The sequence below is a fragment of the Zonotrichia leucophrys genome, chromosome 3, assembly GCF_028769735.1.
Source record: "Zonotrichia leucophrys gambelii isolate GWCS_2022_RI chromosome 3, RI_Zleu_2.0, whole genome shotgun sequence".
Lineage (NCBI taxonomy): Eukaryota > Metazoa > Chordata > Aves > Passeriformes > Passerellidae > Zonotrichia > Zonotrichia leucophrys.
Window position 1 is genome coordinate 37928876 of NC_088172.1, and position 288358 is coordinate 38217233.

The 288358-nt window shown below is 40.3% G+C and overlaps 4 protein-coding genes and 1 long non-coding RNA gene across 21 annotated transcripts in view; 3 read left to right on the top strand and 2 right to left on the bottom strand.

The window, feature by feature from the left end:
* Positions 1-22164: 22164 nt before the first annotated feature.
* On the top strand, positions 22165-25816 carry LOC135445424 (uncharacterized). Of its 2 annotated transcripts, XM_064707844.1 has the most exons (4): positions 22165-22403; positions 23157-23256; positions 23497-23813; positions 23964-25816. In XM_064707844.1, the coding sequence occupies exons 1-3, from the start codon at positions 22249-22251 to the stop codon at positions 23797-23799; spliced, it is 558 nt and encodes a 185-aa protein (XP_064563914.1). In that variant the 5' UTR covers positions 22165-22248; the 3' UTR covers positions 23800-23813; positions 23964-25816. The 2 variants fall into 2 exon arrangements, with proteins under 2 accessions (XP_064563914.1, XP_064563913.1); XM_064707843.1 differs by having other exon boundaries at positions 23497-25816.
* A 30528-nt stretch (positions 25817-56344) lies between these two features.
* On the top strand, positions 56345-125327 carry ARMC2 (armadillo repeat containing 2). Of its 12 annotated transcripts, none has more exons than XR_010439523.1 (21): positions 56345-56486; positions 56731-56783; positions 59292-59539; positions 60156-60228; positions 62391-62562; positions 63738-63963; positions 76301-76371; positions 80087-80179; positions 82990-83168; positions 84442-84544; positions 87008-87228; positions 91438-91583; positions 93754-93853; positions 106054-106369; positions 107739-107861; positions 109644-109757; positions 111088-111220; positions 113192-113349; positions 117407-117581; positions 119121-119218; positions 125193-125287. XR_010439523.1 is itself a non-coding variant. In XM_064707847.1 (20 exons), the coding sequence occupies exons 3-19, from the start codon at positions 59322-59324 to the stop codon at positions 117538-117540; spliced, it is 2580 nt and encodes an 859-aa protein (XP_064563917.1). In that variant the 5' UTR covers positions 56345-56486; positions 56731-56783; positions 59292-59321; the 3' UTR covers positions 117541-117581; positions 125193-125327. The 12 variants fall into 12 exon arrangements, 10 of the variants coding, with proteins under 10 accessions (XP_064563917.1, XP_064563918.1, XP_064563915.1 ...); XR_010439522.1 differs by lacking the exon at positions 125193-125287 and adding an exon at positions 122961-123513; XM_064707847.1 differs by lacking the exon at positions 119121-119218 and having other exon boundaries at positions 125193-125327.
* On the bottom strand, positions 120813-199769 carry SESN1 (sestrin 1). Of its 3 annotated transcripts, none has more exons than XM_064707856.1 (10): positions 199159-199769; positions 130184-130249; positions 129101-129301; positions 128028-128210; positions 126642-126884; positions 125252-125399; positions 124310-124422; positions 123888-124078; positions 123512-123656; positions 120813-121929 (listed from the first exon to the last, which is right to left on the bottom strand). In XM_064707856.1, the coding sequence occupies exons 1-10, from the start codon at positions 199420-199422 to the stop codon at positions 121843-121845; spliced, it is 1641 nt and encodes a 546-aa protein (XP_064563926.1). In that variant the 5' UTR covers positions 199423-199769; the 3' UTR covers positions 120813-121842. The 3 variants fall into 3 exon arrangements, with proteins under 3 accessions (XP_064563926.1, XP_064563927.1, XP_064563928.1); XM_064707857.1 differs by lacking the exon at positions 199159-199769 and adding an exon at positions 137613-137729; XM_064707858.1 differs by lacking the exon at positions 199159-199769 and adding an exon at positions 137613-137674 and having other exon boundaries at positions 129775-130249.
* Positions 199770-200036: 267 nt separating this feature from the next.
* CEP57L1 (centrosomal protein 57 like 1) lies at positions 200037-223780 on the top strand. Of its 2 annotated transcripts, XM_064707859.1 has the most exons (11): positions 200037-200094; positions 212918-213062; positions 214851-215030; positions 215617-215726; positions 216150-216266; positions 216538-216615; positions 218322-218420; positions 219137-219214; positions 219317-219546; positions 221095-221239; positions 223343-223780. In XM_064707859.1, exons 2-11 carry the CDS (start codon positions 212921-212923, stop codon positions 223556-223558), a joined length of 1395 nt encoding a protein of 464 aa, XP_064563929.1. In that variant the 5' UTR covers positions 200037-200094; positions 212918-212920; the 3' UTR covers positions 223559-223780. The 2 variants fall into 2 exon arrangements, with proteins under 2 accessions (XP_064563929.1, XP_064563930.1); XM_064707860.1 differs by lacking the exon at positions 221095-221239 and having other exon boundaries at positions 223343-223490.
* A 52362-nt stretch (positions 223781-276142) lies between these two features.
* The window catches only part of LOC135444822 (uncharacterized), a 13513-nt gene continuing 1297 nt past the window's right edge, over positions 276143-288358 (bottom strand). The window contains exons 2-5 of one of the 2 annotated variants that reach the window (XR_010439291.1): positions 282172-282309; positions 279257-279295; positions 278345-278531; positions 276143-278113 (exon numbers count right to left, since the gene is read on the bottom strand). This is a non-coding gene — a long non-coding RNA (uncharacterized LOC135444822). Of the gene's footprint in view, positions 278114-278344; positions 278532-279256; positions 279357-282171; positions 282310-288358 lie in introns of both variants that reach the window. The other variant, XR_010439290.1, reaches the window with a different exon arrangement.

The following is a 288358-nucleotide window of genomic DNA, read 5'->3' on the forward strand; positions in this document are numbered from 1 at the left end:
TGGAGAAATCTCTGTAATATGAGTTTCTCACTGGATATTATCAATTGATGGAACATTTAAGAGTACAAAGAGAGGAGAAGTGTGGCAGAGCAGGTTGAGGTGTGCTCCCCAGTACAGAGCTGAGCTCTCCTCTTGCCCACACTTAGGGAACGCACCATTCCATGTATACAGTCCCCAGAGGAGTCAAGCAGGAGGCAAATCTTATTTATTCTAGAATCCATGAACCTGCACAAGTGGAAACTGTTTGTTTTATTAAGCCATAGATCAATCTTCCAAGCCTGTTTCTTTAAGCATGGCTCCTGTGGGTTTTCAGGAGGTAGAACTATCCCACCTGTGACTGAGAGTGACTTAGAGTGACTGTTTCTGTGTCTCAGAGAGTTCTTACCAGAACATGAAAAGACAAAAACTGCAACAACATTTATTGATTAAATGGCCTCTTAATTTTTCTTTTGAATTCAACACTGTCCCAAGATGTCGTCCAGTGTCAGTGTCCACTACTCCTTTTGGTCCACATGACTTCCCCATTCATTTGCTCTCCTATGGGCTAAGGTTCTGTCTTGTCTAAAAGTACAGAACCAGAGGAGGAATCAGCAGGAAGAGAAAAAACCAGCAGCTATCCAGACAGGCTAGGAGAAGTTGTGTTCCCAGCCTGTGAACATGGAAACCTGAGGGAGATTTGTACCAGACCAGGATGAGGTTTACAGCATCAAAATTCCACACAAGTCCTAACACCTAATGTCTACTGTTGGACATTCGTTCATCTCCTGAAAAACATTGGTTGAAAAACCTCACACCAATACATTTTAACTTCATCTCCCTAATCCCTAATTATAAAATGTGATTATCAAAGAACAAAGAATTTGCCCTACTGTCTTTATGATGTACAATTTACATACTACCCCATCCTCCCAGTACAGTAATTTTAAAGGGCACTAAAATATGATAATAACAAGTATTATGCTTGCTGATGTATTATGAAATGTATCCCATTAGTCACTTTATATCTGAAAGGCAGAAAAAATTTCAACCTAGCAACAGAAAGGCTTTTAGGATTTAAAAAAATATTTGGCAGGCAGTGGGCGTGTTAAACTATGCCAGGAGGAACCCAATTGGAGGTTTCTAGAGACAACAGGAGCATAAATAAGTTGCCATCCATGTCGCCCACCACAGAGCTGGAAGAAAATTCAAAGCTTTGTAACCTGAAGGAGCAAAAGAAAAGTAAAGGACAGCCTGGTGGCAGCTGTGGCCTGGCTCTGGGATCCTTGGGAGGAACTGCTGCCCTCCAAAGCCACAGAGAGAAACACAGCAGCAGAAATTCCAGCTCACCTGAGCCCCACTGTGCCATGCTCCTGCTCGTCTTGTGGGCCACAATAAAGATACCTCACTTCCTTAGCTCAGAAGAACTGATCCACTCCCAAAAATGCTCAATTAATGATGGTGCTGATGAGACAGATTGAGAGATTCTTGCCAACACTTCTTTTTTCCCTCCTACATAGGAAAATTGCTAGCACTAGAGATTTTACTGAAAAGCAGAGCAAGCAGAACACTTCAATTTTTGGACACAAAGTAAACTAGGCAAAGGACAAGAATTCTTCCTGCTCTTTATTTATATCAGGAACTACCTAGAAAAGTTTGGGGTTTTTTAATTTTTTTTTTGCTATCATCTCTAACTTATTCTGGAGCAGAAATGTCCTTGATTGGCCAGGCAAAGGCCTTCCCTGTGAGAAATGTGTTTTAATCACACTAAAATTTTCATTCAATCCTTTTTTGTTTGGACAAGGAGCTCTTTCAGCAGCAGAGGAGCATGCAGCCAGCAAGACTCCCTGTATAGCTCAAGACTGACCTGCTAAAGAGAAAAAGGCAGCAAAATTTCATTTCCCAGGTGTGTCCAAGCTCAGGACCAGGCGGTTCAGAAGGGAGACAGGGAACATGTCCAGGCTTTACTGAAGATAAGAAATATCCCCCTGCCTCAGCAGGACACATACCTCAGCCACACAGTGCTATATTCCCTAACGTCATCCTAAAATGTGAAAAATTGCTTTTTTCACTTTTGAAGGGACACTGCTTTAATGTCTGAACACAGCAAGTAAAATGAGCAAAATGAGAATCAACTGGAAGGATATCAACCTGTTGGAGAGCATCCAGAGGAGTATTACCAAGATGATTAGAGGGATGGAGCACCTCTCCTGTGAGGAAAGGCTAGAAGAATTGGGATTTTTCAGCCTGGAAGAGAAGGCCTTGGGATGACCCAGTTGTGACCTTCCATCACCTAAAAGGAGCCTACAGGAAAGATGGAGAGAGACTATTTACTAGAGAATGTAGTGGCAGGATAAGGGGGATTGGGTTTTAACTGCAGAGAATAAATTTAGGTTAGGTACTAGGAAGAAATTCTTTACTGTGAGGGTGGTGAAACACTGGAATAGATCTCCCAGAGAAACTGTGGATGCCCCATTCTTCAAAGTGTTCGAGGACAGGCTGGAGGGAGATGGAAGCAATTTGGTCTAGTGGAAGGTGCCCCTGCCCACAGCAGGGGGATTGGAACCAAATGACCTTCAAGGTCCCTTCCAACCCAAACCGTTCTGTGGATTTGTGATTCTATTGAATGAGCATGATGAATGCATGTCACCCCTCAGCCCTGGAGAGAGCTGGCCTATTCAAGGACACTCTTCCTGCTGCACACTGCAGGCCAGCAGAGGAAGGGGGCCTGAGAAAGGACGAGCTGCACCTGCAGGAGTCAATGTTCCTGCTCTCAGTGGGAGGGGAAGGTGTTTGCCTTATTTCACTGGCAGTGAGTGGCAGTATTTGTGCCAAATCTTTGGGAAAGGCTCTATGCTGCACAAGAGGGCAGCAGGGTTGCTGAACAGAGGGTTTCACAACACTGGCAAACAAAGAAACACTGTCTGTGCCTCTTGCAACCTGGCCCCCAAATGCCAAGCACAAGTGGCCTGGGGGCACCCCCATGGAGGATGCCAGTGAGCAAACAGAGCTGGGCAGGGGAAAGGGGCCTGCTGCTGGTTATCTGAGAAGCCTTCAGATGCTTCCTTTCTCATTCCCGCTTACTAGAGAGGCTGCTGGGACTGATAAACCTCTGCCTGGAGTGAAACCCTGCCCACCTTTTATGTTAAACAGAACCCACTTTACTCTAGTTTGGAGACAAGTGGTAAGCAGTAATTTGAGGATATCTAAAATGGTGTGCACTTCCCTTCTGTTCAGCCCAGCCTTTGTGCTCCCTATCATGAATGAGGTAGGGCAAACAGAGCCAGACAAAATACGGGCTGAAACCTGCCATCAGAGCTTGGCCCCATCACACAACCAGTGCCCGAGGCTGGAATTCGATCCTGGGAGAGCTAATAATAACAACACACAGCAAAGAGCAGAGTACCTTGCTGCTGTTGCTGAAAGCATGAAAAATGCCATCCTAATTTAGAGACTTATTATGGCATATTATGGCAGGGCATGCCAACAAACGTGGAGTAAGCTAGAAGTGCTATGTTATGGTATGTACTCTTATTGCAATAATAATAATAATGGTAGTAATAAAAATACCTGCTGAAAATACACTTAAAAAAAAAGGAAAGGACATTCTGCTGTTTATTCAACAATAAAGAGGAAAACTATGACATCCACAAAATACTCTCTCTTTAAAGTGGGCAAAAATTAACTAAAATGAGCCAAGTAACTTTTCTGCTTCTGAAAGCCTGTTAAATGGTCCCTTGGCCTGAAGAAAATTTCACACAAATTATTCTAGTATTTTGTAGATTTGTTTTTCATTATTGTTATTATATCCATTTTGTAAAATTTGATTCTTAAAACCAGTAAAGCTCACACTAAAAGAAACACAGGAACTTCAAACCCTGGTGGCATTTCATGGCTTTCATTTTATCTGTATTTGAGAAAAAAACCTAAAAACTCTAAGACCTTGCTGTGAGCTCAGATAGGAAGCAGGGCTTGCACACATGTCAGAGGCAGCAGCACACGTGCAGGACCCCTCAGTTTGCCAGGCTGGCTTCTTGTGCTGCTCCAGCTGGGAAAGCAGAAGGGGGCAGGAGATCTGCTGTTGGGTTGAAGAAGGATCTCAGCTTCAGGCAGCCTGAAATTCCTTGCTCCTCACTGCCCTCAGCTCCCAGCAAACCAGCAACAGGACAGGTGGAGAAACTCAGGCACATCACAGGGTTCCTGTCCTTGGCCATCCCTCAGGGCCACCACTGGCACTCTGCACCAGGGCTCCCAGTGCCAAGCTGCATTCAGGCTGCTCTTTGCTTTTTCACAGCGTCTCCTATAAAGCCACTGTAGTACAAGAGCAGGCTGCACCACCACCAGCACTGTCAGAGCTTTCCACATGCACCCTGGGAGGTGACCTGCATTTCATTTAACAGCAGCCTATAATTAATTATTATCTGGGGTTTCTTAGTGAAATACCAGAGAAATCCTAAATTTGGTTGGAAAAAGATCAGCCTTTTCTGTTTGCAGTTACTTGCTGGAGAGATTATTCTCAGGAGCTATAAACCATTCTCCAGCAAGGAAGGAGTGTTTGGGATTTCCAGCATTAATGCTCCTAAGAAATCATTTGGCTGTCACTAACGTTATGTAAATAGATGGTTCATGTTTATACTCTACAAAATGCATTTACAAGAAAAAGGCTGACTAATTCGGAGGTCAGCTTCTAACTCAAGGTTAGTGCTCAACAGTTTTTTTCCCCTGCCAAATAAAACCACTAAAGGCTAAATTAAAACCATGTGCTCTAACTTACCTTTATGTAGTTACTGATATAAAGAGGGTGGAAGCAATTTTCCTGTCAAATTTAATACCTCTGTCTAAGGAGTGAAGTAAAACATCCTACAGGAGCTTTTGCACAAGGACACACATCAAGGGTGCCTGACCTAGAACGTGTGAAGTGCTTGAGTACATGAAAGCCACCTTTCAGTGACCTGTCACTGTTACAGACTGGAGGCTTTGTTTCCCAGGAATACATTGAAATAAACAGCAATTTAATGAACAATTCATCTTGCTACAGGGGAAAAGAAGAGATCAGCATGAAGACATTTGACCCATACTATATGGTAATATTGAGATGGTTGCCAAATTTCTGAAAACTACCAGCTTCCGAAGTTTGTACTAGCATTTTATTCTCACTTCTAGGCATTTGTTTATTACAGCTTAAATGTTATACAGTCTTTGAAATTTCACTTAAAATTGAAATGAAAACTCAACTCCACTCCTTTTTATTACCTTCTTTGGTGTAATTAACACTTTAAATTCATCCATCACTTAAAACATTTTTCCTGGAGAGAGTGCTCACCTGAGGACTTGAGCCAAAAGTCGGTGATGCTGTCCAGCTTCTGCCAGACTATAATAGGGTGTGATGTTTCTGTTCAGCCCCATGAACATGCTCCCAAATGGCTGAAGGACTGAGGTCTGTCTGGCCCCATCTCTCAATCCCTCTGTGTCTAAGAAACATTTGGCCCAGGACTGTGGATGTGTGTCAGGGTGACAAAAACCCAAGCAGATGTAGCGCTTGTTGAGCGGTGGGACTGAGGTGTGCAGAGCCAGCCTGCTCAGGAGCTGCCCAGCTCCTTGGCTTCTGAGCTATGGACCCTGCTGGGGGTCACGTAGCCTCTCCTACAGATCCCAAACACTTCTGGAACTTGGAGTTGCAAAAGAAAACCTTTGGTTTATGAATGTGGCATTCATGTTTAGATGTGGCATTCATCTGTAGAGCCAGCCAGCTCAGAAAGGCTCCTTTCTGGCAAAATTATTGTAGTTATCAGACTTTGAAGTATAAAATACAAGTTGGATTATGAAATAAATTAAAAAATGTTTGCACTTCATGGCCTCAGTAAAAACAACCACTTAGTTTGTATTACAGAAGTTTGCATCTGTTCCACGGCATCAAAAATGTCACCTGTCCAAAGCTCGAGTTTCCCACCCAGTCCAGTTGTTATGAAACACTCACACATCACAGTGGCCAAGTGCATACCAAAGACTACAGGTGCTGAAGGAAATACAAATCACAGCCAACTGCAGGATGTGTGTCCAATTCAGTGAAGGCCAGGAAATAAAGAACATCCATTTATTTAACTGCACTGGGCAGGGACAGCATGGGCATATGGTGGCTGAATGCAGGGCTGGGTTTGCTGTGCTTCCCCCTGAGTCAGGAGCGCTCCTCTGCCCTCACCGCTCTGCAAGGGTCCCTGCAGCCCACAGGCAGGGCAAGGGTGGATGTGTCAAATGAGTCTCCCAGGGGCTGGGTGTTTGTGTTACCTGGAGATGCACCCTGCTCCAAACAGAAATAACAGGGATGGCTCCAGGTTCAAGGCACTGGCTCAGAATGTGACACCACGGCCTGAAAATTACTGAATCTGTTCAGAGCAAAACAAAGATCTCACAACTACTATGAGAAGTGCTGAGTACTCACCCTCTCAAAAAGATTTCTCAGATGTTGAACCTCACAAGTCTCTGCTGAAGTCTTATTTCCCAAACCCTCGTCTCATTTCAGGCTTTATGTTCATATTGCACCTTTAAACCCAATGAATCCTAAGTTTCTTTGCTAAACTGAACTATCACTGAATGTAAAAAGATCCATTTTCAATATGTGCCCAGACTAGATGTGGTGACACCAGAACTGCTGCTACAGTCATCTCATATGCAAATGGTTTGTCTCTAGAAATGGTGACCACAAGCTTTTATTGTAGGCTCAGTACTGTCTGTAGGTCAAGCACAGCGTCCAGGGGTGGGACCCAGCACTGAAGGGGAATAATCAGAGGATTAATTATCTAACATTGAGCCTACATAACTTTAATAACTCCCATTGCATCTGTACCCAGATTCTGACCATGACTGTAGTGGTAACATGCCTTCCACGAGGCAGGATATGCTGCCTGAAAAGAAAGAGCTTTAGGTTTTTGGATTAAGTGGAGAAACGGTTTTGAGTGGATCAGCCAAGATAGCAATAATTGTTATGAGGCTTAACGTAGCTTGTGCAGAAAATATTTCTCAATTGCTTATGGTGGATTGTCAGATGTAAGAGCAGGCAAATTGAGCAGACTGTGAAAATAATCCTAGCAGAGCTTCCAACAACAGAAGTTAAACTTTTTTGTTGCTAAGTAATGTGAAATTACAAAAAGCAGTAATACCAGTTGCTTCAGTACCAACAAAAGCAAAAAATACTGTTAGCTGCAGTTATTCATTATACATTATCTGATTAAAAGAACCTGATAAGTAGCATTTTCCAAGGCTTGCCCTTAGATAAAATTATGTTTTGGCAGAAAAGGTCTTTTGTATTGACACATATTGCATATTGAGAAAACGTTTTTAAAAACTTTACTGAAGATAGCATATTTTTCCTGCTGCTCACTAAAGACTCACATCATATTAAAACACTTCCAAAGGTTTTTCATTATTTGAACAGGGACTGATCAGTTAATTGTCTGAGCCATTTCAATATGGTGATGCAGCAGTGATAGAAATTTTTTGAAAAAAATAAAACAATAAACTAGATTACAACAAAATTATTTGTATTTCAATATTGTCCTTAGTTGCAGATGCCAGATTTAACTCTGGGGGATGCCACTTTCTAAAAATTTAATGAAAAATGAGAATGAATGATTGCTGCCAGCTAACTGTTGAAATCATATATATTGCATACATCCATAATAGATGATCATTTAATCTTCATTTAATCTTGAAGGTTATGCTTAGCTTTCAATCATTTAGGGAGTTTAATCATCTCTCCAAATGTCACAATTACCAACCTTTGTCAAACTTCAATTTATGGGAGTGATAAGGCAAGCCTTCACATGGCAGTTTATCTCTATACCCTAAAGTTGAAAGATCTTAAAATGTTTTCCAGCTAATAGAAGTTTTTTTGTACAGTAGTTAAGAATTGCTCAATTGTAATTTTAAAAATTCCTTAAGGATGAGTTAGACGGTGATGAAGGAAAGACGTTTTTGGTGACTGAATACTCCTTATCTTCATCTCACACTGTGCTAAAAGTTTGACTGCTCTAATTTTCAAGCTATCTAATCTTTTATGTGCTAAAGCATATGAAATCATGCATTATTAGAAGTATGAATTACAAGAAGAGTTCATTTATTTGGTGTTCCATAAACCCTTTATCTAAAAGGTATTATGTGGTTAGAATTTTTCATTTGGTAATATTCATTAAGTCTCAAACTCTTCTTTCAGAGAACAAAATTGCTTCAACCTGATTGAGATATTTTGTCTGGGGAAAGAAAAGACTTACTTTCATACAAAATCCATTATCATCAGTAAATGTTTTGATGCTTGCATTGGATGTGAATCCTGTGTATAAGGGATGCTCTTTACTGGGAGATCCATCCAAGTGAGTGCACAGGCCTCAGGAGTCTCCCACTGGAAAACAGCCACATATTCTTCCCTCAGAAATGTGAGTTTTTCAATTTCTTAGAACATGTGGAATGTGTTATATTCCTTTCACTGTTGCATCTGAGGCATGCGTGACTATTTTCTTTGTATACACATAGCTGGAAAGAGTGCAGCAATCTATTAAAAGCAACTTCTATTTAACATTGAGCTTTCAATTTACATTATTTTCATTGTAGAAGTAAGGAGTTTTATCACTTGATTTTTTGTAAAGATATGATTATAGCACTAAGACAATGCATATCATTTTACCAATAAAGTGAAGCTTATCAGAGTGGAATGCCACAGTTGAGATAAGGGACATTTCCACCTTGAAGAAAATCAGACAATGCTTGAAAGGCAAAATAGAATTTCCCTGAAATGTCCTTTAAAATAATGTTCCTAATTCCTACCTGAAATGGTGGCCAACCTGCCTAAGAGAGATGCTTTCAGGACAGACGATTTCTTCTACAATGAAAACACAGTGTGAGCCTGCACTTGTGCTTTTTAGTTTAGTCCTAGGACTTGGGGATTTGTTTTTTGTTACAAGTGTCACTAAATCTTTCTCCCTGCCCCTCTGCTGCAAGATTAATTATTTTCTGTACAAGGGCCCTTCTTTCAAAGTCCTCCATTATTATGTTTTCACCATACTGGGGAACTTATCCAAGTCAACAGAAAGGCAGCCTTTATCACAGAGAGGCTGTTCATGAAGTGGATGGTTTCATATATTGCTGGGAGAGAATTGCCTTAACATCGCTTATTCACACTGCTGTGCCAGGTGCATCCACTTACATGGCTCAAAATGCTGCTACCACCACATCCTCTGCTGCCAAGACCATTATGTGCTCCGAGTGATGGAGCAAGAGGCAGGACTTAGATCTTCTCTGCTGGGAAGCGGAGGCAGAGAGACCGATCTTTGTGTCTCAAAAGAAAAAAAAAATCTGCTGTAGGGAGCCTTTTAACTCGCTGCGTCTCTGCTACTGTGAGCGCTTCGGAAGATGGGGAGGAAAATAGCAGGAGTTTAGAACAAGATTCTGCTCTGCATCACTGCCCCAAGATACTGTAAAGAGGACAAAGGGAAACTGGGATATAAATAGAGAATGACATTTTCCTTGCATTGTCCACAATGAATACATTTGTACATGAATAAAATCGTTGGAACGAGTCAACATGCATGCCTGATGCTGAAGAAAAGCTTGTTTGTGCTTAGTACATTGAAGACATTGTTCGAAAATAGTTCATCCTTTTGTAAATATTGCCTCGGCATTGGTGCCAGGGTCACTGCTGCTTTGCGCTATCAGCTGAATAAGTATCAGTCATGCACATACTGCTGGGAGAAATTTTAATACGGGCACCAGATTTAAAAGCAGAAAATTATCCTCTTAAGGACTGTCCCCTTCATTTGCAGTTAATACTCCCTGCTTTACTCTTAGTCTTTTTTCTTCAAAACTTACACGATTTTCTCCCAACTAAAGGGTGTTTCACACGTGCCACCAGGAAGTAAAACTTGCCCCATATCTCAGGCTCTGGTAATGTGCGTACAGAAAGCAGATTTCCCTTTCTGACAAAACTCTGGTAGGAGGAAACCTTGCCTTTGCTTTTCATCTGCAGTGAAACAACTACAGCAGATACAGGCAACACTCCCTCCTCGTGCAAAGTGGCTGAGGTCAGCTGAGCGGCGCCACGATGGAGATCTTGGCTCTTCAGTTTGTTTGCTGTTTTCGGGAAAGACATTTACGTGGCAACAATCCTTTTCTTTTCTCCAGAAGTTTTGAGAATCCAGCAAAACAAATACTTGTACCACATGCAAAACCAAATCTACGAAATTAATACAGTATGTTCTGTATCTAGTGAAAGCTTCCTCGTATCCCTATGTAGAGGGCAAATATGATGAACAAGATACATCTGTATTCATCCCCATACCCAGATTTTTTGGCAAGATAAACCAAAAGCTGAAACTACAAAGTATGTAGGACCCTCCAGCATTTCATGCTAGCAACAAATACAGCTATCCCTATGATAAAGTGAAATAGATGAGGGGAAAATGAACTAGTGATTAAAAAAAAAAATTGATCAATGGAAAAGCTGAAAATTATACCTCTAAAAAATTCTATGATGTCCAGGCAATTTTGAAAATGTTTCTCTGCCCTAAATAAGGTATAGTTCAATTTCAAATAAGATGTGGTTGGAGCTATTGTATCAGGCTTGCACAGCATCTGAATATAATGATGCCACACATCTGAAAGATTACTATACTCTGCCACTCTGTGCTTCTATCTCTATGGCCATGCCCCAGGGTTAAAAAGGTTCAAATCCTCCAGGCATCCAGATTTTGCAGGTGGGAGTAGGAGTTCCATTGGGTTGACAGAACAGGGCCATCACATGTGTTTTTCTTGCAGCCTAGTTAAGTTGTATTGTGCTCACCCACTTTCACCTGGGCAAAAGGGCCAGGCACTCAATCTGCTCCTGGCTGGTGGGACAGGGCTGAGGGGACACGAGATCTGCTCTTTGCTGGCTTGCTTGGAGACAGTGCACAGCTTCTGAGAGAGCACTCTGGGAAGGATGGTGGTGTAGCTTGGAAGCTAGGGAGGCTGGACCCAGGTACTCTTTAAGGTGCTCTTCAACCTGACCCATTCTACAATTCTATGATACATGATCATCCCAGCAATCCCATTCTTTTAGGTCTGTGTGCTTTAGTTCAACAGCTGCTTTTATGCATTTGAACTCTGCCTGCATTTATGGCACAGAAGATGTGCTCTTCTGGCTGCTCCCAGTTCAGACAGACTTGTTCTGTTACCGCCTTGATTACAGCTCTGGTGGGTTTTTGCCATGTTACTGCTTTTTGTTTTTTGACATGTTATCACAATAATAAAGTTTTCACATTGTCCTGTCTCCTAAAAATGGTTGAAATAATCTAAAGATCAAGGAGGAATGTCCAAAGACTATAATAATTAATCAATCATTGGAAAATTTACTTCATATCTTGTATTAATGATCTGCTACAAATTACTCCAACATATGTCCCTTCAGGTTTTCTGATAAATACCTTAATGAAAGCAATTTTTACGTTTTCTAATTCAGGTCTGCTGTCCAGGAGCAGTGTGAAGATTGTGAAATACTAGATAATTGCCTGCAAAACTGTTGCACCTACTTCTTTGTCCAGAAGTAGTATCACAGCACACCCCAAACTAAAACATGCATATGCTTTCACACATGTAGGAGTCAACTAACAATAGTAAAAAGTATATAATTGAAAAAAATAAAGGCAGGCCACTAAAATTCATGGTTCTTTACTATAACTATTACTTAAACCATTTGTGGCCACTGCACAAGATGATAAATGGATTTTTTTTTTATTTTAGATTGGTTCTGTCGGTTTCAGAACTAAAAAGTTGAGAAGACTGCTCAAAACCTACTACACTAGCCAAATTGCTTTTGTTTGAGCTCTGGACACCTTGAGCTCTCATTTCAGTGTAGCTCTCTGCACGTTTTCCAGCACCTAGATCCACTGCACTGGGTCTAGGATTCCATGCTTCCTCTCTCAATGGTTCAAAAATAATAAGAAAACCTAGTAGTGAAAGTAAAACAAAATCCTTTTGCACTTAAATTATGTTGACTAGAAATGTGAATTTAAATCAGAATCCATCTCTATAGCAATCACTGCAGTGATTACCTTTTGTATATGGTAGAATTTCACAGACTTTTTGAGTAAAATTTGTAAATTTTATTCCAAAAAATTGGAGTTAAAAAGTTCCTCCGGCGCAGCAGAAAAAAGTTCAAAAAATTGCCATTGTAGAAGTGAGGACTGATTATTCACAGTGGACTGAGTAATCAAGGAGACTTAACTAGGTATATCTTACCTCCCTAATTGCATTTTGCAGTGGGTATAGAGCCTCAACTTTCTTCCGTATTTCTGATAAGCAGAATGGAAGTTTATCCATATCTTCACAGGACAGAACGATAGCAAAGACATTGCAATACAATGGAATTACTTCAAAATATTGCTTCTCTCAGTATTGAGTGGTTCCTTGATAACGATGAATATAAGTATTCAGGAGGAAGTACTGTCAACAAAGGAACATCATATCTTGTGCCCTGGGAGTGATTTAAAGTAAGCAATTTTATTAATAGGATTCCGGCAGTAGCCTATACAAGGTTTTACCACTGTCTTTAGATGACACTCTGACATCACAAACACAATATATTATTAATTAAAATTTGCTTTTAGCATCTAGGTGTCCCACTTCAGACCAGGGACCTTTCCTCTAGGCACTGTAAAAATTCATTAGAAATGTGTCTCAAAAGATTAAGATGAGTATCTGGCTACATCTTGGCCTTGATTGCAAAAGAGCACTGTCAAGCATCTTAATAACATATTTACTGGTGCTCAATTAGATGCTAGAGGAAAAAACTGATCACCACACTTAAAAGTATTTGCTGCTGCCTTACAGCAGTGAAAAATGTTACTATTCATCATGCATTTGGCAGAACCCTTGGCTTAACACCAGTTCCTCCAATCACCCTCCGCACCTTATGGAGGAGCTGCCAAGTGCATCCAACCCTGCTTCTCCTCAGCTCCAGTTTTCCATGTGTCCCTGAGCAGCTGTGACAGGGAAGGCTGTTGAAGTCTGGGAACAAAAGCCCCCCAAAAGCTGATGCCCTACCTGTCCATCTACAGGTTAATGGATCCAATGGTCTCTCTTGCTCATCAATGATTTTTAGCATGACACTGAACAACTGCTTTACCTTTATTAGTAGATTTGATCTATGAGGATAAAAGAGGGGAAGAGAGGTGCAAATGAGGGTCACACTATGATCAGACTATTCTACATACTCACCTTCATCAACCCTTATCATGTTACCAGTAGTGCCATAGCTATCTCCTCTTATGTTGAATTTCTTTACTTTTGGCTTTTCTGAAAGTGGGGGAGAAGCCTGTGAAGCAAACTGTTGTTTTCCTTTAGTGCAGTGGGTTTTGTTTGTTTGTCTGATACTGGCTTTCTAGCTCTGATTTTGCAATGTTTTTTAAACACAGGCGTTGCCATGCCTTTTTGCTAAAGGCAGACAGACCAAAGAAACATGTGCAGCACTTAGAAAGTGGTAGAAGAGTTTCACGCAGCACCATAATAATGAGATTTTTTTTTAAGATTTTGTTCCCTGTCCCTTTCTTTGCAATTCCTAATGTTTTGCATGCTTTTTGAACCACTGCCAAGCTGTGCATTGATGTTTTTGTGGCAGCATTTATTGGAGCCCCACGAGGCTGCTCTGGAGGGGTAGGAGCCAGCCAAGATCCCTCTGTGTATCACAGGGCATTTATCCACAGCAAGGCTCATCTGCTGTTTTCTTCCTCAGTCACTCTGCTTTGTGGCCTCATGCCTCATCCTCTCCTCATCCTCACAGTAATCTCTGCACTTGTATTCTTGCCCCTTCACAGAACATTTCTGAGCATGCTGGTGAAGGGACCCTGCTACTGCACTCCCATCACCACAAGAAGTGACCATTTGTTTCTACCTTTGCTTCCTCTCTTTCCTGTGATGTTTGTCCACATGAGAGGCTGCCTCTTTGTCCGTGCAGCTTAAGGTTTTTGAGAGCCTCTGGTAAAAGATGTCAAATGTCTTTCTTTAATTCCTTTTAAGCGTGTTGACCAGATCCCCCCTCCACGTGGAGGGATTTGTGAGGCATCTCCCCCCTCTGCAAAAGCTGCCTGTTTCTTCCCCTGGGTCATGCTGGTTTTCTTCAGAATACTTTTTTGATACAGTTAATATGGTTTAATATATATATATATATACACAACTGGCCAGCTAGATGTTATTTTCTGATTTCTCTATTTGGGCATAACTTCAGGTTTTTAAAGGATGCTTTTAAACTTGTAGCAACCCTGACCAAGTTGGTTAGCTATGTTCACATTCTTTTGAAGACTTTATAAAAGCTCCAAGATATGATCAGCCCTGGGCTGGACTAGAAATGAAGTGTGAAAGTTTTGGAGGAGTAAATTGCAGGATTTAGAGGCTCTTTTATCTATGGTCTTCTCAGCTATATGCTGAAGACTCCAAGAAGATCCATGTTTTCCTACTGTCTCTGTGAGCAAGCTTCTTCGGGAATCCTTTAGATAGAGGCGAAATGGCAAAAAAAAAAATAAATTTGTTCTGGGTTTCTTTATTTCTGGGTGAGCAAACTTGGTCCTTAAATCCAAGCCCAAGAGCAGTCACCTCAACTAAGATTTTAGAAGTAATGAAAGTTTAACAGGAGGAAAAATTGGGACTACCCATCAAAAACTTGGTTACGAGGATGCATGGGATAAAATTGGATAAACAGAAAAAAATATAAACACTACAAAGCTTTCCTAATAATAGATTATGGCACACTAGCCAGACATTTACAAAAAATGCACCAAACCCTATTTTCTACATCAAGGAAGTGAGCTGACCTAATCTGACTTTATTTCAGGAAAACATTTGTTAGTACGCTACTTGAAAAAAAATAAACTGAGGAAGACAGCAGTTGCTAAATTAACTCTTAATATGAATAAAAGCTTGCAAAGTAGTTTGGTAGGGAAAGTCTCAAGGTAGCAAAAAAGTTTATAGTGAACTTCCTTAAAGAATGATCTCAGACAGATATTATTAGTTATTTTCACTGACTACTTTAAATTAGGAATGATCAACTGAGGATTCAAAGCTGGGGTACTGCCTGCACAAAGTGAGGCTGGAATATTGTATAACAACGGGCATGAGAGTCATTGTACACGATAAGCTTGACTCGGTACCCTGGAACTCTGCCTATGCCAAACTTAGGAAAAATTCTTCAGTATGGTATTTTCATTATAAAGAAAAATCAAGTGGTTAAGTTTCTTAGTTGTTCTGCAGGCATAGAGTAAAATATATAAAATAAAATTGCTATATAAAAATGCCACAATACAAAGGCCATGTAACCACTTCCAAAGGAAGGCAAAAAAAAAGGAAAAAAAAGAAAACAGATTTTTCCTTGTTTAATTAGAGACAGTCATGATGTTAGCTAACTTCCACAAACACAACAACAAAAATCCTCCAGAGACTTCTACTAAAAAGGCAAAAAAGAAAATTCTTATTTTTAGATGTTATTCAAGAGTGCCACACAATCCATTCCTCCTTCAATTTCACAGACATCACCTGTAAACTGGAGATTAACCTACAAGATCAATAGAAACAATATAATGAGACACTAAGTCCATTCCTCTGTTGTTCCTGTAAAAATATTTCAGAATTTGGTCTCTTGCTCCCAGAGCTGTCAAATGAAGCCAGTGCAGAACAGCAAGTGAGAAGTGCTGCACAAACTCTGGAAGGCTTACCTGAGCTAACACACTGTGATGTGCTGGAGGTAACCTAATCCTAGAGACAGCTCTGTTCCATAAGCCAAGCCGGCTCCCCTGCAGTGCCCTGCGCTGCATCGTGTGCCTGTGCCAGCTCACGTCCATAGTCGTGCAAAGTGCAGAGATTCCCAAACAAATCTGGACATGCTGGAATTCAGGGGAAGCCCGTGGCTTGTATGAAAGTGATGACACCCTTTCATAAAAAAGCCTTTTGACACCCTTGTCATGCAATACCAGTATGATAGTGCAAAGGTCAAGGTCACAAGCTAGGAATGAAGAATGTTTGCTGTCACTATTCATAAAAAAAGGATAAGTTTGGTGTTTCGGTCAATCCTTACAGCTTTTGAGATACTGAGAGCAGGTAGCTTCAATATTAAAATAAATACATTAAAAATCAAAACATTAGTTGTTTTGTGTCCAGGAGGCATGGGAAGATATTAATGCCACCATAAGAGGCAGTGGCAACATCTCATCTGGGTCACTGTGCTTACTTCTAACCCTGCAGATTAAAAGACATTTCCTGGAAGTGGAGGTAAAAAGGAGGGTTAGAAGAACCATCAGTGAAAAGCACCCTTGTCTGTGACAGGCACGGCACAGCTGGTTTGCCTGAACTCAGGCCGAGCAGGTTTCGGCAGTAAACTGAAAAACTCGAGGGAGGACAGATGGGAACGGACTTTATACTGGGTGAGAGAAATGCTCTTTAAACTGAAGACCTTGCAGAATGTGAGATGTTCAGCTGGTCACGATACACACGACCTGAAATCTTTAACCACACAGAGGAACAGAAAAAACAGAGGCAAGCTGATGGCAGGGGTAGCTTCAAGATGGAGTCCAGTGTCTCTGCATGTTAAGTTGGAAAGTGCAACACAGCTGCCTGCAATAGAGAGGAACAAGCCCCACAGTAAAGAAGGTCTTCTCCAGCCCTGCCCACTTTGTCAAGGACAAAGCTGGCTATGAAAGCTCTGATTTCAAAACACGTATCAAATTTACCCATTTGTCACCGGCCAGTTTATCACCACCCTCTATCGTATATTCAATAGTGTTACACAAGAGTGTAAATTAATGTGAAGTGCAATACTCCTAATTATTACAGTTGGGGAGCAAATGGGGCCATGCATATGCAAATATCTAATTAGTCACATTGTGGTTGTCTGTCTGTGGAAATACCCTGTGTGACTATGAAATCATACTGCCTGCTTTGGCTTATACAATGATGTGTGTTGCTGCGACTCTTGCATAAGGAGAATTAGTCCTTCTGTTTTAATAATACTGCACCATTCTGCTCAATTCTGAGCCCTTAATCTTGCATCACAGTGAAACACTGTAACAGCAACATATAATTGTCTATTTTTCCAATTTTCTATTTTGTAAAATGCTAGTTCCTGACCTGTGCTGAATGTGTACAGTGGCCTACCTTGACACAATATTAGATTAATCTTAACTAAAAAGAGTTTCAGTGCAGCTGTAATAGAAAAAAGAATATGACTTCACCTACCCAGGAATTTCGGGTTTCGGTCTTCTATTCTCAGAAGAATGTTATCGTTTCACTATGACACATTTGTAGTTTCGTGACTTCTGTTTGTTTTAGCCTGAGACGACCTTATTAGTTCCTTCTATCCCCTCCAGTTTTGGTGGGGTCCCAAGTGCCTCCTTAGTGGTATTGCAAAAGGAAATCCCCATAAACCACATAAATCCCTAAAACAAGCTGATGGCAGAACGGAGCACATCTCCGTTCGGGCAGGCAGCGTCCTCCCCTTGCGCAGCGCTGCCACGGGTGTCGATCGCAGCCCTGCAGAGACACAGGACGGCACAGCAGCCCGCAGGCTCTGCTTGCTCTCCAGGACTGAAAGGACACCCTCATCCTGAGCACTTTGTCTGTATTTGCTCAATTTTAAGACACCTCTTTGCTGAGATTTCCAGGGCAACATCATCATTGTGGTGCTTCTGTAATTTACAGATAAAGGGTGACAGAAATGTGGTTTGGAGGACTCGGCACGATATAGGGTTGTGTTCACTAAGGCAGCAAGATATCCGCTTTTCTGCTCAATTTGTAGGGCTAACTGGTTTCTGAATTATCATTACTTTGTTTTGAGGAGCGTCAGCAAAGGATTGATTAAAAAAAATGTGTTTCTGTCGTTCTAAAAATCCCTCTACCTTTTCTCCAGAATACAATGATTTCTTATCTTACTGCTTCTACACAGCAATTTAGATTCCTCCTAATTACTACCTAATTTTATGGTAAATTTCACCTCCTTCCCCCTCTCCCAAAATGCAGACATATATATTCTTATGTACATACGCATACCTCATCAAAATTATTTCAGCATAAGCGTGAATACCACGAACCAAAAGTTTGGCATCCCTGCTACAGTGAAAGATGACTGCCACCTATGGGTAAGAGCTCATGTTAACATATTTAGATAAAATTTTAATATTATTCTTTTTAGTTAATTCAGTTTGTAATTATCTACCAGAACAGAGTTCTGATTCATTTGCTTATATTTTGTCAACAACAATCACTGAAAATCATCCTCTCAAAGTTAGGTGTTAAACCACCTCCCTTACAAAAGAGCATCAGCTTTACGACGAGTAAAAAAGTGGGGTACGACGTTCTTATTTTTCTTTTTCTAAATCATGACTACATAGAAGTGCTCTAATTCCCTATCCAAAGAAAAAAGACTTATTGCTATGCAGCTAGGTACAGCATATTAGATAAAGCTGTATTGAATGACGACTATAATTTTAAAGTTTAGCCGTCTCAAGTTTTAATATTTTGCTTGCTGTTTCTTTTACTAAATACATACAACTAGCTTAGCTGTGCAGTTCCATGAAAATGTGTGTATAATCAGTATGTCATAGTAATTTTCTTTTCAAATTTTTTCATTTTTCATAGTAAAATGAAAGCTAAGTGGGGGAAGGGAGGCAGTAGAAAAATGTATGTCCCGATTACGTAAGCCTCAATTTTTCTGATAATCAATCTGCACAGCATTTACCTAGAAAGCTCAAAAGAAAGTACAGACTGGAAAGCCAAATTTATTGTATCAAAAATACTTTTCTCCGATTCAGTTTTCAGGTATTTAAAAGCAAACAGCCTGACAATTCTGTATATCTGACTACCAAAGAGAAAAGCGCTCGATTATGGCTGCTATATTTTGGTAAGCTGCATTAAAACGGACATTACAACCTCTTTCTCAGAAATACCATACATAAAAATCGCTGGAAGTCTAGCAAATGATGCATGTATTTCAGTTTGGGAAAAAAAATAATTTTGCTCCAGTAAACAGAAGCTAATAGTAGTAATTATATTTCTCCCTTTCGGGGCTGGGACACAGTATTTCTGAAGGAAGAGAGTCGAACTTAACAAAAGAGAAAATTATATTAAAAGAGAGAGCAACTAATACAAACTAAGTCCATCACTGATTTTTTAAAAAATCAGTCTTTTAAAGTAATCTTAGTCCCGGGCCTTCTCATTCGTATTGTACTTTACTAAATATGATAATTGGCCTATCTGAAAAACCCCAAATCACAATTACGCTAGTGCTTACCTCCTCCATTGGCACTAAATAAAACTAATACTAAACCTATATAATAAACTTGCAAAATACTGTAAAAGTGGTCAGTAAATGTTGCTCAAATATCTGAGGTTCACAGATCACCATTTCATGCTTGCTCTCCCACGGCGTCGGTACCCTTTATAATTGACATAATTCAGATGCAGTAAAATCTTTGTGCTTCATAGATAAAACCATCTTCTAGGTAAAGTCACTGCTTCTCAGTGACATATTAGTGGTGTATTTTCCTGACGTATTTTAGGCCAAAAATAGCATTCTTCAATTTACTTCCTTGTGTCCACTTTGGCTACCGAATCAAACTGTCACCGGTCCAGTAACATTTCCCTGTATTTTCAAACCACAGTTTAAACTTAAACCACTTAGTCTCCTTTGATGGGAACTTCATATCAGACAGAAATTACTCCTTAGCACGTTTGATGAATACAGCTTAAAATAAAACATCAGAACTGCATGAACATCTGTGACAAATGACTTGTCTCAGTCATCCTGCTCCTTCTTATTTAATCTCCCACTGGAGTACAATTTCATAGGTACACTGTTTTACAGTGCAGACCTCCTCCCACCAACCTACTGCTTGCAAAAGGAATTAAAAAAAAATATTTTCCGTGTGTCATACCAAAATCTGAACAAATTATAGCTGAACTTTCAAAATAATTAGAAGTAGGAAAATGGAAATAAACAAATAAGCTAGTACCTCAAATTTACAAAAGCAACAAAAAAGGTAAAGAAATGTAGAAATGCAATAAAGGATTGTTAAACTAATCGATCTGCTAACGGAATATGAAACAAACCCTCCTTTCCTGGTGACACATCACTGAGTTACTACCTGCATATCATACAAGTAAAAAGAAGAGAAAATATTTTTAAGTATAGTCAGTATGATGAATTTTGAGATATTCCTATTTCAGTCTCTTTAAAACCAAGGCCATCTTAAAAGACAGCATACTCGACAAGATCTACATGATATTGGAAAACCCAGACAGGTTTTTTCTGATTTTTTTGCCGCCAATGATCTCTGTGTTTTACAGAGGGAAAAAAAATTCCACAAATCAGGCAGCATTCTTAATTCCCTGAAGTGCTTGTTGTTAATTTTATACCTTTACAGAATGACGAGTAAAATTCCACTTTCAAAGTAAAGAAATACAGAACGTCATATCATAGCTTTAAAAATTACACTTTCTGTTCTATATAGATGTCTCATCATTTTCACTTGAATGCTGCTTATACTGTATAACACAGATTTTACTTTAAATAATAGTACTTAATGCCTATATGGATTTTTTGTTACCTAACAGCTTTGCTAGATTGGTCATGGATTTTTTACTGTGCTATGTATTTTTTCAGTACTTAGTTATATACCTGCATTCTCCAACAGACATTCAAAATATTACTGCATTCTGACCTATTCCACTGTTTTGACACTGAAGTGCATTAAGATACTCATACCGTGCTTATAGAGGCAACTAAACAAAAAAATAAGTTACGTTCTGATGTTCTGGAATGAACGGGACTTTATTCTAATGGGGGAAAACCTGTTTGTTTGTAATAACTTAGTTTGTAGCTGAAAAAGAGAGCAACACACCTGGAATCACCTCACTGAAAATTCCAGAAATGCAAGGAACTTCACAAAAAGTCTGCAGTTACCTTGTTTTTTAAGTAACCATGCAGAGCTGACAGCTATTAGCAGCAGCAAGGACTTGCATAACGAGGACTTGAAGGAAGGCTTAGTACTATCCATGCCGGAGTGATTTAAAGAGAATGAAGGCACGTATTTCTTTATGATGCATTATGTAACAACAGAGAGGGCAATGTGAGGCATTAAAAAACTGCAGGACCCACACTTGATCTCATCCTTGTTATTTATCAGACAAATATTTAATAGTGCTTCGAGCAGAAGGCTTATGAAACACCAAGCACAGGAATGTTTTCCGGTATAAAATAGTTTGAAATGTTTTAGGTGATGTATTCTATGTTTTGTACGTCTTTATGAAAATGTAATAGGCCCTATAATTCATCTATTTCAAACTTCTGCAATACATGCAATCTCAGATAAAAATGTCAAAATCAGTGATAGCCGGACCTTCTGGTTCACATTAGTGTGAAGAGAAAACTGCTGTTGAGCTGACACATTGATAGATTACGAGTTCTGCTGAAGAATAGCTAAAAATGGTGATTCAATCTTGTCGCTACTATATAAGAAGAATAACAGAAGTGGCGATGATACTCATGATATCCTGTCTTTCATCAAAATCCTAAAGGGTATTGGTGCATCGAACACATTCTCTTCCTGAGAGCTTCTGGTTCCAAAAAAATATCTGTGTAAGTAAATGAAACTAAATAGGCCTATTAAAAACCAGGATCACTTTGTGCCCTAAATTTATTTAAACATTGATCTAAATAGCAGATTGTAAAAAGACTTTTTTTTTTCTGGAGGGGGGGGGTCCTCTTTCTGGTTTTTTTTTTTTCTTTTACAGTAGAGATGCTGGTCTTGTAATGACGAAATGGAGAGCTAGGAGGATTATGAAACACAAGGAACATGAAGGGCAAATCTGACTGAAAGAGAGGGAGAATATTATTCCGATTATTTAAAACTTCACTGGGTTTCTTTACTAACTTAAATCAATGTAGGTCCCCAGAAATCTATATGGTAGTAATACAGATGCATCCAAGATGCATGTAAGGTAATGCGGTTCATCATCTTCTGTTAGGACAGTAAATAAAAACACTTGTATAATCATCTTTTCTGAACAGCTCCCTAATCTTTAGATATGCAAAAGAGAACTTATAAATGAGGCACCTTAAGTGCTTCTGCTATTCTACCCCTGGTCCTCTGTTATCTGAAACTTGTGTGGTTGTTAATGCTGAAATGAAGTCAGGTTTAAACACTGACTTCTGTCCCTCAGTGCTTCATACTTCCCTGTGCTGCTGCAAATCACCATGGAAGGCTCAAGATGGAGGGAACAGGGCCTGGGTGGCTTGTGCCTTCCTCCCACAAAGATCACAAAATGCTCCCGGCGCTTACTTCCGACGCATCCAAGGAGTTCTGCAACAACAGAAGGGGAAACAAGGCTTCACAGTCCTCATCTTTCACTGACAGGAATAACAGGTAAGGAGAAGGAGGAAACAGAAACATGGGGGGAGGACGTGGGTAACGATTTCATCTCAGAGGCTCCCCTTTTCCAAAGGGAAAGAAACCTTGACACAAACTTCATCACATCACAGAGATGTAGACAGGTAGGCACCTCAGATTCTAATAAGTCGGTGGGTTTGTTTCAAGGAGAGGTTAGGCATTCATTTGATTTTTAGTTTTACATTTACCGGGGCCTCTACAGCAAGCTTCTCCTGCAATAATTAATGTTTCATGTTGCATAGGAATTTCTGATTACATAAAAAAAAAAAACCCTCTCCAACAAAACTGTAACTTAAGCTGTGTTCTTAATTTGATGATGGATGGGGAAGAAAAGCAGCAAGGCAGAAAGTTTATCACCCTACACTAAAATGTAGGGAAAACCAGAAACCAAAATCAAATTTTAAAAAACCAAAAAGGTCTCAGCCTTGTTCCATGTTTTTCCTACAATTCTTATACATGCATTTGTCGTTTGAGTATGCAGGTCGACATCTTTAGGATATTCAAGCAATGCATTAACACACTGTAGATACGGGAAAGAAATAAGTCAGAAATATTTGTAGAGTGTGAAGCAGTAAACAGTAACCAAGAAGAAATGTTTTACGTAATGCTATCATGGCTTGACAGCTGAGTAGATTTATACCATGTTTTCAAGCTAGTAAGCTTGGTAACAAGTGAAATGGGTTAAATTTTCTGAGTTTGGAATGCAACTGATTTATGTTTGTTCCACAGTGCTACGCAGCTCTTAAATGCAGGAGCTCCTGCGGATGAAAGTCTGCTTTTAGGACAGGCCCCGCAGAGCCAGGCTGCGGCACGGCAGGGAGAAGCCCAGGTAATTCTGGCGGGGCAGGGGCTGGCGATGCAGGGCGCAGCAGGTACCCGGCCATCCTGCCAGCCCGCCTTACGTAAGGACTTCATTTTCGTCCTCCTGCATCTCGCCGCCGCGCAGGGCACGGCAGAGTAGGCTATTCCATCTCCCCGTGCAGCCCCATCCCCTGTGCCAGGCCCAATGACCGCATCCTCGCATGGTTTCATTTTTTAATTATTTTTTTTTCCTCTCCTCTCCAAACAGCACATCTACACGGTGGCGTTTACCTACTCGCTCGCGCCGTGGCTGCCACGCAGCCTATCTGGGCGGCCGGCTGGCACAGCCCGCGGTCACCGGAGCGATGCCGAAGAGCAAACTCCGGGTCCCTCTCCGGGCGAGGGGCGCGCTGCGGGCCGGCTCCGGGCGGGCAGCTCTCCCTCCTCGGCGGCGGCGGGTGTGCTCCGCTCTGCGGCCAGCGGCGGGCAGCGTCCATTGCAGCTCGGCGGGTCCGCGTCCGGAGTCCAGGGGCTCCGGCAGCCAGCGGGGAACCAGCCCCCGCTCCCCTAAACACCGCTGGCCAGGTGCGTTTATTGCTCATCCCGTCCTCTTCCCACAAATCCACCGTCTGCGGCCGCCGAGCGCCAGCGGCAGCCCGGCCGGCCCCCGAGTCACCACCGATCGCTCTCCCCTCTCGCTCTCTCTCTCTCTCTCTCTTTCCCTCTCGTTTCAAGCTCTCCCCGAGGAGGAAACAGCACGGCGGGGCCGCTCGTCCTGCATTTCACCGCCCGGGAGCCGCTGCTGCCGCCGCCGCCGGAGCGCTCAAAACAAAGCGGAGAACAGTCACTTTCCACACTGTTCCCTTCCCTCCCCGCGCCGAGTAACACGGCTGGCTAGGGGAGCTCGCCTAGCAGGGATGAAAACCAAGGGGGGGCGAAGGCAGCAGAACCCACCCACCCAGCCCGCCCGGAGCCCCCCGGCTGCTCCCCGTTCCCGGCGCATCCCGGCGCACCTGACAGCCCGCCGCGCGCGCTGTATTTCCCTCCCTTAGCGACAGGGGAGGCGCGCGCCGGCCGCGGCCCCGCCATTGGCGGAGCGCAGCGGCGCGGAGCAGCCATTGGCTGCGGCGGCGACCAATGGGGTGCACTGTATCCGGGCGGCAGCGGCTGCGGAGCTATTTAAATCCTGCCCGGTGATGTCAGCGCGGGCCGCGCGGGGGGAGCGGTGGCGCCCGCGCCTGTCAGGCCGCGTTAGGAGCAGCGCGGCCGCCCCCTCCCTCCCTGAGCGGGGCGGGAGAGCCCGGCAGGGCCCGGCGCACCTGCACGGCCGGCCCCGCCTCACGGGACCCGCAGCGCCCCGCTGCCCTCCCCGCTGAGGTGCCGCGGTGTCGCTCCTGGAGGGTGCGGGTTAATCCCGGAGTGCCGGGTACGCTCTCTGCGCGAGTGTCGCGCTAAGCCCTCGCTCGCGGAGAAAGCAGAAGGGCAACTCTTGGCGCTGAAAACACTTCTGCCAGTTGTTCGGGGGGAGGTACCCTCACTTTACTGCATCCGCACGCTGTGGCCTCGGTGACACTGAGCCGAGGGGCTCAGTGTCACCGAGGACATTAAGGGGCTGGAGCGTGTCCAGAGAAGGGCAATGAAGCTGGTGAAGGGTCTGGAGCACAAGTCCTGTGAGCAGCAGCTGAGGGAGCTGGGGGTGTTTAGCCCCGAGAAAAGGAGGCTCAGGGAGGCCTTACTGCTCTCTACAGCCACCCGAAAGGAGGGTGTGGGCAAATAGGGTCTGTCTCCTCCCAGGCAACCAGTGGCAAGACAGGAGGACACAGCCTCAAGCTGTGCCTGGGGAGGTTCAGACAGAATGATGAATTTCTTCACAGAAATGGTGATTAGACTTTGAAATGGACTGCCAAGGGACATGGTGGAACCAGTGCCCCTGGAATTGTGATAATTGTGATGGGAACTTACCCATGATGTTCCCGAAGTGCGGGCAGCTTACTTTTCACAAAGGTGTGTCCCCCGTGATGTGAACACACAGCTGCAGCATTTTCTCAGTTTGCAGATGGATGTGTGCTGTGACCATAGTTTTTTGGCCCATATAATTACAGGCATTTTGGTTGCCCAAAAATCTGTGTTAGCTACATGGCTGCAGAAGGAGTTATGTTGAGGTGACATGTGAAAGTGGTTCCCTAAGAGCAATTCTGTGGTATGGTTAAGGTAAACACAGAGGAAGTCACTGAATATTGTTGATGCCAAATATTTGTCATGAGGACACTAGGATCAAAAGCCAGGAGGAAGGAGGCTGTCCCTGAAATCGTGTTTGTTTCTTTGCCGTGGCAGGGTATGGCAACAGAGGTAGGGGACAGCAGAAGGCTGATCATGGCGGTGGCTTCTGTTAGGTTAGGGGTGGCATATCATAACTTGGGGTCCTCAAGATGAATCTGATCGTTTAAGGACATTCTTCCACTGAGAGTCAGATGGAAGAATGCAAGAACCTCTTTCAGGAACTGACTCCATGTGCCTTTTCAGTCCCATTGGTATTTCCTTGTTTTCCCTATTTGGGAGGCTGCTTGGAATAAAGATTAACTCACTCCACTCAGTGTGTTGTTTATGTATTGTATTTGTCCGTCAATGCCACCATACTCCAGATTTTGTGTGAGTTACCAACAAGGTTCAGGAATAATATTTTTTGTTGTTTTGACGGCACTTTTGCCCCCTGGTTCCCAGCTCTGTTACTTCCAGGGTGACTTGGGGATGTGTTGTCTTCCTCTAAAATATCAAATTAGCATTAGCAAGAGATGAAAAGCTGGACAGAGGTGTTCATGGTGGCCCTGCTCCTGACACATGCATCTTGCTCAAATGCTTAGAACTAGTGATGAGATCTGACTTGAGAAGAAATTTTTCTCTAACATGGCCTGTTGCATTTGAGGTAAAAAAAAAAAGGGTAAGGGGAAGCATTCACCCCACTCAGCAAGATGGAATGTGGTTAATTTTGTAAGAGAAACTTGGGTATTATGGGGACAAGAACTTTTGGACAGAGGCCTCACCCTAGAGCAGTATAAACCTTAAATCTGTTGGCTGGGGAGTGGGGTGAAAGAGGTTAATATATGTAGTGAAAGACAAATGTATATTCCTGAACTTCACAGCTATGGCATAAACTTACAGGGGCAGAAAGGAATGTGAAGAGTTCATCTCATCTATCCCATGATTTTACTACCACAAAGCAGGATCCAATCTCCCCATCTCTTTCCTGGTAAATACCCAAATTATGCAAATATCTTTAGGGATGAAACTTGATAACCTCCCCACGCTTTTCTTTGAGAGCTCTGCTTTCCTTAGCTTAGGACAGTCTAGTTCTCTTTTTTATGACCCTGAAAGACTGCAGTCCCTGACTTTTCCTCACTTAGGTCCACACATCTGCTTAAGAAAGGTCTGGAGAAAAAGGCCAGTAGTTATGTCAATGTTTCCTCACAGTTTTATTTTTTTTTTCTTCCTAAACAAGCATGGTGAATTAACAGAATTAATGGCAGGTGAAATTTGCAGCCCTGGGAAAGTAGCACACGCTGCAGGGGAAGATGGATGGATGGTGATGAAATGATGACATCAGCTCTAAAGCAAAAGGTAGGGACAGCTGGGTGCAGCTCCACTGAAAAAAGGGGAAAAAAACCCTCAAAAATCGACCTGCAAATTTAAGCATGCTTGAGGAGAGGGATACTGAATGATGAGAAATAAAATGCTATTATAAATTATACTCACCAGGTATTACAGTGTGCAGCAGTACCTCAGCTTCAGAGTTTTGAAGGGTGTACAAAGATCACTGCTAGAGCTGGGTAAACACAGACATGGAGAAACTAGCAGGCAAGTGAGTAGCTGAAGCTCAGATGAGGCAGAACTCATCTGGAAATCCTTTCCCAGTCTCGACACTGCTTCTTCCTGGCCAGTCTTTAGAAATCATTCCTGCTCCAGACCGGTGATACATAATGCTGTAGTTTTTCCTGTTAAGAACAGATTCTGCAGAAGGGTCTATAACACGGTGTAGGATTCAGCTGAATTCAGGCTACAAGATGGGGTCACTGCAGTCCTCTGCTTTAAAACATCACCGATAAAGATCTTATTTTAAATGTTCTGGTCAGGACTAGTGAAGCTTTTCAATTTTTAAATGTGTTTTGTGTGGAAAATCCCTCTGTTAAATAATTAGCAAGTGCTCTGAGCATTACTGCATATTTTATATTTCATCTGCCTGGAAGAAATGGACAGTTCTGTTGCTATAGATTAACTGCAATTTATTTTGTAATACTCTGGCTGCTGGAAGAGAGAGACTTCTTATTTCTTCTTATTTCTTTTGCATCCAATTACTCAAGGAATGGAGCTGGACAGAAGAGGCGTTTAAACATACCTTTTTTTCTTTTCCCAGTCCCAGTGGACATTTGAGTTTACAAAAAAAAAAAATCTGCACAAGCAGTAAATGTGAAAAACAGAGACTGAGTGGTTCAGCAGTACAAAGAATCCCAGTGCTGGATCTTATTTTCTTGGCAGGCATTGGCTAGGATGGCTTGTTTATTTTGCCTTTTACATAGCCTTATTCCACATTTTAGTGTAAATTTTCCTCAGGCAGAAAAAAAAAAATCATTGCTGTTGCATGAATTAGTCTGAGGTATCAATGGACACTAATTGTGTTTAAAAGGAAGAATTCAGCATAAAAAGCTGTTCAGATTTAACCTTTTCCTCTCAGAAGTGGTGTTACAAACTATTCTCTTAATGGAATGAAGGATAAGATCACCTTTCAAGTAATTTTGATTATCAGATCTGTGTTCTGAGACTCTTTGAATGGGATGTCAGAAGTGTGGCCCTGGCTCTGTTGTGGGGATTTCTGTACATCTCACTGCTGTTGCAGCCTTGCTGTGACAGAGTGGCAACTGTCACATCTCTTTTCCTAGAAAGTTGTTTTGTCCCATCTTCAAGACAAACTTTAAATTCTGAGATAATTTTATATCCCTAGCACTGCAATGGGCATCACCATTCCTGAAGGAAAAAGTGCTTCAATTTTCATGTGGGTTCGACCCAACAGCCCTCCTGGCAATCTGTGGGAGCCTTTAGTCTGCCAGAAGATGCAGATGTGGGTTCCTCAGCCTGAAGGAATTGGTGTGAATTACAGAACACAGATGAATGTTGATTAAACCAATGTGCCTACAACACACAGAAGCTCTCTAAGAGTATAAGCTAACTTCCTAGTCTCCTCCCCTGATGTAGCACCAATAGCTCAAGTCTCTAAGCACACCTCTGCTTAATTTGACAGGCACTGCACAGGTGGCTGCTCCAGTTTGGTTGGTAAGCTGTGTTATACAAAAGTGATCACCTGTGTGTGCTGTCTCTGCACGCACTGCAGCTCAGTCCTGGATGTTGCCCACATCTGTTTCTCCCATGGTGTTGGCTGGTTAGCACTTGCAGCAAGCATCCTGTGAAGCCTTTAGAAAAGTCTCTTCCAGCTTGCTGGAACACACAGGATGCTGTTGACCATCATGGAGTATAGGGGATGTTTGCAGTGGTTCTTAGTGGTCTGTTAAGGACCAGGCTCCGAGTCAGGCCAATGAGGATTGCAGGGAAGAATCAAGGGCTTGGATAAAACTAATCTTCCATTCTGGCCATCAGACTGGGGAAATGAGTGTTTCCTTGCAGCCCTGCTGCAGCTTGTGCATTCTCTTCTGTCTCCAAAACACTGCTGAGACTGATGCCAATGAAAATAACAGGCAGAAACATTTTTAACATTTATGCTGCTCATTTGCAATTCAAGTATGGTGAACTCTTGTGTGCTGAAAAGCAGGGAGCAGAACAGAATGGACCAATCTGTTTATGAAGACTGCAGAAGTTATTTACCAGCTCTGAGATTTAGAGAATTGTTTTAATGTTACTGATCAGCATTTCCAAAATGGTGTTGAACTGTAGCTTTCCTGTTGTGATAAAACTGAATTACCACAATATTGATGCTTTGTTAGTAGGTTGGCTCCACATATCAAAAGGCATGAGACACCAAAGAAGGCTCTAAGAATGTGTTCAAAATAACATAAGGGGGAATTCTATGATACAATGTTCCTAAAGAAGTGAAAAATTTTACTTTATTCTTTCCCAAACTTACCTCTATGTATACAATAAAGCCTATTTTTAAGTATTGGCTTGTTTGAGCAACTGCTTTTAGATTTGGGATGAAGTATAATGTGATATATCATGTCAGTGGGCAGTATTAATATCTGCATAATTTTCCATAAAGGGTATGAAACTTTAGAGAAATGTCCTTTTACAATCCCCTATAATGAAGGAGGAAGCTTGTCAGCTGATTTGCCCAGTATGTGGATTATTTTTGTTTTTAAGAGTTAGCTGTCAAATTTCACTGTGGTCTTTCTTCTCCTCACAATCCTGAAAAACAGATTATTCAATCACTAGCGTAAAATTTTAAGTCCATAGATGACTCTTGCAGTAAATACCAGTGTGACATTTAATATAAATTCTTGCCTAAAAATATCTGCAATAATCTTAGATCCTATAGGTATACATATGTATGTATTGGTACTAGAGGATGATGTAGTTGGGGGTTGAGCACCATGTTCCAAAAAAGCAAAGCCATGTAAACTACTCATCACCTCTTCATCATCTGAGCATATGCAGACACCTACCATTTTTGTGACACTGTTTTAATCCTATGTGGAAAGTCTTCATGAAGGCAGCTGCATTTTTAGCATGCATGGAAGATTACCGAGCTCAGCACAGAGCTATTTCCAGTCAAGAATGCAAAACAACAGAGATGGTTACTGTCCACTTCTTTCCTAATGGGCATATATTTAGAGGATAGAGGACTTGGTGAGGAAATCAGACTTTCAGCACCATCAGACAACAATTCCCACTTATTTCATGACAGATTTCACCCTAGTGGCATGAGTGGAATCATGACACATCCTCTTCCATGGTTTTCAGAGTTGATTTATAGTCTCTACCATGCTTGCACGGGACTGTTTTCCTTTCTATAACCACTCAAAATGCCATTCTCCTCTAGTTTCTGTGGAATTTGAGGTTTGTAGTGAGGAAAGGGATAATTTTAACACAAGAACTGAAATTGTGTCTGACTCTTGAGTAGATAGAGAAGAATATCTCTGGTGCTATTTCCACAGCTCTTTAATTTCTAAGATAAAAAATATATATCTATTCTCTGCTACCAGGTTCTCTTGCATCTTTTAAATAACTGCTCTGTTAGGAGTTTTAAAGCACACAGTGCTTTTCAATTCATTCAATTCAGCATGAGGGAGAAGCGTGCATCAAATTTAAGGACCCGAATGGAATCATCGGCCACTCACAAGGCAAGAAAGCATTTACAGCTTCTTGTCCTGGGCAATACAGAGCACTGAGAAGCTACTGGGTTAACTTGTCCCACCCAACACAGAGCAGAAGCCCCTGGAGTGAATCCAGCATTACTTAACTATGAGCTGTGTCCCTGTGTTTGATTGGTGTGTTGTTTTGGTTTTGTTTTTCCACAGGAATCATAACTCATTTGCACAAACAATCCCTAGTCCATAATGAATACACATACCAGGATTTATAACAGATAAATTAAATGAGATGTGCTCAGGGGACAGCAAAGCATGCAGTAGTAGAAAGGGAAAGAAGTACCCTTTTCATTCTGCCTGATAAGAATGATCACTCAGAGCAGGATATAATTTTAATTTCTAAGTTATCCAAATACCCACATCAAAAAAGGAAAACAAAGAGAAAGCAGGCCATTATGGGCACAACGGTATCACAAGTGCTTTGGTATCTTGCTCTTGTGTTGCATTCAATATCTGATTGTACAGCATACAGCACCAAAGCACACAGCATTTATAAAGATGTCATTAAAGAATATGACAGTCTAGGCTGTAGGAGGCAGAAAGAAAAAACCTGTTTCCACTTAATCATTTGTCTGAATCTTACATGACTTTTTCCAGGCCAAGAAAAACAAGGACTGTTAAACAAGGGGCAAGTGAGATGCTGCTCAAAGAGAGGGGTGCAACTCTAATGGCATCATCAAAAAATGAGAGCCAAGAAGTTGTGATCTGCTGCAGACAGCTGAGGGTGTGTGTTACTCTTCAAATTAATTTAGGTAAATTTAATTTATCAGTAAATCAGCTATGATAAGATGCTGGAGAGGGATAACCAGGTTATAGGTGTGGGTGGGAATAATAAACCCAGCAAAACAAGCTGGTTGGGTATGTGGAGAAGTGTGTTGCTGGACCATCCTGTGAGATGCTTCATCTAGCTGAAGTATCGTATATAAACTTGTGTCACATGGTGATGATCAGGCAGAATTCAAACACTGAAAAGTCTGAGCTGTGGCAGTCTCTGGCTTTGTGTGATTGCCAAAAAGCTCCAGCGTGGAACACTAGGTAGCATCTTAACCTCTAGTTTCTGCTTGTAATGATTACATGGTGCTGTTTCATGGCAATTTTGAGGTTATTTGAAGGACTCTGGAGAAGGGAGCCTGAATGGCATATGGCATTGGAATGGACCCAGAAACTGCTGGAAGATGCAAGAGGATTCACAGGGAAGAAGTGCAGAGGGCAATGGAGAGAAGCCAAAGTGAACAAGCATGGAGTGCAAAGAATGAACACAGAGGTACCATTATTTACCATTATGGTGTAGTTTAAGATGTTACCTAGGGCTGCTTGGACCTGTGGGAAGCTGAAGAGTGCTCCTTGGTTAGCATGGCAGACCTGCTTGTCTAATTATTTTATCTGCGGTATTTCTAGAATACAAGTCATGTGCAAGCTGTACTGCAATGTGGAGATAAGCAATAAAGGCAATTGATTGTCTGGATCTGCAGATGCTGATTCCGGAGGTCCCTCATAATCTGGTATATGCACAGCAGGAGAGGAGGAAGTGTAGCAAAGAAGAGTCATAATGCACTTGGTTCCATGGTTCAAACAGCTACAGCTGTCAAACAATAGTGTTTCTTGTTTTGGAGTTAGCTTGGGTTAAAACTCTTCAGGCCTACTTGCCTGGGGCAAGCCTCCAGGCTACAATGCTGTTAAGAATTCACAGCTTAAATCTCCTTGGCAGCAGTTGGCATTTTTCAGCTTTTGTGGCAGTGGAGCACGTTCTTGGGAATGGTAAGGGAAATCTCAGAAGGTGTTTGGGAGACACCTGGGAGATACCTGTAAGGATAGGGAGGAAATCTGTGAGAAGCCAGCAGGATGTCATGGGCCTGTGGTAGACCTGCAATGAAGGGTAGGCTTTACTCAGTTTCTTTCCCTTTTCTCAATATGTTCTCATCTTTTCCTCCTCAGGGTGGGTCCTCATTTTCTTGGGAGATTTGAGTTTCTGAAGCCCACAACTGTCTACTTCCCACCTTATAGCTGTCTTTGTCTATCAAGTCAATTGTACCATGAAAAAGCCTTCTTTGTGGCTTTTTCTGTAGCCTCTAATTCGTCTCCGCTGAAAAGAAGAGGATGCTGGTGTGGCTCCTTTACAGAGCAAAGAGGAGGCAAAGGTTGAGTGGGGATTATTTAGGCCAGAACAGCAGGTTCTGTATCCCAAGGCACAGTGCCTTACAGTCTTCAGCTGCCCCTGCTGGGCTGACCGCACTCAAGTAGTACAACTGATGTCAGAGGCTCACAGTTCAATCTTCATTACATTGCTACGTAGTTGTCAGGAATTAACTTTTGTTGGGTAAAGCATGATCAGCCACATTTTATTAAGAAAACATGACTGGTAGCAGTAGCAGAACTGACCTAATACGAAAACACTTGCCCAGTGACTCAATGGGCAATCAAGCAACACTGGAATGAAGAATGAACCTACAACCAGTAAAAATCATCCAACATGAATGGTGCTCTCCACCTCATGAAACTCATCTACCTCTACCTGAAGGGCAGTAACAGAGCCCTACCTTCAGGAATATCTGGGACCAAGCCTGTGTAGCTGGAACCAGCACAATTAATGCTGCTCCTCCCATCTATTGACAATATCTGGTCCTGTCAGCAAGGAGAGGGGAAGTAGAGATAGCCACTCTTCTGTAACTTTGTAGTGTCCTTTGCATTATTAATCACTCTTTCATAGAGATAATGAATAGTCACACTCCTGCCCACATATCCAATTATTGCATAATAATTAATGTGCAATTCAGCCCATCCTGACCTAAACCGCAAGATGCTGAAGTCTCTTGAGTCAGCTTAAGACTGTCTTGGAGGTTTCTAAACCAGGATCAATTAATGGTAGGTATTTTCTGCATGCTCTCTGCAAACTCCTGCCCCAGTTCCTGCCCTTTGCCTTTGAGGTCTGTCTTCCAGTGCAGTGGTGGACAGGCAGTGGTGGCTCTTGGATACATCAGGACCATAGCTCAGTGGAAAGAGCCCCGATGGACACACTAGCCTCTTTTGTCTCTACACCTTTGTGTGTAAGTAGAGGTTAGGTTTATATAGCTTTGCATCTAGTTTAAATGTGCAACATCCACTTGCTAACTGGATGTGTATGGATGGAATAAAGCATTTTCCTCTTCATTCCAGATCTGTTTTCTAGCCAAACTAAAATCTTGTCCAGTTGATGTATCTACCTCATGGGTAATGTCCACTGTGTCTGAGCAAAAATAAGCCACAGCTGTATGTGTTTCCTGCTAGTTAAACTGACTTAAATGACTAATCATCTCTTCATTCATAGGCATTCATTCATAGGCATTAATTCAAAGGCAATAGCCTTTGGTCTTCTCAGGGTCCTCATAACCATGCAGAGTGTAAAACTGGATGATTACTCCACGAAGTTATCCCTAAAATAGTTCAGTCTTCTTCAACAACAGAAAGTTACCTGGACTTTATTAATGAATTATGAGTTTCAGTGTTGGGAGAAGCTCTTTGTTCTCTTTCCTGGTTTTCAATGAAGCTGGTTCCTATCTTTGCTCAGACTGCTTCCATAGTGGCTTGTCTATTTGAGTTTCAACTCATGCTTCAAAGTGCTTTCTTCTTCACTAGTCTGAAGTCTGAATAGTCCTTTACAAAATGGTTATGTAGGACATTTTAAATATTATCCTTCCAGTCACTCTCCAAAGCTATCTGTCATGATAGGCCTGTCATGGCTGGAATTTAGTTGCAGACATTCCAGGAGTTACACTCATCAAATGTCTTAGGTTGAAAATGCAAGATGTGGCCAGGGGTGTGTATTTTATTGCCATCTGTCAGAAGCAGGTGGGGTGGTTTTCTTTATCTCTTCCACAACCCATCCTCCCTCGGGGAATATGTCTTCTGTTAATGGGCCATTGAGGGTCACTGCATGACTGATAAAATTGCATCATCCCATTGTGAGATGCTCTGTCCAGGGGGAGGAGCCAAACATTCCTCCCTGGATATAATCAGAGATTTGGAATACCTTTTGGAATTTCCTTTGGAAATCCAAAGGATATCCTCTGGGAGTCCTTTTCCACTGGATTCCCAGAGGAGCAGCCCTTTTTTCTACTGGATTTCCAGAGGAAGACCAGGCCCATCTATACCAGCACTGGACCTTCAGAGGAAAACTACACCCTTTTTCAGAATCACTGCTTCAACAGAACCACATGCAGCGCTCCAGGAGGATGGCAGCGACCATTTAATCAGACTCCTACCAACACCCTGAACAACAAAGTGTCAAGTCATATTTTGTCAGTGTTATTTTGTATTTCTGCTTTTTTTTTTTGTTTTTTCTAATACAGAACTGTTATTCCTACTCCCATATCTTTGCCTGAGAGTCCCTTAATTTCAAAATTATAATAATTCAGAGGGAGGGGATTTACATTTTCCATTTCAAGAGAGGCTCCTGCCTTCCTTAGCAAACATCTGTCTTTTCAAACCATGACATCATAGTAGCTTCATAGATACCATCTCCTTCTACCTCTGCATCTACCTCTCCTTTTCCTAATAATTAAATTGCAAAATCTTTGTGACTGAGAATGTTGTCATGTCGCTCTCTATTTAGATGTCTATTACAATTGGCTCATCATTCATGACTGGAATTCTTAGGTGGTAGTGAAATAAAAATTTAAAAAAATTAATTATGTATTCCTTCAAAAACACCATGTGTTTTAAGGGAATATTTTAGGATATTTGAGTGGAATATTCCTGAAAATACAAAATGTCAGTGATTCAGGATTCTATCCATAACATGGTTTCTCTATCACTCCAATTACCATGGAGTGCTTCTTTCTACCTTGTTTGTAAAGCCAATATTAAACACTCTTAGTGTTTATCTGGACTCTTACCACCAGACCATAAACTGGATCAACCTTCACTGTGGGAATGCAGTGATATTAGGACCAAGCAGTTTCAAAAGCTCAGCAACTGTGTATTCTTTTAGATACTTAAAGTAATAGATTTTCTAAGCTGTATAATCTCACCAGATTCTTAAAGGACACCATCTGTCTGTACCATCACAAAAGTCCAACTATGCCCTCCCCCTCCCAAAAAATGCAAGATGTTTTTTAATCATAAAATGTTGAATCTATTTTCACAATTCAAGAAATTTAACAATGTTTTTGAAGATGAAAGAGCACCAACAAAACTGAGAAATCAGATTGTGGGACTTTCCTCCCTAGACTTGATGGGAACATAGAATTTGAATGTTTGTCCTCCTTTGTTCCCCCACCTCAGGCACACTGTTCTTCCTGTACTATGGACAAAAATCATAATACAGATCTCTCAATGTACTGTGGGAATAAGAGGGCAGGAAACAAAAGTTAAATATTTACAACTGACCAAGTCCTACTCTGTTTGTTTGTACCCATGACAGCAAAGGAGCCATTCTCTGAATGTTGTGTTCCTGGTCAGAGAGGCTTCCTATCCTCTCAGACACCATCACTCCATCTCCTTTCTCAGCAGCACCATTAAGTTGTGTGCTGGCATGGCATTTTGTGGAAATCCCTCATGTACATAAATGAGTGGAATGATAATGACAGAAAAGTGCCTCAAGCTGAAGTATCAGGATGCAGTTTCACAATTCACCTACACTGCTCTCAGTCCATTTTGCCATATCCTTCCCCAGTGCCCCACCCCTGCCAGCAGCAAAAGTGGTCCTATAATTACACACAGACTGATCAGCCACCCTATTTGGCAAAGCCAGCTGATTTTGGAGAGGGGAGAGTCTGTTTTGTGCTTAGGCAGGTCTCTTGCCCCCTACACAGCCCTGTGACAGTCAGCACCAACGCACAACAAGGAGGCAGGGGCAGGACATAGGGCATAAGGGCAGGACATAAGATTGTCCATATCTTTAGCAGCAATGCAGATGACTTAAGTTGGTAAAATCTCCCATTAGAAAAGGCATTAGAACAGACTGGTAAAAATTAATTTATAAATTGCCAGGACTTGACAGTACGTATTCTTCAATTTCAGCATGGTTAAAATATGAAACTGCTCTATTGCTTTTTGTGGTGTATCACTTGAATTGGGTGCAGGAATTGAAGGTGAAGGGTTTCAGATATTTTTGGTAAGCATAGGCCAGCATGTTTGATTTCTGCAGCAAGAAAATAAACTAAAACTGTAACCAAAACTAGAACTAGGGTATACAGCAGGTGGATAGAATATGAAGAGTCAATATGGCTTTATCACAGGGAAGTTGTACTTCAAAAATCTATTAGAGTCCTTTATGCTGAGTGTATGAAAGTAAACAAGGACCTGAGAAGGGATTCAGTTAGGCTTTCAAAATACTGTTGACCAGGTCCCCCAGTAAAAGCTCATAAAAAAAAAGTTTGATGAAGCAAGAAACAAAATCTGTATTTTTTTAACTGTTTAAAAGCTGTGCTGCAATGGATAAAAATGCAAGTGTTTTCACAATAAAGATTTGTTACAATTTCACTGTTATTGGCTTTCATTACCCAGTGAAAAGGTAAAGAATTCTATATAGTGATAAGCTTTACTGACTATAGGAAGTTCTTCAGGATACCAAAATCAAAAGCCAGCTATAAGGTGTTGCAGGAGGACACCACAAATGAGAAAACAGCTAACAAAATAAGGTAAATTTTAGGTTTATTTTTTAATATAGACTAATGGTTTCTAAACATCAGTAACATTCAAGAAAGAGGCTATATAATAATTTTGACCAGTTTGATTGAAATAGTCACAGTTCAAAGGTAAACCATAAGGAAAGAAGCTGAGATTAAGCAGGAAAACGTTGTTAAAGCACTCTACTTTCTCTATCTCGTATTTTTCTGGGTTACAAGGAAGATCAAGATGAATGATCAAAGGTGTGGAACATTTCCATCTGAGGAGATAGTAAATGAAAAGTAAACAGACCAAGATGTTTCTATTTGAAGAAAAGGTAATTGAGGGGATACTATGAAGGAAATCTATGAAATGGTGACTGGTATTAAGGCAGATAGAGAGCAATCACATTCTCACAATAAGAGAACTGAACGGGAGTCTATAAAATTGTCATTTGGCAGGTTCAAAACACAAGGAAGTAATTTTTTTTTCCATAAAATAGAATTGAATGTAGAATAAACTTGTTGTTATGGTAATAAAAATGAGAACGGGTTAAAAAAATAATCAGAGCCCTCTTGGAGACAAACCTATTGAAGACTATTATGCAGTGGTCTAGAAAGAAATCTCCAGCTTGGAATTGTTGGGAGCTACAGGATATACCCAGGAAAGAATTGATTTGTATGTCTAATGAGCTTTTCATAAGCACTCACAATTGGCCACTGTGGGGAAGAGGGAACTGAGCTACAAAGACCTCTGGTCTGTCCAAGTACAGACATTTTAACCTCTATTTTCCAAACACAGTAAATTACTTTAATGAGGCTTTTAATATCAGCCACATAATGTGAGGTCAGCACAGGGAGGCAATATTTTAGATATTACATCTAACTTCATATTTCCTTGATTAACAGCTATGAAATATCCAAAGGGCATTATTCAGCATCATTCAAGTGGAACTGGTCTTATGCCATGGATGCAACAAACCTCTGTATGAGACCAGAGCACATTCTCCTGGTAAACATCATGCCATATGTTTTTATCAGGCACTAATTTGGGGGAGAATTAATCTTTATAAAGTTATTACGTTAGAGTGTCCTAGTTATGTCAAAGTATAGAGCTGGGGGCTTCTTCATTTGTACAAATGTTGCTAAACATTTAATTTCAGATTTTCATTCTGGTGGATAATAAAAAATGACTACCCACCAAACTTGGAGCATTAAATTGAGGCTGTGTTTTTGGCAGCTCATCGTAGAGGGATTAATATTACTGGAATAGCTTTGTTTCTCAGCAATACCTCCTTAAAAACAGCTTCCTCTGAACACATATTTCTCTTTTATTGAGAAAAGGAAATACAGTATTAGAAATCAATGTTTTTAAAGGGTAATTTAAAGAAATCTATCTTGGCAGATGCTGAAATATTTTCAATTTAAAACAAATAGTATTTCTGTCATCCAGTTGGATTTTTTAAATTAGACCATTACTCCTTGATAAGTTAATTACAAAACAGAGAGAGACTCAACCAATCTAAAAAAGCTTATTGATGAAAGTATAGAGCACATGTCTAAAAGCTACTTTTACTGATTTATGGGTGAAATTTTACTTTTTATATGAAAAAGCCTTGTCTCCAATGTCTTAAATCATAGGGAAAAATGCTCAGTTTTTCACCCTATCACAACTAATGTTTTATATTGGTACACTGATGGACTATTGTTTTCCTGTGCTACCATCCATTATAAAAAGTGACAGCATCATAATTGAAATTATTTAAATATGTTGCATTTAGATAATTCTTTACTTTGCTATAAATATGACTACACAAGAAATGCTGCTACTGGAAATTGCTAGGATGAGCTACCAAAGTGGAATTATTGCTCAGCAGGCCATATTCCTCTGGGGATAGGAAATGAAAAGTATCAGAACTTCCTTTGAAATGCAGAAAGGTTAAAGGAATGGAAGGAACATTTTGTGTTGTGTCTGAGATGCAGAGAAGGGAAGCACAGAGTATGTTGCAACCATGGGTTGAAATGTCTCCAGGTCCATCAGCTGAATCCTGATCTCACCAAAATCCCTGACAAGTCTTTTAGCTGAGTGAAGTCACAATTTCGCCCCAAGGATTTCGGGGTAAAAGGAAGTAAAACTCACAAAAAAAAATTGCACAAAAAAATTAGCTTCATAATATCTGCCCATGGATGTCCCTGTAACTGTGATGCATGGCTGCATTTTATTCTGCATTTTCTTACTGCTTCTTACAGTAAGAACTTGCCAAGGTGCCAGTGGGAATCCTTCCGGATTAGTTCTGGGGTCTGAGCCAAGTCGTGGCAGGTATCAGTCTAAGAGTTTAACAAAATGAATAGTGGCAAGCCAGAACCCAAACTGAATGCCATCTATGAGTAATTTACCTGTATAGAAACTGTCCCACAGAGCTAACAGGTGTTGCTGTCCTAAAGTGAACGGGCAGATTTAGCATTTTCAGATACTGTAAAATTTTACAGAATTTCACAGAACTGGCCAGCTGGTGAAAAAGAACCTGGCCAACTGCAGAACAATGGTAGAAATAGCAAATCTGGGTTATGAGGGATTTTGTGTCCATGAAACTGTACAGTATCTGAAAAGGCTAAATTTGCTTGTCCACTTTGGGGCAGCAACATCTTGGGATAAGAAAATATTTATCATATTATAAATACATTAAACAGTACTAGCCCTGGAATTGAACCTGGATGAACACTGCTGGTGACTGGTCACCAGCCAGTTTTAAGAACACCCCTTTAATAAAAATCCCTAGACTATTCAATACCAGGTGAAATAATAAGAAATTTTTAACAGAAAATTATTTGCAGAAGACTTCTATACTTCAAACACATAAAAGAAAAAAAAAAAAAGAGAAAGTACGGGACACAATAAAAACTCCAATTTTGAGTATATTGTCCACTGTTAATTTAAAAAACCCAGAACTTTTGAAAAACAGGCAATTTCTTTAATTACATGAGAAGTCTCCTTTATACAAGGCTTTCCATATTACTGCTCACATCAATGCTATCTCAGAGATAACAGTAATCCATAAATTACAATATTGCTTGCTTTCCTAAATGTGGAGCAAAATTTAGGCAGACACTATGTCTTGTTTGTATATCTTCATCCCCTCCTTCTGATGAACAGCAGTACAAGTACCACTGTAAAGTTTGTAACTTTATGCTGTTACATGAGACAAAGTAATGATCTTCACTCCTTCGATTTAAAGAGAAAACCTGTCTGGTGATGTTTGTTTTATCTTTACCTTACAAAGTGGCATGGTCTAAGGACCCTGAAGGACAGGCATGTCAGCTCTGCGGTTTTGATTTGGGATTGTTCCAGGTTAGATGACTTTTCAAATACCCCTAATTACCACTGTGGAACAGTTTGCATTTTGATATAAATTAAATCCCTGTCTGTAAGTGTGGACTTCTAATTTCCACAGAGGAAAAATAGAAGTCAGAAGTTCTATATGAAAAATAAACATAAGCTGCATTGAAAATTGGACTTTGGATCATTGTTCAATGGTTCACATTAACATGCATTAGGGAAGTTACTGTGAGCATGGTAGCAGCACTATGAGTCCAGGTTCCAGTTCTGTTACTTGCTTGTGGCTTTTCAGCAGGAATTTCTTGTGTTGCTTCATGGTGGAGCAATGTGAAAGGTCAAGTGGGGAGTGTCACTGAAATTCTGTGTTAGGGACTGTGCCTGGCCTAGGAGAATGTGGCTGAGTCCATTATCAGGGATTTGACTCCTTCATTTATCACAGTTATTAATGTACCAGCTCAAAAGGTCAAGTGACTCACATGAGAATCTCACTTTTCATTTGAAGAAAAATGTGTCCTCAGCCTTGTGCTTATGGAGAAAAGATAAAAATGTAAATGTGCAAAGGCTTAAGAAGTAGAACGATACTTAAAAAATCATTAAAAGACACACTAAACATGAAGAGGTTTTGATCTGATGTTATGATCTGGGGGACGAATTCATGACTTTTGAGTCAGGGATAGGAAAGATTAGGACGGACAATAGAAAAAGGAGTAGAGCAATCTTCCAAAATACGCATTATTTAAAGAGCTATTGCCACATGTTTAAAACTTGAGATAATATTTTACTGTCTGCTGCTGTAGACTGTGATCCTTCTGGCTGTTGTGTCACTTCAGTCAGTTGGAATTTTACTGACCAATCACTTGACATTTGTTGTTGCAAAGTAGATCCACAAAAGCCACATCTGTCCATGCAGAACAGAATTGCTCTTCCACAAGGGCCTCAAGACCTGCTTCAGGGCTGGTGCCTCTCACCAATCAATTAAATACACTTATTTTTATTTTAAAAATGAACCCAGATTTTACATGAAATAGGAGAGAGCTGTGTGATGCAGTTTGCTGTGAGATAACTATCAATGGTCCGGCCTGAAGTAATGTTTTGGTCAGAGTTTGTTCTGTAGTGAAATCCTGGAACAAAAGGTGAGGTAGTTTAGTGAACTTTCAACTACTACAAGGAATATCTAGCAGAAAGAAAAGAGGCTGAAGAACTCAACTGTGTGAGAACTCTTTGGGTAAAATTTTCACACTTGCCCCAACTCCAGCTTTTTGCAAGTGCCGAGTCTCTTGGCACATCTCTAACTAGTCTGTTGCTGTAAGCATTCCTGCTCCATCTCTGAGTATCCTGTCAAGAGCTTCCCACAGGCTTGATGATGGAAGCATGGGGTACAAATCATGGTATCTTGCCCAGCAAAGTGTTTTCGTATTAGCTCTTGACATTGCTGGCCGAGTATGGAAGAGAGAACTTCTCTATCAAACTTGATGACTCCAAAATTCCCTTTTGATCAGCCAGAGGCTAGATTTTGAAGGGAAGGGCACAGCTGTTTCAAAAGTGAAGTTTAGTGGTTCTTCATAAATGCCTTCCATTTCACATCCTTTGATGTCAGGCAAAACCTCAATATCTCAGAAGTTTCCAAAAGTTGTTTACTAAAAATCATTAAATTAGAAAATTTTCTTGTAGTGACCATACATCCGTATTTTTCACTTTGAACTACCTCTCTGTGGTTCAGCTTAATTTTTTTGGGTGTTCTATCAGTTGCAGACTGATAACACCCTGGTGTCCAGTCGTCGCCAGCTGGGTCTTAATAATGTGAGATGATGTATAAACACACTTTGCAAAATGATGTTCTATCCCAGAGACAATTGTTGAAAACAATCCTAAAGACGATTGTAAACCTGAGAAAGGAAGAGGATTATCGGTCAATACACTACCATAAAACACAACAGACTGTCTTTAGCTTGGCAGAAAGTTATCTTTTGTCACATATTTGCAGCCTTGGGGTTGCAGCTGTACAATAAAAGATCCTTATTTGCTTCTTACATTTAATAATATTATGTTGTTCTACTTGCATCACAGCTGGAGAATGTTAGAAAGTATTTGGGAGCCTACTGAACAAAACTCCTTCTGCTTTTCCCTTGTGTGGGCTTGATCCAGGGGCAGTAAGTGGAGAGCTGAAAGGTAGAAAAGAACTCTGAAAAAGTTGTGTGATAAAAGAACTCAGCTAAGAGAAATACTGGAGCTTTTAAACCCCTCCCACTTAGCAATGCTCTTTCTTGCACCTTCAATTTCATCTGCATCTCACAGACTACCTGTCCTACCAAATATGCCTGCCTTTCAGAATTACCCCAGCTTTGGACTGGAGGTAGCAGCAGCTGCAAGACCCCACAGGGTGTGATTATCTGTCTCCTGTTGATTATGTTTAAACATATGCTAAACTGTAAAGGTCATTTTTCTAGCATGACTCTGGAGTACACTTAATGATAGTCTTGTTACCAATTGACCTCCTGTACCTGACATAGATTAAACATCTTGGGCAGATTTTCATTGCTTGAATCTGTGCCAAATCCTTTTAATATATGAAGGACTTGATCACTTTTAAACTGGTGATGTAGTACAAACAAGATTCAGTTTGATGCCAAGATGCCTGCTTGATTTTTGCAGTAAAGGAACAGAAATTCATAACCACTATGGGAAGAGCAAAAGAAAATGTATCTGTGCAGATCTTTGTTGATAACCTAATCTGATTCCTCAGTACATCCTGCCTGAACAAGGTTGAGTGATGCTGCAGCAGCCAGCAGAACTACAGCCATGCTACCAGATGTGATGAAAACACATTATCTGTGTCCACGGCTTATCATCAGAAGCATAACCTCAGCTTTCAAAATAAGGGACATACTTCTTTAAGTATTCATATTGTGGAAGTTAAAGCAAATTAGATCATGTTGTAGTGTTGGTTTTAGCAACTTTTACTTACTCTGCTTCCAGCATATTTAGACTTAAACACACCTGAAAAATCTCACTGAATCTACAGTAGGGCTATTTTCAGAGGTTTCTTTTATGCTCCATTGGCTGTTAACATTTCACAGCATGTCACAACTGGCCATTCTGATTCTATTGAGTCTTGCTGAATGGGAATTTTTGTATCATTTAAGAGCAATTCATGGCACTGCCTATATTCTATATCACCTCCTTACGAATAGGGATGATGACAGGTGATTTCTCAAAAGATAAGTAATCTTCCACTACATACCCTCTGTCTACAGTGAGTTCTCTGGATGTTGTACATGAGGTTCACCAGGAAAATTCATCATGGCATGTTACCTACTTTATTTATCCTTTCCACTTGATACACCTACTAAAAATAGCTGTTCTTAGATGAGTGAGTCTTGCCCTCTCACATGTGTCAGTCTGCAGGATCTAATTCTGTAGCTAATTTTACAAAACTGAAGAGTCATAAGATGAATGGGCTAAATGGGAAACTGTATCCTCCAGGAATATTTTGATGATTTAAAAATTTCTTAGGATACATGTCAATTAAAAGGAAAAAGGAACAGGAAGGATTCCATACATCCTTTCATGCTTATTTCCCCTTCTTCACTGTTGTTTCCCTTTTATTGTAAGCTTTCTGTCACTAAATCAATTTTGCCATTTTGTATATCTTTTCTTTTATCTCCTTGACTTTTGCATCTTTGTTGTGGTTTAATCTGGCAGGCAGATAACATCACACAGCGACTCACTCACTCAATCACTCACTCATGCTTCTTCCCTACCTCAGTGGGAATGTGGAGGAAGTTGCATAGGAAAAATAAAATTCATGGTCTGAGATAAAGACAGTTTCATAGGACAGAAAAAGAAAAAAAATTAAAAAGAATATGCAAAACAAATGTTGCACAATGCAATTGCTCTCTGCCTGCTGACTGATGCCCAGGCAGCTCCTGAGCTGCAGCCCCTGGCCACCTCTCCCCCTAGTTTGTACACTGAGCATGATGCTCTGTGGTGTAGAATGTTCCCTTTGCCAGTTCAGGTCACCTTGAGCAGTTGTGTCTCCCCCCAAGCTCTTGTGCCCTCTGGCCTGCTTGCTGGCAGGGTGGTGTGAGAAGCAGAAAAGGCCTTCCTTGACTTCATGTAGCAAAAACCAAAACATCCCCATGTTATCAGCACCATTCTCATCCTAAATCCAAGCCACTGCACTGTGACAGTTACTAGGAAGAAAATCAACTTTATCCCAGCTGAAACCAGGGCAATGTTCTAAGTTACACTACTACTATGTGAGAAAATATTTCTACTTATTTCCAGGCATTCTCTGTATTTTTATTATTAATGACAATGAGATTGGCACCAAGTTCAGCATCAACCAATGGCTGATTAGTGGTCTTAGTATTTCTGATAAAAATGAGCAGATAACAGTCAAATTTTGAAGGACAGGGTAATGATTATAACATTTTGCACACATTTTGAGCTTTTGTTGATACTTTAAGTAGAGAAAGTAGATGGCTGAATTTAACAGCTTTTCACCACTAGAATGGTTTCCTTTACACCATGACTGGAAGCTGCACTGACAGGAGACCACAGAAAAGCTTGCAAAACCTAAGCTTTAGGTATAACATTGGCTTAACATTTAAGCCTGGTTTGACATTGACAATAAATGTCCTCTGCACTAAGACAGAAAGAATGGGACCAGTTATGATTTGCTGAGCATAGGAACAAGGACAGAAGGAAAAAGTAAGTCTTTCACCCAGTCTTTCTGTGCTCAGAGGCAGATTGTAGAATGCAACAAATTATGAAAAACAGCAGCTGCAAAAATACTGAGCAGCCCAGCCTTTCTTCAGAGGCAGTGCTGAGCAGGTCAGCAAGGATGCAAACTGAGGTGGGTTTAGAACAAGTATGAAAAGAGTACATCTGCAACAGTCACAAGGTCGTGCAAATACCACTCAAGTATCCATGAATATTTGAACTGCAACTGCTGCCAGAAATTAAAGTAGTTTTTCTTTCAATGTAATTCTACAGGTAAAAATAAATTTTTGTACAGAGGATCAATCCCCACAGGAAAGTGTGTGTTCCAAAATTACAAAGAATGCCCTTTCCCTTAGTTTATTTATCATGGAATAGAAGTGTCCACACAGGCAGCTTTACATTCATAATTATATTGTAAGATTTTTAGTGGTTCATTTTTTCAGTGAGTCAAGTCTTAAGCTATTACTTGATGGAAAACCCCCCAGCCTTTGAGGAAAAACAGGAACAATATTGATATTGCTGTGCTCTGGAGACGGTACCCTTGTGTGCAAAATCCATTGTCCTCTTTGGGCAAATCTGGACCATCACACAAAGCACTGTCAGCAATGAAGCACTGTGATTAGCAATTTAGGAGAGAAATGTGATGCTGTCAGAAAGGAACCCAAAGAAGCAACAAAGATGGTAGCCAGAAAATTATAAATCAGCAGTACTATTTCTAAAAATAATGGTTTCCAAACTTTTCCACAAGGCATTAACAGCTCTTTTAGGGATAATCTTTATTGCTTTGTAATGTACAAAGCAATAAACAGCTGCTGAGATTGATTAATAGCCAAAGCAAAGTTGAGGCATGTAATCAATCTAAAAAGCCATTTATTGTGAGTATACTACAAAGCAATAGAGATTATTGCTGTTGCACAACAAACCATAACAGAAAACACACACACAGACACACACAAACAAACAGTTTCTTTCTTTTCAAGGCTTGGAGTGCTATGCTGCCTTTTCCCTGAGTTTTTCTCTCTAACAAAGGCAGGCAACTGGCCTTACAGCAAACAATCTACTGGGAAAAGTAATGCTCTAAGAACTTCAGTGTTATCTAAAGGAGAAGTAATATTTATTCTTTTAGTTCTGTAGCTAGAAATACAAAATTCCACAGGTATTCATCTCACCCTTGGTAGCAGTACTGTTACTTATTACTGAGAAAAACAAAAAATTAGCTTACCAGTCAAAAAATCATCTACTTTATGCAAATGCAGTGCTTTTTTAGAAATGAAGGCTATTTACTTTTGTGGGGTATTTTTATGAATGGCTACTAAATCACTTCAGATTTTTTCAGAGTAACACTGAATAAAACAACTGGCTTTCAGCTCCAGTTATTTTCAGCAACTACCCCACCTCATTCTTTTAATGCAACTTTAGTACAGCTCTTAATATAGTTTGGTTTTGACTTCCCCAGTCTTCCTGGGAGGCTGTTTCAGAATCTTATCTCTCTATTACTAGCTTTAAACTTTTTTAAAAATTGGCATTCTGATTTTTCCAGGTGAGATAATGCTCATTTGTTCCTGAGCATAAATAAAGTATAAATTGCTTTTTATCTTCCTTAAAGAGATGATATGAACAGAGCCTCTCACCCTTCCCTTGGGCAGAATAAACAAGCTGTGCCACTGTAGCTTTGTGGCATGATAGGCTTGTCCCTGGATCAGTCTCACCACCCTCCTGAACACTCATTCCAGTCTCAGTCTCTCTCTCCTGAATGAATGTGGATGCTCTGGATGGCATTGAGCTGCAGGGGGGCTCCCAACACTGCCTCCTGCTGACACACACTCACTACATCTACTGGAAATATCTCACCCAGCAGACCCAAGGATCAAGTTTGCCTTTTCCACATCCCCTTAACATTTGAAGCAAGTGGTTAACTTGCACTTCCAGGCACAACTCACTTATTTCTGCTTCTGAACTGATGACCTTGCAGCTTATGACAGAAATTTGTATTAGTACAGAAGGGCACAAGCTTGCAATTTGCACTATTAAGTTTCAGTCCATTTTTATTACTCTAGTTTCTCAAGGTTATTCAGGTCTTCCTGTATCGTATTGCCATCCCTTTCCTTATTAACTATGTCTCCCACTTCCGTGTCATCAGCAAATTTTATTAACAAACTCCATCTTCCTATTCTAAGGTAATGAATAAAAATATGACTGAAGAGGTATCCTTGAGGAACTCTTGGTAAAATACCACTCAAAGTCAGGTATCACAACAGTAGGAGCTGAATTCTCCAATTTCACATTTACAGGAAATACAATTCAGCTCAATGAAAGTTAATTTTTGGGTCCTAGTGGATCTAAACTTTCCAAATGGTTATCTTCACAAATCTGAAACTATTTCATATCTGCAATTACAAAAAATTTAATAACACCTACTTAAAATAATAGAATAAGGATTTTCATAAATATATGTACCTACTTCTTTACAGATACAAAAATTTGGAGTATAAGAATTGCACTCATGATGTACTGGTCCCTTTGGTTGTTTCTAAGCACTTGACTCTGGTAGTTAAAACAATGGCTTTAAAGTTGTTATTGCCTTAGCAGCCAATTTTGCCATTTATCCAGCCTTATATTTAATTTTTATCACCTTTGTACTATTCCTGCAAGTCACAACTTCCCTGAAGAAGATTATTCCAAACTTGAGATGACATTCTCCATGAATTCCTTTTCTCTGTGGTTCTGAAATTTCAAATTTCCTCATGTTTACATTTTCAGCAGCCATAACATTTTTCTTTCAGGAAATGCTGGACCTACATTCATGACCTCATGACCTTCTTAGCCCTTCTCTACTTTTTATCTTTTCTTTTTTTTTTTTTTTTTTTTCCCAACTGGGGAGTTCAGTGTCAGCAAAATCAATTAAAATCTTTCAGTAATTATCAGTGATGTTTCTTTTGTTCCTGCTGGTATTTGCAAAGGGATTGTCACTGAAGTACGCGACCTTTTGTCAAAAATTTTGGAGGAAATTGCAGCAGCCAAACTGAAGCTCTTACCTATCTCAGCTGTGTCTAACCCTACACCTGTGCTCAGGAGGCGTCCCAAGGCTGTGCACACCACTGCTGCTGCTACTGCTGGCCTTGTTTGAGCTAGAAAGTTCTAGTGGCAGAAGTTCTGCTGGCACGTGCCACTGACAGCTGTTTTGGCAGGATGGGTTCACATCTGGCTATTTTTTGAAGATGCACTTTGTCCTCAGATCATCAGGCTTTTATCAGCAAGAGAAATCTGGTGGGAGGTTAACTCAGAGTACCTTGTGCCATATTTTGTAGATTGCTTTCTGCTAATTCTTTGCAGCATCGTGTGGAGCTGCACTGTGTACTGTGAGGTACAATGTCCCATCCTAAAGTCGGAGTAAATATTGGGTCAGATTTAAAAATGCTTTTCTGTCGTGTACAATAATGTATTTTTACATATGTTGTTTCTTCATATTGCAGATTTCTCAGTGCCAGAACCCCAGACTGTATCCAACATCAGAGCTCTCTTGCTCATTTAGGACAGATGAAAGAATTCTTTTATATCCAGAGAGGAGCTTAAAATATTGGGTACTGTGGGCAAGTGGGACATAGAGACAAAGAATGATAGCTAACTATTTGCTGTGAGTATTTGCTGAACTACAAGAACAAATTGTAGTTTTGAGACATACTGTAAACATTGGATGAGGGAAAATTTCAGGGTTGGATGTAAAGTTTGTGTTATCCTCACAGCACATTCACTCTGAGTTAAGGGATGCTTAAAGCAAAGACAGTGGGGAAATAGGTGGTGCCAGCATTCTGGAAAGCTGTGCCAATCTGGGCATTTTGGCATTATTTGAGGTGCTCAGACTCCAGTAAGATGCACAAAATTAACTATTTCCTGCTGCACAATCTTTTCATGCTGGGTAATGTACTGGAAATCAGAGATGAACTTGATACAATGAGCTTTGCTGATTGTGGTGGAACAGCAAATAAGGTTTATGTCCAATTTGGTCCCATCTTATTTTGAATACATGAAATGAAAGCAGTGCTTCTCAGTGGTGATCTCTCTGGAGAGTATTTTATATCAATGCTGTTTGTGAGAAAGCCCATGCTTTCCTTCCCATCTATACTGTTGTCAGTAATAGAGCTACAAAGCCAACCCTGGCAGCAAAGACAAGGCAGATCTGCCTGGCAAGGTGTTTGTGAAAACAAAACCACTGTAACTGGACAAAAACAACACCAACCCACAAACCTTTAATTTAGCAGTCTCCTGAAAAACACATGAAGGGTCTCATAGGGTCCCTCAATTTCAGTGGAGTTTCATCCTGTTTCCTGAATTCAACACAGAGGTAGTGGGAGTGTTTTGTATGTTTCCATAACATTTCCAGATATTAGAGACAAGTGGATTCCTTAGAATAGCTATCACACATGTAGAATATACAGATGGATGGAAAACATACAGAGCTTAGAGACCATGTGTAGGCATGGAACCTGCTGGGTATGTGCATAACCACACGTGTAAGGCAAGTTCCAAACAATGAGTGTGGCATGTTATGGACCTGCAGCACCTGTGGCCTGCATGCAGCCTCTGTATACATGGAAACAGGCTGAGAGGGTTGGGGTTGTTCAGCCAGTAGAAGAGAAGGCTCTGGGGAGATCCTATAGCACTTTCCAGTACCCAAAGAGGGCTACAAGAAATCTGGAGAGGGTCTTTATACAAGGGTATATAGAGACAGGATAAGGGGGAATGACTTTAAACTGGAGGAGGACAGGTTTAGATTAGATATCAGGAAGAAATTCTTTGCTGTGAGGGTGGTGAGACATTGGTTGCTCAGAGAAGTTGTGGATGTCCCATCCCTGGGAGTGATCAAGGCCAGGTTGAATGGGGCTTGGAGCAATCTGGTCTAGTGGAAGGTGCCCCTGCCCATTGCAGGGAGCTGGAACTACATGATCTTTAAGGTCCTTTCCAACCCAAACCATTCTATGATCCTATGACTTTTTGAACTTTGACTGAAAACTAATATTTCAGCAATCTTAACATGCCCTCCCATCAGATACAGTTTGACAGGAGAATCTGTTTGGAGGAAAGGCAAGGAATGCTTATCTAGATACCTTGAGAAAGCAAGAAAGATCACCATGTTATTGCACCAGCTCTATTCAGTGAATCCCCTTACTCAGTTAGTTCCTTAATGGGTTCTGTGTCTCAACAGTTTTATCCACATCTCTGTGCCCAAAAATCCCTTCAAATTTGTCAGTTCTTGGGATTCTTCACCACGGGCCTCTGTGAATTTTAAGTGCAGTGTCTGAGCTCAGTACGCCCCATAATGAATGTACAGCCATTGGAAGTTGTGCACAACAAAATGCTTATAAAAGAAACACTAAACTGAAGGTTGTGTCTTCTGAGAAAAAAAAAAAAAAGCCCTTTCTTTTTCACCTTTCACTGGTTCTTAACTTGCTCTTTGGGCTGTACATTGGATTGCAACCTTCAATGACTCTCATATTTTCCTTCCAAATTTATTTATTCATCAAGAAAGGCTGTTTCTCCAATATTTCTTCCTGCCTGGCCCAAAGAAATTTGGGTCTTAAATTGACAAGGAGCACCAAAGTCATGGGGAGTTCTGTTTGTCTAGCTGTTTCAAAAGGCAGAGTAGAGGAAAATCAAGCATTTCACTAACCTGCCAGGGATTTCCAGTCACTGGGGGAGGCAGTAGAAATATCAGGAAATGAATGAAAGCAATCACTGATGTAGGGACAATTGCATAGTGGGTGTGTAGCTGGTAGATTGCTCACAATGCTTAGTTAGCTGGTACAAGAAGTCTTTGCATGCTGTGTGTCAGCACAAACAGGGGTACAACTGAAGCTGGTGTTAACTTCTCTGGGAAATCTCAGCTTTTCACTGAAGGGTTGAGCACTGAGCATGGAGGGAACCGATTGCTGCTCAGAGAGAGGGTAAGGGGCAGAGTTTGTAGGATGCAGTGGTCAAACCACACTAAGCAATGCAAGGTAGAGATTGATCATGGCATTTTCCAAAATCTAAATTTTCAGCCAAATCTGAATAAGATTTTAAGAAATTTTTAAAGATGTACCTCTATCACAGAATATTTAGGGTTTGAAAAAAATCTCTGGAGATCATCTAGTCCAACCCCCTTGCTCAAAGCAGTTAACTAAAGAAGGTCCTTCAGGGACTTTTTCAATAAAATTTTTAATATCACCAAAGATGGAGACCATACAAGCTCTATGAACAACCTGTTTTAGTGTTTAAGATATTTAGAGATAACCATTCTCATCACAGGAATATGTTTAATGATTAAATGGAGTTCCATATATTTCAATTTGTGCCTTCTTTCTCTTGTTCTTTCACTGTGCACCACCAAGAAGTCTGTTTCCATCTTCTTTGCACCCTTCCTTCAGATACACACAGATAAGTTCCCACCAGAGCCTCCTCTTCTCCAGGCTGAACAGTCCCAGCTCTCTCAGCCTTTCCTCATGCTAAAGGTGCTTCATTCCCTTAGTCACCTTAGTGGCCCTTCTCCAGACTCCAGTATGTCCCTCTTGTACTGGGGACACCATGACTGGACCCAGCGCTGCAGCTGTGGCCTCACTGGTGCTGCACAGAAGGAAAGGATCGCTTTTGTCTATCTCCTGGCAGTGCTTTTCCTAATGCAGCCCAAGAGGCTGTTGGCCACCTCTGCAGCAAGTGGCACATTGCTGGTTCAACTTTTGTCAGCTGGCATCCCCAGGTCCTTTTCTGCCAAGCTCCTTTCCAGCCAGCTGGTCCCCAACAAGTACTGGTGCATGGGGTTATTCCTCTTGAGGTGCAGGACTTCACATTTCCCTTTGTTTTGCTTCTTGAGATCCCCTTTGGCCCAGTTCTCCAGCCTGTTTGGGTCCCTCTGAATGGCAGCACAACCATCTGATGTACCAGTCACTCCATCCAGTTTTACATCATCTGTAAACTAGCTGAGGGTGCACCCTGAGGATGAGGGGTCCCCAGCTGCATTTTGTGTGGCCAATCTCAACCCTTTGAGCCCTGCAGTTCTGCCAAATTTAGGTTCAGCTCCATATCCATCTTAATAGCCCATGCTTCATCAGTTTGTCTGTCAGGGTGTAATGGGAGACAATCAAAAGCCTTACTTAAGATAAACAGCGTACACTGCTCTCCCTTTATCCACCAACTAATCATCCCATCATACACCCAGCATTCTTTCCCTCTTTCCTGTGACAGATTTCCCTGCTGCATGTAATGGAGGTCTTCATAAACTTGCTTTATTAAGACTTATTAGGCCACTTGATATAGGAGTTGCTTCTAACTGCTATAAAATGAACAGCTCCACCTGCCTTTGTAATGATCTACAAGTGATACAAAACATTGAGCTTATTTAACAGCACATACCAGATGGTTTATGCAAGGTTGAATATGACAGGAAGATTTTTGTCCAGATTGGGGGTGGAGATGTTTTATTTTGAAAAAGAGGAAAGAAATACAGACAAATGGGGGCTGCATTGCCTCTTGTGTTGCTCAAATTGCACTGGAGACTGCTTTTACAGGTCAGCAGCTAGAAGCAGCAAATGTGGTCAATGAACACTTGGCGGGTAAAGTGCTTAACACTGTTAACTAATTCTGAATTGCACTGAAATATAGGCCTGGTATGTTTGGATATTCAGGTAAGTTTCATCTCTAGACAGATTTAAGTTAGCCAGAACAAAACCTGAGACTGGATACCAGCACAAAATCCCTTTCATGATTTTCAAATCAAACAATTTTTTTTTAAAAAGCAATTTGAATGAATATGACATAACTGAATACTTTCTCATTGAATATTTTTTCATAAGTGAGGCAGAAATGTTTAGAACACATTGCTTTTATCTTGGCAATCACTTCACCAATACTAGCTTACCTAGACCTCAACTTATAGGCTTTGATGATATTTCCATCCTAAAGCACTGTTACTGCAAACAAGATTTAATTATGTACCTGCATTTAAAAGAGGTGCTGAGAGAGTTTCTTCAATAAAAAGCACGGGATGGAAAGGATTTAAGTGAGAAAGTTATAACAATTGATATATAGCAGAGAGATCACAAAAGAAATATTTGCTATAATTGCCAAAACTCAGAAAATGAATAAAATTTAACTCTTCAATTTGATGACCTAGAAAATAGAGAGGAGAAATAATGTGCATATGAAAAGGATTAAAGAAGAAGCCAAGAAAGGAGGCTTAGTGGGTTTAACTGGGTGGATTTAAAACATTTTTAAAGAATGATAACGGTAAAAAGAAATTCAAACTGGCTTTAGCAGGAAACAGATCTACACAATTTTCTGTGAAACTTCCCTTGTATTATTTCAATAAAAGAAAGGTTCAGAAGAAAGTAACAGAAAATGAGCTAACTGTGAATGATCTGAAAATAGCATACATACATGCACGCACACACATTCTTTTGGCTTTTAAAGAAGAATATACAGAGAAAAGCGGGTACAATAATAACAAGGTTTTCATTACTTCTGAGGTATTGAACTTGGCTGCCAAAGAAAGAGGAGTAGATGCCTAATAATTAGAGATAAAGTAGAAGCTAGCAGAGATAATGGCATGTGTTATGTAAACCAGGTAGCGTTACACATGGAGATCTTTTTACTGCTATCATAATGCCTGTCAGAATCAAAAAACTGGAAGAGGGTATTTTCCTAAAAGAGAGTGGCATAACAAAGCTTATAATAAAAATCAGAAAGACAAATTAAATTTAAAACATCCACAAGGTTCTTATGTAGCAAACATGAAAAAGTAAAAGTTATGTTAGCAAGTGATTAGTAATAGGAACTTCAAGCTAGTAAGAGATTTATAGATATTTACATATAAATATATATAGAGGATGAATTTATTTGGGGAGTGCTTTCAGATATATCTGAAGTATATAATAAAGGAACAAAGGAAGCAGTTTGGTCAGATGGAGCTGTATTTGTTGTGTTTTTCTATTATTCACAGAGGTAACAACTACCCTCCTGCAGCAGTTTTTAGATAAATTTCAAAATGCATTCAGAGATAGCTAACAAAATCAGTCACAAACAACCCACTTGCCACAAAAGGCCTGTCTTTGCTGTTATTACATGTCTGGAGATTTTCTGATACAGGCTTTGATCACATTACTCATTGCAATAGCAGGAGGCATGCGAGGGAGCTGTTCAGGGAGCGTCTGGTTCACCTGGCCAACATACCCAAACCTGGAGGTGGATGCATTTTTGGTGAGACCTTGCCAGGAGGAAACCTGGGGAAGTCACTGCAAGTGACTTTTGTGCCACTCCCACAAAGCCATCCGGCCTGTGGGACCCATGTGTGTGAAGCTCTGCTACAGCCAATGTGAAAATGTCCATCTTTTGGCCTTCCAGGGAACAGGAGGCAAGCGGGAGATGTGACAGCACTTCTGCCCTGCCAGGGAACCACTAACGTGAGCAATCCAACCTTCACTGCCTGACCAGAGTGACCCAGGCACAGGACAGCAGTCTGTGGCTGCTGCTACACCATGTCTGAGACCCTGGTTTTTTACTTTGGAAAACTTTCAATGTCTCCATTTTGAACCTGCAAATCTGAGCTCAGAGAGAAGATATTGCAATTATGCTGACACCCAAAGAGTCAGAAATAGCCAGCGATTCACCCAGAGAGTTACAGAGAATGAGAAGGGGGTTGGGAAACAGTCTTGCCTTATCAGTGAAACAGGCATTGTAGCTTTAAAGGACTGACCCTGAACAGAGGGTCACCGGGGCTTTTATCCAACAGTCTGGAGCTGTCCCGTGAGTGTTCAGCTCCTGCTGTGTCACCTGTCTATTGTCACTTGCTGTGTCTTTTGGCCACAGGTCCCCTGCCCTTTATAATGCAAGGAATCAGTGCCAGTTACCAATGCCTCTTGATTCCAGCCACGGTGGAGACTCAACCTGGCCACCAACTCCAGAATCCCACCAACTCAAAAGAAGAGAAAGATTGAGCATGAGGACTAATTAGCATAAGAAGCAAGAAAATCGTTAAACCAATAAAGGTTAAATACCAACAGGAGAATTTTCCAATGAACTGTGATTTATTTTTATCACTCTCTTCAACTTCCTGAAGGGTGGCTGTGGTGAGCTGGGGGTTGGTCTCTTTTTCCAGGCAACAACAGACAGAAGAAGAGGACACAGTCTCAAGCTGCACCAAGGGAGATACAGGCTAGAATTAAGGAGGAAGTATTTTACAGAAAGAGTGGTCAAATACTGGAATCATCTACCCAGGGAGGTGGTAGAGTCACCATCCCTGGAAGAGTTTAAAAAAAGACTGGATATGGCACTTGGTGCCATGATCTAGTTGAGGTGTTAGAACATGGGTTGGACTTGATGATCTTAAAGGTCTCTTCCAACCTAGAATTTCTGTGATTCTGTGATTCTGTGATTTGCTAAAATGTGTATTTAGTGTAATTGAAATGTACTGCCCATGGCAGTGGTGGAGTCGCTGACCCTTGGAGGAGTTTAAGGAAAGACAGGACATGACACTTAGTGCCATGGTCTAGTTGGCATGGTGATGTTCAGTCATAGGTTGGACTCGATGATCTCAGAAGTCTTTTCCAAGTCAACCGTTTCTGTGATTCTGTAAATTTTTGAGAATCTGAGTTGATTTGTGTAACACTTTCACCTTGCACCCTGCACAGAACAAAAAGCACCTCCTGTCTAAACCGGGCCCCGTGTCTGTGTTTAGCGTCCCTAAATTGGCAACAACAGCAGGTCACCCCAGTAACTCCTGCCAGCCGTGCCCTGGCTTTGCCAGCCACCACCACGCTGTCCATGAACGCGGGCCAGCACTGCCCACGGGGACAGCTCTCCACCAGGAACGCAGAGTGCTGCGGGACAGCGCCGCGGCAAGAGTCCGCATGGGCACCGCCCCTGGGATCGGGGCTCGCCATCCCCGGGATCTGGGCTCGCCATCCCTGGGATCTGAGCTCGCCATCCCCTGGATCTGGGCACGCCATCCGCTGGATCTGGTCTCGCCATCCCTGCCCGGCAGCGGGCGCGTCGCGCACGCGCCCGCAGGTGGTGGCGCGTGCGCCCCGGGGTGCCCGGGCGGCCCCGCGTACGGTTGCTATGGGAACGGCGGGCGGCCGAGCGAGGCTGGGCCCTGCGGAGGCGCCGGCGGGTCCCGACCGAGTCCCCCGGGCAGCGCCCGCTGCCCCCGCCGGCCGTAGCGCTCGTCGCTGGGGGTGCCGCCCGGCCGGGCGGGGGCGAAGGGCCGGACTGTGCGGTAAGTCGGGCGGGAGGCTTTGAAAAGCGGTCCGAGACTGGTAATCCCCGTGCCGCTTCCCGGCAGCTTTGCCGTGCTCGGGAGGGAGGCGCGATTGCCGGCTGTGGGTTGGGACAGCGTTTACTCCACAGGTGCTGCTTATTTGGGGGCTTCCTCTGGGACGTGTTGTCCCACGGCTGCCCTGGAAACCTCACTCCGCTGAGAACTCATCTCTCTTAATTTCGTTCTTTTTTCTCTTTGATAGCGATTTCTCTGCGTCAAAATTTCACCGGGGTGAAAGTGCATCAGTTGTGATTGGTAAGTTTCTGTTAATGAGAGCTATGTCTAATAACAGCTGTTGTTTACATCTGAAAGGAGGGTGTAGTGAGGTGGGGCCCAGCTCTTCTACCGTGCCTGCAGTGAAAGGGCAGGAGGAAATGGCCTTAAACTGAGACGGGGAGGTGCAGATTAGGTATTAGAAAAAGAAAATTCACTGTAAGGATGGCCATGCACTGGAATAGGTTGGCCAGGAAAGTGATGGAGTCTCCAGCCTTGGGCGTGTTTAGGAGGATCTGGCAGTGGTTGATGTGGTTTAGGGGGTTACAGGGGCAGTTCGGGGTTGGCTTTGGACTTGATGATTTTAAAGGTCTCTTCCATCCTCAGTGATTCTGGGATTCTTACTAAACCTGTATTTGTGTGCTAACTGTACTAGAGATTTGCTAGGGCAGACAGAACATGGATTTGGATGTCACAGAGCAGAATGTTCATAGCCTGAATACAGGGCTTTTCCTCACTGTACTTAGTGATTGCAAATACACCCACTCTGCACCCTAGCAATTAAAGGACACTGGTCTTGAGATGGAAAAGAGGGTGGCAGAGGCAGTGTGAGATGGCAGAGCGATTGTGGTGCCATATCTGATGTAGTCAGCCATGCTTCTCAAATCTTGATTGAACTGAGATAAGAGCTGTGAGAGTACAGCTGTCTCACTTCTGGACATTGCTGGCACTAATGTGTGAATCCTGTACTGCTCTCTACTGCTTAAAAATCTTCCTGTGCAGCAAAGACCAGACTTCTGGAGTAAACAACTGGGGAATAGAGACAAGAGCCCAAGTATAGCTTTTCAGACCCTGCTGTGGACACTCTCCTACCTCCCAGCACAGAGTCAGAGAGCAGCTCTTCACTTGTGCAAGTTAAAGGCTACTTGGGAAATGGTGACAGTAGTGAGGGACAAGGTCTGTGTGTACCAGTGATGCTGTCCCCATTGACACTGCAGTCTTCCCTCTATCTGTTTCCTGCTGGGACTGGGGAGCAAAATTACAGAATCACAGAATATGCTGAGTTGGAAGGGACTCTCAAGGATCATGACGTCCAGCTCTTGGCCCTGCACAGGACCACTGCCATCTGTATCAGACATAAGGCCTACAGAGAAGACCTTCCACTTAAGGTCAAAATTCTGGCTCCCAGTAGCTGGGGGAATGGGGGATGATAGCCTACCTTGCTTTTCCCAGTGAGAACTGACTCTATAAGTTTTTCTAAACAGACAGGTGCAGTGGAACTCCTTACTCCTTAGTGTTTTTTTAATCACATTGTAATAGAGGGAAGAGTAAGGAGCACAGAGAACAAAATTCAGTCACAGTGAAAACAAGTAATATATTAGTATTAATACATTACTTGTATTAAGTTAATATTAAAAACACTGATACTCTCAGGCTTTTGATCTGTTCCTGAGTTTTTTTTCAATTATGCATCATTTAGTGAAAGAGTTGGTGCAATTCTCCTTACCCAATTTTACATTGGGTGTGCAACAATGACAGACACTAGCAGAATGTGCAGGCTCTCAAAGAAAGAAGAAGCAGCTGAAAAAGTTAGACTGCAGAAAAGTAAGAATTGAACTAAGAAACTAAGAATATAAGATTATTTTTTACTCCATAGTTTAGAAATAACCCAGATGATGGTGTCTGATCTACTGTCAGTTCATTGTCATAAACTGTGTAAGAGAATAGAAGTTACCAGATGGTCTGAGTCACAGTGCAGAAACATATTTTTGTTTTTAGGTAAGTTTGAAAGCAGAAGAGGAATTTTGCATGGTGTAAGACTCACGATGAGTTTGCTGTAAAATGACAAGGATGATACCTACAGAGAACTGCACCGTGATAGTGATGGGTTGTGGGTCCAGGGGGTGATGGAGCAAGTCTGTCACTGCCCACTGCATTTCCCAGAAACTACAGCAGGACAGAATGCTGATTGGAAGTTTGGGTTTACATTAATGTTGTCTTTCTTTGCCTGTGCTTGGGGTTGGGGAGTCGCTTCTTTCAGAGAAAAAAATGGATTGCATGTTTTTCTTTGTCTCTGCTTATCAGTTGCTGATAACTGTGCTTCAGTTACTGATAATGATGCCTCTGACATATTAGTAAGTTGCCCTTTATAAGCTCAATAATATCAGGTTTTTCCTAAGTTGGAAAAACCTGTCTCTTTGCAGCATATTATTGAATTCCTGTTTTGGCTGTGGTGTTTCACAAGTAACCAAGTGTCAAGAAACAGATTTTCTATGGAATTGCAGAGGACAACATTTGGCCCATGAAGCACAATGATGTATTTTGGCATCCTGTAAAAAAACTGACGGTAGATCCTCCATGACAGATGCTTTCTGGTTTTCAGTATTTTTCTACAGAACTGAAGAATAGAGAGAAAATTATCAGTGTACTTTATTTCCCACTATTTCAGCACTGTCTAGGATTTACTGTGGTAGCATAGCCAGTGATGAATTAATAGTTTGTAATTTAAAACTAGCATAATACTTTGTGCCATTCACATATATTTTCCAGTGTTCTTCTTGTGCAGTACTTTGCAGAGGAATGCAAGCTTCAAAGACTGAAAACAGAAGAAAAGCAGAACCATTCTACTGGCTGTCAGTGGCAAAGCCTAGGACCAGTTCTGAGATTGTAAATGAAGCCAGAGATGCTCTACAAACAGTAAAAACTCCAAGACCATTCACACCTACAGATGAGCAAAGGAAACTTTCTGGGTCTCAATCCTCACGCTGTCCTCAAAATAGACGCCCTGTACTTTTTAGGTACTGTGGCTTTAAGATGTTTTCAAATATCCTTTAGCAGCAAGAGATTTGATTCTCTAATTATGCTTCCGGTGGTTATTTTCCCTGTGTTAATCTGTATTCCTAATCACATCCTTTGCCTTCTTCTAATGATCTTTACCGTTGGTGTTAATCTACATTCCAGGAAGTTTCTCTGGATTAGAGCTACCAGAGGCAGTCACTACACTAGTTTTTTATGTGTAGAATAGCATAAGAAAATAGTCTGTTACTTACCTTTTCTTCAGACAATTGAATGCTTTTAATTGAGATAGTCTTCAGCTTTTTTCCTAGAACGTGTGAAAGCTTGCTTGTTTCCTATAACCTATGTGCTAGATTTTTTTTCAGAGCCTTCTGTGATCTTTTAAATCACAGAAATTTTAGGTCCTGCAGTTTGAAATGCTCATTTTCAAACAAATTTTTACTACCTCAAAATTATTTCTAGGTGGAGTTTTGTTACCATGATGTGTTCTTGTCACTTTTCCTTTCTTCCCTTTCCCCATATTCACTGGCAAAGGGAAGAAGCATGCAATTTAAAAAAACAGCTGATCATACAACTCTGGATCTGCTTTATTCTAACTGTGTTTCATTTCTTCATTAGTCTTGATACATCCAGTTCTGATTCATCTGAATCAAGACCAAATTCTGGTGTTCGTCTAAGTCCACTGACTCATGTAAGTACTCTGGAAATAACTCCTGCAGTACTGATATAAAATTATGTGTCTTGGTAGTGTTAGGAAAACACATGGTTTAAAGACATTTGGGAAAAGTGGAGGCTTGTTGTAACATTAGTCTGAGACTTTTTAAGTCAGTTCTCCTCCAAAAGAAACTGGAAAATAATTTAAACTACTTACATATTGCCGTATTGCTTTATGATTCAAAGTGACATTAACAAGAATTGGAAGACTGATACTTGAGTCAGCTTTCTTTCAGTGTAAGTTTACTAAAATAGGTGAAGTTCATGAGCATGAACATGTGCCAGCAGTGTGCCCTGGCTGTTGGGAAAGTGGCTGATGGTATCTGGGGCTGCATTAGGAGGAGTGTTGGCAGCAGGTTGAGGGAAATGATCCTTCCCCTCTACTCAGCACTGGTGAGGCCACACCTGGAGTGCTGTATGCAGTTCTGGGCTCCACAGTATGAGAAAGACATGGAGCAACTGGAGAGAATCTGATGGATGGCCCCAAAGGTGATGAAGGAGCAGGGAGAGATGAGAATGTTCAGCCTGGAGAAGACCAAGGGAGGACCTTATTCATGGATGTAAATATCTGAAAGGTGGGTGCAGAGAGGATGGGACCAGCCTCTTTGCAGTGACTGGACCAGAAGCAGAGGGCACAAACTGGGACACAGGAGGTTTCCTCTGAACCTCAGGAAACAGTTTTCCTGCTGTGAAGTGACGAGGCCTTGGCATAGGTTGCCCAGAGATCTTCAAAAGCTTCTTGGGCATGGTCCTGGGCAACTGAGGTTAGGTGGCTGTAGTTGAATACAGGGCTTGGACCTCCAGAGGTCCTTTCCTCCCTCATCTATTCTGTGGTTCTGTGAACAGTAACTTGAAGGTAACTGGGTTGCTTTCTGTTTGACTTACATTTCTATAAATATTGTGATTGTAGTTTTATTTCTAAACAGATAGAGGTCCTTTAGGAACCACTTTTCTCCCTCTGGGAAAGCTGTGAATTGTTTTCAATTTATAAGTGTATCTGCTCTTTCACAGTTTTTTTATATTTGTTCTTTAAATATAAGATTAAGTCACGACTGTTTAGTACCAAAGATAACAGAGCATGATATAGCAATTAAATGTTCTTGCTGTATACATTGCTTTTTCCTGACAGGAACCTTTAGGAAATTCTTTAGGAAATTAGGGGAAATATCCAAGAAATTTTATACTTTAGTAATTTGGATAAGGGAATGTATTTACATGAATCAAGTTTAAAAAATTCTGAACATACTTCTAATTAGATTGAGTATATCTACATTTGGATTTAAGAACTGTTTGGATTTGACTGGTGTTAAATTTTCATGTATTTTGGCAAGTGGAAAAAAATTAGAGAAAACTACAGACCAATGCAAAACCTGCTTTTTTTTTTTTTCTTTTTCAATGGGTATAAGTTAATACACTGTAAATTAAGAGTTCGTATTAATTATGGTGGCTGTAAGTAGTCAGTGTCACCTGCTGGCTCTTTAATACTATGGAGAGCTCTGAAGTATTGGCTGGAGACTTTTTAGTGGATTCTTTACTTTAAGGAAATTGGTATTGATATTAGAGGGCAGTACTTCATGTAGGTCAAGGGCACAACAAGTGCTTGATACTAGATATTCAGGGACTTGTTCACCTCCTCTAAGATGCAAGACACTGACATAAAACTAGGACTTTCATGTTTCTGGGTCTGCATGATTTGTCTCAGCGTGACAGAAAGTGGTACATATGATGTGAACATATTTGGAGTGCTTTGGAAATACTGTTTTAATGCTCAAAAGCAAATTAAAGAATAGATGTATCTCTAGAATTGTTAGCAGTAGTCATTGGCACAATATTTTCTTTGATAAATAAACTTGCTGCAGATGTAGTTAAATGAGTACTTATGAGGACTAAATAATTCTGAGTTCTACTCAAGCTAGGTTTTGTTTTCTGCACCCCTGAATGTTGGCTTTCTGTGGTAATAATGGTATAGACATCTGGTTTGTTTGGTGGAATGATATCATTAGATTCAGGATATGAAAATTTCTTAATGAGCACCTTTGTTGGAAGTTATGTAGATTTGGTTTTTTTTTTATTTTTTACTTAAATGAAAATTAAATTATCTGTGCTTTTGTTTAAAAGTCTTCTTTATTTTTGTCACAGAAACCAGTAGTAATAATTTCTGAAAAAAAAGATGAAGTTTCTTCTGTTTTCCATCCAACACCTCCTGCTGATACTGCAGAGCTTAGAAAAGTCAGCAAAGCTTGCAAAGGCTTATTTAGAGCAACTTCTCTGAAAGATTTATTTTCTGCTAAGGTGGTTCCTCTGGATCAGAGTAAGAATGTTTTGATACATACTATTTGCTATAAAGATTACTGCATGATGGGCTTTAATACTAGTAATTACATGAATTATTAGTACATTAAAGGACTTGTGTATCCTTTCAGTGTGAATTCTGGAAGTATTTAAATGGGTTTAAGGCAGTTTTGAAACTCTGCTTTCCCAAAATGATGCTGGCTTGCACTACTGAAAATGAGCTGAAAACTGCTCAGGTGCCTCTTCTTCCTATAGATTTCCAAGTAATGGAATCTTACTGAAAGTTGTCATCAGTGAGTAAAATTAACCTTAAATGCTGACAATCTTGAAGAGATAATGAGATGCCATCATCTAAGGAGATTCCCTGATGGATTATTGAGCCTAAAAGGAGGAATAAAAAGGAATGATATGTCTTGACAGGCCTCCAACTGCATCGTATTTGTTGTTATGAGTTTCATTAGTGCAGGTTTAATAAAGGTCACCAAATGTGGGATTTAAAAGTAATTTTCCTGAAGATGGGAAAGGGCATCTTGGCTTCCTGCATGTTGGCTTATAATGAAGTGTGCTGGGACTTTGTCTTTATTTCAGAAGATTGATTTATAATGACAGTTCTTACATTGTCCAGGGTTGTTACTTTTTGTTATAAACTGAATATTTCACTTTTTACCTACTAAAGTTTACTTCATTTTTATGTATTTATTCTATAAATATACCTTTATATAATGTGTCACTTCATATAGCCTTAATAAGCTGATGTTACTAATTGAAGAAGTTGAGAAGCTGGTGTATTTGTAACCTGCCTTGGACTCTTCCCTTTTGGTATCATGCAAATGTTATGTGAGGGGTTTTATTCGTGGAGGTTCTTGTATGTACATAGAAGCTACAGGATTAACAGCTGTCGTTTTCCTGAGTTCCTTCATAATATTCAGGTCCTGAAATACAATCACTTTTTTTCACCAGGTGCAATCCACCTATTTGTAAAAGGGAAGTAATGGAGATGAAATATTATAACTTCAAACACAACCCCAAAAGACTTTAAGAAATACTGTTCATAAGAAGACACTGACTACCTTATTCTTAATAGTCTTAAGCTTTCTCAGCTTTTAAATTGATACAAGCAAATTTTGATAATGTAACACGACAAGCAGCAATTAATAACACTTGAACAAAATGTGTTCTCTTTGACTGTTTCAGATGAAATGAAACTTGATTTTGAAGAGCCAACGATGATGATGAATAGTCTTGACAGAAGTAATAATAACTGCTTAGCAGAACAAAAGTTGTACACATCATTTAATGATGAGAGTAGACAATTAATTTGTAATGAACATACCAGCAGATCAGGAAGTGAAGTCTCCATGGAAGGGACACCAGGAAACTTTTCACTTCAGCTGCAAGGAGAAAGGTCAGCATTGGTCAAGTATGGTAATGTGCATCTTCCATACAGCCCTCTTCCAGGATACTCAATTGTGCAATATCAAAATGCTTAAAATTAATGATATCTGATGATAACATTACATGTGCTTCAAAATGAAACTGTGTTTAGATTATTAGAAAAATTTACATTTCTTCTTTTAGGAAGTTTCTACATTCAAAAGACTATTTTGTAAAATGTTAGTGGTAGAAATTTATTTGATGTGATTGTTTGATCATTAACATTTCAAAACCAAGTCTTCTAGTCACTGTGTGTAAAATCCTCAAGTTTAAATTTAATGTGCTTGCTTTTGTAGTTTAGTCCTGTTGTTTTAAGGTGCTATGCCATCTTCACTTAGCTTGACAAATGAGTAGAGCCATGCTTTCAGTTCAGGTATGTGATCATACACCAAAACCAGGCTAAAACTCTTTAGCAATAGAAGCAGAATTTTTTTTGTGACTTTTAATTTTTAGGTTTGTTTTTTTTTTTTTTTTGCATGCCCAAGTAGGTGTAAGAGATTAATGAGACTCACATGCCTGCAGTCTATTTTTACTGGACCTGGAATATCATATCCATTCTTTAATTCATAATCAACTAGTTGGTTTTTCTTTTGATTTAGATGTGAATTCTTGCACAGGGAGCAGTAGCCCTTTGGCACTGTGGGTAGTTGGTGTATCAGTTGCTGCATTAGCAGTCAGATGAACAACTGTTTTGTGCTAATAACATTGACAGATCTGGCAGTCTCAGCAACAAGGAATGAAAAACACTTTATTTTCAAAACACATCCTTGTAAAACTTGTTCACTATTAAAAAGACATATTTGCCAGTAGGTATCTTCTTTCTAGCATGTTTGTATGTTTAGGGAAAAGCTATTTCCCTGGATATTCTTAAGCACCTTTGATATTAAGACTCTGTTCTTAATTTTATAAAATGAAAGGCTTTTCATTTACTAACTTGATGATAGCACTGAATAGTTTAAGAGAATGTTGTCCATTGAGGCTCTTACAGTAAATGATACATAACAGAGCTATCATAGGACTCTTTTATATTAAACTGTAAGCAGGATTTTAAAAAACGAGAGATTCTAAACGAATGAAGATTTGTTGTAGCAAAGGAAAAACTCCATGAGTGTGGAGGAAGAATGAGAAAATAAGAGTAGAGATGAAAAATGTTGGTGAAAAAAAAGAAAAGTTAAGGACCAAAGAGAATACTATACTGCAATATAATTTTCTGTCTTTAAAATCAGTGATCTAATAACTTCTTAGATAAAGACTAGTTCGATTATCATACTACATAAATTACTGTAGTTTGAATTTTATTTAATAAAGGTGTGGCATGAAGTGCTTCAGTGTTGCAGTGGAGATGGATAGTTGCTTTGTGGAATATGCTTCCTGCTGTTCAGTTCTGCTTTCTGTTCGGGTTGCTGTTTTGGTTGATGGTGTGCAAATGCCTCTGACAGGAAAGAGTCAGTTGATACTTTTGCTAATTCAAAAGAATCACCTTCTTTCTCAGTCATAATTTTAAAACTCACATGTGTAATTGAACAGCTAACCCATTAGGCATGCTTCCTGTCTGTTCAAAATTGTACACTTCTCCTTCTAAGAACAAGAGCTCTGCAAATTTTCGGTTTTGCATTTTTGTTACTGATGCTTTTTGCAACCGTGAGTCTCATACATCAGTTAAATTAGATCTCAAATTACTGGCCTTAACATAATACAAAAAATTGCTTTCTAATATTGTTCTGACTAGTTCTCTCCAAAATGGTAGAAAAATATAACATTCCTCCATCTTTCTGTGTTGGATGCAAGATGTGTGTTTTTAAATAGCCCATTTTTACCTCTCCTATGAGTCTTTTTCTGTGTACTCGAGTCAGAGCTGGTTTTTGCCAATGCTTAGGAAGCGAAGCTTCCTGACACCAATTACGTGCTCATTTGGCTTAGAGCACCATGTATATCTGCAGTGCTGCAAGATGCACAAGAATAGTACAAAATGCTCTCCCTTTAGCCACAGACAAAGGTCTCTCATCTGTATCAGTCCAAGCAGTTCAGGCCATCATGTGATGGGATGGGTGTGGATAATCTCAGCTGCTCTCATCTTTGGTTCTTGCTAAGACCAAAGAGCACATTGGTCCAGTGTTTGTGTATGATACTCCACAAGTCAGGAAGACCTTGTTCTGTGTGCTTGGGTGAGTTCAGAGATGTCATTCTTCATCTGACATGGCAGTTGAAAGGTACCACAAACCTCGCCTTCCATATAGTTTGTTGAGTTTGGTCTTCATGATAGTTGTATGTAAAAGGCTCCAGAACCATAGAAGTGTCATTGCAGTGAGAGATTTGGCATTCTTTCTCAGTAGAACATGTTTATTAGATGATTGTAAGGTTAGATTGCATCTGGTTCTGTATCATAAATACTTGAGGTATCTTGTATAGGATTACAAGATGTTTTCTATTTAAAGTACATCGCATTCAGGAGTAACAGGATGAAAGCTTAAAGGAATGTCAAATCTTTTATTATCTAGTGTCCTGTCATTTTCTATATGAAGCAGGTGTCAGCCTCAATTCTGTATTGCAGTGACTTAAAACCCTTACAGGAATTAAGCAAGGGGATTGTAGATGTAGTACACTTCACACAGGGGGAAGCATGGGCATCCTACTCCCGTTTCCCTACAGTTCCTATACATGTACTGAAATAACTTTCCTAATTAAACCTTTTTTCTGCTAATGAGGAAACAGTAGAGCATGACAAAATAGCATGGCAGATTCCTGCCATTAGTGCTATTATATTTATTTTAAAGACAAGGGAGGTATTCTGTTCCAACAAGAGGCTTGATCACTTTCTGTCTCACATTCTTTTGTTGTCCCAAAGACTGAAGAACAGAATGAGCAGTGTTAATGAAATCACAACTGCCTTGTAAAGGTACTGGGGGAAAAAAAGAAAAAAAGAAAATGACCTTTTGAGGGAAAAAGCCATTTGCCATTTTGTTTGCAATTCTGTTTTGCAAATAACATTCCAGATGTAATAGAATAGGTATATTAATTGAAGCAGATTGAATTTATTGACATGTTGCCTCAGGAAAGCTAGGAACAATTTCTGGCAATCATAAGGAAGCTCAGTTTTGTTTACATCTTCCTCTAACCATTGTGCCTTGCCATCTATTGTGATTGCTATAGAAGTGAAACTTCTAAAATGTTTTCTGCATTCATATATTTCAAGAGAAGTGTCAACAGTAATGGCAGATTGGCTGATGAAGAGCAACAGTTTCCCGGGTGTGAAAGAATGATGACTTTTTTTTTCCTACTCCAATTTTTCAATATTCTGAAAGCTTAGATGTCATTCCAGGACTTCTTAAAAGCAGAGGTGCCTTGGGTGAGGAAGAGTTTGGAGGCAAACAGTTCATTCCCAAGTGGCTTGTTCTTTTTTAATAAGCGAGTTTTATAAAGAGCTACAAAAGGATTAGCAGGTACTGTAAAGGAGATAGACTGTGCTCTGTTTTCTCTCACCATTTCTCTCTTTATTGAATGCCTGTTTTACAGTATCCTTGAAATATATTCTTCTTCCATGAGAATAGTTTCTCCTTCTTGTGCTTTTTTAGAGTTTTGGAATATTTCAATAGAAAATGATAAAAGCAAAGGATTAAATAATAAAGTGAATCATATATTCATAGAATAGGGTGGGTCGGAGGGGACCGCTGGAAATTACTTCTCTCTGGTTGCTTAAACTACCTTCACATCTGTGCTCAAAATATACATTCTTTTTCTCTTCAAAGAAGAGGATTTCCACAGAGGAGAGAGATTTTTTTCTTGAGGGGAACACCCATTCTGTTTTGTTCTGGATGATGTTTTTGAAATGATATGGTGTGGCTATTGGTTTGAAGTATGGTGTAGCTGACTCTCCAGGTTTTTTTTCAGTATTTTTATATTTTTTAAAATTATGTATATTGACAACTTTTGGAATTCTCATAAAGACAGGGAAACAGGAAATCAACATGCTTCCAATTAATCTTTATCTATTTCTGCCTCAGTTCCACTGGCTATTTGGATAACTGATTTTGAGTGGTGGGAAATCCTTCATAGGTGAAGCTTTCTACAGTGTTTTCCAGATTGTGACACCTACCCTTTCAAGAAGGTGCCTGGTTTGGTATAGGGTTAAGGGATACTGAGAGAACACTGGGGAAGAAGAATTCTTTTTTTCTGAACTTGTTACAGACTTCTAAAGAAGAGGGCAAGAGGTAACTTTTATCTCTAGTCTCTTAGATCACGACAGAGACAGTGGAGTTTAGGCCCCTTTTTACCCTGTGCTCTAAAGAGTCTTTCCACTCTAGCACTTAGATTTGGGTCAATATAATTGGTCTCCAAATCTGGGAGATCTAGGTCTTGAGAGTCCTTAATAGCAATTGCATTGCAATTCTGGAATGGGAAAGTGTGCCATGCAAAGGGTAGAGAAGAAATGTCAGTTCAGTCTAGGTAGACCTGTAGTAACAATGGATTTAAATTTATTTTCTGTTTAGATATGCAGTGTATATTCAAGATTCAAGTTAGGAAGATAATGAGGGTGTGGTTTTCAGACTCAAATATATTTAGGCTAATGTTGTAGATATTTTTTATGGTTAGAATTAGACTGTCAGTTGTCTGGTTGCCTAAAGATACTCTGCCCAAATAGATACTGTTAATATTTTCAGTATTAGACAGAATATGCAAAGACTATGAAGAATAAAAAGGATAAGGATTGAAGTTTTTCATCAACCTTGATTATTATTTTAAGTCATACTGTTTAACATGTACATGAGGTTCTCCATCAACAGCCTGAGTAAATAAGAAATGCTGTATTTTTTATCGCTGGAGCTGTCATAAGAAATGAGTGAGCTATTCCCATGATTGTGTTTACAGGATTGTTATTTACTCATCTTTAGGATGACTCAGAGAGTTGGTCTATTTGTCAATATATTTTTACAAATTATGTTGTCTTTCTACTAGTTATATTTTCTCATATCAGTGGTATCAGTTATGCACTTGATTATAGTTTTCACTCCCTTTGTTTTTTTCCTCTTCTTATTATGTTCCTTATAACCCTCTGCAGTTCCTGAAATAATTTCAGGACATCTATATTACCAGGTTTTAAATTATTTTCATGCTTTTGAGAAGTTTTGTGGATGAGAAGTAAAACTGACTCAAATTGTGTGTAATTGGCTTAATACTTTATTTTATATCTCTTTTAGCTGTCTGCCAGTAATTTTGTCTCCATTGTTTTTTTTGAAAAAGAAAATAGTCTTTAAAAATTGAGCTATTATACTTTTTTTTTTTTTTTCTTTGAGGCTTATTTCCAGATTCTGTTTATCTGTCTTGTTTGTCCCTCAGATGACATCACAGAATGGAAGATTCTGTAGTAACTGAGTAAAATAGGGACAGATTCTCTTAAGTGGCTCAGTGAAGGTCAATTCTTTGTCTAAAAGGATAGAGTGCTTTTCAAGTGCTAAGTTATGGTCAGGAAGGAATCAGTTGGTTTGCAATAAAAAACATATTCCCTACTATTCAAATAATGAAAGGCAATACCAGAAACTAATTCTGATGTCCTTCTGGCAACATGAAATATCTGGATAGTATAATGAAATTGGAATAAAGGGATTAATGAGAAATGCAAATGTTAATTGGTGTGTGGAAAAATTAATTTCTGTGAGAGTAAATGAAAAAACTAAGTACTAATTTTTCTCATTTTGCCAAAAGCTAAAAACACTTCCTACTAGTTGCTTTGGCAAAAATACTGGAATGTTGTTTATACTTCCTTTCAAAGTCTACAGGGCAATGTCTTGTTGTTAACATCAGTAATTTTGGTTTAGAGTTAGAGCTCTAGTTTCTTGATCACTAAACACTTACAGCAGTGGAATCATGGTAGCAGGGGATTGTGTTCTGAAGCAGTGGCTCCTAAAAGCATTGTGTAAATGAACCTGCTCTGAGAAGATCCATTGCAGTTTCACTTGCTGCAGCTCCACATCTGACTCCTCCCCTTCTTCACCTTGGGCATCTTGCACCGCTTTGTCCCTTGCTGCTGACTCAGGGTTTGCTCCATTGTCCTTAGTACCCTAATTCCCAGGATCACCATTAGCTCCTTTAACTTTCCCTGGAGCTGCTGTTGTTCTTTTGAAGACAGCTGCTGAGTTAGGCTGTGCCCTGATGAACTTGCTCCAGAGCCCTGCGTATCTTTGCATGGTGCTCCACAGTGCTCCTGCCGAGAGATCTCTCGGGCTGTTCAGGAGACCACAGTTCTGAATAATTTTTTTTAAAGTGCTGACAGTCAGTAGGTAAAGAACCCATTGGCTGATATACCAGAGGGTTGTCCAGAGGAGCCTCAGCTGGCTGGAGAAATGGTTTGACAGGAACGTGATGCAGTTTGACAAAGCCAAGTGCAAAGTCCTGCATCTGGGCAGGAACAACCCCGGGCACTATTGTATACTGGGAGCGATCCAGCCAGGAGGCAGCTTTGCAGAAAAACACCTACAGGTCCTGATGTACAAGTTCATAAAAGCTCAGGATGGGAGAGACCTCAGAAGATCATCTGGCCTGATCTTTTGTGGAAAAGAGAGTAGATGAGATTATCTAGCAAGCTGTTCATTTGTGTCTTGAAAACCTCCACTACACCTTTGCTGCTGGGACCAGCTCCAGGCTCCCCAATGCAATAGAGATGTTGAAATGACTGGAGGGAATCCAGCTGCTAAAATGTGAAGGAATCCTTTGTATAAGGAAAGGCTGAGAGATCTTGGAACTGTTTACCGTGGAGAAGAGAAGGCTTGGCCAGAGTTTTTATCATTCAGTACCTGGAGGGCGGTTAGGGTGCATTGTAGCACCATCATTGACTGTGGGACAAGAGCTCTTCTCCCCCATGGCAAGCACTCAAAACAGGAAAAACTATTTACCTGTGATGGTTCTTTTTAAGGATTTATTGGTTGTATATACTTCTACAACACCTCCTTCCAGCTTTTCCCTTTGTAGTCCATACAGAATTGTGAAACTTCGGTTTAAAGAGAAGCACTCAACTGCTTAAATAGCCAAATGATCTTTATCAATATAAGGCATGCCATCCTGGACAGTGCTAGCAATAAAAATAAACCCAGATTACAGTGTAAATGTGTAGTCACACTCTGAATATACAGGTGAGTAAAATCTCAAATAACATTCTTTCTAAATGGCCTGTCTGTTTATGGATTATCCAGTCATGGGAACAAAACTCTGAATGAGTCTGGAAAAACACCTTTGTGCCTAGTAGTCATTTTGATACATCTGGCTTGCCTGGATGGGCCCCCAAAATCTGCTTAGCATTGCTTGAAATCTGTTCTTCCTTACACTTAGTAAAATGTCTTGATTTTTGGGTGTAGATACACCATGTCTGGCTTTCCAATGCACGCAACGTATGTTGGTAAAATGAGATGTTCAGTGCTTGTATTTATGTATAAACAGTCTGCATCTGCCGCAGTGCCTGCACTGTTTTTAGAGCTTTGTGAAAAGTTAGAAGTTGCTCTCCTAGACTTTTGCAGACCTGAAAACATTGATATATTATGGATCCAAAATAATTTTGTAAAAATTTCAGCCACATTTTTGGCTTTTAAATAAACTAGAAAAAGGAATTTTGTGGGAGCTGAAGGGGATGTAATGAAGGAAAATACAGTGGGGAGAAACTGAATGACTCTGAGGAGAAAGTGGAAGAAAAAAGATTTGTTTACCTTATCAAAATAAAGACCAAATATAAAAGGGCTCTAATGTTAAACAAACTATCTGGAGCTTAGATTTTCTTCTGAGGAAGTAACTTGAAGATAAGAATGGTGGTTCTATAGATATAGAAAGGGCTTTGCAGTTACAGATGTGTAGAAATCATGTACCCATAATTAGAGTTCTTTGGCTTAATAAAAAGGGCATGTTTAAAAATGGAAAAGAAATCTGTTTCCAGACATCAGATCATGTCTACAGTCTCTAGGGTTTCCTTACAGCATTTACTCAGGGCATGCTATGCACAGTCTGTGTGTTAGTAGCTCTATGCCTTTTTAAGAATCTGTTCAGGTTCTAGTTTACATGGGATATTCCCAATTCCTGTCTCTACTTTAGGAGAGAGTCCATAGATCTATTTTGCATGGTCACAAAAGGAGATGCTCATAACATCTGGATGAGCAAAGTTGTGTGAGGCCTTGGCACTTGCAGAAGGAGATACTATGGTGCTTATGATGTTTTCCATCCCTGCTGTCCTAATTTTTTTCTCATTCCCCTTTATTCCTGCTCTTCCCTTTGAAAAGTAACCTGTATATTTTTCATTCTTTATTACGCTATCTCAATTACTGTGCTCCTCTGTTCTTCTCCCACTTTGTTATCTAGTTTTGCCTCCCAAAGCTGTGAGGATATATAAGATGTTACAGGATGCTTTGAGGAGGATACAGGATACTGTGAGGAGAGAGTAATGTCAAGAGGGAATGTCTTGAAGCTGGACAATTCAGAAAAGATGGTCATGTTCTGTTTTTGTTCCAGTTGAGCTTTGCTACCTTGCTGACCACAGGTGCTTGATAGATACAATTCTGTAGAGAAGCCTTAACTTGTTAGTGTTAGACCTTATGTCCTTCTTAACTGATAACTAAATAATCAGGGGTACCAGCCATACATCTCTACCAATAATTAATTAAACAAAGGAGTAAGCCTCTGGCTTGGTGGCTATCTGCAGTGTCATAGGTTATATCAATACAATGAAACTATTTTTAATTACCTCCCTATTTTTAATACACACAGGTAGTCTGCTTATCTGTGCCCTGTGCTCAGGCATTTGTCAAGGAAAATATCACCTTTCCTGGGCCAAAATTGTAGCAGGGGTGATGGTAAGGATCTAAATCTGTGGGATAATGTGAGACAAAATTCAGGCCCAATGCCTGAATTTTGGGTAGGGAGGTAGTCAGATTCTCAGATATTTAAGGTGCAGTATGAGGAAGGAGCCCAAGCACTGTTCCTTCATTGGGACCTTACTTTACCATTTGTGATTCAAACCTTGCTGTTGTGTGCAGCTTCTTTGGAGATTACTAGTTCAATTCTTTGCCTCTGGGATATAGTTCACAGAAATGTAGTTTTCCCTGGAATACCATGGAAGGGTGAGAGTTTGCAGGTGTACTGTAAGCAAGAGGCTCAAGGCAAGAACAAGCAAGTAAATTTCTAAACATGCAGAATTGCTTAATAAATGCAGCTTTCACTTAATTATCCATTCTTTCACAAGAGGAAAATACTGAACACATGTTGGGTCTGAGCAGTTGGCTGCTGCTGAGCAGCACTCCGCAGCATCAGCCCTGTCTCTCCAACTTCAGCCTGGCACCAGTAGGCTCAGGGTGGGCAAGGTGTTTTGAGGGGACATAACCAGGACGGCTAGACAAAAGGGATTCCATAATGTATGATGTCTGCTCAGCAGTGAAAGTTAAGACAAAAGAAGTGAGAGGGTGTTTATTATTATGAGGTTTGTCCTCCAGAGCAATCACTGCATGCTCAAGCCCTACTTCCTTGGAAATGGCTGGACATTGCTTTTGGTGGGAAGTTGAGCATAAATCTTTTGTTTTTCTTTGCTTCTGCAAGTGGCCTTTGCTTCTGTTTTATTAAACTGTTTTTGTCTTGGCCCATGGGTTTTTCTCCATCTTGTTTCTACCCTTGGTCCTGCTGAGGGGGGGAGTGAAAAGAGTGGTGTGATTGGGCACCTGACATCTGTTCAAGGTCAACCCACCTCACCACATCGCTCCAGTACTGGCTCACTTTCTTTTTGGAAGTCCTCACACTCTGTGTACATTTAAGAGAGCAGTGTTCTTCATTGAGACTACTATGATTTCTTTTATATGAGAAGGACAAAAATGATCCAGTTGCCAAGTTCCTTTTCTTCTGTAAATCATCTGAGCCTCTGTCAGTTGATTTCTTGATGAGGCCCTTATCAGACGATCAGATTTCTGCCAATTGACTTTGTTTCCAAGGCAACCACTCTCTTGACAAGCCAGTTCCCTTCAATAGTAGGTGACTTATTTTTTATAATAGGTTGATCATATTTTAACTGCATTGTTCTTAATAAGGTACTTCTATTTAAATTTCAATCCTAAATGAAAATGTAAAGATAACAAACCAAAAGTCTGTGTAACTAAAATGAAGTTGACAGAGTGGTAAAGACACGTAAAGGGATTTTATAATTTCTCACAGAATTCCTAAATTGTACATATTCCCTAAAGATAAGCCTGCCCATGAACCATTCCAAATTATATAGGTATTCAGTGTATTCATTTTCTGAAAATAATGGAAGTTTGGGTGACTTATGAGGATGTTTCCCAAAAGCATAGATGGGTCTACTGCTGGTATTCACAGAACAATTTGCTTTCCTACTAATTTAATTCTCTAAACTGGTGATACTGGTGTTGATACTGGTGTTTAAAAAACAACAGATTCCAGCCCAACTTCTTTTCATGCACAATTGACATGATCTTACTCTGCATCTCACACATGTGGTGTTTCTCTCTGATAAGTTAACTCATCCTTTGCTTCAGTGGCTTTTTATATGAATTTGCTTTTGCTTTCAACAAAACTCATGGGATTGTCTTTGTTGAGTTTCTTGGATTCATCCTGGATTTACGTTTTCAGGGAAGAGGCACAGAGAGGATATAGTTACAAAACACTTTCTCTGAGGAAAGCAAATTCTAACATCTGTATTCATATAGGCATGTACCATCATCATGCCTACATACACAATTCTGAAGGTACTGATTTCTGAATGTAGCTATGTTTACTATACGGTGACTGAAGTTTTTCTCTTGCTTATCTAGTATGTTTTCAAGTTGTAGTCTTGATTTCAGAGGTGGCTGAAACTTGTAGAAAGGTTTCTGAAACTTTTAAAGTTTGAAGGACAAGGCATTCACAGAAATGGAATCAAATTTTTGTTTCTACCAATACATTGAACTGTCTGTAATGTGGGCACTAAGCTCCTTCTTTCTAAGACATGTCAGACAATTTTAGAGAGGCAAACACTTGTCTTTTGTATTTTATAAAGTAGTGCTTCCCCAGAGGAGTAGAAATTGCTATATGTGAGTTGAAATAATTTCAAGGTAGTTTGTGTAAGCATTTGGATTTTGGAGCACTTAAATCCTCATGCTGTAAAAATAAAGCACTGTTCATTCTTAGCCGTAATGAAGCAACTGGTCCTCTGTGATGTGATTGCTTGGGAAATTTCTCACTGACCACAGTGAGCTATCCAGTCCTTTTTGCAGGGAACTGATCTTGTAAGAACTTTGTCTTTTATTTTGTCTCCATCTGTTGATAGGATAACTTACGTCTTCTGTCTGGACTGACAGACAGGGTTTAGGCACCAAAACCAGCAAACTACTTAAACAACAGTTTAGTTTTAAGCCTTAGAATAACTAAATGACCTGGTTAAAAAAAATGAAATAACATTGCTAGCACACTACTGTCATCTTTAGAATGGAGTTCGGGAGATTAGGTTGTGTTGGTACATGAACTTTAAATGGAATAAGAAGTGTTAAATTAAACATACATTGAGAGTAGAAAACATAGATTAAGTCTTTCCTCTTTAGTACTGGAGAAAAGATTCCAGTTTGATAGCAGGGAGTCTACATCTTGTATATTTCTTTTAGATCAGTGTAGCTAGGCAAACTATTTATTTAGAATAAATAAATAAATTTATTATAGATGTATGTAGTAGTTTCCTCTGTCCAAAGAAAGACTGACCATAAAATCAGCAGGAATTATAGCATTACTTTGTAAAACAATAGAAATGGCAACATACCTGTTGTTCTACTGACAGAACTAGTGATCACTACACAGCAATAATTCACTGGCACACCCAGAAATTCTAATATATACTTTAAAGGTTACTCAGGTGTTTGTTTCTTTGAAAGATCTCGTTAAATACTATAAAAGCGATAATCCTGTCAGAAAAAAAACCCCTGTCCTTGTGAATGGATGAACTTACATTTTTAAGGTAATTGAGTTTTATTAATTTAATGAAGCTGATGGTAAAATAGAAATCGTCTCTTTCTGAATTTAGTTTGGTTCATCTTTCATTTTATTGAGCTAGCAGAAGTGCTTCGTTTTTGTCTTCCATAATGGTGACCTCTTGTGGTGTGAATATGTCAGTATTTCTGAAGGAGCTTTCTGTAATACATATGGGCGGAGGTTGTATTTACATGTAACTTTTAATGAACAGCGAACTTACTAACTTAGTAAAATAACATCATCTTTTCCAATTAGTTATTAATATGCACAACTCAATGCATGTGAAAGAGCAAGCATTTTGAGCACAATTTTCTGATAATGCTTTTGTGTGTTCATACTGCATCTTTTAGTGATCAGATAGAAGAGCCTGGCAAAAAGTCATCACAGCTGAGGACTTCAGGCCAGAAGAGAAGAGTAACAGGTACAAGGGATTTCATCTCCATTCAAAAAATGTGAAATGAAGTCAAATAGAATTAATGTAATTCTTGTGATTTGCCAGTATTGTTCTTATTGACTGAACAATATTTTTTGGTTTTCTAGATATATTGGATTTTCTTACTGTTCTTAGTGAAGAGAAACAATATTCAAGAGATCTTCACTCTGAATATCTCTTGGTATTTTCTATTTGCTTTTTCCATATCTAGGCTTAAGAATCTGCCAATCCATTAATACCTTATTTGCCCATCAGTTTTTGTAATCTGTCACAGTTGCACAGAAACTAATAAAATTATGCCAGCCTGTATTATCTGAAGAAACAGATTTTGGATTGCTCTGTAGGGATGCATTTTGCTAATTTTACATAACAGACTTTAATAATATTTCCTCATAGCTGGCACATTTCATACATCACAAGTGCGTATTTGATAGTCTGGTATGGAAACCTGAACTTTCTACTGTGCTATTATTGTGCTTTATTACTATTTTTCTGGAAATGAGAAATTCTATTGTTCTAGATCATTCTGGCAAAAGCTGTACTGTGCTCTGCTCTTATTTCTTTCTGAGGAGCAGAGAGTATTTACCATGTCATGCAAGTTAGTACACTTACAAGCCTTTTAATTTGTTTGTGCTATTTTATTGGTGTTACTGAAAATATAAAGTGTGTTTTTAGGATTGTTTCTTTTTAAGTCTACTTTTTTAACATTATGTAGCTTCCTTAGTTTGTGCCTGCTTCATCTTTTGTCCCACAGTAAAGAAGGGGATGGCACCAGGAATTCTCCATCATTTCTTCTCTACAATGGGATTCTGGGTGGCGTGTTCATTTACAAATTATTTCTATTTTCTGATATGAATTGTGTTTATGCTTTGACATTTTAGAGAGGAGGTAGAATGTTTTAATATTGATCTATTCATGGCCACTCAGTATTCAGTGCAAAGGCTAAACATTATAAGTCAGGCAGTACTCAGCTTTTCAAAGCTCAGTGTTGCTAAGGCTCTTGTATTTACATGCTAAAAACAGCAACCAATAAATGTAGACTGATTAGTGATTTTTTTTTTTTGACCAGAATGCAAAGCAGCAGTTAAGACCTATGAAAAACGGAGACAACCAACTTGAACTTGCTGCATTTTTTTGCCTTGACTATTTTTTCTGTTGAATTGTGGTTTGCTCTATTAGAAAGTTCTGGACAGCTTCTGCAATATTTTAAATGTAGCTGGTACCCTAACTTTTCATCAGCAGCTTAAAAAATCTCCCAGGACTGAGACACAATTTAGTAATGTTGCTTTACTTTAGAGTCGTGTATTGTCTGGTCATTCTCACTTGTTTAGTAAAAGCTGATTATCTTCTTTTTTATTTAGGTATAAGAGATAATTAAATTTAGATATAAGAGATAACTTATTTAGATATAAGGTATAATTATTTTTTTTAAATTATGCCATTATGACTTTCAGTTTGCTGTATTCTTCTGATGAATATGAGACAAGTGAAGCAGAGCAGTACAAAAAAGCATCTGTCCTTTTCATTCTGAACTGAAAATTAAATGGATTTGGTAAATTTCTTAAAAGTGAGAAGTTTGTCTCTATCTGCAAATGCATGCCCAAAGTTTTCTATTTCTTGACTAATGAAGTTAAGTATATGTGTAGTTAAAAAGTCAGTTCCATCTTTCAGTTTAGGAGAGGAAGCTACAGATAGAAAATAAAAGAAATAATTGAGTCAATATGTGGGTTTTGTGGCAGGAAGGAAGTGTGCACACTGCTGTAGTGTTCTTATTTCAGCTGTACTTTTACATTGTCCAGAGCAGAATTTTCACTTCATTGCAAACACTGCATAGTGTTTTATGAATTATGCTACTCATCAATTTAAATAAGATGGTCAGCTCATTTGATCTTGAAAATAAAAATGCCATGCAAAATAATAAGAATAATATTTGCTAATAATATGCACTTATATATAATATGTATATATCAAATGTAGTGTATTACTTTTTAATCTTTTGAAATAGGTATATTTGATAGATTAATTGTGTGTAAGATGTAGGTAGACAGTTAATATAGACCAAAAAACTAGTCTTTTGGTTATTTTCTAAAGGGCAAGTTTTTAAAATACAAAGTTTTAAATTGTTTTACTGTTCCAAGTAATGCCAGTACACTGTCACTCTTTTAAGGTCTGAGATACTGTTCTTGTGATGCAAACCTCTTATTATTGGTGTTCTCAGGTAGTATAGTAGTTTTTGTGTTCCTTCATATTTCTGTTAGGAATTCACATTGTCCTTTAAATGCAAGAGCTAGTAATGAACAACAGGAGACATTTTCAGACAAATCTATGACTTAAAGAAATGTGTATAATCCAGTCTTAATGGCTTTCTTATTTAGTAGAGTTGTGTGGCTTTTATTTCCCTATTTAAAAAACCTCAAAGTAAAAACAAATCAACAAACCAGACCCTGTTTTTATAACAACTTTGCTTGCCTGCAAGATAAAGAGCTTAACCCAATCTTGAACTCCGAACATATGCCTACATGTACCTTGTAAGCAACTGTTAGATCCTTGACATCTTCAGTTTCGCAGAAGCTCTGGCTCTCCATCTGTAGTGGCCCAATGGCCAAGGCCAGAATTTTGTCACTTCACAAAATACTAGGTGGAGGTGTAAAGGATGTTCAGCATGTCAGAATAATTCCCAGTGATACTGCATCCATATGAAAGTGAATCCTTGATTTCATTTTTTAATAAACTGTGTTTTCACCATCTTCCTTGTCCAATCTGAAAACAGATCCATGCTCCCAGTCTTGTTCCCAGAAAAATTCTAGTCCACTGGTTTTCAGGTCTGCCAACTTTTGCCTTCATGTCTGTGATACAATTTTTTTTGGTATTTTGTTTTTGAAGCCAAGTAAAAAAAGGTTAAATATTTTTTAAAACTCCCTTTGTGAAGTAAACAAGGTTTCTGATAATGGAAAGTAGCTTTTCCTGAGTCACGGGAATATTTGGCTGAGAGCGGCCAAGAACAGTGGGAGTTGGTTTTCTTCAAGATTTCTGACATGTTTTTTTGGAGGCAAAATATCTTTCACATATCTATAGTTTACTACTCATTTCAGGGGTTGCCGTGTTACAAACTGCTGAATGCAATGAAGAATAGGAATAAACATACATTTTATAAAAGTTTAGTCATAAAGTTTGCAAAACTAATTGCATGAAGTAGTTAGAATTGCTAACAGGATGTAATAGCTAACAGGACTTTTCCCTGACTGACCAGTCAGTTAATCAAGCTTAGTGTTATGTCATGCATATGTACTAGATAAAATTCTGCAATCCTAGAGAATTGTCTCTAGTATGCATTTTTTTTGAACAAATAATAAGCTGTCACGTGAACACAGAGCTGAGAAGTAGTAGGACACTTTGATGTTTAAGTAGTCATTACCCTCCAATTCAGTGATCAAATGAACCATTAATGTCAGCAAACAAAAGCTTTACAATACAGCTTTACGTATCAAACCACTTATCCATCTAGTTTTGTTTGAAATGTTCGTTTTTAAGAACATGTAAATAGAAAGAAAATCTTTAATTCATAGAATAACCCAGAATATAGCAAAATGTGACATTTTTAGATTTTTTTCTGACTAATGAATAAAGTATTTGTAGTTATTTATTATTGTAGAAAGTGAAACCTTCACTGAATGTGTGCTTTTGTTTTGAATGTATTTTGAAGACTTAAAGGATGAAACAAGAATAAATGAATGGGAAGAGGAAGATTTCTTTTGGCATACAAGGATTCTACCAATTCTGCGTGAACTGGAAAAAAGTGGGTAACACTGCTCTGAAAGGGTGTGTTTTCTGTACTGTTTCTTGCAGGAAGCATGGGATTCATTTTTGTTTACTACAAAATAATAACAGTAATTGGAGTATGTGGCCTTTTATGCTTCCATATGTTCAGTTACTTCACAGTGTAAAACTGGCCTGGGCCGTCTAGGTGGCCCTGCTTGAGCACAGGGGATGTACCAGATGACTTTCAGAGGTCATTTCCAACTTCACCCATTCTGTGATCCTGTAAAAAACTCCAGAACTGGTTTAGTGTGAACCTTGTCTGATTAATTACCTTATTTTAGACAGCATAGCTCTGCAAGCTTAGCAGTCAGCGTTGAGCTAATAATTTTTAGAATAAGTACTGCACAATTCACTGCTTTAACCATAGACTGTATTGAAGGTCTCAATCCATTTTAAAAAACTAAGGAAATCTTAATGAAAATTTCCACTTTTGAATAAAGTGTTAGATGTGCCAGAAAAGTAGGTAATGACTCAAAATACTGAAGCAAAATTGAGTAAATTAAGTATAGTTTGAAAGGTTAAACTCTGGAATCCATTTTGCATTGAAAAAGTTGTTCAGTTGCCTTCTCTAGACACTGTATTTATTTGAATGATAAGAATATAGAAAATAGATTTGTTTTTACAAGTAATTCTGTTTTACAGGATCTTTAGGAGTGTTTGTGATAGCATGGTACAGATTAGAACTTTTTTTGCATAGTTTTACAGATGTTCATGAGTATGAAACACCTGTACACTGCTAAGTGATTCCCAATATTTGTAATTGTTTAAAAAAAGACAGGATTCTCATTCCCACGTCTGTCACTGATGTATAGAAAACAGTGATCAGGAAATTTGAAAACAACTATGTAACTTCGCATTTTCCTTGCTTAATGCCAAGATTGTCAAATATCAGCCACTGAGTTAACAGTTTTGCATGGTGAGGTGTTCTTTATTTGTAAGCAAAATAAAATTTAGAGGTAAAATCTAATCATGTCTTTCCCTTGTCATGAATGTAGCTAAGGAAAATCGGTTTTCATGCCCCTTTTCCTCAGTCTTCACTTGATTTGGTTAGTGTATTGGGGTTTTTCTAGCTTTTATAAGAACCTGATTATGGCCTGTTTTATCTAATAATAGATGACATTATCTAATGATACCTTCTCACCAGCTGATTGAATGTAGTACTACATATATATACATTAAGACCTGAGTTTTGCTACTTCTTGAATATTAACACAAATTGTAACTGAATTGCATCATTGCCTCCTGCAACTGTGTGATATATTGCTTTCTTTAGACTGTTTACTGCATAATTCTTATGAATACTAGAATTCCATAATTGAGATGCTTTGAGTGTTTCTGTTGCTAATTTAATATTTTTTAATTTTGTGTACAGTCAATTGCATTGTACCTTTTAGCTAATTCCCTGCACATGAACCTAGGTCACATTTATTTCATATATTAATAGAGAAGCCTTTTTCTTCACCTTCCTGATGCAGAAGTATTTGCAGAAGTCTTTCCATGCAAAAACAAATCTGGAGTTAACCTGGAACTTATTTATTGCCTAAATTCTTCTGAATATGATGTGCTTGAGTTGTTTATAATGTGACAAAAAAAACCCCTTAAAGTCTCTTTTTCTAGAGGAACAAATAATTAATTTTGTTACCTTCTAATACTCAGGAGGTTAAGCTTTAAAATGCCCCATGGGATGAGTGATGAATAATTTTTGTTGTTAATTTTGATGAAATGGAGTGTAAGACCTTTCAGTTTTGGTTCCTTGGCACTCCTGTTTAACAGCTTACTGAAGCAGAGCATTTAGAATCATGCTAAATTTTGTTAAATTTTCTTCATGATGGGAGTAGAAATGGAATAGTCATTGCTGTTCCTTGAGTGTGATGATTGTGACTTGAGAGCTTCCAGGCACTTCTCATCCTGAGAGATCAGTCCTTGAATCTGCCTACAGGGTAGGGGCCTCAGACATGTTTCATCAAAAGTGCTTTGCCTCCTTGAATATGACTTTATTTCAGCTGTGAAGTGCACCCTTATTAAATGCAGAGGTTATACTGCCAGTTCATGTGGATTTACATGGGGCTTTATAAGTCTCACCTTATGGACAAAGGCAAATGTAAGAAAATCTTTTAAAAAATCTAACTGTTCAATTTTAAAAATAGACAAGACTTCTCCTTTTCTCTGTAAACATATTCGTGATTCCATTGTGTTGAGATGCAGTTTTTGCAATTCTGTTTTATTTTTGTATATTTTAAACAGAGTCTCAGGGACTTGAGTGAGGAACTAGATCAGTTTTTTGTCAATAGGACAACATTCCACTCAAATATGTCTTGTACCTCTATATTGAAGAGTTCTAGCAAGTTTTTACATTCACTTTTTTTAATCCCAGCAAGGTTTGACATATAAACTCAGGTATATGGGGAGAAAAATGCTCATTAATGATCCCTTTTACACATCTAATGTTTGGTGGAGTGCTTTAAAGAATGTTCTCAGAGACAGAGTTTCCTGGTAGATATTTGGTCAATCTGATTATTAAGCATCAAAGGTGAGTTTGATTTTAGCTGTAGGTATTATTTTGGCTAAATGATTTCTCAGCTTGAGTCTCCTTTTTTTGACAAAGCAGAATAAAATTATTTCTGGGTATCACATTAGCATGTGAAGACATTTATTTGGTGTCTCATTTTTGTTGTTGTGCAGCCTGTTATTTATTTTGTTCTTCTGTGTCTTCATGTATTGAGATGCTCTGGATAAAGTGGCACTGATAATTAGGTTTTTTTTCTCTCCTTTCCTACACCCTTCAAGGAGAAGACAATATAGAACACCTTTGTCTAGCTTGTACCAAGCTCCATCAGGCATTGGGTGATGGAAATATGCTTGGAAAGAGATTTAAAAGAAGAAACATCCTTCTGAAGACGTTATATAAACTTGTAGACATTGATTCAGATCCACTTTCCCTGAAGCTGGCAAAGATTATTCTGGCTGTAAGTGTTTTGAAATGCTCTTTGGTAAAATGCAAAACTCAAAATCATGAATTACAACTTGCACTTAATTTTTCATTTCATACTTGTAAACTATGTCTAAACTAACTCTTTCCTAAGTAGTTTGCTTCCTCAGGGATACTAGTCTGCTGTCCATCTACATCAGCACTTGTAGCTTATTATCTGTAGAGAAGTTACATCTGGGGGAGGAAGGAGGGGCACAAAATAGAATAGTTGGTGTATGGTGGCAGGAATATTGTATAGGCATGGAAAAGATACAGTGTTCTAAACAGGGGTACATGTGCAGGGAGTTAAAAAACCCAATGATTATAAAATGTACACATGGAAATGAGGCTTTGTTTTTGAAAAATATCTTGATCTTGTTCTGAAAATACCAAAGTGGAGGGGCTTTTTTTGAAGGTGAGTGAATGTAAATAATCTTTTGCATTAATATTTCTGGTTAAAACTCTCAATTAAATGTTGTGCTTCAGAACTTCTTTGTTCTGCAAAGCATGTATGGACAGTCACTGGTGGAAGGATGCCCACTAACATTGTGTTGTAGGCATGTGGGCAATGTGTATGTGTGTTGAGGGAGTCGTGTTCTCCTATAAGGCAGTGTAAGTTATGGTATTGAGAAGATACACTTACATACTCAGATACCACAGAGATGTTAAGTGGTACTTATTAAAAAGAAAGGTTCCTTTACAGACATTTTTCTGTGTAATCTTCCAAAAAGCATGAACCTAGAAGAAATTACCCTTGAAGTGTAGAGAAAAGGAAGAGAGATGTCATCATATTTTTGCCACCCTTCCTTCCCTTTCACAGTCTCTCATCATAAGATCATGTTTTTTGATAGCTGAGAGTAAATTTCATTATGACATGTACTGTTGTACTGGAGGTCTTTGTTGGTAGGGCCATAGATGCCAAACCACTGATTTCCATACAGAATTACTTTGTAAGTGAATTGTAGAAAAAATCCTGCAAGTTATTGATCTACTACCTGTTTATATTAATACATTAAATGTTTAAAACTGTTATTTTAAAGCCAACACAGTTTGCTAAACAGAGTTTAAAATACCTGAGTTTCAGGTTATTTCAATTTCCTTTAATTCTGCATATATCTTCAGTTTGTTTTAATGTATTGTTAGGATTTAAGTCTAAATTAATAGTTGTGTGAGAATACAGGTGTGCCATGGTGTCTGAACTTGTAGAATGTTAGATGTGTTTTTGTATGCAGATCTTAGTTGTGATTTTATGTCTTTCAATTTCTTTGCAGATGAAAGTAGATGGAAAAAATCTTGTTAGTGTTTGCAAGCTAGCATTTAAAATTTGTAGGAATGAAAACAATTATTTCATCATTCAAAATGATACATTGTTGGGTATGTATTCTTTCTCATCTTTAAGTTAGATGTTGAAATTCAACAGTTAACGTTGTTTGTCTTTGAAAAAACATTTTCAGAATTAAAAATTCTGAATAAAGACTAAAAATTGCCTGCCTAGGTCAAACTGATGTTTGGTCTAGTCCAGTATTCTGTGTCTAAGTAGTGATGAGGATGAGGAATGCTGTTTAGGGGGAGCACAGGAGCCTGTGTGTTTTCTGTGATCTGTTTACCCGGCACTACTCCAGCATCCAGAACTTCTCTGTTCTGTTAGGGACATTGGAAGGTGCATCCCTGCCTAATCCCTTTTTAGTTTCTGTGTCTTTTGTTCATTCGTTTGCCTTTTTGGATTTTCTGATTCTGTCTCCCTCTATGATGTCATAGAACAATTTCCAGAAATTCTCTGTGTGCTATTTTAAATCTATACATTTTTCTTTATCCCCCTGCTTGTAGTCTTGCAGGATTTATAAGAGTTTGTACAGTCAGTTTACCTTTCACCTTGAGGATTTTTTAAAAGGCAGTCCTATCACATATCTCTGTCTTCTTCTTTTCAAGATTGAGGCATCTCAGCCTCTTAGCTCTTTGAGCAGATATTGTGTCATTCACTTGTTTTAGAAGTCCTTCTCTGTACCTTCTCAAACTCCAGTGGATCCTTCTTGAGATTTATGGAACAAAACTATCTATAGAATTCAAGCTGTGTCTGCACCAAATTTATAGAAATGAGATAATGCTGACTGTGGTGTTGGCCATCATCAGAGAGGATCTTGAGAATAGTCATTGGTTTTCTTATATTTTTTTGTAGCTGCTGCTTCACATTGAGCCAAAGGTTTTGCAGAGCTGTCAGCAATGGCTCTAAGATCTTTTGTGTTTTTAACAGTGCTTGTGTCATGCACACTCACCCACCCCTTGCAAATATGAGAAATATGAAGAAAGTGAAAGTGTGCAAATGATACTCAGTATTGATTGAAAGTCATTCCTTCCGTTAAAACCTTAGTGTGTTTTATCAATGTAGGCCTTGATCTTGCAAGGAGTTATTGCATCTGTATTGGTTAAGGCATGTATGTGTATTTGCTTAAATAGTTGAGAGTGTTCATGGTCTTAAAGTTTAGCACACAGTTGTTGTCAGAAATGAAGACATGCCTTTCAGGTGGCAAGGAAAGGACTCACAGGAAACAGAACAGGATTGACTTTGGATACAGAAAAGTACAGTTTTGTAGAGATCAGCATCATACACAGCATTTGAACAAGTCACATTTTTCTTATTTCCATCCTCATTCACTTTTCTTTCACTTGCTCATCTTTCCCTGTATTTTAAAAACTAGTGAAGGAAAGAGCATTGGTAGGTTTTGTTTTATTTGGTTATTTGCTCTTTGTGTTTTGGACCAACCTTGTCCCAGAAGTAGACGTGACCCTGGCCTATCATCACAACTGCCCAGATCCCTGTTACAGTCACTGGGTTATAGATTCAATTTTTTTTTTCCTCTTCTGTCCTTGTGAACTGTTTATGTGCAGTACAGCAGGTCCAGTAGAAGAAATAAATTAATCCTTCATCCCAGAATAGACAGCTACTGTTCAAGACCTTGTTTGATACTGTGCAGAGCAGGAACCTGAAACTGAGTTCTCACATTGCCACAACCCAAGTGATGTAATTGGTGAGGGTGGGAGTTTGGACAAGAACCTAGAGTGTGTACTTCATTCATATATATATGTATATATATATATATATACATACATATATACACAAACACACCATTTCCTACAACTTCAGTTTAATGATATAGGAAAATGTTTTTATTCAACTGGAACCAAATAGGAAGCAGAAATAAATAAATAAATATCTCTTTGAATCAGTTATTAGAAGTTTAAAAGTATAATGTTGGTTAGGATTACTCATTTGTTTAAGATACCCACTAAATTCAGAATGTCTCAATTTGATTGCAAAAGATACCTTGGCCATGTGTTGACTGTAAATTTGAGCATTTCAGATGTCTGACAGTGGTTGCACAAAACAAAACTTCTATGTCAACTTTACCTACATAAAAAGTAAATCTAAAAAGACTATGAACAGATTTCAAATGTGAGAGTTGAATTGTGCCTTTTAGTGCTCCGTTTGAGATGCTTTAAGACATTTGATTTTTAATGAAGTAGTGGGAAGTACACAAAATTCCAGGCACACACAATCACTTTTGCAAATCTTGACTGAGAATTTCAATGATTCCTGCTATGTGTTTACAGCTTACATTGGTTCTTGAAGTCTAGGAGAACAAAAGTCGGGCCCATTCCCTCATTCATCAATAATTGTTTCTTGGTTTCAGTCCAAATATCCAATTTTTCTAGCCCACTTATTAGAAATGTAAGAGTTCAGTCTGAGGGTGTTTTCCAGTTGCTAATCTCTTTAATGACTTGATTGTATCAAATATAAATTTTACTATTAGACTTTCTGAATGATGATTTTCCTTTTAGATTATTTGTTGCAGGTTCTGTGGAATGAAGATCTACAAAAAAACCATGAAGCTCTTATCTATTGCATGGCAGCTCTAAAAGTCATGTCTGAAAAGGAAGCACTCCGTTTAAAAATGGTCAGCAAAGGAGCTATTGAAATGTTTCTGGAATTAATGAAGCAGATTAATAACATAAAAGAACATGACACATATTTCTCCAAGCTGGGCCTCTTATTAGTCCAGGTTAGCATTTACTTTTATTTCTAAAAGTATGTACTTCAGGGACAAATTAAAAATTTAATTAGAGGAGATAAGCTAACCCTGTGTGCTACTGACAGAGTTGTACTTATATTTCAATGGACTTATTTTTAAGAAGTTAAATGAAGTTGTTCAGGACCTAATGTAATTACCACAGATGTTTGTGTGTAATCAGTTTTAAAGGCTTTACAAATTCTGAAGTTAATAGAAATATTTTTATAAATATTTTTGTACCTAATAAACCAGTTTCTCATTACTGCTTTATTGTGCTGACAATATTCTGGATACTGTAGTAAACAGATAAAAATATATTCTCTATCTAAATTCTTGAAACTGAAATAATAAATACAAGCTGGTTCTGCAATACTCTAGGAGATTACAAAAATCTTTTTTATTACAAAAACAACTCATTTTATTACAAGAATAATGCATTTTAAAAATGTGTAGGGAAATACAGCTGTGTTTCTTTGACAAAATGTTTTTGAAGAACTGTAATATAAGGAAAAAGTCGTTGCAAAACCAAACACTTTTTGAATCTTTTGAAGGCAGCAGGCTCAAAACTATTTTCAAATACAAAGCACCTTGATAAATGGTGGCTATGAAAACTAATCCTTGTCCCTAAAACTTTTTAAACCCATGTATTTTAGAAACACTGTGGGATGGATATTGTATATACCAAGGATTTGCCCGGTAGATTCCAGGCATTTGTTTGGAAGTTACTGACATAATGTTTAGCAAGTGGTTGAATTGTGAACTTTCAGGTACTTTATAGGAAAATACATTGGATAATTTTCTGAGGTAGCTTTTGCACTGGGTTTGTCAGCTAATTATGCCAAATTTCTTTAATTCACTACTTAATTATAAGCACAAGATTTTATACTTCTTGAAATTATATGAGAAAACAGATAGCCTACATCATCACATTACTATTGGTGATTTTGGTCTGATTTTTAAAATCTTAGTAATAAAACTAATCAGTTTATTTCCAGGATTTTGACTATCTGCCTGATATTCCTTACAACTTTGCAGGAATGTTTTTCTTCCATTATTTGCCTGGAATAAATCTAGGGTTTTTTTAATCAAGGGTTTAGTTTGCAAATATCTAAAAAGAAAGTGTTGTATTTTATGCTTTCTTTAAAAAATCCCTCATATCTCTGCTTTTTTCAGTACAAATGGAAGTATAGCAAAACTCCTTTTGTACTGTTTGAATAGACTGGCTGTTTCTAAGAAGTTCTTGAGTGTTTTGTGGAGAGGTCAGTACTGACAGCTGTCTCTTATTGAGATTGCTCTTTCACTTGTTTGTGTTCTCTTCTATAATAGTACAGATACTTCGGTTTTCTTCCTCTTGGGAGAAAAGTAGTGATTCCTACTTCTATGGAATTCCTGTGTGACTTTCTCATATTGGTTCCTTCAACAAATCCACTACTTCCTTCATGTGAGTTAATTGATCAGTTCATCACAGACAGATGAACGAGCAGTTCTGTTTTAGGGATGGTTGAAGAAAGTTTCTTCTGTGATCCATGTCTTCAGAATAAAGTTTTCATAGCATACTGCGTCTTGTAGCAACAGATCAAATAGGTGATGTACAGAAAGAATGCCTTCAGTGATAGAAAGCAAACTATATTGGAGGAGAAAAACACTTTAAATAGTCACAGTGGTCTCTGAAGGAAGCTCTGCTATCTCTTAACCTTGGTAACTGAAGTATCCCATTTACTTGGGACCAGCTCTTCATTCTTTATAATTGCACAATCACCAGATGGCAGTGTTATACATAATCTTGCTAGATCCTTTTTGTGGGAATAAAGTCCCTATCTGGTTTCTTCGTTCTTCCACTATGCTTTTTTTGTAGAAGTCATACAATACCAGAATAAAAATGTTAGTATTATTTTTTTTCCCTTAATAGAGGGCATGAAATCAGGGTCAACTTTGATTAATTTTATGTTGCTTAACCTAAAAGTCTGTTAATATTTATACAAAATACAGTAATGCTTACTCAAAACCCAAGATTTTTAAAGAGTCACTGTCAAGACTTAATAAGTATTCCCAGTTCCTTAACTGAAAATCACTTAAATGTCTTCTTCTTTAAAAATAGCATTTGTCAGCAGTTAAATTTTCTGTTTGGGTGAATTTGATCTTTCATATGGCAACATAAGGTTTAGGACTGGTGGGGGTTGCTAAAGATATTTGTTATGCATTTCTCCCTGAAACATGGGGTCTGCTTGAAGCAATCACAGGATCTCTAGAATTCAGCTGCTGTCTGGCTAGCTTCTATTATTTTTCAAACTCTTTGAGTTTCAGTTGCGCATTAACTGTGTTTTATGGATATATACTTCTGTGAAGTGCTGAATGCTGTTTTCTTGCACATTTAAGTGTATATGTTATTTTGCATTGCTTTTCCTTTCCAATCTGTCTTTGTCTGAAGGTTGCTCTTGATAGAATTTACTACTTGAGGATTTTGAACCATCTAACTGTATCAAGCATTGAAAAATCTTACTCTCTTTTTGGAGACCTCTGTACCATCATCTATTGAATTTTTTCCTCATTATCCAATATGTAAGTCTCTTTGCTGCAGTGAAAGCTCTTGTCTGCATTTGAACAACACTTTTAATATGTGGCGTATCCTTAATTTCCTTTATTGTGTCAATTGAAGCTTAGCCAGAATTCAAAAAATATCATCCTAGGCTGATTGTGAACATCTTGTATGTAAGCACTTAATGGAGTCACCTGTCTCTATTCCATGTGACAAGACTTTTTCTAACACAACTTTTGAAAAGTAAAGTATTTGATCAGAATATATTTATTAAAATGTATCTCCAGTATTGTGTTGATTTTTGAAGCATCATGACATGAGAAGGAATATGCATCTGGAAATTTCTTTTGCAGTTGTTGAGTTAAAATAATAAAAAGTCCCAGGTGTCTTCTTAAAATATGAGTGATATGAAGCAAATGGCTTCTGTAGGTTCAGATTCTCTGTATTATGAATACAGTATAAATTGCATTTTTAGTGCTGAAGTTAAATCCATTCACTTACTGCATGACCACATATTTTTTTCCCTCTATGCCTTGCTTCTCCATTTTGACATGTTGCACCTCCAGTTTCTCCATTACGGAGCATCATGGGGTTGCTGAAGATTTGTTCTCTGCTGTCAGATTTGTTGAAGTAGGACAGCAAATTTGGAAGCTGCTGGAGAATGGACAGAATATGCCTAGAGTCCTATGTGCAGAAGCTGAAACACAACATCTTAACCTGCTCTTTGTCAAGAGTTTTTCTTTAAAATTAGCAATTACATATCATTGGATAAGCAATCCAATTTAGTGATAAATTGCTTAATTTCCAGAGTTTTTTGTGATAAGAAACAATTTGAACAGATAGTTTTTGTGCCTTATCAAACTCCATTCAAAACCAAATTGAAGTTAATAACTTCACTCTGAATAAGAAAACTTTGAAGAATTCCCATATCCGCATAAGATTGAATGACTTCATATTCATTTTGTAGTAAATTCTGGATTAGATCAAAATTAACTTAAATGTCATGGCCTGTCTGACCTTGTCATTTGAATACTCTTGCCTTGGAAGAGAATCAAAATATTTCAAAATATGCAGTAGGTGATGCGTTTGTTCATCTACCGGAGTTAGATTATGCTTTAAGCTCCTTGAAATAGAACAGTATCATCTGAAAATATTTTGGTTTCTTCAAATAGACCTGGGCACTTAAGCTTTTCTTTTAAATTTTGTTCATACAGTGGATTTCTTTTATCATGATTAACTTTTAATTTTTAATTGGATAAATCTGATTGTGTGTTTGCCGTTTGCAGTTATCATCGAAGCATATATTATATTTTCAAGATTTAAATATAAAGATTTATTGAAGAATTATGCAAAAAATTACTTTAACCATACACAGGGTTTCACCTAATTCCCTTGGTACATGGCTGTATACATGCAAGATCTTAAAGCATGAAAGATCTTGTGTCCCTCATAGAAGGAGGTGACATGCAGGCAAGGACCAGTGTCAGTCTTACATTTTCAGTTATCCCAGACACACCATCTTGCTGCCTGCACGTTTCCTGTGTTATTTATTGTTATGCCTAGCTGCAGAATGCTAAGGGGCGCGCAGCCTGCCATAGGTGCTGTAGATGAGATGAGATCTGTGCTGTGCCCGTGGTTAATGAGTGTCCCACCCCCGTGTGCAGCTGACGGCCACTCTGCGCATCCTGGCCAGCTGCGCCCAGGCGCGCCGCCAGCTCAGCCCCAGCGCTGCCGTCCCCCAGCTCTGCGTGGCGCTGGAGCAGCGCAGCGGCGACAAGGACCTGTGCATCTGGATTGTCAGCGTCCTCAGGTACGTGGGAACACAGCTCGGTGCGCTGGCACGTCCCCCTCCCTCCAAGGAGGCAGGACCAAGCGCTGACATTGGAAGATTTATGTTGAACTCTTTTAATGACAATATCTTTTAATGATATTGTATGTTAATTGTGTCTCTATTAATGCTTACAGAATTGTGTAATTGTAGCCGTACAGACTTGGATTCATCATCCCCATGAAAAAATATTTTGTTGTATTGTGTCATTGTTTGATCCCACTGATTTTGATTGAGTTTTTTAAAGTGACGTTTCTTGTATTTTAAAGCTGTATAAATTATTAGGTATTTATTAATCCTGGTTTAGGCCACTTTCTCTTTTAATGAGAGATATTACACAAGGAACTGTGTATTGTGAAATAAAATACACAAGAGGGAAAATGTGACCAGTATTCATTGTTTTGAGCAATTACAGAGTGTTTGAGGAGATTAATCCCTGGGATCAGGGCTTGAGTGTGCAGATGGAAGTGCTGAAAGAATCTCAGTTTTATGAGCAGCCAACGGCTGCTTCCCGAGTTGTGCTTTTTAGAGGGAGATCAGTGTGAGTTAGTCAGCACAAAGATCATTTTGTAGTCTGAATAGTTTCTCAGTCAAAAGTCTTCAGTTACCAAGCATCAGCTTGCAGTATTCAGTGCTAGATGGGCTTGCAAACAATGTAAGGATTTGGAAGAAGTTGTGAAATCAGCTGTTGGTAATTTCAGGAATAATGGGATTATAAGTGCAATTTATGAATTATGTGCTGGATGAATTATTTGCCATTGCTGCTTTGTTACTGCATTGAGTCATGTTGCCTGTGGCTTTATGTTCAATGAGATTTTATTACAGATTTCTCCTCCTGTTCCGATGCTCCAAATTATGTATCACCTTCTCCTCTCTGGATGAGGTTGAGTTGTGCTTTGAACAGTGACAACATAAGGGGCTGGCACTCCTTCTTCCCCACAGCTGAAACCAGGCAAATCTGCTCCTTTGCTGTTTGTGCTATCTGTAAAGCATGTGAATGGCTTCCCCAGTTCCATGCTGCCTTGTTCACATCTGTCTCTAGTTTTGTTCCTAAAATCGAGGTCTTGCAGTGATTATAGCACTTTGAGCATATTTAGTTCTTCTGAGGAGGGAGCATTTCTTTTACTTGGAAAATGCCATGAAAAGTGGGATAATGAGTTTGTAATAAGGTGTAATTGATACTTACACTGTAATTCTGATAAGGACATTTACTTGGTATAGAATTCAATATGGAGAAAAAATAACTTACCTTACTTAAAATGTCCTGCTGCTTCAATTTTTTTCCTCAAGATTAGAACTACATGATCCAAGAATACAAATTAGCCATAGAAACCAATTTCATTAGCTTCCTGGAAATTGCAGTCACAAGAAAAAAAAAAAAAATAAATATATATATATATATACACTATGCAGGAAAGAGTTCAGATTTTAATTTTTTTTTTTGTCTTCTAGTAATACAGAATGATTAATGTCTCAATCAACTTTAGGCAACTTCTTCATAGAGAATGTGTTCAATCTATTCAGATTATTTATTCAATAAGACTGTAAATCTTCCTGTAATAAGTTGTAATTGAACATCAACACAGATCTTTTGTGGTTTTGACTACATAAGAAGTAAGATGTTATCCTAGCTTGTTCTGTTATTGCATTTTTATGGTGTAACCAAAGCATGTCCAGTTCCCTGTTGTGGCAAGGGGCAAGGTGAGCAGTGTAGGACTGGAGCAGCTGTTAGGAAATGTGCAGAGATAAGTCCTGCCTGCAAGGAGGCACAGTCTCTGTATTTGCTGGTGACAGATGTGTCTCTTAGCGCTGTTGCTGGGCTCTGCTAGATGTGCACTAGGAAAGGACCCATCATCTTGAAATTCCAATTCTCCCCTTTAGCTCTGAGAAGTGCTGGTGTTAGCATACTGTGCCCATATGGCAAGCAGGTTGGGAAGATCCTTATGTTTGCTTCTTCCAGTAATGCACTGTGCCAAGGATAGCTAGGCTTCTGTTGTGCTCTTATATAACTGCACATGCCTCTGCTAGAAGTCAGAGTATTGGCATTCACTTCATTTGTTGGAAAATACAGCTCTGAGAATCAAAAGTGACTTTCTAAAAAATGTTTTGGGGAAAAAAGTACTTTTGTTCATTTATTTTTTTTTCTTTACAGCAAACTTTCTACCTACAATGACTTCTGTGCAGCTTTAGCAGACTGCTCCAGATGTTACATTGTATTTTTAGCCCTGCTAAACAAATACCAGAAGCAGCAGGTCAGTTTTTCATCTCTTGATTTTTATATATTAATCCTCTGATGTGTCTATGTATTATTGTGTATAAGCTTGTTTGCAGTGTCCTACTTTTATGCATTTACCAAATAAAAATTTTAAATGGTTGAGAGCATTTCCAAATAGTAAATAATTGTAATGAAATAATTTAGATTAGAAATTCAAAGCAATACAGTGGACAGTTGATTAACTTGTCTATTCATGTGTAAAAACAGTCATTTGAGTACCTAATTTTTTTTCCTAGTTTTAAGAAATATTTTTTAAAGCAAAAATCTATTTGAATATTTAATTGTTGGAAATTGCTGGGCTTCCTCCTGTCCTCCTCAGCTGCAAAAGAAGTGTGACTTTTCTAGAGCTAAGCAATGTGAAAGCAGAGGAAAATATATTCCTTGCTGTCATGTAAAAAGGGGAGATTTACTCAACCCCTTTGTGTTTAATTAGTCTGTCAGAGCCCCAGGAAAGCCATGACCCTTGTGCCCAACCAATCTATCAGTGTCCCATTATGGGACCCTTCACTAAGCAGTCCCACTGGATCTGTTCCACTCATTTATTCAGTGTCACACACCTAGCAGAGGAACCTCCTCCTCCTTTACCCACTCTGGGCAGAGGGCAGTGCCCTTGGAGGACTGCATTAACAGTTTGCAGACTGACACTCTTCATTAATAGAATTGTGAAAGGTTAAGGTTTGAGACTTGCCAGTGATAGTAGCAGACTGCAAAAAACATATTCAAATCAATATACTAATTTAAAGCAATGTACTAACAAGCTCTATATAATAATAATAATAATAATAATAATAATAATAATAATAATAATAATAATAATACTGGTCTGACACAATCATTCAGCATTGTAGAGATTACATTTCTTACACAGTATGCGTCCCTATGACAGAGAAGACAGATTCAGCTTGTCGACTAATCCCAGAAGTTACAGTGGAGTCTTCCCCCATTTCTGTCCATTCTTAACTCATTTTTATACTATTTCTTTATGTTTAGGTGGAACTTGAGTGGCTTTGGTCATACCTCTTAGTCTGTGAGAGGTGGTTGTACTGGGGGTTGGATATCTCAGGATAGTACCCGAGATAACCTTGCGATGGGGACATGCGTTAGTCCAAGCAGAATGATTTCACAACAGTTGCTGATTCAAGAGCAGGACATTTTCCTTTATCTCTCTTGGTTTTCAGCTGCTATGGGGCTTATCAACTAGAAGGTACCACTGAGTTCCCTCCTCTGCAAGGGTTTCAACACAGTGCCTGGCCATGATGTCTCCACTCTGCTCCACCCTCCGTTGGGTCCCCCTTAGTGTGTGGGAGGTCAGATATGCTGACCATGTTTCATCCAGGGAGTACAACTGTGTTTTTCCCTGTCATTTCCATACCATTATCTTTTTAACTGTAGTCATCTTCCCATACTCTCTAACTACATAAGATATCAAAATGTATCTCTCCTTTACCAGAGAAAACCACATGCCTGGAATACTGCATTTGGGATGTTCATGTAAAAATAAATGTTTAGACTTTGTCAAAATGCCTTGTATCATGAAGTAAAATTCTGAGTATAGTTGCTGCCAACTTTATTAGAACTCCAAGGGTGTTGCTGTATTGTCCTGCTGTATCACAGTGATCTTTCTTACATTTACTGAAGATAAAACTCAGAGCTCGGTGCAGGATCCCAATCTTACAGATTGATGCATTGGTAAGAGTGGAGTGCCCTGTGTAGGGCAAATTACTCAGCCCTATTGCCAGGTAAGTTTTAAGAAGAAAATAATTTTTATCTGAAGCATAGATGTTCAAATGTGGAACAAGGCTTCAAAACAGAGATTTTAATAATATTAAATTACATTAAGATCCATCTTAAAAGTAAGGAACTTTCTTGGCTGGTCAGCATCTAAACTAGTTTGAGATAATTTAGTTATCCTGTTCAGTTTATCCCAGGGTTAGTAATTCTTGGGGATTTATTGGAAGGAGGTCTTTTGGGTTGCTATCATTGAAGGGAGTTAATGAAGGTACCTGGATTGGCTATACTGAACAATATTCTTTCTCTTGCCAAACACAAAAATAATTTGTTCCTTTCCTGTTTACCAGCATCCCTGTTTTCTATGATAATGCACATGGAAGAGGAACAAAGATTAAGTTGTTTCTCTTCTAAATATCTGCTGTAGCATATCTGATAATTTCTAGGTTCAGACTGCTCTTGCATAGCTTAGTCTTCAGAGACACTTTAGTAAAATGCTATGTAAATGCTATGTAAATAACATGAAAAATGTCAAAGGCATTATATTTTCCTAGATTTATAGTTGTTCTTCCTTGTGACCATTGAATTAAAACTCAACAAATTATGGAACCGAGATTAAGGATCTTTAATTAAGTAAAGCCTTTCTCCTAAACTTAATCTGTCATGTTAAGGGTAGCTTTTCTAGGTTCCTGAGATAATGGCTTTGTGTCATAATGAATTGTAGGTTCATATCTACCTCAAATTGTTATTATTTAGTATTCATAATTTAGCTTCTCTTTTGGCTATTATGTGTTCCTAAAATACATCTTTCTTCACAAGGTTAGCTCTGCATTTTGTGTTAAATTGTCAGTTGTTTTATCAAAATACAAATGAGTAAAGAAGTAGCTTGTGTATTAGAAAAAACCTTAGCTATTACATTGTGTTGATTATATATGCAATGTCTTCAGAATAATTGTCTTACTGCAGTTTTGAAACAAGCATGCAATTGTCAGTTGTCAAGCTTAGTGAAGCCCTGCAGAAACAAAAAGAACATAGATAATGTAATGCACCACTTTTTCTGTAGTATGTAATAAACACTTGAGCTGTGTGGAGTGCAAATGTTTTTCCTGAGGTGTAGTTGGCACTGCTAATCTTTTTTTTTTTAATGTTGACAACTAATGAGTTACAGTATGAGCTGGTGTGTGTTGAAAATAAATGAATTAACAACAGTGTGAGTAAAATTGTCTACTGTGGGAAGAATCAAAGAGAAGGAAAAATCATCATTATAAAAGCATTAAAAATCTTCAGGACTAATAAGTGATATGTGAGAAAAGGAAGTGTGTGTGTGTGTGTGTGTGTGTGTGTGTTTCTGAGTTTTCAGGTTGCAGATTTTGTGGGATCAGGCTTTTTAGTGGCAGTCATAGCAGTAAGAAACACAGGGGAAGAAATAGAGGAAAACTGGCATTCAGACTTTCTCAAGGGCTGTCATAATTGTGACTTTAAAGCTAATAATTAAGTACTGTGAAAGTAAAAATGGGAGCACTGGAAATAGGCTTAGTGACTTGCACCCACACCGCACACTGAATTCCACAGTTGCAACCCAAATAGTCTCTGTTCTTTGCTCCACACTGCAGTTGTAACTGTTTTCCCTTTTTTTCTCAGCTCATTTTCTCTCTTGGGTGAAGGAGTCAGAAGAAATGGAAGGGTAATGATTCAACTCTATGAGGCAGACTTTTGGGGAAATTGAGTTGGCAAGACTTGGTACCATGTGTCGCAGTCTTAGGTGGGGAATACAGAAGACTGGAAAAGCTGAATCTTCAGGGCAGGACTGGGGAAGTCAATTGGGATTTTACACACATCTGAAGTATGCATTCATGGTTGGCTTTGGATCTTACTTGTGTGGAGTAACAAAAAAAATCCTTGGTGGTTGCTACATGCTGTCAAAACTGTCAGAAGTGTTTGTGTAATTTCTTTGTCTCACAGGATAAGCTTTGAATGATTCTGCTTCTAGTCAGCATTGTAGACTTTTGCCCATCTCAAGAAATCTTCTAGCAGGGTTCTGTTCCACTTCCCCACATCATTATCATCTCTAAGCTTTCCAGATAAACTGCATCAAGAGTGACTTTCTCAGGCTGTGGTTAATGTCACAAGTCACAAGCAGGCCGTGCTTTTGGGACAGAGACATTGCCTAATCGGACGGTAGCTTCTGTCAATAAGTCAGGCACTACCTGAGCTTAGGTGGCATTTTGGGGCCCTGCCAGCTTCTGTGTCATGTTTTATCAGTTAGGAGTCTGTTTTCAATCCTAAGAGCACAAACACAGGGTGTGATACTAAAATTTGTATAGGAGCAATCTTATGCCTCTTGTATAGAAAGATCCCCTTACACCTTGGTGTTCCTTATTTTGAAATTGGGAAGTATTTTTTTAAGAATCTGACATCACTGGATGCAGTAATTGCCTATTCAGCAAAATGATAATTACATTGGATCACATGAGCAGTTCATCCAGTCTGCTCTTGATACTCAGCAATGGTGAGATTCAGATGTCTGGAGAACAGTAAAAATGGAGCAGGCTTGTATGATACTTCTGTGTGTACTTACCAAACCCCCAACTCTTTCCAGTTTGGAAACACCCTCAGCCAGCTGTGTATGAAATAAACCTCAACTGACTTCTTTTCTATGAAATTCTACAGTTTCTCTTCTACCCCATATAAACTTTTAATGTCTTACAGATCTATTGATGAGGAGTTGTATAGCAAACAATTCCTTTTGCCTGTTTTGAATTTTGCCTTTACTATCTTTATTTGATGCCTTCTGGTTATTGTATTGCAAATGTGGTGAAGCCCACTGTTCATTTCACACCTCCCTTGATTTTCTAAGTGTTTATCCTACTCTCTTCAAGTTACCTCTTTTCCATGCTGAGGAGTCCTTGCTTACATTGCCCTTTCTGATAGAGAGACTGTTCCATGCCATGGTGTATCCACGTTGCTTTTCTCATAACATTTTCCAATCCTGATTCCTGTCTCTTTTTTTTGAAAGGAGGAAACCAGAACACAGCACTTAAGATGTGGCTATATCGTAGATATATGTGCCTGCATTAATTTATTTCCCAAGAATTCCCAATACTTTATTTGCTTTCTTGATCTGTGGTCATTAAACTCTGTCATTAACTCTGAGATTGCTCTGTAGGTAGATATGGTTGGTTTAAAAGCTGTAATTTTATACAGAAAGATATGTTTGCCTTGTTCTTTTCCATAGATCCTTTAATGTGTAAATTAATGCATTTAAATTTCATCTGCCATTTTATTACCAACTGACTACAATTCTTTTTCAGCTTTTCAGTCAACCTTCATCTTATGTACTTTGAATATCATGGTGAAATCAGTACATTCTTCCTTATCACTGTTGCTGCCCATTTTCTGTGTTTATGGACAAACTGAATACAACAGATCCCAGCACAAAACCTTGGGAATTCCACTGGTCATCTTCCACCATTGCAGAAACTGCTGATTTACTCTGTTTTACATCCTCTAATCATTTATCTATACCAGGAACTTCTCCCTTACAGCATGACTCCTTAGTTTCACTAGGATTTTTGTGAGTGACTTTGTTAAAAGTCTCCTGGAAAGTCACATGGGTGATATCAAATGGGTCTTTTTTATGCATGTTTGTTAATCCCTTCAAAGAACTCTGTAAATGCATAAGTAAGAAATTAGAAGTCTTAAAGCTGATTGTGTCCACTCGTTTTTTCGTTCTTTTTTTTTTTTTTTAATGGTCTCTTCTAATTTATCTGGTCCAGACACCAGACTTTATTCTCACTTGGAATCTTTTCATGTTTGTTACAGTTATAGGAGGTTGCATAGTGCTGTTAGTAATTAAGCTATTTAATTAATTAGTTCTTTTAGAACTGTTGGATAATTATCCAGTCTTAGTGATTGGTTACTCTTTGTTTTGTCAGTTTGTTCCTTAAAGTTGTTTGTGATTGCTTCAGTTTTGGACAGATGGCTCTGATGAGCCTTCCCTGGAGAATGCTGTCTCATTGAGATCTCCCAGTTGCTTCTAGAGTGGGCATGAATCAATGCAAAGAACTCATTTAGCTTCTCTGCAATTATATTTTCTTCTCTCAGTGCTCCTATTTTATCCTGATCATCAATTAGTTCTTCAGATTCTGGCAAACTTCCCAGTCCTGATGCATTCAAAAAGATTTATTATTTTTGCATCTCTTGCATCAGCTTGAAGAACTGCACTTATTTTCAATTATAATTTGCACACTGCTTTACCTGGTTGATTTAGCAATCAGTTTGTCAGAAACAATTTATTGAATGAAGAGATGTTGCCTTGTCATCCTCTGTAAGGACTTGTCCACATTTATCAGGTTCACTGATAAATGCCTGGGTGCCCAGCTTCCTTCCCAAATGCATCTACCAGTTAGCAGCTCCCAAATCAGCTTATTGTCTTCTGTGAGCCAGCAGGCTTTTGCTTGTGAGACTTGCTCTTGTCTCCCCCAAAGAAAAAACCTTGTTTCAGGGCTGTTGAATGTCCTCTTTGCTCTTGGGAGTGCTGCTGTGGGGAAGGTTGTCACAGGTGAGGCCTCTAACTGCAGGGAATTTTCCCACTGTGTTTCTGGCTTTATTGATTGGGCAAAGGCTTATCAGCATGTGGTGATGCCTGCTCTTCCTGGCTGGTGTTTTGGCTGCTTTATGGATAACTCTGTGATGAGCTCCAGGAACCCACCATCTGTCTGTTTCAGTCACTCATAGAACATAAGTCATGTAGTGCCCAAAAGCAACCTCAGGCTCTTCCTTACACAGTGTAGTGCTGCACCTGTGTTTAGTCAGGTACACATTTGCCTTTTAAATACTTTGAGAGTGTTATTGATGCTCTGTTCAGTGCCATCACACTCTTCTGAGATTCCAAAGGGCTTTTTTATTAACGTTGTACTGGGGGCAATGGTGTGTTCCTGTGTCTACTGCTTGCTTCTAAATAAATGGTTATCCAGTGCTGTCCCAAGTGTTTTTTGTGTTTTGGTTACTCACTTTTTCTCTGTGTCATCCCTCATTTGGGCTGAGGACAGCTGTTAGTGTGACAGCACCATACATTGTGTCAGAGAACTGACCCAGCTTCCAACAACCATGAAGCTGAAAAAAGAACCCCAATCCTTTCCTGGTTATTATCTGCATTGCTTTCCTGTCTGGTTTGTTGAACAGCCATACAAATGCTTCCTTGATCCCAAATACTGAGGCAGCAATGTGGGAGAAGAAAGAAACTCTGTGTGGAAAGGAGATTGAGTGCTGTTTATGCCACTGCTTGTGCTGAAATGCTCGTCAAGGTAACCCTACAAAAAACTTGCATTGATAATGTGGTTCTTTTCTCCTACATGTACCAGTACATATTTTCAGTTGGATTCCTCCTCAGTGTAGCCCAACATTGTAATAGTGCCTAGGACAATTTTAAAAAGAAAATTGATCAGTAAGGTAATTGATCATTAAAGAACAAAAGAATACAAGATTCTTCTCCAGTATTTTGTGTGTGTACTTGCCTATTTGTAACTGATCAATCATTCTCTCTGAATTTGCTTCTATTTCCAAGAAGGAAGTAGCAATTCTAGGATAGATATTCTGACAACTCTGAAGGAATTTCCCTGCTCATAAAGGTGAATAACTACAGAAGGTCACTTTCCCTACAGTATGATTTCTGACAGTGTGCTGAGCTGAAAAGTGTATGTGCATCTTCCTAAAGCTTTAGTCTTTTGGGGTTTTTTTTGTTTGTTTGGGTTTTTTTCTGTTTTTTGGCTGAAAGAAAAAGCAAAAATGTTAAGTGCAGAATATTTGATCTGTACACTGAATGTAAAATTATCAGAAATGCAGTGTTCAAAGTTTGTAATGAACAAGTTGGCATGCATCATATAGAAACCTGCTGTTCTGGTGTATCAAAAGATACAAGTGAGTGTATGTAATTACTAGATAGATAAACAATAAAATATCAATAATAATAATAATACTGCTTGGTGAGACACACTGCGATGAAAATATGTTATTGCAATTCTTGTTTTAACTTCTCTAAATGATGCTGAAAGCTCGGGAACACTTCAAAAAAAGGTACAAGAATTACTAGAGTTAAAATGCTCCAAGGAAATTAATTTATCCATGACAAAGGTCAGACCATTAGCAAGCTGCCTATTAATAGAATCTGCACAAGGAAAACATTTCTGTTAGAAGACCAGTCTTTAATCTAGGAAAAAAGAGCTGATAAGAAATAGGGGCTAAAGTTGTTAAAATTTAAATTAGTAATAAGAATAAAGATTTTAACAAGAGAGATCAGCAGTCATTGGAGCAATACTATGGAGGATATGGTTTTCAACTTTTTTTCATTAAGTTAATTTCTGAAATACTGTTCTTTTAGAGAGCCTACACAGCTTTTCGTCAAATATTGTTCTGGTAATAGTGTGCTTCCTTTTCTTCTTTTCCTTTCCCTGGTGTCCACAAACAAACCTAAGCACAAGCTCTTGATAACTGAAATTCACTAAGTGCAGATGAACCCTTTTCTGAAAAGTTTAGCTGAACAGATCAGATTTTGGGATGTAGAAATGACTGAGTAGGGTCCTATGGTGTGGATACAGTATAATTGCATTTTACTAATGGTCTCTCCTTCTCCTCAAATGCATTAATGTTTGGGGGGGAAGGAGGGTCTCTTCACTGAGAAGGTACTCCCTGCTGTCCCTGTGGCAAAACTTCTCTCTGCTCCTTATTTCACAGTACTTAGTCAGGAGGTTCTCTATTTGGTTTTGACATTTCCAGTGTGTTCTACACTACTGCCCTCTGCCCCTTTTTTAATTCTTTAAATTGAGTTTCGTATTGTGACAGCTGTTGTTTCTGTGGTTGAACAGAATTTTTTTCTAGCTAGAATGTCACTTCAAGATGAATATTTACCGTATTTGGAAGAGATTAGCTCTGGGTTAGTATAACTACAGTAATTTTGCCTATAAGTAGATTATTAAACTCCCAAGTTTTCTTTCCAAGGTGCATAATAAAGCAGAAATACAAATTTGGAAGTAAAGTGTAAATTAGATTTGAATGAGAAGCAGGGCAGGTGGTAGAATTTTGACTAACTCCACTGAAATTTGGGTAACATGGAAAGCAGATTTCATTTGCAGCTGATGATTCAGTAGGAACTCAGCTGCTGGCATCTGACCTTTTGTTTTGTACTATCCCCCTCATTCTGAAGGCCCGGATAAAGTAACAGCAGGTACTTGGCCAACATTCACAGGTTCTAGATTAGACTGCCCTTCCTTGTTGATCTTGTTTTAGTTAGAAACTACTGACCTGATTTACTTTCCTTCCTTCCTGATAAGATGCGTGTACAGGCTGTACCTGTGCTCATCATGCTTACGCTGAAGGCAGGTGTACTTTATTGCCAAGATAAACTCTTGTCAGGTTCTGTGACTCAGCAGGTCCATGGGGTACCTTTGCTGCTAGGGCAGGGCAAGGAAGAGGGTTTTAGAAGTAGATAAGCAAAAAAACCTTTCATATCTGTGATGATCAAGTGTTTATTTGTCAGTTGCCAGAAGAATAAGAGTTACATGTTGATGGAGTATGTGGTGCCATTACCACCTCAAAACCCAAAATATCACAGTATCTTCACAGATAGGAAGCAAATAGAAAGATCTTCTCAAGCTTTTCTTGATTTGTTTTTTCGAATTTATTTATGTAGGTGAAGCTGTGTGCTCTCATATATAGCCTTCCACTCAGGTTTTAGTACACTCTGTGTTCATCATGTGTCACATGAATGCCTCACTATAAAAAGATGAAATAACTGAGTGTAATTCCTGTCTTTAATCTAGTTTGTCTTTAGTGCAATACATGTTTAAACTTCCATATGATAGAAATTGATCTGATAAATGTAATTTTTCTGTAAGTGTGGAAGAATGTCTGAAATTCCCTATGTAGTTAATACTCCAAACGTGGAAATGAACAGTAATCTCATTTATTATATTGAGTTTTTGCTACAGAAAGGCCCATGGGCCCTGCACAGGTTTAGTCTTGCAAGCAGTTTCAAAATATCATGTAGTTCTGCATGTATCTTTTTACACAGCCATTCTAAGATGGTGCTTCTTACTCTTGCAGTCCTTATCCATGAGCATTTAAAGAAATATAGCCAAAAATAATACAAATTCTTGAGCATTGTACTACTCAGAAGAAGTTGTACTGCTTTCCTCTTTGTCCTTGCTTGTTAAATTTTCATGAAAGATAATGCAACTTTGGTACTATTCTATTAAAGCCGGATGTGCTTAGCTAAAAAAGAAGTATTTTATAAGTTTGTTTTGCTGGGCTGTAGGTGGAAAGCACAGCTGAGATCACACTTCTCAAAATATCAGTTGATTGCTGTGTGGTACCTGTTTGTCTCTTTCCTGATTGGGCAGAGCTGTTGCTGGGCTGATACCATTTTGACCAAAATTAGAAAGTCAATATAAACGAGTCAAACTAGATTGCCTGCTTTTTTCAGTTCTCTCTTCTGATTCATCAGTTGTTTGCTTCAAATTTTTACAGCCTTTGTGAGTTGGGTGTTGTGCCAGCAAAGGTGAAAGCTCTTAGTGGTTAGTCATTAAGAATATTCATAAAAAATTGTCGTGATGACATTTAGAGCCTAAGAAAAAATGTGATGCCTAGTTAAAAAAAAAAAAGTGGAAGTGGGTCCTACAGAGTGATATTATTAAATACATGAATGTGAAAACCATTTCCTCATATAGGAGAGTGCTGCTTCTCATGTTCAGACATAGCACTCATCTTCCTGAGAGGATGTTATTGCCAGTGTCTTGTGGCAGAGGCTTAGGACCTGAAACTTACTGATGAAGGCAGGTATCAAAGGAGGAGTTGCTGCCTAAACATCTTTTTTACTTCAGTATTAGCTTGTTTAACAAGTTAGACTGAGCCTGGTTAACTTATGTTGCTAATACCAGGGAGGGTTAGAATATATGTAAATATAATGATGATATTTGAACAAAAACAGTGAAATAATTGTTCAGTAAAATTCTAGGTTAGTGCAAGTACAGCAGGTTAGCAGCTAAAGGCAGATGTTTCTCATACTTGAAGAAATGCTGTTACTTTACCTGCACCATTAAGCTAAAGCTACAGACTCCTTTTAAAATGAGTAGAGTTTGATGCAAGTGACAGAGGGAGATGTTTGAAGTAGTTTAAACCTGAGTGACTTTAGACTTTCAGAATTATTTTTTTTCTTGTCACATACTGGTGGGTAATAAACAGGCAGGGATGTTGTTGAATTGCCATTCAGTTAGGATCTTCTAGTCTTGCCACTAAAAATTTGTATCTGAGAATGTACAAAATGAAGGTCAGGCTAGAAAGTGCTTTAGGAGAGCAACTTGCTTAAATCATGAGATCTCAAGATACCTTACAAAAATAGAAAGTAGGTCTCATTCAGCAATGATAAAAGGGTAGGAAGAGCATATACAATCAGAAGAAAACCCCAGCAGAGCACAATGTGAGGTGCAACTACAAAAGGACATAAAAAGAAACAAAAATTTTTATAGTAAATTGAGAAAACAACAAGGAAATAATTTCTCTGGTGTTCAGAAGAAGCTGAGCATTACTGGCAGGTACTGTGGATAGTTAAGTGTGAAATGCCCTTTTTTTTTTTTTGCTTCTTTTTCTGAAAGGGTTATGTATGACCAAATGAATAATCTCTACTTTAGCCTGGAGTCTTTTGTCACTAAAAAACAAACTGAAGCATATTAAATGTCATCAAACCAGCTGATGCAATTTACCTTTTGGTGTTTAAAAGGGGGATCTCAGTCTCTGAGATTCTTGAAAAGTTATGAAGAATTGCAAGGTTGTAGGGTGCCTGTTTTTAAAAGGAGAAAGAGAAGGAACTGAGAAATGACAGACCAGTGAATTTAAATTGTATTTCTGGTAAAAATTAGGAACAAATAAGTCAGCTATCTGTGAGCAGTTAGAATGAGCAACAAAATTAATAAAACCTAATTTGGATTTAATAGTAACAAATCAAGGGGAAGGAGTTTAACTTCTAAAATGGTTACCAGGCCTAGAAAAGGAAAGGTTGTAGTCTCTTCCTGTCACAGCAGAAACTTTCTTACTTGAAAGATAGTAAATTCTGCTGATTTTTCTGATTATTCTAGTTATATAAAGTGTGGTCTAAGATGTTTTAAGATTACTGTGGGCTTGTTAAAAATAGATGACCTTTCCTAAGTATATCGCATTAGTAATTACTCCAGTGGTATTTAGTTCTGTCAGATGTTTTTGATTTCTTCTGTAAATCAAGTTTTGAAAATTGGTAGCATAAAAAATTATTTCTAGCTACTGTGTTTGGCATTCCTTCAGTTGTTCTGGATGTGCTGTTATCTGAATTGGGAAGCAAATTAAGTATTGTCTTCTTTTTAAGCAGCTGCCACCTTCTGCTGTTGTCCATGTAACATGGTTTGTTTACTTATTTTGTTACAGGATTTGGTTATCCGTATCATCTTCATTCTTGGGAATTTAACAGCAAGGAATGACCAGTCCCGGGAGCAATTTTTTAAAGAAAAAGGAAGTGTTAACACCTTGACATCATTATTCCAAACCTACTATGAACTTGATTTGAATGCACCGACATGGCACCATGATAGAAAAGGAAAAAGCCAACCAAAGTATCCTTCAGAAGCAGAAGATGTTCTGATAAAACTGATCAGAGTGCTGGCCAACCTCTCCATTCACCCTAGAGTAGGTGCAGCTCTGGCAGCTGCCCATCCTCTTGTAGGATTACTTGTTACAGTACTAGGTAATAACATTTATGTTGTGCTTGTTATCTTTGTTCAGCCTGTAAGGAGAGTTTAAGACTTTCCATTGCAAAGAAACCCCAGAGTCAATTGGCTGACATTCATAAACTGTTTTATGTAGGAGGCCTGTTTGAGAAGCATTGTTGCTTTGGTATTGACTTTTCAGTATCTGGGGAAAGATGTTGTAGAAGTCTTTAATTCAGTGATCACATTTGCAGATAGGATCATTTAAGATAAGAAAACAAATTTTATTTTAAACACATCTCACTGAGAGGTAATCTATAAGGAAAGTTTGTTCTTATCAGGTGCTATATAGATGTGTTTGGTGGTGGTTTGTTTTTTTTTTAAAGGTTTGTATTTTTTGTGACTGTTTTGGATTGTTCCTGTTCACTGTGCCCATAACTTTCAGCTTCTTTAAAGAATTTTCTCTTACTTTTTTCCTTCTTTTTCAGTCTTCCAACCTTTTATCTCTTTCAGATGGAAGAGTGTCTCCCTCCAAATGGAGGATTAGGACTGCAGTTCCTTTACCACTTACTGATCCCCTTGTAAATCTGATTACAGACTAGGGCTGGTCTGTTTGGCCCATAACAGAGTTTAACTGTGACAAGATACATGTTAAACAGCCCAGTATATTTTACTGTGTAATAAGAACATTAAATATTATGTTAACCTGATTGTACACTGTCTTAGCAGTCATGAAGGATGAGACAAGTCAGACGTACAACTTAGTTCTGTCTCATGGGTTGAAACTCTCTTAATGATTTTGTAAGTGCTTTTGACCTTCAGAGCTTCTCTCTGCTACCCTCTCCTCTTCTTGAGCACTTTATCAGTCAGTTTACTACAAAATGTTCTGTCTCCCTATGAACTTACCCCTCTTTTATTTCCTTCACTCTTTGCTTCTGAGGCCAGAGACCTCGGACAAATAAGTCTTTCAGACTTTTTTACATGTTAACATTCTGTCAGGAAATCTGAGAGAAAAGTCTTTCAAATATTGTTGAAGGGATTTTTAACCATTTTTTCTCCATGTCTGTCACACAGCCCCATTTCTGCATGTGGACTCTCCTCAGTGCCATCTTAAAACAGCAAAGAGGATTTGTCGAATGTCTTAACTGACTAAATTTTAAACTATTTTGCCTGAGTCACAATGATTTCTCTAAATTAATAATGGGGAAGAATAGTTTTGTATTGCCATTTTTGGATCAGGTGTTCCTGTTAGCTACTGCCATGTTACTCAACAACAGAAGGTTTGACTGTAGTTGTGACCACATAAACTATTATTCACTTTGCTTCTGGGATCTAATGCACTGCAAAATTAGACACATGTGTGTGTTTATCTACATATGCCTATGTTTTGGGTTTTTTTACTCTCAGAATACAAGTCAGTCGATGATTGTGAAGAGTTGGTCATCAATGCTGCAACAGCAATCAACAATTTGTCCTACTACCAAGTGGAGAATTCTGCAGTTCAGGAGAAGCAGCTACACATTGCTGAAAGTAAGGACTTTTAAACAAGTACTTTTTGTACAGCTTTTTGAAAGCAGAAACATTTTGACACAACAGAAAGACACATAACATTTTGTGGTATTATCTTGCAGGAGTATAAAGTTCATAGGGCTAAATTCTTTCAATAATGATTTCCCATTTTTCTTGAAAACACTATGACTTATATGAAAATAGCTGGGTTGTTCACAAAACCCCTTCTTTTCCTCCACAAAGGAATTTGCTGTATTGTTTTCTGTTCAGCAGTTTTTGCCAGATTTGTTGAAAATCCATATACCTGAGCCAAAATAATCATGTTGCTTTTTCCTTCTAATCACAGTATGGCAAGAGGGTTTTTTCTTCTTGATAAAAACTTACTTTCTGTGCCTGTAAAATCAGATTTGTGTCTGTTTCTGGCTTGTAAATCCATTGGCAATATTATATTGAGTGATTCTCTCCCCTCTTGACATGGTGGTCAATAATCAGTTATGTGCAGGAACTGCACTGACTTCTGAGACTATTGTGTTAATGTTGTACAAAAGGCAGAGAGGTTGTGTCTTGCACATCTCTCTATCTCAATAGACCAGACACTGGGGAGAGACAGAACCTGAAGTTCACACAACAGGTAGAATGAGGAGTAGGAAAGGATATCCTGGCTGTCAGCCCAGTGCCTGGACTGGTAGACATCATTTTCTCTGTAGGTGACATTTCTGCTGTTCTGTCACAACTCATTTTATCACCTGTAAGCCAGCTGCCTCTTGTTGCTGGTTGAAAACAGATTACTTCTGTCCTGTGTGTTGGCATGTGGAGCCAGTCCCATCACCTTCCTGAACTGAGGAAAGAGGAAACCTTTTGATGCAGGACCAACAGGCTTTCTGCTGCTGCAGGCATTTTGAGAATGTTTCCTGTTTGATATGAGTGGTGGACAAAATCCCTTCAGATGTCTTTTTAAGACAAATTGAAGATGTGTTCAGTATTGCAACATCCAGAGGCAGAAGTAATGAGGACAAAGCCAACCTCCCTTCTATATTTCTTTATCTCTTCTATCATATGAAGGGCTAAGGGTTGACTTATTTGAGTCCTCTGTGTGATGGACTGATTTTAGTGTTTTGCTTTGTATTCACAGAAGACTGATAAATGTAACTTCTGTAACATCATTGTCTGCCATGCACCGAAGTCTTCCATGATTGTAGCTCTTCCTAGGAAGTGCTGAAGGTCTCATTCCTGCTGCTGAAGCACACACTGATCATATGTGAAATTGCTAAGCAGAAAAGCAGCAAGGAAGTGAATGTATCAGATTGGGACAATATTAAGTAGCTGTTGAGAGAAAATGTGTTTGCTTGTTATAGCAGCACTAAGAGAAAACAGAGCTAATGTCAGAAAATAATTTCATCCCACCATAATACCATCTGTTCAGGATCTAAATCAATTCTCTTATATATTACATTATTATATTATATTTTTTTTTTAATTATGTCTTTCTGAATTTTCATGAGCCCACTCAAAACTGCATAGCAAAACTGACGCCCCTTATTACAGCTGTGCTTAGACTGTCTTCATAACTCCTCGTTTGTTCCTTGCACTTAGTCCCATATTGGAGCTCTTTATCTTTGAAGCCATATGCAATTTTGTTCTTGTTCTACCATCAGCTCACCCCCTTTGCTGCCACCAGACAGACAACTGCTCCCATTTTTTACATTTATAGCGGTTGCTGTTTGCATTCTGATATTCATTGATAAAAAAGAGCCATATATTTGTGATTTATCATTTTTATTTAATTTCTCTGCAAACCAACAGTGCTTTTAACGCTGTTAATGAGTGACAATATGGATGCAGTTGTGGAGGCTGTCAGAGTCTTTGGCAATCTTTCCCAGCATCATGAGATCCGTGACTTCATCATGCAGAAAAAGAGTGAGTTACTTTTGCGTTTGTAGGAGTTCTATTTTTGAATGTCCACGGTTCTAAAAAGAAAAAGTTGTTAATAAGCTGTCTCAGTTAAAGGGTAGAATCAATCTTCCCTGATGTTTTGCAAATTAGGCAAACATTAGAATCCAATAATAGCCATTATAAATACCATTTTGTTTCAGTTTCATTAAAATGGAAATATTGGAGTAGGAAAAATATGCCATGGTACTTTCACAAAGGTACATATTACAAAAACTCTGTTTTTCCTGAAGTTTCAAATTTGAAATTTCCCTTTACTCAAATAGCTTTTCAGATCCTGCAGGTTAGTAGTGATATGAAATAAAATTAAAATCCAATTAAAATCTCATTTAGGTTCATAAGCTCAGATTTTTGATTCCCACATTTGACAGCTTGTTAGCACTTTGTACCATGTGGCTTGGATTTGTCTGCCTCAGCAAAGACCTCCTGTTTGCCTCGGGGTGAAGTAGGGTACAAGTCTTCTCAAGTCCTTTTGCTTTGTATAGCTGAAGAGCTTTAGGGAAAATGGCAACTCCTTGCTATCCACAGAAGGTGTGTCATCAGCTTAGACACCACTTCATTGTAATTTTTTTTCTCTCTGCCTCTTGGTGCTGAAAGTGAGGTGATCATGTCACAATATGCAACTCTTTATTCCAAGGGTGGCACATCACCATAAATGAAGGGAGAAGTGACTCTTAGGAGCTGGTTCCTGGTGAACAGTCTCAGTCAAAGGACTAAATGTTCCAGCTGGAGAGACGGTGGTGTTGGTGTGCCAAGCTCAGGAATTGCAGAGGGGCTTGCTCTCAGAGAGGCCAGCCCAGCTCCCACTCCCAGGCTGGGGCTGGCTGCCCCGCTCTGCAGTCAGTGCCAGCAGCTGCTGGGGATGCTGCTCCCACTGGAGCCCCAGGCTGGACTTGGTGCACTCTGGGACAACTCTGCACTCACAGGGGAAAGAACTTCCCCCTCTGAAGGCCAGATGCCAAATCCTTGCAGTTTCTGCTGACTCTGGGATGGAGAGGGAGGGGACAATTTCAAGAAATAAGCTTCAATTCAGTTTGGTCAACTTCTGATGGGATTTCCACATTTCTTTGGTGTATTTTTATTACTAGAATTTCTGGTTTGTTGTTTTGAAGGAACTGGTGTTCAGCGTGATGTTGCTGTCATGTGCCTCCTCTACAAATATCACAGTAATATGCTACAAGGGTGAATTTTTGGATAGGATATCCTGCATTTTACTGCTTTCTAATAAGTGTGTTGTAATGCCACTTGTATGGAAAATCCATCTTCCTGGTAATATTGTTTCCTTTTTACAATCCAGTATACAAGTTTGTGATTGCTTTGCTCGATTCCAAGGACCGAGAGGTCTGTTTTCCTGCCTGTGGAGTTCTGCTCAATCTCACAGTAGATGAGAACAAACGAGCTTTTCTCATGGAAGAAGGAGGAATTGGAAAGTAAGTTCCTGATTGTGCTTGAGAAAAGGTAATTTTGAGTAGTTTGGCCAAAAAGTTTTAATTGGATGTTTTTTTCCTGGGGCCAGTAGCTGTAATAAAGATGCCAGCATAATAGATACTTAGTATCTAAAGTTCTGTGAGAACCAGCCTTTTGTAAGGGTCAAACCCTGCAGAAGAGTCTCCCAAAGACCCTCTGTGATGTACACAGCAGAGGGTACCATAGAGGAAAGCAACTAAAGCCTGGCTTTGCAGCAGCTGCTTGAGCTTGGCTTAACTGGCTCCTAGGTGGGCTACAGTGAACAGCAGGGTCAGTGTGTGTCTGCGGCAGGTGTGAGGGTACTTCAGGAAATTATAAACCAGATGGTCCCTTGCCATTTTTGTAACCACTTGGTTCTGTAGGGAAACCTACCCGATGTAGCCATGCTCTGCAGGGAGGGCTCCTGGGTCTCCTCTCTCTGGGACTTCCAGGTTAAGGGCACTGTAACATTGTAAGGGATATTAGACCTTGAAAAAGCACCGTGGATGCAACTCTTGTGGCTTTGATGTTCAGATAATAGCGGATCCAGCTTAATTGGAGCAACATGAAAGATCATGTTCCTGTGCTTGTAAAGCAGTTGGTGCAGCCCACAGTTATGAAACAATATGTCTCACTTTGAAATGCTTTCCTGTTCATACATCATATAATTACTTTTTTATACACTGTAAACAATGCATAGGCTTCTCGTCCTTCCTTCCCACGTTCTAGTTAACTTATAGTATAAAGCTGGAAAAGGAGAATAAAAAGAAGTTGCTGGCAAATTGAATAATAAATGAGAGAAATTTCTATAATATAGAATATTCTGTAGCCTATAGAGCCATACAAATTCAGAATTTTCTATACTGTGTCTGAAAATTTGTGAGGGAAGGAACAAAAAGCAGTAACAGCCTGGAATGAATCTAGATAATTTGGAAGTGATTGCTAAGGATATCATCCTGACAGTGCTGAAGCAGCTCTGGTTTTTTTGGAACTGAGGTTATTGTACCAATATATAGTGGCCCAAAGAAAATAGGGAATTAGTCTTTTCAGAGAGTTACATTTTAAAAAAATTAGTGCAAGTTCTTTTGGCTTTTCATTAGATGCCTCCTATTGTTCCACAATGACTGCCTTCAGAGAGGAGGAAAAAAGCAAGCCTCTTTTGGGTGGTCTTCAATGGCTGGTAATTCCAGCCATACCTGAATGTAGTAGTTATCCTTACTATTCAGCAGATGACAAATCTCTCTGTGAAGTGGAGAAGTGAGGAACCCCTTAGAGGGGTTCCTAAGGCTGGAGAACAGCACTGAAAGGTTTCTGTCATTTAAGGGACACCTTAGTAAAACAGGCATTTCTGAGAGGAAATGCAAGAGTGGGTGAGATCAGCAAAATTGTGAGACTTCACTGAATGTGAAAGGTAATTCTTTGATCATGGAAATAGCAGATTCCTTTGGATTTGTTTTTTTGGTGAGATGATCTGATATGTAGTAAGATGGATATTCTGACTGAAGCTTTTTCTGCATTCCCACCACCTTTTCCAGATGAATCATTGGTGCCTGATAAAGTTTGGCTTGGTTTGCAATCTCTGCTTTAGTGGTAGTCACAGATTTGGGACAGTCACCTACTGTAATGAAATTTGATGGAACTTTAGTGTCTTTGAAATGGTTACATTTGCAAAGTATGTGAGTGAAATTGGTCATTTGGGTTAGAAAGTTACGGAGGATGGGCAGCTGCAGGCAGGCACACACGTGTAGACAAAAGGCATGTCCACATCCTTGGGGAACTACAGTTAATGAAAAGGAGGAAGTTACTGAGGAAGAAAGTAGCATCTGATGTTTATTAACATAGAATTTTCCTGCAAACTTCCATGAGCTTGCTTACATTTCTAGACTGCCAGATTTTTGAAGAGCTCAGGAGTAAATTCCATGGAAGAAACCACTGGTTTTGTTTGGTACCAACAGGTTGATTGACTGCTTACAAGACTTTGGGCCAGCAGACTGGCAGCTCTCGTGTTTGATCTGCAAAACCCTGTGGAACTACAGCGAGAACGTGGCAAGCACAGCTTCCTGCTTTGGAGGGAGCACCAACACCCTGCTGATGCTGCTCACAGCACTTCTGGGTGAGACTCCCAGCCTTGGGCTCTTTTCCTCAATAAAAGACACAGAAGGAGCAAAATCAATGCAGGGTTAGTTTGGGTGGGAAGTCTGTCCTGCAGCTTTCAGTGGCTGGCCAGTGTGGGCTGTGCAGCACACACTGGGCTCCCTGGGGATTGTGGCATTTCTGGGGTGCAGCGGGCTGACTTTCCTGCCTGGCCACCTTTCTTGTCTCTCCATGATCTCCTTGTGGGCAAGGACAACATCCTGACAATTTCTCATCTGTTCCCTAAGGCCAGGAAAGGTGTGCTCATTGCTTCACAAGGCTGAAAGATTAATGTAAGGACCTTGATTTGCTTACCCAGTGGGATCTTTTCATCCGGGCATTTACTTTTGCTTCAAATTTTACATAGGTCAGTGCTGTGTAATAGTCCTGTAGTCGGTATATGTAATTTTCCTCCTTTAGTTTTTGACCACTGCTTTGCTTATGATTTTATTTTGGGTAGATCACTTGCAATTATCTTTAAAAAAATCTTTAAAATATTAATCAAATTGAAGGAAACGAACTATATGTGATATGATTTTAATGGGAAATTGATTAAAGATGTATACTTAATGTCAGACCCAGACAGAACGTGAGATCTCACAGTCTCTTTCATTGTAGACAATCAGAAAAGTGAGTGGATTTGTGAGGATTTTTTTCCAGTTACAGCAGAATTACTGATATTCACTGCTGCAATAGTTCCTTGTTTTACATTCCTTGCTATGGTGGACTTTATCTTAATGTGTGCAGTAATTCCATCTATTTATCTGAAATCAGCAGTGTTTCAAGGTTATTGCTGCACTTTTCAACATTCTGCAAGACATCTGCAAACTTTACAGCCACAATAATGCTTGAATTTTCTGGCACACATATAGAGGTATATATCTTTGTTTTAGAAAATACATGCTTATGTTTTTCTCTGCATTTAACACTCCTTATTGAAGCAATTGATTTGACTGCAAAGTCCAGGCTGGATAGCAGTTATAACTCTCAGTAAACAGTATAACTTTCATCAACTGGAAGTTTGTGTACAATTGCAATTGCAGTTACAGTTGGGATTGCAATGCTGCTGTAATGGTAATTAATTCGGAACAGGTTAGAATTAAATCAGAAGGCCAGTCATTCTTCACACTTTAGTAAGAAGAGGAGCTGTAGAAAAAGCACATCTTATTCATTGGATCTGGTTCCTCTGTGTGCAGAGAGCCAACAAATCTTAGTAATAGCAGCTGGTTGATATTGTCCTGCATCTTCCTCCTCCCATTGTGTCCAGTAACAGCCTTGAACCGTCATTGCTCTGATTCTATCATTCAGGAAGCAGGAGGCAACTGCTGACAGCCAGTGAACTGTACTTGAGCGTCAGTACACCCTCAGGAAGCGGAAAAAGTGGAGCATGGCACAGCAGACACCTCTCTTCACCTGCTGTGCTTGGCCTCCTCCCCTTTATTTTCCCCTCCCCCATCTGGCACAGGATGACAAAAGATACAAGGAAGCAAAAGGGAATGGAAGTGGCCTGGAAAGCTGTTGTGCCCAAGAGAAAGGCTGGACAAAGGGCACTATTTGTTTTTCTTTTTCCCTGCCTGATCCCAGCAGCCTGGGATGCAGTGGCCCTGCTTTTCAATGGCACTTGTCATTCTCCTTCTTTCAGCTGCTTGACTTTCATGTCACTCTGCTGGCTCAGAGCTCCTGGAGGCTGCTGTTCCCAGGCCCCTGGCAGCAGCTTTGCCTTGGCCCAGGCCCTCACAGGCAGCGATGGAGATGAGCTTCTGTCTTGAGAACATTCTTCTGTTTGGTCATTCACTGAAAATAAAGTTTCTCCCTCTCCCTCCAGACTTTTTCTTGTGCTGACTTTTGCCTCCACTGTCAATTCCAGGAGGTTATTTTGGAATCTCAGTCCATGTGAACTCTTACCTGACATGACAGAGCTTCCAGGGCTGCCAGCCCCTCTCTTGCCGGTGTTTCAAGGATGGGCAGCCCTTGCTGACTGCAGGAGTCTGCACTCCAGTTTCCCCCACAGTGTGCAGGCCCACTGTGTTTGTCTTGTTCCTGGGCTTGCAGCCAGCACATATGCTCTTTGGCCAGGACCCAATATTGCTGGTTTTTGAGGAGAGTCGTGGGAAAATTAAATTATCTGAGGATGCACAGCTTGCATGCGGAACACTGATCCTCGCTGATCCACAGCGTTACTCACGTTCTGCTTTGGGAAATTTAATGCTTCAGTCCAACACTTCAGCTTTGAACTGCTTCTGACCCTTGTTCTTGTAGGCTGGAATTCTCGACCTCAGTGATTCCATAAATACTCAGTCGACTTCTGGGGAGCACAGCTGTCTAATAAAAGGGAGAAATGCCTCTCAGTCTGTGTTTGAACAGAGTTAATTTGGGTAGAAAAAAGCAGGAGTAGGCAAGGCAATTCTCCTTGAAAACAAATCCCATAATCCCTTATTTTCCACTTCAGGGTCTCTGGCTTCTCTGCTGCTGAGAGTGATTTTAGGTATGTTGGGTTACTGTGCCATTGACAGGACAAGAGCTAATGGGCACAGGTTGCAATAAGACAAAATTCCAATTAAGCATTAGGAAAAGAGATTTCCATTGTAGCAGGAGTTAAGCACTGGAACAGGCTGCTGCCCTAGAAGGTGTTCAGTACTCAACACAGACTAGAGCAAGCTGATACATGGTGACTGTGCTCCAGAGGTTTTTTCCAACCTAAATTATCCTGTGGCATCATCAAATGTAGATTTGATGTCAGAGGCTGGATTTTATCTCTGATTGAAGCTTTCTTCCTGCAGAAATATGACATCTTTCTTGAAAGAATGGGTGTTTTTCTCCTCTTTATTTTATTATGGAAAGACCCTAAATGTCATCTCCTTACATAGAACCGCTTTTGGAATCTTTCTCACCATCAGCCTCTGTTTAATTTAGGTAGTTGCAGTGTAGTGGCACAGGAGCCACTTGTCTGCAGTTGCTGGTAGCTTTGTGTGAGCTGGAAATGACACACAGGAATGTCATTTGCTCCTTCATACCTGTCTCAGCTCAGGCCATCTGATCTGCACAGGCACCTTGGCTTGCTTTTGGAGGGAGTAACTGCTGTTGGAGCATCTCATTTCTACATCAAGTTTGATTCAAAATGTGGGTAACTGAAGTTTCTCTTTAGCCCCAAGTTGCTTTTACCTGCTGTGACTGTGCAATTAGCTCCCTTACAGAGTTGTTTATTTAACACATTGTGAATCTGGTGCTTTTTCATAGTGTAGGCCAAGGATTAAGTGTTGCCCATTTGGAGCAAGATTCTACCTTCATATTAGGTTTGTTTGTGGCCTAAATCTTGTCAAATATCCTTCTCTTAAACTCTGTGAAAACATTCAGCATTATCAGTTGTGTTTGTGGATTCCTGATTCAGGAGAATGCTTCTGGTTGCAGACTGATTTGTATTTTCTCTAAGAGTTTGTCTCTTTGCCACATCCAATGCTAAGCGAAATGGAGGGGGAAAAATGACTGATGACTTCCTTTCATTCCTAACATTGTCTTTAATAAGGACTGTCCTGTTGTTTTATTTTTGAAATCTGTGAGGAAGGGAGGGCATCAGTAAATCCAGTGACCAGTGTGGTTCAAGTTCCTTCATTGTGAGAGTAGATAGAGTTTGAAAGAGTCTCCAGATTAGCAGAGCAATTTGGGACAGGAAAAACATAGTTGTAGTTAGATGAATGGATTGCTTACCTCAGCAAAATTGCTGTGGGCAGTATTAAACCCTGGGTACTTTCCAGACTGACAGCCACAATAAATCAGTCTCAGAGACAGTTTTTGTCTCAGAGACACCTGTGAGGTGTGAGAATAAAAGAACTTGCGGTACCATTTTCACTCTTCTACTGACCTTACCATCCTTTCTTTTCAATTAAATGTAAGACCCTCAGACAGTGATGCTTAACTTATCCCAAGAGCAGTTGTTTTTAAGCCATCAGCATACACAGCTGCTAAGCTGCATGTGTCACAAAATATGTAGTTGAATGTATTTTTATTTGGAACTGATGACAGTATTTCCTTGATTACAGATGAAGAGGTAGAGTTGGAGTGCAGCCTTGACAAAGATATAAAGGACTGCCAAAGAGTATATTGGGAAAGAGAGTTCAAACCCGTGGCAGCAAAACTTCTTGACAGAATTCAAAGCCATCACTCTTCCAGCTGAGTCTGTCACTCCATTTTAATCAGTCGGGGTGTTTTTATCAGGTAAACCGTATATTTCTAATATATCTGTACATTGCCAGTAGTAAGCTTGTTGGAGAGCATGACTATTCTACAAAAAAGTCAGAAAAGCCTGGCATTTATATACTGGATGCTGTCTTCTGAAGAGCTTGTATGAAATCTTTGCGTGTGTAATTACTTTTTACAATATACCCGAGCTGATGAAGCAGCTGTTCAGTGTGACTTGTCTAGTAATTGCATTGTTTCTTCACTGGAAAAATATTTGCTGAACGTCTGATTTTTAAAAAGGAAGTTATGAGTGAGTACTTGGACCTCTGTGGTACCAAAAATGTTGTGCAAACAAACGTTATGTGACAGGAGCCACATCTCACCTCCAGACTTTGACTCACTTTTACCTGTAGGAGCTTCTGTGACAGAGTAACCTGGTGCTGGTGGGGCATTGTCCTGTGCTCCTTCATGACCCTCACTCTTCAGATCGAACACTGTTGGTGGTCAGGGAAGTCACTCCCTTTTCCTTTTGACACTGGGGAGTAGGGTCTAGGGTATCCCAGCTGACCCAGCTGCTGCCTTGGTGCTGGTGGGATGTAGGCGCAGCTGTGCTGGTCTTTCTGGGATTGGGACTTCCCATCTTTAGGCAAAGCACCCATATCCCTGATGTAAGAGAAGATTTTACCTTTTTCAGTTGGTCCCACACTCCCAGGAGCTGCCTGTGTGCCTCTACTTCTCAGACTTCTTGGCCAGCTGGCTCCCCTGAACCTGTGTCTCCATCTGTGGGGCCATAACAGCCTCTTTCTCCCTGTTCCCCCCTGCCTTACAAACAGCTGCCTTGTTTTTTGCTCAGTTTCATCCTTCCAGCATGTAAAAGTCCCTGTAGCCCATGGATTAGCACAGCAGGCGCATCGCCAGCCTTGAGCGTTCCCGGCCCAGTTGGCCACAGGGAGCTGCACAGCCCTGACCCATTTCTCTCTCTGCTGCCCTCAGATTACTGGGAATGAACAGCTGGGCAGGGGCTGCCAGGCTCCTGCTCCCGTGGGCCAGCAGCATCGCCCTGGGCCCTGCAGCACCAGCGGCTCCAGCCTGGCAGTGCTGCGAGAGGCTGGAGGAATTTGTTGGGAGGCAGGGATTCATAGCTCCTCCCTCAGTGGCACTGCTCTCTCTGCCTTTTGGCAGTGCCCAGACCTCTGCTTCCAGGGGAGGAGAGACAGGCTGGGAAGTAGCGCCATGGTAGAAGGGCAGCAAGACTTCTTTCCTAGTTTAGATCCCTGCTTTTCTGGGGCAAGAAAGGGAGATTTCGTGGTCCAGGTTTTGGGAGTGGTGAGGAGGAAACTTCAGTGAAAGTGATAAAATTTGCTCCATTCTTTGTGTCTCAGCTGTTCAGGTGTTACTTGTGCCCAGCAAGGCTCAGCCCTGCTTTGGGAGCTTGTGTGGCGGCGGCCTCTGTCACGGAGGCTGATCCACAGGAGAGAAGTGCTCGGCCTTCCGTGTGGTTTGGCTCCAACAACAGCTCTGCTCAGCTCAAAAATATCTCAATTATCATCCCTTCTTTTGCCATTTTAATTTTAGCTGAAGTTGAAGGGAAGATAAATGGTTTCAATGTCCCATTTGTTTCTGGGAGAGAAGAATGGATTTGCTTTGAGAGAGTATTAAAGAAAGGATGCTGGGTAAGTAGTCCCTGTGGGGAAGAAGCTGGAGGCATTTGTTCCTGGCATTTGTGTCACAGCAAGGCAGGCAAACATCCGGCTGTGCAGGGCAGGGTGGGGGCACTGGAAAAGGCCCCTGTGGCTAAGCCCTGTTAGCAGGACTAATCAGAATTGACAAGGGCTGAGTCTCTGTCAGGAGGCAGCTGATGCTGATGGCTGGCTCAAGTCAAGGTGGTGTTTGGGCAATTAAGATTTGTTCAAATACAACACTAATTATGTCAGTTCCTGCTAATCAAACTGTAACCAGGAGCCTGAAGTGCTGTGTCTGCAGCTGGGCAGAGCTGGGGATCCTGGGGCAGCCACCATGTGTGAGCTCTGGCCTTTGCACAGGAAGAGGCACATTCACAGAGCTGGATTGAGAAGAGAGGGTGGCACAGGACTCTTGAGCACCCCGCCTGTCTCGCTGTACCAGCCTCTGTCCTTCTCTGAAGAACCACCTGTGAGTAGTAAGAAGCAGCCCCAGAATGCTGGATTTCAGGTGTGTTCTTATGGCATTGTTTACCATTTGGGTATCTCTGCCACAGACCTGAGTGCAGCAGCTCTCTGGTGTCCAGGAGCCCATTCCTGTTCTCCCTTGGGAAGAGCTGCCAGCACCACAGCTGAGAGGCTGCTGCACTTCACAGCCACGGGCTGGGGCTCTCCTGGAGCTGCCCAGGAGTACTGGGCAGAGAGCTGGGATTGCCTGCAGGTTGTGGCTTCTGCTCTGATGGCAGCTGTGACCAGATGAAGCCACTCACACACAGATCCACTGCAGTGTTTACTGCTTGAAAAGTGAAAGGCACTTGGATGTGGCTGGAGAGCATAGGATGGAAATGGCCAGTTTAGGTTTCTTGGAGAAATTCAGGTCTACCTTTGACCTCAGAAAGCACCTGGAGACTCAAGCGCTGCAGGAACTGTTCACAGACTGGAAAGGCACAGCTCAGCTGTACAATGCCCTTAAGACAGGAAAGTTTTGCTCTGTTTTTGGAACATTAAAAATCCTGTATTTTCAGTTAAGAGGAAGCACCAGATGCTTCCTGTTAGTCACAATTTTTGACAGTTTATTAATCTTTCTCCCCTAGATCTTTTTAGATATTTTAGCTTCTTGGACTGTAAACTTAAAACTGTTCTCAGAAGGTTCTGTAGAAAAAGAAACCAGTCTGAGCTGAGACCTAGGCCAGAGGACAGAAATTAAACTGCTTATGGGCTTGGGAAAATCCATTTCATGGAATCACAGAAAATCATAGAATCATCTGAGTTGGAAAGGACCCATCAGCACAATCGAGTCCCACTCCTGGCCCTGCACCAGACACCCCAAGAATCACACCTTGTGCCTGAGATAGCTTGGTCCAAATGGGTGAAAATATCAGCAGTACAGAAGAGGTGTTCCCACTGCAGTTAGTGAAGCTCTAGCTCTGTTTTTAAACTTTTCCTCCCACCATTTCAGACTCACTTAAAAAAATTCATGGCTCATGATTTTAACTGTTTGCTCAGTTACTGTTTCAAACATTTTAAATGGTCTTACAACCAGTAAGAACAGAAGCTTAAAGTTAAACCACACAGAAACGCCAAGAGAAAAAGTTGTTACCTTTATTTCAAAAATACCAGTAATACTGACAAATTTAAAAAGCAATTCACACTCATACAAAAGTATTCATGTGTTCTCCAAAACCACTGTATATTAAACGTCAGCATTTTAATCACGTTTTGATTTACTAAAAATAGATGTTTTTTAGCCTAGTTATTTAAGCACTGCAAAAATCATTAAGACCAGCGTTGGGCATGTAATACAGTAGGACTGTTTGGCAGTCTAGAACAATATTCCCACACCTTTTCCTAGCTCCTTCTTGGTTCATCCATGAAAAGGAGGACAAGAAGCTACTTGACACTTTGTGTAGGTAGATCTCTAAGAAGCTTTGAGGACTCCAGTCCCCTTCTTTCCATAGGAAGACCATTGCACTTTGGAGCTCATGAAATAATGCTGAACAAACATCCTGTTTTTAAGGCTAAACTAGTTGAGAAAATTGACTGCTATCTTTCAAATTATCAGTGTGGACAGAAGAGGTTTAGTTCTGATTAAACAGGGAATCTAAATAACAAGGCTTTTTTGAAACCACACACAATAAAGGCTCAGACAATAGCAGTGCTCACTTTCACTTCTAGCTCAACTGGAACAGCCTGGGTCTGTTCACTCCACCTGCACAAATAGCAGCATCAAGATTTTCTAGAATTATTCTCGTAGGGAAAGCAAATGCCATCAAGTCCCAGCTCTTTTCACACTCCGACTCCCGCAGTATTTGCCTTAACACAAGATCTATGTATCTATGGTTTGCTATATTGCCACAAGTTCAGAGAATGTCCCGGGCTGTCTAAAGCCAAAATACCATGAGCAGGCAGCACTTCTGCACAACCCTGTCTGTCAACTGCCAAGCGTTCGCTGCCCAGCGGCAGCAATGATATTCCAAACATGGAAATAGCTGAAACTAAAGGAGTTATGGCACAATGGGCATCTTAACTTATAGCTACTGTTGGTCCTGAGGCTTCGTATCTTCCTCTGCCATACTGCAGCTGCAGAACATTCCAACGTCGACAGGCAGCCAGAGACATCAGGTCATATAGCGAGTAATAGCTCTCAGAGCATAAAGTAGTTCGGCTTGCATCCGAGCTTCTACCAGAAGCAAATTTACATGGACCTGCAGAGAGAGAAGTTCTGCTTTAGCACCGAGCTCGCCGCCACGCCTGCAGCCACAGGAAGCCTGGGGGCTATGGGCACTGTGCTGTGCAGCAGCAGCAGGGGAGCACTGCCCGTGTCACTGCCAGACTTCCTCCCCCGTGGAGCTCACTGAGGGGGCAGAGGAGCCAATGCCACACCCCGTGGCACAGCGTGGCACTGGCCCATGGCACACTTATGTAGGGCCAGGGCCATAGGAAGAGCAAATCATCCTTTAGCAGACAGCTGATTTAGCTGGAAATAACAGACAAGCTTTCAAGCACACAAGCCCTTCCTTCTCTGGCAGCACAATATGCACAGCCTGTTCAGTTTCAGTGAGGCTAATGATTAAAGGCAGAAGGGCAGTGAGCACCTGTGGAGCAGAGGAAGGTGACAGCAAAGGCAGAGGTGATAAGGACATTTGTCCCTGGGGACTGAGAGAGAAACACATAGGCAGCTTCCACCTGAACAACACAGAGAGGTTGGCCAAGGCGAAGCACCAGAAAAAACTTTCAAGTGTGATAAAGCCTCTATCTCTACTGACACACATTTGTTCAGTAGCTACTGGAGCTAAGAATTTTAGTTCCCCACATCATCTCCTCAGTGCCTTTATTGCATTTCTTTGAGGATGAAATCAGAAACTTGTGGGGGGAAGGGTGTGAAAGTATTTTTTCACTGACAGCAGGTTGCTGTGAGTTTGCTCTGGCATGTAAGGGCTGTGTGTGGTTTCATTTGCATGATCTCTGTGAGAATGTGTGGTTATTGCATTCAGTGACACATATGTGAATGAGTCTTGGCTTTGGATGGCTATGGAGATGCAGAGTTTTGGGCTTTAAAGAAGGATTTGTGTGCTTGGAAAGCTCATTTATCACAGTCAGTCTAACCAAAACATAGGCAGTGTTTTACTTGAACATTAAATCATTGTAGTTACAGGACCCTTCTTTAAGTGGTTTATCAAGAACTAGAGCCTTTAATGATATGAGCATTAATGATTTCTGCATCTTTATGTTTCAGCATTGACTTTAAGTGAGGCCAAGAAATACCTTTTCAAAGAAAAACTGAAGGACATAAACTTAATGGATTCAATATCTGGGAGTTAACAGCAGGAAATGTGACTGGGAGGTGTAATTCAGGCTGTAACCCAGCAGCAGAACTTTTAGGCTTTGACAAAAAAACTCTTTTGGGGCTATCCATGCCAGAAGGACCAGGGGACTGCAAAGACCCTGGGCCAGCCAGAGAGCTGTTCCAAGTCTGCTGCCAAGGGATGAATGGACTGTGCACCACTTTGCTGCCTCTCTGGGATACAGGCAGTACTGATGCAGTTGAGGTGAAGCTGTACCATTGTCATGTCTAACCCCTGTACTGCTCAGAACTTGCCCAGGCTACGTCTGCTGTTTCCCAGCACACAGGCAGGAGGAAAGGGGAGATTATTTCAGCCCAGGAACACGACACTTCCCAGTGACTTGACTGTGAGCAGAACCCCAGGAGCAGCAGCTAAAGCTTAAGCTGTGGCTGTCAGGGAGACATGATGTGGGGCTGTCCCTCAGCACACACACCAACTGTACCTTCTCAGAGTGTTCAAACTGTCTCCAGAAGCTATCATACATTCTTTTTGTGGTCTTTTCAGGAGTGCAAACCACAGTCTTGATATAAACTTTAAAGCTGCGGTCCAACAACTGATTAATTTCACCATAGTCATAATCATCGTATCTGTTTGGAATTGAAAGAAAAACACTTTCATTTTCAAGCAGCAGTTATTTCACTTGCATTGTTTCTAAGTTCCTATGGCAAAACAAATTATTGGGTAAGTGTAGCACTAGTGGCCCTCCCCCATAACCAAAAATATGTTTAGAAATACATGCATGTTTGTGTAATAAATTGTTCTGGTTCAACCTGAGAAAGAAAAGCCAATGTGTTTAGAATAAAAAGAGTAAAACTGACCTTATTCCAAACATACAATGAATATAGTTCCAAATAGCTCGTCTTAGCATTGAGGTATCCACATCTTTGTGCATGGCCATTGTGTTGTAAGTCAGATTATAAGCAATATGGAACTTCTCATCAAGTAGTTGTCCCACATCTGGATAAAGACGATTAACCAAGGAATAGCCATGGTCTTCCCAGGAATAATCCTTAGAATAAGTAAAAATGCAGAATGAAGCATTTCAGAAATAAACTTGTGAAGAATCAGAGTTTTAGTACAGTAAAGATCCCAGGGCAGATAATCCACTGGGTGTAGAGGTTGTCCATTTGCTGGCTTAATTTAAGGCTCACCCATGGGGCAGTGAGAGCACAGCCCTTTCCAGGTTTGGTATCTGGCACAGGCTGTTCTCTGAGCCCCGATGGCAGCCCCAGCCTCTTACCTGAACACGAAAGGTGGGCACGTGCATTCCGTGTCGGGAGAAGTCTTTGTAACCATAGCTGGTGTCCTCAAAGTGCCGAGACACGTCTCTTGTTGCTGCAGATTCTTCATCTTCTGTTAATGGCAAACAGAATTGCACACAATTTATAGAACAAATTGGAAGTGTATGAGAAGAACTCCTGCAGAAGAATGGGTCTCTGTGCTTTTTAATCAAACACGTTTTCACTGCATTAGCCGTATTAAGACCCTCTGGTACAGTTCTGTGACTGTAGCTATGGTGTTCAGAGGCAACTCCATAAAAAACACTCAGGTTTTTCCTTACAGGCAAACATTCTTTTCTCTCTTCTCTTGTACTGCAGTCTTCACCCTATCCCCTGAATCTAGGGGATGTTTTCCCCCTAACTCAAAAGTCTGTAAAAATGTCAGGGGAAAAACTAGTTTGAAACAGAGAGCTTATTAAAAGAGAGACTTCTGAGACTCCCATGTCAAGTGTGTCTTAGAGGAAATTGCATTGAAGAGGCCATTACAAGCCTAAATTTGTAACAGATTAAGTATTGTCTCTCAGTCATCTGAAAAGTAACGTTTCATACACTTAAATAGCAAAGCATGTCAAGTGTCTTGATTTTAGAACATCTTGCAAGATGCTTAAATCTCCTGTGAAATTTCTAAAACTTTCAAAAGAGAGATTCCATTTCTTCTGGAGATTTCTATTAAACACAGTTTTGGTCAGCGTGTTATGGTGTGTCTGCAAGCAGACACAAATCTTGGCACTACTTTGCTTTTAAGTGTTCCTGGAAGAAAACAAGGCATCTCTAATACTGATTCCTTCAAAGAAATGGTAATGTTTGTGTGACATCTAATAGCATTTCTTTCCCCTTTTACAGGAGTATTTCTTCAAATAATTTGGAAAAGTCTTAATAAATACAGACTACACTTGCACTACCTGAAGAGCACACAAACATGCTTTCTCTCTTCTCTCTTTCAAAACGTGTGGCCATCTCTTCTTGGCTGGCTTCCTCTTCATCTCTGCACTCCTGCAGCTGCTTCATCTTCTCCATAAGAGCTTCAACTTCACAGACAGACTCTGTGGACTAAAAAGAAGAGAAAGATATCTCATTTTCATGCAACAGGAACTGACAATGATGGCACTAATTGCCAAGCCAGAAAGTTTAAACACAACTGAAGTCTTTTACATCTTTAAATAAAGATTTTTCAAGGAACACAGTTTTTGAAAGAAACCTGTACTGACACAATGGTTTACATTTAGTCATCATCTTTTCTCAATTAGACCCCTGGTATTTTTAGCATGATTTAACAATCACAGCATTTTGGAACTAGTTGTTCTCACACTAAAATTAGTTACTCTTAGTTTAAATGTTCAGCAACTGAAAAACAAGGAGCTGTAACAGAAATTTTGATAGAGGAAGTAACCACAATTTACCACCCAACAGTATTTTTCTCCTCCTCTGCTCACAGAGAAGAAACATTGAAGGAAAAAGGAAGGGTGAGTATAAATGCAGATTCAACAAACCCTCAAAAGAAAGCCAGCACTTTCACAACAGCTGTTTTAACACCTCAAGAATTCAGTAATTGATCTTGTAAACATTCATCATCACCAGAGTAAAATTATCTTTAATTTATACAGTTCTGCCCCTTTCCTCCCTGCCTTTTACAGTTTGGTCCTTCAGAGAGCCAGCAAGCTTCATCAAACAAATTTAAATGCCACCCACACTACTGCAGTAAAATATCACAGGCAAGGATCTTGCAGTGAGAACATCCTCATGGCTGTTCTTAAACCAACACTTAGTTCACATCATTCTTTTCACCAAGGGAAAACAAGTCCAGATCAGCATAACTGCTGCAGGCAGGAGAGGGTGCTTTAAAGAGACTGACAAAGTTGTGAATGATCTGTTAAAAATGATCCTTTGTGTGATGCATGACAAACACCTCAAGGCAAAAAAAGTCTCAGAGCCTGGACTCAAAGGAAAAGCCAATTTTCCACTGCACAGATGAAAAAAGCATTCCTGGCCACTGCTGCTCAGGACACGTGTCATGAACTAGTTGAGGCTGGGACTCATCTCAGTTCACCTTTATGAATGACAGGCAGAAAAAAATGACAACAGAGATTGTGTCTGTTTCCCTTTGGTAGCTTTCCCCAGCTTCCCAGTATCATTTCAGCTCCTCCTAAATGCATTTTTTCAATACCCACATCTGGATTAGGCTCATCAATCCCACTCTCAAAAGAATAAAAAGAAGCAGGCACCCTCCACGTATTAAGTTTACCAAGACATAACTACTGTTGGAAGAGACTGTTTGTTCAGACAGACACTTACTGGAATGCTTCCAGCTGGGCTGGCATGGATTTCATCCACCCCGTGGTAACCATTTGTTATATCACAGATGCAATAGTTACTGACAGAGGGGGGCCTGAAGGTGTGACCCCCTTCACAGTCGATCTCTGGGCTGATCCCACAGCCAAACGTGAAGGAAGCAAGGGAGTGGTAGTGTGTAAGGAGAACGACTGCATGGATCAGCTCTGCCAGGGACCAGCTGTTCTCTTCTGTCTTCAGAAGTTGCTTTAAAAATAATGCAAGACAGAAATATTGAAGTCATTCATTTGACCCCACCTTAATGCAGTTTATCAACACATTTCTTTGTCAGGTAAAATTACTTTTGTGACATCTAAACATGCTTCCTGACTCTGCTGCCATCAGTGTGCTCAGTGACCTGCCAGACACAGACCTGCATGGTTATGCCACAAAGGACACAACTTGTCTCCCCTCTGTCCCTGGGCAATTGAATAAGTTGGGGTTTCTTTTTTTGCACCATGTGGTTTCTGTCGAGGCCATACTGACTTGCATTGAAATTTCACACCTCCAATGAAGATGCAACCACAACTGTTGCATGTTTGTTCAAATGGTCTTTACAGCATCAGAAAACCCAGGCAACTCCTTGCAGATCAGCAGTGTAAAAACCTGGCACAGGCTCCCTCCATCTTGTCCCTGTGGGTGGAATGCTCTAGATTTGACAAGAAGCTTCAAACCCCAACTTCCCCTTCAGGCAGGAAAGTGTGGGAGGTTTGGGGCCTTCTGGCAGCGCGTGCGCCCTCCCCGTCCTGCCCCAGCTGGACCTGCCACCACCTCTCACCAGGCCAGGCAGCACCCACGTGCTCCTTGCTACGGGCACAGAGGAGAGCAGAAGGGCTGGAAGAAGCAGCCCCTTGCTGGTTTGTTGGTGCTGCAGTCCTGGCTGTCCTGTGCCACCACCAGCCCCTGGGCAGCTCTGCCAGCCTGCTCTCTCCATCCCACCTGAAAACACAGCAGCAGCAAGCCAGACAAAATGTGGTGGCTGGTGTTCTGTCTAACCTCTGGCAGCAACTCAAACACCCAGGGGTTCTGGCTACTGAGAGCACACAGCTTGAGGAGGGAGGTGCACAACTGAGCACACTGTCATTGCACCAACAGAATTCCAGCATGACAGAGAAATTTCAGGGTGTTGTAAATGAAATTTGTAAATGAAATTTGCTACTCATTTAAGAGCAGTTATGATCCTGTTTTACATAACAGGGCACAAGTGATAGTAGATCATGCAGTGATGTAGCATTGAAATCCAAGTCATTACCACAGAACATCTTTCACCCTGTCTGGCTCTGAATCCAAGAATCTGGGATTGCTTTACTGAAAAAAGGGGACATTCACATTACTCTGTGAAGGACCTACCTCAATATGTTCCTTGGTGATAAGCCAGGGTCGGTGAGCCAACATTTTGTTCAGTTCTCCTAAATTTTGCAATTTTTGAGGTGCATTTTCCAGACCATTCAACCATTTAGGGTCTCCACCAACATGAAGGAAGTCATTCACATGGAGGTTAACAAGGTAAGAGCACTGATGTCGTGCTGCAGCCTAAAAAGGAAAAGAGTGTGATACAGAAAACAATTACAGAAAGTTAGTACTTTGTGACAAATACCATAAGGCACTATTTCCTCAAAACATCCAAGAATAAGACTTGCACTGATCAAAGACTCAAGTAAAAATTTTCTGAAATTAACACATCAGCTTGTTTTGATTATTGTTCTCACAACATAAATATCCCTTGTTTATACACACCATCGTTATGCTGGCTACACGTGCAACATGCCTATACCCAGGGAGAAATACAGGAATGGATTTGTTGCATGTCCTGAAGCAAGTAATCCATACTGCATCCTACACTCCAGGGGGAAGAAGAAGCTCTGTCTGAGCTACATCTTTACCAGCAACAATCAAAAGCAGGTTTCAGATTGCATATGGCAAGAGAAACTACAGGCAGCTTCTCAGCAAAGAAAGCCCAGTATCATTTACTCCAACAATTTCTATATCAAATAAAGACACAGCCCAAAATCTTAATTCAACTTCAGCAAGCAAAGGTCATTGAACTGGCAGATTAAAAATTAGAAATCAACCACTTTTGGCAGAAAACTCTCTCAGAATTTACATATTCAGAAATGCACAATGGGATTAACCACTGAGTTAGGAGAAGTGTATGTGACAGGACACAGATATGAAAACAAGCTTTCTTGAGACACAGTTTCTGAGATACTAAGGGTGCCAATAACAAACAATTATCTCATTTCTATAGCATGCTTTTCCCCTTTTTCTCACAGTCCTACCAAATCTATGAACATGAAGTGCTGATCTTCTGAAACCATCTGTAAAGCAGACAGCAACAAACCTCCTGTGCTTTTCCCTTTCCCGCTAGAAACTGCAGAACAGAGCAGCAGCTGCTCTGGGGCAGGCTGGGGCTGGGTGCGTACCATGATGCCGATGTAGTGCCGGTAGTGCAGCGGCAGCGGGCCGTCCATCTGCAGCAGATAGTGCTGCGTTTTGAGAAAGCTTTCCAGATACTGTGGGTGGAAAACCATCACCAAGGTGACGTTGTCCAGCCGGCCCAGCGTGGCAAAAGACTCTGCAAACAGCGTGTGCATCGCGGCGTCCTCCTTCCCCACCTGAATGGTCTGATCGCAGAGAAGCAGCAGTGAGCAATATTGTCCCAGTTCCACCAATGAAATAACAAATAAATACATTACCACAGCACCCAGAGGCCCCAAGTGAAAGGAATTATACTATAAAACTATTAATGGCATTAAATCAGTGCACATAAAGCACATTAAATCCCTGTAATACCTCTCATTTAGGAGATCACAAGTGGTTATACCAGCAAAAGGAGATTTTTGGCTTTAGACTCTCTCTAATACAACGCTGACTTCTCATTTTTAACTGTCTCACCTTCACTTTCTTGAATACCCCAGGTTGATCTTAGTTAATTATAACTAAAAGCTAATTGAATCATCGCTTTTACTACGGGAAACAGAGGGAAAGAAGCAAAAAGCTGGCGAAGAGAGAAAAAACCAGGAAATTAAAAAAGACTAAAATTCCTAGAAAACCACAGGCATATTACTAACTTTTCCTCTACTCCAAATTCTCTTACCAGACAATCAGGAGATAAGCAGCAGAAATGCTCATCCAAAGCACTCTGAACCTTCTCAGATTCTTCAGAGTGGTAGAGGCAGCTCAAGAAAAAGCAATCCCAGAGCAGAGGGGCAGGTACCTTGTGGACCAGTAGGAAATTACATCCGGATGTTCACAAGGAAACAGTATTGGGTTTCTCTCATACTAGATAGCAGCATGGGAGGGGTCATAACTATTCCAAAGCTCCCCAAGGCTCTCACTGTTCTGTACACTAGAACTGAGGCCAAAGTCTCAGGACTGAATGTGATACCACTCCTGAAAATGTTTTGCAGATCAGCAGCTGTCCTGAAACCACTGTGGGCTACTACTATAAAATGATGTTCCTTAAAAGCATAAAGTTCACTATGTACTTGAAAACACTACCACACCTCCTTCTCAGGGATGAATCTGCTTGGTCCGTGTCCCAGTGGTCTAGGAATTCTTATTCCAAGTTCCTAGAAAAGAAAAGTACACCACCTCAGCATTAAGTTATAAACAGCTTTTCAGCTGTGGTTGCAAGAAAGAAAAGAGTTCTCCATTCAGAGCTGGGCTTATTTGGGTACTTGTGGTACTCTCGCACGGGCACTTTTACTAGTACTGTTTGTACAAATGCAAATCCTTTTTTATACAAGTGCTTTATAATTAGCTGTGCTTGTTTACAACACACCGCCCCACTCCAGCAAAAAAAGTTCAGCAACAAAGGCCCTGTCAACCAAAGAAAACACACACAAATTTATATGCATGCACACACACACACACACAAACACACTACAGGCTGGTTCACAGAAAATTCTGCATAAAGCATATTTTGGCAGGGTGTCCAGGACAAGGAGTTCCGAACATGCTGGCTGCTGTGTGGTTATGCCACTGATACAAAACGAGGCTGCTGTGTGTGTGTACATCCGCAGCTCGCCAGCACACAACACCCTGTGCATCTGTCAGGAAATGAAACAGCTGTAACCCTAATCAGATTTCTTCTTCCCAACCTCAAAGAGCACTTAAACTGCTCAAAGTACCTGATCTACATTTGCATCTGCTTTCTTTTCAAGATAGGATAAAAAGCTATTCACATTTGCAGGGAAGGAGGGAGGGAGGGAGGGGAATTTGCTCCATCAGAACAGCAGCAACCACATCCTTGCACCCGTTTGCGTGGATGTGTTGCCTTGCAGGGAAGGTGGAGGCTGGATAACCCTGGCAGTTCACTACCTGTCCTCTCCTTCAGCCAGATGCAGCTTTCTGACAGGCCTATGGCCCCCTGGGCCTTTGCTGCAGCCAAGGAGCAAACACATGGAAGACTTGGGTGCATTTGTGTCCGGCCCATGAACACTGTTCCCTTTGGAAGGGAGGGAGCCATGTGTTCCAGGGAAGTCTCTAGCACAGAGCAGCTCCCTGAGAAGGCACAGCAGGTTCCAGGTACCAGAGCAGGACACAGCCTCACCCCACACTTCCTCACATGCCCCCCACGCCATCGCTGCCATGTGCGTGGCACTCTGCAAAGCAGCTCTCCTGAGGGGATTACTCCCCACTGAGCAGCTTGGCTTCCCCAGGAAAGATGGGAGCCCTGCCAGTTGATGGCATGGCATTCTTACAGATGGAGACCTGGATTAAAGCTGAGGATGGAGCTGAGTGCTAAACACCAGGCATTATATAAACTAATGGTTTGGGCTCCTTATCTGTGCCCTCTTTTCCAATCACCTTTTAGAACACATGCATTGCCTCTGGTCCATAGCCAAACCCACCCATTTTGTGACCATACCAACTTCCCAAGCAGGTTTAGATGAATAAAAACCAAGCACTGAGCCAGTTCAGGCCATACAGAGCAGAGGGGCAGCTTCAGCTGGTCCAGGCCTCTGAGTAGATGATGCCCCAAGAGCTGCCTGCCAAATGCAGTTGTTAACTTTGCCACATTTTCCCCACATAGGTAAAGGCTGTTAAAATGTGCAATACTGGCTGCACTTTTTTTCTCTTTAGCTGAGGTTTCTATTTGCACGAGTTTCACTGTACAAGAAGCAATTTTATTAATCAGTTACTGTTTCCTGAACTTTCCCCTAAGATTAAAAAACAACTTCAGAGAGCTGGAAACAATGAGTGCAGGCACAAGTGGCAACTGCCAAACTCTTTAGACTCTGACAGTCTCCTTAAATCCCAAAGTCAGATACCTTCATTTCTCAAGTTTTACTTGGATAAAGTAAGATCAAAGGGCATCTCTTACAAATAATCTTTTCACTTTTTCCCCTCAGTGTCAATTTTTCCTGCTATGGGTCCCAACACACACAAGCAAATTTTGCCTGTCAGCCAAGCAATGCCACTTGTAGGATGGAATTTATCAACATCTCTCTTTAAAACTTCAGCAGAGCTTCTTATTTTGGCTATAACTATACTCAAAAAACATAGCCAAACAACAGCAAGCAAAAAGAGAGATCATTTAAATTGTAAACAGGATTTAATTTAGCAGATGTCTGCAGTTTGCCAGATCAAGCCCTCCAAGACAAATACCTTGAAGTTTAATTCTTGAACAACTGTTTTTCAGTTTTTCCTTTTCCCAGAACAGTTAGAGGAAGGAAAAAAAAACCCAAACCCAGATTTAAGAACCTGAGATCATCAGACTGCTAGTGCATTTTGCTTCACAATCTAAAATACATCACAATCAATACATTTCTGTTTATTAAAGCATACAGAGTTCAGGCCTACAATTACACAGCACGTAACAGGTTATATTACTCAACCATCCAAACCCTGGCTGCAAAGTGACTTAAGAGGTTTTTTTTTAATGATTAAATGAGTTGCTTTGTTTTCCATTAGGAGAGGCATCATCCCCCTGATATCATGGCACCAGCCTAGTACTTGAGAAGCTTGGGGTCAAGGCTCTGTTGTGACAGAGATGTAACAAAGAATCTGTGAAGATGAGCCTGTTTCCTGTCTGCAAAATGGGGGTTTCTTCCAGAGGGTGCTGAGAACAGAAGCAACTTGCCATGAGGTGCATGCTTAACACAGTCACGAGAGCTGTGTAAAACCTGACCCTTTAGAAGCCTTTTGAAAACTTGTTCTTCAGTTACAAGCTATGGCAGACCTTTCAAAAGCTATTTTCCTCTCTTCTTAGGAAGCAGCATTTAATCAAATTCTCCTAGTACTTCAGAAATAGTTGTGTGCTTCCAGCATCCCAGCACTTCAAATACTTGACTACACAGTAACAGTTCTCCAAACAGTGCTAGTGAATTTCTCCTTTGTCCTGAACATATTTCTATGCTTCACAATACCTTTCTCTAAACCTCTATCTTCCAAATACACTCAAGGCAGGGAGCAACACTCTCCCTCTCAAAGGCAAGACCTGCATCCTGAGCAGACACACCGCTACATCTCTCTCCTGCACATTTCTCTTAAAGCACCGTCTCACCTGGAGCACCAACAAGCACTTGGTGAAGCAGTTGCATCTAGGACAAGCAGCAGCTAGAAGAAAGCCTGTATCTCTTTTGGTTATTCCAAAAGTATAAACAACTTTCATGCAATTCCAGACCACAGAATTGCACACCAAAGTGACCTACTTAGTGACACATTCTGTGCATCAAACTTCTCCTGGCTCCTTTCCTCCTGTTTGCCAACCTCACCACACCACACCACTTTCATTCAGTCTAGAAACTCTGCAGCTGAATACAGCTCAAAGCTCAGCAGAAAGCCAACCACAACTGAGGCTTTAGGTGCAAATAAATAATAACAATAACAATAATAACAATAATGACGATGGTGATGCATCAGACGCACTCCATCTTCAAAGCCAGAACATAAAACTCAGGTGGCTGCAAAGCTGAGCACCAAGGGTGGAACACCCAGAAGCTCAAGGTAATGGAAGGAGGTGGGCCTTGCAGGATGGCAATCCACTCCACTGCTCACCTTCCAGACTTACCTTGACAGAAAAGCAAGACTTTAGCCATGTAAGTGCTGCATGGACGGAGACAACTGTGAAAAACACAGAAAAGCCTCCTCTTTCTCCTTATGTAACGTAACTTGTCCTTCTGTACAGCCACTATTATTATTTCCATGGGAACTTAGCTCACCAGGTACCCATCATTTCTCAATCTACACATCCCTCACCATTGCCATATCAGCCCAGCAGCACATCTCATGCATTTAGATAATGCAAGATTCTTGTGAGGTAGGACAAGAACATTATCTCCAATCTAGGAGAAAAAAATCCCTCAGAAATGGAAAAGCTACACATCTTAGAGAAGTTGCTACAGAAGACTGGTGGCTTGAGCTGAGATCTCTGAAGTCACAGGCTAATGCCCTAACTATCAGACTGTGTGCCTGTTCAGAGACTTCTCAGCCAGGAAATGCTTTATGCAAATTTACACCAAGAAACAGCACTGCAGAGCTGAGACAGAAAAGTTAATGAGACAACTCTGCAAGCTTAATTATATACTTCCCAGTCACCACTTACTCTCACCAGTCTGGCTCAATTAGCACATCCAACTCCACAAGGACGACTAGACCAAAAGGCCCGTGCTGCCTGCACATACATGCTCGTGGAAGCCCACTCTGAAGTGCAAATGTGTAAATTCACACAATGTAGAGCTTTTCTGTATCCTCCAGCTGTTGATCCAGCCCAATTTTTAGGTAGCTTTTTTAAGCCTCTTGACAGGAACATCATTCCTGTCAAATTTATGAAAAATCCTGAGATTAAAAAATTGAACTGCAATAATGTAGAAGAGATTTGTAAACACTAACAGTACAACACACATTACCTCTGCTAGCAAGAGAACATCATCTGCTTTGGTTCTGAATCTCTTAAAACAAAAACGAAAACAAAACAAAAAAAAAAAAAGAAAAGTCACAGTCTAAGCAGACACACAGTATCAGAAATTTCACCTAGAAACACTGAAAACAGAACTAAGCTACAAGCCAGGTCACAGAGCCTCTGGAACAGGAACAGCTATCTAACCTAAGCTACAGTTCTTCCTCCATTGTATGCCTAAAATGCTTTTTCAGATCCTTGTTGTTCCCTCACTACTGGCTCCTTGCAGCTAGAGCTCTGCCCCTTATCACAAGAGCTCGCCCAGAACTCCATGGTAGTTTCATCCAATGAATCTGGGACTGTTACCAAACTGCTAATTTTCAGTCATTCAGGACTGATGAGCTATGATCCACAATGCTCACTCAGACTGCTTCCCTGGTGCGAGCACAGTGAGTCATTTTACTCCCCTCAAGTACAGTCAGTACCACTATCAAGTCTACCAGATTCATATCTACCAGAAAGACTTATTTATGTACTTACTTAGGCCTTCTCCCTCTAAACAGGGAACATTTTATCATAGATAAGCCACAGGTGAAGTAAAATTGTAATTATCAATTTACTTCACTAAACTACATTTGAATTAACATCTTTATCTGAATCATCTATGTCTTGATTAAGCACGAAGTGCTGGTAGATTCAAACAAAATTATATGAAAATCACACCCATAATACAATATAAAACAATCTAATGTAATGAACCAGAGAAGGAAAATGAGATTGAGGTGAATTTTTTGAGGTAACATTTTTTCTAGATAACAAGTCATCATTTTACATAATCTACGTGCTTTCCTACCCAAGCTTAGGGTTAAGAAAGGCACAATGAGCTGTGAGTTAAAAACTCTTCAACACAATTTCCCAGCGGAATTAACTCCTCCAGCATGCCTGTGCTGAAAATTCAACTCAGTATAATATGATGAGCATTTGAAGCATGGGCATTAAAAATACCCATTTAGGGCTTTATAAGCTTACGGGATGAAATGCCTCTAAGCATCTAAGTGTCCAAGAAGGTTGTGCAGCATTTCCAAGGGAGACTTGGCACTTACCAGTCTAAGAGGCTTCATGCTGCTCCCGCTGCTGTGCTCACTGTGAACTGTCTGGCGCCTACTTCCCCTTTAAAGGCCACCGACAGCAAAACCTCACTGCTGGTGACACTGAGGCTACAAGCACAGTTTCCTTGTTTAGGACCTTAAAAACAAGGACTGGCACAACTGGCCCCACAGGACAAGCTGTCCCCAAGCTGATACACACTCAGCTTAAAAACTGTATTTTCAGTTCTGCTAAATGCAGAAGCTACTGTAGTTTCCATACTGGTCAGAAAACTTTTAGGAAGGGGAGAATTAAGAACAAAGAGTGGTGATTAAATATATTTCTTTTCCCACACACAGAGAAATCCTACATCTTTTCTAAATGTGGGGCTATGCAGAGCTGGCCATTTTTCCTATTTTATTTTTTTACTTAATCCTGAAGTAGCTGCAATTGTTGTGGCTTTCCCAAACAAACCATGATTCACATTAAAATGACAGAAAAAAAAATTATCCTAGAAATGCTCACGTACTTTAAATTTTTGCAGTGGTTACATTTGCTGGGTACATTCAGACTGTCATTCAGCTGAAGCAACAGACATGTCTCCACTTGTACGGATTTAAAGAACTGGGAACAAGTACTCCCCCTCTGTTACAAAGCGCTTTGTTACACAGACCTACCACTCTTCACTGGAATTAGAGCATGGCAAATGCTGAACTGTTCCTCTTTCATATAAAGTATGTTATTCTTACATGAATTTAATTTCATTATAATTTCTCTGAACGTCTCAAAGTCCTTAGAAATAACCCATTTTAAAAACATCCCCATCAAGTTTATGTGACTTGATTCAAGACAGAAATCAAGGCAAGGGAGAGTGTGTCCAAGATCACACACCTTGTTCACAATGGCAGGAATGACAGCAAAGCCCCGACTCCACTGCCTCCATCTCTAGCACCTCTTCTCTGGTCGTTTCTAGGACTGAGCAGTACAAGCAGGTCCAGCTGCAGTAGTCTCAAGGTGGCTGCCTATGTGCTACCTACTCTTACTCAGCATTAGCAGCTCTTCCTGCAGTGGTTTTGTGACACAACTGCCTAGAGTCCACAACCCCATTTACTTTTGATATGAGCTCACTGAAACTGAGGCTGAGTTTCAATGACTAGTGCCTAGCTTTTTTAATATGGCACTTCTGTGGTGAAACAGAAAGCATTAAAGGGCAAAGGATTTTGAATGAATACTTGCAATTTCCCTGCTGTAAACACTATGTAAATACCCATAAATTGGTGACACAGAAGGAAACAGTCTAAATGTGACAGTAACCCTTTGCATTACAAAGACTGTACTGCTGGATTATGTCAAAGCAAAGCATATATCCATATATACGTATCCACATGTATCCATGAAGTACTGGGTTACTCTAAATCAGAAAAATACAAAACAGGCTCTGCCGCAACCTACACCACTTCTGAGGAGTTAAAATTTTCCTATAAAAGAAGAATCTTAACGTGATGAGATTAAGAAATTTACAAAAGAGATCCAAATCAGCAGGTTTATTCCTTTCTAAATAATGCTCTTGACTTGCATTTGTTTATAATTACAGCCTGCTCTTCTCCATGAGAAATACAAGACCAGCCTGTTTCAAAAGGGTAATCCAAATCTATGCAAGAACGACGGAAACGCCGGGCAATTCCGAGGCAAAAGCCACCTGGACGAGTCCGAGAACTCTGCAGAGGTACCCGGCTGCCGCACAGCCCAGCGGAACAGAGCCCTCCTGGGAGCATCTGCGCTGTCACCGCGGGCAGCAGCTGCTCATCCCGCGGCTGAACGGGACCTGCGAAGCCCCGAACGACGCCCTCCGAGCGGGGAGCCGGCCGGCAAACGCCGCTGCTGCCTCCTCAGCCCCGCGGCCGATCCGCAGGGGGCTGCCCGGACCCCGCCCCCCTTCCAGCAGGGATTTCTCTGGGGATGCACCCGAACAGAGACCCCCCGCCCCGGCCAGCCGCGAGTACCTGGTGCTGCCGGCCCGGCCTGGCCACCATCCGGCCGGTGCTGCGGGGCTGGCCCGGGCTCGCCGCTCTCGCAGCCCCGCTGGGCTCTGCCCCAGCGCCGCCGGGGCGGTGCCAGCCCCGAACCGCCCGCCCGGCGCAGGGGCGGAGCGGCGGCCGCGGCGCTGCCCCGCCAGGCACCGGCGCTCGCCGCGACCCCGCCGCTGCTCCGTGCCCGGGAGTGGCACCAAATGCCCCGGGCGGGGGCACAAGAGGCGGCAGCCCCCGGCCAGTCCGGCCCCGGCCCCCTCGGCTCCGTTCCGCTCTCCTCCCCGGCCCAGAGACGCTCCTCGGACGATGCTTTCCGCCTCCCTCTCCTGTTCCTGATGCAAGAGTTATTCTACCTTGTCTTTAAGCAACAAAATAATTACGGCTTTTAAACCGAGAAATCGCAGGAGGTTCACATTTTGCAGATATTTGTGTGACTAAGTGCGCTGCTGCTGCTGCTGCAGAAATCTGGCCTCCTGCCTATTCCCAAGATCATAACAGTCCTGGGCAAACATATGTTTTGCAATCGTATCAGCAAAACACTCAGCCTTTGTTTGCAGCAGGCTGTGCTGCGCCTGCCGACCCCCCCAGGACTGTAAACTCTGCCAGATGCCTTGCATCTCCCACCTCTTTTGGTCTGGGATTTTATGTCATCAGTTATTTCAAAAGAAACAAGTCCCTGAGCTGGCCCATGTGATTTTTACTTCTTTTTTCTTTCACAACATTATAAGATCCATAAAGCTACATTCTGTTAGTTAGTTTTACTTCAAATAATTCGAATTAAAATAAAATGTGGTAGACTGCAAGAGGAGATCTTCTGTTGCAGTTTTCATGGGAGAAGGGCCAGGGCAGCTCTGAACCCCTAAACGTACTCACCTGGGGGAGGAAGGCTTCTGCCTACAGTTCAGGCTGTGTGCTTTTCAGCTGTACCAGGTTATCTTAACAACCAAGCAGGGAAATTCCATGACACTGAACTTTACACTTCTGTTAAATGAAAAACTGAATACTGCAAAATTGCACACAAGCTGTTCCTGTTATCAAACCTAGCAGCTAAATGCAGAAAACACTGAGGACAGTGCTGTCAGGGGAACATGGCAACATGACGCAAGGCAGCACTTCTGCACATCTCTAATTCTGGAGCCTTAAAGGCTTTCTTTCCTCTCCAGTTTTCAAATACCACCAAACCTTTGGGTTGTGCAATTAATGCTGGAGAACCAAGGGATACTCTACTGCTGAAGGCTGAGTAGCAGTTACAAGGTTAATTTACCTAGAGATGCCAAACTACCACAGCTCCATCCTTATTTGGAGCCTTGGCTTGAAGCTGCTCAGTTTCTCCAGGAGAAACTGAGTGTCCTCACCTACTTGCACTTTATAAAATGCTCAAGAGAAGCATGGAGAAAGAATAATGCAATACTGGCAGAGAAGATTACACTTTGTTAGCTAATAATATAAACTAATGAAGAACAGTGTTTAATTCCCACTGTTTACTTCCTTACTTCAGGCCAAGGTATAACAAAAAGGTGGCATGGGCTCCTCTTCCAACACAGACAGAGAACTGGCTTGCACTCAGAAAAACTATTGAAAGGGAGAGAAATTACCTGAAAGCTGAAATGCAAGAAGATGCCTCACCATAAGAAGCCTCCCTGGACGACAGACAAATGGCCATCTCCTTCAGTGAATTTGTTAATACCCTTGCAAGAAGGGGCAGGGGAGGAGGGGCAGAACTCCCTCACTTCCAAAGTGGTTTTCTCCCACTGCCTGGGTATTTGTGAGGAAGCCTGTTTATATTAACAGTTGTTCCTATACAAAGAACCTTGGCAGATACAGATTCTTTTCTGGCATTGTCCAAGGGAAATTCTCTCTCTTTAAACAACCAACTCAACAACAGAAGGTAGGAAATTGTATCGTGTTCTATGCTTTCTCTGTCAGGAGAGATGGAGGCAGTGACAGCAGGTCAGAAAAACTGTGTACAAAGGGGAAGAGGAAGTTGCACAGCCACAGCAAACAAGTAATAATGGACTTAAAAGCTCTCCCATATGGCCAGAGTACACAAGCCCTGCTCAGGCCCCAGGTATGCCTCTGCCTTAGCAGAATCCCATCACCTAGCTTGCTGCAAGCCCTTTCTCCACCCCAGCCCTCACACAAGTGTTTCCAAAGTGCAAATCCTCCAAACTGAAGAGCCCACACAAACCTGAGCCCCCTGCTCATCTATAAATCAGTACACAATTGCAGACTGAAATTATTTGTGTTTGTGAGCTAGTATGACCAATTACATGAGCAATTTCATAAGAGAATATGGCAGAGAGCTCACTTGGGTACTGAGGAGTGCAAACTACAGTGCAGCTGGAGAACAAGGGGACAGATCCATGGTTTGGTTTGCATAACTGGAGTGTTCCCCTGGGGAAACACAACACTGTGTTTGACCATGGATCAGTGCAAGTAAACAGATCCAGTGAAACGCTCCTACGGGAAAACACAACATATGTTTAACATTAAAATATCGATAGATACCGAGTTCCTTTCACCCAGAAAGTGTGCATGAGATATACTCAAAGCAAACACCACCTACAGCATGGAAGCACACTCCTTCAGAGCAAGCATATCCACAGACGTTGGCATTTAACATCTGTGCACTCTAAGTTATCAGAAATGCAATTTTTCCTTATTGCTACATATAAAGAAAAGCCCTGGGCAAGCTAAAATGAGACCAACCAGCTACAGTGTGAAAAGCCTAATACTGCAAACAAAAATGTCTGCACTTTGCTGCTTTAAGTTGAAACAGTTCTGTTTCAGCCCAATAGGGCAACTTTTTGAGTCAAGTTCAGCACAAACATATGACTCCAAAGAACTGGCAAACCTAGATCTTAAATTCTTTCCACAGAAAAGCCATCCAGTCAGGAGCACTTGAAATGCCAGTTATTGCAATGCCCTAGACAGCAAATTAGTATCTTGGAGGATGATCAGATGATTCTTTCCCTGGAACATTTACAAGTAAAACCAGGTAATGCTTTGGGGCTCTGAGCTGATTTGTATTAGTTTTAACTCCACCTTATATGGTGCCTTAATGAAGTCACCAGGTGTTTTAGCAATGACTAAGCAGCCCCACACTGGCCACTATGAACATTTCTCTGTAGATTCTTCTCATTCCTTGCTGTCCACAGCCACTTTTCATAACTAATTTCATATGTGTCTATTAATCTCTTCTATCCCTTGATTATACATTGCTATTTCTCAAACATCAAAAATCTTTATCATGATAACAATATAGAACAGGAATCAAACCATTCATTACAGTGATGAAAGAATTTAAATTAAATAGAAGATCGTACCATTGTAGCATGCAAGTAAAAAAAATATGGCCAGTATTTGAAAGCATTCCTCTTGATTTAACCTTAATCTGATTGTCTGATTAAAAAAAAAAAATCATTCTATTATTAGAATTGTTACACAGTTCTAGGGAGGAGAATAAACTGTATTCTTTGTACAATCTAAATTCTTGCTGTATGTGTCAAAAAGGATCAACCCTTTAGGAATGTCACTACACCTGATACTTTTACAATAATAACAAAAACAAGTTGTTTATTAGAATGGAGGGCTGGCAATTGGCCACATCGGGAGGTAAGTTTAGACCAATATACAGAAGCTTTCCTTTTGTAGTCTTTAGGATTGTAAGGTTGGCTAAGACTGAACATTTTACCCTGTCCATACATTAGATGTACTGTCTTTTCTCCAAACCTTATCTGTCCTCAAAATGCTCTTTTTCTATTTCTAGACCCTGCTTAAATGCTGTTTTCTTAATGGCCTCATCTTAAGCATTAATGGACAAACAACTTGCAAGTGATCATGCAAGTTGTGAGCAATTATAAATCAGGTCATCCATTCCTAACCCACTGTATTTCCCAGCAAAGAGACCATCTTTTCTCTCAGAGCTGCAAGAAGCTGTGAGATGCTTTTTTTTCACCTGAGCTGTTATCACAATTGACTGACTTGAACTCACCAAGCTGCAAGAACTTCAGTGGTTTTATTTGTTTCCTGAACTATGTGGTTCATCCCTTAGGACTCTTACTGTCCGCAAAGAGTCCTTCTTCTGGTAATTTCTACCTTTAAGATATCTACAGCTCACTCCCACCTCTAAACCACAAGTTGTTTTGTTTTTAATGTCAGCACGGCTTATCCAAATTTAACATTCTGTTCTGCAGTTATTAGGTAGCAGAAGTACAAAGTTTAATTTAGGGAGCTATAAGAAGTTTAGATCTTGAGATTATTCATGCTTTGGCAAGGACACAAAAACAGAAGTATGGTTTCTAAGACTACTGTAAATAGGTAGATTAAAGATGCATATCTAAAGCTGAGAAGATTGAAAGAGTGTTTTACCAGATTATCCTTCCCCTTTTTTATGAGGGTACACAGCCCTTCCTAGGCTGATAGGAGCAGCTGACCTATTGAAGTTGTTTGTCTGGCTGGCTGTGGGTTCTGCTGCTGCTGCTCTGAGGTGGCCCCAGACTCACACACCACATAAGAATACTCAGGTCAACAATTCCCCCCAGATTCAACTCTCCCAAAATCCAAGTCTGTGTCAGCTAGTTTCAAAGCTGACCGTGGTATCTCAGAGGTAACTTCAGAACTTTTGATGGCTAGAGGGTGTATAGAGAGGGGATTGTCTGTCCAGCTGCAGATTGTCACCACTCCCTGGGGAATGGAACATCTGTAGGCTGCCAGTCACTCTGCAGTCTCTCAGTACTAAATAAGCATTAAGGTTAAACAAAACTAGTTTAACCTTAATAAAAGAGTGTATTTGGAGTTCAGACAAGAAAAATAAAACTTAGCTCACAGCCGTCTAGAACTGGTTTGGCCTAAATAGGTCACCTCTCTTTCCCTTAGTAGCAGACTGCTGGGTCACGCCAATGCCAAACATATATCACAGCTCCTTGGAGTTGGGACACATTCTACCATCTTATACTGATGTCCCTTCTCCCCAGGATGAATACTGAAAAGTGATGAATATGATGACCCTTAGGAACTTCCTGCAGCTCCTAATCCTCATGATTGATTGAGACAATTCAGTACCTTACTTGCTATGCTGCCTGGAATGCTGTCTGACCCTGCCTCACCACTGTCATGTGAAGAGGCTCCTGGAAGGCCTGTCCTGCAGGGATAGAAGTGTCCTTATCACTCACTGAGCAATCAACTGCCAACCAACCTTCTACACAATGCAAACATATGTCTTCAGAGCAAGGGAAGGCCAGCTGAATCATCTCTATGAGTTTAAGGCTTCTGTTTGTTGTTTTTATTTTTAACTGCATTTAACCTCAGAAATCGTCTTTATATGAAAATATAAGAAAAAAACAGTGAAATGCATCTCATTTCAGATAGAAATAAGACACAACAGCAAGCACGTGGGGAGAAGGAAAAGGCATTTAGGAGTACTGGAGTGTTACACTTGGCTTACTGGAATTGGCTGAGACCATGACAGCAAGTGTCCCAGAGCTGCACTGCTCTGAGCTTACAGTGAGTGTGCAGGAAATGCTGTGCAAGTGTCCTGTAAAGAAGTTGCATCTAAAACCTGCTCTCGTATTCTGGAGCATACTGACATGCAACCCAGAAGTGCGTCCTACTAGAAGATTTTGCCATCTTTACTCCTAGGGGCTTGAGTGTATTTCTAGAAAGTTGCTTCATACTGTGACCTGAGGCTCAGGCCTGATTTGATTCTGCAGGTACAACATACAAAAACCTTACTTTTGCAAGGCCTTCACTAGGAAACAAAATAGAAGTTTATAAAATGCTTTGTTAAGAAACCAATTCAACCCTTAATCTCATGTATATTCACACTGCATTCAAAAACAAAGATATTTTTGTCTGTTTTCCTTTTTGCGTGTTTTGTTGTTTGTTTTTTTTTAATAAATTCAGTGTTTTCCCCACAAAACCACAAGTAACAAGAATGGAATATGACAAAATGTCATGCCATTTAGTGTACCTCAAGACTCAGCTATTTATCTGTAGCTTGATTTTACAATGAGATAAATGAAGTGATATAGTACTAAACTAATGTTGCCAATTACTGCTAGAGATTCAGGAACCCTTCTGTCAGTAACTGTACTTTGGGGAACTGTTTTGTGGCTTCTTGCCACTTTCAGGGACATGCTCAGAGTGCCTAAGAGCAGTAGCCAGGAAGAAAAAAGAAAAATCAGGTTTTTTATTTTTAGTTTTCACAGTCTAGCTGTGTCCCACATAATGTCTATTTTTTTTTTTTTGAGTCTGGGAATTCTGGAAAAACATCACAGTTTTTTATTAGGAAAAAAATCCAAATATCCATATATTCCCTTTGCACTGTCTGTAACGACCTATCTTGTCAGGAGGGTTGCAAGTTCCTTTACTAAATCTCTCTCCTTATTTACCTAATATGTGGAGCCAAGTACAATACTATCATATAAGATTTATTAACTCCTTTAGAACAGTATCTTGGCAAAAATTTAAGTACAAAAGTAAACAGCATCATCATAGAAGAGCAAAAACCACATCATTGATTTAATGATAGCCATTAAGAAAACAGATCATCCTCTAGGTACTACTCAACAATTGATTGTTATAAGTTAAGGAGATAATATCAGATCTGTTTCTTTTTGCTTTTGCACTCAGAGACAAACCCATTAAGACCTCTGCATGAGGAGAATCATAAAAATACCCAGATGAATAATATATTTCTTGTCATTTTTGGCAATTTGTATTGGTGTTTTGTTTAAATTCAGACAGGACTGTGATCTTCATTATTCCCATTATCAGAAGACATGGCTAAGATTTTTGAAACAAAGCAGTTTTTAGCCTTTGCTTTCTAAATCAGAAGAACTGACAAAAGCACTGCTTTCCTGCTGATACAAACCCTAAAAGATCTGGCCTGTCTCCTACTCAGGAATCGATAGCATTTCCTACAGTGGGTCTTACTATGTCATGCCTTTATCTCACAGCGAGTTAAGAGGTCACTGACACTGGCTGGGGGTGCACAGCAGGGAGCAGAAGCCTCCCAGCCCATGAGGAGCAACCCCTGCCCTGTGAGCAGCGCCGGCCAACACCCGCTCTGCTGAGCCCCAGCAAACGGCGGTGCCTCTGCCAACACGTGCTTCAAGGACTCGGTACACGTGCCTCTGGTTAACAGCACAGCTTCTGCAGCCTCCTCAATCCTGGAGAGCTTCAGAGCTTGGAGAGCTCCCTCAAGGCCCCTGGGACAAACTGGCCTGGCACCAAGCTCCTGTGGGCCTCCTGCTGCCACTGCCACCTTGGCACTTTTCCATTGGCCACAAAGGCCTTGGGTCCCTGCAGGACAACTCTAAAGTCACAGAAGATTTCTGCAACTGAGCAGCTCAGGATCTGAATAAACCCACATACTCTTCTGGACTTTGTAACACTGCTGGCTGCAATGCTGTCATCTAAACCATGCAACTGTTAATACCTTCCCCCGTCTACCTTCTCAAAAGCATATTTTGTAGGGCAACTAAGTCAAAACTGGCTTGAAACCAATTCTAACACTTTATGTTCAAATACTGTTAAGTTTGTTTTTTGGGGTTTTTTTAAGTTAACCACAGTACTGGAACTCAGCCTTAAATCCACTGTTTGTTACAATCATAATTTTAAATCAACTACTTGCTGTTGTGAGGGACCTACCACTGCCTACCTGCCTACTTTCTATACAGCATTTTAAACTCATGATAGATTCTGTCAAAGTCTTAGGAAAGGCCAGCACTGACTATGTAGCCCCTCAGATTCCCACATGCTGAAACCACACACAAAATACATACAGCAGATGTGCTGTAGGAGACACAATGCTCTCAGATTTCCTTACCAAAAGAAGAATCTTGTAATCAAGTATCTTGTAATCAAGCTACCACTGAAGCCTGATTAATAGCAATGTTCAAATATAAAGTAAGTAAATGAAAATGCACACGTACCATACTAAACATACACAATTTTACTAAGATAGGATTAAAATAAGAGCTGATAAATCTGGATGTGAAGCTATAAACATTTAAACACCTTCTCATTTTGTCAGTGAAGCTACAAATCCATACCTGACCCTCTGCTCCTCACCAGCGTGACAACTATACTCTGGACACTCAGCAGGGCTTCCAAACCAGCAAAACAGAGCAGAAAACTCAGGCAGAACTGGACCACATTTTCACTACTGATGAATGATCACTGAAGCCTAAAATGTTAGCAAAAAATTCTGGTTCATTTGCTAATTTGCCTATATTACTAACAACAGCAGAGATTATGACTATCTCTTTATCTCTTATCTTTTTTGTCATCTTCCTGAGATGTCCTTCTCTTGAGAGAGACTACCACAAAAATAATTCTATTATTTTTGTAAATGTAAATTTCATTCAAGTAACAAATTATAACTTAATGTGAAGTACGACTTGAAATAAAGTCATCTGTCCCATCACACTTCTCTGAAGCTGTTAGGTTGGAACTAAACCAAATTTGGACTGTAGAAACAAGGGCCAGAGCCAACTCTTTAGAGCTGCAGTAAATAAGGAATTACTTGGCAAAGCATAGGTCTGGAGATGTCAAAGATCACTGCACAATGGCTAAAACATGCAAGACTGAGACAAGTTCCAGAGAAATCATTTTGGTGAGCCTAGACCAGGGGTTCACAGAGAAACCAGAGTCAGGATTGGCATTAGGATTTGAACCACCACTGACGAGCACAGCAGAATTCAGGGTTTGGGCTAAGGAATGAGAGAGAACTCCTTAGCATCATCTCTCTAGCTTTAAACTTAAGCCTAGTGGGAGTCATTTTGCTAAGGCAAGGTGTTTGCACGTCCACAGCCAGCAGCTGAAGTGTAGAACTCATACTAACCAGAAAGGGAGGTTCAAATGTGGCAAGTGAGAGGGCTGCCTGAGTCTCCTCTTGTAACAACAAGATTCTTTGCTCTGAAAGAATAAATAAATAAAACCCTGTACCTGAATTCCCACTGCAATATCATCTATATTTTTTCTTTTACATGCAAGGGCCACATTTTCTACAATGAATTCTTTCTCAGGGCTATAGAACAATATTGCAGCATTACACACACAGGCAGGCACTTTCTTAATAACTGTCCTGCTCTAATTATTTTGTTGAAATACAATCAAGATGTTGATGGAAGGGAGTGTTTTAAACTGGAGTGACTTGAGAATTCAGGTTGTTTCTGGCAATACATTGTCCTGGCTGAGGGAAATGGTGGTGTACAAGAAACCAAAATTAATCATCTGACCACGCCTAAGCTGACCTGAACAGGAAAGAAAGATAACCCCCATAGAAGCTTGTACAGCAAGTATGTTAGGAGTGAAGGACTTTGCCCAGTTCCACATGATACAGCAACTGGACAAATTCTCCTAACGGCTCTGAACCTCAAACACAGGCTGCTCTGAAAGCAGAGGGAAGAAGAAATTAGCTAGAGGCAAGCTGGGAAGCTGGTTTGCAGGGAGAAACTCCATAAAAGAAATGACAGGGTAGGGTTAGAGTGTTTCTGCATGGCAATGTGGGCACAGCCCAGGTGGGCAGCATAGATGATGTTAGATGAACAAATTTTGAAAGAACATGAAATGTAACTGCAGTGCATCCAGGACCATTTTAGTTCACTGAGTACTGCCAGTGACCTCCCAAGTATAGTTTGTGTAACAGGTCCGAATCTGCTCCAAAAACATCGGACACCTGTGTGTATGCATGCAGCCATCATTTTACAGACTGTAACCAGCTATCAAAAGCCCCAAATGACCAAATTCCTTTTTTCCCTTGTCTATGCCATCTTCCAGGAGGGGAGGGGATGGCAGGGGTGGAAGGGACAGGAATGTGTGTGGGTAATGGCAGCTCTATTTATGAAGTCCTGAAAACAGACTAGCTCGCTGCATCAGTACTCACTGATGAAAAAAACCAACCCACAACTGCCTGCTTTGCCTCATAACAAGACAGACGTTCACATAAAACAAAACACACATTTAGATTTTTGGCTCAGCATACTTGTCTCTGAATTGTTGCTCTGCATGTCAACAAATGCTCCTTTGTTTTGAAAAAGCCTTACCAGCCACAAGTTTCCCAAGAGAGGGACATCCTCAGGCACTGACAGGCCTGCTCGGTAATAAGTAACCAGCATGTATGGGATAGATGGCACAAATCCAGGCCTGACTATAGAGGAATCACAAGCATACTGGCCAAGAGAGAGTTTAAGTTAAGAAGGTGTCTGGGCACAAGAATGACAGAAAAGCACTGGACACAGTTATCCTACAACCTTGCTATGCTGCCTTGCATGCCAGCTTGTTGACATTTATGTGGCTATTAAAAAATGAGAGAACAACCACAAACAAGTCACTATGCAGAACTTTTTTTTTAAAAGTACAATGTTAAGGAACATTGGACACAGAGGTATCCAAGCTAGTCTTAAAGCAATCAGCCTCACATTGAGAGTTACTGGCTAACAATTCTCAGTCAACAGTAGCTAAAAACATTCAATCCCAAGCACCTAGAGCATGGGAAAGACTGCAATCTATTAAAAGTCAGGAATATCAAAAAGCTGCAGTAGAAACTGAAGTCAGGACTTGGCAAGTAAATGCCTTTTCCACTCCTTTTTAGACAAACTTTCTTGATGGAAGTTGTCCATTTTAAAGGAAGTGAATTTTGCATTTGAGTACCCCATTAAATTCTTAACTAAGTATGGTTAAAGCCTTTTTATAACATACAAGAATATAGTAACTGTTTTTGTCATGAAGTTTGTTGACAGACTAGAGTAACAGCACTTACATTATGGTAAATAAAGCCTCTAAAGGCAAATTTATTTCATGTTTTTTTTTCTGTTCACTAGCAAAGTATCAACTAAATGTTATTGGCATTTATCCTGCTATTTTGGTCACTATCAGATTTGAAGGAATACAGCTGCACCCATTTTTCCCATATGTTTTATACCAGTGTCTTCCTAAATGTTTTCTTCCTCTCACCATATAAAACTTCCACCAACTGTTGGAGAAGCTCCCCAGCTGCATTTGACTCTAATATGAACTTCCTCATCAGACTGTCTACAACCTTTAGCCCATGTTCCCAGTAGTCTCAGGGGGCAAAGGGAGTGGGCAGTTGCTCAGAAAGCTTGTAACTAACAGAACATTGTGAAAGGAAAATGAAAGGAACTAGAGTCAACAAATTTGATTTGAAGATTTTAAGCAAAGTGCCTGAAGAGACAGCACATATTTTTAGTCTGGTAACAACCTCAGCCATTACATAAGTGTATTTGTACACCACCCTGAAAAGCCTACGGTCCCTGTGGTAGAAGGATGCTTGACCTCCACGGTTTGCTGCTTACAAACAACAGTTTACATCAAGCAAAGTGTTCCATCTTAGATGTCCTTGAACCAATTTGAAAACTTATTAAAGCAGCATTGCAATTATTTGAAAAGTGGAGAACAACGCAGAAAAAAAAGCTTCAAAGGTTTTCAATTAACTTCCAAGTGGCATTTCCAAGAATCAGCACGCCTGTTCCATACTGTGAAATAGTTTTCCAACTGTTTCCTTTGCCCAGTATTTTTCCAAACTGACTAGCACAGCCAAGCATAGCTAGGCAACTCAGAAGAGAGCACAGTGAAAGACATTTCAGAAGAACCCTGGGTTCATGACCTATTTTATGTAATGGAAATATGCTTAAATATGATTCTAATGTAGATATAAGAACTCTTCACATTGAGATGATATCGACTGGCTCTTATGCGCCAGTAAGGTTTGTACATCACGTTCTTCCCTGATAGAGGCCTGTTCAACAAAATGGGGCTCAACATTCAGAACACAAAAGTTAGTTTTCTGCTCCTTTATTGTTTTCAATCTCTCCTGACCCTACTGCTTCCCAAACTAGCTCAGCTTTTCAACTAGGAGCTAAAGCAACGTACTAAGGTTTCAGGACAACGCTCCAAAACCAAAGCAGCCCCACAGTGTTCCTCTAAACTTCCACCTGCAAAGACTTTCTTTCACATTATGGAAGAGACTCATCTCTGTTCTGCTATAGATTGCTGCTATTAAAAAAAAAAAAAATCTAGCTCTGCAAGAGCTCATTATTACTTTGCTGATGTCTCTTTATCAAAGCCACTTGAAGACTGAAAATATCTGGTCTGCCCCAGGCAAAACAAAGTCCAGGAGAATTTATCTAAATTTGTGCTTGTTATGAAGCTGAAACTTGCACAAGTTCAATAAATACAGGCTTTGTCTCAGCTATCTGTTGTTGTATGACACCACAACTTACTTCTGCCTTGGAAGAACTGCGAAGGTAGAAGTTGAAAACTCTCCATGTAGACATCTAGTAGTAGAAGAAAACAGGCTGCACTGCTCCCCAGGGCCTGACAGCTGAATCCACTGATGATTAAGGACAGGGGAGAGAGCAAAGCCAGAAAAGGCAGTTTGTGGACATGAAGGACGGCAAACCAGAGGCTTAGGCAGGGACAGCAAGAATGAGCATCCAGAACCGAGGACTCCTAGGGAATGGCATTCCTGTACTTGTTGGGCTTAGGGACAGCCAGCCCCCCTTAGTACGGGGACTCACCCAGGCCAGGAACCTTGTAAATTGCTGTGTAAGTCTATCAGGAACTAGTGGAAACCATTTCTCTCAGACTAAAAGAGGCTTTTAGGGGGTGAGATTTGGTGTGATTCAACTTCATTGAAGCTTCAAACAGTGGAAGTTTAAGATAGGGCAGGGACTTCATGGAAAACATGGGTTTACCTGAGTCTGTGACCAAAATGCAACCAAATCCTTCCCAATGGTCTGAGAGCTTTGCTGTATAATCTGTTCAAATGGATTCAATTTGTAGAATTGAACTTGCAAGTTTTATTATTAAGCACAGCTGCTAGCAAACAGAAACACACAAATCTGATGTGAAAATAAAATGGTAGCCTATCTATTCCTTCCACTGTGGCGACTCTATTTGTTTTCTCTCTTTAGACAAACACTCACCCAAACTTGGGACAATTCCAGCTGGTTACATCAGCAGTTTATACAGCAGTAGTTACAGACAAAAACTAGCCTTCATATTACTCTATGGACTTTATTACAATTCCCTTCTAAAATCTGCAGCATTAGCAACAATCTTTATGTTAACCTGCATGTTATTAAATCTATAGCATCTGAAAAAGAAAATTCAGATGCTTTTATGTTTCATCTTCAGAACAAATAAATCAGAGTTCCACAGAGCATCTAATTATCACAGAGATTTTCACAGATATCAAATTATCATCGACTTTGCAATTAACACTACAGGCCAGTGACAAATGATGCAGGAGTACCTCTTAACACAATTTAACAAAACCAGTCAAGTCCCAGAGCAAAGAGGGATTCAAGGCCTTTCAGATGACAGGAAATAGTGGCCAGCTGGCAAGAGATTTAATGAATACAATAGCATTCAGCAGCAACTTGAAAACTGTCTGCTTTGGTAAGGCCGAGTTATTAAAGAAATCTCCATTTATAAACAGTGTTGATGGGATTTAAACAGCCTGTGTAAGAAGGATTAAAAGTCAATTGAAAAGTCTGTACAGATAAGAAAGCAAAAAGAAACTGTGCCCTTGAATTCTGTACATAGTGATTAACCTTATCTCTGTCTCCTGGCACTCAGCAGGGGTAAAACAGGCTGCCTTATGCTGGTGAGGTGGGCTTTGCACTACGGTTATTTAATGCTTGTACAGTGCTTTTAGCTCTACTGTCCCTTCACTCTCCTCCTCTCTGTTTTTCTAAAGTGTATACTAAAAATCATCTTTTGCCACCCCACCAGTTACATTTAGCAGATACCAAAGAGACACATAAATTGCAAGAGTCTTTCCAGGCATGCTATAATGATTAGGTTTTTCCTTCCTTTATGCAATTGATGATCTTGCTATTCTCTGTTAGACTTTTATAACTGTACACTTTCAATATAAACCGGTGTAAATATTGACAATGGAGATTGGCAAGTGGGGATTTCTGGAACAAGGAGGAGGGAGATGAGAACTTGTTTTTAAGAGGTTTTTTTCCTCTTGCCTTCAGAATATCCTGTAATATTCTGCTTTACCCAAGACTTATTATGGCTCTTAATTTATGCATCACTTCTTAGAACAAGACAACAGAAAGGAACACAAAACTAGTTCTTTTCAGTCCTTAATCCCTCCCCTATGCCTTCTCATCTTCTCATCCCATCCAAAATCCAGCCTATTCTGGTAACAGAAGTTGCCTATTTCTGACGTGCCTTTTGTAAAACGGCCAAAGCCAAAGAGCATTTAAGGTGAAAATGTACAATGCCACATCTTGTCTTGGTTTCCCTTGCCTGTAACATAGCCTAACATTTGATTTGCTTCCTTTGCTCTTGTCCAGGATACAATAAGAGCTTTATGAAAAAGCTCTGTAAGAATCTGGGCCATTGGTTTGAACAAGGGCTGTTTAGCCATGACACAGCAGCAAAGAGAGCTGCTCCACACGCCGGCTCTGGAAGCAGCAGTGCCCTTTCAGTGCAGGGCTCTTTGCAGGAGTGCAGTGCTTGGCAGCACAGCTGGGCAGCTTCTGGAACCCAGGTTTTCTCCTGGCAGTCCTTCACCTCATTGTGCCAGCCTGTCAGAGCTAGTTCAGGTGTGTCCAACACTGCACCACAAACATGATGTAAACATATTCCAATTACTTATCTGTGACATTTATCAGCCTATGTTTTTTTCCAAGGCATTGCAGAAACCATTACATAAACATAACCAGAATATTACTTGCAGAAGGGGAAAGCTATTCCACTGGGAAGTAATATTTAAGAAACAAACAAACAAGCCACAGATACTTGTGAGTACATTGCCTCCATGCAAATCTGGGGTGGAAATGAAGAACATCAATATAAAATTGCCCTAGGGAGATTCAATGAACTTATATTCAATCAGCTGTGTTTGTATAAAGCTGTATAAAAATCCTGTAGGAAATACATTTTATCATTCAATAAGTATGCTTTTATGTCCTTAGATTTTATATCCTTAGATATCCTTATATTCTTATAGAGTAAGAAGTCTATTGTCACTCAAAACACATGTGTGACTATTCATTTTGCTATCCATGTTTTCATGGTCCATCCTTACTCTGGATGACATACCCAGGTAGTCCTCATTGAGGATATAGAAATAAACTTAGCAAACCAATCCCTCCTAAAAGCTCATCACCCTTTTATGTAGCTCCTACTGAAAAAAGGAGGGTTTCTTGGTACTTTCTTCCATTTAGGCTGCAAAGACAGCACAGGTAAGATAGCCAGGTCTCCCTATTTGTTAGGGTTCCTACCATCTTACTATGACACTAAAAAGGATTGGATTGCCATTCCATGAGAGCTGTGAAAGATGAGGTGAACCTTAAAAACTGAAAAAACACCTTGCATCTAAAAGTAGCCAGGCAGCTGTCTCATTGAAACACCAAGAGTATCAGTCACAGTTCCCCTGCCTCAATGCACGTACCTAAGAGGACTATGGTCTAAAAACATGCAGTTTGTCTCCTTTGCTGTAACCTCATGATGTTATTTGGGCATTTATGAATAGCCAGATCTCCGTGCAGATGAGCTGCTAATAACATGGCAAAGCAAGTGATCTCACCTAGGCAGCTTGTGTAAACACAGCTCAGCCACAGAAATATTACGAGCTTCTGAGCATGCTTAAGGTTATTCCATGAAGAGTATTTATTCTGTTGCCTGGAAACACATAAATAGGGCTTCTGGGGGTTCCCCTCCAATTTTTCATGAAGAAAATTTAGACCAAAAATTCCTTCAAAGAAAGGGGGTTTCCTATTGTAGTAATTTAGCATACCATATTCTGAAGGTTAACTTTTCTAAACAGCATTTCCAAATCCAGCAATCTTCCTTTCTGAACACCTATTTCCATTAGGAAGTATTCTGCTGTTATAGCCAAGAACTGATGGCACTTCCAGTGGCCTATTTGAACAAATGCACACTGCTGGAATTAAGACTACTTCTCCCCATGAATGCATTTTAGAAAACTACTTTTTAAAGCATCCTGGAGACAACAGTGAAACTGAATTTAAATCCTGAAAGATAAAAAAGTCCAAACCCTTTGAAAGAAGCTATAAATATCTGTTATCTTCTTGCTTAAATCAATAGATATTACTTACATGTTGGCAGATTGGTAGGAAAATACTCTTTGGTTATTCACAAGGTCTACCATTAAAAACCAAGAATGGATAGATTCAACTGTCTCATGAAGAAACAGCTAAACCCCAGTTCTGTCCAGATTAGAAGAGGGTAAATCCTATTTACCACCATTTAATCTCCCCTATACTACATCTTCCATTATTAATACTTAAAAACAGAATTCTATTTCATATGCAGCATTTCTGTTAAAGAACAGAAATTCCATCAGAGTAAATATGAAGTTCACTCTATATGAAATTTTTGGTTTGCAAAATATTTCCCAAAGAATCCTGTAAGAAAAGAAAGCTTATTTTTATATAAGGTATTTCATTATATCAACTAAAGCAGTTGGAAAACTACAGGGGGCAAGCTCTACTTCAGATCAGGCTTAGAAGCTTATCTACTTTTATCAATTGTATGAGCTCATCTAAGAAAAGCAAGCACCTCTCCCTACAAGTTTGATTTGCTGTTACAAAAGCTACAACACTCTTTTTATTCAAAAAGAAAGACCAAGTTTAGAATGTCTGCTAAATGTTTTTAGTTGGTTTTTCCCCTCCCCATCAAACCAGCAAATAATTCTTTCCTTGAAGGCTCCACTGCGGCAAATACCAGAGTGGGAGAAGAAACAGTGGTCAGACAATTTATGTTAGAGGTATATACTCTGCATTAAGTGGGATTTCAAAGAAAAATGGTATGATAAGGAGGTTTAGCCAACAGCTTTGGCTAAACAGCCAAAGTTTTTTTACTGCAACTTTGTAAAATGAGCAGGTATTTCTTTTCTATATACAGTTACTGAACTCTGCCTGGCTTACCTGATGGATGCACAATCTGATGGACAAATGACAGAAAATTATTATATATTCTTCAATGTTTTAATCTTCATAATCACAAAGAGAAAAACACCTTGAAATTTGAAAATTTGTACAGCACACTATGCAGAATATTTCAGAAATAGTCAAAGGAAATTACAAAAGTATCCCAGCTGTAGAAAAAGGACAGATGGGACCCCTGAAAGCCTACTTGAGACCAACCTCCTGTTTCAGCAGAATCAACTGCAGCTTTGTCATCCTGACAGACGTTTGCCTAACCTGACAGAAGTGCCATGAGTCCTTAAGTAAAGGAGTGCTTAAGTAGCCTTATTATTAAGACTATATTTTACCTAGTACCATTATCTGAATGAATCTGTGAACACAGAATGACTTTTCAGTTATAAAAAAAAAATAAGCTTCTGTTACCGCTGAATTATTTAACACACGACCGGTTCTCAAAGAACATATTGCTAAGAAAGACTTGTATTATGTTCCTGCAGTGTGACTCAGCTGCTCAATTGTCTTTTCATCCAGATATAAAGCAAAACAAACTCAGGTCTAGAAGCAAAGAGCATCAAATATAATGCATGACAGAATGGAAGTGACGACAGGTATTTCAACTTCAGTGTAGCTCACAGCATTGTTGTTCTTTGTTGTTCTCAATTCTTTTATGGCTTCAGTGGATTTGTGACTGAGAAACAGAGGGACAAGGATAAAGAATTGGGTGATTTAAAATTGCTAAGGAACAACTGTTTTGTGATAAACTTTTCAGAGAAGGGGAATTAAGTTCCTAGGAAGAGCAGCAGTACACAATCTTACTGCACCTTAGAACAATGCTTTGCAGAGGATGGGGGATTAAGAGAGGTCTATTCCTACTCTATCATAAAACTGGTTGCAGTACACCATTAGCAAAGGGTGGTTCAAAAGGCTTAGATCTCATCTCTATTCAACCCTATTTTTGCACCAGCTCTTGCTGACTTTTGAGAATTTCTTGTCCTTCTCCAGCAGCCCCACTATTAGTTACTCTGTCAGGGAGAGATTACTTCTTCAGAGACAGATAAGTAATGACCTTGGACAGCAAGCTTGTTACTTCATCTTTGCCTCAGAAGATGGGGACAAAATGTTCTACTTGTTCTGTGCAACCCTTGTTACTGAAGAAAACAAGTAGTGGATGATGTACTGCTGTCTCCTCCAGACTGAACAAGCCAAGTGATCTCAGCTCCTCATAAGGCTTCCTCAGCAGACCCCTCACCATCCTCATGGCCCTCCTCTGGATGGTCTCTAATAGCTTCATATCCTCCTTGCATTGTGGTGCCCAAAACTGCACACAGGACTCAAGGTGAGGCTGCCCCAGCACAGAGTAAAGTGGGACAATCCCCTGCCTTGCCTGGCTGGCCCAGGGAGAGGTTCCTCTCTGAGCTTCCTTAGCAGTGGCTTAAGTTCAGCTGGAACTTTCCACCTGCACTCTCCTCTATTGTTTCTTTCAGTGGTAATTTACTACAATTGCATCCCCATTCCCTGCTCACACGAACTCTGCCAACAGAAAACAAGCCTGTCCTACATCCTGGAAGGCCCATATATTTTTTTTCCTCACACAACAGATGTCATCACATCAAAGAACAGTGATGATTATCAGCAAGCCTCTCAAAGCACGCACAAAGGCAAACAAAACCACACAGCTGTTTAATAAGTCTTGTTGAGGATCCTCAGTATGCTTACAAAAATTCACACAAAAGCAGGACCAATGAGCCTCCATGCAAGGCTTCTCCCAGATGCACGATGGTCAGGTTTTTAAAATGAGTCACAGGTGATAAAAAGAAGGAATGCATGGAAACTCTTTTCAAGTTTTCACACGTAGAGGTGAAGCAGAAGTATGGAAGTCCAAGACCCCAGCCAGTGTAAGATGGAGGTAATGGCTGGATAACAATAGGTCTGTACAGGAGTTTTACTTAGTCAATGTGAAAGGATATTTCTAACGCTACTACAAAGGAGATTCAGGGTAGAAGGGAAAAGGGCTCAAGGATATTTTAAATGTATGTGACTACAAAAATCAATCCTACAGGAAAAAAGGAGGAAACAATGCTGTGCAGCTGTAGAAGACAGTGGTGTAGCTGACAGGAGGACCTTTCTCTCCATTGGAGCCTTGGGCTACCCTAATTTGTGAACATTTGCACATGTGTGCATAGAATGGCACTGTAAAGACAGGGAAAGAGGATGGCTGGAAAACTGTAGGTCTCTCAATACCCCATGTCCCTTTTCTTTTATCCTACATTTAACCTAGGACTCCCTGTCTCGTTTCAAGAACTCTTAAAAGAAAAACATTTTGCCTGTAGTCATGCACACAAGCCATATTTCCACCTTTATTTTTCAATCAGTGCTAGGTTTTCTTCTATGTTAAACTGGCTTCTTATTCACTATTGAGGCAATGATCAGGTACTTCAGTCTGTATGGAATAATTTCCTATGAAAAGTCTTAGACACTTTTTCCTACTTTAAAAAAAACTTACAATCTCATTGGAGAGCAGCAAAAAGAAAACATCATGCTGGAGCAATTACCACAGTGGAAACAGTCAATGATTATGATGTCTGGGAACTGTCACAACATAATAACAATAAATTAATACCTGGGAAAAAGACCAAACCCCACTGTTTATTGAATTATAACATGAATTAGTAGAGCAATCCATGAAGGAAAAAGAGGCTACATATGTGATCAAATTCAATGTGAAATCCCTCTCTACAAATATCTGATACTTATCATTTATTATTGTAATTTTTAAATAATTGATCTTATTTACTCAAGCACCGTACTTTCTGAAACTGAAAGCTTACCTTACCATCAAGAGAGGCAATTCTTTTCCTACAGTTGACATCTCAAAGAGTTCTCTTCTGCTTAAAAATGTAGTTGGGCTCCATCTGCATTATTTGTTTGCCCTTGCACTATATCTGAATGATTCTATAGGAAATATATTTAAGTCCACAAAGCTTTTCTAAAACCAGTTTTCTACAGTTGTACAGCTGAGCTTGCAAATTCCTCCAGGTCCAAAAGTCTAAAGTGCACCTCTACAGACTGTCAGTGCAAGAAGGTGTCTGAACATAAGCCAGCTTCAGTGCAGAAACCACATAACTCTGACACTGTTTTCACCATTTCAGAGCTAATAAACTCTGCCTCTTAGAATGAGAAACAGGTCTAATACTTCCTGGAAGACATTCAACCATAATGAAGGTCAAGTTATATCCCAGATGCATACCTGTAAATTCACTCTGTTCACGTCATTAACGACCATACAAAACTAGAAATGGTATCAGATTTCAAGCAGCTAAAATGGCTTTGCTGATGCTGCTCAATTCTGGACAATTCATTCTTACTCTACAGGGGAGTTCAATGACCTAACAGGATTCAAAAGCAGTAAGCATTCCTGCAGATTTGCTCAGCAGATAGCTATGCTGTGAGAGGAGATCTGTTGAGAAGGCAGTCTTTCCATGGCCTTAGCTATATGCAGTATTTGCAGGTAAACTGCTACTGATTATTAAAATGGGTTTGGTTAAACTGCCACAAGCTATGTCCATACATTTTAAACACTGTTTACAAATGGCTTAAACAAGAGAGAGATAAAACCAAATTAAAAAGAAGCTTTTATAACCCAGTGTACATTTATTTACATCAAGACTCAAACCAGCTTAAACTTTAATGATGGTTATGTATGGAACAGCATTTGCAAAACAGACTACTGACAAAACTATGCAAACATTGCTCTTGCAGTACTGTCAAGTCAGCTTGGGAACAGCTACTGCTGTGGTTTCCTTGTGAAAGTGTAAGCACCTTAGGATCTGATAAGAGACACAGTAGGAGTGTATTATAATAAAGACAGAATGTCAGTTCCAATTCTTCATCCTCATAAAGTCCCTAGGGTAACAAAGGCCCCATATGACATAGGTGCAAGTAATTCGGGACTTTAAACATGAAAACTACAGGTATGAAGCTTAAGTAGTTGCACTTGATGATGTCTATCAACACTTGCTGAGCCAAGTAAGACTTCAAACTCTGTCCCTTCTCGCTTCAGAAAAGAAATTTATGAAAAGCTTAGCTTCCTAAATAGCAAATTTAAATATGCATAATCCAAATATCTGCATGTTGTTTACTTGTAATTCAAAATTAGCATACAGTTCTGTATAACTGGACTCCAAAGATTCTGCTGGATTACTGATGTCAATTTATTGTTGAAATGCTAATTTCAAACAATGAATATAAATTAGTTTCTTTTCTGTCCTCTCCCAGGAATCACTCAGCCATTACCTGGACATCCAAAAAGGCTATATATTGAAGAAACAGCCTCCTTTATTTCTCAAATATGCTAGTACACCTTCTAAACCAGAATTTTTACCTGAACTGTAGTAATGGTTTCAGAGAGATGTGTAATCAAAGCATGAAGGGGAAATGGCTCTCTCTGCTTCAGGTATCTTCAGGTACAGAGGAGATTATAGAACCGACAAATCGTAAATCTCAAAAACAAAGAAACCTGCTTGTTGTATAGTCTGTGTGATAAGAGCTCAAACCAGTAAATTTTGGTATACTCTGTAATTAATCTTTGGACATACCTCCTATGAGAAATACTTATCTAATAAAAATATTTTAATGCATATACTTTTTCAAAACATCAGTTGGAGACAATGAATTCAAAACAACCAATGGAGACGTTGCTCAATTGTGCTCTAGCACAAAAGTTTTAATAGATCTGCAGTAGTCTTTAAAGGAGCCAAGAAAGCCTGTGTGATGTGCTGCTCTTCCCCCTTCAAAAAATGGGAGAGGTAAAGGAAGTCTTATTTGACAAGCTTAGAAATTTAGGTTTGTTTACCCGAGACTCTGGAGAACTAGCACAGCTACACTGCAATTTTCAGCAAGTTCAGCTCTGGCCATAAATTACAGTGGATACAGCCCAGCAGGCATGACTCATTCCTTTTGCAACTGTGCTTTAACATCTAAAAGGCCCTGCACATCAGCCAGTTTCCAGGAATATCATATTTTTTGTACACTTGCCTTATGATGACAAGTAGAATTCCAGGCTTTTGTTTTTGCTCAGATCCCACCTCCCAAGACCTGATGTGCCCAGCTGTGTCAAAGGCATGTGAGTACAAGTGGCCCCATTTTACGTGTCAGCCTTGTTGACAAGCGCTTTCCTCGAGACTCTTTGGTCCTCTGGTCCAGTGCTAGGCCACAGGACTTCACTACTAGACAATAATACTCATCTGGGCAAGCAAAAGGAGAGAATTACAATAAAGACTGGCTATAAAAGGATTTAATTCTGGATGAGAAGGGAATTTCCAGAAAATGAGTGAGGAAGAAACCACTGGTAGGCTTCACTCATCTTTTGTTAAGAAAAGATACATTCTTTTTTACTTAGTAAACAGAAATACATTGCAAAGATTAGAGGCAAAATACAGAGTGATAGCTCAAAAACTTAAATAAATTTACAGTTATTGATAGTTTAAATTAACATGATGCAATCATTCCTTTATAATGGAACTTTTATACTCACTTCGAACATTCCTCTTAATTTTCAACTTAATCCGACAAAAATTGTTAAAATCTATTACCAAGAAAAGCTGATTTTCAAACCCTGAAATTTCAAGATTCGCCTTCTTAAATGTGCCTGCATAAGCAAAAAAAAATGTAAATCATTAATTATCTTGAAAGATTTCTGCAATTCATCTGATTGTAAAATTGCTTTAGTAAACAATTCAAAGCTATTTGATAAATACAGGGACTACTACACTATTTAAATGCTAGTCATAAATTGGCAAGACTTTCTTCCAAAAAGTGTCTAAAAAGCTGTATTTCAGAAATCTGTTTTTTAAGTTTTTGTGTTAACCATAATGAAATCTGTGAGCATGTGTGAATAAAACATGTAACTTTTTAGATAAAAGGATTTTCCTGACAAGGAAACTGGACCTGGCTACAAAAGCCATGGCTGACTTCCTGCTCTTTCATTGGACCTAAATAATATTTCAAGGCAAAGAAAAAAAAGGGTGGACATTTTTACTTCTCCAGGAAAACTCATCTAACATCCAATTAAAGAATTTACGTATGAAGGTAAAGGTTATCTGATAATATCTTAGAAATCCTTGTCTGGATCTTCTGTCCATATTCCACTTAGAAGCAATATTATCCTGACTTGCTTATTGTTTTTTGTCTATATTGTTAATGGTCAAAAATAACTTGAATTATTTGGTACAGCTTCTATTTCCACTAGCACATGCAATTAAAACCTAATAGGGTGTTGTAACACAGGCAAACAAGGTCATATGGCTGTATCGTGGAACAGAGACTTTCACAGCCCTGAAAGAAAAAAAATTGTCAAAACTTCAGAATTTCAGCATCTATTAAAACCAAAAATTTGAAATTTGGGGATAATAAGTGAATGGAAAATAACAAAAAGGCAATGTAACAAAACCATCTGAATTTCCTTTTTTAACCCTCAAAGTTCAACATCAACACAGAAGACAGAAAATCAGTCTAGACTGAAGAAGCCTAGCCAATTAAAAAAATACTTATATTTCACCTTAAATATATACAGAATTGACTGAAATGGCTAGTGTTGTTTTCAAGATTTTATGGAGGATGGGCAAAGTACCAAAAACTAGAGAAACAAGAAACAATGCTTTCATTTAAAGAAGGAAACAAAAAAGGAACCAGTTCAGCCAGCTGAATTTCAATTCCTAAAAAAAAAAAAAAAAAAAAACAAAACGGGAGGGGGGAATTGGCAAAGCAGTTTCTAAGTGCCTAGGCAATATGTGATAGGGTAAAAGGCAAAATTCAGTTTGACACACGTGTTGAGGACAGATTCTGAAACCTTTCTAGCTTGCCTTCCTCAACAGATAATAGGTTGGAACAAGGGAAGGCATATGCTGCTGGTAGTCTTTAAAATAGTCAGATAAACTTCTCATACACAGACTAGATATAGTAATTGTTTCTTCCCTGGGGCATCTCAACAGACCTAACAGCTCTCTTCAGCACCTTCCCTACCTTCCCTGTTCTGTGGTTCTGTGAAAACACATTTTAATTTAGCTATCCCACACATAAGGACAAAGAAAATATTCAACATGCACACTTGGGAAAGTAATTTGGAAAGCATTGTCTCCAGAAGGAACACTGGGAACTGCAGCTTGGGCTCCACTGTGTATTTCTTACTGTGGTTCAGCTGCCTAGAAGGTTAATTTGAGCTAAAATATATAAAAGTAGAAATATCAAGTAAAAAAAACCAACCCCCTTTCCTGCAAACGGCAATCTGATGCTTTATGATGATTTTCCTGGTGTCAGAATTTACTTGAAAATACTAGAAGGATTTTTAAGGCTCCTGTTGATTTGGTAAAGAAAGGGGAACCTCTCAGTACACACCTTAAAAACCTCACTATAGGCAAATTAACAGAAGCTGAGAGATGACTTGTTATTTTTGCATATACACATATATATTTTTATATATACACACACCTTTAAGATTCATTAAGATCCCTAAGAAGAAAAAAAATATTGGGGAAAAGAATTTAGATTTTTTTTCAAATTCATAAATTAACTCACATAAAACCACAATGAATAGAAATTGAGAAAACTCAAAGAACCCTATGGAAAGGGCTTGCCAAATAAATTTACAAGATTCTGTAAATGTGTCTTACAGAGGTACCACTTTCTAGCAGCAAGAAGATTACTCTGAAATCTCTTACTACAGAAAATGGACACCATTACTTCAATTTCAAAGTAAATTTAGATACCTTTCAGAAACTTAACTTATATTCAGCTTCTGGGAGAGAAACAAAACTCTGAGCTATACACACAAGAGTGAATTAGATCATCACAATTCTCTAACCTAACCTGGCCTAGAAGTCTGTATACTTCCTTCTCTCAGCTTCTGTGAGATACTTCCTAGTCTGTGCATTTTGCAGCAGGAGGGACTCAAGACAAAAATGTCCTGATGAAAAGACAGGAAGAATATTGAGGTACCTGAAAAAAGGTACCTCAAAGGCAACAGTCATATAAAAATAATTTCTTAGATTCCACAGAGTAAGAAAGGAGCTTTAAGACTTGGCAAGTGGAAAACTCAAAGAACTCTATGGAAAGGAAAGATGCAAGGAGAAAAATCAACATATCAGAAGGAAGACGACTATCATTGTCTGTGATAGCCATCCATCAGGGAGGAAATGGTGAGCTGCCTCTTGAAAAGGCTCTGGGCTTGAAATATGTGTGAGAGAAATAAAACTCATCTGCTCCCATAGTCTGGGCTGCCTGATATGTTTCAAGTTAATGGTACCTCAGGCTTTCTGCTGTCCCTCCATAGGCTCAGACTTGCCTGACAAAGCAGTTCCAAAGTCAGAGACATCACAAAAAGCAAGCATTTTATTGTTATTGCTGTACTGATTAATCCATGTCTAAACCTACCCTGTACATTACATGCAGTCTTTGTTTACATTTTATTACAGTACAAGTTGTTCCAAAGGAATCTTTCCCTTCCCTACAGTAACAACCAGGAAAAAAAATTTCCAGTAATACATTATGTTTCCAAGTGTGGTAATTGTCATAACAATTTAACCTCCAGTCCATCCTAACAACCACTGCTAGAACAAATTCTCCCTTTGGCCAGCAATGCATCAAGTCTCACTCCAAAATACTGTCAAGGCTGCTACTGGATGCTCAGCAGAAGACTTCAGCAATGTAACTAATTCATGCTACCCGTCTGCTAAGAAAATTTAATACTGCCAGCTCAGGCAGGATCTTCTCTATGACAGTAAAATAGCATATTTGACATGTTTATAACTTTCAACTCCCAGGCTTAAAGTCTCAATATTTCAATCACCATGCTGTCCCAAATAAATAGCAATAATGAAATTTTGTAGGTCAGAGTAAATTGTAAAGTAGTTGGAAAACAGAATTTAAGTTAAATATAATTGGGTGGTTGTGTTTTTTTTTATTTAAGACATTAATGTAAAAAAGATTCTTTAAAATTTAATAATGAGAAAGATTTATTATGTACCAACACATACAGGATTCCAGAGGAGCCTAAACTAGATATTGACTCAGAAATAGAACCTTAAGACATTTTTGCTGTTTTGGAAAACATGACAGAATATGTTAAGTTAAAAGAAATGCAAAATACACTCATACTCTATATCCTCAGATCAGTATATTAGATAAATAAGTACATTAAACATTTCCTAGGACTTTCAGATCATAATGAATCATTGAATGGTTGACTGAACAGTACGTCCAGCACCCATTGAATAGAGGGTGATATGGAAAGGTGCCCTTTAAAAAACAGTCCTACAGCAGCTCAGTCCTGAAGTCCTACTTCTGTCTGAATAAAATTTTGAGTTCCTGGGACAGAAAGATAAAACCTTGTTCTACATGATATGGAAACAACAGAACATGTGAGAATTGAGATATAGGAAGAAATAAACATGTATCAGGGATATGCAGGGAAGAAGCAATTACAATATAGCACTCATTACAGACTTGAATAATGAGCAGGAAAACATCATCAGCAAAGCATACAAGAAAAGGGCAGGCTATGTTAAAGCTCTTCTGGAGCTGAGCCATCTAACAAACACGGGAAACATTCTGAGAGATAAAATGCTCCACAAAGTGTACTGAGACAAAGTGTTTGTTTAGGAGATGGGGTATTTTTTTTCAGTATTGTAAGGTAGGTTTGGCTCCTCTTTGCAATGTTGGGTACTTTATAGTTGCTTTAACATCTGGCCACTTAATATTACGATCTTTTAAAACTTTTAAGATTATCAAAACATCTAAAATATGATTTTAAATGTCCATAACACTAGAATTAAACTTCATATGTCTTATAAACAGTACTTCCTATGCAGAAGAACAACACAGCATCACTAAAGCAAAAGCCTAAATGACAGTACAGCCCATTACATTAAAACAGAAGCATTCTCTATTTTGGAGATTCAATATTTAACATTCTCTATTTGGAGATTTAGATATTTAACATTACTTCATATTTATTGAGCTCCAATTAAATGTTGTAAACATTTTTGTTTGGTTTTAAGCCAGAAATGAAACCTGACATTCTTTCTTATTTATTACCAGGGGACACATTAGCAGCAGTACCTCCTTACTGAGCTAGGCTGTACATACATTAAAAGAAAGCATCTGTCAGCTGAACAAGGAAGCCAGGAGTTGTCTGTTTTGGTCAATACTTTTCAATTTCCACATGAAAGCTAAGAACATGTGCAACCACCTAGAAAAAACAACTCTAAACTTGGCAAAACACACAGGGTATAGGTTTATTTTTTACCAATACCAACAGTGTATAATTGTTTCTTAGTGAAACTACCTTAACCAGCCAGCAGAAAAATTCCTGGGAGATTAAATACTCAGTCCTCCAGAATCAGGTTTGAATTTTCTACTTAACATCAAATTCATGATGTGATGCTGTTATTCTGGGAAGCAAACTAACATTATCTTTTTTTCCATGCCCTGAATCCATGGGCAAAGAAACAGTACTAATAGGTTTGTGTTTTAATTGCTGGTACAAAACTATTCAGTCAACCATTTATTGATTCATAAGGCTCTGAAAGTCCTAGGAAATGTTTAACATCTTTATCTTTATGATTTCCATATGTAAATAAGAAATTAGAATAGGGCTTAATTACAAATTAAATTTTCCCTCCTTCCCCCATGATGAAGAGATACAGTACAGAGCTTTCACTGTAGGATAAAGTTGATGAAAGTGATTAAAATAGAACTTGCTGTGCAGTTGTTCAGAACCACACTCTTGCTTTCTGCAGTTTCAGCACTTCCAGAATGTGGAGGAAAGCATAAATAGACTACAACAATGAAACAGAGCTCCACCAGAGATCTGAGACAATGTGTGCAAACACAGGAACTTCCCTTTTTCAACTGTTGGTAGTCCCTGATTCACAGAATATCCTGTATCAAAAAGTTCAGATGATATGAAGTTGGACATGGGAAAGGGGTAAATTTGTCTTTGACTGAAATTTGAGTTTATATTCTCAGAATTTACCTGGACAGTGCCTGTGGTGAGGATTGCATTGTCTATGCAATTAAAAAGAATGTCAACACTCAGAGGAAGAATTCAGGTTGCATGAATGATTTTGAACACAAACAGCACCTGCATAAACTCCCACTAAGCTTCAAGCCTGTAAACTTTGGCACTGTGGCATAATGCTGCTGGTGCCCCAGAGTACAGGGATAATCTTACCCACAAGCAGAAGTTTCTTTACACTTAGCAGACTGTTAGAGTTCAGAAATTTCAGTGAACTGTAACAGTAATTTCCATGGGCTAACTGTAATATTTCCCTCCCCGCCCCACAACTGCAAGGAAAGGGAAAATCTACCACGTCTACACGACCAGACTGCGGATTTGAAGGTAGAGCCCAGTTTTGCCCTTACACCTCCACTCTCACTACTGATCTGACAGCTTCCTCCAACTCCTAAGCAATGCCTGCAACTGCTGCAAAGTTTTTAGAGGCTTGTAACTGCACAAAGGTAAATCCTTCTTTTTAACACTTATAGGCTTGACAAATCTGAGTGGTAGCCATGGGAAAAAAGAAAATTCCTCTTGGGTAGTTCAAGTGCTCCTGTCAAATATCAAAAGATCTGCTTCAAAAAAAAATTAGACTCTCTCAAAGAAAAGGTCATAGCAATTCTTTCCAAGGAAATGTCAGGGCATATCTATGCAGGTTTTGCACAAGGTAATGTCTCAGTAATGCATACCAACATTAGTTTAGAAAGATATATGGGTAGGGTATAGCTATAAAACTCTCAAATTAAATCATAGTAATGACAAGACAAAAGCACTTCTATTGCTACAGTTTATAGCTGTGGATAAAATGGGAGAATAGTTTACAGTGTGGAAATTTTAGACTGACAGAAATGTTTCTGAGTAGTAGCATTATGAGACAGAAAAAAACAAATATTGAAAACTCTGCAAATAAGCAAAAATATTGAAACTCATCTTAATATAGGATGATTTCCATAATCTATTTGATCTATAAACCAACAAACCAAAACTATTGACCCATGCACTTCTTCCTCCCAAACCAAACCATATTCAGTGTCTTATCCAGCTCTGATTTAATACCTCAAGCATTAGATCAGTCACTCTTACATATATTTACTTTGTGGCACTTCATTCTTTTCCTTCAGTTGTTCAATACAGAGAAGTTACATACACCTGTCTGCGGAAGTAAAGACAGAGAGGAGGGGGTTTAAGTTATAATATCTAGAGCTTTTACAATGATTGAAAAAAACTGTTTATATGTTTTTGTCTTAGTTTCCATTTGAAGCAGAATGGTATAACTGAATCCAATCCCTCTGTGTGGAAGACAATTATTTATCAGCTTCCTTTTGGCAAAGAATTCTTTCGCCTCTTATTTTAAAGCACTGAGGGTATCAAGGTGTTTCCTGCTCAGCCATTTATCACAGCAGGCTTATAATTTATTTTAACAAGAAACACAAGATAAAAAGGATATCACAGAAGTGCAATGCCACACAGTAAAGGGAATGCATTTCTAATAGCCACCAAGACAAGTTTCTAATGCTGAAGGTTCTCCTACCAAAGCAAGAACTGTTAATCCCTGTTGAGTCAGAGCATTGCACAGACTGCTGATGTATTCAGGAATCACTGCCCCCTGCTCATTGCCCCCAGTTAGACTGTCCACTGTATTTGAACAATTGGTAACACCAGATATTACTACCAGCTGCATATGCACACAAACCATTCCTATGCACACATGTACAAACACTCTGCACCATGCTATTAAAACACCACATTTCTTTTGTCAGGTCTCACTTTCTCAGAGGTGTGCACATGCTGTTCCAAAAGCTAGTCTGAACAAATGAACACTTCAACCTTCATTTCTAGATTAACATTTTCCATTGCGAGGAACAATTAGCACCAGCTGATGGAGCTGTTACTTTGGTTGAGTTTTGAAATCGGTACAAAGTTCACTGTAAGTCTGAAGTCACTAAAGACTTGAGGTTTTTTTTTGCCAACACAAGAGAGATGTTCCTACTTCCTCCAGGAAACATACAAGTAAATTCCAGAATTCATTAAATGTTTGTGCTCTGCCTATTCCCTGAGCTGCACGATAGATCCTGGACAAGTGAGCATAATTGAAGTTAAACATTTCCAGCATTCAATAATAAAATTTTGACCTTTATCATCTGAAAGAAATCCAATTTTTTTTTTAAAAAAACCTTCACTTTTCCTTTAATATTTAGAAGAAGAAACTTGCACACAGGGGGATTTTGAAATTTTTCCTCTTAAATTTATCTTTATTATTTGTAAACTCCTGCATCCTCTCAGCACAAGGAACTAATCAGTTCTTCTCTAAGCTTTTCCATTTCCCAAGCCAAACATCTGCACTTGCCTTCCCCCATCTGCTGTTCTTGTGTTGAGTTAGTTTACCACCTCAATCCCAACTTCCTTTTCAGTTTCACTGAACAATAGATTGGTGCTCCCCTCAATGAGGTTACCTTGTGTCTTTTCTATCATTCCATCTTTCCCCTTCGCTAACCTGAGATGATAACAAGACACACCACTAGCAAAAGCTTGTTTCCTTTGTTTTAAAAGAGAAATTTATTTCATTTTATTCTCAGTATTCTCCATGCTAGTTTTTCCAAGATTAACATACACAAAAACAGTAAGAACAATGCAAAGACAAGCCAAGAGCAAGACCTCATATATATATATATATATATATATATACACACTTGTTATAAAGCAGACTAGGAAGAAGGCCATTTAAAAGCAACACAAACACATTCCTACAAGCCACTGTAGCTATTGTTAAACATTTACTTGGTTTTGCCTGTGTGCAGTGTTACCCAATAGGCCATCTCCATTGTATTTAATAAAGTAAGTGTGATGAGATGCTGCAATAGCCAAAGTTGTCAATTCATGACACATTTTAGTCACATATGTGTTGTCCAGGTTATACAAAACTGTAAATGCAAGAATCTTAAATGAAAAATAAAACAAATCGTGAATCCTACAGGCTGAAGAGCCTGAGGGCAGTAAACAAAAGCTTACAGACTATTTCTGTAAGTCTCACTGTTTTGGGAGTTGCTAGGAGCCAGAAATGGATCAGCAGATCAGACTGAGAAACTGAATTTTCCCAATTGCAGATTCAGTAGCTTCAAAACCAAACCACCCCACCATTTATCATATTGATCTACATTAAAATAAAAGACCTAAAAGAATTTTCTTAAACTACAGTAAAATAAATCTAAATAATTTCTGATATCCTGGCAACTAACATACATGAGCAAACTCCAAAGTGTATTTCTCGGGAATTTTTTGTTATTGTTGGAGTGGTGTACGAGCAACTGGAACTGCAAATCTCATGCCAACAGTTAATTCCATATTGACTTGACTCAAACAATGATGTTAAACCATTTCAACACAGATTTTTAGTTATGTTTTCTGTAGGATCCTCTTTTGCCATTACCAGCACATGGGTGCTTTACAGCAATATGCAAAGTATCATGAAATTTAGTTAATAGGAATCCATATTTCTCTCTAACCCTTTTTTCAGGAAGAGGAATACTACATGTAATATTTTCTTTTAACTTTTGATTTATTTTTTTTTTAGTTAGAAGCAGCAAGCTCAATGTGTTCTTTTTACACTTACAGTGGAAAAGAACATTTGGGAATGTCCTTGAACATACTTGTTTCCCCATGGGCATTTAATTCATAATCTAGGAACACTCACCTTCAAAATAAATAACTGTATGCTTCCAAAGTCCCCACTACATTTTCAATCACAGTCTTGGTTTGAGTCTTTTGCCATCTAAGGACGCCTTTAAGAAAGCTAAGCCTTGTACTTCTTTTAAGTATTGGAAAGAACTGGTGATCTGACAAAATCCAGGACTACTCTACAAATTGAAAAGAACAAAATTACAAAGTTTAGTTGTTAAAACCAGAGATGTGACAGTTTAGGTCACTGTGAGGTGACAGCCTCTCTGAATAAACAATAAACACACCAACCCTAAACTCTTTCCTCTCAGTATCTCTAGATATCTATCACCCACTGTTTCTAAACTGCTAAAAGTACAACTTCTTACTTGACTGATTTGTCCAAGAATTGTAAAATGTTATTTGAGTAACATAATCACCTATGCAGATAAATACTGGTCCAGACTTTTTGAGTTGGAGAGGCAAACAGAAGCCAAATCTCCTAGCAATTCTTTAAAATATAATTTTGACATTTTTTACTTCACCCTTCCTCTTTTTATTTATAATCCTCCACACATGTGGAGGACTCAAAACATTGAGGGAAACAGTTCTCCTGAACAGCCACAGCTATCCCAGCCACTCTGGGCTTTGCTTTTGGTTGCCTACTTCTTATTTCATGTATGTTAAGCAGAAGACTAAGAAAAAGCATGCAGCCACTAACAACCCTCCTTGGGACAACTTCAGCCTGTGGAACAGGTGCTTCACTCTCTGCCTCCTCATTTACATCTTTGACACTTGGCCTTCTTCTTTCTACTTGCAAGTGCAATCCTCTCCCAACAGCATGGGTCCCTGTGTTTTGGAGGGAGAGATACTTTTATTTTTGGGACAAAGGCACAGTCATCCCCTTTCTTACTGCTAACAACAACAGCAACCAGTACCAGAGGCCCAGAAAACAGGGTAAGGTAGATGTCTCACAGCCCCCTTGCCTTGTTAAGGCACTCCCTGCCTGCCTCCAGCAACCTGCCTCTCAGAGAGAGCCAGAGCTGGGCAGCACATTTTAACACACTTCCACAAACCTCTCTCAGTTTCTGTGCAGTTGTCTGAACCAGCATAGGCTACCAGGAGACATACTGGCTACAGAAACAAGGTTTCAAAGGTTAGCTGGGCCTTATTTAAGAAAAATAATAAAAAAAGAAGTGATCTCATTTTGCTTGCAAACTACCACCCAACAAAGATATTGAAAGCCTTTTATTCTTTCATATAAGGTGGAAAGAGCACCATTCCCATTCTCTACTAGGAATTAGAATTTTCTAATATGAATGGACAGCTCTATTGTAATTCCAGTGTTTTCTGAATAGCAAGCACATAGAGCACAGCCTGTAAAATGGGAATTTGCTTCCCCTTACATGCATATCTTGCAGTTGTCAGTCAGAAATGTCATCTGCTGTCCAATCACACTTTTTGAAGCTCTCTGCTACCAGCTTCCCATTTTACCAACCAACTTAGTATCAGCAAATATTTTAAGGAGGTTAAGAGACTGTCAATTAAGATAACAAAACAAGAACTCTAAAAATTGCTTCACTAGCTCTTTTATGCCTATGGAGAAAGGGAAAAGATGCATCTTCTTTTTCCACAAACAGGACTAAACAGAAGCAACATTTGTGTAAAGGGAAGAGCACAGTTCAACATTTTCATAAGCAATATACAAGACTACAATAATATAATGATGAAACTCGCTTTCAAATTTAGACCTGAAAGCACAGGTTCATCCTTCAGTCTCACTAAGTCTCAGGATATGCAAACAATGCTGGTAAGCCAAAGAAACCCTAAATTGTTGTATCAGCCCTAAGGCACAGATATAAAAGGTTATTTTCAGGACTTCCTACAGCGTACAAAAGGGAAGCAGCCAGAGAAAGCCTTTCTCAAAGCCAGTCTTCAGAAGTCTCTGCAGCACTGAACAAGATTCCCTCCTTCACACAGCTCCCTTAATTTCCCTAATTTGAAAATATTCAAATTAGCAGCTAGAAAGTGAGCATAAAAGGAATGAGGCTGCTAGCTCTCCCATTCTTATCCAACAGGAAGAAAGTTTTCCTTAGAGGAAATGTTACTTTTGCTTGTTATCTAGCTGATAACTAACAAAAAAAACCCTAGAAGTCAACACTAGTCAACATTACCATACCACTCCTCCATTTGCAGCTGTGGAATTCCATAATTTTTTTTAAAGTTTCTGAGGAAGGCTTTTCTCTGTCACTTTCCTGGGTTAAGATTTTAAACAAACAATTAAAAAGATTTGTGTATTAGTAAATTGAAAGTATCTTTTGCTGGTAATTCCTCCATAAGTGCACGTGTTATTTCCTCCTCACTTTGCTCCAAAGAACAAGGAATTTTAATAGGATAATGTGAAAGCTTATAAAACCATCACTGAGGCTGCAAAGATTTAAGAAGGGAATGTTTAATTTAAATTCAGACACACCAATAAGGTATCACAGCTGGTCTTTCAAAAATCTCAACAGTTAATTCTGTATAGATCATGAAAAATGCATTTTCAAAAGCTGATTGGCAATTTAAATATTACTGACTACTGCCTTTATCCATATTTAAATAAAACAGAAGCGACTCCAATTATTCAGGGAGAAGGGGAAAAACTGAACTTGGGTTTTAAGAGCTTTCTGGTAGTCAGCCTCTCTTGCCTTTAATCTTCTTTGTCATCTATTTCCATTCTCATTCTCCTCTGTATCTTTGCCTTCCTCTGAAGGCAATTACTCCTACAGTCAGTATTCCTGTTTGGTGCTGGCCCAAATCCTTGCTACTTGATAACAAGCACAAGTTCCTGCTTCACAAACTAGCCTATCACAACCCTCTGCTTCCGTATGCATCCCATGTGAACCACAACAAAAGTCATATGTGTTTTCCATATAATTTTCTGCCTTTTTTTTGAGAGAGAGAGGAAGTAGGTTAATGAGTTCTGATGTATTCAGTTATGCCAGATACTTACTCAGCTGGAACATTCACTGCAGATGATCAAATCACTCATTCAGTTGCAGTCTGGAGTTATTTTACATAGGGCATCAAAATAGTTTAAGTCCTTAATTTTAAAAAAAAGGAATTGCAAGAAAATTGCAGATATATTTAAATTCATTAACATAATAAAAAAAGAAACTCACTAAAACATGATCAGAAATAGCAACTTGATATTTACAAAAATAATGAAAGATAGTACTGAAATTGTAAACATTTTAGTGAGCAGACATAAAAACAGCTTTAAAAGAATAACTGCCTTTAGTATAAGCTGAGGTCAATACATTATAAAATGTGAAAACACCTTTCAGCTCTAGCTAAGATGCAAGGAAGTTCTTGAATATGATATATAGCAACACAAAAAATGCAAATAACAGATCTAGACAACTCACACAGGCACAATTTTCTCAGGAGAAAATGAGGAAAAAACAAAAAAACCACCACCAAATAAAACCCCAAAAACTTGAATTCATTCCACCCATCCAAAGTACTACATTTGTTCCAAAGAGCTTAACTGTGTTTGTTCTGGTTTATTTAGATATTAAATGCAAGATACAAGATCTCTAGGCAAAATGTAAAAGATTGTATCTTATTTTGGGGAAATAAACAGACTCCAGAGGTGTGTTCCCGCCCAGCCAATCCGGAGGCTGTTGTGCAGCTCTGCCACCTCTCAGAGCCCAATCACAGCCATGAAGGGAAACTCGTTTTGCAGTTTGTCTCGGCCGTGCTGATGATGAATGGCTGCTTCAGGGGAAGAGATCAAGCTGTGCGGTAAATCTTCGCATTTGTTCCATCTGCTTTTCTATTTTAAACAGCTGCAGTGATCACCCTGGCACCCTACATTAAGTACATGTGAATTTCATAAGAGAAAACATTTCTGTAAGTGAAAACATGACCTGGGGAGGACAAACCTTTCTCAAACTGAACACTGCAACTTCTGCAAACAGCTGCAGAAATTTACTATAATTTTGTATTTGCCTTTCAGAAAAGATATGGCATAATCATAGCTCAATTTTACAGCTTTTACAGCGCCTGCTTTGCAGCCATAGCTGGTTTCAAGATGATGTTCTCCACCTTCTGTCCTCCTGCCTAGCTCCAATTTCCAATACAACTTGTAAGATGGCAGAATATGCAAACAGAGCATGTTTATTAAAATATGCAACTCGCATATACAAAAGCCTAACCTGTAAGTCTTACTTATCTTGTAACTGTGCTGAGGTTGTACTAATGTAAGGTATGCCAATGCAGCTTGGCTCCAAAGGTCACCATTTTATAGGAATGCTTTCAATAAAGCCCATTACTGATTTTAAGCCAAAAAGACTGGTAAACATACTGAGACAAGCCATGGGTTTGGGTGGTTTTTTTTTCCCTTTGGTTATAAACACCAATTCTTGTCTGGTCAGATTCCAGAGTGGCCAAATGCTGCTCTCACTTTGACTGTGCTGTTCTTTGTCTCCTGACTGCTGTGCTCTGCTAAACAGCTTCCTCACCTCTCAAAGCTAGCTACATTTCAAATGCCAGCAAAACAAACTTCAGTGCTTTGATAAGAATATTTACCCTACCCCCAAACTGAAATGTTTTTGGAGTCTAAGGAAGGAGAATGCTAGCACATGCATCTACATGTGCTAGACTATAACATGGTTGTTTTTCTATTACTGTTTCTCTCTCCCACCTTAAATTCAGTTTCTTTGAAAGTTTGAATATGTTTAGCCACTTCTGAATTAAAGAAAACAATAAGTGAAGTGAAATGGCAATAAAATGAAATTGCAGATGGCAGTACTATAGGTTGCCTTTTCAAAGTCTCACAAGAAATTACACCATCTCTTAGATAGTTTCCACCACATTCTATCTATGGATAATTTTCTTCACATTAATATGTCATGCTATAGTAGTTTTCTAAAGTACAATGGTATATAAAAGTTAGCAGAAAATATTTCAGCTTCAACTAAATATACTTCTATAAATATATCTTATCAGCTTTTCCCATAACTCAAAACTGCTGTGAAGTTCCATGAGCATTATTTCATTTTACAGATAAGCAAACTGAAATGGGGCTCTAACTCATCCAAGATCACACAGCAAATCAGAGAGTGGCAAGGCCAGGAATAGCACTTATCTCTCAGGCCATTCCTAGAACTGTTAAGCCCATTTCAATATTGCTGAAGCAGGAGAAGGTACATTTTGGGGAGAAATGCCAGAGGAGGATTTCTTAGTAAGGAGTCAGAGAGAACACTCATGTGCCAAGTTCTTGAGAGATCAAAGTCTCGATTATATTTCTGTCCCCTCCTTGCAATAAGACAACTTGTTGAAAGTGCCTTTCAACAGCAGGACACATGAATGTGAATGTAACACCAAGTTGGCAAAGACTTCAGAAGTTAAGATTTGATCTTAAAGGCTAACTACAGTATCTTTTGATTAGCAGAATTTAAAGCTGACATGTTTATACATTCAATGTATAACTTTGCAAATACAATGACCGAACAACAAAATAAGCACAATCCCAGTGTTAATCTCTTAGGAAAAAATCAAAATTATTTGAGAACTGTCTGTATAGTTTCTATTATTTCATAAGTTTCATTTTAAAGAAGATTTTAATATTTTAAAAAGTTTTAAGGCTATTAGAGACACTTAGCACCTTTAAGGAGAATTTCAGAAAAAGGAATTATAATTTTCTGTATTCAGACAGACCTAAAGTAGACATTTTGAATATTATTCTAATGGTAGCACAATATATGGTTAAGGCATGCTACCAAGGTGCTTTCTTTTGGGTCACCAGTAAGAACTGGAAAAATTGTGCAAAAAGTCTCTGCACAACCTGCATGAAAAAAACAGGTCAAACTAACAAAACAAAACCCCAAATAAAGCAAAAAGATTCTACCTCACTTACCTGCTTTCAGCAGTATCTTAGATTTATGCAGATAATCCTAAATTGTCACACTCTGTCAAAGAGCTGGAACATAAATTGTGAGCTCCCTCAGGCTGACAGTTTTTCTTTCATTTGGGATTTCAAGCAGTTGAACTTGGTTTGCTTTATTTCCTCACCTCCCCACCCCCTTGTCCTGCCTCAGCAGTCCTTTCTTCTGTTACGCTCCCATGCGTCAGCGGGATGCGTCCCTGCAGCCCCGATGCTGCATGATGCAAGAATGTGCAATCTGGAAGGGCTGCTATTGATACAGTCCCAGCAAGGTATGTGCCTGATGGGCACACAAACTTGTCAGATCCTGTCCCTACAGTCAGTACAGAAATCAATATCTTTATGTAGTAAGCACTAGTGGAAGTGAACAGATCTTTAAAAACAAAGTTTTGATTTCATGATGCAACATGAAATTTGGCATTGTGTGACACTGTAGGAAAATAGCAAGATGATGGCAAAGTAGGAAGCAAGAGCAATGAGATGACGATGACAGAACAGGGAAGGGAAAAGCTGAAAGGAGTTCAGTTTACGATGCACTAACTAAGGTAGCCATCAAGTCATCACAGACAAATATGATCTATGCCCAGACAGCTGAGACAGAAAATGGAATCTGAAATTCAGAGACCAGAGATGGTCTACCTCAAAGAAAATTAATAGGGAAAATATTGATGAGTTTGATAATGCAGAGTAAATGTAAAAAAAAAGCTGCAACAATAATACCCTGCACTTTTAATTAACATGAACATAGAGAATTTGCACAAAAACACTAGAGTCACAATCTTTATTAGCCTGGGACTAAAGACTTTTATCGAATGGATTTTACCATTCATGTTGCTTTCATTTTTAAATTCTGCCAGTGTAATATTTGCAAGTTCCGTTCTTTCCTTACAATCCCTGGCTGTAAAGCTTAGTGAAGTGACTGGCTGCTAACTGCCAAGTATTCTTGTGCCTTAGCAGGATATAGGCACTTCATTCCAATAGCATGATTATATTTGGCAGTTGGCACAAAACAGGCATTAGGGTTATGATTCAACAATCTAATGCTGAATGAACTTTTATCTCCCTAACATTTGAAAATCAGACTATTAAAAGGTTAAAACAGGCAAAAAGGTTTTTTTCTACAGAAATCTTCATATTTCACAGGGCACTTTTCAAGGACAAGAACACTAAACAAGTAGCCAGAGGTGCATAAATTCCAAAGCAATATTTACTGTTTTACTATTAGCTACGCTTTCTCCTAATACCTCTCTCTACTGCCCCATGTAAACACTCACACAAAGCTCTTACTGAAAAATACTGCTTGCCTTGAAAATATTCTCAAAGATTCATGTTCTCACACCCTACACAGATCAAAGAATTTTCCTTCCCCAGAGTAGTGAAGGGGAGATAACACTGAATGAGCGTCAGAAAATTCATCCTAACTTCACAAGCTACTGTGTTGCTCTCCCTCATCAACCTGTACATCTCTCTTCCCCACTCCAGAAACGGTAACTAGACTTCCTCTCTTGTTTCAGCTCTGTCTCCAGAGAAGCAAGCAAGCAGCACCCTTTACAACCCCTGCTCTGCCCTGAGCACTGCTCCCAGCACTGCTGCACAAAGCTCTGCCTGGCTCCAAACTCACCTGAAGCACTAAGTCCAAAAGCCTCTGTCCTCCAACAGGCTGATATCCTGAGCCAGAGGTGCAACCAGCTAGACTGGCATCTGCTGAAGCCCCCATCTCAAATTCTTCTACTCCAAGAAGGATGAAAATTAATCACTAGAAGAAATGGTTGTATTTGAGCTTGGACTGTGTCCTCATTCCATAAAAACCTAATGCCAGAGTTCAGCACTTGTTTTCTCCTTCAGCTTATAGAGTGGTTCCTCCAAAGGGTAAAAAGTAAAACTCACAAACTTGGACAATGTAAATTGTAGGTGCTCAATGCTATTCCTGGACTCTGGTCCAAGCACAGATCTAACTACACTCACTAACACCTCTATTAATCACCCCTTTCCAAACCAGCTGGGTCTAATAATGCATAAAGGGTCCAAAAGAAGCAAGTCACTGTGGGATAGATTAATTATATATATATATATATTTTTTTTTTTAATAATTATATATATATTATATTCATTAAATTAATGAATGTCCACCACTTTAGGCTGGTGATATTCCCAGATTTCCAGCAGGGAGAAATCAAGCAGACCATTACACAAGCAAAGCCTTACCAACTTCCATTTGGCACAAACTGCTATTTTCCCTGGTTCCACACCCAAAGTATAATGATTGACAATAGAAGGGCTGACTCCATTTTTTCAAGGACATTGATAACTTAATGTTAAAAGGAAAAATTATGGGGGTTTTGTTTTCCTTTGGTTTGTTGCTTGTTTCTCTATTTGATATTTTGAAGTTTAAAACTTCACAGAAGAGGGAAGGAATCGCCAAAAAGGAAGTCTGCTAACCTGACAATGGGCCAGCCTCTGGTTTTATGCTAGCTATTCCAGAAACAACAACGAACCAAACGAAAAAACCCCAGACTATTTTGAAGTTCCATATTTACAACTCTAGGCTTCTGATGTTCATAAAAGCTTTTACAACTAGGAGGTCACTAAACAGTCACCCCAGGTATCGTATAACTCATTCATGTTACTTGGGGAAGGTGGGGAGAAAACTATTAGCCCAGTCTTGTGGGAAAACAGGGAAGAACTGGCCATCATCAGCCACCTTCTTTAATCTACTGCCAATAGATAAAACCAATAATTGTCTACAGCACCACTTGATGTTTGGCATTTGCTACATTTCCTTCCTGTCCAAAATCCTTTAAGAAGTAGTTTTGAAGATGCTGGAATATATGCTTTAGCATGCAGGCATGCTTTAACGAGGCAGGAAAAGTAAACATTAATAAGAGCTGCTATCATAATAACTTCACACAACTTCAAACAATCAATTTACCACCATTTTGTGAGTTAAATCCTGTCACTTCAGTCGCAGCAACTGACAGCATGCTCCCCATTTGATGTGTTTTACATAGCAAGTCAGACAAGTAAGTTTTTATAGATGAGCCACTCCAAAGTTAATGGTAATTTAGTTCACATGCAATCAGGGGAAGTTACCCTAAAACCAGAAGGCCTGAGTTTGAAGGGAAATGTTAGCATATATCTTTTAAGTTCACTCTGGGGCTCTTCAGAGTGCAGAGTTTCATGGTACTGTTCATGAAACCTCTGGCATTTCACAATGCCCATGGCCATCCACTCTGCACAAGATTCAACTGCACGCATACCTATGTTTGAAAAAAGGTCTATTAAACAGCGTAGAAGCGTAGTGTCACTAAAGAGACATGTATTTAATCTCCTATTGTTTGATATAATTAGGAGATGGGGAAATAAAAAGGCCTCTGCACATTTAATATATGCTATTATGTCATTTAGTTGCATGTTTGCTTGAGGCTTACTTCATTTGGCTGAATATAAACTTGGAAGGACTTCAGGTTCTTCTAATGCTAATGATCTAGTTCCTGCATAATACAGTCAAATGAAAAAGCTTGTCATGGAAAAATTTAAATAGCAACAAGAATACACAGTTCTCTTCAAGAAGAATTTCAACTTCAGCCTCTATTAAACTCAACCCAGTGTACAATACTTGTTGACACTGTTTTGCTCTTCCTCCAGACTGTCCTGCTGCTTCTGTAACCCTGTTCCAGCCATTTAGCTGCAGTAGTGCAGGTTACTCACATCTCACTGCACTTGGATTTTGAAAGCAACTTGCAAATCCACTAGAGACTGATTATTTTCTTTCTAGGTGCCGAACTGTTCTATGAAGTTTTATACGCCCATTGATATTTTAAAGAACTGTTCTTCTTTTCCCTTAATGGGAACTTCTAGATGCAAACATTTTTCTCTGAAATGAAAGATAAATAGAAAACTCAAAAAAATTACCAAGAGACACCCAGTTTTGGTTCAAACCTCCACCAAGAGGTGGCAGTCAGTTATAAAGGAATAATGAACCTACAGTGCCCTCACGTGTGAGGGGATATGAATTAGAAGAAGTCTGGAGATCTAGAAAAGGAGAGAAAAGTTCTCAAGCCTTCAGGAAGGACCCTCACTGAAGAAAACAATGTTTTCCAGCACGTGGGGATAACTGCCCTCATGCATTAGGACAGACTGGGTACTATAAACATGTGCAAGAAACAAATGACAAAATATCTCCACTTTCAACTGCCTTTTCAGATGCTTGTGAGCTGAAAGTTTCATGTGCTTTCTCACCACAGGAACATAATAAAGGCAGTTTAGTTATCTAGTGCAGAAGCCACTAAATTGTATTTCAACAAAGTACCACCTTAGTGGAAGATCAAATTTACAAATACAATAAACACTGTGCAGACAAGTCCAACGATGTTGAAGACAACATTTCTTCAAGTGTCTTAGCAAAGATCACACTTCATTCTATTACCCAGGAACACAAAAGTTATCTTTTCTACAGTTACACAGAAATTAAGGAGGGTAATGCACCTCAACTAGCATTCACAAAACCTGTAGGTCAAGTTGGAAGTCACCTAAGTTAACCAACAGGAAGCACCAAAGACAGGAGTGCCTTAGCTCACCTCTCACTGTGCTAGAGCTTTCTGCCCACCACAGAAAGGCAACTGCATCTATTCACGACCACAACCTCAAGCCAAGAGACTGGTGCTCTCACCAATGAGATCACTTAAGCAAGACAGAGCCAAGTCCCAGTCATTAATGGGCCCAAGGTGACTTCACCTCCTCTCCAAATAAAGTGAAGCTGTTTAATGATGGTGACCCAGCCAGCACTTCCAACTGCATTAGTCCTGCTTTACACGCAATTCTTAGCTTGTTCACAGGCCTGGAAATGAGAGCAAAAGCTACTTCAATTCTCTCATCTTGGGAGCCCAGGCATGTAAGGGGCATGGCTTTGAACCACCTCAGGGAGAAAAGGTGCTGAACCCAGAGCCCTCACTCTTTGGAAAAGCTCTAACCACTAAGCTATTTCTCAGGAGTGGGAGGGGTAGCTCTGGTTTGTTTTGTGCAAAGCCCATCTGATAGGTCTTCAGTAAACATGCTCCAAGAACACCATGTTCTGCAAGCCCTGAGAGGAGATAGAAGGAAACATTTAACCTCTGGATCCACAGTGAGCTTACTTGAGCACAAGCGTGGAACTACTGCCCACTTCCAGACCTGAAACAGCCTTAAGCATGGCTGAGTATCTGATGAGGTTCTGCCTAGATGCTCACTGACTTTGGCTAAAGGCTTAGAAGGATCCTGAGTTTTGAAGCCCTGAGTCAGGTTATAAACACAAGCTTCCTGAACTCAGCTCCTGTCTTTAGACTCCGTCATTGTCTTTCAGAGACTTAGTGAAAACCAGAACCTTTTTCTTGACAAATAATTATAACACAGGACAGAGGAACCCCCATGTTGGTGGCTGTAAGTGCAGAAATCTGAAGTTATCTTATTCCATTTAAAACAAACAAACAAATCCCCAAAACCCAACCAAGCAAAAAAAAAAAAAAAAAAAAAAAAAAAACCAAAAAAACCCCAAAACCAAAAACCACCAGCTGTACTACAAAAACATTAGGTTTGAAAAGAAAAGCATTCTGATGCTAGCAACTACCAGAAGTTGAGTCTACCTAACTTATTTCAACTTTCAATTTTTATGTTTTTGTTCTACTGTAGGGAGAACATTTTCCTGTTAGGGTTACTTTTTCCTATAGTGCCATCTGTTGCAGAACCTCACCTCTTTTATTGTTATTGTGAACAATATATCAATGATAAAGAAGCGACAAACTTGTCAATGAAAATACTGTAAGCTTTGTCACAATCATGACCTAAATGTATCCCAAGTGGCTGAACTACCATTCCCCTGTAGGAGGCTGTAGGAAACAGTAACAAAGTGTAAGAAACAGTAGAGCACAGCACCTGAAAATACCTCCAAGATACAAGCTAACTCTTTCAGTTGCAAACAAATAGTAAGGGAGTTAAAGAATTCCAAGAGTATTTGGATCTAAGAGGCCACAAACTTCAGCCTTCTTCTTTCACTAAAAATACCACCTATGTTCTGATGCATTAGACAGTAGTAAGTAGGAAATCTCTGGGGACACAAGCAGTCTGTTGGGTCATTGCTACAGCCAGGGCTGAATTAAGTAGAACACCTTTCCCACTGGATGAGGCCTTGCCATACAGCAGGATAAAAGCTAAAATGCAGCTAGGAAGTTTCAACATGCAGGGTCCCTCTGAGCACACACCAGCAACTCCTGTGCACCACAGTCACACAGCAAAGAATGTATTGCTTCTAGCTAGTGAGGACTGCCAAAAAATTATATTTTCCACTGTCTCTCTTTATAATAGTGGACAATTAACAGTATTTAAACAGATTTTAGCCTTGACAATGCAGTAGTTTTACTCTCTTGGAATAAAGAAAAAAAAAAAGGCAAATAGCAACACTGTCACACAACACATTATTTTACTTAAGATAATACAGTTCAGTAGAAAAAAAATATTTAATTCCAGAGATAGCTTAAACATATTTATTGGTTAATTTTGTTCAACAGGAACTAAAAAGTCCGAAAACCTTAAATGTCACCCCTCTCTTCCCACCTAGAATCTACTCTTTTGTTGTATCTGTTCTTAGAAAAACTGGTTAGGTGCCATGTGCTAGTTCAAAATTCTTTTCAGATAAGCTCAAAATTAAAGTTAAGAGTTGTTCACCAAAGTCTTCTAATAGTTTCATTTCCCCTAAAGTCCTTCATATAGATCCTTTGCTAGATCCTTCAGAAAGAGAAAACAGACTGATTATGGCCATTATTTTCACTTAGTACCTCTGCTAGTATTTTCTGGTTAGACTGGGGAAAGTCAGTGCCACGGCCAGCAACAGAAGACACCATCATACACACTCAGGACTGATTTCCTTCACAAACCTCAGCTTTTTGACCCCAACTCTTTCAGTTATTAAAACATCACTGTAGTTGGGTAGGGGATTTTTTTCTGTTGTTGTTTTGGCTTTGGGGTTTTTTTTTTAATACGTGGGAGTGTATGCCTCCTGTGTTCAGATGTGGTGACTTTGTGCAGTGAGTGCCTTTTTCCTTCTTTCAGTTTTGGTTTTTTGAAAGACATATTGATGCCACAGCTTCATTAACAGTACAAAGGTAATATTAGGGAAGTTTCAGTTGGAGATAAATGCCTTACAAAACTGAAATAGTGACAATCATGAATTAAAATAGAAATAGGCATGAAACTTGAATATAGTGGTGAATATTCATAATTAATATATAAGGTGCTGATGCACCTACTATCATAAACTTCTTATTCATTAATATTTTTCTTCTCCCTTTCCTATGACTGTGTCAATCATCACTGCTTTAAGTCAGTTACTATTACATTGTATCTAAAGAAAACCAGCAAGATATCATGACCAACAAAAAAAACCCTAAAAATATGCTCCATCTCAAGAAGTTTTCATGTTACTGTTCTGCAAACAGAAATAGCATGAGATAAAAGGGATATTTTAGTTTCATTTTTCAAGAGTTTTAGAGCAATACACCTCCATTTATATTGATGGCACTTCAAACAAATCAAAAACTGGCAACAAAACATGAGACATGAAGTCTCCCCCAAGTGTTCCTTCAAATTCATTACATCTTCCTTGAGCAGGTGCACCAGCTTAAGTTCATTCCATGAGGAATTCCGTGAAGCACGTACAAGTGAGGAATGTCTATTTACTGCTACGGTAACTGGCACACCTGGTAGCCCACACTGAGCCAATTTAGTCCTGAAAATACTGCAGCTGCATTTACGACATTGCATTTAACCTGCCAGGTCCTGCTGAAAGATACAGCACACAAATCAATAGAGACACTGTGCTTCCAGGCTCCATATGGCCCATCCCAAAGGTGCTTCCTGCATCTCTCTACTCACAGTGCGACTTCTCAGATTAAGAGACAAGTGTGAGTGCCAGCTTGGCACTGTGATCACACTTATGGCCACTGGAACTCAGGGAAACCTGACACCTCTAAGAGGAGACACATGACTGTTCGGAACAAATGGAAGTACTAAGAGAGTTTTGAAACAGAATCCTGCAGCAACATTTCAAGATGCTTCTGGCCAGACCAAGCAGCACAGGGGCCTCAACCCTGCAAGCACATGCATGCTTCACTCCACCACACAGGAGCAGCCATTCTGGCAATTTAGGGCTGCTCCCAAGAATAACAAGCAGATGGGACTTTATTCAGGATAATGTCTGTGGTACACTACACTTATAATGAAGCACCTGCTGGTTTATTTTTAATCTATAGTTTTTAGATCATGTGATGGTATTAATGTAAGTACTCTCAGTAAAGCAGTTCCCTCCAAATGTGACAGTAAGTGCCCAAAATACTACTGCTAAGACAATAAATACTTCCGAAGAAAATCAAGGAAAAAAAGCCCAAATCCTACCACAACAATTGAATTAAACAGATGTGTTTAATATAATAGTAAATTTAACCTGAATAAAGAAAAATGTTTTCCTCTTGTGATACAAAACCAAATTGTGTCCTATTTCTGTGGCACAAAACACTCTTTCCCCCTCTTCAAAAAGAGATCCCAGAAGCTGAACTTTAAAAAAGCCATGCAAACATGTATTTCATCCTAGATTTCTGAAGGCAGCATATTTGGAAGTGTTCTAAAAAGAAAGAGAAGATAAATACTTAATGTTTGATTGGAGAAATTATTTTAGCATTTTCAGTCTTCACCAAAATTCTTGTTCAACTCACCTCATTAATCTAACTGGATTACCATTACTCAGGTTAAATTCTTCACCCACCTTACAAGGCCTTCAAAGCTTTCACACTAATTTGGCTTTAATATTAAGCACTTTTGGACTGAGGTAAATAAATTTCACAGCATCTGGACAAAATGTGGTTTTCTCCTAACTTGAGGGAATTTTAAGACCTCAGGTATTTATTTCTCAATGTGACATCTTGTCAATAAAAATGATTTTAAGGGCCAAGTTAAGTTTTGAGATGAGGCAGAGCAAGTTTCAAATTCCAGTTCAGTACAGATCCCACTCACGCTTGAATGAGATACTGATACAACCAAGGCAAATGCTCTAAGATTTTTACAACTTTAAATGAAAACATGAAACTCCTAATGCTTGAAAAGATCTACTTTGTCTGTTCAACTGCATTCACAAGCCACTTACCTGAGAGAGGCAAACCAGAGACTGGGATGTGAGACCTTCATGTTCATAGATTTTGGCTATTCTAAGGGTATTTTTCTTGCTGTTCTTCATGGGACTTTCATTTATTACCCAGGAAGCCTTTTCCTGCAAGCACTTTGTCAAAAGCAGCGCATTTTCACAAAAAGGAGGGGTTTTTTGAGACATCAATCAACTTTGTAACAACCAAATAAACACTGATATTCTGGCAAATTCTAAATTTCACTCTCAAGAAAACACACCAACGAACTAGTTCCAATATTGTGGTGTGTTGATGGTGGCTGCATGCCAGGTCTCCACCAAAGCTGCTCTATCTCTCCCTTCTTCAGCTAGTCAGGGAGACAGAATGTAATAAAAGAAGCTTGTAGGCCGAGGTAAGGACAGAGAGAGATCACTCACTCAGCAGTTACCATCACAGGCAAAACATACTTGATTTGGGGAAATTAACTTAAATTATTAATAAATCATAGTAAGATAATGAGAAATAAACCTAAAATTTCAAGCATCTTATCCCCCCCCAACCCCACTTTCTTCCTGGGCTTAACTTCCCTCACAATTTTTTCTACTTCCTCTTCCCTAGCAATGCAGGGGAACAGGCAATGGGGTTGTGGTCAGATACATTGTCCCCACAGGAGGCAGTTCTCCATGAACTTCTCCAAAGTGCATCCTTCCTCAGGGCTGCAATTCTTCTTGAACTGCTTCAGCTTGGGTCCCTTCCAGTGGGGTAGAGCCATTCAGGAATGGACTGATCCAGCATGGATCCCCCTCAGGGTCACAAATCCTGCCAGCAAAACCTCTACAGCTCCATTCTCCACAGGGCCACAGGTGCTGCCAGGAGCCTGCTACAGCACAGGCTCCCAGACTTCCTCAGGCATCCACCTGCTCTGCTGTGGGATCCTCCACACACTGCAGGCGGAGATCTGCTCCACCACAGACCTCCAGCAGGACATCCTGCCTCATCATGGTCAGGACCATGGGCTGCAAAGGAATCTCAGCTCCAGCCCCTAAAACACCACTTCCCCCTCCTTCTTCACTGCCCTTGTCTGCAGAGCTGTTTCTCTCACATATCCCTCCCTTCTCTCACTCCCGCTGCTGTTACCCAGGGCTTTCCCCCTTTCCTAGAAGACATTATCCCAGAGGTACCACCACTGTCACTGATGGGCTTGGCCTTGGCCAGTGACAGGCCCAAATTGGAGCCAAATGGACATTTGGGAAATTTTCAGCAGCTTCTCACAGGAGTCACTCCTGTAGATGCTATGAAACCAAAATCTTGCCATGCACACCCAATACAAATACAGAGCCAAGGGGGTAAAAAAATAAAATCCATTTTTTATTAAATAATCTGCCCCACATATTTCCTGGACTTCACTACAAGAGAGAAATAAAAATGATTGCTGTAAGAGCCTTCTAGAAATTTAGAATTTGCATCAATAATGAGAGAATTCTTTTTAGGATGCTCTCCTGCAGATGATGCCAGATTTCCATATCAACTCTGTGAAGTGTCATGATCCCATCTAGTTACATGAAGAGAAGCAACTGCCACAAGGACATTATAGCAGCTTCTCTTCTATATTTTCTTACAGTAGCAGAATATTGTTGCAACAGAATATTATACAGCATGCTGCTTCAATTCCTTCTCATTCTATACCATTCAGAATTCTTAAGAACTCAAATAACTTCTTCAAAGAAGCTTCCCCTTCCATTTCGAAGTCTCAGGGTTCCAGACTTCTCAGAGAGCTCAATATTCAGAAACCGAAACTATGTAAGTGGTATCACACTATTTTGAAAAGAAAGTAGTTTACAGACTTTATTATCCACGTGAAGACTGTCTTAGTCTGTTGGGGATGGAGAGCTTGATTTCAATGAGCATGAGAATCTACTGTTGTACCAGATAAAGGAATCTAGTCTCAAATTAGGCTATTAAATTATATTATCCCTGGCTTCTATTACATACAGAAGAAGATATTTCACATGATATTATCCCTAGGAAAACCACTTCATTCTATTTCAAAATTATTTATGCTTGGCTTCAGAATTTAGTTAGTTCTTTGTTAGATTGCCTCTTATATTGTATATCCATAATAAAAACTTACAGCACATCCTCTTTCCAGTTTGATTTCCACTTATATTTCTTAGCAGTTTTAGACAACAAAGGAGCTCAATACTTTTTACCACTCCTGTCTAGTTGGATTGGCCACTCTTATTTTTAAACAAATGAATTCAAGTAGTGCTGTAGCAGGATACTCTACCTGTCCGATTCTCGGCTGTTTGGAGGGCCTGGAAAGGCCCGGGGTGGCCTTGGGGCAGCCCGCGCTTCAAAGGACGAGAAGAGGCTTCAGTTTTTTTCTCGGTCTCGGTGTTTATTAATTGTTTATCTAAAAGATTTTCTCTCGGCCCGACAGAGCTCTGCTCAGCAGCCAGCCATGAGCACACTCCTTGCCCTCCGGGGCAGTCACCTATCTTTATACTCAAAGTTACGTATACAATATTTATCATTTTTCCCCAATACCTTTCACCCTTATTAACCAGTGCACTTTTAGTAATGACCAATCCCAAAGTGCCACCATCACCACAGAAGATGGAGGAGAAGAAGAAGAAGAAGAAGAAGGACAGGACACGCCCCAATCCCTCCATCTTACTTCTCTAAACCCCCCTGTACAGAAATCCTAAACCCTGTGTCTCACCCTCTAATTAACTAATCCCTTCACCATTCACCCCGGTGAAGTCCTCCTATCCTCATACAGGTGTTGTCTCCTGTGTAGGATCAAAGTCCAGCCACCAGACACTTCTGGCAACATTCCAGGACTCCCGAGCCCCCCAAGGGTGGTCTCGGTGTCCCGGCACCTCAGTCCTGAGGTGCTGAGATCCCACATCTACCCCTAAAGTGGTCAAGCAACTTGGACAATGTCCTGTTTGCACAGCTATCAGTGGTGGCCTGAGCTCAGGCCATGGGCTGGTTCTGGTGTTGAACTACACTAAACCCCAGTTCAGTATCCTGATAGTGAGGCAAAGATTTGGCAGACAAGCTGCTAAGCTGACCTGGCAGTCATGGGACTGGCAGTCGGTCACTTTATGCTATCAAAGCCCAGCCCACTTTCATAAGGTAAGGTTTCTCTAGCATATTCCCTCTTGACATTCCTCAAGGTTAGGAGAGACCTGCCCACGAGCATTGGTAGGGTGAGTTACATCCACCTTACTTAATTATTCCTTCCTGTGAGCTTTACTATAACTGCTTTGCAATAGTGCTCTGTTCTATCCTATACAGACACTGCTAGCAGCTCCAGCTTTTATACTGTACAGGAAAGACCACTGGGGCTAAGATTGGATCCAGCCACACCTGGACCTCTTTCTGAGAAGGAGTTTAGAAAGCAGGGGGTTCCTTTCAGCACCTCGTGGTTCAGCAGCAGGACTTGTCACTCCACCCTCAACAAGTACACAGAGCAAATGCTCAGAAGATTAGTATTCATTTTTCTGCTGAGGTTTGGAAAACACATGATGATAGACATGTATGTTTGTCTCTGTTACAGAATCAACTCCTTACAGCTGTCTAAAACAGCTAGATACAAAAAGAAAAATTTCACACCAGACCATCACACAGGACAGAACCAGACAGGTTATATTAGTAAAGGATAACCTGGGATAAGTTTGCACTAAAACCAGAGACTTTCAACAAAACTTCAAGCTTTGGCCCTCCCACGCCAGCATCCCTGACACAAACTCTGAGATTATATCGTCAAAGACATTTTATTCCTCAAAAGGCAAATGTTTATTCATGAAGTTATTGTTAAACAGGGAATTTGTGAGTCCGAGTGAGTGTGCAACTAGAGAAATTTTCAGTTTCCCAACACAATCAAGAAGAGGTTTAGAAGATAGTATTAAAATCTGATTTTATTCTCTGTAAAATGCATCTTCCCAAGTATTTTTTAGCAACTGCTTTTTTGAAGGAACAGCCAGCAAGTCATTTAGCTTCCATGTGAGAACTTTGCAATTGCCTTAGCATGTTTTTATGCACATGCATGAAGACTGAGTGCCACTGGAAATGACTTTTGAGCCACGTGGCTACCCTACCCCAGAGCTCTGACAGCCAAGAACTGCACCTGCCCCCAGAACATGTGCATGTGTGACACCCTGCACCACAGACCTGGCTCTGAGAGGAGGAACACAGGTGGAAGCCACATCTAAGGGAAGCACAGCTTACCAGTACAAAATGAATTTTTGCCTCATGAAGCAGCTATGTTTTCCACTGCCCTTAGGAGTAATGATCTGCACACTAAATTCAGAGTGTATAAAAGCAGCACTTCTCCCAAGTCTTCTATCACTATACACAAACATACCAAAAACTACAAAAAACCACAGAACAGTCTATGCTTCAATCTCAGGTATTCATTTCATGTATAAGCTACAAAGAGTTAACTACTACCTTTAGAATCTAAAATTAAGATTTTTACATTGCACATTACAAATGGTATCTTCTGCATTAAAAAACAGCTTTCATTCCTAGTGAAACCTTACTCAAAACCTTGAATCCTTTAACAAGAAGGCCTGACACTGAATAATGAAAGAAAAAGAAGCAACATTTGACATTTCCAATTTACACATCCTCTTCTGACGGATTATAGACAATATCAGCCAAGCAGAGTTGCCATGTTCTGAATAGCAAGAAAAGCAGAACACTACAAGCCAAGATACCAATATGCCTTCTAAAAGCCAGACAAAAGCATTTCTTTTCCATTTGGCTTATTTTCCTGCCTCGTGGAACAAAACAGTAGCAATAAAAATGTCAGAATTAAGCTTCTCTTACAGAACACTATTTATACATCAATTTCTAGGTAAATATAAGCAACCATTACAAACATAACTCTTAAAACCAAAATGTAACCTAGGTGAAGTTATAAGGTTTCCAAAATCTTTTCTGTAACACAAGTAAGAAAGACAGAATGGACACAAAGGAAGTTACAGCAACTATCAAAAGCATATCCTGGTAAGGCCTTATCTCTTAACATGGTGGGCTCCAGAAAACGTTTTGTGCACAGCAGTTGCCAAATATTTAGTACTGTAAAAGGGACATAAGCTTGCACTCAGCACTAACTCGAAATTCACAGAAATACAAAGTTTTTCCTAAACTTTTTCCTTTCTTTGGTCTTTCTTCTACATGGTTATCAATGTGAAACTAGTTTAGAACTAAAATTTAAATCAATGGAAAATCCAAACAGTTGAATCTGAGTGGAATGTGCTGTTGGCAAACAGGCTGCATTTAAAGCTAAAAGTTTTGTAGCACCAGAACACCAGCAACAGGCTCAGCAACAAGCTGCAATGGAAAAAACATCTTTCAGAAAAGAGGTGGTTCTCCTCCTCCCAGAAACAAACACCATCCCCTCTCCCCCAAAAAAAGAAAACAAAAGGAAAAAAAATGCACACAGGAAAGGCTTCAGAACTTTAAATAAGTTTGTGTTTTCAGGTTTATTCCTCCTTTGAATAAATGTCATATTATTCCATGTTTACTCTCTAGGAGTTAAGAAATCCTTCACAAAAATATTTGTCTCAGAAGAAAACCGTTTAAAAGCAATTCAGTACCAATCAACAGTATCCCAGGGAGAGAAATTTGGTGAAGAGGTGATTACATCTTGAGTCTCAAAGCTCAGGCCCACAAAGCCAGTCAGCTACTTAGGCAGACAAAAACTTGCCAGGATAGACCTGCAACTAAGAAAACTTTATTACTGATTCCAGAAGGCATAGAATAGTGAAAAAAGTTACAATTTTAAACTAATTTACAGGGAAAAAACCAAAAACCATGTGTTTTCAGAAGCAGTTTTCAGTGCTTTTCTACAGTACAGTGCCTGAATTGAAAGTAAGTTCTTGCAGTTGCACAGAAGGGACACATTATCAGATTACATAAGCAGCATCACCTCTATTTTTAAAATACCAGCCCAGTATATTTTTGGGTAATATTCTTGCACTAGAACACAGCACTGGGTGATACTTTTAACCCAAAATTACATGAAAGAACTAACTTTGTTTCTACATAAAGCTGAAGTAAGAAAAATGGTAAATTGTTTACTAGGTTTAAATAGAACTAAACCAGTTCACCTTCCCAAACCAACTTTTGGCAGTAATTTAACCTAAGCTTTCCAGAAAAAAAAAAAAAAAAAAAAGACAAAGGGAAAGGGAAAGAAAAAAAGTCAAAGTCACTGAAAACAACAAAAAGGCAGTAAACAAGAAAAAATGCCAACACTTAACTTTTTGGGCTTAATTAATTTATGTAGCTTCAAGTGAAGATTTCCATGTTTCCACTGATTTCTGGAGAGAAACCTAAACTTTTCCCACTCTCCAATCCCCGTTAAACTGTAAACAATTTACTGGAATAGAAAACCATACTGACAGCAAACCATATTTTTGGAAATTTAAACACTCGGTATCCACAGGAAAATATAATCAAGCTTTCAAAACCTTTTTTTCTGGCCCACAATGGTATATTCAGTACTTTTCCACTATGTTTATTTTAAAAGGAGAAACCCTGACCTGAAGAAAAAGTCAAGAGTAAGATGACAAAACAGCAAGTTTTTCTTCAGTGCTCACTTTGCACTTGTCACAGTAAAACAGTGTAATTTTCTTTAAAGTAATATGCTTTGGTCAGGCTAACAGAAGATATATTATTTTACACAATGTAGAAATCCATACTTTTTCTTTACTTAATATTGTATGCTAATTTACAAAAGACTGCAAAATCTTAGAGCTTTTCCCTTTGCTTGAACACCTCCTCAAGATACATAAAATTTCCCCATTTTTGAGCAAAAATCAGCCAAATGTATGCCAAAAGCCCAATATGAGGACAGTTATTTACTAATAAACAGGACAAACAAATTATATTATAAAGCCCCCCCAAAAATAGAAATAAATTGACTTTTTGGAAACTCAGAGCAGAACTTCTAGGAAAATCAATGCAGAGAGGGGAAGGATCAGTGCTACCCATACACTATTAGAATCAGAGCAAGAGAAACAATTTTAGATAGAGACCCAAGTGAACAGTGCAGACTGGAAAGGATCATATCCAGTTATGAGTTGAAATGAACAGCCAACTTCTAAAATTACCTCTAGAAAGAGAAGCAGAATCAAAAGAAAGTTTTAAAAAAATCTAAAAAAACATTCATGTGACTTAGTGAGTGCTAGATCAGGAGAACAGATGCTGCTATTTACAAAATGCATTCAAGCTGAAGCATTTCTGGTTCCTACAGATCTCTAGGTATTAACTCCTATTTAAAAAACCAAAAAAATACAGGGAACAAATATTTTTGAACTAAGCCACCAATGTACATCCTATAATTGCTTACCTCATTACTAAACAGCAAGAGATATGGAAACATTTCTGTTTGATTTCTTGAGTTTTAAAGCACTTCAATGCAGTAAAAAAATATCGACCAAGATATTACCAGAAGTGTGCTTCATGCAAATAAAATTTGTAGTTATGATATCCTGAAAATCAATGCAGCAAAATCACATAAATTCATAAATTTACAGATAAAGTAATTTCCAACAATTGTAATGAAAAGCTGACTAAGCAAAACTCATTTCCATACACAAAGAGCCACATATCATTAGCATGGAAAATTATGGAAAGGCTCAAACACAGAAACAGCATTAGAAGTGCCCCAGATGCCCTACTTGGCATCCCTTTGAGAACCTCCACTGTTTTCAAGCATCTCCTTATTCCAACCAAAGACATTCCCAAGGTCAGCAATTCTGGAGTTGACAAGCTCAGCAAGAGAAAATTTTCCTTCATCTCTCTCAACAGACTGAAGCCTTAAGAATGAAGGCAAGTAGGCTGAAGCAGGGAAGAGTCAGATAAGGCCATCTGAGTTTTATTGAGCATTTAAGTCTTTAAGAAATATTTTCACATGCCTGCTCAGAATATCCCCTGACATGTCAAGATTAATTCTTCTCCATTAACATCAGCCTGACCCCACAGATGTGATACAGACCCATCATCAGAACATGTTTACAATAATACTGCAGAGGCAGCAGATGCCATAAATAAGACTGATCATTTTAAAGCATCATGTCATTACTTCAGTATTCTCTCTCAATTTGACAAAAGCAAGAGTATTAAACACCACCAAAAAGCCCATAACAGACAGATGTTTCTAAACTAGTGATGAAAAAGCACCATGTGGATTTTGAAGGGAGCACCCTACAATGAATAATTAAATCCATTCCATCCGATATCTGGAAGAGACAGAACATGCTTTTGCTATGAAGTGAACTTACAAAAAAAGGTGTTTTAATTCACTGTATAGAAGAGTACTGTGGGAAACAGGAACTGATTTGGGTATTGGCATTGTGCAGGGGGACTAGGCAGCTTCCAGACGGATCAGATTTGCCAGCACCAGTGAGGATATCATATTTAAATTCTTAAGCTTGAATAGACAATAAATTTCAACTGAGACACCTTGCTAGGGTGGCTGACCAACAGTAAGGATCACAGGGGAATATCCCTATCATGCAGCAGGCCACAGTCAAATTAACTTGGACAAAAATCCTAAACCTAACAGATCTGCCTAGCTAGAGATCTCAATGTTCACTAAAGAAAACTACTAGTGTTGTACAGGAAGGCTAAAAAAGACTTTAGACAAAGTTATAAAGTAATTTTTCAAATATTACACCCAAGAAGATTAAAGATTTGGAAAGTTAGGCAGTCTTCCATAACACCATTGAAATAAATGAATGGAAATGAATGGAATAAATGGAATCAGGATAAACCATTTGGGAGCAATGAGCATAATTTTCACCCATATTACTCTTAACAAGTGTGCACCATAGAGCTCAAACACAAAGCAAAGAGTGAATTCTCTTGTGAATTCACATTGCTAGAACAAATACAGCAATGGAACAGAACAGTAACTCCTATTTTATCCTTTATGGATGCACACAGGGGAATCACTACCTCCTGTCCTGGCAGAGGCTTTATTTGTCCTACCACAGTGGCAGAGGACACAATGTCTGCTTTGGCTATGACCAGCAATCTTCCCATCCTTTCTGGATGCCCATTTAATTTAAATGATACAAGTATTTTGCCAGGATTTGGAAAGGAAGGATATTCCCTTCCATGTCCTCTGCCAAGCAAGCCTAGATCCCAATCGGTCCCTCAAGGTTTTAAGACAGGAAAATGCATTTGGCTGCTCACATGACCCCTCTCTTCTGTGCCCTAACAGCCCTCAGCAGCCTCTGGAATTCTGATACATTTATCCACTAAAGCAGCAGGCCTGAGAAAACAAAGAGATAATCAAAACCACGCCTTCAAGCCCACCTGATGCTTTTATGTATGAGACAGGTTTCAGACCACAGGTTTGAGCACTGTTTGCCAGGTAAATACACTCCTGAAGATCAAAGGGAAAGGACTCAGATGGCTCTTGAAGTCCCTTCAAGCAGTTACCAATACAAAAGACAGAAAAAGAAGCTGGAAGGAAAAATCATCCAGCTAGCAATGCTCTCCCTTTCCCAGGGAGAGACCAAGTAAGTACCTCACTCCTGCCTGATGTTTAAGAACAGTTTAGATCTAAAGATGAACATGACTGGATAAGTCTATCCTAATACTGAAATTTTCCCCAGATGTCCAATCCAAGTCTTTCTGGAATTTAGATCCATTTTTCATTCATTCTAGCTCATGTTTTCTCTGTTTTTGCAGCAGGATTTTCATCCCTTTTCATCACACTTCTTTTTGAATATATTATCTTAAGCCTCCTTTTAGCTGACCACACCACCACTAAGTACTTCAAACCTTCTTCACAAAAAACCTCCAAAGGACTAGAAGATATTATACAAACTCACATTAAATATTAAAGTAATTTTAAATTATATTATTGTTCTCCAGTTTTCTTACTCTCCTTCCCAGCTTGTAATCCATTCAACAAACCATGAAAATTTGTTAATCAAGCCTTTGCTGGACTGGACCTTGTAGAGGCTGTACCAAGTATTTGTTACCTGACCTCACCTGCCTTCTGGGGATGGTTGTCCAGCTAATTTTACTCACTAAGGTGCAGTTTATGGATCACAATTCCCCAGCTTGTTAATAAGGCTATCATGTGAACACTGAGGACTCCAGTATATCAATCTATTAATATAACAGAATATCTCTGCACCACAAGGCCTGTTACTCCATCACAGAAGCAGTAGCAATGCTGGATTTAAAAGAATTTATCCTGGCTAAGTCTGTTTTGGCTGTTGCTCAACTTCTTTTCCTAGGCACTAAAAATGTGTTTCAACGAAGGGTCCAGTATTTTTTCTTTGAGCTACAGTTAAAATCCATCAGCTTCCTCTTCATCCCATCCCATTTAGCCCACACTGAAGAGGCATGCACCAATTAATCTGAGTCTGCTACTTCCCTCCACTATCTTGAAATTACAATCCACTACATGAGATCACTTCAGCTAGCTGCTTTTTTAAGCACCCTGAAATTAATTTCACCAGACCCTACCAGATTTAAAATCTGTTGCTTATCCAAGCAACCTACAGGTTTTCCCTCCAGCCTAGGAAGGTATTTATGCTTTTATGGCTACTGACTACACAGGCCGGATTAACCGTTTCAGAAAACATTTCAATCACCTCAGCATTATCTGTTAATCCACTGATCTGTGCATCTTTTATTTCTTGCTTTCTTCCAATATTCATTTTAGCCATGCCTCCTTATGCTTTTGACCATCCTAGCTTTATTCATACATCTTTGTGTACTTTCTATATGTTTCCTTTGTTGACATCAATGAAAAGATCAACAGAGAGCAGAGTTATTTTTTCATTACTAATTTTCCCCTTCAATGCAAGTGCTTGGTATCATTAGACTACTTCTCAAAGAGGCAGAGATTGGTTTTTTCTTCCTTATATTTGCCCCCAGTCAAGCTCTGTGTGCTATATTCTCTGCTTTTTGACACTTATGGGTTTTTATGCTGTTGTCATCTGTTATCCTATGTAGACTAGAATCCAGTTGCACCAGCAGAACCTGCCCTCCATCTCTGTATTCTCTTTGTTTATGAAGAGAATGAATTTACACACCCAGTACATCCTGCGGAGTTTTCTCCACTGAATGGTTACAAGAGATTTTAATTATCAATTCCCATCCTTTCAGTGATTCTTCTCCAGCTATGGACAGCCACCTTGTATTTAGATCCCACTGCTACATTACTGATTGATCCACCAGAGGCTGGCAGAAGACTGTTGATGAGCATGTGTTTAGACATCCCCTGCTGTTCTTTCCCAATATATTTGTGTTGGTGTGCGGGCACCCAGCGCACCGGCAGGAGTGACGCACTACTCTGCAAGGTCACAGGCACTGTGCCTTAAATACATGCAAAACACCCCATCAGCAAGAACTTCCCAAGAACCTAGGATACACCTTGGGGGCTTTACCTCAAAAACCACTCATCAAACATTTATAACTGCAAACATGGAAACTGCTTTCACTTGGTTAAAGCATTGCGATTGAAATATGTTTAAAACATCTTTAAAATTATCCATTGAGGTCAAAGTGGCTTTAGGAACTTACTTTTGTTAATAAAAGCAAAAATTAGAAAAAAGGGAACTCATTTGCTGACATTGTCTTTATAATAACCCTTACAAAAACAATTCATTTATTCTAAATGGGAAAACCTATGTATTCTCTCAGATAAAAAAGTATATGTTCTTATACATATATAGACATAGAGCCTACAATGAGAAAACTCATTATCCTGAACATAAGGATAATGTCAAATCAACAGGAATTTACATTAAGAAATAATTAATTCTATAGATTCTGATACAAGCAATATTGTTTATTAATAATATCATTATTAATGCTATTTATTAACAGCAAACAAGAAAGCTGCACACTTAGTACCCCACCATACATCAGAGGAATTTTTATCCAGGGGAAAGAAACCCCAAAACATAACAAAGGCAGGCTTAGAGGGACGCCATGCTGACACAGGCTGCTGCCCAGCCTGCAACTTGCACCAGCCATACAATGCATTCTACCCACCTCCTCCAGACACAAAGCTGCAAAATCACCAGGAGCACCAGCTGCTCATGCCTAAATATTTGCTGACTGCCCCACCAGGCAAGAGGGCACTCACTCAAAGAAAGAAATAGCAATCGGACTGCATGGAAAATTCTAATCTTGGATGTCCTCACTGATTTATGCTGGAAGCAAACCTGAAAGATGAATAATGCACATTTTGCAGTTCTCCATATTGAGGCAGCTGGGGTGGGCAGGAACAAAAAGAGATAGATGAGTCCAGGCTCAGAGGTGTAGTCTGGGATGGACCCTCCTACAGGAGACAGAATGAGGGGAGTCCCAGTTCACAGGACAACTTCTGGGTTCAAAGTTGCCTCTCCTGCCCTGGGCTCCATGCAATTTAATAACTTTGGACAGCATTATTGCACATATTGCTGTGGACTTCAGTATTGGTTCAGAGCCCAAAACAGGGAGATAAAGTAATACAAGTGCTGATGCTGATCTGAATGGGATTTCACATTTTTAAGTAGCTAACCTTTGGAAGCACTGCTGAAAGCCACAAGTTCTATTAATTTAACACTTTGCTCTATCTGCCATCTTCACTGCAGAGAACTGAACAATATTATTCTTGGTGATTAAACAACAGAAAACCATTTCATGCCTGACAATAGTCCTCAGCACCCAAAACAGAACACCTGCACTGGATTATTTCTCCAACAAATGTTTGTTGGATGCAAAGATTACAATGAAAATGTTCATTTATAAGTACAGACACAAGACCTAAGATTTGCCACGCTATATTAATACAGAATACTTCTCTCTTAGATCTATGCTCCTGAAAAGGAAAATATACAAAAGCAGCTTTAAAAATTTTCTTAAAATAATGTTGTATTTGACTTTATTTTGCTTAACTTATTGGTAAACTTTTACTGCACCTTGTGTGTACAGCTGGTTTCACAGCTATTAAACCTTTGACACCAATGTTTATTAATCAAAGCAGCAAGGACCACAGCATTTGAACTTGCATTTGCTGCATGAAGACAAACATTCTCTGCCAGAACTTTTTGGCTTAGTTTAAAAAAAAAAGAAGCTAGTAACAAAGTTTCTAAACCACACTAAAACTTGAACAGACCACTAACTTCAAATACATAAAAACATAGAAGGGAGTCATCCGGTCCTGTATTCTGACCTCACCCCAAAATCTAGGTGAGAGATCACCAGCTGTTTGGCCTTGGAATAGACTGGTATTTGGAACCTGACAAAAACAAGTCTTCCCTTAGCAGTCTGTTGCAGTAACTCATCATTCTCACTGCTAACAGACTCACTTCTCATATGAACCTTTAACAGGGAAGATGCCAGATGAAGTTTTCAGCTCAATATTCAAGTTTGGGGTGGTTGCTTGTTTCACTGGCTTCAGTTTTTAAAAAAAAGCTGTCAAGCTCTTCACTTAGACCAGGTGGAACCATCAGCTTTGAGAAAAACCCCACACACAGCCTAAACTGGGTACAATAAGTTACACTGTATTGATCACACTGCACACTACTAAGAAGTTGGACAAAACAGACAGAGACTCTCTCAGCTCCAATAACTCAAACCCAGAATGTATTTCTATATATATAATAACATAAAATGTTATTTATGTTATACACATTTATGCATATCATGTATAAATTATTCTATCTATAGTACTTTCATATATTATTATTATTATGTTTCCCTGGATGTCTCTATATTCAACCTGTTAAAGTTCAGGGAGAAAAAGCACAGTAGTGAGAAGCAGGCAGCTATCTCCAAGCACAGCTCCCTGTATTCACTTGTGATTAAAAGAAATCCCCGAATTTCCTTTTCCTACTCCGCAGCTAAAAGCAGCAGCTTTAGCAGTGCTGCTGGACCCGTTGATACAAGAATTCTGAGATCTGTGCAAAAACTTGAGGTGAGCAAGAGAATCGCAATGCAAGTAACTATAATTAGACTGCAAGAGTGGAAGAGTACAAAGTAACATTTATTTTTGTTAGCATTAGGTCAGTAAATGTAATCCTCTATTGGCTAGGCTGCCTATGATGCCTTTGGAAAAAAAAAAAGTTTGGATCCTATCGGTGCCAGTGGAAAACCTATTTACCAATAAACAAGAAGGGCATTCTGACAGGCTCTGCCTTAACAACAAGCTCACATGGCTTGTAAAAGCTCCAAGACTACCAATTTATATTTTCAATTGGCAACACTAATATCAATACCCAAATCCTTCCTGCTTTTCTGTTAAAGTTAACAGGGTAATATCACAGCACTGATCATACAGATTGAAACTAGAGCGCTAAAGTTGTCATTTTAATGCTTCCTTGGGGATGCCCCAACTTTCCAGCCATTCATTGCCAAATCCTCTATGGTGAATTCCACTGAGAGACTTCGTGCTTTTTCACGGAATAGTTAGGGTTGGAAGGGACTCTGGAGATCATCCAGTCCAAGCTCACTGCCAAGGCAGGATCACCGAGAGCAGGTGACACAGGAACATATCCAGGTGTTTTTTGAGTATCTTCAGTGAGATATTCCCCCTCCCTCCCCCCGCTGCCTTTCAATAACGCTTTTCCAAGTGTTTATTCAGGGAGAGAGCAGTAGGGGTGAGGAGCACTTAGCACGTATTAATTGCAGGAATAAATCTGACAGGGTGGATCAGACGCCCACCTCGGGGCACAGATGAACCCTGAGGGCGCCCTGCGTGGGCCGGGGCCGGGAGAGCCCGCGGGCCGGTCCCAAAGCCGAAGGGGCGGCGTGCCGCGCTCACCTGCACCCCGCCGAGGATCGCCTCGCTCTTCTCCCTCACGTCGGGGAAGGGGCACCGCTTGGACAGCATGAGCAGGCGGGCCAGCGCCTCGCCCAGCCCGTCCCGGGCGGCGGGCACCGGCAGCCCGTCGGCAGCCGCCCCGGAGGCGACGCTCTCAGCGCGGCGGAGCACGGCTTGCCCGATGGTGTCCAGGGCGGCGGCGCGGGCGGCGGTGTCCCGGCTGCACAGCCCGTCCCAGCGCACCTCGCCCTCCCGCTCCTCCATGGGGCCGCCCGGCCGCTGCTCCCCCGCCGCAGCCGCCGCCTCCTCCTCCTCAGCAGCCCCGGCGCGGCCGCCCCATGGCGGGCTCCCGGCAGCCGCCAGCCCGCCCACACAGACGACGACGAGCGCGGCCGCGGCGAGCGCAGAGCCCGCTGCCCGCGCCGCATGGGGGGCAGCGCGGGCCGGTGCCCCCGACAGCCGCCGCCGCCGCCCTCCCGCGCCGGGGCTGCCGAGCGAGCGACGCCGCTGCGGCTTCGCCTTTCCCGGCGGGGAGAGGGGCGGCCACCACCCCGCGGCGCCGGCGGCTCCTCCTCCCTGTCCCGGGCATGGAGGGAAGGGGCGGCCCCGGCCCTGCCTTTCCCGGGCCGGCCCCTCAGCCCTCCCCGCCGGGGCCGCCACCGACCCCCGGCAGTCCCCTCACGCGGGGTTGGGGGGAAATAGCCCCGCCCAGCACGGGGAGCCCGCGTGACAGACCGCCGCTCAGCCAATCGTCTTTCAGCGCTCCCACCCAGGGGGCCCAATCGCGGCGGGGAGGGGCAGTTCCGGGAGGGGCTGATGGGATATGTAGTCCGGCCAAAGGGCGGTCCTGTGGCCTTAGCGCGGGAGGACTACGTGTCCCGGCAGGCAGCGCGGTGCGCGGCCCGGATCCTGCCGGGGAAGGGGGAGCGCCCGCAGGTATGCGCGCCCGGTACTCCCGCACCGTATTCCCGCACGGCATTCTCGTCAGCCTCTTGGATGGGGGTCTGGGGGGATTTTCCCATCCGTCTCAGCGGGTTATGGAGCGCCCATGGCGGGCGGCACCCGGGGGTGAAGCAGTCCTGGGATGCATCCTAAGTAAGGGCGTCAGCGGGAGCGGAAGATCTGTCGGTGCTAAGGAAACACAGTCCCGTCATCACTTGGGATAAAGGAGGGATGGGGGCAGGGCGGGGAAATCCCCAGAATATTCACATTGAGCAGCAGTTCCGCGGTGTTTTTATCCAAATTAATCCCAGGGGATTGTTTAAAATCCCAGTTGTGTAGGGGCTGATGAAGCCGGAGAAGAGAAGGCTCGGGGGGAATGTTACCCGCGTGTAAATCCGGACATTTCAATGTGCCCAGAGGGAAGGTGCGCTGAGGATGGAGCCAGGGTGGTCTCGGTGGTGCCCAGTGACGGTATCAGAGGCAAGGGACTCAAACTGAAACACAGGAGCTTCCCTCTGAACATCGGGAAGCGCATTTTTTACTTTGCCCAGGGAAGTCGTTGGATTGCTGTCCTTGGGGACATTCAAAAGCTGCCTGGACACGGGGCAGCCCGGGCAGCTGTCTCTAGGTGGCCGTGCTTGAGAGGGGGGGTTGGACCAGATGCTCTCCAGAGGTCCCTGCCAAGCTCAGCCGTTCTGTGATTAAGTGTCATCTGCCACTGAAGAGGCTGGTATTGCTGTTTCCCTTGCTTTTCCTGCAGGAAAAAAAAAAAAAAAAGGGTGCTGTTTATGATAAATTTTAATTTTCAGCCAAGTCAGTTCCTTGATCCAGTTCACCTCTTGGCAGAGAAGAGGAGAAGAAAACAAGGGCAGAACTGTTTGCAGCTGTCACATTGAAGCAATCATGAAACTAAAATTTTGAGTGCACAGAAAGGCAAAAGAATACTTGGGAGTAAATTAGAAACAGGACATTGAGCATACATAGGGTCTTGCATAATTATTTTTTGTTTCTCACATACACATTTCCCACTCTAAAATTCAGATCGTTCTGCATTTACCTTTAGTCAAAACTGAAGGTAAATGCAGAATGAGCTACTCTTATGCCACAAAAAGACAGAGAAACCACTTCTGAGTCCAGGAACAGAGCCTGGGCTGGCTCAACACCATCCATCGTCAGCACTCTTCTCTGTAAAGAATCTGATTTCTTCATCTGCCATCCCTTTGTTTTCTGGAACAGTTTCTTTAAAACTTGCATTTACCTGTGCCTTTGAGGGAAGGCCAGTCTGTTTTTTTCCCATAAAATCCCTTCTGCATGGAGGCTGCCTTGCCATTGTTCAGGAGGGTGGACAGGCCTGGGCTGCTTCACGCAGCTGCTTCCTCCAGGCCCTTGGCACCCTGGTGAACAATGTGTCTGCTGAAATCAGCACTACCTGTCATAAATGTGAGTCTTGACTTCTCTGAGCACTCCAGGCCTCCACCCACCATAACTGATGGGTTCAAAGAAAATACTTCTCCCAGTGCCTTTTATGTTGTTGGAGGGCTTTTTTGTTTGTTTCTTCTGTTTTTTACATTAGCTACCACTTCATCTTCCAATCCCATTCTGTTGTCACTTGTTATGGTGTCCCATTTTCCTGTGATTGGGCATGCCACATCTGTTTGCTTTATTTCTATCTAGATTTTGATCTCCAGGAGTTGGCTAGATCTTATTTTTCCCATCATGGGTTGTTGGGTGTCTCTGACAATGACAATATACATCCAAGATCAGAAGAGTGAACCAGAATCAGAGCTGGAGCTTTGGTGTTTTAGACCTTGGTACAGCTATATTCACACACTGAATGCCAAGATTGATTGAAAGTCACAGCACTGCCTTTTATCTTTTAGAAGCTGTTTTTTCCACTGGCTCCAAATGAACTCTGGCTACAGGAAACAGATTGTGAAACTGGCTCCAAGGCCTAAACTTCAGATTTCAGCCCTTTGTTTTATAGATTTTAATGTAGTACTTAGGGAATAGCCATGAGGATGGCTTTATTTTTTTTCCAAACCAAATCTCTGCAGTTTTCTGATACCAGGTCAGGCTTCTTTATGCACTGTAAGACATTGTGGAAATCAAGGTCAAAGGCTACCAGTGGAATTAATCAGAGCCCAAAGTTAGGGGAAAGTGTTTGTTTGATTTGCGTGTTCACGGACTGCAGTTAATATGCTTGTTTTTGATCCCAACAGAATGGATAAGAGAGAGGCAGAATTATGAAGGAAACAATCTGGCAACTCATCCAGAATTACAGCAGTTGAGTTTTCAAAATGATAAGCTGAAGAAAAACAAATTTGTGGCTGTTTTAAACCTCAGTATTTCCTTCCTTCATGATTTATCAACTTCCTTTTTTTTTTTAACCAGATAAGGACTTCTATAGCCATATGCAGATGACATCCAACAGCAAAATTATTTTTGAAAATACAATATCTAGTAATTGTATTCATGTTCTTTCTAAGATATAAGATGTAAAATATATTATCTTTACTTTTAAAAGTTCATTCCAGTTTCTGTGTGTCACAAAAGAACACTTTACTCAAGAATGCATTTAGTCAAATACTGGAAAACTAATAATAACACAGTCTAGAAGGAACTGCTTTTTAAATTAAATTCCTTCAACTGTTTTTCTTTACACCTGGTTTTCTTAAGTCTTACTTCATTCCAATTGCTAAATACCTAGGATGGGATGACTCTTCAAAAAGTTCACCCTCCCTTTTTAGATCTGTGTTTTGGCATGTTGCCACAATAAATGGCACTCCAGATTAAAATGCATTTTTCTTCACAGCTACCTTCTGAGGAAACAAAGTTCTGTGACTCCTCTTTTGCAAAGAGACACCAAAAAGCCAGAGGCTACTCCTCTACTGCCTTTGAACCCAGGCTCAAGTTTGGTGTCAAGTCCAAACCATTCTGTTTGGGAGGAGATGTGACCTTTTTTTGCTTCTGAGCATGTGTTTGTACATCTAATGTGTTCTGCCCTAGTATGTGTTGCAGGTGTACATTTGCACCAAACCCTGCCACCCTGCCTCCTTAGAGGTCACAAATACAGCAGGGATGGGTAAATTAGACACCAGCTTCTTCTTAAGAGACCAAATCTTCCATGCAGAAAGTCTGTAGAATAGTTTATGGAGAGTGGGTTACTTTGGGAAGAGTTGGACTATCAACTAGATCTATGCCAGAACTATTTAAACTCTACAGCCACCTAAAGTCCTGCTGGATGTTGCCAAGTCTCTGACCATACTCTACTTAACTGTATAAATGTCACCTGAAACACTGAGGACCAGGAAAACAATATGGGTAAACTAAAAGTGCTGTTCTGAAAAACTCCTCTGAGCAGCCACCTGAACTCTTCTTAATCTGTTTCTGGACAGAAGTGTTTGGAATTGCCCCAAACTGGGCACTTTGAAAGCTGTCTCCTCTTTGTTCCCATTTGTGGTCTGGGAAGTAGGTGGAGCAGCTCTAAGAGAGGTCCTGGTGAGTGGAACCTCTCCTAGCCCAACAAGTCAGGGTCTTCTGTGGTAGGCACAGTTGGCTTCAGAGCCTGGCAGAGTTTGGTAGAGCACTCACCTCCAGTACTGTAATCCAGGGATTGAAGAATTGCCTTTTAGCTCAAAGGCATTTACATCAACACTCCTAACTACCAGGAGAGAGTCCCAGCTACTCAGGAGGATTGCAAAATCAAATGGAAGCATTCATCACCTCACCTGGTGAATTTGTGCCCTACTGGAAAGGATGGCAGATAAGTGGCACTAGTGTGAAGTAGTAGGAAGGAGATGCAGGGATCCGTATGCACTTATTCCTGGTTTCTGACAACTTTTCCCAGGCCAGTGCTGTTTTTTTATCCAGGAACTATTTACTGCAGAAATGCATAAATTAACCCCAGCACCCTGTTTTGATGATTGAACTAGATGAGAGACCTCCAGGTTTTACTCTTTGGCCTCAGCTGCCTTGTCCTTGTTCAAGCCTCACATACTTTTTGGAGCAGGGTCATAACTTCAAACGAAAAGGTAGTGACTCCCTGTTTCCTTCCTGCTCTTCCTCCTCCCAGTCTAGCATGGTGGTCAGGGATGAGGCATGAATGCTCCCCAGGAACTCCCACTTCCTGGCCAATGCTCTCACCACTGGGCAACAGCACAGAGAAGGTGGACACTGTTTCCTCCAGCTGCACTTTAAAAGAAAAGGAACATTGCTCATTGGGAATTTTATATCTGCTGACAGCCCAAAAGGCCCTTTAAGCGCCTTTGGCAGGTTGTTAACACCGACCTTGGTGTTTTCCAGCAGTAACACAAAGAAAAATGCTGTGACCAGCAGCCACATGAACTGAAGTCACAGACCAGAAAAGCTACAGGCACTCTTTATTCATTGTTTTAAAGAACAGGTTTTGGCACTCACTGCCAGAAGAGGACTCCACATTCTGAGTCCAAAGAAGATAAAGGTGCCAAGCACTAGGGTGGGACTTCACCCACGTCTGTGTTCATAGAGTTTCCTCACCCTGAAACAAAGCTCTTGTTAGCTCCTCACTGAGTGTGCTGCTTGTTTTGGATCTATACCTGCATTTCTTTTTCATGCAGGGAATGTAAGCCTGTCATTACCACACTCAGCCCCGAGGCTGAAAGGCTCATGTATCCTGAAACATCAGTCCCTTATTAGTCCCAACCCTCTGATTTATTAAGGTCACACAGAATGACAAGAATTGAAGTCAAGAACCTAGAGATCCACTAAATTTCCTTGCATTCAGAAACTGCATATAATTAATAGGGAAGAAATGCCTACTAAAAACTTTATAATCAATTGAAGTTAGTTTTCTGCCTGAGACATTGCACAGGATTTGTAGCATCTTACTCAGATTTGGTTTTTCTGTATCTCCTAAGCCATGCAAGTTTAAATATACAGATTATATGAAACAAGTAATGCCTTTGACAGTTTTAAGTTTCCCCAGGCAACTCAGGGCAGAAATAGTGATAAAACCATTCCTACATTTTTGAATACTCATTATACTATATGATATGCAAACTATTTGGCATTATTACCTAGAATATTGTGCCTGTTCAGGATGTGCAATCTGAATGTTAGAATTGCTATGATTATTCTGGGTCATGTAAACAGGTGATATTTTAAAAAAAACATTCTTCAACAAAATAGGTCTCCAAAATAAAATTGAAGAGTTACTCAAGGAGTTGCTTTCATTTTTTTCTGCATATTAAAAGGCAACTATTTCAGACAAAATATGTTTTTGGGAATAATTTCTTGCCTGGAGTGAAACTTATCTTTTCCTTTTCCTTGCTAACTTTTTTTTTTCCTCATTCTCTTTCTTAGGCTGCCTGATGTACAAATGCAGAATGGAGTTTTTGTTCTTTGCCAGGTGCCTAGCTATTGGCAGCACAGGGATATATGAAAAAATGTAGGCGGGATAGTTGGTAAAAAGAGACAAATCCTACGAATAATTGCCTTCTTTGTGTTTCTCTGCTCATCCATGTCAAGCTTTTGTGGTTATGTCTAAAATCTACCTCCTACTCCATCTTCAGGCTAGGTTAGAGGATAGTGGATGAAGAGGCTGACACTTTCCCTGAGAAAGTATTGGTAAAAACAGAAATTTACTTTAAAAATAAATTGCAAGGCAGCAGTGGGACACAATCTGTATGTTTCATCTGCCTAGAGGGCAAGTTGCAACGTTCAAAACCATCTTTCAATGGTACCATTAAATATTTGAGACATAAAAGGTGAAAATTATCATGCAGTAAAAGTGTTTACTGTGAATGAGTCAACACCTGCACTAATCATCCCCTACCTTCTTACATTTCTTCACCATGATTGTCATTTCAACCCACCCTTATATTTGCCCTGCCCTACCCTAATGTGCCTTTTCCTTTTTGCATTTGCCTTTCTAATATCTAATTATTCTGCCTGTGCACAGATACAGTCTTTTATACTGGAGTCAGTTACCCTTGAAAACCTTCTCTTTACATAGCAGCAAACCTTCCTTTTTTTTTTTTTTTCCAAGGGTATATAGCCAAATCCAGTAATTTCTTCCTGCCTTCCAATCTATCAGGACACACCAAACTAAAGAAACTACATATGGAAGACTGTGATGGAATCAGCAGGAAATAACAGAGGACAGAAAAAGTAGCCTTTTGCATTCTTCATGTAGAGTATGAGGAGAACACCTTCAATTTCCACATCAGTCAGTATACTAAGGGCAAGCAGCATCTCTGAATTTTAAGAATAAAATTAATAAACTTGATTGTTAATCTTAGGGGGGGGAATGGGTATTTTTACTTTGAAAAAAATCCTAGCTTTTTGTGCTGGAAGAGGTAGTAAGATAAAAGGAATATCAAATGGCAAAGGGCAAGGAACAAAGCTGTAGGATCATGTAAATACAATAAAGAGAGAGGAGATGAGGGACAAACCCAAATGTAACAGAAGGTAAATGAAAGAAGAGGAACAGAACTGTGGGTGAAGTGAGGAAGTGCATTAGTGATCATTTATAGTATTTGGATTTTGTTTGATGCTTATTACAAAAAGGTTATGTTTAATTACTTTGGACTGATTAAAGATATATAAATGTAATTATTTTGATAGCACTGTATTACAGGGTAAATGTTTTCATGCTAAGATAGCAATTATTTCTAGGTAGGAATTTACAGTCTTGCTCCTCTAAAGTTCAGTTATCATCTGCACATGAAGGTTAAAGCAATTTACACCAACTTGATTTCCCCACCAAGGGTTGATTGTGAGTGTATCATGTGCTTTTGGATGAAGGCCCAGTTGGATGTGGAACTTGGTCTGCTGTGCTCATTGAAGAAAACAGCAAAACTCTAATAAGATTTTGACCCAAGTTTGCATGCTTGATACACTGCCAGGTTAGAATCTATTCCCAAAAAAATTGCTAAAAAATCACAGTTTTTTTCTCCACTAGGTTGTTTCTTTGCCTTGCTCACAAAGTACTCATGTAACTCATTCCACTTTCTTTCTTTCTTCCTCTTTTTTTTTTTTTTGGTTGGTTTTTTTGTTCTCTCTTTTCTCTGTAGCAAACAGGAACTAGAGAAATATCAGTGTGAATGCTTAGAAGTGAAATGCTGACACAATGAAAAGTCTTAGGAGTTTTGGGCATTTGTTGAGTTGTTTGTGGTTTGGGTTTTTTTTTTTTAATTAAAATACCAGGTTTTATCCTGCTTGACAGTACATATTGTATCATGAGAAAACAGAGAATGCCATTTCTTTTCCTTTTCTTCCAAGAATGAAAAACAATGATTGTATGAAAGTCCTGCATAACATTTGCTATTCAGGAACGGATGGGCTTTGCTACAGTAATATCAAAGAAGAGACTGGAAATTTAACCTTTATGTATCCAGTTCTGAGACTGCCAGTGTGTATCCTGCAGTTTGTACAACAAACTGCCTCCCTTGGATTTGGCTGTGTCAGTTTTTCAAAACACTCCCAGGTTCCTTTATTTCTCTAATAAATTTTTGCCATTTGCTCTGAACTTACTTGAAGTGGAACTTGACAAAAGTTTAAAAAAATGTTGAAATGCTTTATTGATTCGGTGAGGTTTCACTTCTTATTAGTTTTGCAGCTGCCACCATTTCATGTCTCACTCATTTATATTGGAAGAGACATGGGAGTATTAGCTGCTTAGATATGTCCTGAGCATTGCCATGTGTTTCAGGCTGATTAAAGTGGTTGTGTCAGGATGCTAGAGACTGGGTGTTCCCAAAACAGCAATGCAGTTTGCCCACAACATTATTTATTTCTTTTTTTTCCCTCTGTGGAAGGGCTGTTCTTTGTCTGCTGGGAATAAGGCTGAGTGCTGCAGCATAGCTAGTACAGCTGACCAAGCTTTTCTCCCAGTTCTCAAAGGAAAGTGAAAGGGAAAAAAATACACCAGTTTGGATTGTGTCACAAAAATGGCTTCTCACATAATCATTAGCCAGCAAGACTTGGCTCAAGTAGACAAGGCAGCAGCCAGAATTTTGGGAGCTTCTTGGTATTGCCTGTGTTGGGGCAGTTCTTTAGAATTTCTCTTATGTCAGATAAACACTGAATCAGTCCTTGGTTCATCTAAGACTTTGTTTTCACTTATCAAAAAAACCACTATAAATTGTGCATGCCTGTTAAGTCAGGGCAGAAGATAAACTTGTATTTCTTTCTGAAAAATGCTTTCATCTGCTTTTTCTTTTTCCTATTTGAAGGTGTTCTGACAGCATTTCTTTCTTTCGTTCTAAAAGGTTGCCCTCACAGCAATTTGAATGAACCAGTGTCCCTGTGAGATAGCAAACATCAGAGAATTTAGTGGAAGTATCCCTTACATTATCACATTACTCAGTGTGTCTTTTGGGAGACTGTTAAGCCAGCATTATTCCCTGAGTCTGTTGTTGTTTACATGTGGAAAAGGCTTTTCCATATGCTGCTTTACAACATGAGACATAATTGTGTGTGGCAAAGTGTTTCTGGACTTTTCACTTGAGGAGACATTTTTTTGAAACTTTGTAATGCAGTGTGTTGCATTGGAAGGGAAACAAACAGAGGAGGGGAGGAGGATGATGAAGAAGTCATAAGTGGTCTTTCTGTAACACTTGGGATTTCAGTTGTGTTCAGTAATTCTTCACTGTCAGTATACTTGCTTGGGCCAGACAGCAGTAACTAAAATGTCAATTGATTTTTACAGCAACCCAGTCCAGTACTCTGGCATTTACTGCAGGCCATATTCAGCAAAAGTAAATAGAAATGGTATAAAGGTAAATGGTATTAGTACTTGGATTACTCTGATGAAATGGGAAGTTCTCTGTTTGTCTTAAGGTACCAAACTCCAGTTTGCTTGCTCTTTTCTGAGGCTCAGGGATGGACCTGCTGGTGGGATTGCTCCCCAGCCTACTTTGTGCAAGCTCACTCTCAGCCTGACGTGGTGCTGAGCCAAGAGGCAGAAGTGGTCCCACTGGAGGAACCAGCCCTTCTCATGCTCACAACCTCAGGCCTGAGCACTCCAGCTGCAGCAAGGCAAGAGGTGGGCAGAGTATTTGCATTAATGCCATGCTGTCACAGAGCTAATGTGCTGTGCCTGGCATCATGCACCGTCCACAGGGTTGCAACTGTGTGGCACAGAGCTCCGTGAGCCTCCTAGCTTGGACCTGGAGAAAAACATAGCTGGCTTGCCCAGACTGATATTTAATCACAGAATATTCCAAGTTGGAAGGGACCCATGGTAAACTCATGGGGCAAAACAGTTACCCCATGCTTGATGCAGCCAGTATTGGAACCAGTTACTTTGTATTTCTGGGTAAAGTAACACTGGGTGTCTGAGCATCCACAACACAGGCTGTGCCATCTCCCGTTAAAAAGCCAAAAGGGCCAGTGCTGACTCCAGATATGACCTGCACAACACAAGTGCTTTGCCCTGCTCACCACAGCAGTGTAGGCTGCTGGGGTGGGAGTGAGGCATTTCTTCCTTCTTCCCCTCCCCTCTGCATGTAACTGGGGTATTTTGTCAGCCTCTGTTTAATATGCATACTTCTCTCTTGGCTCTTGCCCAAACTCAAAGGAGTGCACTGCTTTCCTCAACCAAGGGCTTGTCTAAACAACGATATTCTGGCTGCTTTAACGAGTGTTGTTCAAGTGCTAAATCCCCCTAAGCCTTGTGGAGTTACATTAGTACAAACATTGCTGTTTGGGAAGCAATATCTGCTTTAAAGCACCTCTCTAGGGCTGTGTACAGGTGTCCATGGCAGCAGCACCATGGAATAAGAGAGTGGTTTAAGCTTGCTGCATAAGACTTTTTAAAAAGAAAACCTGGTTGTGATGTTTTTATAGAGGCTTAAATACTTGGGGGGAAAAAGTTGTGGTAGGACAGTTGACGTTCAAGCATACGTCAAACTACTTAATTATTTCCTGATATGTTTCTTGTTGCAGTGGGCTGGAAGTGGCTGGAAGGATGTTTAGTGATGCCTTGCTGGTGTAGAGTGACCTGGTCCTTTTCCTGGCATGCATCTCCTTGCCTGAGGTCTGCAGTGTTGTAGACGTTCCTCCTGTGCAGTTTGGTTGCTATAAACTCTATTTACCTGCTGAGATATTAGCACTTGCCCACACCAGAGCACCTCTACCACAGTAATTATGCTGACACAGCCTCAGAGCACTATAGCAACCATGCCCTCAGCTGCTGCACACAGCCTCAGTATCTGAGGAAGCTGTGGTAAAGCAAGGCGTCCCTAACTGTGTCTGCAGCAGAGTTTCTGCAAACACAGGTGTCTCAGTCCTGTGGTGTTTTCTTTCACACCCTTTGCTGAGCCTGTGCTCTTAGGAGCAGCCTGGGGAGCCCCCCCCCCCCCCCCTCCAGCTGGAGGGTGTTTGTTTTCACATTAAACTTGTGGGGTTTTTGTGCTGAAGCCCACACCGGATTAGCTGAATCACCACCACCAGGCAGGTGAGCTGGCCTCTTCTCTTTCACTTCCCTTTGGTTTCACTTGCAGAACTAAAGGGGTTTTATTTCCCTTTCTGCTAAAAAGGTTTCCCCATGCCCCCTCACCTTTGTATTACTGAGCTTGTCCACAAACTCTCAAATATTCTGCTTCTTTATTCCCTTTTTTCATTATTTGCTTCAGATCACTGCCCTCCTTACAAGTGTCCACAGACCCATCTCCTTGGAAACAGCAGAACTTGTTTATGAGAAAGTATTAAGGAAAGTCATTGATGTGTAGCTGTGCAGGCATGCAGGGGAGCCATGTTCCACTGGAGGATGTTGGAAAAGTGAGTCTCCACTTATGCTGACTGCCACAAGGTTGGATGGTGGAAGCAAAAACCACCTTCTTCCTCTGCTGTTTCCAAAGTTGCCTTTTATTCACAGCGGTGGTAGGAAATTCCTTGCCTGTCCATATGCTTATTCTTCTGGACTTTTTTTTTTTGCTGGTCTTCTTCATCACCAATGTGAAGGGGTTGAATAGCAGCAGGAAAATTTTTAAGTCTTGCTGATCTCTTATTTTCTGAAACTCCGTGCTGATGCACTGTGCCTTGCCAGGGCCATCTCCTCTCTTGTCTTGACCCTGACCACTTCTGTGGCCACAGGACTTTCTCATCCACGTTTTGAGGTTTCTGCTGCTCCCTGCTTTGTGCCTTTCACTGCCATTGCCCCTTGTGCTGTTGGACATGGCTGGTAGACCTGGCCAGATATCTCAGGATGGTCTTTCCCAGTCCTTCAGGACAGAGGTAGGGAGGCCTGTAAACAGCTTTTGTGGTCATAAATGTGGTGGGGTCACCAGATGGGGCCTCTTCCAAGTGATGGTGGGATACCTGGCTGGCTGCTGCTGCCTACCCAGTGCCAAGAGCTTGTGGCCTGGCCTTGAGTAGGATGGCAGCAGGGCCCCATGGAGAAGTCTTTGGGAAAGATCTGTGGCACAAGGGTAGCCTAGAGAGACTCCCTGTTTGGGATCAGGGGAGCTGCTCTGAATGGTGTGACCTCAGGGGTGTTAGCACACGAAAGTGGTGATGGTCAGGTCAAGCAAGCCCTGGTGAAGAGGTGCTCATGTGGACATCTCTGTAATGACAGTTTGGAGGAAGAAAGAAAGATTTCTGCTTGCCTTCAGTTTAGTGCATACCTTGAAGAGGCAGTGTGGCTGGAAGATTATTTTTAATCTCAGCTGTAAGAGCTGTAAATGCTCCTAGAAACTTTTTTTGTAATTGAAAAATTTTCCCTTGTTTGCCACCCAGTATGAATGGCTTCTGGGGTGTGCTTCATCAGCAGGCCTTAGTCTTGGTCTCTTTTTTCCTCTTTCTACCTCCTTTGGGTGATTTTCTTGGGACTAACATCTGTAAGTAGCCTTACCCGAGCAGGAAGACTGTTCCAGTTGCATGCCTTGTATTTTATACAGAAGTGATCTAACAATCATAATTGTTATATCACTGAACTTGAAATAAGCTGTTTTTCTATTAGCTGAAGCTGTATAGACTCTTTGCTTCTTACACTGTGTCAAGTGAAATGCTTGGTGCTACTTTGATAGGTCACTGTAGGATGGTTTCAAACTTGCTTTAACTTCCTAGAGGTTGTATTAGCCTAAGGCATTTTCTGCACATTTCACTGTCCCACATCTTGAGTATCAAGAAAAATTTCTGTTTGACAGGGTGTGAACTGTCTCCAAATGTGCTTCTCATAAAACTAAGAATGTGAAAGGGTGTAACAGAAAGGGAGTGAAGAAACAGGACTTAATACATGCGCCTGATAATGGAGATAACACTGGGGATATTGCATATTAAATATCCTCCTGTTATCTCAACACTAAATGTGGAGAACTGTGTCTTTATTATGGAATAAAGGTACATTATTTATCATATGTAATTTGGTTTGGCATCCAAAAAGATGGGAAGAGGAGCATGAAGGAGGCTGCAAATGGAAATAGGCCGTAAAACCTGGAATGTTTGCTCTGCAGGGAGCACTTAGAGTCTAAACAGTGAAGTGTGTAAAACAGTTAGTAGAAAATGCTCTTGATACTTGGGTTTTTAAAGGACAAAAATCAGCATGAGTTATTAGAAAGCACTTAGAAAAATGTTGGAAAATTTTGGTCCGTCAAAGGAAGCTGTTTTTTAGTGTTATGAAAAACGTTGTTTTGGAATTGCATTAAAAGACAGGATTCTTCTGGTGGGGTGTGGGTATAATTATTGTTGATGTTGTTGTTGTTATTACTACTATTATTATTATTTTGGTGTACATGATCTGGTTTGATATAAACAGAGCCAGGAACAGCCCAGTGACATACTTCTGAAAAAGAGTCTTTTAAAGAAATAATGTCATTAAATGTCTCTCTTTCTACAGGCTATGGATTCTGAATCAAAGAATAGTTTCATAGGAAGCTTTCTTCAGCCACCAGATTGGAGGCTTCCTGCAGCCTTTGTTTATATGGAATCAAAGAAGTTGGCAGCTGCTGCTGCTGACAGGCCTTCTCTCCCAAATAACCAAGGTATAGCCAAAATATGTCCTTAAAACAGTCTTTTTAATTGTTCCATGTGAAATCTCTTGAGCAAACTCCCCATCCTATTTGACTGAGTTCAATGACTTGCTGCAGTTATCAGTCTGACATTAAGACAGGATGTATATGTGTCCTGAGGGAGTAGTCTCCCTGAAGTCATATGTCTAGAATGGAAACCTCTGCAAATCTTCTAACATCCTTGTAAACTTTGGCTTTGAAATTTGTTTAACTTAAAATTGTCAGACTTCCTCTGAAAGCAAAGGAGAATGCTTCAGACTCAGTAGATGGAGTTCATGACTTCAAATACAGTAAAAAAAAAGATCATTGGTATGGTACAGTGACCTGAAATTGGCTTTGTGTGGTGCTATTTGACTCCTTACAGCTTAAAATCACTTCTTAGGGGGCTTTTTAGTTGGTTTTTTTTATTTTTTTGGTTTGGGGTTTTTTGGGTTTTGGGGGGTTTTTTGCATGGTATATTTCCTTGGGAGAACTTTTGAACAATTCAGACTCTCAGAAAAGTTAGCAGCATGAAAGTTAGTCCCTATGAAATATGGTTGTCATGTGCCTTAATGGGTGACTGCTCTCTGGAGCTCACAAGGGAAATGCTCAGTGGCTTAACCTATCTGGAGAGCCTGGGGAATATTAAGGATACCCACACTTGGACTTACTATCATGGACAACTTTGCTGCCTTGCACAGACATAACCCATGAGTGTGCATGTGATCATTGTTCTTCACCTGAAAAGTCTGTGATTCCTGTAGTAATCTTATTTCACACAGAGTTTGGGCTTTTGTGGATTACAGTGATCAGTTTAGTGCTATGTAGCTAAGTGGTTAAGGAAAAGTTTGGCATGACAATAGAAAGATGGAAAGGGTGGTCCCACTTCATCCTTCTGTTTTCTGTTTTTTCTTTTTGGTTTGAGTTTTTGTTTGATGTTTGCTTGGTTTTTGCTGTTTTGTGGTTTGGTTTGGTGTTTGTTTGTTTGTTTTTAATAGATCAGTGATAATATGGTGAAGGTTGTTACGGAGGTAGCAATGTTTGAGGGTATTCTTTTGATGAGAGAGTTTGGAATAGAGAAACTGTCAATTATAAAATGTCAGAAAATCAGCTTGACTTGTTGCAGGACATGTCTTAAACACAGGTGTGTTTGCTTTATGGAGAGCTAGCAGACTTTTTCTTGTAGCTGAAATTGCAGCTTTTATTTTTGGTATAATTTGACACATACTGATTTGAGGCTGAAAGCAAAAGCTTCCAGACTTGTTTCCATGGTTTGAAGAATCATCAAATACAAGATACTAGATGTTGAAACATTACCTTTTGAAACAATAAAGTATTTAACAATATATCCTTTGCTAAATTGTCCTTTGTATCTAATTTCTCCCCCTGTTCTGAGCATGTTTTCTCTTTTTAATCTGTCCAGACCAGTTGCCTTACACCAAAACTTATGACCTCACTTGGATACCTGTGTTCTCTGCTTCTATTTAAAAAGAAGGCCCAGGGTTTATTATATTCTATTTGCCATTATTTCTTTGTGCTTGCTGCCATTTGGAGTGAAAAGTTTTGCTTATAGGGCCAGAGCTTCATACCTCAGTTATGCAGGAAACACATCCATTTTCTCCCATATGTGTTCTGCATATGTTAATGTATCGTTAATTTTGGGAGTGATGCTAATAAGAAAATTTAGGTAGTATATTGTAAGGTGAAGTGTTTTCTAATAATGATAATCTTAATCAAAATAGGAACTGTTACTTAGGGTGTAGCTGTTGTGTTGTTTACTAGCTGTAGTGGCAGCCCTGAGAGCTCTGCAAGAAAAGATCCACCGCCTAGAGCTGGAGAAGTCACAGGCTGAAGATAAACTGTGCAGCCTCTCCAGAGCAGCTGCTCAGTACAAGAAGGTCTTAGAGCACAAATCCTACCAGAAGGATGAAGCATATCAAGAGCTGATGCAACAGAGGAAAGGTATTTCTTTGGAGTGATAAGGTGTAGCCACAGCAACTCTAAAACTGTATAATCCAGGGAATGTTTTGTTTTGAAAAACTGCTTATTAGTGCAGCCCCCTTTCGTTTTTTGCTTCAGAACTGAGGAGGGACAGGAGCTTGATAATTGTGGATAAAGCTGAGATATTTTTGACATATATCAACCGAGTATTGCATAAGCCATGAAGCAATTTTAAATACTTAGCATGTTTCAGGTGGTATGTTTAACTCCTACAATAAGCAAGCAGCTGCTTACATAACACTGCTAACTTGAGAAAAGATAGGAGAAGAGAAGATTCTCCTCTCTCAGATTCTGGTTAGGTATCTGCTGATACAAATCAAAGTAACTGCAGTGCTCATGCCTTTGGAATTCAAATTAGAGACTAGCTTTGAAAAAACATTTTGATTCTCATGTCTTATATATAAAATACATTTTAACCTCATTACTTGTTCAGACTAACAAAACTGTTCTTGCCTGATTTGAAGACAGAGAATTCCTCAATGATATGGCAGTCTGGCTAAATGTGTAGCTCCCTTTGCTCTACTGAATGTCTTGTTTCTCTCTGTAGATTCAGATGCAGTACAATCCCGCTGCTCCCTGCTGGAGAAACAGCTGGATTACATGAGAAAGATGGTTTCCAGTGCAGAACTGGAAAAGAAGATGATTTTAGAACAACAGGTGAAGGCCTTTAGCATAGTAACAAAGTAGTGACATAGTTCAAAAGTATAGAAATGTGTAAGACGTGAAGTTTTTTGTGGTCATTGTTTTTCCTCAGCTCTGCTCAGGCTGCTAGCAAACAGGAGCAATTTAGTGTATGGCTGATGACAACCATTCACTGGAGTGTATGAAAAGCTCCCTGGGTGGAACTAATAATGAGCAAAGCCATGCTAATACTTGCACACTTGGTAGACAAAAAAGCTGCTGGAAGCTTAAGTCATCTTTGTCTGCCTGGTGTTTTTCATCACTTTGCAATTTAAAAAATATGGAATTTAAAGTAATTAAGCACCTTTATTCTAGTGTGGGGTGGTTTGGTGGTTTTTTTTTTGCTGTCTGAAACAATTTCAATCAGTTGCCAGCTCCATTCTTGCTTATTTTTTCCAGGCTCAGCTTCAGAAAGAGGAAGATCAGAACCAGTTGGAACTGCATGCAAAACTTGAAAAGCTTGAAATGCTAGAAAAAGAGTATCTTAAACTTACTGCTACTCAGAGAATTACTGAAGTAAGCATGCATGGAATGACAGTCTGAAAGTCATTTGGTATCTTTTTATGGCATACTATTAACAGTACTAAGTTTTGCAAAAGTTGTCTCTGTTAAAGCATACCTGACTGGATGCCACCTCGGTTTCGTGTGCATGAGTCTTTTTTCAGTCTGGGCTTTAAAAATTCCTAAAGTCTGGTTTTATCCCCACATTTCAGTTGTGAGCTCCTCCAGACTTCTGATTCAACATTCAGATTGAAGTGGGACTAATCATTCTTGCCTTCAAATTCAGGACAAGATCAAACACTTAGAAGAAAAGCTGTGTAAAGAAGAGCATCAGCATAAGCTAATACAAGATAAAACTGCTCAGGTAGACTGAAAGATTTTATTTTATCTTCCTTTTTAGTACTGAAGAAAGCTATTCCCTCTGGTCAAAATGCCCTTCTCATTATATTACATTTTAACTCCTTGTGTTTAGTACCCAGACAGAACTCCTGAAATACTACCTAGATCAGTTATAAGCTGTATATTAGAAAGTTTGCCAGGTGTGTGGTATATCTCAATGAAGAAAGATTCTACTTGGCTTTGTATTAGTGATACAGTTCATCAGCCTCAACACTGCTCTAAGTGATCCAGGTAGAAAATTAATTTCTAGAAAATCTGTAACTGAATCAGGTTAACTTAATTTTCAGTAACTTGAAAGTGATCATATATGAAACCATACATACCAAGTGAGGCTGGTTATTATGTTTGTTTTCCTCCCTTTCTTAAGATCTGTAGAAATCTAATACATAGAGCTGTACTTGGAAAAACCTTAAATCAGTGATATGTTGTTCATCAAATGAGATCTTTTGTAATTCATTATTCTGTGAAGCCATAATCAGTTTGTTGGGCCAGCATCCATCTGAGAGAGGAGTATTTGCCAAAGAGAGCAAAATGATGAAACCTTTTGTTAAAGGGGCAAGGTGGTCATTTTCCAAACCTCACTTTGTGCATTAGTACCAGCCAGCTTGAAAAAGAGACCAGTTGTGGGGGAATTCCCTTAGGGTGAGGTGGGGGCTGCAGTGCTGAAGAGCAATATTGGAATAATGTAAGCAAGATGGATGCCTTAATTTAATTCATCACTGCTGTCAGCTCTTATACCTCATCCAAGGATGATGGGTTTTCATCAACACAGGAAGCTTTAAATAACATGCAAATTTGTAGCCCAGATGTCTGACCACCTCCAGAATCCAACAGAATGACACAGTTGAAAACTTGTAGGTTTTTTGGTTTCTTGCTTAGACTGCATGCAGAGATTTTATTTTCTGAGAAAGATGGTAAGAATGACTCTCCCAGAGCAGATAGTCTAAACATTTGGTCAAGAAACTACTTAGATGCCATAAACTGAGTCCTAAAGTCGTGTCAGTACCATCTTAATACACTGCAGGATGGGTTTAGGTCTGTTGGATGTGTGCTGGGAAGCACAGGGTTCACTTCCTCACTTTCTCTTGATGACAGAAAAGCTAGAATATTCTCACTTTGATGGTGGACCTCCAGCATTGTTTAGCTGCAGCTGTAACACATGCCAAAATAAAGTCCTTGTCCTCTGTTTAATTGGGGATGATTATCATCCTGTTTATCATGGGCCTTGATAGCAACTTTGAACCACCGAGCAGTATGAGGATTGTCCAGCAGGTTTGACCTCAATGTAACACAGACAGGCTTAGTTCTCTCTGTCCCCAGATTGTAGGAGCCAAATGTTCATATAATTTGGATTTTATGATCACATCCTCAGCATGTGGCAGGATTGGCTTATCTCAGTTGCTGGTTGTCACAGTGGAAAAATACAGCTGCTACTGCAGCTGAATATGAAAATGAGGAATCCTAAGATAGAGCTGCAAGATCTGCCTGCTACCCTGCCTTCCTTGTAATCTGTTCAGCTTTAAGTGTAGCTTATGCCTTCCAAGCAGGACAGTTAATAGTGCCCTTAATTGGTTCTTATCCATGCATGAACGAGACCTTGCTATTTCATACTTCTAATATTACATTAAATGGCTGCCCTTTTTATTTTTTTTTTTTTGCTTATTGCCACAGCTTCAAACAGGATTTGATATAAACAGAATTTTGATGTCTTCAATAACATCTCAACATGAACCTGAAAAGGAAAATGGGAAGAACAAAAAACCTAGGAAGGTAACGTGGAAATTTTTATTAACATACTGTTGCTGATAGCATCTGACTTGCACAGAGACTGGAATTTGTGAAAAATGGTCATGTAAGAGGCACTTGATTCATCTGCTGCACTTTACTCCACTTCCAAAGTGACAAAGAGTGCTAAATAACTCTTTTTTCCCTCTTTTTTTTTTCTTTCATTAATTAAAATGGTACTGGGGTGATATGAGATCACTTGAAAATCTTCCCTTATCAGCTTGACAATTACCTCTGTTAAAGTCTTGCTGCCATCCCCCATATCCTCTCTTAGCTTCCTTTCAGCTTATCTGGCAAAATTACTTTCCAAAGGAGTTTTAGCTCAGCATCATAAAGTGGTGTGTTTTGGGGAGATTACTGAAATCAAGAGAATTTATTTTGCAACACGTTACAGATCAGTCAAAATTTTGCAACTGTGGTTTTGAAAACATAAGTCAACAAGGTTCAGTTACTTTCATGTTAGCCTAATTGTTAAACAATCTCCTACATGCATATGGCATAAAATTTATTTGTGTCAGCTATTGGAAAGTCTTATTTGTTACACATACAGGAGGAAATTTTTTTTTTAAACCAGAAGAAAACTGAGGTGATGCATTTCACTGTGTATTTACTTGAATTTTACTTCCTAAAAAAAAAAAGTTTAAGATTGTACTCTTGAGACAGCAGATTGGAATTTTTTGGCTTATATTTTCTTATGGCAGAGAAATCCTACAATGAAGAAAATGCAGCTTTCACCATTACATGTAAAGGCTGGCGAACTACCTTTTGTGGCTGGGAAGGTAGGTGAAAACCACTGCTGTCACTAAAGTGGCATCTTTGGTTTGAGTAAGGCTGTGTGGTTGTTAATTACTTCTGTAAGCCACTGATCATTCTTCTTTAAGTCTGCCAGCTCCAGCCATTCTGTCAGTGCAAATGTACAAAGCGTGCTGCACATTCTGAAGCATCGCAATCCGTGTATCTCATCACGAGGACAAGGAGGAGCCACAGCTGGGATTTCAGGGCACAGTGCACTTTCAAAATCTGTATCCTCTTGTTCCACATCACCTACTGCCACCAGGAGCTTTTCAGACCTTCTGTTGGCCTTTCAAGACGAGCTGGGCCAAATGAGCTCGTGAGTACCCATGGCTGGTGTTGTGAGTAAACGTGACTTCAGCAGCAGCCCTGAGAAGTGACAGGGTGCTGTAATTGAGCCTAGCCTGTTTTAGCTATAGGACTGCTTGTTGACAGAATGACCTGAGCAGGCTTGACTAGTAGGATTTTTCTCATTCAAAAAATTCTTTCTGTCCTGGTGTTTCACTGGTCTTGTTTTTCTGCTTTCACATGCTGTATTTTAAAAAGCAGCAAATGAAAAGTCTTCCAGACCTGTGCTTCTTAGACATTTTAAACATATTCTGAGATATCCAGAGTGAACCAAAACTTTTCTCCTGGAGAAGGCTGAAAAGGTGCTGATAGTGGGTGGTGCAATGGGTTAGTAGAGCTCTGGCATGAACAGTCCTGTCACAACATCTCTCCTGTTCCTTTGTACTCACTGCGTGTTCTTTCCTTCCCCGTGTACCTGCCGGGTCCTTGTGCTGAGTCAGTCTGGTGCTTGTACCCTTTGCTTGTTGATAGCAGGAGAACTTGCTGGTCCTGTAGGGGAGTTGTGAAAGAGGAATGGTCTCCTGCCAGAAAATGGGGAGGGTGTGGAAGAAGCTAACACTTCAGATGGGAGTGTATGTATCTTTCTAGCCATGCAAGTAAATGTGGATTACAGCCTGTTGTGTTCTTAGGCATCTTCCCATTAATGCAGGCTTGTGGGACTGTGGGCCAAAGCTCTAGCTGGTCATAGCAGACATGTCAACATGATGAGCTGAGGTTTGAACAGGGGAGGAGGATGTGCTGATTAAACCAGTTAGGATGTTGACACTGATTTGAAATCCTTGATGTGGTAAAATTTAAACTGGCAAGCAATCTAATGTTCAAAAAGCAATGTCTAGCTTACTCATGGCAGTTAAGGACAGGCTTTTTTTTTTAATAGCAACAACCAGTTGTTTCAATTAAACTGTCAAGGAGAAGCAGTTACTCAGAAGTCAGAATAGAAGCTCTGACCTTTGTAAAGGGATTATTTATCTAAGAGGGGTGTCTCTGGCTTCAACCTGTTCAGGTATCTGGATATTGAGATCTATACAATGTCTTTTACTTAATCTGGTTATTTTAATTAAGCAGCCCACTTTGCTGTAAATCTTTCTGAGTATAATATTTTAATTTGAATAATTTGTCAGGAAAATTGTAACTTGAGTGTACTATTTTAAAAAATACTTTCATGTATTACACTAAGCCTTCAAAGTCTGCACTAAATTGGCAGGAAGTGAAAATGTTGTACTGCATAGCTGCTGTTCATTTTCAAAAATCTCATTTTGCACACTATTACATATGTAGTTGCTATGCCTGTGGGAAGAAGGAGAAGTAAGATGGACATAGCTGAAAATTTGGAATGAGAAAATCAGACTCACAGGAAACCTTTTTCCGTTTCTCATGGTAATATATTCCAGATTAATGTGAATTGTGTGAGAGTGGAAATAATGCTAGATTTCTGTACTCTGCACAAAATGGCTAGGAACTCCTGCAGGAAGAAATCCTAGAGACTGTATCATTAGATTGCCATTCTTGTCTCTAATAGTGAGCATCAGGAACTTCTGAAGCAGATACAGGAGACTCAAGACTCCCAAGCTCGTGAAGACCTGGAACAGGAACTGGATTGCCTTGTAAAACAAATGGAGATGAAAGGAAAACAAATATCCAAGCTGAAAAAGCATCAGGCTACTGTAAGAATGAAATGTAAACTCTCTAGCTACTAGCATTTTTGTTGAAAGGCTGCCACAACTCTGCCTCCTGTTGTCATCAGCTAGAATGTCACTGGAATGTTTTAAGCCAAGATGTTCCAGTAGGTGTGATTATAATTAGACTGCTGGCTCATATTTTTGAACCTCCAATTTCTTCATTGGATCAAGAAAAAGTGCTTACAACTGGCAGTTAGGAATGTATGCTGGTGGGAAAGCTTCCTGCCCTGTGGCAGTTCTGCAGTACAGAGCTGGGTTGCACTGTCTGTCACTTCTGCTCACTGTGTTAAGACAAACTGTTGAAATTTCATTTCTTTATATCCTGTCCCTCAGGGGAATGAGAAAATAGAAGCTGTAATTCCTGTACAGACTGGATTAAATGTCTTTTATATTACTGGATCATTGAAGCTTTTTTGTTAACTAGTCTGTTGACCAGAGGTTCTCTAAAATCATAGCTGGGCAAGTCTTTCAGTTTTGTTTAAACTGCCCTCTTTCTGTTAGTTTTTAGTTTAGAGCCATAGATAGCAACTCTTGATACATGCCCATATAAAATCCCTCTTCTGTAGCTGAACAGCCTCTTTTGTAGCAATTTGGTTTGGGCATATGATTAAACATTCAATCCATAGTTCTGTCTGCTTGTTTGTGTTTTTTATCTTATGTTTCAAGAGAAATACTCGCCTGAGAACTTTGCTTTTACAGGAAATAAAACTCAGCATGAGCCCTTATGAAAAGAGGAGAATATAGTTGATTTAAATCTGATCAGTTTTATTTATATTCATTTTTGAGGGATTTTACTCACTTAAACTTTTAATTGTCCATGTAATTGCAAGCATAGAGGTGCTTTATGTCATAGCAGATGTGTCACATTTGCATGTTGGCACTATGGACAATGGGCATTGACTGCTGAGTCCTCACTGCCTCTCTTGGCAATGTCAGCTGGTTTTTTTGATAAAACTCTTATATTCTTGAAGATCCAACAACTATGGTGTTACTCCTTGCCTCAAAATCTTGCTGTCTTCATCCTCAGGAACCTAAGACACTGGGCAACAACTGCACCTTGGTTTCTTTCTTTTCCATATCTTTATGGCCACAGTTAGCCTTTGTTTTGGGATGATGAAGAGTAGCACATACAATGTGGTGCAACCTTGTTGTCATCTTTGCCTCTTACCTGTGGGCAGATCTTCTGGCAAGTCCTCTCTGCTCTGGTACAGCCTGGTCAGAGCACATTCCTTAGGGTCCTGCTGTAAATAGTAGTGTCTGTATGATTACTGTCCTGGTTATCAATACAGGCCATTCCTCTAATTCCTTGGCCCTATTTTTTTTCCCTAGTGCTTCTGAACACAGACATTTCCATTTGTATTTCGTACAGATCAATCTTAATATTTCTAATGCATATTTCTTTTTCTAGAACCTGCCATACTAAAAGTGTCACGCTAATCTCTGTGTTTCACAGTTAATAATATGTTCTAGAATGCAATTAAAGTTAATTATTTTTAGAAATGGACTTAAAGCCTAAATTGGCATTTGGAATGCTTCCAGCCTAATTTTATCTTTGGGAAGTGACCTTTTCATGCCAAGTGCAAGTCAAGACTCATTATTTGACATTTTAAAAACATTCTTTAGCAATTAACCCTATTTATTCTGTTTTCCACTTTTGATAAGGAGGCTTCAAAATAAGCTGCTTGGATCAAGTAACTGATAATTAACAGTATACATTTTAGAGGTTTATTGGTTGTTTGGTTTTTTTATTAGGGTAGTACCATCTGAAATGAAACTGTTGTAAATATAGATTATTAAGAGAAGATATTCCAGCTGTCTCAAGCAAGTATTTTATGTTAGGGAGTGATGGGATTCAACAACCAATTGGGTGTGGATGAGGTCAGTTTTCTCTGGTGGCTTCTTTATGGGCAAGGTCAGCTTTCTGTTACAGTGAGACAACTGTGCAGGGTTACTAAGTTTAAACTTTTCTCCTTTTTTTCTAATGTGTCTTAGTCACCTGTAGTTTGGAGATCAGTAGAAGTCCAGTCACCTTAACAGCTGCAGGTCTTTGGAGTATGCAACATGCTAATTAGTATTTTTTTCCCCTAGGTGCAGAAATTAAAGAGAAAAACTCAGAACTTGAAGCAAGGGGCAACTCATGTCAAACTAAAGTGTGGTGAACAAAAGGAAGCAAAGGAGATTGCAGTCACTGTGAAGGAATGTATGTCTAAACCTTGTCCTGGGCAGAAGAGCAGAAGTTCTCTTCAGCTGCTAAAAGCTGTGAGGAAACTTCAGCTATCTCTGAAAAAAGATGATGTCATCTGAGAAGAATAGTTCTGAAGTTTGTTATATTAGAAGTTTTTGAAGTTGTCTGACATCTAGTAAATTTTTAGTTGTACAAAATACCTCTTAAAAATAAACTGGATACAGTAGACTTGTACATGCTAGACTGCCTACTCTCTAGTAGGTCAGTTTGTTCACCTTAGCATTAACTTTCATGTAGTGTAGCTGTAACTCAACTACACTTCCTTGTGATAAAGTGTTTTAATGGGCTAATGAAATGTTATTGTTTGGTAATTTGTCAAATAAAATTTTATACTTTTTTTACACTTAAAATAGTATGTGATCTTTGGATTCCTATTTCCTTGCTGCCAAGGAGATATTTAGAGCTTGCTTTTCCAGAATGACTTGTGCTAGAGCTTCTGCATGCTTGAAACTGCTTAGACAAAATTCAAAGCATGGTATTTTTGCATGGTGCAGATCGATTTTCTGAGATAGTTTTATGCATTTCTGGATACTGGAATTACTGATACTGGTAGGGATAGGGTACATAAATCTCTCTGCGCCTTGACCTGGTATTTTTGTTGACTACAGAATCCTGGGGAGAGGGTATTGTTTTGCAGCTGGAGAAGCAGGGCTCTAGTTCCCCTCTTGGGCAGAAGCTGTGGTGAAGGGCTGCAACTTTGGATCTGTCAACCAAGTACTGGATGGGGCAGTCTTTAAACGATGGCAGCATTGAATAGTCAGTCTTCAAAATGTGTGTGCTGGCAGAGGCTGTCCAGTCCCAGAAAAAAAATTTGTGTTTGCCCTCTGTGAGGTGAGTGGCTGGAGGGAAAAGGAAACAGTTGAACCTGGTCCTGCTGGTGACTGGGCATTTTTCATCTCTGCCTGCTTCAGAGAGGGACCAGGAGCTGAAAAAGCTGTCTTGCTCACACCCAGGAGCTGAGATTTGAGAGGGGGAAAAAAAGAAGTAGATAATACATGAGCTTGTGTTGGCTGACTGGTTACATCACTTGTATTTCAACTCAAAAGATAATTCTTTTCTGTTTTTTCTTTCTGAAGCTTTTATTTCTGTAATGTGTGTGTTTTCACACATCAAAGCAAAGTAAGTGCATTCCAGCATTGGCTGAGAGATCCAAACCAGGTACAAAGAAAGTGTATCCCAAACCAGTTTTCTTGCTTAAAAAAAGGCATAAAATTGGTTTTCAGATTGTATCTTGGGAGGGAGAGGTAGGGTAGGAGGTCAAGTTATGTATTTATCTATTAGCATATTCACAGTTTGAGGCAGTTGTCAGTCATGTAAATAAGTCTTCAGAAGAAGAAAGAAATATCTGTCAGAGAATAATTGTCTACAAGCTGCATTGGGAAGGTAAGCTTGTGCACAACTGTGGTGAAGTTCAGCTCCATGAGAATTAGGCAGATCACAGTGAATTTTGCTGGGATCGAATGTTTCATGTCTTTATGCTCCAAAAATGTTCTGGCCTAGAACTCCATAAACATACATTTGGAGAAAGCACAGTGGTCAGAGCAGGCTTCTTCACAAGAACAGTATGTTTTTGGCTTAGTAAGTGCTTACTCTATTCTTTTGCAAATCCTTGTTTTGATTTATATCCTGCGTGTTTTTGTTTGTCTTCTCAGATGAAACTGTATATAACTCTTTTTTTATTCATGGCTTGGATCTAGCTCTGCAAGGCAGCAGACAAAAACACACAGTGATCTCAAAAAAAAGACTTATGAGTTATTTACTTGAGGTCTGGGTTCTTTTGCACTGAGTTATGCAAAATTGCGACAACAGGTTTTATCGGCATTTGAAACAAGGGTTGTATTTAATGGTTAGATATCAAGGAAAGCAAACAAAAGATGTAGGTCAAACAGTGAGATTAAAAATACAGACCAACAAATTGCATCCAACAATAGTTCACTTTCCTATTGCTAATGTATGCTAGCACAATTTAATGGCTAGTTACTTGAGCCTGCTGGAAAGTCTTTGTCCTAGTACAAAAGATGTTCAGTTTGAGCATGTGTGTTACAATCTTCTAACTAGCAAAGCTGGAGCCTGGACATAGCTATAAATCCAGTGTGTTCTGGGAATAGAAGCTGGCAAAAACACTCAGAGCTAAATAATCAGGGCAGGATCTTGCTGGGATTTGGATCCTGGCTAACGTAACTAAGTGCAGATGTTTATGTGGACTGAAATACATTCCCAGAATAAGAATATTGTACAAACACATTATGATTTTATAGCAGGAAAAAAAGCCAAGGAAATGATGATAATACAACAAGCACTCTTATTTTTGATGAAGCACGTCTCTGCTTGCCTGTACTGAAGTGACTCTACTGTGTCCCCTGCTGGAGCCTGTTGAAGCTTCTGCAAGTTGCTTGGGTTGTGGCTCTGGTGCTTACCTGAAAGTCTCCATGGGCTCCCATGTGAGTGCCAAAGTCTATCTTAGATGAGAGGAGAAGGGAGAAGAAAAGAAGAAGAAGAAGAAGAAAGCATTTCTGAAAATGTTACTCTGAGGGAACAGCTGAAATAGGTCAGATTAATCTTATCCCAAATGCCTGGTCATTAGTTTTACAGCCATTATCTGTGTTATTTTTATCTGAATTATCCACATAGTGGCATAATTTCTTTTCTCTTGGTTCCTTCTTATTTATACAGCTGAAGAACTGCCTGCTCTTTATTCTCCTTAGCAACTTTTAATTTAGCTGGTGTTTCTTGCTTTAGTTTGGACTTCCCAGCCCTGACTTTAGCTGCACCAGTGCTTTTTTTGGGGGGGTTACAATTATGTCAATTGTTCAATTTTGAGGCCTGAATACACTCATGGGAGCCAGGAATAACAGCTTTTTCATTGTATGTTTACCACAGAATTATGGCAGAAATTGAATGGAATGTCAAAACATAAACTGTATTAATTTCATGTTGTATATTGTAAGCAAAACTTTAGATCTCCCAGGCAAGTCAAGTGTGTCCTTCTTAGAGTGAAGAGGAAGCAGCTTCAAACATAATGCTGCAATGTATAAACAGAGTGGTTACATAGGAGACTTTCCTTGGCAATGATGCAAACAAAGCTAAGATGGTGTGTCCAAGTTTGGCATTACACTTCAAGGAAGATATAGACTACTGGGAGAATATGTGGAGGCAAACAGAGGTGAAGAACTCTTGACTAAGACACTTGAGAAAAAAAAGAAAGGAACTGAATTTATGCCTCCACTCTATTTTCTCTAGGTTATAAATCTTAAGAAACATGGGACATTGCTGTAAAGATGAAGGGAATAAAGTTCTGTTTGCATTTATGCATAGAACAAAGAATAGTGGGCTAAAAATCAAGCTTTCCAAAGATAGTGTAAGCTAAACATGGACATCTAGGCTAGGAGGTTGTTGACCATCTGTAATGGCCATCCATTTTTAAAAACAGGATAAACAAATACCTTTAGGGAACAGATTTACTTTTTCCTGCCCAAGACCAATGAAAGTAGTAGATGGATTGTGTCGTGGTTTGACCAGGAAGGAGTGGGAATTCTGGGAAGCTGTGGTCAAACCAATGAAGGTTTTGGGTTTCATACTGACACTGGTGTAGCCAGTGGGGTTTGGACACACCTCCGAGAATACACAGGGTTAAAAGCAAGGCACTGCCCTGGCACTTCCTCTTTGGGACATCGTCGGGCGAAGAGGTCAGATCTCTTCCCCGCCCAGCCCGCTGCTGCTGGGCGGGGGAGGGGCGGCCATGCGGTAGGCCTGGGGCCTGGACAGAGGTGGGGGTTGAGGGCTTTCAAGGATGGAAGGGTGGCGGAGCCCCAAGAGACATCGAGACATCGGGCGGCCAGCCCCTCCCCCCCCTCCGGGAGGGAGAGCGGCCGGCCGCAGCAGCAGCACGTGTGGGAGTATCATCTCGTCCCAGGACAGACAGAGACTGAAAACTTTTAACCCTTTCTTCCATGATTGGGGCCCTGCAAAAATGCTAATCCTCCTCGAAGCTGAATAAGAAGGGAGATAAGAGATGAGATAAGATAAAGACCTGGCCCAAAGAATGTGGAGATGATTGGATGGGGAGAGATGATTTGGAGTGGCCTTTTGGCTGGACTTTTCTCGTGGCTATGGACTCAGTTGTTCCTGTGACACAGACTGCATTTAGGGGGAGGCAGTGCCTCAAAACCAGGAAGGTTCTTCGTGAGGACCCCCCGGCCCCAGGGGGTTGGAAAAATATGGGGGGGACAGATGTCCCAAAAGCAGAGACTGTGCCTTTTTGGAGTGAGACAAGGCATCCTTGAAAGACAACCCTAAAAGCAGCTCTGGCCATGTCTCGGTGGTGAGAGCACTGAGCATGGAAGGAAGATGTCACAAGCGGCAAATGGACTTTCCGGGCGGTGCCGCAGTGACAGGGAAGCACACGAGGTTTTCAGTGTGTTTCCACGAGAAGCCTATGGAACGAGAAAGACTCCTTTCCTCTTCATGAACTGAAGTTTGAGTATACTAAAGCGTCGTGCCAGGGCTGGGCAGTTGGTGTTTTTTGGGAGAATGTATCGGATTGGGAAAGTCAGGGAGTGGGGAGGAGGAAAGTTTTTTTTGTAAGGTTTTCAATTTTTTTTTTCTTTCCCTATTTTCCTGTAGTTTAGGTAATAAAGTGTTCTTTATGTTTAAGTTAGAGCCTGTTTTGCTTATTCCTGGTCACATCTCACAGCAGACACCAGGGTGAGGCATTTTCATGGGGGGCACTGGCTCTGTGCCAGGCTCAAACCATGACAGATTGTAAAACCCATTCTGGTCCTACCTCTTTAGGGCTCTGAATGAAGTGTTCCAGCAGTTTGCCATGTTTTGCTTTTGGATGAGATCTAGGGGGCCTTTTTTAATGGTCCAGCTTTTCACCTGTGGTTTTAATTTTCATGCATTCATTTTTCTCAAATAGATAAAAATTATGTAGTGTATGCTTCTTGTAAGTATATTGATCATAGAACCTTAGACTATCTCAGGATGGAAGTGAACCATAAGAACCAAAGATTCCAATTCCCTGCTCCTTGCAGGACTACCTAAAGCTAAAGCAAATGGCCAAGAGTGTCATCCAGATGCTCCTTGAACTCAGGCAGGTTTGGTGCCATGACCATTTCCCTGGGAGCTCAGTCCAATGACAGACCACCCTCTGGGTGAAGAGTCTTTTCCTAGTGACCAGTGTTGATACATAAGTATTAAAAACCAGTTCTCCTCCAAAAGTTTTCTCAGCTCCCCCTTCTGTGACACAGGCATACTAGGAAGGTTACAGAATTGTGAAGGATGCTTGTCAAGAAATCAAGAAACTCCAGTGCACAGCTGTGCATTGTAATATGTATTTATAGGATTGACAAGTATCCAGATGGACTTTTTAAAGGCTTTCAAAAAAAAAAAAAAAAAAAAAAAGAGGTGGAAGACAAGAAATTGCCCAAAATCTAATTAAATAAATTCTGCTGTTTTAATACAGTCTTTTCATATCATTAAACTTGCTTACTCATAAATTCACCATCTGAGCTGTGTTGAGCTTGACAAATATTTGGATTATACTAGCTTGTGTGTAGCATCCTGTTGAACATTTGTTTCCCCTGTTGTTCTGTTGGAATTCCAAAGGAAGCATCTTGTTTCAGAAAAGAAAGAAAGGGAGGTAATACTGAAGAAAGGCTTATGGGCAGGTAGATAAAATGCGCAGTGGTTTACAAAAATACCTCTTAGATTGGCCAAGAAATTACTGAAAATTAAAATCAGAGAAAGTAATATGATTTTTGAAATCTGGGCCTGTAAAGGCAGAATAGTAGGGGTCATAATGCTGTTTTCACTGTAGTAACACAGCATGACCTTTCTCTCATCTGAGTAGTACTGTGGACCTGGTTCTGCAGCATTTATTTATGCAACAACTCCCAGTTAAATTCAATGCCTAATAATTCTTTCTGTATTTGCCACTTTAGTTTTTTGTTTGTTTGTTTTGAGTTTTTTTGAGTTTTTTTTTCTTTTGCATGTGCCAGAAGCTAATGTCCTGTTATTCGGGCTGCTGTCATGCAGAGGGAGTTAGAGAGCTGGAAATAGCCCCGAGAAGGGAGCACACCATAGCACTGCTGCTGCTCCAGGTTGGGCTTCTGCTGGCTGCGAGGACCCAGGAGCTTTCCTAGCCCAGCAGGCTGCACTGTGCACATCTGAAAGTAAAACCAGTATGAAACTCCCTCCTGAAAACAGGCATGAAAATGCCAGTATTTGCAGTACCATTGCACAAAATGAAAATTTTCTCTTCTTCTATTTCTCAAAAAGATGGGAATCTATGCCAGACCAAATGGGCTGGGCCAAGGTTCTTTTAATTCCCTGCAGTTTTTGTGCTGTTCTAGTACATCTATGTTGCAGGTTAGTTTTATTTTCAGTTTTTAAGTGGGTTTCAAATTTCTAGGTTCAGTGATCGGAATTTGAATTCTGCCATTTTCTGGTATGAACTGTCTTGGTTATTTAATACCTGTAAGACTTCCACTGGCTGAACTTAAGGGAAGTACACCTCATGAATAAGTCTAACAGCACAGTGGTCTTTGATGGCTGATTAGCTGTTGTGTCGGTGTTACTCTCCAATGCTAATGATGATATATATGCTCTTTAAGTTTTCTATTATGTCAAGATGCTATTGTTTTTGAATGTGTGATTTGCTGGTTATTTCTGGTTTTATTCCAGTTTTTTGCAGACAGAATTACTCAGCTAGTCCAGAGTAAATATTTGCACATCCTAAGATGGAAGAGATTTTGTACGCTCGGCAGTGTTATTAGACAGTTTTATCCCCTTTGTCAGGAGGGAACCAAACCTAGGATCTGTCATGCATACATCTAGCACAGCAGCTGTTCATGAAAAACAGTGTGTCAGCAATGGCTTTTTTCCCACCCAAATAAAAAGCTATTAACATTGAGGGTAATTTGTCTCTAGACTTTCCCTCTCAGCTGTCTCCTTATGATCAGAATTAGCTGCTCAGCAAGATTCACTACTGAGACTGAAACTCCCTTTTCCTCATTGGGTTGGAAGTAACATTTGTAAGCACTTAAGAAGAAAATAAACCTTTGAGATTACTCTCAGGCTAGGATTCTTCGTGCAATAGGAATGCAATGGCTTCCAGCTAACACAGGAAGAAGATTCAGAAATGCAAAAGTAAGTCTCTCTATTATATATGTAAGCAGAAGCTATTCAGTCACATCAAGCAGGAACACAGCAATGCAGTTCAGAGGGCTGCAAGGATTTCAGTGGCAAGGAAAAGTTCCTGACAGGAAAGAAAAGTCCAGTGAATGTCGTGATTCAGGAAGATTCACACCTAGTGTGATTCACACCTACAGTAAGTCACCTACACTCTCTGAAAGTAGTTTTCTCCAGGTAAGATGAGCATCCTTTGAACAATGAAGTGTAATTATGAAGCATTTTAAAAAGTAAACAGAGGAAAATCAAATTCAATGTGAGAAATCTATAGGCTTATAAATAATGAGCTAGGCTGTGTATATGTGACTTTCAATTTCTTTTAGCAGATTGATTCTACTGGAAAGAAAATGTTGCAGTGATAAAAATTATTTAGGTAATTAATGAGCTCCCTGAATGCAGTGTAGGTACTGTTGAGCTGCTTGGATTTGAGGAGATCTGGGATGAGAAGGAGAAATCTTGGAGAGACTTCTCTGTGTTATCACTGTGATGGTGTTTAGATAGAGCAGGACACTGCTGGGGACTGAGACATCTCAGTGAGGCCTGCAGGCTTGGGGAGTATTTGTTTAAGCATCACCTTTTGAAAATAGTTTTGAATACTTCCTTATTTATCCAATTTCTTCAATAATTTTATCAGTGCTATGTGTCATTGACTTCTGCAATTATTTATAATTGATAGCTAGAGTTTGTTTTTTCTCTTTTGTGTTTCATTTTCTTACTGAATTTGCTACTGAACAGTTCATATGCTTTCTAAATGACTAAAAAAATTCTTGGTAAGTTCTTAACTCCAGTTCTCCAGCATTTGGCTATTTCTCATAGAATGAATGTGATTGATGAGAAATATCCTGATGTGATTCAAGACAATTGGGAAAAAATAAGAAGTGCTTTAGACAGGAATACAGATATTTTTAATACTGTTATGCTTCCTGTTCAAGAATTATCAGCTTTCCTTTAAAACCACAGTCCTACAGATAATGCATTTGTTTATATGTATTTTCTGAGAAAGGTTAATACTGCAAACATTGCCATCCTTGGTTTGTATGCTTGAGAAATCTGGAGTGTGGTTTTTAAAGTCAGCAGGAATCCTGGAAATCTGGTGCTCAGATTCCAGAGTCTGGAGCCCTGAATCTGCAGTGGTTGCTCCTCTGGCCTTACTGTGTCTTGGACTGCAGAAACAGGCAGTTCAGAAGGATATTTGTGGGATCAACTTGATGGAGAAGCCAAGACATTGTCTCAATTATGCCAAACCCTGAAACTCATCCTTCCAATCTTCTGCAGCAATATTATTTAAAATATTTCTGTGGGTGGCCTGGTTCTGGATAAACTAAGAGAAGAAGGCTCTTGTTTAAAGACTTATGCTGAAGTATCTCTAGGAGTCTCTAGATTTTCAGTCTAAACTGTCTGCTTATGATCAGAATTAGCTGCTCAGCAAGACTCACTACTGGGATTTGGTATCTAGGAGTATCTGCTTGTGGTTATTCTCAAGTTCTCTTTCCTTTTGAAGGAAGGGAGGGAATTGTTTACATAGAATTACTCATGTGAGTGGTACTTAGCAAGCAAAGCAGCATTCTTGCTGCAGAGTGTTTAAAACCTAGGATGTAACCCATGTTAGTTTAAAACCTACTCTGTAACCCTACTTACAGAGTAGGAACAGTGTGGAATTGTAGCAGTTCAAAGGATTAGAAAAGTACAACCCCTCTCATCTGGGAACTAGGCAGGTCTATGCCTCGTCCTTGCAAGTGAGGAGTGGGCTGCCCAGGGTGGAGGATAAAAAAGGAAAAGGTGCTGTGACTTGGCCTCCCTGTCTCCTTTCTCCACCAAAAATCTCTAGTGGATATACCCGTGGATTGGCACAGGGGAGGAAGGCACAGCCCTTGGCCCAAATGGGACTGTCCAAGCGGTGACAATGGATTGGGACAGTGCTGAGGAAAGTACAGCTTTACCTGGGGCAGATAAGGGGTCTGCAGCATTTAGTCAGTGGCTCTGACTGGTCTAACTGGTGGTGCTGGTGGCACTTTTCACTCCTTAACCCAAAGGAGTTCCATGGTGGGGAGAGACAGCTGCACTGCCCCAGGAGTATGGCACTACCCTGACAGGAAAAGCAGGGTTAAACTCTGTCCCAAATACAGCCTTTTGAACCTGCCACATTTCTCTTATATTAGCAGGATAGAAGGAGAGATGATCCATGATCTTGGATAAAATGGGCTAATAATGTACAGAGAAGGGAGCAAGACCTACAACATTACAAAGTTCACTTAAGCCACTCTGTGGAATAGACCCTTATTAGTATTAAAAGTAACTCAGATGTGCTCTGGATCATTTTGATCTTCAGTATCTGCTTATCTAATATTTGAGGAACAGTTTCATTTTACCATCATAAGTGTCATTCATCTGCTCTCAAGATCTGAGCATCATAGATGAAACAACAGAATGATTAGACAAGACATTAAAAACAAAGCTGAAATAAAGCATGGAACAAAAACACAGATGGCCCTGCATTGATTAAACAATGAGATAAAAAATATATTACATGTAGTTCCAGTAAACCGCAAGAGTTGTACTGAATTTTAGCAAATTCTATCTTACCTGTTGGGATCATTGCAGACATAAGCAATACTCACCAATACTGGATAAAGAAGAATCAGCTGATACTCATGTAGACTTTCAAAGGTCTCTGGAAAAATAGTAGCAGAAGAAGTGTTTGTTATGGTTTGGCCTAAGACAAAAAGCAACCCACCAACCAAGCAACCAAACCCCCAGTGTTAAATATACCCATCAAAGAGCTGAGGAAAGGGAAGAAAATATGATAGAACTTACAGTAACACGGTAATTTTGGCTCTTCAAGGATGAAGTGATACTGGTATCCTTCAGAGTCTTGAGCCAGCCTGTGGTGATGTAAAGAACAAGGAGAAAAGAGTTTTCTTCTAAAAATGGTTGTTATGATGCCAACAGACTCCTCAACACTGACACCAGGCCAGACTCAGCCATTCCCTGGACACCCTTGTTTCAGAAGCTGGCCATAGCAGCATTGTGCCAGAATCAGATACCAGAGGAGTGATAACCCTGAAATAGTAACATACTTGAAGTTCTCATGGCATGTGAAGATTTGGGAGGTGTGTGTGTGAGAAGAATGTTGTACACGCCTGAGCAGGACTCTGTTCAGGCAGAAGGATCTGTTAGCTGATGTCCTTTTCTAGAGGACAGGCACTCCTCCAAGGACTGTGGAGGTGCCTTGACCTCCAACAGCTGTTTGTCTTTTGGGATCTGGCAGAAGGCCCTTTCTTAAAAGAAATATGAAAATAATAAAAATCAACACAACATGGGTTTCTCCTGCCATAATATTCCATTCTCTGACATACTTCTGCTTCAGGATAAAAACCCCCAGGGAATTAAGTCATGATGTGGATGAAAAGTAAAGGGCACTTTTGGGACAGCAGGGACAGCATTGCTTTCAGACGTCTTGCACTCATGTTGTCTAAAGTGTTGATGTTCTCCAGCTGGTCTGATTATGGTTTTTTTTGCAGTCCTACCACAAGGAAAATCGTTTCACTCTGTGCTGGCACAACACTGAAACCAAGGAGCTGAAACCTCAGTTCCAGCTTATGCTTTCTCACTTTGATATTGACTATCACCTTAAGAATCTCAATAACTCACTGATGAGATTGAACCCCCTTTCCCTGGTAACTGAAATGTACTTCCCAATGGTACAGAAAAAAAAGTTCTTTGAAAGCATGGAAGAAAGTCCCATTTTATTATGAGTCAGTGTTTTGCATCATGGAAAACAAGATTGTGTTATTTTTGCTCTTGACAGGAAGCAGCAGAAAGGCTCAACTCACGCCCACTAAGCTCTAATAGCTGCTCACATTCATATTTTCAGTATCTTGGTTCTGAGGCTGTGCCTTTGTTCTCTCAGGTCTCACTAGCGTTTGCTGTGCATTTTCTCGAGTTTTCCTGCCTTTGTTTGGTGTCTCCCTGAGCTGTGGTCCTTCCACTAGAGGTCGGCTGCAGCACACCATCACCCAGAAACTCGCCAGCCTCCACAGTTCTCGGAATACCAGCAGGAATGAGTTTCATTTTTATTGTCACCTAGAAGGCAAAACCAAACGAAAATCTCCACAGTGTGCCCAGAGTCCAAAAAAGTTGTGTAGCTGTTAAACAGAAAAAACAGACTGCTTTTAAATGCATGACTTGCCTTACAAACTGCACCTTGAATGAGCACAGGTGATCAGCTGAAAAGGACAAAGGTTTGATTGCATAAACTGATCTGTAACACTTTCCTCAAAGTAGCATTTGAGCTATCAGAGATAAGCACAGGCAGACGTGTTTACCCAACTAGGCAAGGATGTTCACTGCCTTCATTGTAAGCTGCCTTAGTTTGTGGTTTTAGTTTTTGAACAGGACTTTCAAAGTATACCTTCTGGGTAATGCTATTCTTGTCAAAGCCATTAATAAGAAATTTGCTATTAACTTTGGTTGAAAGACAGTGGTTTTGAAAGTCCTGGTTTTTTATTTGGAGGTTCATTGTATCTGCTGGAAAAGAAAAGAAATACAGAACAAGAATGTCTCCTTTGTCCCTCTACCACTCCACTTACTTTCATCTCTTTTTTGTTCTTTTTGGCTGATAATATGCAGTGTTGCTTTACTCTAGGATTTCATATCCAGCTTAGGAAATTTATATCAGTACCATCTCCTTTTGTGCTTTAGGTTCTGCAAAACTTCAGAAGCATCTTCTGCAAACAGCAAACAATGAAAACATTTCTAGCTTATGATGCAGAGGTTTCTCAGTCAGGGAGCTGCGGCATGCTAGATACTGCCAAGATTTTGGAAAAGAGAAATTCTAGGATTCCTTACAGAAAGGTAATAATGAGAAACTTGTCCTTTTCAGTTGTGTTAATCCTAACTAGTCTTCTAGTTTTCTAGGATGTACCAAGATACATTTCAGTGATTAAAGTCTAAAATGTTTATTTTGACAAATGGAATGATGATTTTTTTAAAAATTCAGGCCTTATCAAACTACAATACTTCTGTACAGCCAAGAAGGCCTATTCATATCTGCTGAAAATACAAACTGAATGTGTTGCTCTTGCTTTACTATGTATTGCCTCCTATATAAAAACATTTAGCAATATTCCTAAGTTTTGTGCTTACTTTTATGTCAACCCGATTAATCCTAAAGTAGATCCCTGGCAGCAAAAGCTTTTGATGGAACTGCAACAATAGAAAAAAGGAGATAAACTGATGGACCTTCCTTCTAAATCTGTAGAGGTAATATAAGTGATTAGAGTAATTTCATTTGAAGCTATTTTAATTTATTTATTGGACACTTCCAGGGAAATTGAAATCTCTAGAGAAAGGTTGCCTCAGGTTTATGTATCATGTTCTTATGCTTGAATTCATAAAGATCCATTACTAAGGTGCTATAGAGATATTTTCCCCCCTCTTTTCCAGTTCAGGAGTTTTAAAATGCAGCTCAAACACTTGCATAAATATTCAAAAACTCTGAAGTTCACCCAAGTCAAGTCAAAATCAGCCCTGGAATTTGTGTCAAAGGGATTGCTCAGAACAGCTCTTTTTGTTATGTGACCAAGGTTCAGACCTGTGCTCAAAAGACAAGGAGAGATGCTTTAATAATAAGGTACAAGTTGGTGGGGCACAATGTGTCCCAGGGAGTGGCTACTGAGTGTCTCTATTTTAGTTCTGGCTTCCCAGGTTCTCTTGACTATGGTGATACAATGCCATTTTGGGAGATTTGGAGGATGTGCTACCTGCCACCCAGCCTCCTTGGAAAAATGGCAGTGTGTCTTCAGAGATCAGGTGTCTTTTGAATCTGCAGGGAGCAGGAGGCACCTCTAACACCTCTCATTCCTTTGTCCTAATTGCATTTTATTCACTGTGTGTACCCTTCAGGCTGACCTGCACCTGCCCAGCTGCTCATTCACCCTGCTGCAGATGCTTAATGAGATGTGGGGTATGACAGCTGGCCAAGTGTGCTGGGGTTTTGCCACATTATCCCAGTGAAACTGGAGCAGGTCTGGTATCCTCATCTGTAAAACTGGTAAAACAGTTCTGCCTCCAAAACAAGAGGAAAACTAATGCAGTTAAGATGGTGAACTGCTACAACAGACCTGGACCTGTATCAACACCTCACCCAGTGACACTGATATGGTGCCAGAACATGAGGTTACTGCCTCTCATCCCCTGGGTGAGCCTGAAGCACTATGAAAGCATGAGTACCTTGTAGCTCTTCTCCCAGTTCTACATAAAATAGATACCTTCTCTGAAGCTGTGGAGTTGTGCCTCTATGTGCCCTTTTCTATCAATAATCACATTCCTGACAAATGGAAAGTCCTTGGCATGCTCTTTCTTCTTTTATCACTTATGTGGTGTCTCCAGCTCATGTGAGGCTGTTTCAACCCAGAAATGCTGCTGACCTCCTAAGCTTTCTATTCCCAAAGAATACAAAACTGCAGTCTATTCAAATACTTCTGTGCTCAGGCTTGAAGATCCCTGCTGTCTAGAAAGGGAGTAGTGGGCTTGTCAAAGAGCAACAGATGAGGCTGTGGATGTGTTCGAGTTGTGGGCAAGCTTTCCTTTGGGACCCTTGTTGGCTGGTAAGTGTTTAGTAGAGAAGCAGTAAAGGATCAGAAATTGTTGACTCCCAACCAGTAAGAAAGTGAATGAAGTAAATAGTTGGGAAAGTAATGGAAATGTAATTTCCATAGAGTTTGATATCTAATTTGCATTTTTATTAAAGGCTTCTAGGTCCCCTGCCCCTTCCTTTTTATTTTTTTCTCCTGTGTTAAGCAAGGTTCCATTTGTTCAAAACAGATGACAGTCTTATGAAACTCCTGTTCTTAATGTATTTGCAATTCTTATAATGCTTTGCTAGAAGTTGTATCAAGAAAATTTTATGGATACTATAACTGCTAAAACATGACTATGTTCTTCATATTATACTTCTGATAGAAGAGGCAATTAAAAAAACTCCTGCAAGGTGAGTTGTGTGTTCTTAAAATTACATTTGTACTATTATTAATTTTATTTAACCTAGGGTTTGGCAGTACTCTGTATATTAATATTCTCACTGGTTCCTATTTAACATTCATTATTCCTTTTGTGGGTCTCACAAAGCATTTGAGACAGGACTTGTCTTAAATTGCAGAACTCAGAAACTGGATATGTAGGCTTTACAGCAGAATTTAGCTTTATGTTATTTCAACTAATGTAACAGGATGATTTTGATTATACTCTTAGAAAGATTATATGTTTATGGCCTTAAAAAAAAATAGGACAGAAATAAGTTTTCTTTTCTGATCCCTCTTTTCAGACCTTTTCCCCATGCCAGATAATTCACAAAGAAACCATTCTTTCAAATCTTGCTACAGCAGGTAGTTTTTCTGGAAAGCTTGGGTACAAGCCATCATCACTAACAGAAGTAAAACTGGCTTTGCTGCTCACTGAGACAGGGAAAAAAATTCTTTCTCCTTGTTTTTTTCTATAGTGATTTGCTCTCCAAATATGGTATGTTTGATTTTGATCATCACTCCTTAAGGATGATGGGTAACAGGAAATGAGAGAAGTAATCCCTCCTCTCCACAAATCTTAGGAAAAAACCACTTTCACATTCCTTCCAATCTGGTGTACTTTCTCCATATGCTATAACAGGCAAATCCATTTTACATTTTCACCTTGGAGAGGGGGCAGCAGAGAACTTTCTCTAATACAGGAGAAGCAGTCAGGAGCAGTGCTGCAGAGGCCAGATGCTCTAAATTGATCTTGACTCACTGCGGGATGGGGTCTGGTGTGCTGACTCACTGGCCTTGTGAATCTTTTGTCTGTTTTTGGTGTGAGAGTGATGGAGGATCACCAGCAACATGCAGCAGCAGTGTTTGAAACACATCCTGTGTGGTCAAATTCTACCACTTCTTTTCACACCACTGAACAGCAGAGTTACGGTCATGTCTGGGAGAAAGCTCCACCAGATACTTAGAAGGGTAGAAATTATGGATAATGGACAATTAACACACCTAAGCAGGCATTTGTCAGCTTTGAGAGAGGGCTTCTGTAACAGATTTCTGTTTGGACACCAGCTTTCCCCTTTTTCAAAATTCAGTCTCCTGCTCCTGCTGCTAATCAGGAGCTGCCCAGCTGCAGTGTATGGTGGTGTGCCAAGGTGTCCTCTGCTCCTTGTGCTCACCAGCTCCAGTGCAGCACAAGCAGTGTGAAACTGCACCTCTGTAAAAGCAACATGGGCATGTCCCTGCAGCAGGGCTCAGGAGTGGATTTAGCCATGAGAAGTGTGCCCTGGTATTTACTGCAGGGTAATGGTGTTAGGGAATGGGTTAGATGTGTGTATGGGGGGAGGGGAGGAAGGACTGCGGCATGGCCTGGTTGCTAGGAGCCATCCAGCAGCTCAGCACCTGGGGATCTGAGAGCAAATGCCTGCTTTGTGCAGGGCAGGTGTGGTAGCAAGTTCCTCCTCTGAAGGAGGAAGTGGCATCTGTGGACATTGCCTCAGAGAGGCTCAGAAGCTGCAAGAAATCCCCACGTTTTGTAGAGGGGGAGAAAAAGCCCAAATGGCCTCACTGTGGGGGTAGTGAATAAAAAGTAGGACCTACTTCTCTGGTATCTGGGGAAGTTACAGTATCTGTGTGGCAAGCTCAATGACTAATCCTCTGAATGTGAAGCTATCCCTTTGATGCTTTTATTCCATATTTCTTTATTGTTCTTTGGACTCAGAAGCCCTTCACAGCTGCTGCATTTTGCACAGAAGGGTTACATCTCAGAATTTTTTGTATCTACAGCCCAATGTTCAATTTGGCTCACTCTACCCATGCCTGCACCAGTGGGCCCTGGTAGCAAGGTAGAAAAAACTGAAAAATCTCCTTTCTTTGCTGATTTTTTTTGAAGAGGAAGGGTCTCAGCCACTGGAGCTGAGACAGCCCTAATGTTCACGAGAAGATGTTGAGCCCATGCGCTTGGTCAGCATCAAGCATGGCAGTAATACAGGAGTAAGGGAAAGGGAACAGAAAAAGAGAGAGAGCATTTATTCTCACACATTCCCTTTTTCCCACTGATTAATCTGTCCCAAGATTGATACCAACTCTGTGTTAAAAAATACAACCACATTTTTTGTCAGGAAAATTTCCCACTGCAAAAAATACTGCAGGTCTTCCTACTTCAGGCTGACCTAGACCAGGAAGTATTAAATTCCTAAATGAAAACTTCAGAAAAAAACCTCCAAACCTCAACTGGGTTGACTCTGCAAGCACCATGAAAATTAATAATGAAAAGAAAAAAAGAAAGGAAGGGAAACAGGCTTGTCCAGCGCATCTTCTGTCAAGTGCACTAAATCCACAATTGGGAAAGAGTAGCTGATTGAGGGCAATGCAAGGAATGTGACTGATTTAAATTTTAAAACAGTCTAGTCATCAAGGTTATTGAAAAACTAGAATTATATCCTCCACAAAGAAAAAAAATGTGCTGTCCATATTTCTCTCTTTTAAAATAAAACTTTAGCTGCTAGCCAAAAATGTGCCATCATTTTTTTCCTCATGTCACTCACGTTTTATAGACAGCATTGTCTGTTGTTTTGGATAGAAAATTTTAAGTGGAAATGTTTCATCCCATGCTTACTCCATACACTTACCCTGACATTTAACAGAGATGCACAATTAATGCTGTTGATTCAGGAAAACATATTTTAATACTATTTGACCTCATGCTGTTTTATGTAATAGAGATGGAAGGACCTAGAGTTTCTCAGATTTAAGAAATTAGACCTTTAAAGTCAATGAGAACAGGATGAGTGAGGATGATCATACTAAGACAGAGAAATTGGTTCACAGATAATCTGTAATTGCAAGGATTATGTAATGAATTCATTGCTTGACAATTTGTCATCAAGACTTGCTTGGCTTGAAGGAATTCTTGGAGACAATACGCTCATGATTTCTACTTGCAAATTTACAGAACTGCCAACGTAGTCCTAAGTTTATCTGTGCCACTTCTATTAGAAGCTTTGTTAGAATGTCTCATGTTGAGCAGGATAAATTTGACAAGCACCCATTTGTAAAGATACATTAACAGGATTTTCTGGAATCAGAAAAAACCAAGGCCAAGATTAGAGTTTAACCTTTAGCACACTGAAAAGAATCCATTTACTGCATTCAAATAATTTTGGCTAGAGAAGATGTAAGAATTTTTCTCATGTACTTGATTTTCTGAGACAATTAAACTGATAATGCCAAGTAAATCACTGTCCATAATGTCCCACAATTAATAAATACTGCATGACTCACAGTGATCTTCTCACATACACTGGTACTAATGCCAGTTTAATTCCACTGATAGTGGTGGAGTAACTCCTGATGTTTGTGAGAAAGCCTTGGAATTGATACCAAGGCAGGTATCTGTTTTCTTGCTTGCTGTTCTTCTGCTATTCTTCTATTACAGTGTTGGGTGTGCTCAAAAGCAGTGAGGAAAAAATCTCAAATCAAGTATTTAATTTCATTTTACAGAATGTTTGATAGAGCATTTAATATAAGCTTGTTTTGGGATTGTTGTGTATATGTCACAGTAAAACTTTCCTACAGTGTAGTTCGGTGTTATTTCTTTGTTCCACACTATGATTTTACCCCTTGCTGCTCCTGTGATCTGCTGGAGCCCAGAAATTAGTTTTGCTTTTATGTCTGGAGGAATGAGGATGAACTAGGAGGTCAGACATGTCACTAGGCATAGCTGTGCTGAGGTTTTAGTGAAACAGATGTTCTGAATTTCTTTGGAAAATTCCCTTGTTCTGTCCCTTGCCACAGTCTTGTCTTTGAATCAGGGACAGTGCTTTCATATGGCCCAAGGACAAACCACAAAGGACTGAAAGGAATCAAATATTGTAAAGTTATATGCTGTGATAATTTCACTGCCAGATAGATCGTGAATTTTGTCCAGTATGGAACTTCCTTCCCTTTTCTTTTTATTATTATAAAATCTATGCATAAAACTGGTTTTGTATATATAGTTAATAAAGCCCAAAAGAAGGAAAAGCAATTATATCAACATATTAAGAGAAGCAGTAGTGCCATCCTTTTTCACTATTCCATACTGCAGATTTCCTTGACTTTCAGTCCTGTAGGCAGCACCAGTCTTCTTTTAGATAACAGACACAGCCAAACTATTTCCTTTGCAGAGGTTCAGAAATCTTCTTGAATAGTAAAAAATGTAATTACATTTTTCCTGTCAAGAAAAAGGTATAGCTATACAGGCAGCTTGGAGCTGCTTGGGCTAGAAGGTGACACAGCTCCTGCCCACAAGGAGCACGTGGTGAGGAGAAGGGCCTTCTTGTACCATCTTTTCTTATGTGCCCTGGGGAGTCTGTGAGCTAATGCTTAAAAAAATTGACATAAAATCTGCAGACATCAGACTTATTTTTTTTAAGAGGGTCATCCAACTGAAAATGCACCTGCTCACTTGTTCCAGCAAATGTGCCTGAGGATCCTTAAGTATTTTAGGTCCGTGGAGAGAAGCCTAACCATCAGCGCTGCTGGGCACTCCTTAAAGGCTGGTTGCCTGAATCCCAGCACAGAAGATGCTGCCAAAGGAGGCACTGGGGTTTTTGGTGACCTGAGTTCCTGGCCACATGCTCAGTACACACCAAGGTGAGGTACCACCCGAGTCTTCCAAAGCATGTTCTTCCCCAGGAGTACCCTATCCAGTGCTCTGGATCTCTCCATGCCAGCTGTGTTCTGAGCAATTGCTGGATGATCTGAGGGATTCAGGGTAACCCATTCCTCAGAACCTCTGTCTTGCCCTTACCAACAAAAACTTGTATTTACCAGTGGTCTGTAACAAACCTGAGAAACTTCAGGCATGTAGAAGAACAATGTCAATAATGACTGCCAGATAAACATTCACTTCGATAAGTGCTGCTGGCTGTGTTTAAACTACAACCTTTTTAAGTGTGGGACTATCATACTACATAGATATTCCCAAAAATCTGAGGCATTCCACAATTTATGGAAACATTTGTTTAAGTAACTCCTAATGACTTCTAAAATGTACTATTAGATTTAGGTAGACCTTAGGACTTACTGGTTTTTAATCTTGCATGAGGGCATGTGGCCTAAGTGAGATAATTTGTACATGTACTTCACAGATTTGAAAAAATAACTGCAAACATAATTCCTAAGGCTTATCAAACAAGTTTCCAAATTTTTTTGTGGGATACCCCAAATAATTGGTATCTCATCCGGATATTAGGGGTTTGATGTGAGATATACAGTATTTTGTCTTTTGAGCTATAGAATTTCTGCTACTTAACACTCATCCCAAAGTTCTCATGTAGAAATCCTGAAGAAGCATGATAGGATTCTAAAAGGAGTTTTTTCAGCATTTTGAACCCATATTTATTTCTTATTTAGTGGAAACTTGTTTGTGTGTTTTTCTCCATAGAAACATATAGAAGTAACACCAATGCAGAAGAACTGTGGCTATAACCAAATAGGAAGTAGGCTTCCAGCCCCCATTTTTTGCTTGTGTAAGACTTCAAACATTCCATCCACCCCCCCCAGAAAATAACAAAACAAAACAACCCCCCAACCCCCCCCCAAAAAACAGCAAAAAACCCCAACAAAACAAACAAACCAACCAAAACAAACAAACCCCCAAATAAACAACAACAGCAAAAAATCAACTAACCAAACACAAAAAACCCCACACCAGCTTCATCCGGAAACATGAAAAATCCTAAACTTCTTTGAAAATAAACAAAATGTGGAGGACAGACATGGAATTAGTGATATTTTATGTTTATTTTTATTTCTAATATGATCACATTTATCCTTTCAAAATATAATCAGTAAAATTCCTAAATGAAAGCTATTTGGCACTAGAAAATTGCATTTTTCCACTAAAGAAATGTTGAACAGAGTGCTCCATCTTCAAATTTTCAAGTCAGAAAAAGTAATTTGAAAACTTTTTCTTTCCAATGGGAAGTGTCAGCTTTCCAGGGAGCAGGCACTGTGACAAAATCTCCTGAATTCTAGATAATATACATTTGTTTTCATTCCTCTTTTCTTCAGTGGCAGAAGAAATGACGCAAAGATCAGTTCTGACCTTCCATGTAGGCAATCTCTGTACTGGAGATTAGATGTGAAATACTTCAGAGAGCCCTCGCAAGAGAGAGACATTATTGCACAGGGGCCTGTCTTTCCCCTGGACTAATACATGGATATGGATATATACTCTTGAACTTTAACTAAAGCCTAGATAAATATTTACTAAGCTGATTACAGTTTATTTGGCAGTGAATTTAGAAGCAGAGGCAGCAGTATTTCCTTAACAACAGTCTCTAATATGTTTTGTTTGTTTTGGGTTTTTTTAATATACTGCACAGACTGTCCTTCAAGAACTAGAACAACAAGAAAGTCAATTTACTGGCAACCTACTTGAGACCTACCTAACATGTAGGTAGCATTTGCCATAAACACAAAATGTATGGCATGGTTTCTTAACTACATTATCATTTAATCAATGCTCATAATTGGATAACCTGTGTTACAAATCCCTCCACACTGTAAGCTGTGAGCCAGTGTGACAATTCAGGATATATTCTATCTGAAACTGAGACTTAGTCAGCATTGCACCCTCCCTAGAATGCTGGGATGATCAGAGGTGTGGGATACACTGACAGAAGGCCCTGAAAACCAGTGAATTACATTAAAACCATTTTTTATTCCACTCTGAGATTCAGCTTGTAAGAAAGTAGATAAGACATATGTTGGTGTGTAAGTGTTGCTTTATAACCCAAAAAGGATTTATTAGGCCCCAGTAAGCCTGAGCAGAATGAGAGGAGAAAATCCAAAACCTGCAGCAAAAAACCATCACACAAGTATCCAGTTACTTGCTTTCCTGCTAAGATACATAACTGGGCACTAACATTTTGTATAGGCATAAATAGTACTTAAAGGGATTGGGTAGTTTCTTTAAAATATTACTCTCAAAACAAGAACAACAGAGAGAAGATTTCATTTCTTCTTCTGTTTTGTTTTGTTTTTTTTTTTTAGTAAAATGTCTCTAGTTTTGTAGTCACATACCCCTTTTCCAAAGTGCAGTAGTCTTGACTGAGATGTTTAGGACTAAGAGTAGGAATCGCCAGAAAAAAAGAGTCAAGATCTTGAAAATGGAGATATTTCAATGAATGTTCTCCATAAGGTTGTTTAAAAAACAATCAAAAACCTCTTCTATCTGCTATAGTAAAGTCAGCCCAGAATTTGCTCAGTTATTTACCTCAATCAAGTGCATTTAATTCTTCTATTAAGGGCTTTGATGTAACCTTTAGCAAACCCTGCACACCATCATTAAGAGCAGTGAAACATACAGTGTGTTCAGAAGAACAAGGGAAGAACAGAGTGCAGAGAATTGCATGAGAAAAAGGAAGGGAGTCTGATCAGGCTGATCCAACACGATGTTCAAATGAGGTGAACATTTTTCAGGGGTACCTCATAAACTTTATAGTAAGTAATGAATTCAGCAGAGGCCTGTGAAGCTGGCAAGCTGTTCTTCCCAGCACGTTTAAATTTGACTAAGATTTCAATGACTAAGGCAAATAACTTTTCCTTTTCTCCAACCTTTCTTTGAATGGAATTGGAGACACCTGGGAAGCAGTGGAGATCCTGTCACGGCAGATGTTAGGACAGAGAGTGGAAAGAGGCAGTCTGCAGTACATTGTGCATCATTATTTGGCACTGAAGGGAGAATAAAGGTGCATTGCACAACAGGAAATAGCAAAACCAGGACCTTGCATTTGCTTGCTAGATTTTTACATGGAGAACCATTAAAAAAATTTCCATGGTTATACCCTTATACCAAGTGCTTGTTTATACTGGAAGATTAACTTCAGTAATTATACACCAGTGATGTATGTGTGTGATTCTCTTTGTGGCATTCCTGGTCAAGAAACAGAATCTTTTGAAAATGAACACCACTTCTGCTGACTGCAGTACTGGATTCTTGCCTGGGGTGTTACCAGCCTAACTAATGACTCACTGCCAAGGTAGACAATTCTCTCTTAAACATGCTGATGCATTTCTTAGAAAAAAATGTCATTGTTAGACTAATCTAGTGAACAAGTTCTGATGTCACAGCAATTTGGGACACCAGTCAAGGAGTGTTCCTTTTAATTAGGGCTGAAGTTCTTTTGTTGTATGAGCTTATCTTCAAATCTTGCAAGAGGAACTTAGCCAGGATGACTTAAAAAATATGTTGACATTGAATATCAGAATTTAAGACTTTTTCCAAACTTTAGCTAAATTAGAAAAAAGAAGAAAAATTCTACCTTAGTTCAAGAGCTAATATTTCACTTTACAATGCCTTCTTGGTGATTTTTGTGAATTTATATGACCGAAGGAAAAACTAGGCACAATAAAAAATTTGTATAGTATGTCTTACTCTGTGACAATATAAATGAAGCCACAGTATAAAAAAGTAATATTTTGGTGGTATTTTATTTAACTGTTTTCTGCTAGTGACAAAACACCATGTTCTGAGGCCAGACCCACTCTTAGTTCGATTACACGGGATTGAAATCTGTGCAGAGCTGGCTGCTGTTTCCTGGGTGTCTCTTTTTCATGGCACAGGTCCACAGCACTCAGTTCATGGAGTTTGCAGAGGTGGAAAACCATGACAACTCTCACACTAGTGAGGATGGATATATTCACACACAGGAGCAGTGAGGGTTTTACATAATATATGATGTGAATATGGAGTACTGAAAGGAGATTGGGAACAGCTGCTGCTTGTGACCAGCCAGTATATCAAAAAGGATAAACATAAGGTACCCACAGGTCCAAAAGACCTATGCTAGGTTTGCTATTCTCCAGGTAGGCCAAGTCCAGGACTTGAATTGTGCTGTACTTCTGCAAGACTGTGTGCTGACTCTATTTCTGGGACCTTTCTTTATCCTTCTAGTTAGTTAGGTGATGAATGTTCCACAAAGACCTAACTGAACATGTGGAATTGGTTGTCACATATTGTTAATGTCACAGTTTTGTACTTTTTCAGGGTCAGAGACAACAAAGTCACCCTGGAAGGAATAAAAACAGAGAAGGGGCACTTACTGATGTAGTTCAGTAATATAATGAGTAAGCACATCTTCTAGCACAGAGAGTTGGAAAAGAAAAATGTTAATTTTTTTCTGAATATCTTTAATTAATGTACTGAATTTCTTTTTCCACAGAACTATATTTAACTTCCTACCATTTTAAATTTTTCGCAGTTGTAAATTAAAATCCATAAATTATTTGATGTTCTAGACTTCATTTTTCTTAAACAGTAAGATCTGAGTAAAGTCAGACTATTACAGATTTCTAAATAAGACCAGCTCTACTTCTAGAAGGGTGAGGAGGAAGAAGCTTGGAAACCCCATGGCTGATTTTTAACTCTGCAGCTCTCAACTTTTCAGACTCACTCTACTTGATTTATAATTTATTGTCAAAAATAGCTCTTATTTAGATAGCAATACAACCAAGAAAACAAAAGCTTCTATTCTTTAAGGATTTCTCATGGACTGATAGCATTGAAACATTTGTAGTGTTGTTTTTTCCTCCTTTCACAGTAATTTTTAAATTATGAAGACTGACTTTTCTGATACTAAACTACCTGAAAAGAAAGTCTACCCCCTTGATCCACTCTCTGTCCCTATACCTCTTATTAAAATTTATTTTTGAGCAGTCTGTGCTGCTTTTCATTGATCTGAGTGAGAAGGTGAAAGGATGAAGATGATACCAATGGGATTTGGTATGTAAACAATTAAGCTTTTCTTCATATTCCACTCCTAGTTTTCTTGTGTTTTCTCTGGCTTTATGTTTCTTGATGTGGGTCTTTTGAAGCTGAACCTCACAAAGAATATTTGTTAAATGATGATGGAAGAGATATGTTTACACCAAATGGCTGGTGAGCTTGCTCCATTTCTTGTAGAATACTCTGGGGTGCGCCAAAGCTTTTGGAACTTGAAATAATTTCCTGGCCTGGGGTTCCCTGCAAGCAAAAACCACAACCCTGTGCTATAAATAAACCAAATTACCACAAGCCCTGGGACCGTAGGCATGTGGAAATCCCTGTGATACTGAAATCTGCTTGTTTTCTCCATTTTTGGTTTGTCTTAGGCAACGTAACTTGTGAGCAATTCAGTGGCAGCAAGCCAATCCTTGGCTGGGCACACGCCTCTGTGTATCAATGTGGTATGCTACACGACCTCTGGAACTGTGAAACTGCTCTCTTGGAAAAGAAAAATCAGGTACAGATGATTTTTGGTCTGAAAACAGTGATTTGCAATCAGTTTGCTTTGGGTTGCATAAGATTCCCTTTCAACGTTTCCTGTTGTGCATACACATGTATGCTAGAGCCATCAGCTACATATATTCTATAAATATCACTCTATATTTACTATATATTTATTTTCTTCATTGGTATTTAATCTGAGAAAACATGCCACACTTTATTAAATAGTTACGAAAAACAATGAACAAACCGACACTAAAATGTGTATTAAGCAATGTGTAGCCCTGTTATTCACTGGGGCTGCTGCATATCCTGGGGGCTCTCCCCTTCCTCTCTAGAAATCCAGAGTTGGGGATCTATTTTACTATGGCCCAGGGAAGCATAAAGGGTTTCTGCCCAGAGACTTCAGTGTTGAAAGGTGAAGACTGGACAAGTCGAGAGGAATGGACCCAGAGAAGCTTGGAAGGGTGTTTCTGCCCAGGGGACTCGGCAGTCTCAAGGACAATGATGTGAGTGTCAGGACGTGGAAAGGGGCAGATAAACCACTTCAGAAGCAGGGAGAAATGGCACTAATTGAGGTCATCTTCACACACTTGAATTGTTTTGTTCTCAGTCCTGGAACAACACAGGGCAGCTCTCAAAATAGGAATAGTAGAGGGTGTTATGGAATCTCCTGGGTACCCTTGAGGAGGCTCTAAATAGAAAACCTTTTAAAACTAAAAGTATGTAGTTTAGGAAATCTCCTAAGGCCACTCTCCCGTTTGCATGGGTGTTACAGAGCTATGTAAAAGACTGTCTAATTTCCTAGTTCACTAAGCTTCTGCCCTCATCCCAACAGACTTCACTTTCCATTGCTGTATGATCATGCTACCTCTGTGAATCTAACTTTCATTATAATCATGGCTCTTCTATACAAGGAAACTTGATTTATATTAAAAAGAAAAAACTCCAGCTAGAGAAAAATGAAATCTCTACAGCAACAATACAGTAATTCTCTTCCAAAAGCATTAAAGGGTATATTCTGGAATTGCTCCCACAACCCAGCTATCTAGGCAGGATTAAATGTACAGATGTGCTGTTACTGGAGGTCTCACTTTTAGCTGAAATTTTAGCTAGCTTTCTTTCCATCTGGGACAGAGTTCATGCAGAAGAATTAGGAAACAAAAGCACTTTGTCCAGCAGCTTAGCTTAGCCAATACAAAACTTGCTATCGGTATATTGCTCAAGCACTCTCCTAGCTTCCTCAAAACAGTTCAGGTCAGGCAGGTCTAAGTCAGAGAAACTGAGTGCTGAAATCTGCATTCTCAGCAACCAGGTCACCCTAAGCCTTTCTGCATCTTCCTTTTCCAGAATCCTTTGGTTTCAGTATGGAAAGTAACATGAAAGCTTTTCTGCTTAAATGTAATGCAAAAGAGTCAGATCTAGATCATTGCATAGAGGCATTACTGGTATGTCCAGAAGGAAGAGCACTAGTTCATCTTTTCAATCTCCTAATTAACATTTGACCAAAAAGTATTACAATACTTTTAAAAAACTCTTAAGAGTTCACACATGCCGTTGTTTTTGGAACATTTGTTTTTCTGACTTAAGCTGTGGGCATTTGTAATTAAAATTTTTATTTAAAAAGAACTTAACAGCTATTCTTGATAGAGGAACCTAAAAAGGACTTGAGTCTTTGTGCATCTTAAATTACACCTTCATTTAATTTGGAGTTTCTCCAAAAATATAAAGTAACAGTGACAGTCTTTGCCAAATGTGGTAATGGGAAGTCCTGGAAGAGTCAACAGGTTTCAGGCTAAGGGAAATGGAGCTCTTCATATATATGAAAATAGATTAGTTGTCAAAAGAAGCAGGTGTTTTCAAACCAGTTGTCAAAAGAAGCAGGTGTTTTTAAAGCAGTACACCGCCTGTTACTTTTTAAAAAGAAAAATGTGTATCATAAAAATCTCCCTGTTTCAGCAGAAAAAACCCAAAAGTCAACTTCGCAAGATTTGGAAGAAATTTCTCCCATGAGTGATTTATTCTATGTTCTGTTCTTGAGCCTTCTGATGAAGCATTCAATAATATCCTGTACCATAAATGTGATGCCACACCAGATTACTGGTAGTTTGATACAGGCAGCAACTTCCATGTTCAAAAATCTCTCCCCCCCAAAAAAAGAATATTTGGACAAATAAAGATTTCAAAATGTGCTTCTGACTATGTCTTCAGCTTTTTAAAGTTTACTTTGAGGTTCATCAGAATGCTTTGGACCCAGAGGAAAGATTCACTTTGGCCTGAGCAATGATTGACATCATGCATGAACATCCAGGGCTTGACCTTGAGCTTCAGTGTATGTGAATGCCTACAAAGATGAACGTATGTGTTTGCAACTTCATCCCACTGCTGAGGGACATAGCAAACCAACAAGTAGGTTGAATTTACAAAGTAGCCATCTTGGGCAAGTAGATGAAATAATGGGAAATTTTGATTAAAGCCTGCATGGATTTACAGTGTTAAGGTCAGTACTAATCTAAAAATGAAGTCCATGGATGTTTTGTAAATAAAAGGCCTGAAGCTCAAGAGCAGTAAGCTATCATTTCCTCATCATAAAAAAAAACATTGGAAAGATTGCTGAGCTTCTTACATCATGTAAAACCCCCAGCTGCTACTGTTTGAGACAACCAGAAATAGTATTTGAGAGGCGTGGAAGGTAAATAAAATTAGAATCTAATATTTTTCTGTAATGCAGTGGATAAGGAACTAGTCATGTTTAGAGTAAGAGAGAAGAGATTTTAAAGAGAATATAAACAAAGCTTGTACTTTGTAGGGCACTTTGAAAAATTTCAGATAGCTGGGAATTCCTATACTAATAATTAAAGCACAGCATTTCAAATACTTACATTTTTCTTCAGGTTTAAAAATCTGCCTCAGCTTTCTGCTGTATTCTGTCACAGGGTATTTCCTTTCTCTGGGCTTTGATTTCTGCAGGTTGGGAAGCCTGATTAGCTAACTTTTGTAACATGGCTTTTAGTCCACAGACAGAAGTTGGGAGTTTGGTACAAGAGGCACCTGTTGTGCTGCTGTTGGCACCAGTGCTTCCACATTACTAGCAATAAAAACAAAATGTCGCCAGCATGGATGGAACTCAAATTTTGTTCTGAAACAATATGAAAGACTCAAAATAATTTTAGTATGAATGATTCATCTAGAGTGGGTACATAGACAACTGACATGAAAACTTACACATATATATATATATATAAAATTTTATAACTTCCATTAAATAAAGAATAGTTGATTTTTGCCTTGATTTCTAGCTATATGTGAATTTTGTTGGCTGACATCACTGTGTTTATTAGTAAGTTTTATGTAGAGGCCCAGAGGGAATATGTCCACATGACTTTTTTGCTTCTAGAAGCTTCCTCCACATCTGACAGAGCCAATGTCAAGCAGCTCCAAGATGGACCCACTACTGGTCAGTGCTGAGTCCCCCAGTTACAGCAGTAGTGCATCTGGAATAACAGATTTGGGGAGGGAGGGAAAAACCTGTGCAACAGCAATTACAGCCAGAGTGAGAAGCAAGAAAAAACAGCTCTGCAGACACCAAGGTCAGTGCAGAAGGAGGGGAAGAAGGTGCTCCAGGTGCCAGAGCAGAGATTCCCCCACAGCCCCTGGTGCAGACCATGGGGAGGCAGCTGTGCCCCTGCAGCCCATGGGGGCCCATGGTGGAGCACAGATCCACCTGCAGCCCCTGGAGAAACCCACACCAGAGCGGGCTGATGCCTGAAAGAGGCTGGAAGCCTGTGCTGGAGCAGGCTCCTGGCAGAACCTATGGCCTCATGGAGAGAGGGGCCCCCACTGACATGGGTTTGCTGGCAGGACTTGTGATCTTGTGGGGGAACCCATGCTGGAGCAATTTGAGAAGAACTGCAGCCTGGGGAAAGGACTTGGCTTGGAGAAGTTTGTGGAGGACTGTCTCCTGTGGGAGGGACCCCATGCAGGGGAAGGGCATGAGGAGTCCTGCCACTGAAGAGGAAGGCACGCCAAATACCTGTGATGAACTCAGTGCAGCTCCCAGTCCCTGTCCCCTTGCCCTGCTTGTAGGGGGAGTTAAGAGATAATCAGGAGAGGAGTAGAGCCTAGGAAGAAGGAAGGGGTGGGAGGAAGCAGTTTTAAGATTTGGTGTTTTTTTCATTATCCTACTCTGATTTTTAATGTCAATGCATTATAATATGTTCCCCAAGTCAGGTCTGTTTTGCCCATGACAGTAACTGGTGAGATCTTTCCTGGTTCCTGTCTCTCCCTATGAGAATGTTATTATATCATCTCTCTCCTGCCCTGATGAGAAATGGAGTGATAGAGCAGCTTCATGGGCATTTGGCATCCAACCACCACATTGACTGTAAAAAATTTACGACCCAACACCCAAAAGTAAGACTGTTTGAAAAAATTGCAGTCTTATGGTGAATCAAGCAATAGATAAAAAGTCTCATGCTGTTTAGATGCTCAGAAAAAAAAAAAAGGAGAAAAAGTGACTCCTCCCCTGCCAGCTTTACACTGTCCTTTCATGACAATGGATTTGGTAATTGCATCTTGCAGTGCACTGGGGTATTACTATTCCTATGGTACAGAATATTAAACAGTAATGATGGAATTACTGAGGTTAGCCTGGCCTCAGGGTCACTGCATCAGCATTTCGACTGGGTGGTACAACTTTCCCTGCCCTTTGGCCCCAGCCCCTTACCCCTCTGGGTGCAGCTGCCCAGCTGGATGTGTGTGCACTGTTGTGGCGAGGTGTAACTGGCCTTCAAGGTCATTGTCCGGCTAGCTGAGGTTAAGGCCGACACCCAGCTGCATATCCTTCCAGCACCCCTCGGCATCGTAAGGCCTCAGGCTGTGCTGGCTGCGGACTGGATCGCTGCTAATCGACGAGAAGGAAGGAGTTGGACACTCGCTGGGGGCCAAACAGGTTTATTGGAAAGCCCACGATGCCAACCAGGGAGTGACCCCCTGATGTACCAGCGAATGACCCAGAACAAAAGGTGCATCAGGATCATAAAGGGAAGGGGTGGATCCAGGAGGGGTTTACAGAAGACCAATAGGGGGAGAAGAAGGGATGAGCTTAACACAAATGACATAGTGGAGAGCCCAATAGGTACAAGGTATGGGAGGGGCTCCGGGACCACAGCCAACCACAACCCCCAAAGAAGAGAAGCTTCTGGAATACTAGGTGGAGTGGGGGGGGGTGATTGACTTGGCCCAGGGAGGAGAAGAAACATACATATAAGGGAAAAAGGGGAGGAGGAATTACATAACCTAAAAGATTGACAATATAACTGGCAGGGCTGTGGCGGGAAAACTGAGGAGGCAGAACCATTTTACACAAAATGCGGGGGAGCAAATACATAAAATGGGGGAGGAATTAAATGAACTTAACGAACACACTACAACACACTGTGATTTCACAGCTGGAACCCACCCATCACCCGCAGGACAGGCCTGCCCCTCGCTCCCCATCCCGCAGCTGTGCAACACTGTGGGCCGCACAGAGCAGTCCCAGAGCAGCTGATACACAGCCAGAAGCCAAGAGCTCCTAGCCTCAGGTCCCTTCTGGATTCCTGCCCCTGTCTTGAGCCCCGTGCCTTATTCCTCTCCCCACAGACCCTGTGATTTTGTGTTGGTTATCTGAGGGTTTATTTCCCAGTGCAGTCCGTTTTAATGCGCAGGCATAATCATAGTATATGTGACAACGTGGCTAATAAACCATGTCAGCTAACAAAAGAGAATTTTAAACATGTTCTGTTTTCATTAGCAAATGAGACTGCTCAGACGTGTTCCAATATAATTATGTTTATTATGGCTTCAGTTCTATTTTCATATTTGATGTTTGATATCTGATGTGCACTAAAGCATTGCAGTTTATTCTTGGAAATGAACCCATTGTAAGGTTTCTTATGTAGAAAATTAATAAAATATCTATTTGTTCTTTCTTTGTTTTTGTTGGTTTTAAGTTCTACTTTGAGGAACATTTCTTTAGCTGGAGTTTCACCCTTACCTTAGTTTGCACTAAACTGCACTCAATCCCCAAAGTTTTCTGCAAATGACCACAGAAAGGTAGAACTCTTGACCTCATAGTGGCAGGAAGTAGAAACAATCAGCTTAATGAGAAGGAAAATACACATGTTCAATACTGATGTGAGGTCATGATAAGTCTCCAGATTTTTTGTTTGTGTGTGTATACAGTCTGCAAAGAAAAAAAAGACTTGACATTAAAGCAAATATTGTTATAGTTGAAGCAAATTATTACTATAATATCTACCATTTCCTGGTGTAGGACTCCAAATTTGGTTGGGTATAATTTTGATAAATGCTAATTATTGTGAATGAAATTACTGACGTTGGATGTCTCTAGCAGATCGGGGGTTTTTTAATTAGTCAGCTTAGTTGTTGCTTGCTACTTCTGTCCTCACTGGAAACAGGAAAGATGCTGTTCTCCTTGTAGCAGCTCTGTGAAGAAGGGTGTAAAGATGAGCTTCCTGTCCCACCCATCCAGAGTCACAAAGCTACAAAAGCACATTGTAGAGGGGACAGAATAAAGTTGAACAGCTTCCAACACTGAACTTTGGGCTGCTGTTTTTCCAAACTCTTTTTTCTTCAGTATAGCTGTGAAGGTCTGGGGAATGGCTGGTGTTGAAATCAAAACATTTATTACTAATAACTGCATGGCTGTGTTGACATTTTCTTATGATCTGTGACTCATTGGTCACAAGTGGCAAAGTGTGAAGCCACTCAGCCATAGCAGTGGCCACATCTGCTGTGATCCAGGTGGCCCAGTTGCATAGGCTGGGACGGACAGAGAGAATGAGCATCTTTCTGTGCACAGAGTCAGGATTCCTGACACCACTTCCACAGCACAACAGATCATGGACTGTTGTCTATTCAGCTTCCACATGACCAATCTGCAGATTTTGAAAATTTTTTGTTTTCTGGGGTTTCTGTTCTTTTGGAGGCTTCCATCATCAGTAAAAAAGGGCTCCAGCTCTGCAGACCACAGGTGTTTGTTGTCCCCATTTTGGGAGCACCATAGGTACACTGGTGCATGTGCTGCGATCTGCAGTCTTTGGAGGAGGAATGGCCTCAGCTGGTAATAAGGGAACGAGGTAACAGAGGTATTTATACTTTAGAGAGGTATATACAGAGGAAAGCCTACTGAATTTTGATTCAAAAGGTAAGTATCTTGCATTAGATATAAAAAATAGATAAAATAACATTTGTTATGGATAAAATAAGCTTTGAGCAAAGCCAGGTTTATAGATTCAATGTCTTTTACCTTCAAAGCAAAAGACAAAATGTCAGCATATTTTTAGGGGCCAGAATAGGTTAGAGTGGGCACAATTCTGACCTTGCATGACTGGCAAGTCAGAAACAAATCCAATCACAATTTAGAATTTATTTTTGAATGATTCTCTAAAGCATTTAAAGGCCTTTATTATCTGCACGTAAATTATTTCTCTGTTTCCTTTTTTGTTACTCCCCACTCTCCTGGACCTTGTCTCACCCTGCCATTGACTGATGAAGGTGGCAACAGAGAAGGCATGGTTAGCTAGGTTAGTGCTGGTTTAGCTGAGGTGATTTCAGAGAGGTGCAGTTTGTAAGGGAAAAAAATGACTTATTTTAAATAGGCCACCTACTATAGTCGGAAAAAAATGCAGAGAGAAGGAGAATGCCTGCATTTTTGTTGTGAGAGCTATTTGCCTGCATGTGGAGATGGGGAAATAGGTTTAGTTCCAAAAGTTAAGGCCACACTGCTCCTCAAAAAGGAACTCCTTGACAGCAGAAACTCTCTCCCAGTGAAAATACCAAAATTCTGTCAAAAGGAGCAGACAGAATTCACTAATTAAAAAACCACGAAGACGCATCATTCTGCTAGGTTTTACACACTTAAGTATTTTAACAGCCTTTTTATGAGAGGTAGCGCAATACGAGAAGAGGGACACAGAAAGTGCAAGTTTTGTTCACCACCAGAGGTAGGAAAATAACAAAATTGCTCTAGCTCAGCTGATCTTCACAGTGATAATGAAATAAGATAGGCAAGGGAAGTCAGTGTCATTTATGGAGTTATCAGCTGGAGAAGATGACAATTTGTACAGGAAGACAAAGAAGATAAGGACTGAGGTAATGGGGAGACTACAAAGGGAAATGTTGAACTGCTGTCTTGGAGGCAGGTTATTGGTGAAAATTCTTCTTGCTCAGCTCCATACTGCTTGACACTTTTATTAATGATGTCAGTAGAAAACATAAGGAAGTGTTATTAAATCCAGGACATTGCAGTGCTGGCAGATAAAACTGATATGGAAAATAAATGGAATACCTTGCAGGAAGAACTCACAGTTCTAAGGATTAGAGCAGTAGAGAGGAGATAAGCATCAATAACACAAATCTTAAAGTTATGAATAATAATAGAAAATTCTCCTGTGGGCTTTGAGCTTATTACTTGGAAAAAACAGAGGAGCAGAAAGAACTGGGTGTAGAGCTAACCATGTAAACTGCCAACATATCACAACTGTGATGGGCAGGAAAGCCATTATTCCTTACTGTGAGTCAGGCAATGAGTTTATAGATAGAGGGAAATTGATGCCTGCATGTGATTCTGGTAAGGTCTTACCTGCATTACTATGTATAATTTGGAGATTTGTGTTCAGGTAAGATCAATTCAGCCTGGAAGGGGGGCAAAGATGATATACTGGCATGCTGGGGGCAAAATACAGGACACATTTTACAAAAGCAAATGAAATTGATTGGCTTGTTTATCCTAGCAAAAATGAAGGCTGAGAGAAGATAAGATTTTTCTCCATAAATACACCAGAAAGATAAGCACTGAGAATGGAAGGAAGCTATTAAACTAAAGGCCAATTTTGGCAGCAGAACAAATGGATCTAATCACTGTGAATAAATTTAATCTTGAAATTAATAGGGGATTTCTAAGAAACAGACAACTAAATTCTGGAAGGGAAAGAGCAAACAGTAGAAAACTAACAGTTTTAAAGTGAGGTTTGATTCATTTATGGAAAGGATTTGTGGGATGTGATTGCTTGCAATAGCAAAGTTAGGTGTGTAGGATAGATATTATTTCAGTCACGATTTTTTTTCTTAACCCTTTCTCTAACTTTCCTCTTAAAAATTCAGAGTCTGTATCAAAAAGTCAGCAGCATTTATTTTCAGCAGTTGAAAACCTAGACATCTTTAAGATATGTGAGCCATGACCACTCAACTTAGTTTGATGGAAAATCTAATTTTCTGTCACAACTCTTTTTCACTGAAAGAAGAACTTCTTGAACTATAATCTGACATATGAAACTTTCTTGACCACACTAACAAACAGGTTAATATACTTCAGCAAAAAAATTCCATGAAGCAAGGAGGTCTCTTTTCTTGTGTGTTTTTGTTTCTTGTTTGGATACTCAGCTTTCTAATAAAATAGAAACTCTAGTTAAGCTACTGCTGGTTGAGCTTTTCCTTCAGTTATACACATGCATATGTACAAACACAAATATTTTCTGGTAATTAATAGGGAGTAAGCTTACACTGAAACTTTTCACTTGCCTTTTTTTTTCATGAAACTTATAGCAACTTAGTATCATGAAAATTTTGTCTCTGTATATCAGATTTCATTAATACTCACCAATTTCTATAAAAGTCATCTGGAGCAGACAGATGGGCAGTCCAGATCACTGCCTGGCTGCATTTCTTTTGGAAGAGGACTAAGAGGACATATCTGAGGGGCTTACTTACAAATCCCTGAGAAACAGCAGTAAATTGTCATTTTCCAGTATGAGAATGGAGTGGAAAGTTATGATAGAAAGTAAGATCTCAGATGCATATGTAAGACCAGTAAGCATAGCATTATCTTCATTTCAGAGAAGATAGTTAAGCCAGTCTAAATATTAATATAAACCTATAGAGTTTATTTAATGTGGTACTTGGAGGTGATGTTTTTACATCTTCTTTTGATGTTATGAAATTCACAGTTCATTACAGTATGAACTGGTAGGGGCTAGATTCAGACTGAAACATCAGAAAGGTTAGTGATCTCTTTTCCTACTATGCAGTCTTAAATGTAGCTAATTTATGGATTCCTCTACCTCATAAAATAGCTTTTGTCAGACCTGTAAGAATTACTGCCATTACTTGATTGTCTCTCCACTCCTGGAGTGGAAGGTCATTTCCAGTTAAAAGTACACATGGATATTGTACGTACTGTTCCTTCCAGCCCCCATAGCTCCTATTTGTTCCTCAGTGTTTCCCCAGTTCTCAGTTTCTCAGTATTTCTTTTCTACTATTTGATGACAAGGGACATTGTCATGGTTTGACCAGGAAGGAGTGGGAATTCTGGGAAGCTGTGGTCAAACCAATGAAGGTTTTGGGTTTGAGACTGGCGTCCGGTGTGGCCAGTGGGGTTTGGACACACCTCCGAGAATACACAGGGGTTAAAAGCAAGGCACTGCACTTGGCACTTCCTCTTTTGGACATCCCAGCGAGGAGTTCAGATCTCTCTCCCCCGCCCAGCCTGCTGCTGCTGGGCGGGGGAGGGACGGCCATGCGGTAGGCCTGGGGCCTGGACAGAGATGGGGTTGAGGGGGCTTCGGGGGGCTTCAAGGATGGAAGGGTGGAGGAGCCCCAAGAGACATCGAGCCCTCGGGCAGCCAGTGCCCCCCCCCCGGAGAGAGAGAGAGAGAGAGCCGGCGGCACCGAATGTGATAGCAGCCAGCCAGGAGGAGAAGGGGGGAGGGAGAGAGAGCCCGGCCGGCCGCAGCAGCAGCACGTGTGGGAGTATCATCTCGTCCCAGGACAGACAGAGACTGAAAACTTTTAACCCTTTCTTGCATGATTGGGGCCTTGCAAAAATGCTAATCCTCCTCGAAGCTGAATAAGAAGGGAGATAAGAGATGAGATGAGATAAGGACCTGGCCCGGAGAATGTGGAGATGATTGGATGGGAGAGATGATTTGGAGTGGCCTTTTGGCTGGACTTTTCTCGTGGCTATGGACTCAGTTGTTCCTGTGACACAGACTGCATTTAGGGGGAGGCAGTGCCTCAAAACCAGGAAGGTTCTTCGTGAGGACCCCCCGGCCCCAGGGGGTTGGAAAAATATGGGGGGGACAGATGTCCCAAAAGCAGAGACTGTGCCTTTTTGGAGTGAGACAAGGCATCCTTGAAAGACAACCCTAAAAGCAGCTCTGGGTCCATGTCTCAGTGGTGAGAGCACTGGGCATGGAAGGAAAATGTCACAAGCGGCAAAGGGACTTTTTTTTCCGGGCGGTGCCGAAGTGACAAAGAAGCACACGAGGTTTCAGTGTGTTTCCACGAGAAGCCTATGGAACGAGAAGAACTCCTTTCCTCTTCATGAACTGCAGTTTGAGTATACTAAAGTGTCGTGCCGGGCTGGGCAGTTGGTGTTTTGGGAGAATGTATCGGATTGGGAAAGTCAGGGAGTGGGGAGGAGGAAAGTTTTTTTGTAAGGTTTTCAATTTCTTTTTTCTTTTCCTTATAGTCTTTCCCTATTTTCCTGTAGTTTTAGGTAATAAAGTGTTCTTTATGTTTAAGTTGGAGCCTGTTTTGCTTATTCCTGGTCACATCTCACAGCAGACACCAGGGTGAGGCATTTTCATGGGGGGCACTGGCTCTGTGCCAGGCTCAAACCATGACAGACATCCTTTGGCAGAATAATAGAGCTAGACAGTGCAGCTTTAGTCGAATTTTGCTTCTTTTTGGTTTTGTTTGACACAGTCACCTTTTAAATATATTTTATTATTCTCTATTTTTCCCCTTTACATGATAACAACAAGCCGACATGTGTGCTGATGGCTGTCCTGTACAGGTTCTTTATATGTCTATACTGGTTAATTGTGAGCAATATTTATAATAATAACACAGAGCTCTTTGTTTTAAGATCCTAGAGTTCATTTTGGCTGTGCCCCATATGATTATTTATTCATGCACATGGTGCCTTTCATGTATTATTTTGTCTCCTCTCCTTTTCTTTCCTTTACTTCGTAGGCAGGGAATGACACCTGATTTTAAAAGATTAAGAGCTATGTTTTCTAGGTCCTGTTTGTGTTTTTATCACATTCTCACAACATAGATTCTCTCTGACCAGATTGTTTGACTGATAAAACACCTTATGTGATGTTAGCAGGAAGCAAGGGAGTATTTCACTCCTTTGCACTCTGTAGCGAAAAGTCAAAGCCTTTTATTCTGACATTTTCTTACACTATATGAGATGAAGCATCACAGACCAGATCAATATTTCTGTGGTCTTGCATCTGAAGGAGTGCAGTGATGGATCTCTAGGGAGGGAATACTAAAAGCAGAACTCTGCCCAGCTTCTGGCGCTTGGTGCTTTAGAAGTTTCCTGAGCTAGTGGTTGCATCCAGACCATGTGTTTACCATCTGCTGATGCACTGCCCTCATAATTCATTAGATGGGGGAGGTTGTGTTAGGGTTATGTCATACTGCAGCTATCTAGAATAAATGTTTCTTAAATTTTGAAATCTCTATTTTAATGGTAATAATGTGCATGAGCTCTACTTGTCTGTTTAGGTTTCCTCTCTGGCAATCAGTCCTCTGGCCAGTTTTTAGTCTCAAATAATGTTATTAAACTCTGCCAAAGGCTATCCCTTCTAAATAAAACAGTTAGCCTATTTCCTTTTGTTTTCCCTTACAGGCTTTCAAGTAGCTGCCCTTTGTGAGTGCTGTCTGTGTCAACTGAATGGGCAATCCTGAGCCACCATCAGCTATCTGGGTACAACACGTGTTTGCTTTGTATCCATCACACCTTTTCAGATGCCCAGAAATATTTTAAGTTCAATGCAGGGGTCTCACTGAAGTGAATGTGATGGAGCAGATTTCTAGACGTGGATTGTTTACAGCCGAAGGAAAGTTAATTTTTCAAATGCATCCATGTGGTTTTGGTTTTAGCTTATATAAGGCACTTGCAGTGGAAGAAGGTTTGGGGGAGTTCCATTTGTCCATTAATGAATCATTCTAAAGTCAACCACGAAACATCATGAGAACATATTCCTTTTCTTATAAAACTCCTTTGAAAACAAAAGCATCATCCTAATATCACTAAATTAAGGACTAGAGTGATAAATTCCGTTATTGTTCTAAATCTAAAGGGGGAAAGAAATAAAAAGTGTTTCTGAATTTGTTACAATTTTCCTTTTACTCTCAGTTTGGCTTCTTTCTGTCATACTCTATGTTGATAAATAGTTTTGCTTTTATTGCAGATATTTTCCATGTAGCTTACCAATAAGCATTCAAGAAAATGACAATCATATTGGAAAGTTTTGTGTCTGTACAAATGATCATAAGGCAGGAGAATGATTTATTTTGCAGAATAAGCAAAAATATGTGTATTAAATCATGAAAGGAGATTACTTTAGTCTTCAATGTTGGGTTTTTTTGCATACTTAATCCTTTCCTCTTTGCACAGGTGTATATAAAACAGTATCACAGACTTCCAGGCCATGGACATTTCTTCTTTAAAGCTTTCTACAAGGTCTCTTTCTTGCCATCAATTCAGTCATGACTTGTACTTAGTAGCATGGTGGCATGCAATTAAAAATTTACCAAGGGAAAGGAAATAGGTTTAATTTGGTATCTATTCCTTTCCCAGCCTGTTTGCACATGGCTGCAGTCTCTAGCACTCTGCTCTACCGAGTAGAACTGAGCATACAACTCACTAAACACAAATGAATGAAATGTTTCCTTGGTCTCTACATTTAGTCATGTTTCAATGATAACAATGCATACAAATATAACAGAATGCCCTCCCTTATTCCTCCTTTCTTTAGTTAAGCTGCTGAAGTACTACAAAACAGAGAGCAGTTTATGTAAAGTGAGCGGCAGAGGAAATGCCTAACACATTGTTTTCCCTTTCCTTAGCTCTTGTGTCTATCTGCAATAAAGAAGATGTAATTTATCCTGGCCTGTCAGGTCATTCAGAAAAATGCTTTTTGGCAGACATTCAGCAAGCCTCCTTGTGTAACTGAATCCAGCCTCCCCATATCCTGGACAGAAAGGTTGGCAGCATTTTCTTCCTCACACTGCCCTAGGAATAATGGGGTTTTTCAGACTTAGTCCACAGAGTGTATCTGTTAATTTTGTTTATAATCAGTTGGGTGGCAGTCCTGTACAATACTTGGAACAGCATCACTGATGACTGCAGAAATGTAGTGGGTGTGTATTAGCAGATGACATAAAAATAAATGGTGTCACATCAGTGATTTATTCAAAGTCTATGAGTTAGGTTAGCAATGAAGCATCGCTAAAAATACACAAGAGAGGACTAATGGAGGTTGGAGATGATTTGTGTTCAAAAGGCACCATGAAATCTTTAAGCCTGTGGTATGCAAAAAGCTAGCAATCACAACCTGACCTTGAAATATGCATTCTTCTGGCATGGTGAAATCATGAATTCCCACTACTTTTATTTGTCTTGTCTTCCAAAAAGAAAAGTATGATCAATGCTATTTGCAATGCGAAATCTCCATGCCAGTTTGATTCCATAATGTTGGTTCAAAAGCTACCTTCTAGGGTTATAGGGTTACCAACATTATTCTTCCTCATATATGGTTTTCCTTTGGGTTTTTTTTAACATCCTGTATTTAATGCATGGTGTCCAGGAGCTGCCCTTGCTTTATACATGCCAAGTCTTTGTAGGGCTCTATGCAGCATTATCTTGCACTGCTGTTGTGTCTCTTCCAGAGACAGCTGCCTTACAGTGGTGAGCTAAGTGATCTTATGTGCAATATAGAATTCATAAGCAAAGAGAGATTCTCTGGGGTTGTTGTGCCTTCTCTGTGCTTATACTGACATCTCTTTCCATGTTCCTTTGTACATTTCTTCTATCTCCCCTCAGCTCCCTCTTGCATCCCTGATGCACTCTGTGCTCAATCCCTCACCACCAGGGAGTATCCTCAGCCCATTCCTGAGTGTAGGAAGTGCCCATGGTTTGCTCTCTAGCCAGGCAAGAAACACACTGTGTTTTGCAGCAGGTCTGTAGCTGTGCACGTGCTGACTGCCTGGCTGTGATGCTGGGAGCCCAGCTGGCTGCTGCCTCCTGAGAGCTGAGCAAGCCAAACAAAACAGCCAGGGATCAAACCCTCCTTGCCTTTTCCATCAGCAGGGAGTTCTCCTCACTAGCTGAATGCTGATTTTGCAAAACTGGAAGGAACTTTTTACCCCTGAGACCTCTGTTCTTATGTCAAATGTATTTAAAATTAGTCAGCAGGTTCAAAAGTTGTTGGAGATGAACCAGCTAAGGGAATGAGGCTAAACCATTTCCTCTGTGACACACCACTAGTTTTTTTCTGAGTTTAAAAATGAAAAATCGATGTTATCATGACACTCCATTGTCTCATTTTGGGTCACTCGAAGCTGTAATGTAAAGAGAGGAGGGAAAGACGCCACATGCACTGCAGCTGTGACGGGCAAGCTTCAGAGCATGAATTGCTGTTTCTAGAGCAGTGTCCTATACACTGTCTTTCCTTAAATTGGAGATGATTGTAAAGGAAATTCTAGGGTCAGTACTGCCCCCAGAGACTGTCGACTGCACCAGAACAGACTTGTTCCACTACTACATGGCTTGCATCCTGTCCCAGGACAGTGATTCTGCACTACAGGGATGAGATCCACTGGCCCATATAAACTGATACCCTGGCAATTCCCCAGAAAAAAGCCTAGTGCTGTGTAGTCAGAGCTGCCTGCTCACTGCTGAGCAGGAACCTTCGCAGCACTGAAATGCAACTTTTGGCAGCACATAGCCCATGTCCCTGGAGGATGCTGCACTCTGCAGCTACTTGGTGGGCACCCAGGCAGTGAGACCAGCTGTGCAGCCTCCTTGGGCCAGCCAGGGTCTGCTTCATCAAACAGACTGCTTTCCATTCCCTCTCACAGACATGACTCCATTTTGAATCAGATCCTGCAGCACTGAAGTCTTCAAGGGGAACTGAGCAACTGGTTGAAAAGAACTGATCTTCCAAACATTTGGAACTTGCTACTGTCTAAATGTGGAATAGTTTATTTGCCACAGAATGGCAGCAACTGTCTTTTTCATTCTCAGATGTCTCCTCACCTCTGTAAATCATTTAGTGGCTGCTGCATCCATTCTAAATCAGTTTTTGCTAATTTACTGTCACTGGGCATTAGCTAACTTATCAAACTCACATACAGGAGACAATCAATACAACCAACAGAGGCAGTGATAAGGTGGTCATGCATCTGTTATTCGAGTAATATGTAAAACTGGAACAAATCTCGTTAAACCTCCTTACATAGGAATAGGAGATGGATTCAGGATGTCACATGCTGTGTCTGCACTGAGGCACCTGCTGGTGCCATGAGTGGTGTGGTTGCCCACCCAAAACAGGGCAAGGTGTGTGGTGATTCCCTTCAGCCTGTGCGAAGGAAAGCTGTTTGTGTGATGCCAAGGGAGCTGTGTGCTCTGCAGCACCTGCCAGGGCCTGGCTGTTGATAGCCAAGACACATGGGCTGTGCCATGAAGGGCACAGGCTTAACCAGGCCAGACTCAGTAAGTCCAGTGCAGTAAGTCCTCATGCACACCAGTTTGCTTGATAGTGGTCTAGGAGCTTCAGAATGATGAAATTCCCTATATTTGAAACCTCAGTGCTTTACTATATAGCTTTATCTATAGTAGTTACAGCTTTACTACATTGCCTTTGTTCATAGGCTGAACTATTTCTCAGGAAGACACTGCTCATGTCCGCCCATTTACTCCTCAGGCAATTGCTGACTCTTGATTTTTAATACGTTTTATATTCCTTATGCTCAGAAGAATTGTTCTCTGGGCAATAAATCAATTTTCCACAACAGAGCCAAAGGTAGACCTATCTGCAAGCTGCCACTAACCCAAGTCAAGTTAGTACTTAAGAGAAGGAAGTCAATCCTCAAAAACATGGCTTTTTTCCTTCTTTGATCTCTCCCTTTCCTGCTATACATGCAAAAATAGTTCTCCTTGATCCACAGTGGAATTAGTGTGCTTTTTTAGCATTCCTGGACTTCAGAGCACCTGTGACACTTTTGAAATATGACTTAAACTGTTTGGAAAACTACCACTTGTTCCTATTTGAAAATTAGGATTATTTTTATATAAATATGCAAAACTTTCTGAAGCTCCTTCATACCAAGATCCAATGGGACTTACATAGGAGTTGTGAGGGGATGAGTGCTCTTTTTTGCATTTGTGGGCAGGCAAACTGATTTTCCAGACAAGTAATCCAGAAAAACAATTATTTGTACATATTTGAAAAATGTGACTACCTGTAAATATTCACATTTTATTTGCGGCTGATTCAATGTTGAGAATGTAGCTTGATTTATTAATAGGGTGCTGCCTCTAAGTCGGCTGCTGCTACAGTTTCATTATGCCTGTGCTCAATGAGATATGTTTTTCTTTGGTGACTTTCAGTAATCCCAGTGAATTATTATAGCATAAAACCAGAGTAAACAAAAACACACAGAATTTCAAATCTGCAATGGTTTAGTAGGAAGAGCTACCAGTCTTTATGACAGCAAGCACAGAATTGATGTTCATGATATTTTAGGAATGACATGTTAAGCTTAACAAATCAGAGCAGTTCAGCAGATGAAAGCAATTTAAAAATTCTGGGAGTGAAATAGAGGATTGGCTGCTTTTATGGCATTCAAGACCAGGTTTATGGGCTTTGGGCAACCTTGTTTAGTGGACAATGTTCCCGCCCATGGCAGGGCTGTGTAATCTCTAAGGGCCCTTCCAACCAAAGCCATTCTATGATTTTATATGACTCTGGTTTCACATTAAAACCCATGGAGAAAACCTTTCATTAACTAAAGAAGAAAATCCAGATACCTCTCAGGAGCTTCTAAGCATCATCAAGTTTACAATTGAAAACACTGTAAAATTTTGACAAATAATAAGTGAGCCAGAGTAAGGCCATTAAATATGATTTTTCTCCTCCTGTAGAACAGAGCTTGGTCTCAATAGTTTTATGCCTACTTACTACCTCCTGGCTTTTACATGGGGTACTGTGTACTAACAAGGTACTGGCAAGACACAGATATATTTTTTAATATTATTCAGTGCTGATTAGCTGGAAACTGATCACAGAACTCTGTGTGCTAATTGAACCACCTGGTTTGAAGATACAAATCAAAGGGCATTCAATGTGTCTAGTTTGGCCCAGGCAGACTTGTGGTTCCTATTACTACCTTAATGTCAGTATGAAGAGGTTTTTTGGGGTTTTTTGGTTTGTCGTTATTTCTTTCACCATATATTATGCTTGCACTGAAATTAAAAACACATAAACTATGTGACTTTCTCCAGAACTCATCTAATCTCTGACAGCTGATCCACAAGGCCCTGTGTATTTATACCTGTGATATATAAGAAATCAGTAAAATGGATGATGTTGGAGAAGTTACCCAAAGAAGTTGAGTGGTTCAGTAGTAGATTATCAGCTCACCTTTCAAAAGGTGACTTCTCAGCTCCCATGCTTTTCTTTCCTCTTTAGCCTTCCAGAGGCTTTCATTTACCTTCAGACCCCAAGACAGGATGTGAATGCATTCACTCAAAAGAGAGGAGCACTGGGCAGCAGGCTGCAAAGCCCTCTGAGTACATCAGTACACCCCCAAGTGATTTTGAGAGGGACTTTTGGGTTTTGGCACATGGGTGAAGTGGCAGCTTTGAGTTAGCATTTGTACTTTCTCAGTGGTTACTTTAAGGGGAAGGGTAAGCCAGTGGCAGGTGTGGAAATTCCAGCAGAGAGGAGGAGGCTGGGATGTGGCCAGGTGTCTAGACAGTGGCCTGGCTCCTTCCTCTGCTGCACAGTCTCCCCATGGTCCCCCATGGGAATTCCTGCAAGGCTCATGATGGATGGAGAAGGGCATGGAAAACAGCAGCAGTCCACAGGCACAGGGCTGATAAAGGCTGTGAATGCTAATGAACGTTGCTCCTAAATTATTTCCAGCCTAGGTGTGGGCATCAATTCTGGCTGTAGCTCTGCTGATGGGTGCATAACTGCTCTGGGCTTTTGCATGTGAAGTGCCCAACAGTGGTTCTAGCTAGAGAGGGACACTTTGTGACAAAGGCTCCTCTAATAAATATTTCTATAAATATTTTAATTTTAGAAGAAGATGTGATAATTATTAAAAAATAATAAATGTAAATAAACAGTTATGGCTATAGATTATGTCTTTTGCAAATTCTTATTCATCCAGTGTCTAATGGTGAGAACATAAAACCTCTATTAAACTGCTTGTGATTCTGAATCTCGTGCTGTGTTACAGGTTAGGCATAGCCTTTAAGAATTTACCAGGTAGTGAAATCAAACTTCTTTTACACAACTCCCTAACGCTTATTCTGTTTTGAAAATAAATTATTAAGCATAAATTATTAAGCTTAATGTACTCCTAAAGTTCTTGCCATCTCAGTAAGCTTTGTGAGTGCACAAGGAAATATCTGCAAGCCGCAGGCTCTTTTGGGGAAATACTACAGAATTTATGAACTAGACTTCAGTAAAAAAATTTTAGCTGTCTACAGGGCCTGGCATACTGGTTGAAATGGTTTTTAATGTTTAACCTCCTTAAGATTTTGGAGTTTCGTAGTTCAGATGTTTGTAATACTGTACATAGTCTAGAGGGGTTTTTAAAATTATATTAATAGAAAATGTTGCAAATGTTTTGGTTTTGCTAGATTTGGAGTGCATGTAAGTCCTACATGTTGGTAAGAAGAAAATATTGTCTCTTTATAGGGTAAAGTTCTGAAACTCAAAAGAAGAATTATTGTTGAATATTAAGTATATTCATAAGTAAGTATATCTGATATAGATGTTTGCTGTACGTCTAATAAATGTTTAATATAGGCCTAGTACAGTCATTTCCATACAAATGTATCACAATTTAAACCTAACTCTTGTTCTGAGGTCACCTTTTCATGTGGATAGGATGAGCTTACAGACTCTTTATTCAGAATATTATGAATATACCTGTAAGCTATTTTGCAAGGTGAGAAAAGAACATTTTCAGTGGTTTAGTGGGATAACATACAGGTAGTACAAGCCATGCTGAAGAGTAGGAAATATGCACCTTGGTTTCCTTGCGAGGAGAAAGGATTGATGGTGGGATGCTAAGCAACACCAACACTTTTTTGGTACTTCAGTGAAATACCAGATAAACATCATTGGTATGAGTGATAAATTGTAGTGGAAATACACTACAATGTGCAGTAGACCAGAGAATGAATGAGTGGGATGTGCTATCCCATGAATTCAATATAGCTTGTAAAACAATTTGTGAGAAAACATAAGTTCAAACAGAGTTGGACTTGATTTTATTTTTTTAATTCTGTGTTCATACGTAAATATTCAGTATTTATTTGTTTTATTCCCAGATAAGTTTATGTTTCTGAGACCTTTCTCTTGCACACAGTATCTTGAGATTGAGCACAAATGGCAATAAAGAAGAAATTAAAACCAGAAATGGGCTTTTTCTAGTCTATTTTCACTGAGAAACACCACACTTGGCATAACCCCACAGCCTAGTTTATTATGTGTGTCCTTTCTACTGGGTGTGCTGCCTGTGGTGAAGCCACCTAGAAGTTCAAGTTCCACTCTGTCTAAAGGCAGGGCAAGAACACGGCATGTGGGCAGCATCCAGGTGCCATTTCCTATGCCCAGGTATGGAAAGGAGCATCCCAGCAGCCTGGGGAAACACCTCAGCAAGGAGAGTGCTGTGAGCAGGACAGCTGCTCCAGGAAGCTGTTTTGCAAACAGTGTGGGTCCGTGTCACACTGCAGGTACAGACTGCCTGCATCCCAGGTAACAGTGCGGGGGTAAGGCCACCCTGAGGGGACCCCAGGAAGTTTGCAGCCTGGGGTTGGAGTAGAGTTTCAGCTGATGATGCAGTGGAATCTGACTCAGGGTCACACTGCCGAATCCCCAGTTCTGCAATTAACTCATCATCTCACTCAGCTCCTTCCTGCTTCTGCTGCTTTATTGTAACTTAAGTATCAGCAGCTACCACTAAGTGGCTACTGTGTTAATCTCTGGATGTTTTTAAAGCACTGTAAAGACACATGTAAGATGAAAAGCATTAAATCTAAAATTTGTCTTAGTTCTTAAATGCCACCTTCACAATTTTTATCATGCTGGTCATCACAATACAGAGGAAGCATAGCTTGTAAATTTGGCTGTACAAGATGCCAAGAATGTCCATACAGAAAGAAGTTCAAAAAAGGTAGAGCTTATCTGGGCTTATCTGATGCTCTGCACAAAATTACATATACATACTTTTCTTAGGCTGTGTCATTGTATGTCCCAGCATGCCCTGAGAGGTCAGATCTCACTGAGCACCACTATAGCCTAAGAAGCCTCTTAGATGACGTCCCTGTCATCAGAGAAAAACCCTGCAGCTAATGCCAGGTTTGCATTACGTTTGCAAAAGTGTTCCTGGGGGCCAGAGCCCTCAGCCAGTGCATGTTGCTAAGTAAACACATGTCTGTAAAGGGAGTGATAGTCTGAAAGTGCCTTGAGCTGTGTGTTCTGCCAGTCTTCAGGCAATTTTTGGTGGATGGAGAATGTGCACAGTGTCTCCTGCAAAAGCCAGCACATAGAGAAAGAAAATGTTCAAAATGTTCTTGCTTCTAATCCCAGCACAATGTGTATGGGAAAAGCAAACAGATAATCTCATTTTCAGGATGTACATCCACTTCTTTAATAATTAAGCTTAGGTAGTTAGGGTGTTTACTCTTTAAATTTTATTTATTTAAGATTTAAATGAAACCTGTTAATAAGCTGCAGATATGTGACTTGTTGGAAGTTAAGAAAGGAGAGAAAGAGCACAGAGCAGCTTAGGAGATGACCCTGTATCAACTGCTCCTTTGAGAAAGCACAATTTTTGTGACTTTGGCCATGTCACAAGGATCTCCTTCCTCAAAACCTGTGTCTAGCAAGGCGTGCCCTCCTGCTGACTCCTGTGTGACTGTTAGCACCAGCAGGCAGATGGGTTTAGAAACAGCCCCACAGCACACTGGTTTTGCTTTTGGTCATCTTGTTCCCCAGCAACAGAGAGGCTCAGCAGGAAACACAGGAAAACACGTGTTAAGGTTCAGGCAGAAGTTTGCATTGAGACTGGAAGCTGTAGTTACAAGCCCAGCAAACTATGAAAGTTGAGAAGGTGCTTGTCACCCCTCCCCTGCTGTTTAACTGTTTAACCAGCTGCAGACATGTGAAGCTGCACCAGTTTGGGGTAGCTCTTATCTGGCTGGTAGTGCTGGAAAGTAGCCCCATCACAGGCTTATTGTACAGGCTTTGTTTTCCTTCCTTTATCTGCCTAGTTTTGTTGGGTGTTGTCTAAGCAGCTGTATTTTTGTCTCAGACTGTCCTGATAAGCTTTTAAGCTTCATAGTATTTTATGTATTATCATAAAAAGTTGCACGCAGGCCATTCATAGCACATTTACTCTTAGATTTAGAAAGAGTTTTCTCTGGAAATAAGAGAAAATATAATAGCAATAAGAGAAGAGATAATAGTAATCCTAGAGCAGATTATTTTAGTAGACTTAAGTTTCAAGGTCCTGCTGCCTTCACCTCAGCTTGTGTCAGTCTGTGGCTTCAGGAGTCTCAGTGTCCTCCTACCCTGAACTCATTTGGGAGTTAGGACCCAAATGTGTGTGGTGGCTTGCCAAAGTAACTCTTGATAGCCATCCTAGTTTATCAGCAAGGACTGAATCAAACATGCTTTATTTGTACCAAGGAGCTGAGTTCAGCTGCAGAACCTATCCACCTGCAGTTCATGCCATGCACTTCCTGCTACTCTCGCACTCACAAGATGTTGAGTAAAGAATAAAGCCATTGTGCATTTCAGGAGCATTCATCTTGTGGCAGAGAAGGCATTCCAGACCACTGACTCTGCTAGGATGATCAAGCCAGAGATCTGCAAGTCCTAATGCTGTGCACCCTTATCAGATACTGGTTTGTGCCTCTTGAACCTGTAACTTGTTGGCAGCAAGAAAATATTTCAGTACCCTATAATATTTTGTAGATTTCTACTATTACACTTCTTTAAGGAAGTTAATGTGTAACTTATAGATGTTACACACGTCCTTTTATGCTTTAAAATGAAACACCCAAGAAACAGACACATCCTAGAAAAGGTGTGTATACATATGAATGCCCTTTTATTTCTTTAATAGCACTGATATTTTTAAAGTTGCCTATTCTTCTCCTGTGCATTGACACTTGCTTGTGTCTCTCCATCAGCTTGTGGCCCAGCCACACTCACTTTCCTATCACTTGATATGCTGCTTTTCTGTGCTTCAGATGCAAAGGATGCTGAGATCAAAACCTCACCCACTGAAGGGAGGCAGATGTGAGGGTGTCCAGAGAGCAGTGAATGTGGGGACAGCTGCAGCATGGGGGCTGGGGATGGCTTCAACGTGGGTTTCAGGGACCCCTGCAGCCTGGGGACCACAGCAGCACACCTTTTGCACCTGTGTCAACCTGCCCTGCACAGGCTGCCACAGAAACTGGCACTCGTGCCAGAAAGGCAGCTGCAAGTTGCTGGAGAAAAGGCTTTAATTAAGAACTGCTCCTGCCCTTTCCACTCCTCTGGTCTTTTTTTCATCCCTGCTTTATCAGTTATTACCAGTTAATGTTTCATTATCTGTTTTTTTTTTTAACCAAAGCCAAGAAGCACCTTGTAGACAACAACTGCCAATTAGTTATAATGAAAGCAGAAGTTTAGCTTCCAGCTTGCCTGCATTTGGAGGGCTATAACAGGAGTTAATTCAATTGCTTTCTTATCTTCTGAACTATTCTTGCTACATGCATTTCTGATTGCCAGGTGCGTCTGGGGTGAGCAGGCCCTGTCTTTCCTGTCTCTCTCTCCCTTCTTCCTTCTGATAAGGAGCTGCAGCTAGGTGGATGGATGGATGGATGGATGGATGGATGGATGGATGGATGGATGGATGGATGAAATGAGTGAATGAATGAACAAATGAGCTACCAACTACTGACTCTAGGGGAGAAGCAGAAGACAGTTATAATGTAGATCTTTCTGGAAATATAAATATGCATTTCCATAAGACTAAAATTAATTCATGTTAATAGGAACTGTTTGAGAATAGCCCATCTCACTCTAGTCACCTGTATCTGAGAAGATTCCCCTGATCATCAAGAGGTACTTCAAAGGGATGACTTGGTTTGTGTCCTGGAAGACCCTCTTTCTCTCCCCAGGGACTCAGGGGAGATGCTGACATTGACAAAATCTGCGTTTGGTCAAGTGAATCCTCTTTCTTTCCTGATTTTGCCGTCTTCACGTTACGTAGAGTTGAGCTGCAGCAGGATGAAGGAAAGACTGTGGACAGTAGTCTGCATCCACCCTTACTGGCTTACCTAGGCCCTGAGTGTCTCTGAGGGAAAGGCAGAAGCACTGGGTGCAGCAGAAATGTTACCTTACAGAAGACAGGAAAGGAGTCCCACAGCAACTGCTGTCTTAAAAGTAGATGTTGGAAGCAGGATGAAAGAGGACAATGTAGAACTGTGGATTTAGTGCAGTGCTGTTCTTGACTTTTTCTTTGTTCCAAGATTTGGCATATGAAACTAGGCCAAAGCTCTTTGCTGTACATGTTTTAGAAGTACTAGTCACTCTGTGAACATGACAAAGCATGTTGGAGGAGGGGCTAGGGTCTGGGGCTTTTTCTTCATATAATATGGAAAATCCATTTTATTTGGGGTTAAACCGTGTTTAGCTGTTTCTTGGGAAATGGTACTGCAAGTCTTTCACCTGTTTCTGGGCTGATTTAGATGCAGTGGGATGTTCTTTTCTCTCTGAAGAAGTCAGGTGCAACATCATAGGAAAGTGACAAGGTGTTGGGAGTCCTCTGCAAACATGGCTACAGCAAAGTCACCCTTACAGTCCTGCAGTGAGGTGAAGAAGAACAGCATTTTGACAGGCAGCTCACAGTCCCTGACCACCAAAATCAGTGAAGCTGACACACATCTGGACACTGTATGTGCCTCTGCCCTGGGAGGAAACCCTGCTTGCCCCGCCTGCCCTCACTCTGCTGGTATCATTTACGGGTTGTGATGTGAAGCAGAGGAAATGGGTAGTGTGAATACCAACCTCACCCCGAAAAGGATCTGGTTTCCTCAGGTACGGTTTGTGCTTATCATGCTTATCATTCTTGTGCAAAAGTTAGTAGGTCACAGCTGGTTAAACAAACCCTGCCTAATCATAATTTCCGTGCTTACAACACATAGTACTTAACCTTTCATTACTCCTTTCCACCCAAATCAAAGGTCTAATTTTTTGCATTCAAATTTACTTTGTTCTTTTTTCAGCATAAAAAGGAAAAAGGAAGACATTAAAACCCTGGAAAACTCACTTCAAAAAAACCTGAACTTAATCTCTAAGGTTAACTGCTGTCTCTTATTTCATTTAGTACATTATTAGAATGTACTAACTGCATATTGTACTTCACCTACATATATATGAAGACGAGAAATGGCATATTGTATATAAAAACAGGATAATGCATTTTTCATGTAATAAATTATTCTCTTCACATCTTCTGGCAAAAAAGTGGGCTGCCTACTTGCACATCACATTTTAAAATAATTATGCAGATTTTTAATTGCATTGTGTTTCAATTGCATTGTCCTGCCTGTGTTCTGTCCCAGCCAGCAAAAGCACATTCCTGGAGGAAGAGACCTTGAATAGCCCCAGTGCAGCAGCTCACATACTTGCTTTATACATCAGATGCTTTAAGGAAGTTTCTTCCAAATGTCATTCAAGTTCAACAGGTTTTGAAGATCTAACCCTTACCTTGTACTCTACACATCATAGCTAAATCATGTTATGTCTAAAACACACTCGCTTCAAATCTGAGAGACAAATCTTATGTTCAAGTAAAAGTTTAACTAAAATAAAACCAAAAAGCAGGATTTCTGGGAAGTGACAGGTACAAAGAAGCCTCAAAACACAATATACATCTAACTCCTTGCAGTAACTCCTTCTAACCTCAAACATGCTTCACTAAGTATGGGCACACATTCCTGAACTTGTGGATAATGACTCAGGCTAACAAAGTGCTGGTCATGTACAAAACACTTCAAGAGAAGGTCAGTATTAATGCTAACAGAGACTTTGTTCTAGGCACTAAGCCATCCATGGCTTTTCACAGGCATTACAATATGGCTTGCAACTGGACATGGGGAAAAACAATTACAGTGACAATGTGAATGCAGTCAGTGTGAGCCACAGATGCAGGGTTTTGATGCAGCCATGAAAGGCATGTCAAAGGAAGCACAGCACTGCTCTAACACAGCTCCCTCCACACCTTTCTCCTTGGCACCAGCCAGGTCATGGCCACCTCAGCCTGAAACAAAGGCTGCATTTACTGCTCTGTTTAGGGTTAGGGTTAAGAAACCCACAAAGCCTAGAGCTCCAGGGACACTGGAACCACAATAGGCATGCCAAGGGAAGCACAGCCCTGCCCCAACATTGTTCCCTCCACATCTTTCTGCCTGGAACCTGCCTCAACCAAAGGCTGCTTTTACTGCTTCTATTAGGGTTAGGGTTATGCGTAGGGGTAGGTCTAAGAAACCCACAAAGCCTAGAGCTCCAGGGACACTGGAACTTCAAAATGCATGCCAAGAGCAGCACGGCGCTGCCCCAACATTCCTCCATCCACACCTTTCTCCTTGGCATCAGCCATGGGCTGGCCACCTCAGCGTCAGCTCATGCTCCTTTTACTGCTCCACTTAGGGTTAGTGTTATGCTTAGGTTTGGTCTTAGGGATTGATTTATGCTTTAAGAAAACCACAAAGACTAGAGCTCCAAGAAATACTGAAATTTTAAAAGCAGAAGTTGCCTCTACAGATTTTCATCATGCTCAATGGCAAGTACAAGGTAAGGCAAGGGCATGGAGATCACTTCTCCTCTCAGGAGGCAATAACTGCTATACTGAATCTCAGGAATCACCACAAGAAATCTATTGTGTGTAGGACTGGGACATACTGAGGCCAGGGCTCTCCCACAACTGTCCAGTTCCAGGATGATGCACAAGCTGTTGTTCATTCCATACAGAGAAACTGCATCCCTGACCTCCAGCCCTCCTGCAACCCAGCCCTACTCTGTCCTGGAGCTGTTCCCTCAAAAGAGTTCATAAATTAATTAGAGGGAAATATCGAAGTTGGAGGGGAGACGACCCACCTTGCGTTGGTCAGCATCGACTTCACTTTATTCATCAATCAGGCACCTTTTATAACAGTGTTAATTCACTTCATGCATATTGCAAAATCTGAGCTCACAATAGGTCAGAGATAACATACCAACTCCTCCTTATGTTTCCAATACCAAGATTTGGGTTCTCAAAATTATTCTTGCTTTCCCAAAACAGCCAAAGATAGAACATCCACTTGTTATGAGAAAGCTGCCTGAGAACTCTGATGTGCAAGGCTCTCAAGGCCTTCATGTTTGCCACTTTTACCTGTAGTTAAAAATAACCTGAGAACCTCTGCTGTTTACAGAAGCAGGCTGTGAGAATCTGCTCCTCACAGCTGCCTTCTAGGCCATCCCTGAAAAAATCTCCAACAGGGAAAGACCACGGGCTCCCAGGATTGTACTGAGTGTCCTCCACTCTGGTAGTAATGCATGGGAGATAGCACTGGGATACAGATACCTGGAGACCAGAATGGAGCAAATCTGATACGAGCTCTTTACGCACACACACCAATTTTCTGTGATGGATTCAGACTTGGCAATATAAAATACCTTGTCCTGATAGGGACATATCCACTGACCATTGTTTCTTCCCTGACCCATTGCATGACAACAGTGTTTTTCAGTGCCTACGTGCACAGATTTCACCCTCACTGTGTCATCTTGCACTTTCATTTCCTTTCTCATGGTTTCTGGGGACAAGGCTTTTAAAAAGGCAACGTTTCATTTTCTGCTTTCAGAAGAACCTCTCTGATGGCAATCTTTCAGATTTCTATTCTTGACTGCTCAAAGTTGAGCCAAGTGGGAGGGTTAAGAAGAATTCTGCTACAATTCATCTAATGGGCTTCCCAATTTTCCATTTATTAAAGTACTGTATTTAACATTGTTTATAGAACCTGAATTACAGGGGTGGTTCACATGACTGAGAAGAATGTACTTAGAATACAGCATCAGCAAACAGGCTGAACTGATATTGAAAGGGGGAAAAAAACAACTGTATTGAAGCAGAAGGTAACCCTCAGGCCTTTAGAGAAAAGCAAAACTACTTAGCTAATAATAAGCAAAAGTAAAGAAAGGCAGAAATTAAAAAAAAAAGGAAAGTAAAAGAGGAGGACAGGAGGAAAATGCATGGACTTTTCTTATTTTTCGTCTTTTCAGTCTCTCTGGAATATTCTTGCATCCTCATGGCTCACAAAATTCTTTGTAGAGAAGAATTGTATTGATACTCTCAGTCCTCAGCTTCAATGGGCCCCATTCTGCCTTTAATGTTGCTTCCACAGTGTCAGAAAAGGTCTCAGCAAATTAAGTGATACAACCAGATCATGAACCCTCAGCAAATGTTTGCATGCCTTTTAGCCATCTTGCAACCAGCTAGTACTTGAGTCAAGCATTTCTGCCACATTGTACTGGAAGTCACAAGGAAATGAGTTCTTTGCTTGAGATCATCTCATGAGATGTGCAATGAGACAAGACATGCAACAGGTTATTGTGCAATTGCAGCCTTACACCAAGATTGTTCAGAGCATGGTACAGGGAAAAAGGGCCTATTTTTGACTGCAGTGGGAACTCAAAACACAGCAGAGATAGGGATAAAATAAAGAAGTTAAATCCTTTGTTTTTATCACTGCTTTCCCCGAGTGGATTCCATCAACACCATCTCTGCTTGGTCGCTGTGAAAAGTGCCGTTACAAAAATCTGCCACTCATTTTACTTTAAAGATTGATCTTAGCATTTGTTTTCCATCACAAACAGTTTGAATCTCTCCCCATTCCTTGAACCAAATCTTTATGTAGTTTCTGGTTGACTTAGGCGCCCCTAAGAGCCACTCCTCACAAACACATCCCGAATAAAAGTACTTGGTGAAGCACAGCTTGGAAGTACCTTCCCTCTCCTTCACTTGGTTTTAGACAGTGACCAGCCTGTTCTTCTTCCCTTAGTGCTGAGTAGCTCTTGACAAGAAAGAGCCGGTCTTTTGGTGGAGTATGGGGTCTCTGCTTTCTCCACAAGTCTGGAGATACCAACAGGTTTTCACAGGGCACCTGCCACTAGGGCTTCTCTTGAGACTACTCAGGGTTTATGAGACAACACTGTTCCCTTTGCTTCTTACCAGCTGGCCAGGAGTAGGTGAGGGCACAACTCAGATCTAGGTCACTTATGTTCACAGAGATTTGGTTGCAGATATTAAGAGGAGTCCTACACAGAATTTGTACAGACCCAAATAAACTGAGCTGTCAGAGACACCAGCTTGCTCTGAGCTAACAAGGCCTGACAGACAGCGTGCCCCTTCACAGCATGGCCATGGCTGCAGGACACCCTCCAGGAAAAAGTACATCACCACCAGCTCTGCATGAGCAACTCTTCAGGCTGCACAGGCACAGCTGGGGAGGAAGGCAAAGTCTCTGAAGGTCTGCTGTCAGAGCTTCACCAGCAATAGCAAATCTCATACTGTCAGCTCAGGGGTCTTTGTGTTACAAACACAAATGGGTTTCAAGTTCTTAGCACCATGCTTCTAAAACACATATGCACATACATAAAAATTGTCTAGCTCTAGCACACTAGAAAAATGATAGGTGTAGGTTACCTATCAATAAAACTGCTCTTTTCTTCCTGAAGAAATATCAGATGTGATGCAAATGGTAAAAGGGGCTTTGGACAGAAAGGGGGGAGATTTTTTCACTTCGGTCCTTTAAACAAAGACAGGAAAAAAGATAGTCCTAGTTTACTTTCCTGTGTCATAGAATCATCTTGTCTTTTTGTCTTTGGACATAAGTACAAGGCTACTGTCTCGCTGTACTTGTATGTTGTAATTTAAATTAATTGCACTGTTGATAGTGACTGGAAAAAATCCTCCATCCATTAGGAATATCCTCCAGGTAAATGTATGTGTGCCTAAAAAAATAGAGATTACTTTTGTAAATAAGAACAACATTCAATTAGTTATGGGAGTCCCATCTAATATGATGAGGAAAAGGCAACTCAGAGGCCACACTGATATTTGATATGTGGTACACTGTGCTCTGACTTTGAAGGTAGGACAGGTACAAGAAAAGAAAGAAGCATCTGTTATCAATCCTTGTGAAAAAAAACCCAATAAAATTAATTCCAGAATATGTGTCCTACCAAGATGCTGGACTACTCCTTCCATGGAATAGTTCCCATGTCTTCACCGAGCCACTGTCAATCACTTATTGCTGGTCCAACCTCAGAGGCATCAGGACATCTTATTCACCAAAGCTGTCCAGATTTTGTATGCCAGTATAAATCCTGTTTCTCAGTTATGCCAAGTAGGTACTACGTGTCATTGGACCTAAATCAAGGCAGAAAATTGTATTCCTATAAATCATTGTTTGGGAAAGGCATAATTAGAGGTGAAATCATAGTATCTAGCATTGGATACTTAGCAGAATGGCACTAAAATGAAGAAAGATGAAGTGAGAATGATTACTTAAAGCTGTCTATTATCTTGGAACATATTAGTATTGCCAGCAAGACTCATCTTTACTTTCCCTAACAAGACACCAGGTTTTTTTGCCAGTGTGATTCAAGGTGCCTTTGAGCACATAGGTGTGTATTTTGGCATTATATAACTCCATTTGATGCTATATCTGAGAAAACCGCTCCACCTAAATATGTGGTACACCACCATGACAGACATGTTGATCAATCAAAACTGCTGCCAGGCAGTAAGAGAGCTCAGAAGGGTAATTAACCAAAACTGAAAGTTAGTAGAAATGCCAACATCTGTCATGCAGGTAATAATAATTCCATTTTGGTGACATCAGTATGATTACATTCTGTCTCAGATTCTTATTATTCTCTATATAACCTTCTGTAGAGAATGCTTTCTAGAACTCCTGATGGAGAACCAAGTTAATAAGCTGTGATCATGGGATTTTCTTGAATTAGCTGTTAATGGTTAGGTTCTTTGGCCCACATTAGGGAAGGAGAAAGCAGTGCAGAGGACCTTGTTCTCCGAGGAGCTCAAGGCAAATGGAGGAAGGAAGAGTGCCTCTGAGGATAGGCTTTACTCACCCTGCAGCTTTGAGCATCCAGGAGCTGTGGGAGTCATAGCTGTGAAGCAAACGTTCTCTGAATCACAGAGTTACTCAAGAGAGGCAGTTCATGGTGCACCCTGTGTGTAACACTCGGTAGGCTGAAACATACCCTGGGGACTAAAATGTCTCTCGGAAAAGACATCAAAATGTTTGTAATAAAAAAGGAAGTAAGGTGACTTCAAAATTCTCCAAATGCTCTGTAACAAAATTACCTGCACTTCATTTTAACCCAACATGGTGGCAACTAAGAGGGATAGTGGCAGACTTGATAAAAACAAATAGACACAAATATTAGTGACCTAGATGCATATTTGAAAGTGACTCTGACTGGGGACATTTACAGCAAAACATATGTCTGAGAGGAATGTTACCGTAGCAATTGACTGGATAATAATTCAGGAGCTCTACTGCCTCCTGTTTCTGGTATTAAGATTATTTCCTATACAGAGCAGAAGAGCTACTAAAGCTATCCAAAGTTTTCACAAGTGCCTGTGAAACTTTGGAAACTAAATGACAGGACTCTTGGAGTTGGGAGTCCAGAGCCAGGTTTAGCAGGAGCACTCTGCACTGATTTCCATGAGACCTGGACTCACACAGAAATGGAGGGGACATCAGCTAAATCATTTAAGTCCTCTTCCAATACAATTGTACACACACTTCCAAGACCCAGCTGACTCATGCTTGGGTTGCACTGTGCTGTGCAATGCCACACATAAAGCTTTTATTGAACTCCATATGCATCTTGAAAATACACTACTCAACCAAGTTTAGACATGACTTTGTCATTTCATTGCAGCCTCTTTGTCACTCTCAATTCTTCTGTACTTTATTCTCATGCTTTTTAAAAAAGAGTCTCTGTTTTATCAGTTTTTGCAATACAAAAAGCAATCTACGCTGCAACTTTTTCTGTAGCTGCATATCCTACTTTGAAAGGCAATTCTGAGGCAAGGATCTTGTTCTTCATTTTTGTCAAACACACACAAGTGATTTTTAAAGTGAACTGGAGCTTATATCAGTTGCAGTACTAGCAAGAAAATTACAGGGGCAAATAACAGCTTCTGGGATTGAACTTGGCAGAGAAGTTCAAATGAGGTTAAATGTGATTTAGTGTCACACTAAGCCCTGGTGTGAAGAAAATGGAAACTGCACTGGCAACAAGGAATAAGAAAGATGAGTTATCTGATATTTGCATTTTTTCTTACTTCCTATTAACACACAACTCCTTATTTGAGGAAAACATTTTCCTCACGAATTGCCTTTGTAGCAGTTTCAGCAGAGAAAAATAGAAATAAAAGCACAACATAGTTTTATCTCCATGCAAATCTGCAGAAAAGTCCTCAGTCTACAATTACATGCAACTCCACTGGATAGCACAAGCATGATCATACTGGGTCAGAGCAAAGGTCCATCAGCTCAGAGTCCTGCCTCCCACAGTGATCAAAAGCAGACTCGTGAGAAGATTACAAAAATCTCCAGAACAAGCATATGATGGTATTTCCCACTGATGTTCTCACGGCCTCCTCAGGCATTTCCTCAGCCAGACATGACTCCTGAATGTTTAATCTTGGTAATTTTTTTTCCATGAGCCTGTGCAGGCTCCCTCTGAGTCCTATAAACTTTTACCACCTGCGGCACAATGCAGGAAGAAATCCCACAGCCTAATTACAGGCTATGTGCAAGAAACACCTTATTATTGTTGTTATTGTTGTTGAGAGCTGGATATCTGCTGCTCACCTTCGCACCTTAGACTGGAAAAGACTGTGAGCAAACACTCTTTGTTTATCCCCTCACCTTGACTGACAATTTTACAAGGCTCCCAGTTGTACCTCTTGTTCCACCCAGCAACCTTTCACCATCCATGTGGCTCTTTGGGAACCTTCCAGAGTTCTCTCCCCCTCCTCAGGTGGAGACCAGAACTGCGTAGGCTTGTCAGCACAGATTTATCCAGTGGTGGTGTTCTTATGATTTTGTTTTTACTGAAAGGGAATCAATTTTATTTTCTTTTTATCACCACTGAGATGAAATTTTGACAGAATTATCTGTTGTAATTTTGAGATTTTGGTATTGCATGGTGAATGCACTGACATGTAATGATCAAGTCAGAGGCTGTAATTTTATATATTGGGATTGGTTTCTTTCCCCCAGGGGCATCATTTTACCAACACACTGAACTCTCCCTTTGAAAGAAAGTTCAACTTTTTCAAGTATGCCTTCTTGCTTTAATAAACTGTTTAATCCTGCTGTTAAGCAATGCCAGCATCCTCTCACCCCTTCTTAGGGCTTTCTTCACATGTGGTATGCATTTCTTGAATGCTTCCAGTATGTCCCCAAAAGGTCCCCCTGCCATCTGCCAGGACTGAATTCCCCCAGCTAAGCCTTCTGATTTTTTTTGAGCAAGTATTCTCCTTTTTATGTAGCCTCTTATTTTGAAGTTGCCATAAGTGGGTAAGTTCTCTACCTTAATAAGTAAGTTTATTAGCATACTTCGATAAAAGAGATTATAAGATTAGACATAGATCCTACAAAAAAATAAAAATATTAACTCATAAGTCAACCTCTGTGGCAGCCACCAACCTATCTGATGTAATGAAGTATGAATCAGAACATAAAGGTGATATAATGCTCAGGTAATAGGACAGCTGTACCAACATGATCTGTAGATTTCCCTCAGTGAGGCATGTAAGGATCTTCAGCACTTTTAGTTAAATAATAAAATTAATGCCTTTAAGTGAAAGCACATTAGAAGGCACACATCATGATCTTGGAACAGACACCATGGACAAAATTTAAATTCATCTTTCCTACATTTTTTTTTCTTTGTGAACAACTGAAAAAAGCATCTCTTTATCAAAAAAGGTGCCAGTCCCATCCCCAACAAGTTGTAATTCCTACCATAATTGATGCCTGATTGCTGCATTGAACTGCAGAAACACCACTCCTCTGTAAATGGCTAGCAGCTGGGATACTCTGCTGAGATCCAGTAGATTCTGGAAGCTGTAAGAATTTTCTGTGTGTCTTGAAGTTCAGTCCCTGCAATCCCAAGAAGAGTAAATTTATCAGGTAAGGCATCAGAAACTGCACATAAAAATATGTCAGTTTTGTAAACTCATTTTCCCTCCAGAGGTTTTGTATTCAGGACTTTCTCAATTTTTCATCCTCCCCAGTGATGCAGAAGAATCTGTTTAGAACCCCCTCAACATTACAAAACGAAGCTTTAAGAATAGAGATTGTGGCAGGTGGAGAATTATGTGGATGCAGTAAAGTCAGGGAGGAAAAGGCATAGTAATAGAAAGTTGCAGGCAACTCAAAAGAATGATTCTTTCACTGGCCTTTCCCATTAAAAAGTTAAACATTATAAAATCCAAGCAAGGATGGTGGTAAAAATTCTCCTAACTATCATGTTAAGATTAGGTTTGTCAGACACAAGCAGAATTCTGGGTTTATCTCGGCTGTTTGAGGGGCCTGGGAGGCCCGGAGGTGGCCCGGAGGTGGCCTTGGAGCAGCCCGCGTATCAAAGGACGAGAAGAGGCTTCAGTTCTTCTTTCTGGTTTTATGTTTATTAATTGTTTATCTAAAAGATGTTCTTTCAGCCAAACAGAGATCCGCTCAGCAGTCAGCCATGGGCACACTCCGTCCGCCTTCCGGGCAGCCACGTATCTTTATACCCTTTGCTACGTATACAATATTTATCATTTTTCCCCAATACCATCTATTCTTATAACTCGGTGTACTCTTAGTAATAACCAATAGAAAGGTGCCACCGTGGCCAAAGAAGATGGAGGAGAGGAGGAAGAAGGAGGAGGACAGGACACACCCCAATTCCTCCATCTTACTCCTCTAAACCCCCCTGTACATAAATCCTAAACCTTGTGTCTCACTCTCTAATTAACTAATCCCTTCACCATTCACCCGGTGAAGCCCTCATCCTTGTCGTCTCCTGTGCAGGGTTAAAGTCCAGCTACCAGACACTTCTGGCAACATTCCAGGACTCCCGAGACCCCCAAAGTGGTCTCGGAGGCTCAGAATCTCAGGGCTGAGATTTTGAGATCCGACATCTCCCCCTTCTGTTTGCCCCAAGAAAACCTCTTTTACAATCCGATTCATGGCATCTGGGACGACATGGATGAGGACTAGGAAAATTATTGCAACATAAAATCCTAAACTATTAAAACATAAAATCCTACCCTTAAAATTCTTCTCCAAATGGGAGAAATGTCAAAGAAATCTGCCCTTAAAATTCCTCTCCAAATGGGAGAAATGTCAAAGAAATCCTACCCTTAAAATTCCTCTCCAAATGGGAGAAGTGTCAAAGAAATCTACCAGCTGATCAATATATGATCCTTTGTCAGTTTTCCCTATAATAGGTAAATTTACCCCATTGCTTATTGCAATTCAAGACTTTAAGGAGAAAACTTCCCAGTCTTTCGTTCTTATACAGAAATATTCAAGACCCCAAAGAGAAAAAAACCCCCCAGAGTCTTTCGTTTCTCTTGTTTCTCTTCTGAGTTGTCCTTTGCAGTCTGAGTCCCGACTTTTGTCTGAGTATTCGTTTCTTCTTATATCTTGTTGAGGAAAATCGTTGCATAGTTGCATCCGGCATGTTGTGCACTTCGGTCATTCCCCCACGAGTGGCGCTGTCACCGGGCTCCGTGGCTGGGACGACTGCATGAATACAACTGCCTCTTTGTTCCGCTGATTGTTGCTGTTTGCAAGCCTACTTGAGACCGGGGTTACCTAGTTTTTGATTCAACTGACAATAGGGTTAGAAAACACACGCCTCCCCGGGAGGGGAGAGGCTTGGGACCCCGAGGGTTTTTACCAAAGGCACTAAGTCTGGAGAGGGCCCCTCCTTGCCTGAGACGTCACCGGGGGTCTGGCCCGCCCCCGCCCGCGCTCGGCGCATGCGTGCTTTCCGAGCTGCTCTCTGTCTCTCCCGAGGTAATTTTTTCCTCTCCCTTTTTATTCCGCCTCTGAATTTTCCCCCTTCGGTCTGCCCCGACTCTGTCTCCGCCTCCTCCGACGCTGTGTGTGTGTGTGGCCCTTCGTCAGTGTGTGTGGCCCCCTCCCGCCGGCACCCGCGCTCTGCCGCGACTCGCTCCGATCTGCGTCCCGGGTTTTTTGCGTCACAACCGCGCGCCACCTGCGTCTCCCGCAGCTTTTCTGGGATTGCGCAATTCCCCTAATTTCGCTGCATGGGTCAGACGCCCCGGCTTTGGTTTGTGGCTTCTCCCCCCGGGTTTTTTGCGAGTTTTGCCCGCCGCGGGCGTTTCTGCTACCTTGCCGGCCCCCGGGGCCGCTGCCCCCCCCGGCCCTGAGCTTAGCAAAGCCGTATCTGAACACGCCTGCTCTGTTTTTTCTTCAGCCGCGCTCCCCGCCTGCTCCGCCGCTGCCTGGCTGTCGCGAGAAAGCGCCTCCTCCGATCCCTTTTTCTTCCCCCCCCTGCTCTCCCCCCTCGGTCCTGAGTCCTCCATGCTCTCTGGGCTTTCTGGACGCTTTTTGGGAGTTTCCCAGGGTTTCTGGGTTTTGGGACCGGGTATTTTAATAATATTTCTTGCTCTTTTTTCTCCAAGAGCATTTCCCCCTGGCTTCTTAAGGCCAGAGCTAATCTTTTCCTGGAGCCTTGCTCCCCTCTCTCTTTCAGAGAGTCCCCCCCCGGACGTCTGCTGCGTCTCGGGGTTATTTCTTCCTGGCCTTTTAAGGCCAGAGCTAATTTTTTCCGGAGTCTTGCATTGCTCCCCCCTCTTTTGAGGGCCCCCCCCCGGACGTCTGGTGCGTCTCGGGGGTTTTCCTCTCGGCCTTTCAAAGCCAGAGCTAATAAAATTTTTTTGTATGTTTGTGTCACACCTTATAAGGTGGACAAAATTTCCCGTTGTTCCTGGGAAGGTATGCCTCCCATGTTCTTATTTTCAGGCTTTCTTACCAAATCTGTCGCCAGAGCAGTCTGGACGTCTCGATCTGTCCAGCAGATCACGAGAGGTGGACCCAGGGCGCCTTCTGGTTCCAGTCCGGGCTGTTCTGCTACGAATTCTCTTCGGCAGAAACTGAGAGATGGAATTCTCAGTGACTGCTGGTTTTTTTTGCAGTCTCTGCTGGCTTTTTTTTCTCTTCTTCTCTCTTTTTTCTTCAGGGCTTTGAAGGTGGTGGTGGCCCCCCCGAAAGGTTGTGGTGGTCAGAGCTCACCCAGTGGAAGCCAAGTGTCCGGTTTATCTTCCCCCGAAAGGTTGTGGTGGTGGAGCCCAGCCAGGGAACGCCAAGTGTACGTTTTATCTCGGCTGTTTTGAGGGGCCTGGAGAGCCCGGAGGTGGCCCGGAGGTGGCCTTGGGGCACCCGCGTATCAAAGGACGAGAAGAGGCTTCAGTTCTTCTTTCTGGTTTTATGTTTATTAATTGTTTATCTAAAAGATGTTCTTTCAGCTCAACAGAGATCTGCTCAGCAGTCAGCCATGGGCACACTCCCTCTGCCCTCCGGGCAGCCACGTATCTTTATACCCTTTGCTACGTGTACAATATTTATCATTTTTCCCCAATACCATCTATTGTTATAACTCGGTGTACTCTTAGTAATAACCAATAGAAAGGTGCCACCGTGGCCAAAGAAGATGGAGGAGAGGAGGAAGAAGGAGGAGGACAGGACACACCCCAATTCCTCCATCTTACTCCTCTAAACCCCCCTGTACATAAATCCTAAACCTTGTGTCTCACTCTCTAATTAACTAATCCCTTCACCATTCACCCGGTGAAGCCCTCATCCTTGTCGTCTCCTGTGCAGGGTTAAAGTCCAGCTACCAGACACTTCTGGCAACATTCCAGGACTCCCGAGACCCCCAAAGTGGTCTCGGAGGCTCAGAATCTCAGGGCTGAGATTTTGAGATCCGACACAGAATCATGTTCAGAGATGGCATTTTGCTTACTCCAAAGACCTAAACTAGATACTACTTGATTAGGGATGAGAAGGACAACATTTCCAACAGTTTTTTAATGAAATATTTTTTCAGCTCAATCATGCAAGCTGCAGAATATTTTCCTACTGAGGCTCCAAAGTTTTTTATTCCCTCTAAGCATAGGGAAAACTTCTCAAAGCAATGGTTCTGTGCAAGTCATTATCCTTGCAAGAGCACCTGCTCTTTCTTGGTGCTTGCAGGAAGTGTGCACACAGGGCTTGACGGGCTCCCAAGACAGCCCTGACAGAAGTGATTTAACTCAGAACTACCTGTTATAGAAACCCAATGTTCCCTCTGTCAGACTGGAGGGCCTGCCATCATTCAGGGAAGTTAAATGATCTGATTTGGAGGAGAGGGAAATTATTCCTCAGCAGCAGCTACCAGAAAGATCTCTTGGTTATGAGCAATGGAGTAAAACTCTGCACAAAATTGTTACCAAAAGTGTTACAGAGAAGCAGAGCACTGCCCATATCTTCTGTTTTAAAAGTGTAGTAGCTAGGCACATGTTAGATGTATTCCTCCTACATCTGGTTATGTGGTTCCTCACTGATCATTGAGCTCAGCCTTTTTGATTGTTTCAAAGCTCATTATGCATGCTAATTTACGTGAGCTTTCTCAGTCATATACAAATGAAGTTACTGATATGCACTTGATTGCACAATGAGTGCACACCACAGAACAGGAAGGGCTTTTTGTCAGAGAAAATAAACCCACTTCAAACATCAAACATTCATAAGCACAGTAGTAAAATAAAAGCTGTAACAAGTATTTATGATTCACTGACTCCTTTCTTCCTTCCAAAATGAAAATTCAGGAAGATAAACTCAGAACTGATAATAAAAATCTTACTCACATAAGAAGAAAAATACATAAAGGATAAAATCTGGAGATATTAAAAGACCAAGCTGGTCTTTTATATATTTTAATAATTATTGAAGAATTTATTGTTTTTATTAAACTGTTGTGATAAATTTTTCATTTTGTAACAGATGCCAGGACAAAAGAAAAGCTGTGCAGAGAAACTTTATACTCCTGTGAGCAGCATCAAATGTACAGATAATGCAAAGAGGGGCATTTCCTAGTGACAGGAAAACAGCCCAGACACAGCACTCACACCCACAGAGAAGATGGTATGCATAAAATGCCATGGTTTGAAATTCCAGCTCCTTATACTGCGAGAATACTCCAGGGGCTGAAAAGCAGAATGCCAAAAGAGTACTTCAGTACTTGGGGTGGGATTATCTGACTGTCCTTGGTGCCTAATTATCATACATCAAGTTTAATTGGGCTCCTGCAATCTCAGGCACCTCCAAAGGGACTTCCATCTCACTCACAATGAACACGTTTTGGCTGAAGGTGCCTTACTTTGTCAGAGTGTCCTGCAGAGGTGTCCCGTGACAGCAGAGGTACCAAACCAGTGGGGAGATGTCACACACCCCCTCCCTGTTACCTGCTAAAGGAAAGGCAGGCAAATCCCAGCCCTGCAGTCGTTTGACTTGAATAACAAGCCAAAGCTCTTAGGGAAACCAGTCCTATCTGTCTCCTTGCAGGATGACACACACCTCAGCTGTTTCAGCCTTTGGAAAGGAAATGACACATTCACTACAGCAACCCCAGCCTGCCATTTCAAATCTTCTGGTGAAGAGAAACTCGTCATAGGCTGATCAGATGGCTTAACAGGTGCTTGCTAAAGGTGGAAGAACAATTTTTGGACCATGTTTTCTATTCCCTGCAGGAGCAGACCTGCCAGGCCTGGTGGGTGCATTGCTTTTCTGTGAGATCATGACAGATCTGTGATGCTGTGGAAACACAACAGCCTTCCTCAAGTAAAATGCAAAAGGAAAAAGAAAACAAAAAGGATAAAATTTCATCTTGACTTTATTCTTCACTTGACATCAATTTCCTCCTTTTTCCCCCTTTCTCACTATCAGCATTTTACACTCTTTAGCACCTGGAACCATCTGCTTAAGCACTCAATATGGGTCACTTTTCAATCCTTTTGGTCACTTCCCAGTCTGGGGTCAGGATTTAAGACACAAAAGCAGTTTGGGGAATTTCCTAACTGAGCAAAGGCCAGGATATACAAAACCACATGGTAAAATGCAACCACCATTTCTAGGCTTAGGTGAGGAACTCTGA

What these genes read in the sequence shown, in the direction of transcription:
- SESN1 (XM_064707856.1), bottom strand. Translation starts at nt 199,422, where the DNA reads ATGGAGGAGCGGGAGGGCGAGGTGCGCTGGGACGGGCTGTGCAGCCGG. An exon ending in TCACCAAGGAACATATTGAG is followed by an intron (nt 126,885 to 128,027) that starts GTAGGTCCTTCA and finishes TTATTTTTAAAG; the next exon opens with CAACTTCTGAAGACAGAAGA. An exon ending in CATGTTTGTGTGCTCTTCAG is followed by an intron (nt 124,423 to 125,251) that starts GTAGTGCAAGTG and finishes TGCCATTAACAG; the next exon opens with AAGATGAAGAATCTGCAGCA.
- ARMC2 (XM_064707847.1), top strand. Translation starts at nt 59,322, where the DNA reads ATGCAAGCTTCAAAGACTGAAAACAGAAGAAAAGCAGAACCATTCTAC. An exon ending in GAAAGGTCAGCATTGGTCAA is followed by an intron (nt 63,964 to 76,300) that starts GTATGGTAATGT and finishes TGCATCTTTTAG; the next exon opens with TGATCAGATAGAAGAGCCTG. An exon ending in TGGATTGTCAGCGTCCTCAG is followed by an intron (nt 91,584 to 93,753) that starts GTACGTGGGAAC and finishes TTTTCTTTACAG; the next exon opens with CAAACTTTCTACCTACAATG.
- LOC135445424 (XM_064707843.1), top strand. Translation starts at nt 22,249, where the DNA reads ATGGAGGGAACAGGGCCTGGGTGGCTTGTGCCTTCCTCCCACAAAGAT. An exon ending in TTCACTGACAGGAATAACAG is followed by an intron (nt 22,404 to 23,156) that starts GTAAGGAGAAGG and finishes TTTGTTCCACAG; the next exon opens with TGCTACGCAGCTCTTAAATG. An exon ending in CACGGCAGGGAGAAGCCCAG is followed by an intron (nt 23,257 to 23,496) that starts GTAATTCTGGCG and finishes CTCTCCAAACAG; the next exon opens with CACATCTACACGGTGGCGTT.
- CEP57L1 (XM_064707859.1), top strand. Translation starts at nt 212,921, where the DNA reads ATGGATTCTGAATCAAAGAATAGTTTCATAGGAAGCTTTCTTCAGCCA. An exon ending in TTCTCTCCCAAATAACCAAG is followed by an intron (nt 213,063 to 214,850) that starts GTATAGCCAAAA and finishes GTTGTTTACTAG; the next exon opens with CTGTAGTGGCAGCCCTGAGA. An exon ending in CTACTCAGAGAATTACTGAA is followed by an intron (nt 216,267 to 216,537) that starts GTAAGCATGCAT and finishes CTTCAAATTCAG; the next exon opens with GACAAGATCAAACACTTAGA.